This window comes from Chionomys nivalis, chromosome 22 (genome assembly GCF_950005125.1).
Source record: "Chionomys nivalis chromosome 22, mChiNiv1.1, whole genome shotgun sequence".
In the NCBI taxonomy this organism is placed as follows: Eukaryota; Metazoa; Chordata; class Mammalia; order Rodentia; family Cricetidae; genus Chionomys; species Chionomys nivalis.
The window spans coordinates 9,862,447-10,150,804 of record NC_080107.1 but is presented as its reverse complement, the minus strand read 5'-3'; the positions used below and the strand labels follow the sequence as shown (position 1 = coordinate 10,150,804).

Here is a 288,358-nt window from a genome sequence, read left to right as displayed (position 1 = left end):
TTTCTCTGCTTTTATAGTTCTTTAGCTTCTTCCAGGGCTGTTATTGGCGAATATTTTTACATCCAGCCACTGCCCTCTCTACATCAATGCCCTAAAAATGCCATCCTTGTTTACAGTCTGAATTTACTATTAACTTCCTAATTAATTTCTATCTCCTCAAACATTCCCCTCCTCTACAGTCTAGTCCCTGCGCTGCAGGGTACTCAAAACCATGCCTTTGGTAGGGACACTTCTTTTTCTTTCTTTCTTTTTATTTTCTTTTTTGATTTTTCAAGACAGGGTTTCTCTGTGTACTCCTGTCTTAGAACTTGCTCTATAGACCAGGTTGGCCTCAAACATAAAGATCTGCCTGCCTCTGCCTCAAGTGCTGGGACTAAAGGCATGTGCCATCACCTGATGGGGCATATCTATTGATGTGGGATTCCCCTCTGTATGCTGTGAATATGTTTTATTGTCATTGATTAATAAAGAAGCTGCTTTTGACCAATGGTTTAACAGAGTAAAGTCAGGAAGAAAATCCAAACAGAGATGTAGAGAGAGAGTAGGCAGAGTTGAGGAGACACCATGTAGCCGCAGAAGGAGAAAGATGCCTTCCCTGAAACCTTACCGGTAAACCACGAGCCTCATAGTAAAATATAAAATAACAGGGATGAGTTATTTTAAGATATAAGAGCTAGCCAATAAGAAGCCTGAGCTAATAGGCCAAGCAGTGTTGTAATTAATATAGTTTCTGTGTGATTATTTCGGGTCTGGGCAGCCGGGAACAAACAAGCAGTCTCTGCCTACATTCTATGACCTCAGTTTTTCCAAGGCCTAATACCTACCTGTATGATGAAATCTTACCTTGCAAGATTAAAACCTCTGAGCACTGGCCCAATTTGGCTTTATTTCTGATCACATTACACTTTCGCTACAAGAAACAGTGATCTCATCAGGTTCTTTCACATCTTCTTGGCCCTGCAGACAATGCTCTTCATTGTGCAATTAATCGTGTCTCTCATCCAAAGTCATCTGTTGAAGTCCTAAAACCCCGGTAGCCGAAAATGTGCATATATTTGGAGAGGGGTCTTTGAAGAGATAATTAAGGTAAATCGAGGGCATCGAATGGCTGAGTCCATTTTGTATTGCTATAATACAATATTTAAGGCTAGGTATTTTCTAAAGTAAAGGGGGTTTGTTTGGCTCACATTTCTGGTGACTGGAAGCGTGATAATCCTGGAAATGACCACAATATATCAAAGAAGCAGAAAAGGAACTGGCCATATGCATAAGGAGCCAAGCTGTAGAGTATTGTGTTCGTTTGTTTTTAAAAATAGATGTTCCTGTGGTGGCGCACGCCTTTAATCCCAGCACTCGGGAGGCAGAGACAGGCGGATCTCTGTGAGTTCGAGACCAGCCTGGTCTACAAGAGCTAGTTCCAGGACGGGCTCCAAAGCCACAGAGAAACCCTGTCTCAAAAAACCGAAAAAAAAAAAAAAAAGATGTTCCAAAGGATAAAGTGAAACACCCCAAAATAAAGACCGACAACCTTTGCCTGGCCAGTTAGAGTTCTTCCAAGTTTTCCAAAGGCATTTCCTCTGAGACAGTAGTTTCTGCAGTAACAACGGAGACAAAATCCTGCTGCGAGCTATCTGAGGTCAGCAAAGGAAGAAGGAAGAATTGGTAGCATGAGTCGGTAGCCTTACTCGTTAGAACTGGGAAGTGCATCTCAGGCACACAGAAGAGACTAGTGGCATTTCAGTTCTAGCGCAACGAAGGTTGGAGACAGGGAGCAGCTTGCTGCACAGTTCAAGGAGGGCATCACTCAGTGACATTGTACTTCAAGCACTTTTTGGAGTGACTGGATGGTTGTTGGCTATCTTGTGACTCAGAACTTACATTTTAAAAGAAGTGAGATTTGGCAGACATCAGCTGTAGAATTTAAGAGGTGACATACTTTGCAGGTAGAAGATAACACCTGTAAAAACCCCATCCATAAAAATCAAGGACAGTACAGAGAATTATGGAAGAAGAGGGGCCACAGGTATCAATCCATGGGAAAGTAAATAGCCTCACGGTCATTTCCGCAGCAGTTAAGGAAAACAGCCCCATTGTTGTGCCTGTGGTTACTGCTTTAAGTCACTGTCCTCTAGCTGGGCATAGTGTTGTCTCAGGGAAAAAGTAAAGAAGGAAAGAGGGAGGGAGGGAGAGAGAGGGAGGGAAGGAAAAAAGGAAGGAAGGAAAACAGTACTTGCTGTCCTCCTCAGTGTCTATCTAAAGTCTCAGTCTGGTTCCGATGTGCTTTTCTTTGCACTTGATGTTTCTGTGTCTTCATCCCATACAAACTGCATATCCTGCTAGCATGGATGAGGACAGTCACTTCAGCAGTAAAAGATTGGTCAAAATCCAAGAAAAGAAGCAACTTTCCTTTCCTTCCCTGTGGGCTCTTTCACCGCAGCGGAGATTACAGGCCCATGAAGCTTCCTTTGCGATATCTGGTATCATTTCTCTTCTTCTCACCATCAACAGACCTCCTCTCTGGGCTGAAGGGGTCTCAATGATTAAGAGTGGTTTTGGCTCTGGCAGAGTATTCAGGTCAGGTGACCCACAAACACCAATAACTCCAGCTCCCGGGGACCCCTCTGGTCTCCATAGCACCAGCACATAAATACCCCATACACACAAATGAAAATAAATCATTTTTTAAAAGAAATCAAATCTTAAATTTTAATTATTCTTTGGGTACATGAGGATATGGTTGGCTGTGTAGGTATGGAAATTTTTTGAAGCCAGGAATGGTGGTGCCTGCTTTAATCCCAGGAGTGGAGGCAGAGGCAAGAGGATCTCTGTGAGTCTAAGGCCAACCTGGCCTAAGAATGAGTTTCAGGACAGCCAGGGCTACACAGAGAAATCCTATCTTGAAAAGATGGATGGATGGATGGATGGATGGATGGATGGATGGATGGATGGATGGATGGATTGATGATAGATAGACAGACAGACAGATAAGAAGGCCTCCGTCAGTTCTATTGTTGTTCTTAGGCAGCCTCAGTTCCTTGCCAGGTAGGCCGAGATCGCCGCAGAACTACTTAGGTGTCCTTGGGAAATGGCATCTACCTTCCTCAGAGTGAATGGTTCAAGAGACCAAAAATGCAACCTCAGAGTCTTTCATAACCAATTATTTTCTTCATCATAATTTAAATCTAGTCAATATTCCAAGGGAGGAGAATACAGTGAGTGCTTCTCTCTCTCGCTCTCTCTCTCTTTTCCATTTTGAAACAAGGTCTTGCCGTGTAACCCCACTGTGTTAGTCACTTATCCACTGCTGTAATAAAACACCATGACCAAGGCAATTAACAAAGAAAACATTTCATTGGACTTATGGTTTCAGAGGGTTAGAGTCCATGATGGTGGAGCAAAGACATAGCAGCAGGAACAGCTGAGAGCTCACATCTGGATCCACACACAGGAGACAGAGAGTACATTGAGAGTGGCATGAGTCTTTTGAAACCTCAAAGACTGCCCCCCCCCATGGCACACATCCTCCTACAAACTGCCTAATCCTTCCCAGACAGTTCCACTACAAAGTATTCAAACCTATGGGGCCATTCTTATCCAAACCACCATACCAACACCAACCTCAAGCTTATAATTCTCCTGCCTCAGACTCTCAAGTGCTGGTGTTACAGGCACGTGCTATCATTTGTAGCTGGGTGCCGCCTCTTGAAGGAAAGCATTCCCGAGAATCTGTGAGCCTGTTTTCAAATCGCCTCAGTGCTAGCAATATTTCCTTCTGGGATTTCACAGAACAAAGCTTTATGAAAAGCTGTCTTAGTTTAACTACACCAGAGACGCCCACACCATCCCACCAGTCTTCTAGAGGGTACTAGCAAACAACATGGCCTTACACGCACTGTTTTGTCCCGGACATGTTTTGCCTTTCTAACTGCAGACTGGAAATAATCCTCACTCTGCTCTTGTTTTCTTCGGCTCAGCCAGTTGTTAAGTTAGCAGCTCAAGCCCCTGTAACCGTGCATGTTGTGGAGCCATGGGGTGAGAGGGGAAGCTTGAGGAGGGTGTTCCTTTCCTACATGCGGCAGGAGAAACTGCCATGATATGTTGCTACCCAGGCCATGCTCTTAGAAAACCATAGGTCAGAACTTCATATGACCAACAGATGAAGGATGGTTCGCCTTATAGTAGCAAATCTATCACAAGAACTCAGACTGTAACATCGGACTAAGGAAACCATGTTATTACACATTTACATCTTTAAATTTTGAGCTATCCAGGTACATGAGAGACAGCGTTGCAAATTGGTAGGAACCCATGACACTTGACACAGTTCACAGAAGTATCTGCACCCAGCAACTAGTTTAAGCCCTGGACACATTGGGCTGTCTCCCAGCCTGCCTTCCCTAACAACCATAAGAGGAGCAAGTGCAATGCAAGGTGAATACAATCCTCACTTTTCTTCAAATGCCTATTGTCTGTTTTATCAAGGATAGTCAATATAGACACAGCGCAAGCAATTGAGTCTCAATGAAATCTATTCTTTCCTTTCCTCCCCCTCATCTGCAGACTGTTGACATTGCCTTTATTTCCACACTGATGTTTTTCTTTCACACTGGGTATTTCAGCACTGATGTTGTAATTGCACATCACACAGCTGGCCCTGTTATGATGTTCCTGTCCATGTCCCTTCATTTTCCTGATAGTCCTGAGATCCAATCTACAATCCATTTAAAAACAAAACATTTCATGGGCTGCTTTCTGGCTCTTTCGGAGAGTTCCGTCTCGGCATCATTAATATTGATGCTGTCTGTCTCCCTGCTTAGTGAAGAAGATTCATTGAATTTAATCTTCAGAATGCTCTGTGATTTGCTGCTGTTTTGTGTCAGCTCTGGTACGACTTGTCTCGTTAATGTTGTTTTTCTTTATTTTTACACGGCTGTTATGGCTGTTCTCCTGCTTGGACAACTGGTGCGTGTCGGGTTCTTTATGGAAACGCGGTTTTGTCTCTGTCTTTCCCTGTGATTTCCCATCATTAGGGACCTCTTGAATAAAAATGTCGCCCTTGGTGCTGACAGAGCCTACGTTCCTCCTCTTTTCTTTCCATATGATTTTCCATCATTGTGGTCCCTAAATTTCTTTAAAAATGTTATACGATGAACAAGCGGACAGAGCAGCTAATGGCTTCATCAGTGTTTTCATGGGCTATCCGCGGCTTTGATAGTACCCAGTGCGGCTGCAGAATCAAGTACGTATGTAAAGGAATTTTTGAAATAGATTTCGTGGTCAGCTGGTGACAGTTACTATGGCACATCAATAATTCACATCCTTGCCCGTAGCATCTGCTTGTTAGAATGCCATTTCCACAGTGGCGGGTGAGAGACCGGCTTTAGTCTGAATGTCTTTGAGGAATGGAAGTGCAAGGTCCTATGTGATTTTTCTTTCCTGTAACATTTTCAAAGGTAGCCAAGATTTTTCTTGCCCTAGAGTTGGAAGCTGCATTTATTTTTTTAAAGTGAGGCAAAACCCAAACTTTTCTCACTCTCATTTGAAATTATTATTATTATTATTATTATTATTATTATTATTATTATTTTAGACTGGGTCTTACTATGTAGCCCTGGCTGACCAGCAACATGCTATTTAGACCAGGCTAGCCGCAAACTCACAGAGTTTCTGATTCTTGAGTGCTGTAGCTAAAGGCTGTACCATCAAGCTCAGTTTTTGTCTGCATTATTTTTGTTTGTTGGGATGAGTAACGTCACTAAATAAAATAGCTCCTTGATTGTTAAAAGCAGGCGAGGAGACATTATGGGCAACAGACCAGTGTTCATGCTAACAATTACAATTACCTAAAGTTAAATCAATAAATGTATGAAATGCGAGCGTAAAACTGAAAATATCAGTTGTTCAATCATTGCTATAAAAGTAAGAAGAGAAAGTGGTCGTAAAGTAATGCCAAAATAAGACATATTGCTCACTGTTGGGTAAATAGTCTATCTGCTTCCAGGTCAGAATACTAGCTACCAACAGAAGGATTGACAGTTGCCTCAAGCAGTTTGCTCTTTAAAAATACTTTGTAGCCTTTCCAATGTGGGCCCAGCAGAATGACTCTGGCAAGGACAGTTCACGGTGAGAAGGACTGTTCTGCCACCGGCCAGATGATGACCTGAGTACACACCTTCAACATTCACAGTTTATCCACGGAGTGAACTTCAAGAAGGGTGCCCCTTAGGCATTCAAAAAAATTTGGAAATTTGTCATGAAGGAGATGAGGACTCCAGTACATTGATACTAGTCACAATAAAGCCACCTGGGTGAAGAATGTTCCATACTATCCATATACCTTTATCCAGAAAACATAATACGGATAAGGACTCACCAAACAACTCCATACATTGGCAACATACATGTCTGTTACCATATTCAAAAATCTACAGACTATCAATGTGGATGAGAGTTAACCTGTTGAAGGTCAAATTAAGTTGCAGAACTACCAAAAAATGCTTTACATAGATGACCAGAAACTATGGATATTTGTATAAAATGCTTATAAAATTAGTAAGTATCCACAGGCAAAAGAATAAAGAGCTAGGCCAACCTCACATTGTATATCAAATGCATTCAAAATAGATCAATAACCAAAAAAGTGAGTATTTTGGCAAACTTCTATAAATGGACAGAGACCAAAATTGAAAACACAACTAAATAACATTGTCAATGAAGGTCTGGTAGACACAGGTACAGATGTAATAATAATTTCATCAGAATCTTGACAACCAAATTGACCTCTTCAGAATGTAAATGTTCAGTTTTTAGGGATTGGAACTTTATTTCAGGTAAAGCAGAGCACAAGATGGGTCAAATGTATCAGGCCAGAAGGAAAGAGAGGAATAGTAAAATCATATGTGACTAACATAGCAATGAATTTGTGGGGACATTATTTGTTACGTGATGATCATAACTTCTAGCAAATGTGTGATTACTGAATCAACCATTTCCTAACTCAAAGCAGTTGCCCATCAAAAACCTGAATAGGTATCAATGGTGTTATGTACATACTTTAGTTTTCTAAATTCCACAAAATGGAACACATCCATCTGCCAGATTTTATTCCTTTGAGTACACTTTGGATTACTTCCTGCAAGTAGTAGTGTTTGGTTGTACAAAGAACAAGTAGGGGGGCTGGAGAAATGGCTCAGTGGTTAAGAGCACTGACTGCTCTTCCAGAGTACCCAGGTTCAACTCCCAGCACCCACATGGCAGCTCACAACTGTCTGAAAATCCAGTTCCAGGGGATCTGACACCTTCACACCAATGCACATAAAGTAAAAAAAGATAAATAAATCATAAAAAGGTTTACAAAAAAAAAAAAGAACAAGTAGGGCATTTCCTTATAATTTCCTTGGCTTGTTGCCATGTGATGGAAAAGTCTTTTTTTAAAAAAAATTTTGCTATTGACATGATGTTTTTTGTGAAATTCTGAGGCCTCCAGCACATTTCCAATCAATAGTTGATCGATTTCTGCATTATCTTGTGCTAGAGGACCTGGCAGACTTGTATGTGGTCAGATGTGCGTTATGTATATGGGATGATTCTTATTCCTGATGGCATCTTGTAACTGAATAAATAATAAAGCCAATTCTGTATCATCTGGTATGAATTCAGTAGTTTCAATATGCAAAACAACTCTTTATACATATTATGAATCAGTAACTATGTTGAGAAGTTCTTTAAAATCCCTTAGTACCATGAGAATAGCATATAATTCCGACTGTTGAACAGAATCATAAGGGCTTTGATCCACTTTACTTGAATTTTCTGCATTGTAACCTGTCTTTCCTCATTTTTTTTTTTTTTTTTTTTTTTTTTTTTTTTTTTTGTCAAGCGACTGTTTGGAGGAGTAAATGCTCCTCTGATTTGGACCAGAGCCTTTTAACTGGAGAGTTGTCTAAGTGATTGCTCAGACCTGGGATGGGTTGGTAGAATTGTACCCAGAGTATAAGTCCAGATCGTAGGCGCATTTGCACTGTTCCTAAATGGGAAAACTCCCCTGAAAGTCTGAATACACACACACACACACACACACACACACACACACACAGCTTGGGTCCTACACCATGAATCTCCGACTGACCTGGAACTCAGTATGTAGCCCAGGCTAGCCTCCAGTTCACTTTAACCTGCTTTTCAAGTATTACATATAGAATGAATGTTTGTATGGTTCCAACCATTGGCCTAGCTATATAACAATGAACACCAACCATCAGCCAAAGCAGGAAATCCCAGGAGAAGAAATGACCTAGCTGGGACTGGAATATGGCTCGTGTCAAGTGCTTGCAGTGCAAACCTGACACCCTGAGCCCAATCCCTAGAACCTACTCAAAGGCGAAGGAGAGAGTCAACTCTATAGCTGTCCTCTGATGTCCACAGGCTCCCACTGTGACTTACATGGACCTGCTCTCCCACACACATGCACACACAATAATAACAATAAATAAAAAATTTTGGCAACAAAAGAAATGTCATACCAGATTCAAAGAAAACACTAAATTCTGATCAGATGCAAGCAAAGATATTTACCTGAAGCAACGCTATTCCCATCTCCATTTTGAGAATTCTTGGATCTAAGTTATGTCAGAAACAGACAGACGGAATCAGAAAGTAGCAAATGTGCCCAGTTCACAGTCCTTTGAAGTTCAGGAATGCTCGCAACTCCTCGTTACATTCCTTTCTTCCTACTCCCAACAGACATGGCCGTCATATTAGCCAAGTAAATTCTGGAAAGCAGCTGAATTCTGGGGCTACCATCTGGGCTCACGTCTCTCTCATCACAAGGTAGCAGATTCCTGATGGTCGCACACCTGATGACCTGAGCAGTTAGTTCTCCATCAAGACTCTCTCCTTCGCTGCATCCCCTCAAGTCTGAAGTTTTGACCGCAGGCTCCATATTGTCCTTAGCTGCCCCTGCCACCTCACTTTTTGTTCCAGTTAAGATGTAGAGGTCACCTTCCCACCAACACCAGTTTGTTCCTTGAGGAAACAATGTATGCGCAAAGTCTGGATGCCGTAGTGATTTACATGAGGTTGGCCCTTTCATCTGCCACAAAGGAGACTGCAGAAGGCCAGCAGCAGTCAAATTGCCATCTTATGTGGCACTTCAAAGAGGACAGGATAGTTGGGTGCGACTTCCAGAAATCCAGCCAAATTAATTCGTCGTCTTCGCCCCTCATCAAATGGATCTTCTGGACTCACACGCCTCCTGGATACAATCTTTGTGACAGCAGAAATAGAAAATGTGCAGGGAACAATATATATTCATTACTCTTTAAAGAAAGGGCCTGCTGGGAAAGGAAGGGCTGCAGAACAGCTGTTTTCTCCCCGGTTTCACACATAAAAGACTCCTATATGTGAAACACCTGTAGAGCGCGGAGTGTCTAACATGTTTCCTATAGGGCCCTTGCCCGGCATGTTGCTTATCCTATCGTGACTCCAAATACGCATGATAGCAAATGCTGTTCTGCCGTTTGTGGACCTGCAGCCTGACCACCACTGACCACATTCTCCAGCCCCGAAAGCCCTGCCCGGTTTCCTTTGATGTCGCCCATGGGAGAATGGATTAGTCCTCTCCAGCCAATAGCATGAAGCCCAATTGGAAACAGGTTGGGGCCGGTGTGTACCGTTCCTGGAAAATTGTAGGATGCAGGAAACGCTTTCACAGCCTGTTGAGAAGAGGCGATTTTACCTAAACCGAGCAAGTCTGAAGGGACTTTACTTAGGGACCGGAGCCTATCATTTGGGGAAAGGCACACAGAGAAAGATGACTTAGCCACCCTCACGGAGGCAGGCCTCGCTAATTTGATCTTCCTCCGTATGAATGGGTCTTAGGAGCATCCCACTGTGTAAAAGGAAGATCTGTCTTTAATCACGGTGACCCTGCTCACAGGGAATTGTGGTCTGATAAGTTCCTTCAGTTCCTCCACCCTTTTGGATCAAGACATCACTCTCCCTCCCAGAGTTTCCAACTCTCGAGTCCTCATCTCAAACACTCTCTCTCATTCAGCTCCAAGTTGGCTTTAGCCAATGCAGACCTCTTCCGTGCCAGTCCAAGTTAAACACTTGGTGACGCTTAGATTACTAGCCAAGGCAAGACCTAGGCAGACTCTACAACACCAGAACTGGCTATTCTTCTTCCCCCACGGAGCCATCTGCTGACTGTCATCATGGAACAACAGCCCATGGTCCTGCTGGGCCACTGGCTACCTTGTCTCTTGGGTTCTGACTTTACCCCTAGAGATAGAAAGGAGAGAGATCCTCTCTGGTTTCTTGGAGTTTTATATATAAGTCTTTTGTCAATTTTGAGTCCATATTTATGTATGATATAAAATAAAGGTCCAAACTGAGTTTTTTTTTTCCACATTGATATCTAGCTCTCCCAACACTATTGACATAACTATCCTTTCTCCTGCTAGGTACCCTCGGCACACTGCTAAAGATCAGTTGGCGATGCGTGCAGGGGTTTATTTGCAGGCTCTCTGCTCTGTTCCCCTCTATGTTTGTCTTCATGCCAGTATCACAGTTTCAATTACTGTAGCTCTACGGTGTGATGCCTCCAAGTTTGTTCCTCTTGCCTGAGATGCTTTGGTTATGTGGAGTCTTTGATGGATCAGTATGAACTTGGGATGTTTTTTTATTTCTTCAAAGAAATATCACTATTTTGACCGGGCGGTGGTGGCACTCAGAGGCAGAGGCAGGCGAATCTCTGTGAGTTTGAGGGCAGCCTGGTCTACAAGAGCTAGTTCCAGGACAGGCTCCAAAGCTACACAGAGAAGCCCTCTCTTAAAAACAACAAAAAATAATGAAGAAAAGAAAGAAAGAAAGAAAGAAAGAAAGAAAGAAAGAAAGAAAGAAGGAAGGAAGGAAGGAAGGAAGGAAGGAAGAAAGAAAAGAAAAGAAAGAGAGAAAAAGAAAAAGAGTGAGAATGTTGGCAGCGTGTGAGGAAAACATCAGGGTAGCTTTCTCCTCTGCTTCCTTGTTCAGCTGTATGCAATAATCCCACCTCCCTGTTCAACTCTCTATCGCAAACACACTGAGCTTCCGGGTGCTGCTGTTCCTCACTAGACTTCCCAGACCACCCATCTCAGGATTTCTACATTCATATGTCTGTCATTTCCTTGTTCTCTGTCTTTTCCTTATTCCCTCAATGCCCCTAGTCAGTTTTCTAGGATGCTAGCCATACAAGGATGCGGTAGTAGCTATTGCCTTTGCTTGCTGATCCATCTCATCGGTCCAATATGTCTGTATATCTGACGTTATTTTCCTATGTGATGCTGGGAGTAAACCCAGACCTCCAAGCACTCTAAGCAAGCACAGCTGAGCCACACCCTCAGCCTGTAAGTTGACTTTTATTTGTCCTTTTAAGCACTTTAAAGACATTGGTTTGTCCAGTTTTGCCTTGGTTTTGACGTTGTCTTGTGGTATTTCACTTGGCCTTGTTCACACTGGTGTTGACAGGAAATACTCTGTCATCTTTGTTCCTCTGGACTAATTATGTATGGCTGCTTTCAACACTTCCTCTTGGACTGGGGATACAGGCTGGTGACTGACGGATCACTGACTGTCCTGTGTAAATCTCTGGGTTTGCTTTCCAGGGCTACACATAAAGTTTTCTTTATTGGTCATTGGAAACAATTTGATGACAGGGCTGCCTTGATACAGTTTTCTTCCTACTCCTTGGTCCCAGATTTGGCTGAAGTTTCTGGGCTCTGTTGTTATCCCTCTTGTCTGATCTACAAACACTGTGACTCTTATCTCTTCAAATGTTTGGAGTTTTGGGTTGATATCTTTCTGTCAGAATTCTTTTGCTCAGGGCTCCAAAGACATGTGCATTTGACCACTTGAGGTTGGCTCATAGTGTGCTGATGACCTGCTGGGGTGCTGGGCTTTGTTTTGTTTTTGTTTCTGGGTTCCCTCAGCAGGATTCCTGTTGCTGTTTTCAAGTCTGTACCAGCGTCCCCCAAAGCCTCTAATCTGGGGTCATTCCAAGCCAGTGTGGTTCTCATCCTCGTCACTTCCATTTTTGTCTCTGGAAGTCCAGCTTGTATCTGTTCCATGTCTCCCATGATTCCAGGCCAGGGTCTCTCAGCCTTCTCATTGTTGAGAATTTGGGCTAGACACGATTTTGTGGTGGGAAGCTATCCTGTGCCCTGTGGAATGCTTAGCTGCCCTATGGATTCTACCTGCCCGGTGTCGGGAGCTACCCCCAGGTTGTAGCATGATGCCTTCAGGCATTGTCAAATGCTTCTCAGTCATTACTAACTCTCTAGCTACAAACATCCTTGTCAACTGTTTCCATTATCTGAGGTCCAGCTTATTGAGTTTTCTCCTTATAAATGTCATACTTTTCCATTTGCTTTATAGTTTATTATTATTATTATTAGATGCCAGGCACTGTGAGTTTGACTTTCTTGGGTGCTGGATATTTTTATGTTCCTATAAATATTCTTGAGCTTTGTTCTGAGATGTAACTAAGTCCTTGGCAAAAGGTTCGATTTTTTCAGGTCTTGCTTTTAACCTCATTGGTGGGGGCCAAAATAGCATGGCATCTATGGCTAATTTTGTTCCAGCACTGAAACAAGACTTTGCCTCGGGGGCTAGAGAGATGGCTCAGAGGTTAAGAGCATTGCCCGCCCTTCCAAAGGTCCTGAGTTCAATTCCCAGCAACCACATGGTGGCTCACAACCATCTATAATGGGGGTCTGGTGCCCTCTTCTGGCCTGCAGGCATACACACAGACAGAATATTGTATACATAATAAATAAATAAAAAGGGAAAGTTTTTTTTTTTTAAAAAAGACTTTGCCTCGTCTACCCAGCGCCCCATGAATGACAAGATTTTTCCAGTCTAGCCAGCACAAATTGGCACTCTCTCTTGCCCTACATGAGCCCCTTGTGGCTAGTTGAACCCGTGACCTTACAGTAGGTTTCACCCACATCTACTGATAGTATTCCACTGATTACATGAGAGAGGCCCTGAACAGGAAGAGAACTCTCTCCCTCTCTCTCTCTCTCTCCAGATTTGTTCTACAAACTTCGGCAGTTGTCATCCCTCCCGGCTCCAGCTCTTGATGTCTCTTCTTGGCTTCCCTCTAGCTGCAGCCTCAGCCTAGAAATCCCTAACCCCAAGCCGGGTCAGCCATTGGCATCACCTGATTTCTCTCCACTCAGAGGTCACTGCCTTTCATTGTCTCCCATCCAGAGTCTTAAGAACCCTTGTTTAGAGCTAGGGAAATGGCTCAGTGGGAAAAAAGCAACCGCTCCACAGGCCTGAGGACCTGAGTTCGTGTTCCTAGAACCCATGGAAAACCTAAATGTGACTACCCTAGGCTGTATTCCCAGCTCAGCAGTGGGGTGGAGACAGGAGGCTTGCTAGGACTCACTAGGCAAGCAGCCTGCCTTCCAGAAAAACAAGTTCAATGAAAGACACTGTCTCAAGCGAATAAGCCAGAAGAGCAGAGGAGAAGGACACCCAGCATCCCTTTCTGACTCCTACACCCCCATAATATACACACACACACGCACACGCACACATACACACAAAAAGGGGTATTTTGTGACCCTTTTTTTTTCAGTTTTTTGTTTCAGATGGGGTGGGGCAGGGATCTGGTCTTGCTTATGATCCCACCCCTGCTGGGAGCAAGTGTGTGCTATATTAAAGATTTTAATTTGTCTGGAATTTATAGGTGTTAAACTTTCTGAGTTATTGAACTTCTGAACATGACTAAGCTTTGTTCTCGCTCTTTATTGAACATTTCGGATGGGAACAAAATTCTACACTTAAGATCATTTTTATTCAAATATTTCTACTTGCTTTCAGGCTTCCGGTATTGCCGGTAGAAGGACTGGTGGTGGCTTGATCCTTCCTGCTCACCTTCCTTCTTCTCTTTCTCCTCCTCCTTTCTTCTTCTTTTGTGTGTGCGCGTGTGCACGTGTGTAGGCCTGTGCACACAGAGAGGGAAGTCAACCTCATGCGTCATTCCTCTGGTATGTCTGCCTTGTGTTTCTGAGACAGGTCTCTCATATGACGGGGAGCTCACTGAGAAGGTTAGGCTGGCTAGCCTCTGATGACCAGGGACCTAACTGCCCGTTTCTGCATCCTCAGCACTGGCATCACAAGCCCACGCCACCATGCCAGCCTTTTCTGCTTTGGCTCTTAAGATCAAAGGCTTGCATAGCAAACCGTTGGGTTGAGCTATCTCCCCAGCCTCCATTCTTGTTTCTTCTTATGTAACTTTTTTACCTTCCTACAAAATTAGAGAATCATTTCCTATGTACCATGTCCTGAAATTCAATAGTGATATGTGTAGTTATGAATTAAAAACTAATGGTATCTATGAAGTAAGGAGTTTTGATCTAACTTTGTTTCTACTATACACTAAAATAAAAACATCATGACTGGTATGAAATATCATCCCTGTCATCTGAAATCATCTGCTGTCAATGTTATCTGTACCATATTTGGGAAACTTTGGAGTCAAACATATGAGTTGAAAAAAATTACATGTGATTGCCAGGAGATTTCTGCCATGGTAACAATACAGGTGTGTTCTCAGTGGTGATCTGGGTGATGCTTTGGGGTAATTAGAGTGTGACATTATCTGTGTTAATAAATAAAACTTGCCTGAAGACCAGACTACAAAACAGCCACACTAGTTCACCATAGAAGCCGGGCGGTGGCGGTGTGTGCCTTTAATCCTAGCACTAGAGAGGAATATAAAATGGGAGGAGACAGGTCTTAGACACATCTCCGTCTGAGGATTCGTGGAGGCAGGATCGCCCATTTCAGTCTGAGGGAGAGGTAAGAGCCGGTGGTTAGCCACTTTGCTTCTCTGATCTTCAGTTTGGACCCCAATATCTGTCTCTGGGTTTTTTATTATCTGTGCTACAGTTATCTAACTAAAGATGAGTCTGTGGTGTTCATCTGTCTATAACTTCTTTCATCTTAGAGCTTCTACTTCAACAGAGGCTCATAGTCACCAGAAGTTTCACGTATTCTCTCAGGGTGCCACATCTCAGCTGCTCTCCACAACCCCTTCATGCCGGCAAAACCAGTAACACTTGGAAGACTCTCGCACATGTTTGGCTACCAGCACAAGATGCAGCCCGAGCCCTCTCTGGGGCACAGCTTCTGTGTGATGACCCTGAGGAAACATGTCCCAGAAGGTTTTATTTTCCTCAATGGTTCTGTTCTCTTTTTTAATCACGGCCACTTATTCGGCTACAGTTGACCAGCATCAGTTGTCCCAGAAAAGCCAAAGTTTCACTTTAGTGGTTCTTAATTAAAAATATCACATGACTGCTTCCCTCTGAAACTCACAAGCCAGGCCTCCGTAGTCTGCGCTGCTGTCTTCCAAGACCCCACAGAACGGACCACGGAGCTCTGAGCCTCAACAGTTCTTCCGGTCCAAAATGCAGATGCTACCATAGTCCTCTCCAAAACACATAGGCAGGTCTGTCACCCCAGGGCCTGGTACCAATTTTCGTGTTAAGATTTCTATTTCTGGGGTGGAGAGATGGCTCAGAGGTTAAGAGCACTGGCTATTCTTCCAGAGGACCCGAGTTCAATTCTCAGCACCCTCGTGACGGCTCACAAGGAGCTGTAATGAGATCTAATGGCAGGCAGTACACATGCAGGGAGAACACTGTGCACATAACAAATAAATAAATCTTTAAAAAAGATTTCTATTTCTGTGATAGAACACCATGACCAGAATCAGAGGGAAAGGAACAGGTATGTTATAGTACCACATTCACAGTCCATCACTGAGGGAGGAAGTCAGGGCAGGAATTCAAACCTAGGGCCGGGAGCCTATGCTGGAGCCATGAAGTGGGCTGCTTTACTGGCTTGCTCTTCACAGCTTGCTCAACCTGCTTTCTTAAAGTCCCTAGAGCCATGATGGCACTGCCCATATCTATCACCGATCTGGAAAATGCACTGCAGGCTTTCCCACAGGCCAATTTGGTGAGGGCATTTTCTCAATCTCCTCTCCCCAAATGACTCTAGCTTGTGTCAAATTAACATGAAACTAGCCAGTACATGTAAGCATACAAAAGAGTTCCACAATAGCCCAGAATGGAGTATAACAAAGGTTTATTTATCTGGGGATAAACTCATAGAAAGAGTAGCAATTCACAGTCCTGGAACTGGAACTGGAACTGAATCCTGCAGCCACGAGAACCTCAATCGCTTTCGTCTGCCTTTATAGTATGAGACCACACCCAAAGTGGGCGGGTATATTAAAGGCTATTGGCTGAAGAAATTCCCACAGCAAGTACTGATATTTTCTTTTTTGCTGACAGAAAGCAACATAAGGGAGAAAGTACTCCAACTTCAACGTGCAGTTAGAGAGTCCATCAAACAAAGAGCAGACAGGAAGTGGGCTGGGCTGGAAAGCCTCAAGCCCCACCCCCAGTGACCAAAGTCCTCCAGTGAGGCTCTGTCTCCTAAATGTTCCACACGCTTCCAAAACAGTGTCTTCAGCTGAGAATCAAGCGTTTAAATACATGATCCTATGCAATACATTTCATATTCAAACCAGAATATTGTAACCCTGCCTGCCATAGGCTAACAATCATCTCGTAGTGAAAAATGCATTTATTCTAACTTCAAAAGTCCCCATTGTCTTTAATAGTCCCAGCACTTTTAAGAGTCTAAAGTCTTTTCCGAGACTCAAGGCAATCTCTTAGCTGCTAGCCCCTATAAAATTTATTAAAAGAAAAACCCATAGTCTTCTAATATGCAATTAATGGGACAGAGCAATCACTCCCATTCTAAAAGGGAAGAAGACAGTATGGAAGGACACAAGAAAAGACTGGACCAAGTCAACCATTAGGGCAACCACCAAACTCTATAGCTCTATATCCAGCGCCGGGAACTCCTGATGGAACCATCTCTCTCCAGTTCCGTTGCCTTTGGCATACACAGCCTCTGTCTTGGTGAAATCCATTCTGTGCCTATGCTTTCCTCTGCAGACACGTCATGGTCCTGCCGTTCCCAACATCATGGACTCTCCACAGCATCTTGGGCTTCCACTCTGTGCAGCGGCCTCTCAGAGCCTCCTTGCAGGAGCTGCTGACTCTGCCACACACTGCCTGACCGACCTTGCCACACACTGCTCTGACTTAATAGCTGTATGGGACCTTGACGCAAAACTCCGTGTCCCCCTCACTCTTGCGCTTTGCATTCTTGCACAAAGAGTGTCGTGTGCTACCAAGTTCTGCTGTCACCTCGAGGTGCAGCCTGGCCCTGTTCTATCATGGCTACAGTGTGGTGTTCTCCATGTCTGTTCAAGGCTAACCCTGGGGAAACGCTTCTGCAGGCAGGCCTGGCTTCTCTTCAATGAGGCTGATAATTCCCTTAGTAAACGTAGCTGCTTTCACACTCACCTTGTCTGCAACTTTGAACGCATTGCTTTCTTCTCCAAACTGAAGGTTTCTGTATCTTTATGCTCTACTTGCTGGTTTTTTCCTTACTGCAGACCAGGATAAGAGCACTGAACTGTAACCATAGCACAGCCTAAATGCTCTCCTGTTTTGAAAGAGGTCCATTATTGTTTAAATTCAGCCTCACTCAAGTTTTCCAGACAGTGACAGATTGTAGGCAGATTCTTTGACAGAATGTAACGTGAACGGCTTCTTTCCCCATTCCCAACAGGGTCCTTATGCCTTCTGAAACTCCACAGTAGGGATACTGCTGTCCTTGTTTCTCTAAGCATCCTAACCTTCCAAACCCCCACAAATAGACCATTAAGCTAGGCTTATAAAATTCTCAGGCTCACCTAACTCAAAGTTTCAGATTATTCCATATTCTTTCTGAAAACTGGATCTAAAGGCCTACAAACCATATAGTCAGGTTTATCGCTGCAATGTCCCCACTTCTGGTACTAATTTTCTGTTTTAGTTACTTGTTTGTTGCTGTGATCAAATACATGGTAAGAAGCAACTTAAAGGGAAAGGGTTTATTTTGGCTGCTAGTTTGAGAGGATTAAATCCACTGACCAGGGGAGCATGGCAGGCAGCAGGAACTAAAGTCACACTGGCTGTACAGTCAGGAAGCAGAGCAGGTAAGAATAGGGCCAGGCTATAAAACCTCAAAGCCCTATTACAGCTCACTTCCCACACAATGCCCCACCTTCTGAAGCTTTTACAACCTTCCAAACAGTACCCCGAGTTGGGGACCAAAGATCAAACATACGGGTCTATGGGGACATTCTGTATTTAAACCACAACAATGACCCATGGACTTATGAGTGAAAAAAATGCTTTGTGTGCCAAGAAGTAGGGAAATGTATAATAATTTTTAACATGGAAACTTGCTTACTTAATGCTGTCCTATTTGTGGGGCTGGGGAATTGAATCCCAGGCTTTGCCCATGCTTAGGCAAGCACTCAACCACTGAGCCACATCCCTAAGCCAGCTGACTGCTCACTGTGACAGTTTCCTAAGGACTGTTGATCTTCAGATCCCATCCATCAAAGTCACATTCATATGTAAATGGAACCCTTTGTGTGTGTGTGTGTGTGTCAGAACATTGCTAACTTGACTGAGTGAGGTGCACGTTCAAGTAGATTTCCCATGAAATACTTAAACAGAATAAACAGCTCTTGGCCACAAAAAAATTATGTAACGGTATTATGAGAATTTTTAAGGAAATGATTGCAAGTAATTGTAGTTCCATCGACAGAACCGGTTTTCATAATTGAGACCATTAGAACCAAAATGTTAGCATGACAAAAGGATTCGAGTCCCTACTGGTTAGCCTCCTATTTGGAAACAGTAGTTAATAGAACAAAATCTGAGTACCGCAAGGAAATGTGCTGTTCTTGGGATTCTGACAAGAGGCGATGTGATTATATTGCGACATATTTTCCGCAAGGTAACTGAAAAGAGAGGGACATTCTCTCCGGGGTGCTGTTGTTTCTCTCGTGGCTCTGAAGATGACCACGCTTCCGCCATTCCCGCTGTACTGTGCAAACTGCCCTTCCGACATTTAGGTCAGTTATGTATTGGTTCTGTGCCTAAGGTTTCTCGTGGGTAGCATGAAGTTGCTGGATAACCATCCAGTCTCGTCTGTCCTCGTGAGCACATATCAGTTTCAGACTTCTTTTTCCTAATTTTGCTTTGATCACTGATCCTTTATTTCTGGTCTATTACATGCCAAGCGTTTTACTCGTCCTTGGAGATACAATAGTAAGCCATGAGATGCGGTGATATTTTGTTTGTGCTGTAACAAATAAAGCTTGCCTGAAGATCAGAGTGCAGAGCTAGCCACACTAGTTAGTCATAGAAGTCAGGCAGTGGTGGCATACACCTTTAATCCCAAGACTCGGGAGACAGGACAGGTGAATGGATCTCTGTGAATTCAATTTTGAGTTTGCTTCTTTCATGTTCCCCTTTTCTTTGCAGAAGTAATATAAAACCAATCCTGAAGATTAGTTTATTTTACTCCTTATATTCAATATAAACATTTTTCAATTAAAAACTCTATCGTAAACCACCAAAGTGCCAAACATACTCTAAATATGTCTTACCACATGGTTTGTTTTTAGGCCACCTATCCTTCTCCAAAGGAAAATTTATTTTGTGTTAAGGAATTCTATCAGTTCCTTAGTGTTCGTTTGCACTACCGTAGCAGACTGCCTATGCTTGGATGATTTATAAAAGAAAAAAGTTCTATCTGTGTTTCAGTTTTGTAGGCTGCGAAGTCCAAGCCTAAGGCAGCAGGTTGACAAGGACACAGTCTCTGCTCCACGGATGACCCCTTGGAGGCTGTGACCACAGGGGAGTGCTCTTTCTCAAGCAGAGGAAAAGCAGAAGGGACCGGTTCTGCCAAGTACTTTTCATACCCATAGTCCATTTGTCAGGGCTAAACCTGTAGTAGCTAAACACCGCCAGGACCCACCTGTCAATACTGCAGCACCAAAGACTGAACTAATTCTCACTGAGAATTTAGAGGAGACGCAAATCTCTAACTGTAGCACTCGGCCACAGAATTTCTCACTAGAGACACTGTCAAGAAGAAAGCTTTCCTGCAACCTACCGCAGCTAGAGAGGCAGAGTCGGAGTGTGAGACACTAGCCCATGCTTTGAATTCCGCTTCGGGAGATGCCCCGAAGTGGGAAGAGCACGTTTTCCTTGCTGACTAGCAAGTAGAACTGGAATTTAAGTATTTTGACCTATGAACCTACATACCACGTAAAAGTGGGTAAGGCGTCCAGGAAAGAAACACTTAGATCCCTGATGGGCATGGAGGTGCCTGGCCAGTTGTGAACTAAGCCCCTCTCCTCTAAACTTCAAATCAATGTTAATTATCCTGGTTTCTAATTATTTTATCACATATAGCTAAATTAACCATAAATGACACATATTTCCTTTACGGTAGCTCTAGACACGGAAACTTAGGTTAGCTCTGAGCTAATGCTCTTCAGCTAATATTCTACTAACTGAGACACAGCCCTAAAACCTACTGCTTTAAAGTGATACGTGTTCACATCCCCAAATGCCTTTCCCTTGCTACCTAGTCAATGTCTTTTCTGCCATCTTAACTGGTAGGCTGTCCAAATAGACCCAACTGCTTGCCGCTTAAGAGAAACATTTTGTTGCTGTCCTGCTAACAAGGATTTGAAGAAGACCGCAAGAAGCCCGAACTACGGAGAATAGCACAGAAACGGGAAACTAGAGTGGTCTGGTGAACCTCTGAGAGCCTTAAACACACATCACGGATTTCAGCCGGCTCTGGGTAAACGTCCCAGGCTGTCACAGCGGGCGTGTCCTCAGCCACAGACGAAAGCACGCGTACAGAAGTTCAAACACTGTCAACAGTTCCAAGCCTAAGAGTTTTCTCAAGTAATTTACAGCTAGGAAGCTAGCCCCGATGACACGGTGAAATAGGGCCAGGGTGTTAAAGAACTCAAACATGGGGATTTCATTTGTTAAGCAAACACTGTGACATTTCCTCACTCTCATCTTAGACTTTAAAAAATAAAAAAGAAAAAGACCTTTGGTAGTGAAGGAAAGAATTACGGTTTCTTTCAAAGATACAAGCAGGTTTCTAGTATTCCAAACATCCAAGCTACGTACAGGAGGGAAGTTCATTTTAAAATGCATATTGTGGCCCTGGATCTAATGTTTTCTTTTTTTTTTTTTGATATGGACTGTTGCGCAGACTTGCATGTCATCCTTATGATGTGGTCACACTGAACTCTGCATCGTCTCAGTTCTGCTGAAGAGAGCACAGAACACAGAGATGCTGCTGAAGGGACAAAAATACTATTTTTTCTCTATAAAAGTATCCATTGAAATCACCTATCAAGTCTACCTTCCTTTTTCATTGCCAGGGAATGAACCTAGAGCTTTGCATGTGTTGACAAGTGTTCTACCACTGAGCTGCATCCCCAGTGACACATTTTACCTTAATGAGGTGCGAGGGACAGCATCCTCAACCGCAGTGCTGTTGCCCAGTGACGGATGCTCTGGAATTCCAGGCTTGCTGCCGTTCACCTGATCATAAGAAGTTTAGAAAATTGCTACATTACTATATGGCATGTATGAGAGCATGACATCAATTAAAGTATGGCAAATCGGGGGCTGGGAAGATGTTTCAGTGGTTGAGACCACTGGCTGCTCTTCCAGAGGACCCAGGTTGATGGCCAGTACCCAGAGGCCTGCTCACAACTGTCTGTAACTCCAGTTCCAGGGAATCTGATGTCTTCTTCAGAACTCCTCAGGCACCAGGCATGCATGCGGTACACAGACATGCATGCAGACAAAACACTCATATACATAAAATATATAAATTTAAATAAACATATAAAGTAAATTCAAAAGAATACTGTCTTATGCTTCTAAGAAATTAATGGAAAAGAATTCCTAGTAAAGAAAGCATAGAAAAGAGATAAAATCCCACTTTATACCTCATACATTAAGAGAAGACTTTACAAGTACCAGAAACAGTAAACCATAATTCAGATGCCAATTTCCCCTTTCAATGTTTCATATCATTGTAGACCGTGTCTTCTAACGTGGCTGAAACAGTATGACACGTCCCAGGGCCCTTCTCACAATTCGACTTTAACAGGAAGATGGAGTTTATGTCCTTTCCCCGCTAACCCTGGGCAAACACTTATGATTGCATCAATCCAGGCTTTGCTCTCAGGCTGTGTCAAGTAGACAATCAAGGTGAAGCAGGAGAGAAGCTAGGGTGATGGTTGCTATTGTCAACTTGACAGAATCTAGCGTCACCTAAGAGACAGGACGAGGATCACCTAGGAGATAAACTCCAGGCATGCCTGGGAGGTATTATCTAGGTTACTTTAAGTGAGATGGAAGGGCCCACCTTGAGTGTGGGCAGCATCAATTTGTGGGCTGGGATCCTAGACTTAATAACAGAGCGACCATAAGCTGGGCATTAGCACTCACCGTTCTCTGCTTCCTGGCTGCTGATGCGATGTAACAGCTGCCTTGGCTCCTGTTGCCATGACATCCTCATCAGGCTGAACTCTTCCCTGAACTGTGAGCTGAAACAAACTCTGTCTTCCTTAAGTTGTGTTTGGCCAGGGTATTTGTCACAGCAATGAGACTCATAGTTAATAGAAGCCATGAGATCGACCTGTTCAAAAGCATCTCTCCATCGTGAAATAAGAACAGGCCTGGGGGTCTAGTTCGGTGATACAGTGCTTGCCTGCCGTGGATGAGACGTAGCGTCACAAAAACGGATGAGACATAAAAGAATCGCCATTCACAGACCCTGTCTTTTTATTGGTTTAGACTTTTGTCTTCCGGAAGTTTCCCCAAAAGTCCTCTCCTCAGCTGAGTAAGTGCTGTTTTGTTTTTTGCTTAAAATTTGAATGTTCTTGAGTATCATCTTTCCTGAATCCAACGTCGCTGAACTTTCTGTTTGTATCCTCATCAATAGGTCGAACGTTGTTGCTCCCAAACCAACCCATCATCTTCTCCATAAATCTGAACCTTCCGAGGGAACAGAAATGCAAATGCTACCAAGTGTTAAAATGTGATGAATCTGGTCAAGGAAAAAAAAAAGTTCTTCTTTGTATGATTCTTACAACTGAACACTTGAAATTACTTAAAGATTAAAAAGTTGCTTGCTGTGGCAGTACAAATTCTTAATCCCAGCACTTAGGAGCCAGAGGCAGGTGGATCTCTGTGAGTTCCAGGACAGACAGGGCTACACAGTCAGACTTTGTCTCAAAAACAAATAAAAAGGAAGAAGAGAAGGAAAGGAAAGGAAAGGAAAGGAAAGGAAAGGAAAGGAAAGGAAAGGAAAGGAAAGGAAAGGAAAGGAAAGGAGGGAGGGAGGGAGGAAGAAGGAAGGAAGAAAGGAAGGAAGGAAGGAAGGAAGGAAGGAAGGAAGGAAGGAAGGAAGAAAGAAAGAAAGAAAGAAAGAAAGAAAGAAAGAAAGAAAGAAAGAAAGAAAGAGCTGGAGAGATGGCTCAGTGGTTAAGAGCACTGACTGCTCTTCCCAAGGACCAGCACCCACATGGCAGTTCACACCTGTCTGAAATTCAGTTCCAAGAAACCTGACACCCTCACACAGACATACATACAGGCAAAACACCAAAGTACATGAATTTTAAAAGAAGAAAGAAAAAAAGAAAAGGCATACAAGAGACAAGGACTAGAAATTATAACTGAATCTACCACACATTTCTTCAGTTCCGGTCACGAATGCATGAACGTTTGTTGTTACTGATACTGAAGCATTTCAGAATAATATTTCGCTCTAATTTCCTCAGCTTTTCTCTCAAGCCAGTCAATACTATTTAGGCTTTCTTTATAGATATTTCTTTTTTGTCTTCTCAATATCCATTTTTTCTTTCTCTTTCTCTCCCCCCCTTTTTTTTTCGAGACAGGGTTTTTCTGCATAAGTGCGGCTGTCCTAGAACTCACTCTATAGATCAGACTGGTCACAAACTCACAGAGATCCACCTGCCTCTGCCTCCCAAGTGCTGGGATTAAAGATGTGTGCACCACTGCCTGGCTCCAGTTCTCTTTCTTAAGTGTTTCCTCTAGAGACTCATTCTTCTCCTGTTTGGGATCTGGTGTTAGGGTTCAATGTGATCATTTTATGATTGCACAGGTAGGAATAACAGATCAAGTCAGCATTGTGTAGATGGGAAACAGAAGGCTCTTGCAATTCTTGAAGGAGTTAAGTCATAGGTATTTGCATCTGTAATCCTAGCAGCTTCGAGGCAGAGGAAGAAGATTTCCTGGACTATATGAGAAGTTCTAGGGGCTGGAGAGATGGTTCAACAGTTAAGAGCATTGGCTGCTCTTGCAGAGGACACATACATGGTGTCTCACAGTTGTTATAACTCCAGTTCCAGGGTATCTGACACCCTCATCCAGCCTTCTAAGGTGTCAATCACACATGAGGTACACATACATTCATACAAGCAAACACTTAAACACAACTAAACATAAATAAAAAAAAATAAGTCCCGGACCAGCCAGAGGTATATAGTAAAACCCTATACAAACAAATAATTAAAGGAAAAAGTCCTAATTAATATTGAAAATTGATTATGGTTTTTTCCTTAAAAGAGAATTTGCATGTATTTCAAATATATATTTCAAGTATATATATTGTTCAGGATGAGTTTATTACAAAAAAAATTATTTTCTGCAAAAATGTCACTATTCTCCCTTCCTCCCTCCCTCCCTCTCTTAGTACTCTAGTTCTCTAGCTCAAAAAGATGATTCTTCAAATCAAAACATGATGTACGGATAGGGTAATCCAAAATAAAGTCCTGAACAGTGGAACCATTTTCTTTCAAATTTTGTTCAGCCAAAATATTGCAACAGATGACTTTCTTTATTCTCCCCCTGTGGACTACAAAAATGATCAAATAAGCCATCCCCAAGAGACCCATAAAAGGGGGCACCATACCTAGAGGCATAAGCCACGGAACACTTCCTGATTTCTTCGTGCACAGCACAACTCCCAGCCTTGGAGCTCTACCTTCTTTTTACTCCAGGAAAAGGACTGATACGCTCATAATTTTATCAGATCAATCCGTGGTTTTAAAAAATGGAACCTAGAGCCACCTGCACTAAGGTCATGACATTGGGGGTGGGGTATCTTCTCAGATGCAAGTGGTTATTGCCCGTCTAGAGGCTGGAGAAGACCTAACATTGACTTTTACCATCTTGATTCTTCTCTACTTTGCTTGAAATGCTGACACCCAGCTCAGTCAAAGTACAAACTAAATGTAAAATGAATCATACCTTCTTGCTATGGATTATTATTTTAACTATGTAAAGATGTGTTACATTTGTTTAAGTTGTGGAATATTATTTTAACTATGGAAATGTGTATTGTATTTGGTTATCCTGTGTTTGTTTAACAGTGTAAAGATGTGGTTTTGTTTATACTGCATTTGTTTAATTATGTAAAGATGTGTTGCTGTTTCACCTTGCCTGCCTAAGGCACCTGATTGGTCTGATAAAGAGCTGACCAGCCAATAGCTAGGCAGGAGAGAGATAGGTGGGGCCAGTGGGCAGACAGAGTAAATAGGAGGAGGACCCTAGGAGAGAGGGGGGGGGAAAGGAGAGAGAGAAAGGGAAAGAGGGCCAGGCAACCAGGCAACCACCAGGCAGTCAGACACAGGGGGTAGGGCATACAGAATGAAGGCCAAGAGAAACAGGTTAAAGTAATTTATGAGTGAGTGGGACAAGCATACGCTAAGGCCAAGTATTCATAACTAATATTAAGTTCCCATGTCTGTATCTGGGAGCTGGTTGGTGGCCCAAAAGGAAGTCAGCTACGCCTCTGTGTGTTCTCGCCAGCTGTACTGCCCTCGTTGGGACCGGCTTACCCACCAGGGATTTCCAGTTGACTCCCCAGCAGACTCTTGCCTCTTCAACTGCCTTCTTCCCCTTGTTAAGTCCCCAGAGACTGATCTAATGCTCTTTACCCACCCCTCCTCTTTCTTTATTTTTGTCCCTTCTTCTTTTTAAGTGAACGAAGCCTTTAGATTTGTTTCAGTCCTCCTTCTCACCAGTGTCTCTGCTGGCAGGTTGAGGCCCTTGGGTGGTATCTGGTGGTCACCGTTGAATCCCACCCTGACTGGTATTTGCTCCTTGGAGGTGAAAAAAAATAAATGTTTTATAAAGCTCAAATTGGCCTTATCAAACAAAACATCTACTAGATCAGTGAATGACAGGTGACAGCAGGAGATATCGGCGCTGGCCTCTCCAATAGAAGTCACGGCAGTTAATGGAAGCTATTATGGGAAAATTCTGTCAAGAAGTTTTCCTTTTCTTTTTTTCTCCTCCAGACAGCTAAAAAAATTTTTAAAGGAAAAAAAATGTATTCAGTTGCTAGGGTAACGTGTGGTTTCAAAACTACCGTAACAAAAGCCAGATATCACATATCAAACTACCAAATTGTTAATTTGACTGGTATTTTAAAATAACTCCTTGAAAGAGATATTTGCTCCTTAGCCTGCCTTGTAGAGCGAAGGCGAGCAGAGACTGTGGAGCAGATGAAGAAGAGGAAGAAAAATGAATTGGGTTTCTTTGAGAAATTCTTTTATCTCATTAAATATTTGTTAGACATAAAAATCTGCTCACGTTACAGACACAAGGACATGCAGGAATCGCCTCGTCACACAGAGTGACTGTCTTCAATGTTTCTTCTGGTTTCAAACCCTGGCTGGGTTTTAAGTGCGTGGTGGTCTGTGGTTATTTGCTAAATCCAGTTGCTTAGATGAGCCATGCTTGCGCTAAGCCCGTAGGGGTGACTAGGTTCCCCTGTGCCTTGTTTGTTCATCATTTGACTTAAAGGGAATATAATAAAGCCTATATAGCAGTTAAAAGGGAATATAATAAAGTCTATACAGCAGAGCCACTAGAGTTAGAAGTAGCTGGAACCAAATTCTTTTTCTATTCATTTCTAAATTTTTCTAACCTCTCTGACCCTTGATTTCTTCATTTTAAAAATGAATAACAGGACCAATGACTCATGTCAACAAACTGCAGGAGAAAAAGGGGTGACTTTGTTTAAAAAGTGGGGGGAGAATGGGAGGGAGAGAGATGTCAGAATACCTTTAAAAATATCTCGATCAGCTAGGCAGTGGTGGTGGCGCACGCCTTTAATCCCAGCACTCAAGAGGCAGAGGCAAGCAGATCTCTGGGAGATCGAGGCCAGCCTGGTCTACAGAGTGAATTCCAGGACAGCAAGGGCTGTTGTAGAGAGAAACCCTCTCTTGAAAAAAAAACAAACAAAAAATTGTTTTTGATCTAACAAAAACAATTAAAAAGCATGATTTATATGAGTCCAGGGTGTACTTGAACATTGATTAGATATTTAATACTATAAGGAATTATTACAAATGTGTTTAAATATGATGATAACATGGTATTGTTAGTTTTTAAATACCTTTTCGCGTATATGTAATATAGATAATTAATATGGTATCTAAGATTTGACTTGAAATGAAGCAAGAGAAGATGAAAATAGCAAAAAACCAAATTTGGCCCCAAGATGACAATGGTTGGTACTGGATGATGGATGGCTTCTTCTCTACTTTTCAATATGTATTTAACACTTTATATAGTAATGGTCTAAAGGAAGAGAATGAGCTGAAGAGGTGGCTCAGTGGTTAAGGTCAGCATGTAGGCTCGGGAACTCTGCACACGCCTCCCCACAGACATTTACAAAATAAGTAAATAAATAAATAAACAAATAAAAACAATCTTTAAAAATTAGAACAAGTCAGGCATGGTGGCACAGCCCTTTAGTCCCAGCACTCCGTAAAGCAGAGGCAGGCAGATCTCAGAGGACATCTTGGTCTACACAGATACATAGAGGGTCCTAGTCTAAAAGAAAAAAAAAAACTCTAAATCAAATCAAAACCCAAAGCAAACAAAACCACCACCACCAAACCCTTCCTAGAATCCACGGAACACGACTTACCGCCTTCCAAACAGGCATCCTGGCTGATACAGGCTCATCTTCCTGTTCCCTCACGAGAATCTGTTGTGCAGTGGGCCACTGGCCTTGTTGAAGTCTCAGCGTCTTAGCTGTGTGTGGAACATCCTAGGAAGAAGGCCAGACCTTTTCATTCTCGGTGAGCACCGAGACATTGCCAGTACTTTCTCTACCTAGGTTTATCTAGCCTTTACAGCAACAATCCTTCGAAGCTGAAATTCTCAGCTGTGTTTTGGAAAACAGACACCTGACAAATGTTTAGACTGGGCCTGGACCAACCCTCTAAGGGGTGGGCCCTTAATACATACTCATCCTAAGACTTCCAAGGGGCGTGGGCCCACCCAGGGGACCTGACTGCCTGCCCTCTTATCCCTTTTGCCTTGTTCTAACTGAAAATAATCACAACTCAGAAAAGGTTAAGTTAACATTTGCAGCCCAAAGAGTCTAAAACCATGTCCAGTTGTCCTGTGAGAGGCGGCTCTGGAGTAATCAGTGTAGTCAAAGATCTTCATGTATGATAAGGCGGTCAAGGGGTTAAAAGTGGCTTGGGCCTGCTAAGGGGAGGTTCAGAATGGGATAATAGAAAGAAAGGCTCTCAGGATTGAACTGACATTTGTGTTTAATTTTCCCCTTGCTGAAAACTCTGTGCAGCTCTTAAGAGGAAAGCAAGAGAAGAAACTTCTATGAGAAGTGACCAGGGCCAAAAATGAAAAACTGTCAGCTGCTACTCCATTCTGTGGCCCCAGTTCACGCCTCTGTTACAGCTTGATCCAGCACAGACACCCTAATCTCGCAAGTGAAGAGCTGACTTCAAAATTCTTTATTTAAAAAGCCAGACCATCTCTAACAAGATGGACGTTGGGCTCTAAATGGAGTTACTCCTGAAGCAGAGAAAGGAATTCCCTGCAAATGGCCTGAGAAAGTATTGCTCCTCAGACTTGAGGATCAGCCTCCAGAGTCTCATTCCACAGCCTCCGGGAATATTCCTAGCTAACCCTTTCCCTGCCAGGTTCAGAGAGCCCCCCACCCTCCTCGCCCAGTCCAAGGCCTCTCCCAGAACCCAGAAGCTGGAGGAAGCCCAAACCAGCCTTGGTTGAAGGAGACCGCCCATTCCTTGAGGCAACTCCCTAGTCTTCTAGTCTCTGGGTTTAGATCCTCTTAATTAGAAAACAATAGCTACTTATACCGGCGCTTTACCGCACCCTAGCACAGCACACTCTCGCTCCAACCCCAGGGCATGGAACCACACACAGCTGAGGAGAACAAGAAGCCCACCGCGCGTGGAGAGCGTGGGACAACCCGCCTCCAAAACCCCTCCCCCTCCCACGAGGACCCGCCGAGTAGGGAACCCCCTCCTCACTGCGGCAGATTCCAGGGGAGGGTTCCAGAAGCATTGCAGAGGGAACGCTGAGCGTTGGCTTTTGCAGCTTGGAAGTTTAGGATTGTGCCCAGATCCGTCTCAGGCTTTTGGGTCGAGGACAGGAAGCGCGCACGCTGTCACCGCCAGTGAAGTTCCTTTGCTCAAAACGAGCAGGCCTTCGATTCCTTAGAGGGTGGAGATTCCTCGGGTACCCTCCTCCTGCTGCCCCCGGGTCGGAGAAAAGATGTGGAATTAGGATCGAGTGAAAATTCCGCGTGCCCTGTAATTACGCACACCCTGAAATTTTCAGCGTTGACTTAAGTTACTTGGCGCTGCGAGGGCTGGGGCCCTGCATATTGATGAAACGCAACCTTTATTTACCTAAACAATAAATGTAGAGATTAGCAACAGTCACTTGATCACAATACCGGGTTGACAACTAAGGGGCAATGCATCCCAGATGGAACTGAGCCTGTGGAGGGCGTGCAAGACGGTGTCTTGCAGAGGACCCTTAGATGGGAGTAGGAATTGCCACCGAGATACTCAACGTGGGGCGCTGAGGAAAGCTGAGCCGGTTACCAGGTGGAGGAGAGGTCCAGCCACCCATGGAGGCCACCACGCCAGAGGCTTCCAGGCGCTTTTGAGAGACCTGAGCGTCCCCGCCCGTCCGAACTCGCAGGGATGTTTCTTGAGCTCCAAGTCTGCCTCTCCACGTCGTCACCTGCCTTAAGGCTGCCCAGCTCGCTGACGCCTGGTTGGGAAAGAGGATGGATGCCCCTGGCGTGTGCTCGGTGAGTGTGTCCGTGTCAGCAAGTGTATATTTTGCTTGCGGTCCTGGGGAAGAGTGAAGGCGCGAGAAGCACGTGTCTAAAGCATGTGGTGCTTCCCTTACACCACTCAACATCCCAAGGATAGAGTCCGGGTGCTCTCGGGTTTTCTAGGGACACAGGGTGTGTGTAACACCAGCGGGTGGTCTAACAGAAGGCCGACCCTCCAGGGATGAGCTCTAGAGCAGCTGAAACCCAGAAAGCATGGGATTTGTCTCGGCAACGTCACGGGGGCGCTGAGTCCTCTTTGGGAAAACTCTTGGCCCACACAACCCACCTCCCTTCTCTGCCTCTAGGAGTTGCTGGGCCTTGAGAAGGAAATTCAGACGGGGTAGTGGTGGTGGTGGTGAAGATACTTACTCAGAGAAGAACTCAGCAGGGTGCCATCTGCAAAATTAAGGTCAGAGGACAACCTCTGGAAGTGGGGGTTGGGGCATGGGGGTTGGGGTCTGTTAGGGAGAGAGCATGATCCATTTATACTTTCCCAATCCTGGGCTTCCGTGGAACACTGGCTGCAAAAGATATATCTTTGCTGTTTCTCTGCTCTTTCCCTCTTCCTTCTGCACACCACCATCAACACTTAGACCCAAGCAAAAGGATTTGTGATAGACCCGCGTGAACAAAGATGAAGCTCTTTCCTGCCAAACTAAGGTAGGGAACATCCCCTACCCAGGCTCTATGGACAGACCCTGGGGACAGAATTAGAGAGGACCAGGGAGGTCAGGAGGCAAAGAGACCCAGAGAGACCCTTTCCTGTGAAGGGAGGAAGGGGGAAAGGAGGAGGAGGAACCAGCAGGGATAGAGTTAGACGTGAGTATGGACTGATCTAAAGGTAGTCACCCAGAGTCTTCCCAGTGCCTGGCTTCCCCCTGCATTGCCGAGCTGAAGGTGCGTGCACCAGGAGGAAGTTAGACAAAGGGAATCCTCCTTCGAGATGGGTGAAGTGTGTCTGTCTTCTCCTAACAGACTCTGGAAAAAAACTGGCAGAAATGTCCTTGTTGTGAGGAGCCGATGAATGTCCGCTGCGAGTAGATAGCTACAAAGCGACTTTGGACCAGGCAGGGGAGGGCAGCTTTGATCGCTTCAGCTCTGCTGTGATTTTGTCTCTGCTGTGTAGACAAACGGGAAGAGTCAACCCTAAGGAGGATTTCCCTCCCTCCTCACTCATCCGCGGCATCTTCCCTCCAGAGCTGTTGCCTGGCTGTTGCTCCTCCCCAATCTGGCCTGAAATTTCAAGGGCTAATGGTGTGTGTTCCTGCCGTAATTAGGAGGCCACGCAGCAATCCAACACCCGTTAAGACAAACATGTAAGTCATCCTTGTGGGGAAAGACTGAGGAAGGGAGGCAGCTGGGACCCCTGCTGGTAGTATCTTCAGCCAGGGGAGGGGCATTTCCGTGACCCTCCGCTGCTTCTGGCCTTGATCTTCTTCGGTTTTCCTTAAAAAGAAGAAACGTGGGCAAAAAACAAGCATCTCGCCACCCACTGGACAAGCTGAGGAACCTGTGTCTTGGCTTGAAAAGTTGTCTAAGTCACTGGTGGCTATGAGCTGAGAAGAGCAGGGATCTGGGTCCCTTACCCAGCACAGCAGTACCATGTCTATAAAGGATGCAGAACCTCTTTTTCCACCCTTGTAAATCAGCCATTCACGTTGTTTAAGGTACGTTGATCAATCTAGTGGCTTGTAATAGGTTCCCAATTGTCATTTGCAGAAGCCTGCAGGCTCACACTTGAGTAGGGTGAGTTCTCAGTCCTCCTTAAGCCCCAGGCTGGTCATTACAAAACCCGGAAAGAGCACCCAACCCAGGAGAGGGTGTGTTGCTAGGGATGTCCACCGGCCAAAGTGGACTTCCACACAACATTTCCAGGGTAAGCAATTGTCAACCCAAACACATTTTGTCACTACCAGGAACCTTCTGCATTGACATCCCTTACTGTTATAGTTACAGTAAAAACTTGACTAGTCACAAACCAATATGCTCTTGATCATATCTTTTTCTTACTTCGAACAGTAGTGATAGGGAATGATTTGAAGGGGATTGTTGAAGGGAGGAAAGGGGAACTTTCCCAGGAGAGCTCTGGAAATAGGCTTCTTACAGGTGGAGTGTCTTCCTTCTCTGAGTTTTAGATGAAGGGAGGAAAGAGCTGGAAGGTGAAGCCTCCTCTCGGGCTACCTAAGAAGTACTTAAACTAAGGAAACTAGTATGCTGGCCAGGAGAGGACTCAGGACCAGAATCCTCTGGCCTCTGGACATCTCTATTAGGTTCAGATGAAAATGAAGCGCTCTTACAGTGTCTCCAAGGATGGTTCTATTAAGCTGTTGGAGGCAACACGTGAACATCATTTGGGTCGAATCTCTCTCAGAAAGAAAACTGACTCTCTTCTCACTTTGCTTTGGTCTGGGACTCCTTCCTAGTGGTTGGGGAGGGAGAGAGGGAAGTACAGCCTCAAGCCAAACAGACCCCCCACAGTTTCCTGGTGACGCAGTAAACAAATCTATGATGCTTGTTGAATAATCTTCCAATAATTGCAGTCATTAAAATCATCACAGTCTCCAGTCACCTTCCTTCCTCTGACACACCAGTCTCTCCTTTAATTGTCAGTGCATTTTTGGCTCAGATAAACAGATCAAGGCAAGCTTGGAATAGAAGGTCCAGTCACACACACAGCAGACGGTTGTGCAGCAGAGGCGTGGACTGTTCTCAGCAGACCAGGGTCTGTCAGTTTCTCCTGGAAACCTTCCAGAGGCTACAATGCTTTGCCCCACCTGGCATCTTTATATAGGAGTGATAGACACCTTTGCAGAGACAGAGAAAAAAAGATGAAAGTCTCATTGGCCTAGCATGCGTTGGGCTACAATAAGGCAGGGTGTTATAATGAGTATTAAATAAAAACTTCACAGAAATGAAGTTGTGGGAGAGTCCTTCAATTTTCAATTAATTTTCTTGATCCATTTGAACTCAAGACTGGGTGCTTTTAAAGGCATAAATATATGTTAACTATAAAAGATCCCAGTCTAATCAAAGGTTGTATTTCATTTTCACTCACACTGACACGCTCCAGCTGAGGGAAGGATGCACAGGACTCAACAGGCGCTAAAGGCTGCCCTGGGCTCCCCCCCCCCCATCACACACTCTTGCTCAAAGCAGGCAGCAACCATACAAATGCAGCTCTTTTTTTTTTTTTAAACTGAAGTTATTATGTTTCTCCCCAACTCCCACACGGTGCTGACCTGATAATCACTGCTCTGGTGTAGATCATGCAAATGAAAAGCATAATTAATTGCACAAATGATTCAAAACGGGTGCCTCTGGGGCTTAGCAAATAAATAAATAAAGGCAGGTGGGAGGACAGGTCAGACAAATGCTTTTATGGGCGCTTTCCCTCTTACCCCCGCCCCCGCCCTGCATCCTAGTTCTAGTGGCCCAGGCTTCCACTTATACCAGCCCCACCAATTTGAGAAGCCTTCCGTTCCTCCCCTCCCAACGCCTCCCTTCCTGCCTATGTCCTGCGCCTCCAGCTACACCTTACCCCACCTCAGTGTGCGCGGAGACCGGGCCGCTACCTAATGTTTACTCAGCTACGGTATGAAGGAGTTCAGAAAATATCTGGTCTTCGGGATCGCCACGCTGCCTGCATCGAGCATCTATGGCATAGGCGCGTGGATCCAGAATGGGAGCTCAAGATGAAACTGTTTCCCTAGCTTCGCCTCTAAAACACCACAAACTTGAGCAGTTGCTCAGATCAAAGCCCTTAGGAGAGCCAAAATGGGAGAAACAACATTTGTGCAAGGGAAGTGAACTCTTCCCTTTAATATTTCCATTCTTTATTGGGTTTCGCATTGGATCTTTTTTTTTCTTTTTTTGCGAAAAAATCATGTTGATTTAACCATAGTGTATTTACCATGTAAATATATGCCGAGATGAAAACGTCACGGATCAATTGTAAAGGACCCGGATACATAATTTTAAAAAATCAGTTTCAGTGTATATGAGGTTCTCACCCCACTTTCTCTGCTCAGTCAGATTTGTTTATGCAGAATCGACATTTAATAGTGCTAATTGCACTCCAGTTAAATTGCCCTGATTGCAGAAAGGGAAGCAATTTTCGTGCTCTCTGTCTGGGTTTGGAAGAAATTGTTTTATATTCACCTCTTTATAAAGAAGTGGAGATAAGGCACCGGGGCCTTTGCACAAATTGCACTTAGGGGCTGACTGGCACCATTCAGGCGCTATAATAGAGCATTATTTGGCCGTTTTGAATAATGTAAAGCGTTTGCTGAAAGCCATTCTCCTGAAAATTGCTTTAACTTTTAAAAGGGCGATGATTCACTCCAAACCAGGCCTTTGTTACATTGTCATTATTTCCCCAAATGTTTTAACAGCCAGCTCAACACTTTAGCATAACACATTGATCTTTGTTTAAAAACTAAATTTTTTAGAAGATGAAAAGACGAGAGGAGGAGAAAAAAAGTGGACTTTTCCAGAAAGATTTCCTTTGAACCCCACCTTAGAGTTGAGCTGGCTCCGGGTGGCTTGTCCGACTTGTTTGGAAGGTTTCCCTAACTTTTATTGTGATGAGGACGCGCGTGTCTAGGAATATGAGAGTGCCCACGTCCAGAGTCTGACAGCTGGAACCGCGTGGAAAACAGCGGGGGGGGGGGAGGGGACTGCTAGGGAGGGGAGGTGGAGGAGGAGAGGAGCCGGGAGCCGCTAGCCTGCGAAGGTGCCTTCGAGAACTGTCGAAACGGTTGGCTTGAAAATGTCACCAGAGCCAAGTGGCTTTGCGGATTGTCTTACGTGTTACTTGGTCAGGTTTCCTGAAGAGGGTGGATTGGGGAGGAGAAGTTGTGGGGAACCCTCGGCACTTCTCCTCCCCGGGCTGCCCAGGGTGAATCGGAAACGCCTCGCTGCCACTTAACAATCCCTCTATTAGTAAATCGACGCAGGGACGCCGCGGGAAGTCGAAGGCCAGCCTCCCCTTCCAGGGCAGAAGTCACCTGTTGGGAACGGCTCCTGGATCCCCCTGCTGGGCTTTCTGGCTCGGTTCTGCGGGCTGGTACCCCTCCACATACCCCAACCTTCCACAAGGTAGTCCTAAGGCCTTCCTTTACCCCCCCCCCCAGATTTCCCTCTCAGTTCCCTAGGGCACAGGGCTCCCTTCGTAGCTGCTCAGACAGTCTCTCCTTTCTCTCCCCGCCCCCCGCAATTATCTTCCTCCGTGCTTTTTGCCATCTTAAAGGTTTTTTTTAAGGCATTCTGAGCAAAAATATTCTAGTGAAAAGCAATGAACGCGATTCATATATTCATATAGCTCTCCCCATCGACGAAGAGAGCGGGTGCACGCACGCAGGCCTAGTCTTCCACCTTAAGGTGGGAGAGAAGTGTTGCTGGCGACTTACTTTTGGGCCTAGAGATCTTGCGAAAGAGCAGAGAAAACACCTCCGCGACCTCTTCTCTGGTCCTTCCTCGAGCATTCTCTGGTCTTTTGCACTCGAGCATTTGAGGATGCTGGTTATTATTATTTTTGGATAGTGGGATGTGGGTTTGGAGAGGGAGGGTGCCACTGTTTTACCGTACCCAGACCTGCCGGAGGGCGCTGGTATTTCTAGTTCAATAGCAGCCTCGGGCTATCCTGGAAAAGAGACAGTGGAGATCAGGACGGGGAAACCGTCCAGCGGCTGCGCCCTGAGATGTGTGAGGGCACGTCTTTATACCACGGTCCAGAGAGGAGTTGAGGATACTTCCAGCTTGCAGAACCTGGAGACGCCCACGTGTGGCCTGGCTCTCCCAGACTCTTCCCGGAGGGTTCCGAGAGGTCTTCAGCAGGTCTGTGACAGCAGGGCGCCGGCTGAGGACGAGCCTACCTTGGACACCCTCGCCCCGGCAGACCGAGTTTCTAGGCCCTGGCAATCTGCAGTGGAGACAGGTTGGAGCCGAAGCAAGGAAAATGACTCTTATAAACATCCCCTAAAACTCCGACTTCAGGCTGAAATACGACATGCAAATCTCCACCGGGTTAAACAAACAGCGGTGCAGGCAAGCTGCAGCTTCAGTGGGGGTGGCGGTGGGGGCGGACGCCTCGAGCGCTGGTCTCCGTTTCCAAAGTTGTTACAATGTGAAAATAAGCGGCTTCGTGCAGCGTGTTGTATGGGCTGATGCTTCCCACCCCCACGCCAGCCCCCAGCAAAACCTGGCAGATAATCAGCACGTCCCACTGTTTAGTCATATTTGACAACTGGGTTAACCTGGTATCTAGGCGCTGGCGAAGCCATACAAAGGGTGCCCTCAATTACCACCAGAAGCTTCTGGCGTGAGTGGCACTTGTATACCCCCTGGGTCAGAGGCCAGAGCGACAATTAGGAAGTCACTTAGACCGCTGGAGGGAAATGGCGGGATGCAGCAGGCTCTGGGCTCTCCCAATAAGTCCGCGGGTGTAGACCCTCCTGGAGAGGCCCAGCTCTCCTTTGCGCCCTTTGCTCAATAGGACTCTGAATGTAAAACCGAATACAGTGGGAATAAGAAGCTGATAAAACCACCACGACAATGATAAAATCGACAGAGAGAGAGAGTGATGGATACAAGTTGAAGTTTTTCCCAGCAAGAACCTGTACACGTAAAGTGAACGCAAATCATTTCCCCTTGTGCCCTAGGCCGGGTGTCCCCACCTCTCCTGCTTCTTTCCCACAAGTAGGGAGTGAAGACTGTCAGTCCTAACTAGCAACATCTTGAGGTGACCCGTGTGTGTGTGTGTGTGTGTGTGTGTGTGTGTGTGTATGTATGTGTGTGTGTGTGTGGTGGTGGGGGTCTTGCGGATCTGTCTCAAAGGTACTTAAACCTGGCTTGGTACGTGAGTGTGTGTAAATTTTTAATTGCACTGTAATTTCTTCTGTCCCCAGTCCCCCCCTCCCACCCACGCCCGCAGACTTGACTGGCACGCGCCAGGAGCCCGGGCTCGGGCCCCTCGGCGCGTCTGATTGGCTGCGGGGCAGCTCCCGTCTGCTCTGCCTGCGCCCTCATTGGGCGAGAGGCGCAGTCAGCGGCACTTCAAAGCGGGCGCTCCTCGCACTTAGGCTGAGTTTTGCCGGCGGGAGCCCAGAGTCCGCTCGGCGCGAGCGCGGGACGCGGGAGCCGCGCGGGATCCGAGCTGTGTTTCCCAGCAGCCGCCAGGCTTAGCACCGCTCCCGGCCTCGTCGCGCAGCCAACAGACCTGCTATGGCCACGTCTATACTCGGGGTAAGTAAAAAAGCCCTGCAACGCAGTTGCTCGTTGTTTTTTTTTTTTTTTGACTGGAGTTGTGTTTTTCTTTATGGCTTCTCTGGGTCCTCGGCTTCTATGAAACTGTTGCTGGACCGCAGCCTCAGGTTCCTTTTGAGCATTTTCCACATTTCCGGAACTGATCTTTTCAAGTTATTGGAACCTGGAGCACTGCCTTTGCAAGCAAAGAATTTAAGCAAATTCCCTTTTAATTGGTTTTAAAGCAAAGCTGAAGGTTTCTATTCCTCCCTTTGACTTTACCCCACCCCCTTGCTTTGGGGTTGCATTACAGGACAGTGCTTTCAGAAAAGTCTTGTTTTGCAGGCCATGCAGTTACATTAATAAACATTTACATTTGCGTGGCTCCCCAGTTTGCCCTTGACTTTGAAAGCCGTCACCGGGCCGTTTATACTCGGATTATTTTTGTAACTGAGTGCGTGTGTGTGTGTGCTTGTGTGTGTGTAAATATTAAAACCACGGTTTTGAACTATAAAAGAAAATAGCTAAGTCGTAGCCACTCATGCGAGGAGTGCTCTAAGTTTCTCCCAGCCCTGGACCGCTATTTCGGCCATCCCCCTGCCCTCGCGTGTTTGTTGTCTGTGTTTACCTTCGTGCTACACCCGGAAGGACGACTTGGGGGCTCCTGGGAGAACAGTGGGTTTATGGCGTCAATCCAAGTCTGATTCTAGACAAGGGTGGCAGCGAACTAGGTGAAGGAAACCGAGGCATCTCTGATCTATAGTCTCACGGAAGAACAACTTTCCAGGGCCAGGTCCTCCACGCTTGTGATCGCCTCTGTCTTGCGCGGGGAGCTGCAAGTCCTCGGCCAGCGCGTGGGGAGGAGGCGCGAGCCGGGGTGTCAGGGCCCTCTGGGACCCGCTCCGGGCTACAAGGCAGCTCACGGGTGCACTTTGTGTCTTCCCCCCACTTCCTTCTCCTCCTCCTTGCTCCCTCCCCCACCCCACCCACTCCAGGAAGAGCCACGCTTCGGAACGACCCCGTTGGCCATGCTGGCGGCGACCTGCAACAAGATCGGCAACACCAGCCCGCTGACGACGCTGCCCGAGTCCAGCGCCTTCGCCAAAGGCGGCTTCCACCCCTGGAAGCGCTCTTCGTCCAGCTGCAACCTCGGCTCCAGCCTCTCCGGCTTCGCTGTGGCCACGGGCGGCCGCGGCTCGAGCGGCCTGGCGGGTAGCTCGGGAGCCGCCAACAGCGCCTTCTGCCTGGCCTCCACGTCCCCCACGTCGTCCGCCTTCAGCAGCGACTACGGCGGCCTCTTCTCTAACTCTGCGGCGGCGGCGGCCGCGGCGGCTGGCGTGTCCCCGCAGGAGGCGGGCGGCCAGTCGGCCTTCATCTCCAAGGTGCACACGACGGCTGCCGACGGCCTGTATCCGCGCGTGGGCATGGCGCACCCGTACGAGTCGTGGTACAAGTCGGGCTTCCACTCGACGCTGGCGGCGGGCGAGGTGACCAACGGCGCTGCGTCGTCGTGGTGGGACGTGCACAGCAGCCCCGGCTCCTGGCTGGAGGTGCAGAACCCCGCCGGGGGGCTGCAGAGCTCGCTGCACTCGGGCGCCCCCCAGGCCTCGCTGCACTCGCAGCTGGGCACCTACAACCCCGACTTCAGCTCGCTCACGCACTCGGCCTTCAGCTCCACGGGCCTCGGCTCCTCGGCCGCCGCCGCCTCGCACCTGCTCTCCACCAGCCAGCACCTCCTGGCCCAGGACGGCTTCAAGCCAGTGCTGCCCTCCTACTCGGACTCCAGCGCTGCGGTGGCCGCGGCCGCCGCCAGCGCCATGATCTCGGGTGCCGCGGCCGCCGCTGCCGGGGGCAGCTCCGCGCGCTCCGCCCGCCGCTACTCTGGCCGTGCCACCTGCGACTGCCCCAACTGCCAGGAGGCCGAGCGGCTGGGTCCGGCCGGGGCGAGCCTGCGACGCAAGGGGCTGCACAGCTGCCACATCCCGGGCTGCGGCAAGGTGTACGGCAAGACGTCGCACCTGAAGGCGCACCTGCGCTGGCACACGGGCGAGCGGCCCTTCGTGTGCAACTGGCTCTTCTGCGGCAAACGCTTCACGCGCTCGGACGAGCTGCAGCGGCACCTGCGGACTCACACGGGCGAGAAGCGCTTCGCCTGCCCAGTGTGCAACAAGCGCTTCATGCGCAGCGACCACCTGAGCAAACACATTAAGACGCACAACGGGGGCGGCGGGGGCAAAAAGGGCAGCGACAGTGACACGGACGCCAGCAACCTGGAGACGCCCCGCTCCGAGTCCCCAGACCTCATCCTGCACGATTCCGGCGTCAGTGCAGCCCGGGCGGCTGCAGCGGCTGCAGCGGCGGCGGCAGCAGCGGCGGCGGCTGCGGCGGCCTCGGCGGGAGGCAAAGAAGCTGCGACCGGTCCCAACGACTCCTAGAGGTTGGCGGAGAGGCGCGAGCGAGCAAGTAGAGACACCCAGAGCGAGCGAGAGGTTCGGAGGGCGAGCGAGTGGGCGCACGGGAGGGCAGGGGCTCCAGTGACGCCCCCGAGCCCAGGTTGGGCAAGAGGTGGAGCCGCGCGGATCCCCAGGCGGTGGCCGGAGTTCCCCTCCACCCAATGCGCCCAGACGAGAATCGAGGTCCAGAAACAAAACAAACCATCCTCCGACACAAACAGGTTCAAAATTACAAACACACACACACGCGCACACACACGCTTACACCCCGGAGACCCACAACTGCAAGAACGCACACTCGCGCGCGCACTCACGCAACCACACGCACAAACTTCTCCAGAGAAGAGCAATACACAGAAATGCCCCCACCCCCACTGCCCATTCCTTCCACCATCCTCTGTCCTTTTCTCAAAAACAAAAAACAAAAACCTAGCTACCACTCAGCAAAGGACTGTCAGAACTTTCGAATGAGAACAAACGAAACCTATAGAAACAGACCCTTTGTGTGGATTATATTATATATAAAATGCTCCAAGTCCTGCTTGATGTCTACTTACAATGAGACTTTTTTTTTTCCTAAAAAAAAAGGAAGCATCAAAAAAGGCTTAAGGTGAGATATTCAATGGGAAGTCTAGCAACAGTTTCTCTGTATTTCATAACATCTGTATAAATAGGGTTCGAAGGATTGTGTTCTCTTTTAATTTCTTGTAAATGTTCATTCGAATAGTTTTTTTTTGTGAATTCCTGAAATTCAGGGAGTTTCTTTTTAATTTTCTGATGCACTTTGTGAAAGTCAGTATATATGTAAAAGATATTTAAAATGTTGAGTTACCATTTCACTCGAACACGTAAGTTAAGGTCATCTAAAGAAATTAAATGCGTTTATCTGTATGAAGAAAACCTTGACATCATATTTTCATTTTGGTATTATTAAAGAACTCTGAACACTTTTTTCCCCTTAAAAAATATCCTGTTTCCCCCTCAATAATCTTTAATGTGGGATCAATTTTTTTTGTGGTGGGAAACAAATTTTCTTATTGTTAGTTGTAGGCAATGAAGTTTATATGGGCTGCAAAAGCCATAGAACATATACATTTTGGGAAGTCAAAATTATTTATTTGTATAACAACAGCATAAATTAAATTGGATTATAAGGCTGAGTACTTGTATCACTTAATGGGAGAGCTAGTAAAAGGTGATATTTTAAATCTTTGGATCGCCTTTTTAAAAAGCAAGGTCTTTGGGCAGTTTTAACTAGGGAGGTACCTACATCTCCCAGAGGGCTCAGAGAGAACTGGTGGATTTGTTTTTTAAATCTGATTTTTAAACAATTTGTGAAAGAAAAATCTTTCTAGGAAAAAAAAACAGTCTTAGTTTCCAAGGCCCTCTACATTGGGAGGCATCTCTGGGGAATAAATCGCTAGAGTCAATACCCCGGAAAAGACATTTCATGCCTAAATGAAAATCTTGTTAAATGTTATTAATTTTGACTTAGAGCACACAGCAGCCCCCTGTGCCTTGTATTCCCTTATTAGGGATTCATGTCTTATCAAATATCTAATTAATCTCCTAGACATCATTTGTTCTGGCCAACTTTATCTCAGCTGGTCCACGGGGAAAACTCCAAATATTCTCTGTGACAAAGCTCCCTTGAAGATCTTTTTAATTGTCTAAATTAACTGCACCAAATTTGCATGTCAAACGGTAAAGGGCAACCTGAGATAAAATGTAAACGTTTTAGAAGCCCCAAACTAAGCACTTGATTTGATAACTAGGCTTTTTAATGTTAGGGAAGACAACTGCTCCTTCCCTTTTCAAAGACGGCTGATCTATGCAAATAGTGAATTGGAAATGCCTAGGTCCCCTCGCCGTCAAATGGCCCTCGCAGGTTATTTGAATATCAGTGGCTGCTTCTGAAAAGGTTCAAGGATGCTCTCTGCCTTCTTTGTGATTACTCAGTGCGGCGTCTTATTCTGAAGAAAAAAACTCAGGAATAATTAAAGGCTGGGATCAGGCCTGGGAACACATTTGGGACAGGAATCTCATTTAGACAGTCTCTTTCAAAATAAGGCACAGTTAAATTGACCAGAAGGCAATTATTGAAATGAAAATTATTTTCACTCTCTTTGTCTTCTGACCACCAACTTAACAGCCCCAGTTTAAAAGAGGGAGAACGGAGAGAATGACGAAAGGAAAATTGGTAAATGAGACAATTTCGCAATTTGAAAGAAAAATGTTAGTTTGGAAAAGAAAGTACATATTTACAGAATAAAATATTTCTAAAAGGCTTCTCACACAATAGAAACTACAAGCGAAGTCAGCATCAATAAAATTTTCCCTCTTTTTTTTCTTCATTCCTGGCCTTGGAAACTTAAATGAAGATTTTGATTCTTTGGAAAGAATACATTATTGATATTAACAGTGAGCAGAAACTGCTCTGAAAAGCCAAATAGCACAAGTAGCGGGGATACAGCAGGAAGGTTCCCAGCGGGGCGTCTGAAGCACGCGGTTCTTCCTCCTGTGGTCCCCTGCCGCCCCAGCTGCCAGACTCTTCTTTCTGTAGTTTTTCTTCTCTTCGGTCCTTTTCTTTCCCGGCTCCTCCACTCCTACCTGGGATTGCTCCCCCCACCCCCCAGGCGTCTTCAGGTTTGGGTCTGGTCTTGGGGAGAAGCTGGCAGAGGGCGCATATTCTGGGCACTTTGGGCAAAGGCTCTGCAGGCCCTTAGGGTGTCCTGCGCGTCTGGGGGCTGCGGGTTGAAGGCGCGGAGGTGAGTGTGTGCTGGGGGGTTCCTGAGAATGAGGGCGCCGGGACGTCGGTCCCCGGCAGCTTTGTTTCTTGTTGATAATAAAGGCAGATCAAAGGGCCTGGCTGTGCAGGTCTCGCTCCCGGAGGGGCTCCCTCCGCAGGCCAGTGATCAAGGCCTCTGCGCACTGCCTCTGCCCCGCGGGTCAGCCCACGTCCATCACCGCGGCTCCGGTGAACCGCGGGCGGCAGCCCAGGCCCCAGCGTCCAGCCAGACATCGAGTGCTCGGGAAGCTGAGCCAAGAGGGACCCGGTCCCTGGCTCCTGTCGGAAACCCAGCAGGGGAAACACACCAGTCCCCCCCCCCCCCCCCACCAGCTCTAGGCGTCCCCGGGGCGCGGAGAGCCTTGACCTCAGTGGGTGGCGACCGACTGAAAGCTAGCTGATTGCAGAGAGCGTGCGCCGGAGGCGAGGTCCACCAGCAGGGTCTCCAGCTGAGGAGCCGCTGGGCCTCCCCGGGGCCACCTCGGCTTTCCCGCGGCTTGGGCCTAACTAGGTCCCGGGTAGAGTAGATGGGAAGGCCGCGGCTGGGGTTCACGCTGGGAAGAAGGGCAGCGACCTGGAAGTGGGTTTTGTGAAGCCAAGGCTGAGATCTGGGGCCACACCGCCGGGGTGAGGGAAATGCATTTTCGTTTCAGCGAGTTTCCAGAGATTTCTTTTTTCCAGCTTCCGCGCAGTAGATGAACCAAGATCAAGTTTGCTGGGCCTGCGCCTACCCGGCCCCAATCCACACTCTCCCCAGTATTTTTCTTTCTTGGCATAGTCCCCCCCCCCATCCGCCGCCCCGCGCGCCTCTTGGAGTAAACAGGGTCCTACCTGAGGAGGAAAAAGGAGCAGAAAAAAAAATTCCTTTCCTCAAGGACGTTTGAAAATGAAAACATTTGGATGAGATTAGATTGTGCACCTGAAGCGCGCGCGTGTCTGGACATTCCGTCAAATCGTCACCAGTCGTGTAAAATTGAATTTCTTTTTATTCACATGGAAACTTTATTTATTTTAACTCTAATCTTATTTGCATCTATTATCCGTATTCACCAAGGCTCTCTTCCACTACAAAAATGCAGATGAAGTAAATCTCACATAAATCCCGCCCATTTGTGTAATTGGTATACTAAGTGTTTATTTTAAGTGAGAATAATTTAGCTACAAATTTTCTTAAGGAATAACATTCTTAACACATTAAAAAAAACTGAAAACTCTGATTTGCTTTTATGTTTGACAGTAGCTCTTGATTCCCCCAAGAGGCGTAGGGCGAGTGTGGCTCTCTGGCGCCATCTAGAGCTCCTGCCTGGGAGGTCCGCGCTGGCGGCCTGGCGCTTGGCTATTAGCGCGCGGGAGACCGGCTTCTGCCTCGAACTCCCACAGCCCAAGGAAATCAAGCAAAGAAAAGCGAGGTTTTGTGTTTTCAGTAGCGGACAAGTCCAGTTTTGGGGGGACATTGCCTAGCAGTGGCTCTAAGGGAAGCGGATTATTTCTAGAACACGCTTACTGAAAAAAATCCAAGCAAAGCAGACTAACAAGCACCCTAGTTGGCCCGGTCTTAGCTTTCTTTCATTGTCTCATTTAGCATTCTTTCCTAGGCGATTTCAGGGTCTTCCAGCTCTCCTAGAAGAGAAAGCCGAACGCTGTCGGGAGCTGTAGTGACGGTGTCCCAGGATAGAGATCCCGAGGTGGGCACAGCTTGCCTCGAACACTTCGCCCAGAAGCACTGGGATGGAGGGCTGCGGGACCATTGGGTCTGCGTGGACTACCCAGGACGGGCGGGAACGCGATGCACTCAACCAGGTCACCAAGCCCTCTTCAGGTTCCCAGAACCCCTAGGACAGGAGGGAAAACCAGGGTCCCGAGGCTATGGCCAGCCTGGACCCAGCGCCCAGCGCGGCAGCCCTCGGCAGGGCTTCGGTGCTTTGGGAGGCGACCACTGCCCGAGTGGGGCGCAGGGGGCATCTGGGCTGACCGAGGCGGGGCCGTGTGCGCGGGGCCCCAGAGGGGGCGACTAGGAGCCGCCAGAGCCCTCGCCCCAGGCCTTCCCGACGGGTGCGCACCCCCTCCCAGAGCAGACCCACCCCTTTTGTCCTCGCCTTTTCGAAACCCAAATCTGAAATGAGATAACAGTTGGGGGCGTTGGCCAATTTTCTCTTCTCTGTGCTTCGTCCTGCCTCCCGCCGCCCCCTTCCCTCCTCTTCCTAGTCCACTACCCCTCCCCCACCCAGGAGCCTTCGACTCCTCGCAGCGACTTTCTCCCCTCCCCCCCCCTCAGCAGTTACTGTATTTTAATTTAAAAAGCGACACCTTCCAACCCTGCGCCCGCCGGAGGAGGAAAGAAACGCAGTCACCCGAAGCTGTGAGAGAGAAGCTGAGGCTCCGGGGTGCCGGGCTCCCCAAACTCAAGCCAGGGAAACGCAGCGCGCTTCTGGGAACTCAACAGCCACCTTTGTAGCGGGTACTCGGCTGGGTTTGTATTTGCTGTTTTAATACAAACCCCGCCGCACTGCCTATTTCAAAGATGTGCTAATTACTACTTGGATAGCAGGGCGCAAAGTCCTTGTCCATTTCCCAGTACAAAGTAGGTTGCTAGAAAATTTGAAATTGCCTTTCAGCCTAAAGCTGCCTTACCTGAATGTCATAATTACAGTAATTATGTACATCCAAATTACATGCTAATTAAATTAGAATCAAATCGTTCTAAATCGAAATCAAATGAGGTAGTGAAGAATTAATCAATGACAACATAAATAGAGCGCTTCCTTCAGAGATATTTATTGTAACGATCCAAGGAGGAATTTGATCTGAAAAAGTCACCTGTTTATTTACTTTCAAATTAGTAATCAGTTATTATCCCTTCTCCATAATTTTAACCGTTCAGTGCTATTTACCCCCCACCCTTCCCAGACGCTGGAGTTTATGGAAATATGTATGAGGTAAATACATACAGACTTGCCTCCCCATATATTATTGATATAAATATGTACGGTGTTTGGAATTCGAGTTAAGGTTTCCGAATGTCCGTGGGGACGCATTCCTCCAGTGTCAGTTGGCCTGGATCCGGGAAAGCTTAGCGCTTGAGCTGTAGGTTTTCCCAGACCTAGTCTTCTTTTTCTTTGGAAATTCACTGGGGATTTTGCATTGTTTCGCAGGCCTCTTGCCACCTCGGGGGTGATTCATTGATGAAAGAAATGCAGAGTGATAGGGTGTGACTCCCTCGGTCCGCTTTCTTCCCGTAGGTTGCTAGTGAGAGTTGCTATTTTCTTCTTCCGTGCCAGGAGCCAGAGATTAGTATTGGCTTCCCCAAAGCGCAGTCTTCACCTGTGGCACCCCAGAGTGCAGAAAAAATTCTCTCGTCTTCCAAGCCACGGCGGGCGAGTACGCCCTGCGACCCGCACAGGGGGACACGTGCAGGAGGCCTGATGAGCTCTGGCGGGGGACAGAGAGGCAAGGGCCAGGCTCCCGGGAGCGCCGAGCAGCTGCCCTGGCCCGCAGCCTCGCGGAGGGACCGGGGAGTCTTCTGGCTGGGTTTGGGCCACCGCGGGTCACAGCCAGGGTGGGTACCCATGCAAAGAGCTAATCTGTCCCTGTCTCGTAACGCGTGTGGGCAGAAAGGGCGGGAGTGCGCCCCTAAATTCCCAGCTTCGATGTGCTGTGCCCCAGGTTGCCAGGTGAGAATGCCGGAAAGGCCCCAGGGAACGCAGGGTGCTGCGGCATCTGCGGAACGACCCGCGACACCTGTTCAGGATTCACCCCATCACCCTCCCCGGCCCTTGGCTTCCTTCGGGTTCAAAGTGATGCACTTTGAAGTGGGGATCTGGTCGAATCTGAAGGCTCGGCACCCCGGGAGTCATTGACAGGGAAGGGTCAGAGGTTTTCTATGTGTCCAATGGCGGGTAGGCGACCCGAGGACAATTCAGTCGGCCGGATGCTTCTATGGCAATCAGACCTTCGCGTCTCCGTCGGCAGCTCTACAGTACTGGGTACACTGTGGGGCTCTCTGGTGCTAAGTGGGAAGTGAAGTGTGGAAAACCGGGAGGGTGGTAAGAATTCTCTGCTTCATTTCCTGCCGGCAGGAACCGGGTAGCAGAAACTTCAAGTCAGGAAAGCGTTCAGTTCTCAGGGCTCTTGCTCCTCGTTTACAAACAGCGTTTCAGATCTGAACGGGCTCCAAAGGCCGCCACTGCAGGCCCGTTAACACTTGTCAAGAACTGTAGTGGACATTATCTTTTCAAAAAGTCTAAATAAAAGTGTGTGGTGTTTGTGTGTGTGTGCGTGCGCGCGCGCATGTGCCTGCTCCTTGGTCAGATGTGGCTCCAAGGCCACATCCTCAGCTCTCCCGAGAGGCTTCCACCAGCGTCTTGCCCATTAGGTCGAAAGCATGAAATAGTCCTTGAACTCCGATCTTCAAGGCTAAAGGAAACGAAATTCTGTGACTGAAACCGAGAAACGCCTACTCCAACAGCGGGACTGATCGGATTCGCTATCTGCCAGTGGCCTCATGAAGGAATCTGGAAGAAATGTCTCTCCATAACCTGTCAGATAAAAAGCTTTTTTCATATTACAAGTGTACGATTTAAGCAAGATTCATGTCACACTGCAAGGTGAGCGAGCATTCCTGCCGCTATGGTAGCAACTTCTGCCTATTTGGGCAATTATTAAAGGAAATTATGACTAATTTCCTATGTAGACATCCAGATAAACAAACCCTGACCTCACAACCCGATTTTTTTTCCTGGTCATTTGTAAATCGACAGTGCCTCCTACAGGAATTAATACGTCAGTGTTGAGTTAAATGAGGCTAGGGAGAAGGGATGGTCCCAAAGTTTGACCTATCCATGTAACAAATGCTGAAGCGTGCCCAGATTTATTTAAAAATATTTTTTCTATTTAGGGTAAGAAGAATATTTCATGTCTAGATTTCTGGAAACGTCACTGTTGACTTTAGTTTACATTAATTGAACCGGGACTATTCCAGTACTTACTAGAAGTCTATTTTTATTTATAAGATTATTTTCAGTCCCATTCCCTAGTATCACCGTGGCGCGTAGAGTGAGCTTTGGGAAGGCTGTTGTTAAGGTGTTTTAGTGTGAGAAAATGTCTCCCTTCCATCTCTAAGTTAATAATAAAGTTACAATACTGGCTCACTGTGGTTGTCTGGCATCCTCAGCGTCAAAGGCAAAAGCCAAACTGAAGATGCACGTGACCTTTAACCACTGGGAAATCTCCCTCGGAACCCGGCGGGTAAGATTGGAGCTTTAAAAATTAGTCCCTTATGGTTTAATATTCTCAACAGGAAGAATTAAATCAAAGATTAAAAAAACTGTAGGGGCTACCTTATAAAGTTAAGGGGTGGCAGCACATTTTGGTGAAAGTCAAAGTGTAAGAAACAGTATTTAATTCACTCTTAATTATAGGATGCATTTCAACATTTTTCTTCATGAGCACTGTATTGGTGTGGAACCCTCTTTTAAGGCAGTAAGTATTGCATAGGTTTTGACATTACCAAAATTATAAAGTCTAAAAAGGTGTACGGTAGAAAATAATCACAGCGACACTGATGAACTCAGGGTGTAAATTAGCCTTTATCAATTTCAAATGCAAGCTTTTTAAAGTGAAGGAGTAGGATCTCTGAGGTGTGCTAGGAGGCACTAAAGGAGGTGGTGAAGGGGCTCAGTTGCTCTCGGGTCTCCTTCATCTGCATAATCAAAGGCTGTTTACAGCGCCAGTACCGCGACATCACAGGACATCTGCCTGCCTGTGCAGACATGCAGTAGACAGGGAGCAGTTTTAACTCTGAAAATTTATTTTCTTCAGAACTTGGAAATTGTGACTGCCATGAAAATCAATTTTTGTACTAAATAAGAGATGTTCTAAAAAAGTGAAACTCTGATCAAATAAATATTTAATCCATTCACAACAGGAAAACTTTTTGAACTGCATGCCACGTGTAATTTGTATAAATTTCCATGGCTTTACCAGTCCTTTGGGACATATGGCAGAACCCGTAGCTAAATTTAAAAAATAAAAGAAAAAGAATAAAAACCACTTAATAAATGGCTTGGTCCACATAGCTCCAGACTAGCAAGGGCTACCCAGTGAGAGTCAGACCCCATTTCAAAGAAGAGGAACCCCTCCCATGTTTAAGTAAAATATATCTAGTTTATGTTGTTTCTTTGTATTTTGTAATATAAATGTTTTACGGTTTGAAGAAAAACCTTGTAATGATATGTCTAATATTAGAAAGGGTATTGTGGTAGGCAGAATAACCAGTCCCTAAGAGATAAACATGTCTCTAAGCCCTGGCACCTGTGACTATGTTACATTATATGGAAAGGGAAGATTTCAGGTGCAGATAAATTAAGGTTGACAATCAGCTGCTAACTTAAATGTGGAGATTATTCTGGACTCGTCAGGTGGACCTGTGTGTTTACAGGGGTCCTTACCAAGTGGAAGAGGGGCATGCAGAATCAGTGCTGGAGTGAGCAGATGTAGAAAAGACTTGCCTCCACGTTGCTAGCCTTGAACTACAGAACAGGGCCAGACGCCAAGACTGGGCGGCACAGATGTTTCAGAAGGAAGACCGCTTCACTTATGCCTTCATTTTATCCTACTGAGACTCGCGTAAGAATCCTGATTTTCACAACTGTTAAGTTTAAAGAAATTTCGTATGCCAACATGGACAAATAACAGGGCATCCAATAATAAATATCATACTCTGCAGAAAAGAATCCAGGGTTTTAAAGCCTTAAGGAAATACTGATCGATATCCACTGTTTTTATTTGCCCTACTGAATTCCGTCACTTACATTTTGCTTCAAGTAAATTCAAATCATAAAATAACAAATTTGAATTGATAATCATTCACGGTTGTCACTGTTTTAATGCTATTTCAAAACAACAAAATCACAATGACTTAACATATTTTAAATTTGGTACAAGGCATAAGAAACAGCTACCAACAGAAACAAAACTCCTATCCCCTAAATAGAGTCCCTACAAAGATCTGCGAACTCAACCTTGTGGTACTCAGTGCTTTCATACTTGAAATGATAGTTTATAGAGATGGAAAATTAAGAAGACTTTTCTTTATTAGATAATAACGTGCAAGTTAGCCCTTGCTGAAGATACGGTAAGGAATGGAGTCCGTCACTCCGGACAGCTGTCTCTCGGCTGCTCCTTAGTCTCCGGAGCTCACCGTGCACTGGCTTTCCTACAGTCACCATGGCCATGGCTTTTGGTGTCCTTTCTTCTGTCCCTGTCTTCATGAGGGCTCCTGCTTCGGCTTCTCCTGCAGCTCTCAGCTCTGCTGTGACATCTGATTACCTCGTTCCTGTCAGACCCTTTCTTCTCTGGACTATGACGATGGCTTCTGGACTTCCGGTCAGAACCAGAATGGATCTGCTTGCTATTCTCCCCAGAACTCTCTTGTTTTAGGAGCCTCAATTTTTCCACGGTTCTTCCCCTGTCACCGTGACTGCTAGAAAGTTCTTCATGAAGCTTGTTCTTAGACTTATCCTCTTTAGAGTCACCGGTTTTACTGCCTGAACATTTGGTTCTCTTCTTTTTCTTCCTCTTCTCTCTTTTCTTCTCTTTGCTGTCACTCTCACTGCTGCTTTCTGAAGTGTCAGAAGAGGAGGAGGAGGAAGAGGAGGAGGAAGAGGAGGAAGAGGAGGAGGAGGAAGGGGATTTGTTTTTATGTTTTCTATGTTTACTTCTGCTCTTCTGTAGCTTTTTCTTTTTCTTATCACTTTTCTTTTTCTTTTTTTTCTTTTCAAGTCTATCCAATTTCCTATAGTTGGAAAGAAATAGTTCTTTCATCAACAAAAGAAACTGTCAATAGACAATCTATCTCCTTAGACACTAGTGAAAATGTTGTCCACATCTAAATACATTATTTACTTTATTTAATGATAAATCATTTGCTTCCCTTTAAATTACTAAGGCACGTAGACACTGAATAGGAATTTAAATTAAGCCAACTTCTAACTATACTTCAATGGGAATGACTGTTCTTTTGATAAAACATTCCTATGAGTCAGAATATAAAATTATTTAGCATTCTAAATAAAATGGTTTTCTTGATTTAAAGAAAACCTGAAAATGATGTGTAGCATTAATTGGACCTATGCACAGTTAGAAAAAGAAAGGTTCATCTTATATCTATGTTTTATGTGTGGAAACATTAATATCAATCATCACTGGGCAGTGGTGGTGCACCCCTTCAATCCCAGGACTCAAGAGACAAAGGCAGGTGGATCTCTGAGTTTGAGACCAGCCTGGTCTACAGAGCAAGTTCCAGGACAGCCAGGGAAACACAGAGAAACCCTATCTTGAAGAAACAAAAACCAAAACTGACCGACAAACAAAAAACACCCCACCAAAACCAAACCAAAAATGAAAATTGAGAATTAGAATATAGTTTGATATTATATAAAACAATTATCTACTAGTTCTCAGAAATTCTTTAATTTTAGAAATAAAACAATTCTACTGCTTTCTGAATTTTAGTCTGGGAAGCATTGTCTAGATGGGAGTTCTGAGTTACTGAGATACCAGCCTCTTGGTTCTGCAGTCATCCTCCATGTACTGAAACATGGTGAGCGCCCTCTATTGGACTTGGTAGATCTTGAATTCTTTAGCTAGCTCACAGGGAGTGTGTTTAACAAATTTACGCATTACTATAAATTTAAACATTCTTTCAATATTCAAGAAACTTCACAAAATGTAAAAAAAGACAAAAAACATAAAACACTTTCTAAGAACAAGTGGTGTGAAAAGATATGCCCGGTTTTATTAAGAAAAGTAAACTTCCAAATTTAATATTCAGAAGCTACAAGAGCTCGGTAGTATAATCTGAGGAAACAAACACTAATTCTTATTACTGAAAAATCAATCAATCAAGCAACCCACCCACAGATTGCGTAGGAGCTGACTGCAGGGCCCAGGCAAGACAGTGGGGGAATCCATCGCACATGCACCCCTTAGTTACCTGAGGAGCTTCTGCTTCTGCTTGGTCGTCAGTGACTTCAAGAATTCAACCTCAGGGTCTTCTTCACCATCACTCGCGACATAGTCCTGAGTCAACAAAGAATCCGATTGCTCGATTTTAGACAGGCTAGTTACTAGACAGGAGAGAAAGCCTTTCTAGCTGAGTTTTGTGCCAGGGACATGCACAGACGGCGTGGTACTTGGGACTAACGTGTGTGGGGTTATGCTCTGCCTGCTAAGCTAGACCAAAGGTTCATACAAGTGCTTTGTAACTCCTGGAGACTATCAGGACATGGAAGACAAGGACAGACAGAAGCTTCTCAGCAGGCTGTGTGCTCACACTTTAAAAACTTACTGTCTAAATACAGCATTTCTAGTTTAACGAACTATAAAAACCAAGAGCATCATGAGGGGCTGGGACTACAGCTCCATAAAGAACACTCGCCCAATATGCACATGGCCTGGTTGCAAGCCCCAGCAGCAAAGACATAAAAATCTAAAGACCATGAACTTAGATCAGAAATATCAGTAACATTAAACTTTATAATTATAACACTTTATTATAAAATAGGCAATAATACAGCCTTTAAAACTCAAGCAGGGATAATGTCTCAGGATATAAAGGAACCTGCCACCAAGCCTGATAACCTGAATTTTAATCCCTGGAATCCACATAGTGGAGAGAATTGACTCTTCCAAGTTTTCTTCTTGATTTGCACTGGCACATGTACTCATGTGCATGCCTGCACTCACAAACATGCAGCACACTCGCACACAACGCACATGTACAGCTCTTATACATACAAAATGCAGTACGTTTAAAAGCTTTTAACTTTCTGAATTTATGAAGTTTAATAAATAAGTTTAAAGCATTTTCTATAATACCCAGGGAGCTGTTTGTAGACTTCTATTGGCTCAGTTTAATGTCATTTCAAGGGTGTGTTAGCAGGAAGGAGCAAACAATCCCATCACCAGTTCAGTTAGATATTTTATCCACATAAACCCAAAGGAGCCATTTCATTTATTAAAATATAGGTTTATAAACAATTTCTCATTTAGGTTAAAGTAACAAAGCAGCAAAATCAAAATACATTTAAAGCATTTTCTTTGCTCTATCTTACTTTCCTATGGATATATGCATATTGGAAAACATTAAGTAGCAATTCACAAGCAATCACATTTAGATTTCCAGACATTTTCAGCTTACTGATAAAAAGATCATTACCTGTGATGGATCATTTGCGGTCAAGTTTCTCCCCAGTACATTTCGTTTCAGTGCAAACCCACTGTTTCTCATCTCCGCTATTAGCTCCGAGGGGTGCATCGACGGCCCTGTTCACAAAAATCACAGTTTGAATGTATCATTTATATCTCTCTACCTTTTTTGGACTCCACAGTAGGAATGCAGTTGAAGCTTTGTTAAGTAAAATCACAGCTAAATCAACTCAATAATCTTCTGCTGAGCAAATAATCAGATATGATTTTCTAAAACAGCAGTCTGGAGATTCAGAATAGAAAATAATTGCATTTTTCCTTACGTGCAAGAGGATGCTCGGCTTATGTAACTCTGTCATATTGAAATGTCTACTTGGAAGTTTTTAGTATAAAATAAAAACAAAATAATAAAAAATTACAATTAAATTTTAATTGTTATTCTCAGTAAAAATCCACTTTATATTTTTTAAATCAAATACCAATACTGAATATACTAACTACCAACACCACATACACATACTCAGGCACTTCAGTTATTAATTGCATTTATATATGTACCTGGAATGTAAGACTTGTAATACTGGGGTTAGTGACAAGCAGTTTGAGGCTAGCGATAGGTGTGCATATTTATTCTATCATAGACTAGCTACAGGTATGCATACTTTCTATTTCCCACAAACTGTAGTTTTTACTTTATCCTAAGCTGGAAACTGAGCTGCTTTCTGGTCTCACAGTATGTACTAACAAAATATTTAAAGGTCTGCTCCCTTTCCTCATCATGGGACCTACTCAGGTTAGGAGACTCTTTCTTCCCCACCTATATATTCTTGTCGCATTTTTGCTTTCTCTGAAGGTCAGAAACTAGGACACAACACATGACCCCAGGTGATGCATCCATACTGCAGTGTGGTAGGAGAGGACCGCTGGCAGCAAAGACTTCCTATGAGGAGACGGGGATCGAGATCCACAAGATTTCCAGTTCGCTCATCAGAAAGTTTATTTCTGGCCGGGCGGTGGTGGCGCACGCCTTTAATCCCAGCACTTGAGAGGCAGAGGCAGGCGGATCTCTGTGAGTTCGAGGCCAGCCTGGTCTACAAGAGCTAGTTCCAGGACAGGCTCCAAAACCACAGAGAAACCCTGTCTCGAAAAAAACAAAAAAAACAAAAAAAAAAGTTTATTTCTCTCCCTCTACTTTTTTGTCCTCTCCCCTTATCTGAGTATTCAGCTACATACTACTCTGAAAATCAGAAGTCATACTGTTCAAGCCTCTTCACTTGCCAACAGCAGCTTTGTTGAAAAAAAATTTAGGCATTAGACTAATAACTTACTGAATTTTCCAAGCCTTACTATTCTGTTAAAATTGCCAAGAACAACTATATACCTGCTGTTCCATGTTCTAGGTATGAGACACACATGCCCATGATGGAAGCATGGGGGTTAAAATTAATTTCTATGGATTATTTTACATAATTTGCGGGGGCTGGAGAGATGGCTCAGAGGTTAAGAGCATTGCCTGCTCTTCCAAAGGTTCTGAGTTCAATTCCCAGCAACCACATGGTGGCTCACAACCATCTGTAATGAGGTCTGGTGCCCTCTTCTGGCCTGCAGGCATACACACAGACAGAATATTGTATACATAATAAATAAATAAATAAATGTAAAAAAAAGAATTACATAATTTGCTTGCTAGTATTAATAAAACCTTAAATAATATTTGAATTTTAAGTATTAGTTGCCTCTGAATGACATAAAAGTAGTCATACAACTAATGTTTTAAATAAACAAAGGCCACTTTGGTGGTGGCGCACGCCTTTAATCCCAGCACTCGGGAGGCAGAGGCAGGCGGATTTCTGTGAGTTCGAGACCAGCCTGGTCTACAGAGCTAGTTCCAGGACAGGAACCAAAGCCACAGAGAAACCCTGTCTCGAAAAACCAAAAAAAAAAAAAAAACCAAAAAAACCCATATTTGCATATATGTGCATACAGAATAAACATATAAATCTGTGTGTGTACACAAGGTTCTCTCCATTGACCACTCTCTAGATAGGCTCTCAACACCACAGCTCAGGATGCTGAACAGGCAGCAAAGGTGTGAGATATTACCTCTGGCAAAACAGGTACATCAGTAAAACAGACTGCACAACAAGTATGTTCAAATTCAAAATAAGCACCTTTAAATGTCTGGTACAGCTGGATATGGGTCACAGCAATGCTTGACTCTTTCATGAATTCACAATGCCAGAATTCAAAAGCATTTTTTAAAAGGCCAATTGTGCTGTTCATCTGTTTTCAAGACAAGGTCTCATGCAGCCAAGACTTGGACTCCTGACCTTCTTACCTCCACCTCCTGAGAGCTGGGACTAAAAGGATGCACACCACACATCACAAGCAAACCCGGGCTTCTGCATGCTAGGCAAGTCCTCTGCCAACTGAACAACATCTTCAATCTAGGTGTCTGTCCTAAAGTGTGTGTCTGTGATGGCTTCAGAGCATTTGAGTTAACTGGTTTGGCCTTCACAGCAGGACAAAACCATACTCGATGTGAAAAAAGTCAGCCCTAGCTCTATGTATCCATATTCTCAGATGTCCTTAACTATAATACAAGAGGTGTCAAAAGCCTCATTTTCATGATGGTTTATTCAGTTTATGTCCCAACAAAAGCCACACTTTTCTCCTAGGAACACTACTCAGGCAACCGCATCTCAGAGAAGAAAACCCAAAAGGTCAAATGTGTTGTACAGATTACATTTGCAAAGGGCTTAATCTACTTATTAAAGGTTGTTATTTTTTAGAAATAGACAAAACTCAACGGGAGGTAAAGTGCTCTACAGAACAAGTATTTCATTACAGAGTCACAGAGACTCAAAAGTTTTCAGCTGGATGCATGACACATGCCTGTAAATCCAGCACACAGGAAGTGGAGACTGAGGAGTCTCCCTTAGCTAAAGTTAGTATCAGCCTGAGTAACCCAAGAAAAACTCTGTCTCAAAAAGCCAAAGACAAAACCTAACAGTAAAGCAGTTAGGGACAGCAGTCCCCAACAAATGCTGGTGCATGCATCTGTATTTCACCACGAGCACTGGCTAAACGGGCTCAGGCTAAACTGGCTAAGCAGGTCAGCACTCTTTGCAAAAAAAGGGTTCTTTTTTTCCTCCTTGAGAGAGAAGTCAGTGTGCATCCCAAATATGGTTTTGAACTTGGAATAGTCTCGCTTCAGCCTCCTGAGTACTGGGTCAGATGAACATCTCTGTCTATGATTCATGGCACTGAATGAAGAAGAGGAGTGAGCAGTGGGTAGGTAAAGTGGTGTGAAAGCCTTTCCTGGGCCAGGGAGACAGCTCAGTTACATGAGAGCCTGGAGTCAATCCCAGAACCCACGGAAAGAAAAAGCCAGGAGTGGTAGCATGCATTTGGTTTTCTTTGTTGTTGTTTTTTGTTTGTTTTTATTTTTTGAGTCAGAGTCTAACTATATACCTCTGGATATCCCGGCAATGCCTCCTGAGTGCTGGGATTAAAGGCATGAGCCACAATGCCTGGCCTAGTAGCATCTCTTTGGAACCCCAGTACCGAGGACACTGAGATAGGTTGATAACTGGAGCTAACTCGCCAGTCAGCCCAGCCTACCTGGCAAGTTCCAGGCCAAGAGGATGGCACCCAAGGAATGATATCCGAAATTGTTGTGTGGTGTAAACACACACAAACACACAACACACACGAGAAAAAAGTCGTTTGTTAATTCGTTTGTTCCTTCCTTCCCCAGTTTAACACATAGCCCCACCATTTCCAAAAGCAGAACCTTTTGGGGGAGGTGGTAGGAACACTGAGACAAGGCCTCATATAGCCCAGACTGGTCTTGAACCTGCTGTGTAGCTGAGAATGACCTGGAACTCCTGCTCCTCTGGCTTCTATCTCCCAAGCACTGAGATCACAGGCACCTGGACGTCCTTTTGTCCTTTCCTAAGGTTAAACTGACCATGTGTCTAGGGAACCACTGTTTGACACATAGGGATACGAGTTACAGTACACTACTCAAAAAGAGCTAGTGGGAATCATCAAAAACTCCCTCATACTTACATCTAATTCCTTACTGGACCAGAATGAGTGCTTTAAAGAAAGCTTACGGAGGGGCTGGAGAGTTGGCTTAGCTGTTCAGAGAACTTGCAGCTCTTGCAGACGACATGGAGGCTTACAATACGCTTGAAACCCTCTTCTGGCTTCCATGAGCACCAGGCATGAACGTGGTACACATATATACACACAGGCACTCACGCATGCACACTTAAAAACTACCTAGAAAGCTTATCCAAAGTTTTTTAAAAAAGACTAAAATGGAAGCTGGACGTGATGACGCACGCCTTTAATCACAGCACTTGTGAGGCAGAGGCAGACGGATCTCTGAGTTTAGAGTCAGCCTAGTCTACTGAGCAAGTTTCAGAACAGCGAGGACTATACAGAGAAACCCCGTCTCAAAAGAAGACTAAAAAAAGGAAACAGACTGAAGAAAAACATATATTACAAAATGCCATAATAAAAGCAATTACTCTGTATGAAGAATTGGAAGAAAGGAAGGAAGGGGGACAAGGGAGGAAGGAAGGAGAGAAGGAGGGGGAGGTGGAGAGAAGGAAGGAAGGAAGGAAGGAAGGAAGGAAGGAAGGAAGGAAGGAAGGAAGGAAGGAAGGAAGGAAGGGAGAGAGAGAGAAAAGGAAAAGCAGGGGAAGGGGACGAAGCAGAAACAGGTAACGTGAGTCCCAGGAAAAAGTGAACACGGCTATTAATAAAGCGTGTGGGTGATGTTTATTTATAAAGATGGGGATGTTCTATGGAGGATTTTTCTAGAGGTTATGCAGGATCCGACTGTACTAACTCTATTGAACTGTGCCATGCTCAGGATTTCCTGACACACTGCCAGTTCATCCTTAGTGGAGCTGAAGACAATAGGGCCCCTTACTGTCCTTACCCCAACTTCACGCTAAAGACAGCCAGTTGGTCTCTATTAAGACACAGAACGTAAAAGAAAATAAAACATTTCATTTTCATCTATGTGGCTGAAAAATACAAAGGCAAGGAAATATGAAACTATGCTTATTGTATGCTAGTCAAAATTATTGTTTGCTAAAAACAATTTCATCTTACAGAATCAATAAAGATCTATGACATATTTGATTATATCTTTATTACTTATGTTTCCAACTTCATTTACATGTAAAGTGGTGATACAACAATAAAGCTAATTCATCTGCCTCGGGGACTCTGAGACTCCTCTGTGCTGAGACCACAAAGCATCAGAACTCGCTATTCACTTTAATTAGTTACAGAAATATAAACGCTCTGGCTATCCGTGAGCCTCAAAAACACTTGGGTTGGGAATGTAACTCTGTTGGCATGTGTGGTCTGACTCCTAGCATGTCACAAACTGGGCATGGTGTATGTCTGTAATCCCAGCATTTGGATGCTGAAGGGATCAATTCAGGGTTATCTATGGCTACACAGTGAATTTGAGGCCACCCTGGGCTACATGAGAGTTTCTCTCAAAAAAAAAAAAAAAACAACAACAACAACAAAAAAACCCAAAAAAACAGTGGGGGTGGGGAGGAGTCTATAGTATACATGAAGTTCAGGAACAAGTTAAACAATCAGAAGTTAGTGCTTATGGGAGTGGGGCCAACTGGAAGGCAGCCAGGCATTCTCTAGAGTGAAGGTAATCGTCTCCATCTTGTCAAGGGTGTGGGTAGCAAGTACACACATCTGTCAAACTCAAACCCTACACTTCAGAGTAGTGCATTTTAGCCAGGCAGTGGTGGCGCACACCTTTAATCCCAGCACTTGGGAGGCAGAGGCAGGTGGGTCTCTGTGAGTTTGAGGCCATCCTGATCTACAGAGCTAGTTCCAGGACAAGCCTCAAAGCTACAGAGAAACCCTGTCTTGAAAAACCAAAAAGAGTAGTGTATTTAACTTTAAAAAGTTGTAGGAGGCTGGGTGTGGTGCACTTAGGAGGCAGAGGCAGGAGGATCTCTGTTGAGTTAGAGGCCAGCCTGGTCTACAGAGTGAGTTCCAGGTCAGTCAGGACTATATAGTGAGACCCTGTCTCAGAAAAAAAGTTGTAACAATACATTTAGCCAACAAGTCAATACTGATTGCTGTGTGTGGGTACTATAGACTCCAAAATATATCTATTCATTATATATCTTACTGTAAGGGGAGAGACGTATGGAGTATTTGAACTTTTTTGTTGTTGTTGTTTTTCGATACAGGGTTTCTCTGTGGTTTTGGAGCCTGTCCCTCATAGAGATCCGCCTGCCTCTGCCTCCCAAGTGCTGGGATTAAAGGCGTGCGCCACCACCGCCGGGCTACAATATAAAAAATGATTTTTTAAAAAAGATTTATTTTATTATGTATACAGTGTGCTGTCTGTCTGCATATATGCCTACAGACCAGAAGGGGGCACCAGATTCCATTACAGATGGTTGTGAACCACCATGTGTTTTCTGGGAATTGAACTCAGGTCTTCTGGAAGAGCAGCCAGTGCTCTTAACTTCTGAGCCATCTTTCCAGCCCTAGAAAATAATTTTTAAGATCTGTCTTACTAAGACTTTAGGAGTCTTTTTTTTTTGTCTTCAGGCTTGTAATATTTTTGAGAGAATTAGTTTACAGGGAAAGTATGACTTCTATTATAAACTGTTTAGAAGAACTGATAACCTCTGCTGTTTTAAAATGTGAGGGAAGCTCTTCCAGTCCCACAGTCTCTGCTAAACACGTACACTGTGCCAGGCAACGGGGATAGAAAATGTTAAGATAAAGTCCCTGCTTCAGAAACAAATAGTTTCCAGGAGAAAACTAGAAGGGGTTATCATTTTCAGACTTTCAGCAGTCTAGGGAAGGGCGGAAGCAAAGTATCCTAAGCGGAACATGATGAAGGGTCACATTCTTCCTCAAGTTTGATTTGGGCAGAAGAATTAGTATTTACAAGATAAACTAAATTTCATTCTTTACCTGGACAGCCACAAGCTAATTTCCTCTTAAAACTGACAGAAGTAGATGGACAAGGTTATGAGAGTTACACAAAGGAGACTTAGTGGGGCTGGGGAGACGGCTCAGCCAGTAAAGGGCTTGTCAGCAAGCACTTGGACGTGATTCCAGATCTCCAGAACACAGGTAAAAGCTGAGGTGTGGTGGTAAATGCCTGGAATCCCAGTACCAGGAAGGAGAGAAGAGGGTCTATGTGGCTCACCCAACACAGAGCTATGACTGTGACCGGACACTCACGATACCCTTTGAGATTATGAGAGCTGTGCCCCCCATTAGTATCAGGCATGTCTTTAACAAAAGCAGAGCCATTTATTGACAGAATAAGACTATAATTAATTTGTTGGCATCAAAATTTCAAAGAACCACTCTAAAAAATAATTTAGGGGCTGGAGAGGGCTCAGAGGTTACGAGTACTTGTGCCGGCAGTGGTGGCGCACACCTTTAGTACTAGCACTTCAGAGCCAGTGGAGGCGGACGCTGGCGGATCTCTGCGAGTTCAAGGCCAGCCTGGTCTACAGGGCAAGTGCCAGGACAGGCTCCAAAGCTACACAGAAAAACTCTGTCTCGAAAAACAAAAACAAACGAACAAAAACCAAACAAAAAGAGCACTAGCTACTCTTGCAGAGGACCTGGGTTTGGCTTCTAGTGCATGGTGGCTTTCAACCATCTGTAACTCTAGTACCAGAGGATCCAACACCATCATCTGACCTCTGCTGGCATCGTGCACAATGTGGTGTACAGACACACATGCAGGCAAAACACTCATAAAATAAAAAAATCTAAATAAAGAAAAACTACAAAATGAAAAAACACACGCAAAGGGAAAAGAAAGTGCAGGGCTGGGGTGTAGCTATGTGGAACACAGGCTGGGCACACAGACAGCATGAAAGAGGGGGGAAGGAGGGAAAGAGGGGAGAGACATTTAATTTAAAGAGTTGAAATAAAAAGTTACCAATAAAGAATTCAATGTTCAGTGAAGGGTTTCAGAAGCAAATGAGAAGCAGAAACCTCAGAGCAAGTAAATAATTGAAGAATTTGTTGGGAGCAAGACGTGAATTATAGGAAATATTAAGATAGTTCTTCAGAAAGGAGGAGGGACAGAGGGACATACTATGCTCACAGTAACCAGAAAAGCTAGCGTAATGACATTAATTTGACACTAGCAGAGTATAGAGCGAGTGCCTTAGTTAGGTTGCTATTGCTGTGAAGAGACACGATGACCAAAGCAAACCCTTATAAAAGGAAGCATTTAATTTGGGCTTGCTTACATTTTCAGAGGTGTTAGTTCATTGTCATTATGGATACCAGCGATGTAATGGCAGCACACAGGCAGACATGGTGCTGAAGAAGTAGCTTAGAGTTTGCCATCAGCTCAGCAGGCAGCAGAAGAGAGAGTCAGTGGGCCTGGCTTGGGGTTTTCAAACCTCAAAGCTCACTTCCAGTGACACTTCCTCCAACGGCAACACCTCCTAATCCTTCTCAAGTAGTGACACTCCCTGACGACTAAGCATTCAAACATACAAGCCCATGGGGGCCGTTATAACAGCAAGGACAGTTATTAAGGATGAAGAGAGGCATTAACACGGTAGAGGAGCCAAATCTCCAAAAAGATTCAGTAATCTGAAATGTGTACATATTTAATGATAGAGTATCAAAGAATCAAGGGAAAATGGATAGACTTTTTTTTTTGAAGATTTATTTATTTATTCTGTATACAATGTTCTGCCTGCATGTGTCCCTGCAGGCCAGAAGAGGGCACCACATCTCATTACAGATGATTGTGAGCCACAAGGCGGTTGCTGAGAATTGAACTCAGGACCTCTGGAAGAGCAGCCAGTGGTGCTCTTAACCTCTGAGCCATCTCTCCAGCCTCCCACTTTTTTTTTTTTTTTTTTTTTTTTTAAAGAAAGAGGCAAAGCCACCTTCACTTCTGGAGGCTCTGACATCCCTCTACCAGTCGATGGGTCCAGCAGGCAGAAAATCAGGAGATAATGGTGAACTGACCCATGCAACAGATCTAGCTGACACGTATAGATTTTACCCAGTAACAGAAATACATGCTTTTCTCACACTAAAGTATGGTAGTCACCAGACAGTAAACATTTTGGGTCACAGAGTTGAACAAATGAAAAAGAGAGTAAATTGTACAAGGCATGTTCTCTGATCACAAGATTTAAACCAAAAATCTGTAACAGGACAGCAGCTAGAACATCTCACAATATTTGGAGATGAAGAAAGACACTCCTAAAAAACACACAGCAGGGAGGTATCAGGAGAGAGTAAAAAACTATTTTGAATAAAGGAAAATAAAAACATAACAGCTATCTAAAAGATTTTGGCTGGCTTTTGTCTTCAGTTGAAGACAGTGCCTCCATATTTGAAATCTGTTAAGTGTAAAGGAAAAATATATGCATGGGCTGGTGAGAGGGTTCAGTGCTGGCAACTTGCTATGCAAGCCTGGAAATCTGAGTTTAACCAGTGGAGTGCACATACATGTGAAAGGAGAGATGCAGTCGACCATAGCTGACAGGACAGTTTATGTTACCAAGGTAACCAACAACAAGCCGAGATAGCTCAGGTTAAGAAAGTAGATAGGATGATAGCTGGACATGTCAGAAAAACTAACCATGTGATCAGAGGGCTGGGCTTTGGATCTGGTGGTACCAGAGCTCTGGGAAGGATGGAGGGGCTGGAGACTGAGTTCAACCACAGTCAGTGATCTATGTTATTAAAGCACCAACAGGAACTCTCAGCAGTTTAGGTAAGCTTCCCAGGCCAATCCCATGGGAAGCACATTGTTGCACATCACTGGATGTCTGACTTTCTGCAGGAAGTTTCATGCTTGCTCTTGGGCCTTGTTCTAGGTGGTCTTCTGTTGCTTTGGAGTCTTTTGGCTCTAACATTATAATCCCAAGTGCTCTCCTGAGTTCTGGGAGTCAGTAAAGACGGGCTGCCGAGGGAATCCCTGATCTGCACTGGTTCTGGTGAGCAGTCTGGGAATTCCTGACCATGGAGCACCTGCTAACTGATCTTAGGTCAAGGCAGTCTTTTTGACAAGTTTTAACCTAATTTTGGGTACTGTCAGAAATCATTAACTAGGAAAAAACAAATAAAAAAACAATAAATCTAAACTACTGTAACAAAATTTATCAAAAACCACGAGACAGTAAAATACTTGCTTAGAGAGATAATCATACAGTATTGGACACAGATTCTAGAAAATAAGAAAGATTTAAAATGAACTATATGAGGTGGTGAGGTGGCTCTGTGGGTAAAGGCCCTTGCAGCCTAACGACCCAGGTTCACCCCAGGATCCACATGGTAGGAGAGAGCTGACTCTCTAGAGTTGGCCTCTGACCTCCAAAATGAATGAATGTAGAAAAACATCAATTCTGGGGCTAGAGGTATAGCTCAATGGTAATGTTGGCTAGCAGTGTTAAGGTCACGGTTTAATCCATAGCATCTCAAGAAAGCCCACTGTCAAATCAAAACCAATCTTTACCTTAAAAAACAACCAAGTAAACCCAAGAAGAAAGAAAATGGTAAAGAGGAGAGAAATTCACCACCCTGAAAGCTACTTCTCTGCAAAGATCACTGAAACTGAAATAGCAGGGCTGGAGAGATGGCTCAGAAGTTAAGAGCACTGGCTGGTCTTCCAGAGGTCCTGAGTTTAATTCCCAGCAACCACATGGTGGCTCACAACCATCTGTACTGAGATATGGTGCTCTCTTCTGGCCTGCAGGAATATATTCAAGCAGAACACTGTATATATAATAAATGAATAAATCTTACATAAAAAAAACCTGAAAAAGCATTAGCCAAATACTCAAGAAAAGAGAGGAGACACAATGACTAATAATAGGAAAGAATGAAGAGACACCACTACAGACCCCAGGGGTATTAGAAAGGTAATACAGGTACATGATAAATAATTCTGTTTTTGGAGTTTTACTTATATAAAATGAACTAAACGCCAAGAAGATTAAAATATAAGAACACTCACATAATTAAAGAAATTTAATAAAAATAATGACTTTTTAAGACAGAAAGCTTCAGGCGCCCAGAGGGATTTACTAGCTAAATCTATTAAACATATAAAGGGAAAATATAAATAGATAGAAAAGGACAGAAAAACTGCAGGCCAGTATCTCTCATGAACAGATGTAGAAATCCTTGACAATGTATTAGCAAACTGATTCCAATAATGTATAAAAACAACTTAAACCACAACCAAGTGGAGTTTAATCCAGATGTGCAAGGCTGGCTCAGTATCTGAAAATCAATTCGTGTAGCTGTGGTATGCACCTGTAATCCCAGTGTTTGGGATCTGAGGCAAGAGAACCCAAAGTCTGAGATTAGTCAGCACTCCAAAATAAATTCTGAATCCAATCTGTTAAAAAAACTCAATGTACCTGGGTAGTGGTGGCGGATGCCTTTGATCCCAGCACTCAGGAGGAAGAGGCAGGAGGATCTCTGTGAGTTCAAGACCAGCCTAGTCTACAAAGAGAGTTCTAGGGCAGGCGAGGCTATACAAAGAAACCCACAGAACTGAACTGTTCATTTGAAATTATAGCTCAATAACACTGATGAAAAAACACTTGAAATTTCCCACTCTACTTTCTCAAAAGGAGTTTAATGTAACATACATTAAAGTTAAGAGTCAGTAGTAAGAAAGGTGGCAGGGTTAGGGACAGAGCTTCAGATGTCCAGTGTCGCCCAGGATGCAGGAAGCCCTGAGTCTGACCACTAGCGCTGCACACATACACCAGGAGTGGTAGCTTTTACCTGTAATCCCAGCACTCAGGAGATGGAGGCAGAAGGAGCAGAGTTCAAGGAAATCCTTGGCTACATATTGCAGTAAAGCCAGGCTCAGACCACATAACATAATGTTTAGAAAGGGGAAAAAAAAGAAAAGCTACCCGGTATACAAAAGGCATGTGGGCTGCCATTTAATTACACCGCAGGGAAAATAGTTTATAAAAATTCATTCATGGCCGAGGCTTACAAGTTTTGGAGGTAATTTTGATGTGTCTGGAGTGGATGGAAACTTACAAACTTAAGATGATCTTATCAGCAGAAAAGATATTCTAAACCAGCTTAGCCCAAAGAAGCATTTTGATTGCCTAATTTAACTCTGTAAAGGAGAAGTAAATCTTATAGCTGGTCTCTGTAAACCTCACAGCTGGACTAGTCTAACAGCACCTTCAGTTCCCAGTGATCAAAGTAAGTTACTTTATATACTATACTCAGAATTTCATAATAGAAATAATGTAACCCCAGGGGGTGTGGTTATCATGAAATAATTACACTCCTGGGAGATTACAGGCACAAGGCTGTACCCCAGGGGTGTGATTATCCCATGATAACCACATCCACTGAAATTGCCTTATTGCAAAAATAATCTCTATTCACTGGCAGGACATTATTCAATAGGTGATTTTTTTTTTTAATGGAAAGATGTTTTTAGCTTGAATCAGCAAGTGGATTAGGAAATTGGTCAGTTTATTTTTTACTGCATTCAAATTTAGAATACACTGCCATTGTTTGCTTTCCTATTTGATACAGCAGTGTTTTGACTTTGTTTTTGAGAAGCTTTTAGGAGTTCCCATTAGCTTTCATTAAGAGCTAGTGTTAGACTCAGGTCGGGCTTTGAAGGCATTGCTAATGGAGCAACATGTTTAAAATACCTGATACCCACATACAATTTTCAGTTCTTCTAAAACAATGCACACTAAAAAATTGAAAAGTGATTTGCTCTCACTGTTGGAGATATAAATAAGTAAAAATACGGGGCAAAGGCGCTTAGGCAATCCTACCAGTCAAATCAAAGCACTGTTAACATTTTGGTCTGTTTCTTTCCAACACCTTTTCTAAAGTATGTGTTTTGCTCTAGGTCTACCTAAAGATAAAGAGAAACATCTGTCCAGCTATTGCTTAATTAATTATTATTAATTAGGTGTGTGGTGTTGTGTGCTGTAGACAAAGTCTCTACCACTGAGCTCTGGTTTTTTTTTTTTTGTTTTTTTTTTTTGTTTTTCGAGACAGGGTTTCTCTGTGGTTTTGGAGCCTGTCCTGGAACTAGCTCTGTAGACCAGGCTGGTCTCGAACTCACAGAGATCCACCTGCCTCTGCCTCCCAAGTGCTGGGATTAAAGGCGTGCGCCACCACTGCCCGGCTGAGCTCTGGTCTTAATGTGTTAGAACCTGTCTTTTTATTTGACTAAATGTTGCAAACAACATCCATATCACTAAGGTATCTTCCTACCATCTTGTTTATTTATTGAGACAGGTCTCACGGTGGAGATCTGATTACCTCTCCCCTGTAAGTACTGATATCAAGACAGGTTTCTTCCTATCATTTTAACCGCTGCGCCACGAAGTATGCCTTGGCAATAATGTCCATACTTCTTATTCATTTAATACCTTTTTATTAGATATTTAGGCATTTTTTGTCCTTTAACAACAGACCCATAATTATTTCCTTATGATAAAAATTATGACTTTCATAAACTCCACAATTTAAGCGAATAGAAATAAGCACCATCCTGCTGAAGCTTGGTTATTCTTCTGCTTAAGCAGATGACTCTCAGCCTTGACAGCGCATCTGCTATAGATCAGGACTTTAAGAATCTTATCATGCAGCTCAATCTTTCTGCGTCACTTCTGAAGGACAGGCCTGACTACACTGGGGACTTGCCTTTGCTCATACAACAGGAGCACAGATGGTAAAATGCGCCCCGTCTACTTTTATCTCCACTTAATCACAGTGTTCAGTGCTTTCAGAGGCAGAGGCAGGCGGGTCTCTGGGACTTCAAGACCAGCCTGATCTACCCAGTGTGTTCCAGGTCAGCCAGGGCTACACAGTCAGACCCTGACTCCACACAACTGTAATCTTAGTGCTCAAGAGGTAGAGGATGATGATCAAGGAGTTCAAGGTCATCTATGGCTGCACAGCGAGTTTAGAACCAGTTTGGCCTTATAAGACCTTGTTTTAAACAAACAAAACAAAAAAATGAATTGAAAAAATTCACAGAAACTTGACTAGAAAAGTTAAACTCTATTTTAGTACATTCAAATTTAACACAGATAATGAAGGTTTCCCACTTATCTATCACCTTTTGGGGGGAGGCAGAGAGGAAGGGGGATGCTAGAGACTGAATCCAAGGCCTAACATGCACTTGGCAGGCAAGGTGCTCTACCACTGAGACACCAGTAGCTCTATCATCCCATCTGGGATGCATCTTAGTCCACAAAAACTAAATTCAAGTGCAAAAAGAGTTAAGTTTAAATAAAAATGTTACTTTATCTTTCCTTGTTCGATAAAATTTTGTCTTTGCTTACCTGAGCCATCAGTAGGAACTGAACTTGCATTGATTCCAGAAAGACCAAACAAGGGACATTCTCGATCTGTGTTCACATGACCCCACTTGTGACACTTAATACACCTTACATTTCGAACCTGAGAAATAAACATTATTTTGATTCTCAAATGCCAAGAGCCAACATTCAACTCATCATTTTTATTTAGGTCCCGCCCCCCTTTTCTTCTTTTTCTTTTCTTTTCTTTCTTTTTTTATTGAGACAGGGCCTCACTATAGCTTTGGCTACTCTGGAACTTGCTATATAGATCAGGTTGGCTTTGAACTCACAGAGATCCACCTGCTTCTGCTTCCAAAGGGCTAGTATTAAAACATATCACCATACTTGGCTAAGTTCCTTTGTAAAATAATCGCCAAGGAAAGAGATTTTATAGTTACGATGGGTAAGTCAATACAAATACTAAGCCCTTCTATTATAAATTTGCCTAAAATCCAAAGTGAATCTTATCTGTGCCGCCTACAATAAAGCAATGTCATCCGAAAAGAAATAGTAAAATATCAAAGAATTATGTCACGGTTTAATTTTAGGTTCCCTAATTCTAACACATTAACCTAATACCCCCACCCCTTTCTCTGTAGGGTCTTGTCCCACCCCCACCGTCCACATGTTGACACCCAGGCTATGCCACCACACCAGCTACTTTTCTCCAGACTGCAGCCAGGCGCTCACAACACTCAGTGAGAGCGCTTTTCCACCGAGCTCTCCCTAGCCCTGCCTCAAGTTTCACATTTCTTTCTTTCTTTCTTTTTTTTTTTTTAAAGATTTATTTATTCATTATGTATACAGTGTTCTGCAGGTCAGAAGAGGGCACCAGATCTTACTACAGATGGTTGTGAGCCACCATGTGGTTGCTGGGAATTGAACTCAGGACCTCTGGAACAGCAGGCAGTGTTCTTAATCGCTGAGCCATCTCTCCAGCCCAAGTTTCACATTTCTAAACCAGGGGTTGGTGAACTTATTTTGTGAGGTAAAAAGGGTATTTCAGGTTTTATTTTATGCTTGTGTCTGCTGTCGTGAGGGATGTGCTGGAAAGCTGCCACAGAAAACGCAGTGAGCAGGCAATGTTTTTCACAAGGGTTAGCTCTGGGGTGACAGTTGATTGTTTCTAATTCAGGAACATTTTCTAAACTGTAAGAAAACTGTAGTGACCACCACCCTCACTAGAAAACTTGACTCGCCTTCCATCTAAGCTGTTTTAACTTAGCTGTTTAACTGCGATGCTAATTTCAGCTGGAATCAACTAAAACCCAAGTTGCTGCTCCTGTGTAGTGTTTTTTTTGTTTTGTTTTGTTTTGTTTTTAGGATTTTCGAGACAGGGTTTCTCTGTAGCTTTTTGGTTCCTGTCCTGGAACTAGCTCCTGTAGACCAGGCTGGCCTCGAACTCACAGAGATCCGCCTGCCTCTGCCTACCGAGTGCTGGGATTAAAGGCGTGCGCCACCACCGCCCGGCTGTGTAGTGGTTTTAAAGAAAGTGGCCCCCACAGGCTCACGGGAGTGGTGCTATTAGAGGTGGGGTCTTGCTGCAGCAGGTGGCACTGGAGGAAGTGTGTGCACTGGGGTGGGCATGGAGCTGTTAGATGCTCAGTCTAGCCCAGTGTGGCTCTGTCTCCTCCTGATGCCTGGGGATCCAGATGTAGAACTCGCGGTGTCTCCCCAGCACCAGGTCTGCCCATGCGCCACTGCACTTCCCGCCAGCATGATAATGGACTAAACCTCTGACCTCTAAGCCAGCCCCAATGAAATGTTTTCCTTTGTAAGAGTTGCCATGGTTGTGACATCTCTTCACAGCAATAAAACCCTACCTAAGACACTCCTGTGAGGGATTTTCTTGATCAAGTTATGAATTCTGGCCACACCTCCTGGTGACAGCCTGCATAAATGGAACTCGAAGAAGGAAGCTTTGCTTTTTGCCTGCTTGCTCTTTTTCACTGGCAAGTTCAAGCTCCTCCATCTACCCTGTTGCTGCTTGTATTAAATCCTCCTTGACTTCAAGAATCTAATGCAGACTGAAGAGCAGCAGCTTCGCAGGAATCCTCCAGGACTCCAGAGACAACCAGCCTCGTGGACTGAACAGTTACTGGATTCTCAGCCTTTCTACCGAGAGACAGCCACTGTTGGACTACCTAACACATCCTCTAGTATATAATCACCCTACACCTGAACCACATCCTCTAGGCTAGCATATATTCACCTATACCTGAACCACATCCTCTAGGCTAGCATATATTCACCTACACCTGAACCACATCCTCTAGGCTAGCATATATTCACCTACACCTGAACCACATCCTCTAGGCTAGCATATATTCACCTACACCTGAACCACATCCTCTAGGCTAGCATATATTCATCCTATCAGGTCCGTTCCTTTAGAGAACTCTAATACGAACATGTTTTGGAAAATAATTTAAAGCTATATGTACTAAATAAAAATTATTATTATTATTTTTTTTTTGGTTTTTTTCGAGACAGGGTTTCTCTGTGGCTTTGGAGCCTGTCCTGGAACTAGCTCTTGTAGACCAGGCTGGTCTCGAACTCACAGAGATCCGCCTGCCTCTGCCTCCCGAGTGCTGGGATTAAAGGTGTGCGCCACCACCGCCCGGCTAATAAAAATTATTCTTAAAGAGCAATATAAGTGTCACTTGCCTGGATACCAAAGGGCTGATCTCTGATATTCATGTCATCTTTGGCATATCTGTTAAATAAAAAAAAAAAATGTTAAGACCATAATATTAAGAACTTAATTCAATGGCAGTTAACTTGAAAAAAAAAATTATCATTCTTAAAACATTATAAAATGTATTACTACCAGCATCAATTTTTAAATGTATACAGCAGTGGTTCTCAACCATCCTAACGCTGCAACCCTTTTATACAGTTTCTCATGTTGTAGTGACCCCAACCATAAGACTTTCTTAGTTGCTACTTTATAACTGTAATTTTGCTACTGTTATGAGTCCTAATGTAAATATATGTGTTTTTCCATAGTCCTTTGGAGGTTGTGATTTACAGGTTGAGAACCACTGGATTATATATATAGTCTGATGATGTAGTTTTAAAAAGCGAACAAGTTCGTAAGTCCGGGCTAAAATGACGCGTGCTGGTTGTCTAAGGTAGGTCACAGCAGTCACACGGTTTCTCCCAGTACTCACTTTTCTCTCGGAGCACCTTTCTGCCACTCAAATTTGTATTCTGTCTCTCCTTCCGTTTCTTCCTTCTACAACAGGTAGGAGAAATTATTGAATTTCCCATAAAATCACAATCAACCATAAATCAGTTCAAACAGAGAAAAGCTCTCACCTCTTTGTTTTCTTGATTGCATATTCACAGCACAGGGAGAAGCAGGACAAGTTAGCAGTGTCAGTGGAAAAGTCTACTTATTATTACGCTCTATTATTTAACTGTAACCTGTAAGAATTAACTGGTTTTTCTTTTATCATAAAATAAAACTCCAGATCACTGAGAGATAAAATACAACCTTGTACTAGAGTCCAGAATAGGTATGTTAACTTGTAATTTTTAAGTCTTTATGCTTTTCACTGGCAGTGAATAGACTTTCCATCTGAAAATGTATTCAGTGAGGACTACAGACGTGCACATTGTAAAGGGATAAATGCACTTCCACAATATTAAGCATCCCTCCCCTTCCAAAGGACATAAGCTACTACATTAGAAAAACATTTTGTTTTTCTTCTACTGTGTTGAGCTGCTGTCATCAGAGTAACAGTGAAGGAAAAGATGAAGATAACCTTCAGTATACTGTCTGCTCTTCTCAACATAATACATCTTCATACACCATCACATCCAAGCTGAAAGGAAATGAGACAAGTACCTTTTTTAACTCCCGGTGGGGCCTCGTACATGAAATTCAGGCCGTTCTTTACACGCTCGTCTCCCATAAGCAATCTGAAGGAAATAACAGTACAATTTTAGATAAAAGGATGGCGTGACAGCACACCAGCTCTCAAAGAATAACCCTACAGGAATTAAGATATTTTATCAGAGATAAAGCCGGAAAAGGGCTGCCTTGTTAGAGAAACTTGTAACTTCTTCCCTCTAGTTCTCCCAGTAACACAGGAAGGAAAGATGATCTGGTTACTCTTACAGAACTGTCTTAAAAACCCGTGAGATGCTGCTCAAACAGTCACTTTCGAAATCCTATGTGCTACCAGGCATTTTGGTGCCAAAACCTTTTCTTTTTAAAATAATTTCAGATCTTTTCTTCTTGGGTTTTCCAGGCAGGGTTTCTCTGTGTAGCCCTGGCTGTCTTAGAACTTGCTCTGTAGATCAGTCTGGTCTCAAACTCAGAGATCCGCCTGCCTCTGCCTCCCAAGAGCTGGGATTAAAGGCGTGTGCCACCATCACCAGCTATTTCAGTGTTTTTATTTTTTGTGTGTGTGTGTGTGCAAGCGAGCGAGCAAGAGAGAGAGAGAGAGGGAGAGACAGAGAACAAGAGAGAAAGAGCACACACACGTAGAGGTCAGAGGCTGAAGCAGAGTGTTTTCCTCAACCATTCACCTTATTTTAATGACTGTGTGTGATGTGTATAGAAGCCTGTTTGCATGCACATGAAGGTCAAAGGACAACTTCCTGCAGACAGCTTTCTGCTTCTAACTCTATGTGAGTCTTAGGGACTGCATTAACCTTCACTCACCTGGCCAACCCTCTACCTTTTAGACAAGTTCTCTCACTAAACCTGGGGTTCACTGATTGGACTACAATAGCTAACCAGCAAGCCCAGGGATCTTCCTGTTTCTACCCCTGGAGCACTGGGATCACAGGCAAGCTTTTTATGTGGGGGCTTGGAATCCAAACTAGGTCCTCTTACCTTAATGACAAATACTTTATACACTGAGCTAACTTCCCAGTTCGGAGAACCAAATTTTTTAATGAGAATAAAGAAAAAAATAACAAAATTCTATAATAGGCTAATACACCGAAGCCAGAAATGACTACTCCTCAAGAAAATCTTAGGTAGTAACTGAACTTCCTACTGTAGGCTCTGTGCACAGCGTGCCGCCGTTGGTCTTCTTGGGTAAAGGACCACAGCAAACAGTATGGCTACGCTGAGTTCAAGTTAAGTCTCTCAAAGCTGAAGTGTAGTATGAAATGTCTTTGCATTGGAAAAGACGACCACAAAGGATATGCTACGCTATCGTATGTCATTCTTCATTTTTCCTCTATTGGATTCTATATTTCCTGCCTCCCAAAAGAAAAAGAAAAAAAAAAACTCAAGGACATATAAATATATATCTTTATTGTGACATTATTCTTTAAGTAAAAGGAATGTGTACTGATGTATGTGGCGGATGACCTTCAAAACAGGCTAAATGAAATAAATCAGGGACCAGTAACACAGCTAGTGGCCCAAGTTGCCACCACCTAAGCCTGCTGACCCGCGTTCAAGCCTGGGACCCACACAGTGAGAAGGGAGCACTGCCTCCCACCAAGCAGGCCTCTGACTTCCACATGTGCACCAAGGTCCTCATATGCTCCCGACATATATACATACACACAAATAAATCAATATACTTGTTAAAATTAAAAAGTTAACCAATCACAAAAGACCATTTAATCATCTACCCTTTGTGTCCATAATTCTAAAAAATTCATAGGTAGACAGTAAAATGGTCATGACTTGTGAGAAGCAGAAACGGGATAAATTAGGAAATGGGGAATGATTACTAATGAACACAACATTGTCTTTTCAGGTGATGAATGTTTTGAAATTCACTATGGTTATGGCTTAGCAACACTAAGCAAACTTAAAAACCTAGGTATATTTTAAACAGATCTGTAAATTTTGTCTTAACATTATTTAAAAACTGTAAATCAAGTACATGAAAAGCTGAGCTTCACTAGACATTGAGAAATAACAAATCAAAACTGCAACGAGCTACTGCTTCATACTTACGAGCATGGTTATTAGTAAGAGAGTCGAGATGTAACCCAGCTGGTAGAGGGCTGGCCTGGCACACAGGAAGCCCTGGGTTTGATTCCTAACATCGTATACACTAGGTATACACAGGCCAGCACTTAGGAATTCAAGGCAGGAGAATCAAGGAGTTTTAGGCCATTCTCAACTTCATAGGAAGGAAGTTCAAGACCAGCTTAGGCTATGGAAGTTTGGTGGCTCTTTAAAAAGCTAACCAAAGAATTACTGTGAAAGCGACCAATTCTGCTCCTAAGCACATCAACAAAGCAGATGACAACAGTCTTGAACAGATACCTCTGTGCCAATGTTAACAGCAAGATCCAATTATCAATAAACTGATGTCTCAAGTTTCAAAAAGAAATGCTTCTTCAGAGTACAGTCTATTTAACCAAAACACCCCTATTCAGCTCATTAACAAATACAAACACAGTGAAAGCAATTAAAAGGCAGGCGTTATCCTGAAAGAAGCCAATGGACCCCAGCCACCACGCACAGGCCAAAGACCCCGCTTCTCCTCTAAGAGTCCTGGGCATCTCTCATTTCAATGTATTGAAGAGGAAGCTTTCTAATCGCTATCAGTAGTTAACATGCAGGGTTTATGATGTCTGCAAGCTCGGCCTCATTTAGGACTTGCTCGCAGTCTGGATGAGTCAAATGCAACTGTACTTTAGGTGAAGAATGGCTAAAGACGGGAACGGTGACCATGTGACTCTTCTGAAAGCACTAAAAAGGTGGTGCTTACCTGTTATCATATGACTCTTGCTCTTTAAGGTACTGCTGCATTAATTCTTCTTGTTTCTTTTTATCATATGATATTTTCTGCTCTGCCATCCATACCTACAACAGTGAAACAAAATATAATTTAACAACCGGATTAAACAGTCTGCTTCGTGTGTATATACATGCATGTATGCATGTGTGTGGTACGTGCATGTGAGTATGGAGTCAAGGGTTTAAAACAAACTGTCTTCTTCAGTCACTTTCTTACTGAGGCAGGGTCTCTCACAGAACCCAGAGTTCAACTCTGTTAGTCTAGCTACCAGCTTGCATGGAGGATCTCCTGTCTTCATCCCCTGAGGGCGAGGATCACAAACGGGCCACCATGGCGACCTGGCTTTCATGTAGGTGCTGGGGATCCAAACTCTGCCCTCACAATCGTGCGTCAGGTGCTTATCTGCTAAGTCATCCTGACAGCCCTGGAAGCTGGTCGTTTTCTATAATCAACCACACCTCGTTAGCCAGTCACGTCTGCAATCCCAGAACTCAGGAGGCTGAGGTAGGGGTACTAGGTGTTCCAGGTCATTCAGAGCTACACAGGGAGACCCTGTCCAAAAGCAAGCACCCCCCAACCAGAAAAATTACCATGTATGTCAAACTTTAGATTTTACAGTTAACTAATCTCAATGGAGAAAGAACTGAGATAAAAGTAAAACATAGATCCATTGTCGAAGAGCTCACAATGATTCTTCTGCATATTATAAACTATTTCATGACTATTATAAAGTATTTCATGACTTAAAAGGGAGAACTAAGAGTCAAGTGCAGTGGCTTACATCTGCAAGTTCAGCATCTGGGAGGCAGAGACAGGAGGATTAGGAATTCAGGGCCATCCTCCCTGGATAGTAAATTTGAAGCCTGCCTAGATTTCAGGAGACTCTACCTCAAAAAAGAGGCCATGAAATGTGTAAAAGACGTGGAGAGTATGTACAAAATAAATAGAACAAGACTTTGGAGGGGTCAAGGAATAAGGCAGAGATCGAAAGACCAAGCAAGTCGGTTTTCTTGGGCAGGGGAGTTGCTTAAAATTATGTAACAAGTCATTAATCGTAGCACTTGGGAGGCAGAGACAGGTGAATCTCTGGAAGTTCAAGGGCAGCCAGGTCTACACAGAAAAACCCTGCTCAGAAAAAAAAAATTAAGTAACTATATTCGCAGATAAACGGTGTTAACACTACTTGTATTTTCTTCCACAGATATTCTAATGCATATATATATATATATATATATATATATATATATATATATATGCTTTTATACACATAACATTCCTCATATGCATGGCAACATACAGGATCCATAACTGGCTTAGAAACAACTAAAAGCTTAATATATTCTCACAAGCCTGTGTACTTCTGAGTACTTTTCGTGACGCATAAAAGGTTGGCCTCGAACTCACAGTGATCCACCCGCCTCTGCCTCCCGAGTGCTGGTGCTAGGATCAAAGGCGTGCGCCACCAATGCCCGGCTCCCCGTTTCTATTCTTTCCCCACACTATCTCATTTAATCTTCCTAACAATTTTACACATGAGGGCAACTGACATTGTCATCCTTAATTAGCAGAGTAGGAGGTTAACGATCACGCCATTAAACATTTTCTGCGAGACTTCGGGGCTAAATGTGACTGTACTGAACTAACAAGAAGTCCGGTCTTACTCAAAAGCTCAGATATTCTCCATCACCATTCTTTCGCGCTATAATTCGGTCCTGTGTCCAGCACTTGATTGACCTGTAATTTTTTTAAAAGAAACGCTTGAACTTGAATGCGGCCATCAGACGCCACATGACTGGATGGAGATGTGGGACGGAGAGTGAAAACAGGGTGGCTTTCTCTGGGAGCTCTGTTAAGGACCGAGTCTCCACTCAGGGAAGCAGGGCTCCCGGGTCTTGGTCTTGGGGCTCCAGAAGACGGACCCGGAATGAGTTACGGCGTCAGTCTCCACAGTGACCGACAGGACCGGACTTGGGGGACCATCCGGTCTGTCGGGTTAGCATGGAGAAAGCGAAGAAGTTTCCAGGCCCGCAGAGGACACGACCGTCCCAGGGAGCTCGGCAAATCGCTGCCCTCTCCGGATCCCTCTACTCACCTTCTTGATGTTGGATTTGGACGCAGGATGAAAATCCTTTTTGCACATGAAATTAGCGAACGACTTCCCCATCTTGGAGTACGAGACGCAGAACTACTCAGCCGCTAGGTCTGCGAGGGACGTAAACAAACTCCGGGAGCGTCACCGGAACTGTAAGGCGAGCGTGGGAGAGAACGTCGGAGGTCGAAGGGGACTACTTCCGACGATTAGTCCTGGCCCAGCCCCTCCGTTTCCGGTGATTGCTTTGCGGGCTGCGGGTGGTGCGTGCTTGGCGTCCGCGCGTGCGCAGCGGAGGTAAGCTCGGGAGCCGGCTTTGCGCGCCGTTCGCTGATGGCGGGCAGCCGTGGGCTCTTGAAGTTCGAGCCCAACACTTTCTGGCAACGCCGGCTCCAGTTGCAAAAACTTTTTTGTTTGCTTGTTTGCTTTTGCAGCGCAGTTCTCGTGTAGTTAACGGAGACAGTAAACCTCGCGCTGTAGGACGTTTGTGAGACTCAAAGGATTGGTGTTGTCGAAAGCACTGGGATAGACTGTTAGAGACCGAGGCTCTTCCCTTCCAGTTATGTACAGAATCTCTCTAGCGTTGGTTGTCTTTGAATTCACAGATCTTCCTCCCTTTGCCTCCCGAGAGCTGCGAATAAAGGCGTGAGCCACTATACGCGGCTTCCTTCGGTTATTTCCAGCTATGCAGAAAGATAATTCAACAAACACCGTGAATGATACAACACGTTAGGGCCAAGGGCTTTCCTTCCCGGTGCTGTTTTCTTAGTTGCTGCCGCTATCCCAGTTAGTGCGTCACTCACTGGGACTTGATCGTCCCAGGGTTTGGTGTGGATATGGCTGTTAGTCCACTGGCCTCTAGCAAGGATAAGAATTAAGCCAACTTAAAACAGGTGACAGCTTTTGTTTGAGGGTCGAGTGTGTTGCAGGTTTTTGAATTGTTTTATTTGTGACACGGACCATGTAACACTCAAACTTCAATCACAGGCATGCGCCTCCTAGCTGAACTTTCACCTTCAGGGTCATACTGAATCAAGCCTCAAAACAGCAGTACTGATGAACCTGGAAGAAAAGAGGAAAAGAATTAATAGCCTGACTAAGTTATGTATTGGGCTAGCTAACTTTGGAGCCCTGTAGGTAGGAGATCAAAACTTGCAGAGAAATCACTTCTTCCCATCTTTGAGAACCGAAGAACCTTTATTTTAAGGTGTGTTCCATGGTGAACTTGTTTCTTGAGTCATTTTGTTTGTTTTGAAGTGGGGTTTCGCTATGTTCTTGAATTATGGTAGCACAGGCTAGCTTCAAACTCTAGTTCATCCTGTCCAGTGCTAAGATTATAGGCGTGCTACCATACCCTGCTTCGTTTTCCTTTCAGTAAAACATTTATTAATTCATATTTATTTTATTTATATTTATTATATTTTTATTCTGTTTTAAAGTGGTTAGAATGCTCGTGTATAAAACTATGCTAAGATTTGGTTCTTATAAAAGATGGAAACTGGACTGGAAAGGTAGCTCAGCAGTTAAGATAGCCCGCTGCTTTTCCTGAAGACCTGAGTTCAGTTCCCAACACAGGCTTGAGATGCTTCGCGACCTTCCCTAACTCCAACTTTAGGGGGCTTGAGGCCCGTTTCTGACCTTCTTGGGCACCCCCATACTTACGGCAGACAGACACATAATTCATACACATGAATAGTAAAGACAAATCTTAAGAAATTTAAAATAGAAGGAAACTGAAACTATGTTCTGAAAGCAAAATGAAAATGTAAGATCTTGAATTGTTCTAAAAGTGAGGGTTTAAGATTTTCCCCGTCACAAATGAAGACAATTTGTATGTTAGTCCTACAACTGGGATTTTTGAACTTCCACCCGGAAACCTTAACAGTAGTGACTTTGTTTATTTGTCTGTTTTCTGGTTTTTCCAGATGGGTTTTCTCTGTGTAACAGCCTGGCTGTCCTGGAACTCACTTGGTAGACCAGGCTGACCTCAAACTCACAGAGATCTTCCTGCTTCTGCCTCCCAACTGCTAGGATTAAAGGTGTGTGCCCCACTATGCCCAGCCTTACATGATTTCCCGTAGATAAACACGACGTCCTTGAGTCTCCCCGTCTAGGAAAGGGCCTCATGCAAACACTAATACTGCAGACTAAGGCACGTGTAGTAGCTATGGGCAGAGTAAAAAGAATTGGGAAAATTCAGGAGAGAGGTTTGCAGAAGAAACCTCTATAAACATTTGACCTGTGCACTAGGAGAAAGTGGTTCTCGTTGCCATTGTATTGTAGTAGCACATGGTTAATTACTAAATCATATTCTAATTTTTATAGTCTGTTATTTCTTTAAGACAGGTCTTAATATATAACCCTTGCTGCCCTGGAGCGCACAGAAGTAACATGATATTGAAAATTCTACTATGTACCCTCTTAGGTACATCCCTTGGTCGTAGAGAAAAGCTCTTTGCTTTATGTGTGCTGAAAAATGTTTCTCTTTTTATTTTGAAACTTCTATATGCTTTCTTTTTTTTTTTTTCCTAAAGAGATGGAGCCCTATTCCTGTGACACTTTTGTGGCCTTACCTCCAGCCACAGTTGGTAATAGGGTCATTTTTGGGAAAAATTCAGACAGACTCTTCGACGAAGTACAAGAAGTAATTTACTTCCCAGCTGCAGTGCACAATGATTTAAGCAAACGTCTTAAGGTAGGTAAAAAAAAAAATGTGTTAGCAATACCTATCTTTAAACATATCAATAATGAATACTTCTTTTAAAAAAACTTTATTTTATTTTATGTGTATGAATATTTTACCTGTATGTATGTTGGTGTGCCTAGTGCCCATAGAAGTCAGAAGAGGATATAGGATCCCTTGTAACTATGGGGGGCTGTGAGATGCCCTGTGGGTGCCAGGAACTGAGCCCTGGTTCTCTACAAGAACCGCAGGTGCTCTTAACCACTGAGCCATTTCTCCAGACCCGTAAATGGTTCCTTCTCTCCCTAGCGACCACTGAAGTTAAAATTCAAGAATTTAAGTTTAGAAATGGTTTGAATCGAAAATAGACTTCTGGTCTCTTATTTCAATAATTTAGAAGGAGATGCTAAAATAATAAATATCATTTTCTCTCTAATTAAATATCTGAATGCTTTTTATATGCTTATATGTGTTGGTTGTGATGAGGGATTTCAAGTCAGCATTTAAAACCTGGATGCGACCTTAGGCTGAGAGTGGTGAGTGGATGGTGGCTGCACTGAGGGCACAGAAAAGTAGGGCGGCTCAAATGCTGGCCTTAGGGGAGAGTAGCAGACTGTGGCAGCAGAGAAGGAACATCTAGATTAAATTAGGGCTTAAAGAGTGGGACTGGCGTGTTGGTTCAGTGGTTTAGAGCACTTGTTGTTCTCGCAGAGGACCCGGGTTTGATTCCCAGCACCCACATGATGGGTCACATACATCCCTAACGTAACTCCAGTGTGATGCTCTCTTGTGACCTCTGTGGGCAACAGGCACACATATGCATAGAAATGCATGCAAGCAAACATTCATAAAACAAAATAAATTTTAAAAAAAGAATGATTTAGTTAGAACTGGGGCTTCAGCTGACAGATCAAAAGGATTCTTCTCGGTATAGAATAAGAAAAAAATATTTCAGATTTTATAAATAACAGATTTTTTGTTTTTGTCCTATGGTGCCGAGGACAAACCAAGGGCCTCTTGTATGTTAGGCACATAACCTGCCAATTGAGCCACATTCTCAGCCCTATAAATATGTTTTGTAGTCCATCAAAAAAAGTTTATTAGGTGTCTGATAATACCATCAACATACATTTTATGTATTTCCCTCACCTCCTACATGCACATTAAATAAAAATGCCTTTAAATTTTTTATTTAAACAGTCTATTTACGTGGAACTCAGAGGTTTATATTATCTTCTGTCGTTATGAACTTTCTGGATCCTTGATGTTCTAGCACTAATTGGCCTTAAATAGAAGGCTTTTTGTATCTTAGGCTGTAGTTTTCTTTTGCTGTACATGTTGGTCCCCCCGGGACATCGTTCCTATTCCATACAAGCGTGTTTAAATCTAGCCCATCATGTAAGTCAGCTTCCCACCGCTGTGAGGAGTCCTCCTGGGTCTCTTCCACATGACATGTGGGCCTCTGTGGCAGTCACCCTCACTTAACTAAGGGTCTCAGGTACCTATGAGTGTGTAGATCACTGGTTAGACCGTGAACCCGAGAACTGCTTTCTTAATCTTCAACTCATATTAATTTCTCTCCATGAGACAGTTTGAAGATTAATAACTATCACTTCTGAGCTGCCAAGGCAACGCTGTTCACGTTCTTCCTGTCCTTCATACTTAGGATTTGTTTGATCTCAGTTGATGGAGAAGTCTCTGTTTCTTAAATGAAGCTTCGTGTTCCTGTATCTTTGTAACCGACTTGCCTTAGCAGGATGTATTATAAAGGACATACTCAGAAAGTATTTAAACAATAAATGCTTTAGAGTCGATTCTGAATGAATTTTGAAGTTAGTGCTTTTATTATTGAAAATTTCAACTTGGTTCCATTTCATCTACCTTCATCGTGATCATGTCTTCCCAATGGTGTTTTAAATTCTGGAATTTGGTAACTCTCCACTTTGGATTTCATAGTTACATGACCTTTTTTTTTTTTTATGACCTTTTCTTTTTACAGTGTACTTACATAGAAATTGACCAGGTTCCTGAAACATATGCTGTTGTCCTTAGTCGCCCAGCTTGGTTGTGGGGGGCAGAAATGGGAGCCAATGAGCATGGAGTCTGCATTGGGAATGAAGCTGTATGGGGAAGAGAGGCCATTTCTAAGGAGGAAGCACTTTTGGGCATGGACCTTGTCAGGTAACTAGTTTGCTGCTTCCTTACTACAGAATGTAGTTTCTGTCCCGTCCAGCCCTGCAACCATTCAGTCCCAAAGAAACACACAGAGGCTTATTATATTAATTACAAGCTGTTTGGCCTATTAGCTCAGGCTTATTATTAGCTAGCTCTTACAACTTAAATTAACCCATAATTCTTGTCTGTGTTTAGCTTGGTACCTTTTCTCAGTGCAGCATTCTTGCTTCCTCTGTATCTGGCTGGTGACTGACTCTCTGCCTTTCCTCTTTCCAGAATTCTCCTTGTCTGGTTGCCCCTCCTATATTTCCCTCCTGGCTACTGGCCAATCAGCCTCTTATTAAACCAATATATGAGTGACAAATCTTTACAGTATGCACAGCAACAGATTATGTAATAAATAACTGAATACCAGTCACATCTATTTTCACACCAGCATGCAATTTCATGACTCTTAAATATCATTAATCCATCTAGGGTGGATGGCTCAATCCATACACTGTTTACTAAAGAAGCGTGAGGACCTCAGTTTGATCTCCGGCACTTATGTGCACCTGTAATCCTGCACTGGAGAAGCAGAAGCAGGCAGATTCCTGGGCTTGCTGGGTCGCTAGTCTAGCTTCATTGGTAAATTCCAGTTCACTGAGAAACCCTGCCTCATAAAATAAGGTGGAATGCAATTGAGAAAGCTGTCGGACATCAGCCTCTGGCTTCTCAGTGCATGCTTGCATGAATGCATACCCTAGGCACACACCCACATAAACATGTACATGTACCACACAAACACCTGCTGACACTTATGCACACCTATGCACATCATCAATTGGTGAGGAGCCAAAATTAGACGTTATAATTAATCAGAAATGCCTGAATTGCTTTATTACATGGTTGACTAATTCCTTTACTTTATAAAGAGACATATCAGTCTTAGACATAAAATAGCTTTGTAATAAGTTACCGAGATGAAAGTTGACTCCAAAAATGTTTTCACTGTCCCAAACTGCCTTCAAAAGTACGACTTTAAAGGTTTTACTTTACGTATTAACTTGTTCTTCTTTTTTTTTAAACTTTGAATGTAGCAAACATGGTGTTTCTTGAACATGAAGTTAAGATGAATAAAGGAAGTTATTTTTAATTTGAGATCCTTAATATTTTTATTTTAGACTTGGCCTTGAAAGAGCTGATACAGCTGAAAAAGCTCTCAATGTCATTGTCGACTTATTAGAAAAATATGGCCAAGGTGGAAATTGTGCAGAGGGCGAAGAATTTAGCTATTATAACAGTTTCCTGATAGCGGATAGGAATGAAGCTTGGATTCTGGAGACATCAGGGAAGTACTGGGCAGCAGAAAAAGTCCAAGGTATGAACAACTATTTGCAGTTTGGTTTATATAATTAATAAAATAGATCTTTAACTGTAGCTAAAGCATTTATTTGCTTTTCAAGATTTATAATCCGTTGCGTTAAAGGATAAACCGCAGAGCAGAGTTAAAATTAGGAAGAACATAAAGGGAGAGAGAACTATGATGAGCATTCTTACAAAAAAATAAGCAGGTAGCATTGTCTACGCAGCAGCTTTTGGCTATTTATCGTGTTTTTTTCTCTTTTTAACAACTACTTTTCTAACTTTGGACTGAGTTCCAGAACTGTGCTATATGTAAGTGCAGAGGTAAAGAGGAGGGGGTTGGTCTGGGCATAGGTGACTGGGCCAGTGTTTACCAAGAGTGTGTGGACACAGCAGTAAGACAAAATGATGCCCCTGATTGTATCAGTGCAGTCTGCTGGCTTTGGAGCTGATTGTCCCCCATGATTTATTTGTGGTCAGGTAGTCCTCTTATTTCTCTCTCTCTGTGTGTGTGTGTGTGTGTGAGAGAGAGAGAGTGATGTGCATACATGTCTATATGTGTGTGGGGCGGGTACAAGTGAAGGTCAGAGGACAACCTCTGGTGACTCACTGTCCTCTTGTGGCAGGGTCCCTATTGTTTGCTGCTCCTGTGCATGCCTGGCTATCTGATCCATGTCATCTGGTGATTTTCCTATATTATCTTCCGTATCACCACAGAAACTCTGGGATAAAAAAACACTGCTACCACCCGCAACTTTACATGAGCCCTGGGGATATGAATTCAGATAACCCATTAAGCTCTCTCTGCAGCCAGTTCTCTTCATTTCAAGGGAAGAAATCCAGAGATGGAAAGCAACTTAAAGCAGCGGGTGGAAGTCTCTTCACCCCATTCTCAGTTTGCTGCTTTGTGGATAGAGGACATAGTCGCATGCTTCTTGTGTGCTTCTATATTGATTTCCTAGTTTTACAGAAGAGATGAGAGACGCATGTAAAAATACTAAATTGAGCTTAGCTCAGTTGTATTGTGCTTGTCTAGCATAAAGCAAGTCCTGGTTAATCACCAGCATTGCATAAAGCTGAGAATGGCAGCCCATTCCTGTAATCCCAACATCTGGGAGGCATAGAGGTAGGGGGCTCAGAAGTTCAAGATCACTGCCACTCTTAAGGTGGTGGTGCACACCTTTAACCTCAGCCCTCAGGAGGTAGAGGCAAGCAGACCTCTGAGTTCAAAGCCAGCCTGGTCTACACAGCAAGTTCCAGGACAACCAGGGCAACACAGAGAAACCCTGTCTAGAAAAAGTAAAACAAACAAAAAAATAGATGATTGTCTACTTCATAATACTTTGAGTTCAGCCTAGGCTTTAGGTAATCTGCCTCAATTAATCAGTTAGGTAATTAGTTAATTGAGTGGATGATGTTGACCCATGGGCGCTGTGAACACGAAAAAAAGGAAAAGTCACTGTGAACTTCCGGAGGAGTCCAGAAAGACTTCAGGAGGGAGCCTGCTGTGGAAGATTGAAATGTTATTTTTCAAAATAGGCCATTGCCAGTTATTTTCATGGACTTCAAAAGTAGTTTGTATATTTTTATGTTTGACATTTTCTAGCTTTAATAAAATATATAAAATTATATTTAATGTATTTTATTATTATAAATAATAATGCTAACTGAACTGATTGTATCATTGACCACTTTTTCTTTTATTAAACATGCTATGGAAAGACAAAGGAATGAATAGTATTGAAAAAGGCCTTACCTGGCCATGGAAAACGAGCGCCTTCCTGGGTCCGATTAGCCTGCTGAGATCACCTTGCTGCTGCCTTCTCTTTCTCTTACTGTATGATCTCAAGAACTAGATGGTCCTTTTGAGTAGCCACAGCACAGATGTGGTACCTCCTTCTGGCCATTGCGTAGAATATGCGTGTGTTGAACTGCTAAACAAAGTGTCATACGTCATACCGTGAGATACTACTAGTAATAAGGAAATGATGAAGTGTTGATAGCATGTTGAGTTGAATTATCCTGAGGTAGAAAGACCAAAAGGCAGGGCAGCAGGATGGCCCAGCAAGTAAGGGTGCTTGTCGCCAGCCTGACAACCTGAGTTTGATCCCCGGAGCACAGGGTAAAGGGTGCCTGTGTGCACATACACACAAGAAAGCAAATGTACATTTAAAAAGTTTAATAATTAAAAAAAACATAAGGCTATTTACTGTATATTCCACTTAGGTAACATTCTTTAAAAATGCTATTTGTGTGTATGTGGACATGGGTGCTATGACACACGTGTGGAGGTCAGAGGACACCTTTTGAGAATTAGCTGCCTGTTTCCAGCATGTGGGCTCTGGGGATTGAATTCAGATGGTCAGGCTTGTGGCAAGTGTCTTTACCCACTGGGCTACGTTACCTGCCCCTATGTAATATGTGACATTGAGTTATACTGGAGTAAAAAAGTACTAGGTGCCCAGAGTTAATGATTCATGGCTTTGATATGAAAGAGTAACAGGGTATAAATATTCTTTTTCTTGACAGTATCAATACCAATGTTCTGGTTATGATCTTATTCTATACTTTTATTAAATGCAATGAGTGGAACTGGAACCATAGAGTGTATAGTCTCTCCGGCTTACTTCACAGAACTGCATCTGAGTCCACAGTGACCTCAAAGTTTCATTTTAAAATTTAATTGTTTAGACCATGCAGGAGATGCCCGTGGCAGAAAACTTACATTAAGTTTAAACAGCGATTTAGAAATCATAATGTAGAGAGAGATTCTTCCTATTAAAGGTAACTTCTCTTCTTCTCACCTTCGAAACAGGAGTTCGTAATATTTCCAATCAGCTCTCCATAACAACCAGGATCGACCAGGAGCATCCGGACATGAGGAACTATGCTAAGCAGAAAGGCTGGTGGGATGGCCAGGAGGACTTTGATTTTGCTGCAGCATACTCTTATATCGACACAGCTTCAATGATGACGTCACCAAGCAGATACTGTCAGGGCTACAAGCTTCTGAATAAGCACAAAGGTAACTTTAGCATTTAAATAATGAAAAAATGAATTTTATGAAGATACAATATAACCTTATACTTAATAAAAAATAGTTTGAATAAAACAGCATCAGGATAATGTAAGCTATTTTTTGATATGTGTGAAATAGTAAACCATTGTGAGAATGCACTGATTCTTTTTGAGGGTCAAGTTCAGATTCCTAATCCTCAGAAACATTTTTCTTTTCTTTTTTTTTTAAGTTCTATTTATTTATTTTTATTTATTTATTTATTTATTTATTTATTTTACAGTGTTCTGTCTGCATGTATGCCTGCAGGCCAGAAGAGGGCACCAGATTTCATTACAGATGGTTGTGAGCCACCATGTGGTTGCTGGGAATTGAACTCGGGACTTCTGGAAGAATAATCAGTGCTCTTAACCTCTGAGCCATCTCTCCAGCCCCCACATTTTTCTTTTAAAAAAACTATTTGAACCAGGATTTCACTATACATCTCTAACTGGCCTAGTAGTCACTCTATAGACCAGACTGATCTCGGAACTCACAGAGATCTGCATGCCTCTGTCTTCCGAGTGCTGGGCCATCACACCTGGCCATGCTGCTACTTCTCTTAATTATTTTTAACGGTAGTATTTCTGTTTGTTTATATGTTTTGTGTATTTTGCTTGCGTGTGGCTTTCTATATGCTCACATCTGTGTTCAGGTGTGCACACCCATGGTTGTGCGTTCGGAGGCCTGAGGTTTGATGTTTAATGTCTTTCTCAGTTGCTCTTCACCTGGCTGTTTCAGACAAAGTCTCTCATTGAACCTGGAGCTTACCTTTTTAGCTAGGCTGGCTGGCCAGAAAGCTCCTGAGAGCTGGGGTTACCAGTGTGAGCTGCCACCCCTGGCTTTAATCTAGGTGCTGGGGATCCAAACTCAAAGCTTGCAACAAGTGCTTTCCCAGAGAGCCATTTCCCCAGCCCATGTGTCTCAGCCAGTGTTCTGTGGCTGTGCAGAGACCACGACCAAGGCAATTCTTACAGAAGGGACTGGCTTACAGTTTCAGAGGGGTCAGTCCACGGTCATCATGGTGGGCAGCGAGGTGGCATGCAGGCAGGTGTGATGCTGGAGAAGTAGCTGAGCTTTACATCCTAATCCCCAGGTAGGAAACAGAGAGAGACTGGGACTGGCGTGGTCATTTGAAACCTCAGTGCCCACTCCAAATGTCTCCTAATCCTTTCCAAGCAGTTCATTCACTGGGATCTATATAGTTAAGACTGCCTGAATCAGACTTTAGCCAACCCTGTTTTTAAAGTCAGATTTAGTTTTTCATTACTGGAAATTATGTTGTAGCTTGTTTATATTATGCTGTGGTTTCCATCCTGGAATGAGTTTCTGCAGGAAGACCGTGAGGTTGGAAATCTATGCGCATTATGTATTTATTCATTGATCATATATATTTTAAGACCTGAAACATGGTGGGAAAGTCAGAAATCTTCATTAATTCTGATTTCCACAAGCAATATTTGAATGCCAATTTCTAATATGCTTATCAATTTAGAACATTACTTTTTTCTACTCACGCAAATTTACAGGCAAAATAGCATATTATTTAGAGATATCATTTATTAGTGAGATTAGACACTTTTATATTTATCAAAAAATTGTGATTTTCTATAAATTGCTTATTTATTATGTTATTTTTCCCCCGTTTTTATTTTGGATTACTACTGACTCTTAAAAAATAACCTCTAGTGAGGCATGGTTGTACAATCTTTTAAGCTTAGTGCTGAGAGACAGAGAGAAACCGAGGATCTCTGCTTTTGACAATAATCTGATCTGAGTTCCAGGCCAACCAGGGCTATACAATGAGACTCTGTCTCCAAAAACAAAATGAAACAAAAACCAAAAGAACTTTCAATATACCTTTCTTTACTTGTTACCAAGTAATTTCAGCAAAGTGCTTTTAATTTAGATTACTAAGTGCAGATAATTTCCAAAAGGGTGATTGTAATGAGAATATGTAACTGATCTACTTTCTTCACTTGAAGAATAGTAATAATGATTTTTTTTTTTTGAGGTGGGGTCTCACTGTGTATTTCCAGCTGCTCTAGAAGTTGGTCTGTAGACTGGGCTAGCCTGGACCTCACAGAGATTCACCTGCCTCTTTCTCCCAAGTGCTGGGATTAAAGGCCTGGACCACCATGCCCAACCTGTATAAAATGTGTCTATAAGTAGTCAGGAAGCAATTACTGAGAGATGGATCAGTGATTGGCATTTGCCTTTAGATATTCATTAAATCAATTAACCTTATGTTAGCTATTTGGTATGGTAAAATAGTTTGTGGCAGAACATTCTTGGAACAACTTAACTTTCTTTTCAGGGTATTTATTATCTTAGGATACTTTAATATCCAAAAGAATGTCTTCTAATTTAAGGTTTCCTAAGAAGTTTTTCGGTGTAAGTTTGACAGCATATTCATTTTATAAGTGAGAAAACTGTGCCTTCACTTATCTTCTCTGTGAAACTGGGTAAAAACTAAGCTTCTTACTTGCTCTTAGTTTTTAAAAATTCATTGTTTTCTACGAGTCAGTTGTGTGTACGTAAAAGGTTGATTAAGAAGTGTTGAATTATTTGCAACTTGTCAATCATTTAACAAATGGTTTATTATTTTATACTTTTTCTGGGAATAATTTTAAAGAACCTGAAAATTAACGCATAATCTTAAAACAATGAAGACCAGAGGATGGGGGTGGGGCTTAGCTGATAAAGCGCTTTCCCTGCATGCACAAGACCCTGGGTTTGATCCCCAGTCCCACATAAAACCATGTAATACTTGCCTAACTCCAGCAGTTGGGAAATAGAAGCAGGAGGGTCATCATTAACCAGTCTGGACCCTGTCTCAAAGTTGTGTGTGTGTGTGTGTGCGCGCGCGTGCGTGTGTGCGTGTGTGTGCTGATGAGATGACCTTGTTGGTAAAGTGCTTGGCAAATTCATGAGGGCACGGATTGAGATCCCTAGTACCAACATGAAAAACGGATGTGGCAGTATGTGCCTATAATCCCAGTGGTGGAGGTCTTGGGGCTCAGTGGCTAGCTGGTCCAGCTGGATCAGTCTCAGAACAGAGGAAGATACCTGATGTTCAGCTCTGGCCTCCTCCGCATGCACATGTGCACCCCCTGCTAGTGCACAGCCACCCAGCCTCACAGAATTGGAGATGAGCAATGCGTTACAGTACGGAAAGGAATGAACCAGGTGTGGGACTCAGGCCTGAATAAGCCCTGAGGACTCAGCATTTGGTAGCTGAGGCAGGAAGATCCAGACAAGTTCTAAACCACCCTGAACTGTATAGGGAAACTGTGTCTCAGAGAACATGGTAGAAGGAAGATGTCAAGACTCCCGAGGTTGAGGGTAACTGGACACAACGAAGAAAAACCAAATAATTAATGTTAAAAATTAATTAGCTACCACACTGAAGTAACTGCCATACTGAACTATAAAATAATGGAATCACAGACCCGAATGCACGCGTGAATGTAGCAAGGATGCATCCAACACAGACTTCAATCTCGTCAAGTGTGATGTGCAATCCACCCAGTTTTCTACGCTTTGTCAAAAGAATAAATGTCTTTCCAGTAGTCCCATATGAAATTGTCCACTGGTATATTATGTTTAAAATTTGCTATGATTTTTCTAGATAAAAGAGCCTACTTCCCTTCTTTCCATCCGTCCCTACCTGATGGCTATTAAGTGTGCTGCATGTATACCCAAATTGTATCTATATTCACACGTGTGTTTTAAGTAACCAGTCTAAATTGCTGTGAAATTGCACCCTGCGCTTTGCGTTCACTTTGCTGCACCTTCCGCCGCTGGCTCGGTACTTATTCAATGCCTGCTCGAGTGGCCATGCAAATCCTCCTTTCATTTTGAGAATTGTAGGTTTTGAATCCTGAAAACATTTCTATAATACCTATATTATCACAGTGTTACAGCTCTGACATTGTGGGTTTTTTTTTTTATTAAAACTTGCCATTTAGAGGAATTTAGACCCGAATCATTTTTAAATCTCACTAGATGCTGAAGCATTGTGCCTGATAGATGGGTGTGAATGGTAGGGTTTTGCTTTATTGTTGAGTTTAATATCAAGGGCTGAGTGTAGCTGTGCCCCTCTCTTCTCCCCAGTGTTATTCAGGATTCACTGAAAACAGTACAGCACAGCTTCACTAACAAGTTATCTGTAAGTTCAGCCAGGTATTTTTTGAACTTGAAATCATGGCTATGTTATGAAGGAACTAGGTAAGAGCTTGCATGTGTGCATAAAACCCATTGCTATTAATATAAAACGGCTGGTCGCTGCATCTTTAACAGCAGGCCGTTAGATTCTTTCATATGAAAGAATTTCCTTTTTCATTGAAGCATCTGAAGTCATAATTTGGATCCAGACTTGCTGTGAACTTTTTTTTTTTTTAATCCCCATATTGGGGGGGGTGCTGACCTTTTAGATTGTCTGTGAGTTAACTCAGAGCCTGGGTTATACTGGGTGTATACTAAGCACATACACCATATTAAAACTAAAATATACTTCCAGTCCCAATTACCATAGGGTTTCGTGAGAAAAGAAAAACCTGTCGTCAGTCGCCCATAGGTGAATGATTATTTGTTTCTTTAGAACTAATATGATTTTAATACAATAATTAAACATTTCCTTCTAACATATCTTAGTGTATCTAATGACAGAAGTTATATTTTACCTTTTTCCAATTTAATTAAAATTTAATTTTATTATTTGTCTCCTGCCCCTCCTATGTAATATGGCCTCCTCTTTTTTAATCGTTGTTGTACATAAATGTATGTAACAGTATAACCCGCCGAGCTCGTTCAGTGTTGCCCACGTGTGTCTGTTTCTAGGACCGCCCACCTACTGTTGGGTAACCAGCTGGGGCTCATCCCTACAGAAGACTTGCAGTCGTTAGTTACCTGCAGCTCTTTATCGAGGGGGTGGGGCCCCGTGAGATTCCCTCCGTCTATATCAGGTCAACTGTTGTTGGGATTATTCAGGTCTTGTCTAGGCAGCCATGTTGTTGATAGAGGGCGCAGTCTCACCGTAGGCTTCCTGGTCCTCTGCCTTGCAGTCTTTCTTCCTCTTTCGTGATGTTCCCTGCGCCTTGGATACCAGAGCCGTGTTGTAGATCTATCAGTTGTGGCTGGGCACCCTACAGCGCATCACCCATTCTGCTGTTCTCTGCATTTTGAGTGGTTGTACCTTTCTGTAACGGTCTCTTGCTGAAATCTACTTAGGGTGGATAGAAAGGTACGCGTATAGAGTGCAGTTGGGGTTAGGGAAACGGGGGCAGTGGGGTGTCTGGCGTCTGTTGCCTTGCTAGCCGTGGACTTAGCACAATTTCCCTCCTGCTGAGGAGGTTTGAGTCTAATTAGTTGCCACGGCTGCACTTGTAGGGATACTGCCCTTCCGGTCACCGTAGCCGGGTAAGACTTATCATTGCTTTGCTCCCTTAGCCGTTTGCAGAGTAGCTTCTGGTAATATGAAAGAAAGCTCGTCTCAGGGAGGAAGCTTTTGAGTTAGCTCCAGCTCAAATATGCTGAGTCCTTTGTCCAAAATGTGTGTTGTCTTCAGCAATAGGGACTTGATCTTCGATTTCTGGGCGGCAATCACTGTCAGCAACAGTAGGCTGGATTGCTTGGGGGAATCTCTCGTAATCCTCTAAAAACAACTTGAAAGCAGGTCTCTCCTACCTGTTACTGGAATGGGGTTTTTGTTAGTCTGCGGCTCTTGGGTAACAGGAGGCTGACTTATCTGATAAACTAGAAGTATGTTGGTGGGATGGGTTAAAGGCTTACTGCTGGCTGGAGATAAGTGCCTGGCATTAGACTGCAAGTCCACTGCTTAAAGGCATGAATCAGCATCCCCAAGGCATGAATCAGCACCCCCAAACAGCTTAGATGAAGGTGGTTAAGAAAAGACCATTCTAATGCTTTGAATGAACCTTTTCTTTCCCTTACTTTTCAGTCTTTCATTTTAGATAGTGAATCCAGGACCTTGCGCCTGTTAGACATTGAGATACATCCTAGCCCAACAACCCAACGTCCTGTGTAATACTTTAGAGGTAGTGTGATGAACATACTCTTCACCCCCACCATCATTTTGGCGCTAGAGAATCAATACCAGTGTGTGTTATTTTATTAATATAGAAAAGCTTATGTTTGTAAGATATATGCATTATTTGATGGGTTTTACACTAATTTCCTCAGGAAACATAACTTTCGAAACAATGATGGGGATTCTTCGAGATGAACCAAGTGGCATCAATATGAAGGGAGAATTCCTGAGCACCGCAAGCATGGTTTCTGTTTTACCTCGAGATTCCAGCCTGCCTTGTGTTCACTTCTTTACGGGGACTCCACATCCTGAGAGGTGAGGTCCCCCAAATACCGCAAACCACCAAGAGGTCATGGGGTTGGGTACAGTCATTAGTGTGTAGATGAATTTGTTTAAGCAATTACTTCTTTTTAAATTTTCATTGTGTGTGTGTGGGGGGGGGGAGGAATGTGCAGGTGACTGTAGAGACCTGAAGCATTGGATCCCTGGAGCTGGATTTGCAGGTGGTTGTGAGCTCCCCGATATGTTGGGAACTGAGTGCGTGTCTTCCACTGAGTCATCTCTTGAGGCTTTAACTATAATAATGCATTGTCTGTGTGGATTTTAGTTTGCAGTCTCTCTGTGTATATAATGGTTCTCATTTTTATGAGAAGGTTAACGGGTTCTTGTATGCAATTATCCTGATTTGCTGTGGGATAATACTCTTGTGCACTGTAAAGATTTGTCACTTGAATTGATTTAATAAAATGCTGATTGGCTAGTAGCCAGGCAGGAAGTACAGGCAGGAGAAGGACAGAGTCAGAGAGTCACCAGCCAGCTCTTTGGGGGCCTGTCACCCAGCTTTCAAATAAATACACAGAGACTTATTGAGTGCCTGACCTTAGCTTGACTTGTTTCTAGCCAACTTTTCTTAAATTATCCTGTCTACCTTTTGCCTCTGGGCTTTTATCTTTCTCTATTCTATAACTCTTTCTTTTGAGTCTAGATTTCTCCTGTTTATTCTTGCTGCCTGGCAGCCCCACCTATCCCTCTCCTGCCTAACTATTGATCGTTCAGCTCTTTTTTAGACCAATCAGGTGTTTTAGGCAGGCCAAGTAACACAGCTTCACAGAGTTAAACAAATGCAATATAAAAGAATGCAACACATATTTGCATCATTAAATAAATATCCCACAGCTTAAACGAATGTAACACATCTTAAAATAATATTCTACAACAGGCAGGAACCAATTAGAGTATATGCATTATTATTAGAAACCTCAATTAGAAGAAATCTAGAAAGACACAATAATTGTTAGTTTTTTAATTTTGACATGCAAATTCAATAAAAGCCCTTTCTTCTAGGTCTATTTTTAAGCCTTTCATATTTGTACCACATATTTCACAACTGTTCGATACGCAGTCACCAACATTTGAACTTGAAAGGCCCCTGGCAAGGAAGCCATATGTCAAGCCTGATAGAAGACACCCACTCTACCAAAAACATCAACAGGCCTTGGAAGTGATAAGTCACAATAAGGTATGGTTAAGTTATATTCTCTGTTGTGAGATCAAGGATAGTTTAAGGTGTAATTCAATTCATATTTTGGACTATTAGGTTTCTTTCCTTAATGTAAATAATTGGGTTAGAAACAGTGACTAGGTTTGACCTTTGGTTATAATGTATATGTTGTAGGCCAGATAACAGTGTTGTACACCTTTAATCCCAGCACTTGGGAGGTGGCTCTCCATGAGTTTGAGGCCCAGCCTGATCTATAGAGATAGTTTCAGGACAGCCTGGACTACACAGAGAAACTCTGTCTCAAAAAACAAACAAAGACTTTTTAAGAAAAATTTTTAATTCTGAACATAACAAAAGCTAACAGTTACAGAACACTTATTATATATAAGTACAACCACTTTATGAGGAAGATAATATTATTCTGATAAGATTCTGAGACCCAGGGAAATTGCATAATTTTCTTAGTACATGTTCCACACGAGAAAGGTCTCTGAAAGGCAGCTAATCTGGTCTTTCCATGCAATGCCTGACTCCTGCAGCCCCACACAAAACTGAAAGTGATTTAAGGTCTTTGGTCACCTGGCATGTGTAAGTCCCCAGACCCAATGCCTCGTAGTGCCAAAAACGAAATACAACTAGAAAAAGTGATTAAGATTTTATAGATGTAAAATTATGAGCTGGGTTTTTTGTTTGGGTTTTAGTTTATTGTTTTGCTTAGAGACAGGATCTCACTGTATATTCCTGACTAGCCTGGAATTTGCAGTGTAGACCAGGCTGGCCTTGAACTCACAGGGATCCAGCTGCCTCTGCCTCCCAAGTACTGGGATTAAAGGCAAGTGCTGCCATGCCCACCTAGTGTTTTGTCTTAGTTTGTTTTGTTGTTGTTGTTGTTGTTGTTACAAGAATAATAGATGCTCATTATTTTAAAACTTGAAGCATTATAGAAAAGCAATATATCACTTGAAATAGCATGTCCAGAAATTGACACACGTTTAAATTGAAACAGATTGAAAGATAATTTTATAATAGGCCATACCTCTTCACTTCTCCTTAGCCTTTCCTCCCAATTCTGGAGAGAGAAAAAAAAAAGACAGATTAAAAAGCGAATGGGCACGCTGTCTAAATAAAGGCAGGCATCCAGTCATCCCTGTAGGAAGATCACCTATCTTGTGTGTTTCTCATCTGTCCCTACTACCTGTTGACTGTCCTCTCCACCACTAAGGTGACCCCAACCTCTTTGTACTTTCCAAGACAAGGGCTCATTAATTTGCCCATACTGGTCTTGAAGTCTCTATAACCTAGGCAGAGCTTGAAGTTTTGATCCTCCTACCTCATCTCCAGAGCCGCTGAGATTACAGGCTGTCTGGCCATTGTGCTTTCTTCATTCTCCTTTTCAATTCGTGCTGGCGCGTCCATCCGGTCCCTTGATCCACCTGCACGTATCCCTCGCTGTTCCTGATAGCACTGGCGTGTTTGCGGCCTTTCCCCATAAAACTGCTTTAGGAGGCAGGCTTTAGGACAGAGTTAAGTGTCTGGTAACAAAGGTGAATTGGTTTAAAATCTCCTACTGGTTTAGGCTCTAATGAACATTATTGGTTGACAGTATAAAGAAATGGAAGATGGTGGAATGTGAGGGACATGTCATAGAGCTGGGGTCTGCGTCTCTCTTTAAATAGCTACCTCTGTGCGTAAGGAGAGCCACTAATGCGACGGCTTTCATTTGCGCTTCTTGATTACCAGAGAGACTGGAGCTCTTCCTACCGTCATAGTTTCTCCTCGGTGATTTCGCTGTTTCTTTCCCCTCAATTTCTCTATTGATTTTGAAAGTCTTCTGTTTTTAGTCAAGAGGCAAAAATATGAATATTAATTAATATATATGTAAATGAGTATATATATTAAAGATAGGCTCTTACTGTATTGCCCAAGTTGGACTCCCACTCTTGAGTCTAAATGATTCTCCTGCCTCGGCCTCCAAGCAGCGGAACTGCAGGTGAAGACCGCCATGCCACTTCTTTCAATGCCAGTGAACGGACGTTAAACATTTTAATTTAGTCAGTTGTATTTGTTTTCATTCTTTAAAGCACCTGCTTTGCCTCATAACAAATCATTTTTCTGTATTTTATTTCTGTTATATATGGTTTTTAAATGCTTTTTAATTTTTTGTGTGTATGTGTATAAATATGCATATGGGCATACATATGCTACAGTGTGTCTGTCTGTCTGTCCATCTGTATTTCTGTGTTAAGCCAGAGTCAGTTTTCAGGAGTTGGTTCTCACCCTTGACTACATACGTCCTGGGGATAGAACCTCAGGTCATCAGACTTGGTGGCAAGGACCTTTACCCACTAAGCCAACATATGTGTGCTTTAAAAACATCCTTAATTCTCTGCCGGGCGGTGGTGGCGCACACCTTTAACCCCAGCACTCGGGAGGCAGAGACAGGTGGATCTCTGGGAGTTCAAGACCAGCCTGGTCTACAAGAGCTAGTTCCAGGACAGGCTCCAAAACCACAGAGAAACCCTGTCTCGAAAAACAAACAAAGAACTTTAATTCTCTAGGACTGGTTAAAATGGCTCAGCAGGTGAAGGCATCTATCCCCGAGACTTAATGGCTTGGGTTCAATTCCAGGACCTACGTGGTAACGGAAAAAATCAACTCCTAAAAGCTGTCCTCTGACTTCCAGGCAAAGGATGGTGGCACATCAACACACACACACACGTACACAAATGCACACAAATAGATACCTGAATCTGGAGCAATGATTTTTTCCCAAAGAAAACCATTTTCTTCTTCTTCTTCTTCTTCTTCTTCTTCTTCTTCTTCTTCTTCTTCTTCTTCTTCTTCTTCTTCTTCTTCTTCTTCTTCTCCTTCTCCTTCTCCTTCTCCTTCTCCTTCTCCTTCTCCTTCTCCTTATTATTATTACTTTTGTGTCTACAGAATAGAAAAATAACCAAACAAGTAGAAACCAGAATAAATAAACCTTGTCAGAGGATTGGAATTTTGTTAGATTCGTGTATGTGTATTTACTTTTATTATTTTAATTAGGAAAAAAGCAAGACAATGCTGGACAACATGAGGAAGCTGGAAAAAGAAGTGTTTGAAGAGATGGAATCAGTTCTCCAAAGCAAACATCTTGACGTGGATAAAACTGTTAATCTCTTTTCTCAATGTGTAAAAGATGAAATTAAAATTTATCAGTCAAATATTAGCTCTTAATGATATATACGTGGTCAAAAATCTTCCCCATTGGGGCTGGAGAGATGGCTCAGAGGTTAAGAGAATTGGCTTCACTTCCAAAGGTCCTGAGTTCAATTCCCAGCAACCACATGGTGGCTCACAACCATCTGTAATGAAATATTCTGTCCTCTTCTGGCCTGCAGGGACATATGCAGGCAGACCACTGTATACTTAATAAATAAATAAATCATTAAAAAAAAATCTTCCCCATTGCCCTGATAAATGATGCAAAGGTACTTTAAGGAGATCTGATCTTTTCTTCATAATACTAAGTGATATTCTGACTGTTAAAATCACAGTAATTAGTATTCAGTTGCAAAAAGCACAAAACATTAACATGATACATAGGCTATGTTTATTATATTCTATAGTGCCCTTCAGTCATTTTCTCAGTTAAGAAAGCTCGGAGCTTCTTATTAAGAAAAAAAAAAAAAGCAATGGAAAGTATGTCAAATGAGTTTTTGTGCTTTAGGCAAATAATAACCAGCCTTAGAAAAATTAGAAAACCGTCTTAAGTCTAATGCCGCATCCCTTCAGACTGTCTTTTTGTTCTCTGGGTAGTTTTCCTTTCTCAGAATTCTGTGCAGTTGGAGTCTTACCGCCGTTAGTCTTTTCAGATTGGCTCCTTCCACACAGCTTTCTCCATGCCTCTGCTGTAGTAGCTCACTTCTTCTTAGCGTGGAATCTGCCTTTCTGTGGGTGTGTCACCACTGAAGGGCATCTTGGTTGTTTCCAGACTTGGGCGATTGAGAGTAAAGTGTGCAAGTGGCTGTATAGTTCTGAGTGTTCAGCCCATTCAGGTTAGGGCCGAGGTAACTGCAGAGCAGTCTTCCAGATGCTGCCATTTCCGCCCCCTCGAGCCCATTGTCCTGCCCCAGCCAGTTGTCAGTGTTTGGGAATTTGGTCATTCTAATAACTGTACAGTTTTTCACTTATTTAGGTAACAGGGATTGGTCCTATGACCTTGTACTTCCTTTTTCAGTTGAATTTGTAATTCCAAATGGTGTATGATGCTGAGTTACATTTCGCATGCTTATTTCCATTTGTACATTTGATGGGGTAGCTAGGTCTTGGCCCATTCTATAATCAGATGCTTCTTATTTATTTATTTTACTTGGGAGTCTACCCTTTTTCTTAGCCTTGAATTTTTACTTTGAGTGTTTTGTTCCATGTATGTCTGTGTACCAGGCACATGCCTGGTGTCATCAGAGGGTATGAGATCCTCTGCAACTGGAGTTTCAGATGGCTGTGAGCCGCCATGTGGGTGCTGGGGACCAAACCCAGGTCCTCTGCAAGAACAACAAGCAACCCTTAACTGCTCAAGTCTAAAACTCTTAAAGCTTGTTGTTCTTAGGGTAAAGCCCCAATCCTTAACATATCTGCCCTTTTTATATATTATTGCATGTTTGCTATTGATTTTTGTTCCAAAGATGGTGGTCTTTTCAGGTCCTTACGTGTGCCCAATTGCACATTCCTGCCCCATGGCTGCACCCTCTGCTTGCTCCTCCCATTTCTGTGAGTAGTTCCCTTCATCTTTAGAGCTTGCTGACAAATGAGCTTCTTAGGATTATGTTAATTAATTATACATTAATTATATTAATCATTTAAATTAATCCAAATTAATCATACATTTAATTATTTCACAGAAAAAGTTCCATGAAGGCCCACTGTTCAATATTATGTTTGGATGCTTTGGTATTATATAATATTTATTAAAGGAACATTCAAATACTGAAGAGAAGAATGTATACAGACCTTTCTACAGAAATGTAAAGTTATTTATCTGTATAACTTGGTAGCCTCATAAGTTTGAACCCTAGAAAAATTCAAGGATTATAAGGCTATGTGAGTTGATGTCTAGAGATTGTTATTGTGTATATACAACAATATTTGAGATGTGAGCTCTCATGTTGGTAACTAATGCCTTGTGTATAGTAGAAATTTTAGTATTTTCTTAAATTTCATCTGTTGTAAGAGTAAAAATAATAAAATTAGTTATTTTACATAAAATTGGCTTGTTTGATCTTTGATGAAAATATAAGCTTATATATTAATCTCTAATACATTTCCTTAAAAATAATACAGAGTGAAAGTTTGGAAGCAGAGTTTCTTTTTGTAAATGTATTGGTTGGCTGGGTTTTTTGAGACAGAGTTTCTCTGTGTAGCCTTGGTTGTCTTGGAACTCACTCTGTAGTCCAGGCTGGACTCAAATTCAGGAGATCTGCCTGACTCTGCCTTCTGAGTGTTGGAATTAAAGGCATGTGCCACCACCACCTGACTAATTCTAAACAGAATTTTACAAAATACTTTTGCAATGTTGGCCCACACCTTTAATCCTATCACTCAGGAGGCTGGGGCAGTTGGAACTGTGAGTTCGAGGCCAGCCTGGTCTACAGAGCAAGTTCTAGGACAGTCAGGGCTGCACAGAGAAACCTGTCTCGATAAACAACTGCAGGAATGTAAAGGCCACCTTTTCCTGGAGAGCACTCTGTGATCTTGGACTCTGCTTCCGGTGTCACTCATCACCTGACCACTTATAAAGATGTCTACTGACAGCCTGCTTGCTCCAAACTCCGCAGAGCCAGAAGGTCATGAGACAGTCCCAGGAAACTCACTCAGAAAGCTCTGAGAATTTACAGACAAGACTTGGGTGGTATGGTCAGCATTATTTGGATCATTCAAGGAAACGATGTTAACAGTGCCAGTTAAAATAAGTATTTTATTGAGAAACGTGCTGTCAGTGAGAAAGGAACATACAAATATGTCCATCTGATAAAATTAGCTTATCCTTAACCCTAGAATTAATTCTAGAAACATCCCTTGAAGGCCTCAGTCATCTGAAACAGCAAATCACTCTGACCTATGGTTTTCTTTTAGATCCTCCCATGGAAAATAATGTTTCAGATCCCACCATCTGCGCAAACAGAAGAGCAGACTCAATGTGGTTCACTCACAAACAAAACAAACTCCTGCACTTGAATTCGAGTTGCTCGCAGGCATGTGAATTCTGTCTGGCGTCACCAGAGGCTGCTGGAACAGATGTTTTTGCACACTCCTAGGCATAGTTACAGTTGGGCATGTCTTTTATCCCCCTAAGTTTTATAGTGATGTTTTTCTGCCTAAAATATCCTATTTCCATGATCATAACATAACTAAGTATCATTTCTTTTTAAATACACTAGGCTTCCATGCAAGTTTTTTTTTTTTTTTAAATTATGCATTTGCTACATTAAAAGGGTCAGGGCACTAACCCCATAAATAATTTTCTAGGTGGCTCTTGTATATGAAACACTATGAGATAAACAACGTTTAGAATAAGTTAAACCATCACTGATACCTATTAATCAAGTAGTAGTTCAAAGGCTGTGCAAATTATCTGAAGGTAAAGCTTTATCTGAAGGTGTTATGTTCTGGCGTGGTGACCCTGGAGAAGAGTGTCTCCTGAGAGAAGAGGTGTTGAAATGGGATTTGCCCTTCAAAGGGTGAAGAGACAGAGCCCTTCCCTCTCGTGGGTGCGGCACCATCTGTGAACCTGAACCGAGGCCTTACCGGATGCTGAGTGTGCTGCCTTGATCTAGCACTTACTCTTACTTCTTACTCACTGTAAGGAAGACTTCCTCTTGCCCGTGGGCTATCTCATTCATGCCATTTTTTTTTTTTAAAGGCCTTAGTGGACTAAGCAACATCTGGTGTTTTTAGACAGGGACACATTAAAGACTAAAGGTAGGATGCTAGAATTTTAAATTTCTGACTACACTTTTTCAGTTCAGGGAATAAAATGCATTTTCCTTCTACAAGAGGATACTGTGAAAGTCCCAGAAGAAGTACGCATTATGGCAATACTTTTGATAACATTTAAATCAAAATGCTCAAATTGCTTAAAATTTTAGCTTGAAAGATTATAGAGATAATATTAATGTTCTTACTCTTCTCTTATTGGCACACATTAGTACTTTAGATAAAAGACAAGACAAAGCTTTAAAATTGGTATTTTATCAAAACTAAATTTAAAAATTACTTTAAAAAATAGTGGGATTAGCCAGGCATGGTGCACACACCAAGAGGCCCTGAACTCAGGAGGCAGAGGCAGGAAGATCAGGAGTTCAAAGCCATCCTTGGTGACGTAGGGAATTTGAGGCCAGCCTGACTTCATGAGGTCTTATCTTAAAAACAAAACAGTAGTTTTAATTTTCAAATGGGTAGTATTTGTCAAAGAAGTGGAAAGAAAAATAAAAGCTCTTACTAGAACAAATAAAAATCTGGGGGAAGTGTTATTGATAAATGTAAAGTTGTTAAGGTTCATTTTTAGAGCAGCAAACCTGCCAAATTTGGCAACTTAAAAATAACAGCCAGTTGAATACTGACTTTGAAATTATAGCGAACATTTACAGAAGGAGAAGATTTTAAAGTATTGGAACAGTGGTGCCTATAGCGATCATCGCAACCGTTATCAGAACGTCTGACTCCAGGCTTTCTCTGGCCGGTTTCGTATGTGCTTCCCTCTCTCCCCCCCCCGCACATGAGGTCATAGCATGTCAGGACAGGGTAGGAATGCATTTGCCACTTACAGGAGAGACGACAGAGGCTCAGAAAGGTAACCTGTCCCAGATCCCACAGCTAAAAGTCCCAGACGTGAGACCAGAGGGTGCGAGTCCAAGTGGGGATCTCGCCTTTGTAATTTAAGTCTTAGGGGAAAGTGAGGCTGGAGACGAGTGGCCGATTTCTTTATAGCTTTCCTGTTGGGGGGTGCTTACGGTCACAGCAGGAGGACTCTGTTCAGGACTCTTCTGAAGAAATCTGTAAAACAAATACTCATCGCGGAACTCGTATTCATTGGTGATGTGTTGGATAACTCCCCCCTGCACCAGTCTGTCTCCGTAGATCACAGCCTCACCGCGGTCAGAGGCAAGGCCCACTTCAATTAGCCAGTTCACCAGGTCACAGCCACAGAAGGTCCCGGCAGAGGACTTTGCACCACACCTGTGTGTCAAAGGAATGATTCAGCCGTATGTTCTGTGACTCTGGTATCAGCGCTGCGCGATGGAAGACGAGCAAAGGAAAACCAAAAGGAAGTGAGGACGGACAGCATGACAGGAGCATGACAGAAAAGGAAGTGTTCTAAACATGAAGGAGCCGCTACCCTTCCCGGCCCTGGTGAAAGATAAAATAAGCCAGTAATGCTTGTGAAAACAAACACCTCTTAAAATGACACAGATAAGTGTATCGCCTGAGAGAAGTTCTTTCTGCATGTGTACGTGTGGCACGTCCCTTGTTTTTGCATGTTTGAATTTATTGTGTGGGGTACACATACATGCGGAAGCCTGAATTTGACTGGGTGGCTTTGATTCTTCCTTATTTTATTTATGGAGGCAGAGTCTCTTACTGAACCTGGAGCTCACCCAGTCCTGCTGGTTAGTTTGCCAGATGGTCCCAGACTGATCCCCTGCCGCTGTCTACCTACTGCTGAGATTACAGGCAGGGCCACCCTACGGGCCGCCACGCCTGCCCAGCTTCTATGTGGGCTTTGGGGATCTCAAATCCAGTCTTCATGCTTGTGAGATAAGCACATTATCTACTGAACCATATTCCTAGCCCCCAAACAAAAGTTTGCCTGTTTTTTGTGAAAACTTTAATTTTCAAGAACGTAAGATATGTGATTACTATATTGAACAGTGTACATTAAGACAATTTTTGACAATAGTCTTAATTTTTTTTCTATGTGTATGGAGGTTTTACCTGTATTTATGTCTGGTGGGCACAATGTGCATGCATACACACACACACACACACACACACACAGAGGCATGCATACACGCGCACACAGGCATGCACACACACGTACACAGGCATGCACACACACACGCACACAGGCATGCACATGTGCACACAGGCACGCACACACGTGCACAGAGGCACGCACACACACAAAGGCACGCACACACACACATAGGCATGCACACACGCGCACACAGGCATGCACACATGCACACAGTCGTAAGATAATAAAAATCAAACTTCTTTAGGAAGCGTGCTTTGATTTTTATTTGCCTCTGGATTGTTTAATATTTGTCTTCCTAATGCAAATGTGGATTGGTTAAGTATGAGCAGATAAAGAGAAAGAAATGCAAAACAAGAGAACCAATTACATGAATTACGAACATTTTCCTACAAATGTGCACTAGACAGCAAGAACCTCCACAAGCGTCAATCAAGCTGTGAAATCTCGAGTGCTTGACAACAGGAAACGGGGTGAGGAGCAAGATGAAATGACAAATAGGTGTCAAAGACTTTAAAGCATTTCACCATACATACAAAGTTTCATGTCTAAGAATTAGAAAAAAGTGGGCTGGAGAGATGGCTCAGAGGTTAAGAGCATTGCCTGCTCTTCCAAAGGTCCTGAGTTCAATTCCCAGCAACCACATGGTGGCTCACAACCATCTGTAATGGGGTCTGGTACCCTCTTCTGGTAACACAGACAGAATATTGTATACATAATGAATAAATAAATATTTAAAAAAAAAAGAATTAGAAAAAAGTTAATAACAGAATTTTTCTCAAATATCTAAACTATCAATGTTAGAGTCACTGTCCGGGTCTTTTTAATGTAGAGGTGTACTTTCTGTCCCAGGCACTAGCTGGAGGTGTCTGTTTCTCGACTGCGGTGACCAGGCAGCTGTCGCAGAGCCTATGCGATAGGACAGCGTGTCAGAGAATGTGACTGGGACAGGCTGCAGATCCTGGAAAGGAGCAGGAATCAGCTGGTCCCTACCAGCTGGTGCCCATTCAGCCATCTGGGACCTGGTAGCTCAGCAAATGCTGAGAGTTCTGCTTCCTGGCAGTTGGCAAGCACAGCAACCTGGCAGATCCTGTGAGTTTTCTTATAAGAAAACTTTGGAGCGATGTTAAACTGCTCAGACTATCCGCAGGCCGGCGGTATCCTGAAGCTGTGCTCAGCCTTCCAAAAAGGTAGAAAAGTCACCTTTTTCCAGTTTATCACTGTCAGTGAGTGGGCAAGGCTCATCACAGACACTGGGCCCTCAAAGTAAGCTCTTTCCTCTACGGTGTATTATTTTACGTATGTGAGTGTTTTGTCTGCATGTATGTCTGCACAGCACGTGTGTGCCTGGTGCCCAAAGAGGCCAGAAGAAGGAGTCAGATCCCCTGAAACTGGAGTGACAGAAGAGTCCTGAGCCACCACTGGATGCTGGGGACCTAACTGGGTCTGAAAGGACAAGGGTTTTCAACTGCTGAGCCAGGTTGAGCAGGGTGGCACAGTGCTTAGAAACGAGCCGTCCTGAATATTAACCTCCAAACTTTTAGACATGCACCTGAAGGTATTAGGTTCCTTATTTTTTTGCTTTGTTTTACTTCGTCTTTCACGACAACTAAAACTCAGCGCTGTTATATTTGATTATTCATAGTTTATTGTTTCCAGCTGCAGCATATTTTGAACCTTCGGGATTAGGGGAACAAATAAAATGACTAGAGGTGAAATAAGTATCAGAGAATAAATTAAGAGGCAGGAATTTCACTTCATTCTCTTGACAGCATCGTTAGTAACATGAAGTGACATTAGCAACTAGGAGATGAGAACAGAAAATCCCTTCTAAATCTAGCGTTTTCCCCTGTGCTATGAGAGACACTAGTGGCCAACATGAAGAGAATGTTCATCCTTTACCACACAGGATCCTTTTCATATAGAAACCAGAAGCTACCTGACATGAAACATAAAAATAAAAATGAAATGCCATTTTTATATCTTATTCCTTACACTATAAACTCACCCACAACAATTAGCTTGTGAGAACCTGATATTAACAACTTGTTGTCTACGTTTCTGAAGCCTGCACCGGCTTACCTTCTCTCTCTGACGATGTTTCGGATGCACAGGTCACGGTGGTAATGGACGAACTGCTGACAGGTCATTTTGATTTCTTCAGAAACAGGGGACTCTCTGTTTTCTGCTGCTTCCTTATTGGTCCACAGGAATTCAAGCCTGAAAACCAAAATTTAAGCAGGCTGTTTCTTAGGGAAAGAAAACAAGCGTGAGAAGATCCAACCTGTCTCACCAAGTGGCGATTCCAAACCAGTCACCAAAGCTCTGTTATCAACACCCAGATGGCATTAATCTCTGCACCAGAAATGCCCTTGTCCTGCACCTGCTCTTAGAGCAGGCTGGGGTGAGGAGTGACCCACTGCATACTCTCTCCAGACGTGGTGGACCCACTTCAGTTTCTCCTAAGACGTTCCTTCTGTGTTTGACCTTTTTGAAGCATAGACATAACTTAGAAACCAAGCCAGATGTCTCAGACTGCCTCAGAAACTAAAATCAAAACTAAATGAACCAAGGTAATTATGGATTATGCATTTTATTGCACCATTTCCAACATTAGTAGCACAGAAACAAATGCCAGGATCTGGAGTATAAAGCAGTCCGTTCTGTCTATCCAGGCAATACAGCTGTTGACAATTGACTTGGCCGGCATTATGAAGCCGGCAACTAAGGTCAATGGCTTTTCTGTTATACTTTTCTTTTAGAAATGATTATGACCCTTAGCAACGACATCTTAACAATGACAGTGACGGTGGTGATGGACAAGGGGGCAGACGCTCTTGACTGGCGCTCCTTACAGAGCAGGTAGGTTGGATCCCATTACCACGTCTAGCATCTATGAATTTTCTCAAGAGCACATGAAGAACAAACATTTCCCCTGCCTCTCTTCCCACGCTCTGTTGAAACTTTTACCTTGCAAAGAAACCATGATCTTAGTTAAGAGAAACCTTCCTGGAAGCCAACAAAACCCCCAAAGTTGAGAGAATCCTTGAATTCTCTGCAAACTCTCAGATTTTAAAAAAGAGAAAGCCCACTGTCAAGGACAAAACCAGCCAGACATAGACTCTGACGGGGAGCACACCACGTACTACTCCCTTCCAAGTTTCCTTTAACTGTGGTAAAAGTTAGTGCCCATCAGTCCTTATTAAAATACAAATTACATCGCTGGGTTTGTAATACTTCTTATAATACTTTCTCTGCAATTATTTGCAACAAACATATGATTCCACAGATTACCTTTGTGTGGTATTAGTGGTTTCTTAGCAGATATAAAAGTATAAAGGTATCGATATTTTAATAGAATGACCTTGTCATCACCTTTAGGTACATAGGATTATTTCAAAACTGAATTTACCTTCTTTTGAAAGGTAGGATGATTAAATGTTTATCCAACCCAAAGATTCCGAAGGAAATAAATCCCTAGGGGAGAAAACAATCATTCTGTTTGAATTCAACCACAAAACCTTAAGACAGAAATGAAGACATTTAGTGCACGGGGAAGCAGCTGATAGTGATTAGAGTAACATTTTAAATTCTGCATACAAAGCAGACTTAAGTTCAGTGCCTGCAGGCACACATGACGCCCTGCTTGTTGCCTCTTCCCAATCATTCTGTCCTAGTAATTATGATGGGTGCTAAAAGCCAGTGCTGAAGTACTGTATTTGCATGGCAGCTCCCTGAAGCTACATGTTTTGATTTCCCCCTTTCTGAAAAGAAAATCTCTCCGTGTGTGCCTAACTACTTATTATTTTTTTTGTTGAAACTTCATAAATTTAACTAACAAGGGCTGTAATATCTAATTGTAATACAGTTAGTATTATGTTGTAGATAGAAAAGGTCCCCAAAGACTTATGCATTGCAAGCATGGGCTTTCAGGCACTGTTACAGGTGGGCCCAGAGGTGGGGTGGACACAGCAGTCTTCTGCTGAGTGAGACTGAGTTCTGGAGGATCTGACTCCCTCTTCCAGCCTCCACAGGCCACTGCACTCACGCGCACACACCCCATCTTCCCCAGACACGCCGTACGACAGACATACACATAATTAGAACATTTTAAACACAATATTACATGAAAGACTTGATTGTCTTAAGCTACAAAGAGTCAGAAGGGAGCATCTCACTACATCAAGTCCTGAAAGGGAAACAGGATTGGAGTGAGACTCTGTCTCCTGCCTTTGAGCCACTTGAGACAGAAGCTGTGTAGGCAGAGTGTGGAGCACATTCCTGCCATAGTTCTGTTCTGGAAAAAGCCCCGTGCAACAGAGCTTGCTTGGTTCCCGTCCTAGAGTGGCTCAGTCTGGAGTGGGCTTTCTGAGTGCAAAATGCTGAGGGGGGCTGTGGATTTACAGCCCAGAATTCTATAGTTGGATAATGTCAGCTCTTAAATAGTATCACAAAGTGAGACTGGTATCAGATGGCTCTGGGCGCCCATGTTTGTCCCTAATGGACGGTTACATAATGTGTTTCTTAATACTTTGTTGGTTTTCTTCCAATAACAATGTCAAAACAAACAGGAAACTCTTCGAGTGGAAGACAAAACCATGTAGGAGCAGAAACTCACAAAGTTCATATTAGTTTACCTAATATGGCAAAATATTTCAAATTTAATAGGTGATGATTTCCAACACAGTATTTTTCAAATTGACATTCAGTTTATGAACGAATATTCTGTAATCAAAAAGTAAGGGTTTGAGTTGGGGATGAGGTTCAGTGTAGTTACATGGACCACATGTACTGGTTCGCCTAGCATGTATAGGAGAAAATTCAATCTCCAGCACCTTCAAAAGGAAGTGGTAAGCAAAGCGGGTGGATGAAAAGATCAATTTTTTTTTGGCAGATATTTGCCAGAATTTAAAATGTTATTTTTCTTTAAATAGCCTTTTTTTTTTTGTTCCAGTGCTAGGGATTAAACCCAGAACCTTCAAGATGCCAGACATTAAATATCAATTTTAATAGTAAGCTGAGAGGGAAATGATAGTATCTATTGTATAGGTATTTTAGTGTTTACATGAGATAATGAACATAAAATCCTTAACAAGGGTTGGTACATGGTAGACGCTAAAGGAAAGGCTACTACTGTGTCTGCTAAAATGGATTTATTTTGTCACATGATTTTTGAAATACTGATTTAAGTGCCTGCCATTCCAAAAAGCAGGCAATGTTTAGTAGTGTAGTGGCCAAACTAAAAGGCTCAGAGAAGCCTGCTATTTTCCAAGTGAGTTATGAAGTTATGAGAAATTTAAGAAAAATTTGGGGACATCTTGTTCCTACTTAAATCATTATTCTTCATCTCAATGCCAAAGCAAAAAAAAAAAAAAAGTCCTTGGTATTTCTGATTGAAACACTCAGCATACATTCTGATGACTTCAACCAATATCCTAATTCATCTCTACCAGGAGACAGGCGGCAGCTGTCAGCTGTCATGCATACCAGCAGCTGATAAACAAACAGAACCCTTTGGATAGAAAAGAAAACAATGTCTGCATCCCCCCATCCACTCACCCAAGAAAACAGAGCCCCCTCAGTGCTCAGTAAATAAATACCTGGCCAAAGTTAAACACGGCACAGAAAAACTGCAGTTCAACATAGAGCCGCCCCGTCTCGTGGTTGAACAGCCACCACAAACAGCTGGAGAGATTCTGTAAAGGGAAGGGAAACGTACTTCAAAATTAAGAACGAGAATCATTTCTCTCCACCCAGCACACACTATGATAACTTCTCTAGCTGATAATTAGGGGAAAAAAGATTAAAGGAGAAAAACACCGAGAGAATCTACACTTGTCTTTCCAACAAGAGGTTTCAACCTCTCCTCTTGACAGATGCCATTCAAACTGTCTATTCTGAACAAATCCGCAGCAGGAAGACAGGAGCCATAATACAGGAGCTTACATAATGTATCAGGACTGCCGACTAGCCTACACAGCATGGATTTTAAAATTAGCTTGACACAATAAAACAATTATATCACTAAGCAGCAGTTCTTGGCAGCAGTTCTTATTTTTCAACTTTTGCTTTTGGATGGCCGTTAAATGTTGCGAGCGTCCAAGTACGCAAAGACCGCAGAGGCTGTTGGCCTCTCTCCCATCTCTAGGGAGGCACACTTGAACCGTCTTAAGGGATTAACTGTAACAACTGATAACGCACAAATGAGGGCAACAAATAAAAGCCTTTCTGTAGTTAAAGAAATGTACACAGTAAAGGAAAGTATTGAGCTTATAAATCATAACACTGGGAATCCTTCAATACTGTATGGCAGCCCGAGGCCTCTATGGTATCTGAATACGCACGACCCCTTTGGGAAAGGATCAGTAGAGTGCACCTGTGTCACCGAAGTGCTTCTAGACTTTGGTGCGGACTGCTCAACTTCGGGAATCTACCAGTAGAAAAGACAATGCCTGGAAGTGTTTATCAGGGCATTTTGAAAAATTATGAACAATTCATAAAGAAGTGTTTGATGTAAATTATGATATTGCTTTTCTGTGGTTACTGGAAGGTAATTTAAAACAATGGCTTTGAACACTTCAGTCAAGTAGCCTCGTTAGACAGGGGTGGAAAAAAGCGACATCGAAGCCTGAGTGTTTTCCTGTGTATGTGTTTGCCTGGTGCCCACAGAGGCCAGGAGAGGGTGTCAGATCCCCGGTGGTTGGAGACGCTGAGTAGCTTTTGTCCTCTACAAGGGCAGCAAGTGCTCTTAACTGCTGAGCCATCTCTCTAGCCCCGGGAAATTATTTTTAAAAGTTTATTTGAAAAATACCTTTAGAGAGATAATTTAGCTATGTGTCCACTTTCAGGAGTAAGTGGTCTTGCATACATCATGGAAATACTTTGTTCTGACAAACTCCAGGTTCAAGAGCACAGAAGTCTATACGGAGAACAGAGCAAGCCACTCATTCCTTGTCCCTTATCCTTGTGCCTCAAACATCGAGCTAAATGTTAAAATTCAGATGACCTAGCCACCATACTTCTGCAAAGGTTCCTCTGAGAGAAGGCAAATATTTAAAGAAACAAGCCCAACTAGAAGCAGAAGAAGCCTTTACAGCAAACAGGCCAATGATGAGAAGCAAACACAACAGGACGTGGCGAGTCAGTTGTGGGTCTCCAGTCTGCAGGTACTGCTCCTCCTCCTGGGCTAGGATGCAGCTCTGGGAGTCACAGCGACTCACACAGTGGTCCGCTGCAAAACAGTGAGCACAGGTGTAATTATTTCATGGTGACGTCCCAAGAGGGACAGCCCAGAAGCACGCTCGGTTAAGATGCGGGATCTGTCAGCGAGTCTGGAGAAGGCCCTCACGTTATGTTGGAGAGTCTCTCTGAGGATGCAGAAGCAGCGTGTGGCAGTTCCTACCACACACTTAACAAGGGTTTCCGCCTACAAAATTTATGTTATATAATAATGACATATAATTTAGACATACTTCATATAGTTTACATATACTTTTAAAGGCTGAACTAATAAAGTTTTATCTGTGATAAAGCCACATGAGCCACAAAGGCTCTATTGTGTCCTAGTCTGACAAACCATGAAACAAATGCCCTATTACCTCTTACATTTCATGAAAGAGCTCAACTAATTAATTAGTCCTGACTCTAGAGAACAAAGCTAGGGGGACAGTCTCAGCTTTTAGAAGAAGAAAAAGGCCAAATTTCAATGTTTCATGGATTTCCCACTTCAATTAACCTTTGTTTTTTATTTTGAAATGTATTCAGGATTGAACCTAGTGTTTCATGATGTTGGGCAAATACCACTGAGTAACCCTCAGGCATGTGGGTTAAATTTATTGGGAAATCTATTTTAATACTATCTTTAAGAATTTTATTTTTTAAACGAGTGTTCTATTTCTATCATCATGATCTTATTATCACTTTCTCCGTCTTTTTGGAAACATATTCTCAAGCCATGTATAGTCCCAGGCCACTTACTTTTCTCAAAGGAAGAAGGCACAGGTCCACTGGCACTTGTGTCTGTTACTGGCTCTATTGATGGACAGCGTAAGTCTCCATTTCCCAAGGAGCAAGAGCAGCAACCTAGACAGAGGAAATAGTCTATGAAGGTAGAGCCCAACCACAACAGAAACGCACAGGTTCAAAAGATGCCAACCATGCCCGAGCCACTCAGGATGTCTCTGTGAAAACGTTTTCTGTTCGGGCCTGTATCTACGTGTGCCTATACAGCGGTGAGCAGTAAACGGGGTCAGACAAGTGATCAGCTCCCTTACGAGTCCCCTCACTCAATGAGACAGGGAGAATTGTGGCCTACATGAACCCACCTGCCTGTGTCTTGGACTAGCTAGCTGCCTGCCCCAGCTATTGGACAACAGGCATCCCCTTCTTCCTGGAAGCCCTCTCTGGGCATGGCTAATAGAATCCTCTTCTAGGTTCATCTCAGCAGTCCCTTCTTCCAAGCCCTTCTATCTCACGAGTCTGGAAGATTTGGCTGAAGCAGCTCTACCTTTTTCTTTACAAGCACACATGGCTGAGCCTCCAGCTGGTTTATAGGCAGGATGCTCTACCCAAGCCACAGTGAGCCATGCTGCATAGCTGTAATTTTCCTCTGTGCTGTTTATCTATATATTTGTTTATTTAAATGTTTATTTCCTCAGGTAACTGCACACAGTGACCTTTAAATATTTTTTAAAGTTATATAGGCATGGGACTTCCTGATATGGATTGCAAAATGAATAGAAGGAAAACTTCAGTGATAAACTATTAAAATGTACATGCCAGGATATGAGTAATACTTAGACTTGACCTCTCCTTGATAATGTACTTAAGTTCTTAGGTGATATTCTTAAAAATGAAAGGATTTCAAAGTACAAAAGCTATTATCTATAAGCCATTATAAATGTCTTTTTAATTTTAAGATAATAATGCCACCTCAAGGTTAGAAACAGAACCACAGAATAACAGAAAATAAATTATCTTGTCTAGTTCTGTTCAGAAATATGAAAATTTAAATAATAAAATTACATAAAAAAGACATAAAAATTAAGGAACCATGTGAGGCCAGAACATTCAAATAACATAGTTCCCGGGCATGAGCACCTGCATGCACACAGATGTCACATAAATAAGCAATTATGGCCTCTGGGGAAAAATTACTTGGCAGTTTCTTCCTCAAACATAAGGGTTCATCAGTGGCTGTCAGCTTTCTCTTTATTAGACTAACATTTTTTGTTAAATACACTGTTTTTATTTATTTTCAAGATTTATTTATTTATTTGGTGTTTTGAGACAGGGTTTCTCTGTAGCTTTGGTGCCTGTCCTGGAACTAGCTCTTGTAGACCAGGCTGGTCTCCAACACACAGAGATCCGCATGCCTCTGCCTCCAGAGTGCTGGGATTAAAAGCATGCACCACAACCGCCTGGCTGGTTTATTTATTTTTAAGATTTATATATTTCTGTTTTATGTACATGAGTGTTTTGCCTACATGTGTGTATGTGCACCATGTGTGTGCCTGGTGCTCAAGGGGGCATCTGATCCCCTGGACCTGGAATGTGAGCCACAATGTGGGCACTGGGAACTGAACCTAGGCCCACTGCGAGAGCAGTGAGTGTTGTTAACTACGGAGCCATCTCTCCAGCCATATTAGCTGAACTCTTGACCACATAATAAAATGTGATCCAAATTTCACAGTATTTATAATACAAAAGTCCTAGGCCTCTAACAAATGTGCAACAAGGGACAAAGGTAGAGTAACTATGTTGAATTACCAAACTAGAGAAGAGGCCAGGATGGCCGTCTGAGGTGTTATGTACTTTCACTTCTAGTAAAGCAGAAGAAAGCAGGATTTAGGAGAGAAACGTAACCAGACCTTTTTCCTTAACAACATGGGTAAACAGGTACTTAAGTAAGAATTTAACTCAAGCACTCTCTGTGATAGTATCAGAGAATCATGGCACTCACCCAACTATATTCCGTATAAAAATAATATTACTAAGTATATATGGTATGTCTGATACCTCACTAGGAACTAGGGCTAAAAGACAAATCAGAAATGGTATTTACAGGCTTGTGGTAACAACAGCAGTTACCAAAAAGCGAGATGAGGGAGGAGGCTGTGAATACAGTGCAAGGGGAGAGCTCTCCCGGAGCGTTCCGAGGTCCTGGGTTCAATTTCAGCCCCACAAAAACAAAACAAAACAAAAAAACTGCAATGAAATTAGGGTTGTAGCCGGGCGGTGGTGGCGCACGCCTTTAATCCCAGCACTCGGGAGGCAGAGGCAGGCGGATCTCTGTGAGTTCGAGACCAGCCTGGTCTACAAGAGCTAGTTCCAGGACAGGCTCCAAAACCACAGAGAAACCCTGTCTCGAAAAACCAAAAAAAAAAAAAAAAAAAAGAAAGAAATTAGGGTTGTAAAAAAGGAGACAAAAGCGTAAATACTTCGGGTTTCTTGTGGACAAAGCAGAGAGCTGTCCTGTTGATAACATTGATTCAAACTAGTTTTCTTGCTGTGGATGCTATCAAGAGGGATTAAAGCTTATAGCTCAGTTTTTTGCTGTTTCTAAGAATCAGGTGAAAGGTGAATGTGGAAGTCTCCCAAGGGTCTCACATCCCTTGCTCATTGCTTCCTAGAGATGCTAGCCTGTAGCGGCCATTTAAACATTCAAGGAGGAAGACACGGCAGGCTGCCTGACGGTGCTGATCTCCCGGGGGCTGCCGCAAAGCAGACTGGTTTAAAGTGTAACTGCAGAGTGTACAGACATGAGGAGGGCAGGTGGGATCTGAGACCTATCCTGGGCTTATGGGAAGCAGAGTCTAATATTTTAGCAAAGGTGTCACTGAACTTAAATTTTAAAAGGAACACAGTAAAGAAATTGAAAGAATAAAATTCTGATGACGTCATCACAAATTATCAGCGAGCCCAGGTTGAAGGGCTTGGCAGCAAAAGCAGAAGAGAGGTGGGATGGTTTGCATGCCAGTCTGGGGCAAGGCACAGAGAGTCTGGTAGTGTAGACAGGAAGAGGTGGAAGAACGGGTGTGTGTGTGTGTATGTGTGTGTGTGTGTGTGAAGCAGGAATCATCCCGCATTAGAGGGGCTTGAGAGTCTTGGCCTGTACTGCAGCAGGAGCCTGATGTGGTCAAAGCTCCCTGGGGAGAGTTAGTTGAGCCATTTCACATATGCTGAGGTGGCTGGAGGCTGCTACAAGCTGTAAGATGAAATAACCAAGCATTTTTCATAAAAGCCATTTGGGCTCTGTGGCAATGATTCAGCCCTGCCATTCCAGTACGAACACAGTCACTGACGACACATATGTGAATGGTTGTAGCTGTGATCCACAACACTGTACATGGGAAATTCAAGTTTCACAGAACTTTAAAATCATTTTTTTAAAAAAAAGCCATTTAACTTCAATCTTCTAAAAATGTAAAAAAAAAAAAGATCTGAACTGAGAAACTGTACAAAAATCAGGTGTTCAGTCTGACTTGACTTGTGGGCTATAGTTTGTAGATGGCTAAATTCTATGATTTAACCTTAAACTCAGGTCTCTCCTTAAAATTTACCTTACTGATGGCCCTTGCCCGATGAAATGTTGCCAAAGCAGGAAATACATGTGTTTAGTTTCCTACGAAGGACCTTCCTTCCCTTTTGCTTCTTCCAAAATTCTCAGGTCAAAGCTGGGGATGTGCAGAATGTGTGTAAGGTTCTGGGTTCAATCCCCAGCACTGAAAACTGGCAGAGTGGCTCATGACCGTCACCCCAGCATTCAGAAGGCTGAGGCAGGAGGACCAACAATGTGAGGCCAGCCTTGGATACAGAGTAAGACCCTGTTTCAAAACAGTCAAGCAAACAGCCAACTACCAGCTTCTCTCGGAAGTCTCAGAAGTCAGCAAAACATTAACCTCAGATTGATGGATGAAGTGCTTAGAAGAATGAAGTTCTAACAGAATTAATCAAGTTGTTCGACTGACAAATACCTACAGTATTCAGAGTGGCGTAGTGAATTTACATTGAACCAAAACATCTAGAATACAAGTGACTGTTTTTGCTTGTTTGTTTTAAAGTATATATAGGGAGGCTGGACAGTGGAGGCGCCTGCCTTTAATCCCAGTACTCAGGAGGCAGAGGCAGGCGGATCTCTGTGAGTTTGAGGACAGCCTGGTCTACAAAGCAAGTTCCAGGACAGCACAGGGCTATAGTGAAACCCTGTCTTGAAAAATCAAAAATAAAATCACACACACATACACACACACACACACACACACACACACATACAGAGCTCTTACTTGTTTCTGGGATAGAGGCTGGGAAGAGTTCTGGCTCATTTGTTGGTGCTGGGCTCTCCTCAAACGCAGTGCTTCCAGGCTCTGCTGGCTTGTGGTCCTGAGATTGGCCGAAACCTTCATAGTGACCAGCTTGGGTGGTACGGTTCATGCACATGAGTGACACTCCAGCTATCAGAATGCTGCAGAACAGGGTGACCGCTGTGGTGATCATCTGCCAGCATCAGAAACAGATATCAGGAGAGATGGCTCAGCGGTTAAGAGCACTGACTGTTCTTCCAGAGGACCTGGGTTCAATTCCCAGCACCCACATGACTCATACCTGCCTGTAATTAGTTCCAGGAGATCTGACATACTCACGCAGACATATATGCAGGCAAAACACCAGTGTATATAAAAATAAGTCATTTTAAAAAAATTTAAAGATCACTTTCTTGATAGCATATATGTCTGTATAGCTTTAAACACTGCAGAACAATGTTTCTTCAAAATGGGTAGGCGTATTGATTTATTTGTAAAGAAATCATGGTTTGTCTTTAATCATACAAGTTTCTTGTATGTTTCATGTACAGCAAGTGGTTAGCAATAGTCACTGGTTTCCTTAAGTTATTTTAAATGCTGCATGTAGTTCAACCATCCTCAGCAAATGGAGACTTTCTTACAGTAATGATTATAAAAATTATAGCTGATATTTATGAGCACCAACTGGATATATTTGTATAAGCCCTTTATATATAATCTTGTTTATTTTCATAAAACTGAATTAAGTTCAAAATTACAAAACAAAAGGTAAAAATTTAAAAATCTTTGGTGAAAGTGGATCCTACCCCTGAAGAATCCAGTAAGTCCCACAGGCCTCCTGGTCTATAGCTTTGCAAGTCCACTTTGCTTAGATATAATTTATTCTGGAATTCGTACTTCCCACAAGAGCAACACATGTGACATTTACTATCACTGCTAAGTTGTTTGCTTTTTCCCTTCAGTAGAGGAAAACACAGCTTATAAATATATCTTCAATAAAATCAGTTAAGGGGGCCGGAGAGATAACTTTCTGCTCCTACAGAGGTCCTGACTTGGTTGGATTCCTAGATCCCACAGGCCAGCTCAGAATAGTCTGTAACTCCAGTTCCAGGGATCCAACTCCCTCTGCTGGCCCCCACAGTTCTGCAAACACATTGTATGTCTGTACCTTCAGGCAAAACACTCATACACAAAATAAAAATAAATAAATCTTAAAAAAAACAAAATAAAAATTAATTTGTAAGTATTTAAAAATCTTCAGCTAAAAACATTCGTATTGTGAGGTGCCATAAGGTGTTAAAATCACCAATGTTGTATACAGTAAATGAAAATATATATTTAAATTTGGCTTTAGTCTAAGAATATCAAGGTACATTAACTAACAAGACATTCTCAAGAAGGGAACTGCCAATAACTTCCCACCTGCTCTTTTCCATAAAAGAAGGCGGAGTCAATGCTGTCTCCATTGTGTTTCCCAGTTATCAGAAGCACACCAACAAGGAGGGCAGGGATTCTGCAGCAAATGTCATCAAGAAAGAAAGCATCAATGACCAGCAGTAGCTGTGTGTGGAAACCCGCAAGCCAACAGGACGAGGCCACTCACCCCCAGCCGGATATTATGATGAGTCCCACAGGGATCTGCATGCTCTCCCGCTTTTTTAAAAGAAACAAAGAAACCGCTAGAAGGCCTAGAAACAAGAAACGGGGTTTATAAAAGAGTTGGTTACTCTTGACATCGGACAGGAGTCGCAGCACTTTCTCAAACACCAGCTTGTTTTGGTACCCTAGTGGTCCAGGTTTCATTTTGCTTTGTGACTTTGGCTGGTTTTTCCGTATCAGGATCCCGATCCCTGTCCTCCGCGTCCCAAGTCCTGGGGATACACGTGTGCACCACCTTGCTAGTTTTTTGTTTGTTTGTTTGTTTTTTTTAATAGTTGTCTGGCTTTTGCTCCAAATTTTCCTCCTTATAAACAATTGTTGTTTGAAACAATTTTTCTAAGTTAAAAATCACTTTGTTTTCCTTCCTAGAATCATTTCTTTATTCAAATCTTATTTTACTGGAGGATTTCTTTTCAAAAGCCATAGCGGGTTTTTTTCTTAATTTTTTTTTCATTTATGTGATTAGAATTAAGTAGAGTTGGGAAAGTTAACTGTATATAGAATGTTTCTGATACTGACTCCATTTTGTTGGTGCTAAGAAGCATATACATTTCTCAGGTTAGCTTTGGAAAATGCCCCAAAATGTAGGGCTCACGCCTCATAGAAAACTGACCCAAACGTAACACAAATATAGTACAAACCTTACACAGATGTAAATATTTCAAGGGTTTTGTTGTTATTTTTGTTTGGTTTGTCTTTGAGATTGGGTTGCTACATAGCCCAGCTGTCCTTAAGCCTCAATCCTCCTGCCTCAGCCTTCTGATTGCTGGAATGAGACAGGTGCCACGACATCCAGCTTGTTTTCAAGTTCTTGAGCCTTTCCTTATGCCGGACGCTGTTACTTACACCTGTGGCACTTAATAAACGCCACAGGGCTACAGGCTCTGAGTACCGCAGGTGGGAGGAACCGCTATTTCAGATTAACACTAGAGTTCCATAGGTATGGAAGAAACAAGGGCAGGGGACAGTGGTGGAGAGACCCAGCCTTCTGAGAAGTCCTGAAACTGTCCTGGGGTATTTTTAGGATCTGGAAATAATATGTCTATAAGGAATTTCCAGTCTCTTTGGCATATTTTCCACGATAATCACTGTGTCCACCTTATAATTAAGCGGAACTTAGGTTTCAGTTTATATAGTAAGTTTGGGCCAAGGGAAGGCCACATAATGTTACAGCTTACTGCCAAATGAAGACTCCACAGGGGTTTGAAGAAAGAAAGGCAATGAGATAAGCACATCATAACCCTGTGTGAGAGCATCTGAAGATGACCTAAGAGGACAGGGTGTGGAGTTCCAGTTTACACTGCAAGCTGTGATCTACGTTAGCAAACTAAGACCCTTTCCTATAATTAACACTTTCAGTCAGAACGGACATAAACGAACATGGATAATTAACACTTTAAACTAGAATTAACATAAACAGATACTGAGTCCTTGAGAAGGCTTTGGCATTCTAAAATTCTGATTTTCCTCGCTCTGAAATTCTGATTCCCCTTGCTCTGGGAAGAGCCAGAACGTTGAGGCGACAGCTGGGACTATCTGCTTACGCTGATTCCGCCCTTGCTTTCACAATTTGCAAAGTGAAATATTTAAACTGGACCAGCAAAAAAGGCAGAGAAATGGATGATTTACACAATCAATGTACATTTGAAATTGTTTGATTAGCACGTGAAGCTTGGGGCTTCCCTGGTATTGGATTTAGTGGACGTGTTAAAAAGAAATTGATAGCCGGGCGGTGGTGGTGCACGCCTTTAATCCCAGCACTCGGGAGGCAGAGGCAGGCGGATCTCTGTGAGTTCGAGACCAGCCTGGTCTACAGAGCTAGTTCCAGGACAGGCTTCAAAGCCACAGAGAAACCCTGTCTCGAAAAAAAAAATAAATAAAAAATAAATAAATAAATAAATAAAATAAAATAAAAAGAAATTGATTTTAAAGGAAAAGCAAAGCAAGTGGTTGTGAAACAGGACAGACATGGTGAAGGCGGTTTGTAAACCAACCTGAAAATGACCAAACATGAGATTGTAAAATACACCGAATGGATCTGTAATTTTGTCTTTTGGGTTGTAAGCCTAGCCTTTGGCAACTGAACCATAAATTCGTGCTATATTTATAATAATCTGATGATCACAGGGCACCTTTATTGTACAGGGAATTCCTAAGTTCTTGAGATAGGTCTCAGCATACACATTTGATGGTTTGGGAGATGGTTTGGGCTTTCTGACAGACTGGTCTGTTTGCTACTCTTTACTCCCACCGCAAATCGCACCTGAATGAACTTAGGTACCAGACATCAGTTTGGGCCACCTATATTTGGGATTACAGTCTCTTGGTTCTTTTAGTTTGACATCTCATGACAAGGCTCATGCCATGACAGGTATACTTGCCTCACAGAAGCACAACCAATCTCGTGTTTGTGAATCTGTCTATCATTCTGCCATTCCTCTCCACATTGCTGCTTCTCTTCAAAAGGCTATGGACTCAGGTGGGACCAGCTTTTGATCCTTAGGGCATGAAATCAAAGACCTTCCCACCATGGTCTCTTCCTGGCCCTTACTTATTAACCACTATGCAATCTCCCTTCTGGAACCATTTTACAATTTCAAATTGCGGTATGAACACAAAATCAAGCAAACCAGACAGTACTTTTCAAAAACAGAATGTCTGCTTCTGAACGAATGGTACATTTCAAATTGGCAATGTTAGGTTAAACATTTTGTCATAGTTCTCAGAGTCAATTGAAAGAGTATTCTTTATCATTGGGTCTTCTATTAAAATTATCTTATTTTATCTATATGGGTGTTTTGCTTGCACGCGCATCTATGCACTACAGGCATGACTGGTGCCTATGGAGGCCAGGAGAGGACTTTGGATCCCCTGGAACTAGAGCTACAGATGGTTGTGAGCCTCTATGTGGGTGCTGGGAATCGAACCTAGGTCAGTGCTCTTAGCCACTGTAAGTCATCTCTGAAGCCTCTCCACATCCGCTTACCCACTTTTCTTGTTCTCCTACGGCCTCTTTCCCCCTCTATTAATAATAAATGATTAATAGATTCCCATTTCTTGAATGTCTGCTGTGTACCAGATGTAAAGGCCTATACTGTACTTCATCCTCAGAACATCTGTGTAATGTACGCAAGCCAGCTTTAGAAGTAATAAAACAGAAGACCTGGGGGCTGGAGAGGTGGCTCAGAGGTTAAGAGCACTGACTATTTTTTCCAGAGGACACAGGTTCAATTCCCAGCACCCACATGGCAGCTCACTACTGTCTGTAACTCCAGTTCCAGGGGTTCTGACATCCTTAGAGCCATACACGCAGGCAAAACACCAATGAACATAAAACAAACAAACCAGAAGACCCAAAGCTAGTTAATTTGTATGAGGCAAAACAGTTGGCAGTTCAATAGGATCCCAGAAGTGAGCTCTGGGACACAGCTAACCTCTGTCCTTTTCTACCTGGTGTCTCCAAAGGGGTGCTACATTGACACTGGCCTAGAGCCAACGACCCCCAATGAAAAGGATCACGTGACTGAGGAGGGCTTTGAGCCTGGCAGAAACAGAGTACTCAGTAGATAACTCAGACGTGCGTGTGTGTGTGTGTGTGTGTGTGTGTGTGTAAAACAAACTGAGTAAACACCCTGACCTGTGCTAACACACTTCAAATGGATCAGTAGATGCTGAGGTCTTTTAGAGGGAGAGGAGGGGGGCAGACTTTAACAGTCCTTTCGCGAGCCAACTTACCTGTCCACAAATAGGTGCTGTACAGGGAGCTGTACAATAGAACAAACACCAAAATTTGTCCAACAAAATTTTTTTCTTTAACAAAATTCCATATCATCATTCCAGCACAAACAATAGACTAAAGAAAAAATTATTAAAAGATTCTGTAAGTAGCTAAAAGTAAATTGTATGATTCATTATAACAGAAGAAAACTATGAATCTAACCATACCCATCGAAGCTTTATTCCCAAAAAATAATCTCCCACCCAAAACTGCCACTGACCATAACTTTTATATACTGGCTTTTACTAAGATATCAAGCTTTATGATTAAAAACCTCTTTTCCACAGAGTCTTGAACAATGTACATATTAAAAGAAAATAATGACCATATAATTCTAGCCTTATTTAGTAATGATTTACATAGAAAATGTAAAACTTCTTCCCGTTATGACCACATGCCAAGATCTAACTGTAACGTCAGGTCGCCTTTTGTTATTGGTTTACTCTTCAGGATGGGAGCCTTCTCTGTGACACAGGCTGCTTTCGAACTCCCAGCAGCCCTCCTGCTTCAGCCTGCTACGTGCTCAGAACTGCAAGTGTGACTCACACCTGGGTGAGAGGTCAGCGTTTAATGGCTCAGTTGTTTGTAATTGAAAATGCAAAGTTATCACTAATTGCCATTATCAGTCTTAAAGCTTAAGACCTACTGCAGCATTTAATACATCAAGCATAAAGTAGCTGGAATTAAGGTATAATTGATATCATTGCTAATAATTCTGACTCTGTAACTGAATACAAAGCCTAGCAAAGTAATTTTCTCTCATGCAGCGCAGGAATCCTGGGGAAAGCCCTGCTTCCGTATCCACAGGTATACTAACCTGAGCAATGAGTAAATTGGTGGTGAGCATATGTGGAAGCTGCTTGTATTTCTTACTCAAGAGAAGAATAGCCAGGGACCAGATCTTGAAGAGAAAGGGTCAAGTTATTTACGTTTCTCAGTCTTTATGATTACTTACTAGATAGCATATTAGAAGTCTTTTTTATTGTAGGGCTAGATTGAACTCAGGGTCCCATGTGTACTAGACAAGCATTCAGTCACTGAGCTGCGTCCTAGCCCTTGGTTCTTTGAGACAGAATCTTACTATAGAACTCAGGCTTACCCTGAACTTCAGATCCTCCTGTCTGAGCCTCCCAAGGTTTAGGATAATGGGTGTGTGTCCCTATATCTGGTCCCCATGATTAGTATTTTTAGAGAATTCTCTTTATCTGCATTCCAGAAGAAATTTTAAGGTTTCGTTGAAATTGCAAGTTATTAATATAAATTACTATATCCAAGGTGAAATAAAGCATAGGGAGACCCATGGTTAACAAATTAGTTCTTTAAGAGCTGCGGTTTGATGCCAGGCGGTGGTGGCGCACGCCTTTAATCCCAGCACTCGGGAGGCAGAGGCAGGCGGATCTCTGTGAGTTCGAGACCAGCCTGGTCTACAAGAGCTAGTTCCAGGACAGGCTCCAAAACCACAGAGAAACCCTGTCTCGAAAAACCAAAAAAAAAAAAAAAAAAAAAAAAAAAAAAGAGCTGCGGTTTGACCAGGGCCACATTCTAAGTATGCCTACCTTCAGCAGCTGGGGTAGGACACAATATCACAGTCAATTGGTTAGGGAAAGAGCTTTGCTAATTTTTTTTTTCTTTTCTGATTTTTATGGCACTAGCTTCTGAGGAGTCTAAATTCCAGATGGTCTTATTTCAAACAACACATACCTCCTGCACCAAGATTAATCTTGTATTCCTAGTATTTACAAGGATTGGGTTTCTCCTCTTCCTCTTCCTTCTTTTCTGGCTAATACTGGGATTGAACCCGGGGCCTCAGGCATGCTTAAGCGAGGCTACAGCCCAGCCCCAGGACTGAGTTTCTATTCTACCTTCATACTGCCAGGGAAAGTACGCTGCTTAACTTTCTTCTTGTTCCTAATTGCCAATAGACGTTGATACCTTCTGTCTCCCCAAACTACCTTCTCATCAAGGAACATAGATTTTTTTTTTTTAAAGAGTATGTAGTGGGCTGGGCAGTGGAGGCACACACATTTAATCCCAGCACTTGGGAAGCAGAGGCAGATGGATCTCTGTGAGTTCCAGACAAGTATGGTCTACAAAGAGAGTTCAAGGGCAAGCCAAGATTACACACAGAGAAACCCTGTCTCAAAAAAAAAAAAAAAAAAAAAAGAGTATGTGATAGATATGGGATTTCCTAAATATCACATTAATCGTGTATTTATTTTTTTGTTAATATACATATCCATTCCTTTTAAGAATAAACATTTTCTTTTTCCAGTCTAGAATTCTGACTGAATTCAGCAGGCAATCTGACTTACGTGATACTCTAGTTGTTAAAGCTTATATATCTGAGTTAGCAGGATCAAATTCAAAAAGTTATCTGGTTTCATTTAAATAACTTGTTAATCTTGCTCCCAAAGACCTTTGCTGATCCTATGATTCAGAATAGCTAATATGTGTATGGTGATTATCGTTCACAGATGCTTATTTCATTATCACAAACCTTAGAGCAATCCATAGAACTAGTGAAATGATTATCATTATAGCTAAGAAAATTAAACAGAAAGGGTGTTAAGTAACTCCAAAGACACACATAGGTAACTTGTAATAGACAAGGAATCAAACCCAAGTTTGACTAAGTCACACGCCTTCCCACCGAACAACTCAAAACTCCCCACTGGAAAGACAAACATAGTTAATTAGGAAACTAATATTGCATTTCTTTCAGATAGGCTTTAGTTTTCTACTTTATCTTTTTAAAAAGTTTTAAAAATAATTTTCCCATTTAGTAGTTATCGCCACACTTATCTTGTGGCTTCTATTCAATTTGACACTGAAACATACTCACCAGGGAGACCAGGCTGATAATACTTATATCAAAGCTAACATTCTGAATGGCATATGCCAGCGGCTTAGCATCCATGGTGGGAAAGGTCAATAGCCAGGCAGAAACATACATGATTGGAGCAGACACAAATGTACTTATTACCATTCCTGAGGTTATCTGCAAACATGAGATCAAATTGAAGAGTCATAATCTTACCTAAAAAATTGCTTAAAAATTTAAATGCCCATAATACACTAACGCATCCTAAATGGAAAATGACAACCAGTAAGAACATTATAGAATCCAGCATACGATCTGACGCCATACTTCTCCTTTCTAAGAGCATGCCCTACTGGCCTCTTTCTAATCTAGGTTCAAATACTACAACTTATGCTGTTGATTATATTCTAGGCTCTGGAAAGAGCACCCTTCCAATGGTCTAAATCTATGAACAGCTTTCTTCCATGCCACTTCACAGACTATGGGGACAAGTCAACAAAAATTAATTACCAAACATGATATAGATTAATTAATGGGACTGTCCCTCATATTACATTTCAGAACCCCTAAATACAATATACATAGACATGATTAATTTGCCAACTTTCTCTAGTGTATTGTGGGATATTTTCTTGTGGTGACTGGATTACAATGAATGAATTTTTCCCCTCAAAATCCCAAAAGTCACTCCCTATAAATAACTTTGAAGCTTAAGTATAAGTGTAGCTGCAAAGTACTTGAAACAAAACAAAACAAAGAGTAATAAAAAAAAGTCTGGGTTTAAGAAAAAGAAGAACAGCATAGACGAATAAGGTTCCCATATTTAATAACTATGGTTATATAATGTTATGGAATAGGCTTTATTTACGGGGCAGCGGCTTAGAAACTCCAATTTTCATTAGAAGAATGTTGCATTTTACAGCTTCCCTTTGCTCTTCATCACAGAAACCACCCGGCTTAGAAGGAAACAGTATACATACAATCTCTACTTCCATGTTGAACTGGGTTGCAAAGATAGCCACGCCTGGGGCTACGGGGAAGACGCCATAGAGAAAGGCGTAATTCGACAAACTCGTATGGTTCACTACACTGTCTCCCTTGTCCAGGAGTTCCACCATCTCTCTGCACAGAAGGGGCAGCACCAGGCTGGAGAAAGAAGGGATACAGAATGTACTAAATATCAGCGCCTGTCTGTCCCTGCTAGTAACTGAGCTAGTGAATTTGCAATTTTGTCATTATCTTCTTCCTGCCCAGAAGGCATTTATTTTTTCAGCATATATCCTATTGCTGCTGGACATTTTGTTGAAAGTCAGGAGTTCGGCTAGGAGCCATTTCAAGAATTATACCCTGTAATATTTCAAATGTTAGGGAATATCAAGGGGAAAACAGATTTTTACAAATATTTTTCCAAAAATAAAATAAGCATTTTAATTATAGCTACTTCCTTACTTCTTCTATTGGTTAATTGAAACGTGAAATGAACTCCCCTTAAGAAAATTTCTAAACTTTTTGGGGAAAAAAAAGCTAAACTTTGTGATTAAGTGTTGAATGGTTCAATTAACGACAACAATGTAGCCCAATAAAATTCTAAAAAAACAATAGAAAAGTATCTTAATAATTAGTTCTTGAGATTGTAAACAAAAGGAATGACTCAGCCGAGGGGGAACTGAAACAATTCCGTGGAGCAGAACACAAAGGAAAGCGGGGTCTGGGGGCGGGGACGCTATTATTAGTGTCCTCACAGTTCTGTGGAAAAGATAGCACAGTCACCTAGGCACTAGGCTTGCCTTCAGAAAGAACAAGCTGATACATTGTCACAGCAGAGCCTAGAGACATGCCTGTGGAGGCCAAAGGTTGACATTGACTGTCGTCCTCAGTTGCTCACTACCTTATTTTTGAGAAAAGATCACTCGCTGACCCTGCGGTGCACCACTCTGGCTAGGCAGGCCGGCCAGGAAGCCCAGGGAATCTTCCTGTTCCCACCCTCCCAGGGCTGGAATTACAAGTATGAGCCGCAGTGTAGATTTTTACATACTTGCTACAGGACCAAACTCATGTTCTCGTGCGTGCTTGTAGAACGCTTTACAAACTGAACCACCTCCACACTCATGAATCAGCCCTAGCTGTTTGCTGTCATGCAGCGAAGGCACTGTAATTCCTTTTTATAAATTGATGTATGTATGTATTTATTTTATGTGTATGGTTGTATTGCCTGCTTGTATTTCTCCGAATCGTGTGCATGCAGTGCCCACAGAGGTCAGAAGAGGGAGTAAGATCTCCCTGGAATTGGAGTTACAGATGGTTGTCGGCTACCATGTGGGTCCTGGGAATCAAACCCTGGTTGTCTGAAAGAAGAGTCTGAGACATCTCTCTAGTTCCCACTTTTTTTTAATTTTCAAAAAGAATCAAATGTCTAATAAGAATAAGGGACCTTGAAAATGTAAGTAACACTGAAATTACAATATTATCATTATTGAAACAATACTACAGTAGAAATACTAACTCATATACTCTGAAGAACATATTACTACCAAAAATATTTTCCAGAACTATTTATTTTTATTTATTTTGGAAATATAAAAGTATAACATCATCCTAGTCCTATGAATTCAACTCTTATAAGTTTTTTACATAAAAAATTTAAGCATGCTCTAAGCATTTTGGGTAATATTGCAGTAAAATTATGTCAACTCCATGGCTGACAAGCCAATAAACTGAAGAACTATTAACTCAAAAGTATTTCTACCATAATGTTGTTCCAATGATAATATGTCTAAAATTGTTTATATTGGCTTACCTATACTTTGAACATTCCATCAAACTCACTACTACTGAATAGATTCCAAAATTCTTTTAAAAAGGTATATGTTTAAGTTTATTCTTAAATAATAAGATGCTTTTACTTTATGATTTTTAATGGACTTAGAAATTTTGCAAAATTTATTTTGAAAACATGATCTAGGAAGGTGGTACAGCTCAGTGGTAGAACAGTTACCTAGCATGTACAAGGCCCCGGGTTTGATGTCCTGAAATTATAAAAATTGATTAAGTATGATTTTACTGAGACATTGAAATTATTAAGTAAACCTTACCCAAAAGTAAAACAGGGGGGAAAGCCCAAAGTAAAACCGATAATCTTTGTATTCTGACAGTAAAGTACAAAAATAACCTGCATGCCTTAGGAAGGAAATATTTTTTGCAATACCCAAATAGCCCATTTCCCTTTAAATCACAACCATAAAAGTAAGAATCAACGTTTAAAGGGAAAAATAGGTGCAATACAACCCAATGAACTGGCTAAAGAGTTTGTTTGTTTGTTTCCGAACTAGAATTCCCAGCGTCAATAAGCGAAACTTACAGTTTGGCTGTGATGAGAACGGTAAGCACCACAAACGCCGACTTCTTCAGCCGCTTTATCTTCCCCACCATTGTCAGACCAAGGTAGAACAGGGCCGATCCAGAGAAGGAATTGGCAAGTCCATCGAGAAAGTTCTCCATATATACAGGGATCTTTTTATCAAGAATAAAATTGAAGGCAATGCCGACAAAGACCATAAATACGATCGGGTTCTGTAACACGCGTAGAAATCCTAGTCCCACAATTTTTACTTTATTTTGAGAAGCATTCTGAGTGTCTTTTGACTTCTGGATTTCACAGAAGATAAACCCTATGGGGTTTAACATCATAAGAGATATTGGTGCCACCAAATAAATGTACTGGAGATATTCTGGGTATGTAGTTTGATACAGAGCTTCAACTGTAAAAAAGAATACTGGTTTTAAAATATTACTACAGAATTGTATAAATATGCATATAACATTTCTGTGCTTGTTTATTTCATTGAAAATTATTCTAAATAGTAATGAACAACCCCATTCACTTATTTTTAGAAAGGCAATTTTTAGTAATAAAACTGACAGGAAGAAAAACTCACTATATTAAGTACCATCCAGTTTATAAAATAACGACTTTAAATTATGTTTTATAAAAACCTAACTATTTTCCAATACAGGGACTTAAAATGAATCTCTAAGAAAAGGGAAGAGCTGTAAAAATTTTAAAAGAGCAATGCAAAGATAAATCTGTATAAGGTATTTGCTTGAACTCAATGGAACGAGCATTTCACTGGTGTGCTATGGCAGGAGTCAGATGGCAGTAGGTGGGGAGAGAGCATGCTCAGAAACTCCACAGCACTGGAGTCCACACTCCACAGGGAAAGATGGAGAGACGTGAGGCGCTGACAGAATAGGGCAGGGGCCTGAGGCACCTCTGAATTACAGTTAGAAGTTCAGAGTTTCTAGTCAGATGTGAGCGATCAAGTTTATATTTTACAGATGTGGTCTAGGACGCGGCCATGTGAGCTGGCAGCTGACAGGGAGGAAAGGCTTCCCTGGAGATGAGGAGGCCAGAGAACTGAGAGGGCAGAGAATTCAGTGGGTAGCCGAGGAGGATGCTAACGTCACGTGAAACAGGCAAACTTCATAAGGGAAATGAGAGTCAGACACTAAAGTCTGCAGAGGAGGGAGGGAATGGCGAGAATGGAGAGCAGTGATTGACATCCACTTCAACAGTCGTCAGCAAGAAAGCAGCGAGCGATGCCCTTGCCATATGGGGCAGGTAGGCTGTGAGGAAATGAAGGCAAGGAATGCTTCCAGAAAGACCAGAGAAGCCGCTAAAGCCAGGACAGAAGGCTGGACCTGGAAAGCTTTTGGAGGGTTACCACACAATGTGTAAGTACATGTTTTTGTTTGCTTGGTTTTGCCTTTCGAGACAGGGTTTCTCAGTAGTCGGAGCTGTCTTGGAACTCACTCTGTAGACCACAGTGGCCTTGAACTCACAGAGATCCACCTGCCTCTGCCTCCTGGGTGCTGGGATTAAAGGCCTGTACCACCATCACCTGGCTAGTAACTACACATTCTTAAGAAAACAAAGCATCACTTTCTCAGCATGCTCCCAAAGAGCCTGTTACTCACTGAAGAATGAGGCTGTATAAAACAAAAACAAACCAAACCAGCTGTGAGATTAACAAGAGATGGCACACGTGCTATATTTTGTGGGTGAATGAGGGGCTTTTAGAGAGTCTGACATGATGACTCGGGAACTTAGCTGCCACACAGAAGATGCTTTCTTGGTGGGGGAAGCTGGTGGGGGTCACACTTCTAGCAGTTCCAGAAAGCGAAGACTAAGGAACTAGCCTGAGGTGGAACAAGGCAACGTAAAGCCGCTAAATACACGACTTGGTCTTCACGCTTGTTTCAGACATAGAACTTGGACCTATCCAGCTGGAAGTATATAAGAGCTCATTCATAATGGATGTGAAGTTGAGAAATAAAATAAACAGCCACAATCATTCCAAGGAGAGAGGCAATCATGTGAAAATAACGTAGATCGAGTTTCTTCATTTACACTAAGATAGAGTAACACAAGTCGGAAAGCAGATTTGTTTACCTCCCCAGGATTCCTAAGTTCAGTTAATGTCAGACACATGCCCCGCTGAAGTTATGTAATAGATTATATAACCACAGAACCTCACCTTGATCTCATTAGCTACACTTACTTTTTATAAGACTCAAATCATTTTTCTCCCAGTGAAGCACACGCATAGGTCTGAACATCTCCAAAATAGAGCAGAGGTTAAACGCATTTGATTGCATAAAAACCCCATCAGTTCTCTTCGCTGATTTCTAAATGAGATGCGCTGGTTTACGACTCGGAGGCTGACTCCCCTGTTTCCTGGGACTTGTTTAAGTGAAAAGCCCCTTCTTGATAATTACTCTTGGGTAGTTATGCTTCTTAGGTAATCCCGTCTCTAGGAAAAAGGTGTCCGTACCTGCCCACCACTTTGGTTTCTTAAGAGGAGTATATATTTGGGGAATGCCTTGCACTTTCAACCTGGGTCTAAGAATTTTTCCTAAGTGGCCACAACGCAGTGCAAAAGTGTTTTCTGTGGCCACCTCCATCTCCAGCTTCACACTCTCCTCAAAGCCTGTTATACTGATTGATTGCTTATGTTTAGAAATTTCCATTCCTGACACATCGCTGATGGCTACCATCTTTCTCCCTCCCTCCCTCCCTCCCTCCCTCCCTCCCTCCCTCCCTCCCTTTCTCTCAAGAATGCAATGCAAGTCTGAGCAGCAGTTTTCCATTGCTATTGCTAGGCCCATCAACACAGCAGCACCCCCTTCCTTCCTTTGTTCCTCTGATTCCCTACAGGCCCATCCAGTTATCCATGGGTAAGAAGAACAGTAAGCAACCTCATCATTTCTACAGGGCATTACTAGTCTGTCTTACTAGCTGCTGTCAAGCTCTCGGTGTGCCCAATTTATACATTAAATCCGATCATAGGTAGATAGGATAAGACAGCATTATATATATGTACATAGTTGAGAATCTTATTACTCAGGATGCTGAGGCAAGAGCTGCTGCTAGTTTATGGCCTACTATATTTAGGAGTCAGAAGAGGGATCTTGACACATGCTCTGTTGGATACAGAGACTACTGCCCTTCCTTCCTACAGGGTCTTTTGTATTCTCTCCTCTTGATTCTTACTCCTATTAGTTAAAAGTCTGAAAATTAGGTTATTTGGTATATCCACTAACCAGTGTTCTTTTGTGTTTTCTCAACCACTCTTTTCATATATATATATATATATATATATATATATATATATTTTTTTTTTTTTTTTTTTGGTTTTTCGAGACAGGGTTTCTCTGTGGTTTTGGAGCCTGTCCTGGAACTAGCTCTTGTAGACCAGGCTGGTCTCCAGAAAGTGCCATCTAAATCTCAGCTATGCAAAGTCAAAGCTTTCAAAGATTAGTATATTTCTGTCATTTCTGTCACTCATTGTGGCTTTCTTTTAATGAGCACAACCAGTCCCCATAACGGTCTCTCTGCTTACCCAACACATCTTTTATTACTCCATAAAACAAAGACTCCATCTACCAGAGCCATAGCACAGGTACAGTCGACAAACGCTATATCCATAAACACAAGCTCCGCTTGTAGACCATGCCGTCATTCTAACATCTTGTGGACCATGCCCTCATTCTAACATCTTGAACTGCTTCCTTCCCGAGACTTGCCTACCATTTAAGGACAGTCTCTGGGACTCATTCTGCCAAGTCTTCAACCTACATCATTAATCTCACCCTCTCCGGAACACTCTGATACTCTGTTTTGTATCAATGACACCTCAAGAAAGTGCCAGAAGGCATCGTTCTATAACACACATAACCCACCCAACACGGAGCTGAACAGATCCGATGAATAGAATTAGCTGATACATCAACTAAGGGTTTCAGATACAGTAAACATGTATTTTGCATCACACAGGAATTTACATCTGTTGTTGGATAATCTAGTTCTTTTTGGATCCATGTTTTATTTTAAAAATTATCACCTTAATTAGCCTTTTTTGATGCGTGTGGTGTGTGTGCATTTTCATGCTGCCTTTGAACTCCCAGAAGTCCCTCTTGCTTCAGCCTCCTGAATAACAGGATTATTAAATTATCTTAAATTGGCCAATAGAAATCACATGTGTTACATACATGTCACTTTGGAATATGTGTGTTTTGAATGGTTAAATGAAGCTCACAGCATACATATTTTCTTACATAATTTTAATGATGTGAATTCTTACATTGTTATTAACTGTATTCACTAAGTTGTACAACAGGTCTGTTGAAGTTACTCCTTCTACCTAACTGAAATTCCATGTTTTTTTCCCTTTTTACGCATTGAGAATATTTATAAAGCAGGTTACAATGAGCGTCTTCTAACTCAGCTGAACGAGTGCATAAGGACAGAAGAAGTAATGTCTAGTGGGAGAGCAAATCATTGTGATTAAATCAATACTTATTAAATTACCAGGAGAAAGGGGTTCGGCATGGGAATTTTAGTCTCTTTTGCCACTCATTTCCATAATTACTTAACATTCCATCTTCACAAACTGGCAGTTAGCAACCTTTTGTTAGCAACCTGAAGACAATCTTTCAAATCGGAAAGGAAATACACATGAATACAGTGACCTATAGCAGCTAAAATTAGATTTATAATCACTACATCAACTATTAAGTCCTAATTAATTAATGATTATAAATAAGGCTCTTCGAGGGAGGGGGAATCCCATTATGAGGAGTTATTATATAGCTTGGAAGAACTAAGATAAAATTAGTCACCCACTGTGACTCCTATTTTGATTCCTGCAGGGTTTCAATCTCTAGCAAATAACACACAGACCCTGACAAGACCATTCCATTATTTAATGGCGTAGAGCTAAATGGCTTCATCTCCATTGTGTTTACAGCTCAAGCACCAGGGCATAATTATGATTAGTCAGGGTACTTATGCTATCAGCATTGTTTGAAGAATAAATTATAGGACTTAACTATGCCTTATTAGTATCTTTTAATGACAGAGGCAGGGAGTCATTCTGATCTGCTGAAACCAGCCTTTCCCCTTGGTGGATTCCTGGTTTCTTCTCACACCTGGATGTTTAAGAGCACTTTTGGAAAGAACTGTCCTAAAAGACAGTAAGCTCTTTCTCGTCTCTAATCCACTTGATTCTAGTGTTAAAAACTACACAGCAATACAGCATTATTTATTTCCTAAACACCATGGTCATTGTACAGAGAAGAGATACAGTCATCTCCTCTTTATTCAATAACTTATCTGTCTGCTCTCCACGCCAGCATCTCCCAAGTCCCCTGTAAACGGGGCAGATGAGGAACAAATGCAGCCCTAAGCAGAGTGTTTCATCTAATTCATTAGCAACACTTCTCTTTGAACATGACAGTGGGAATTCCTAGGAGAAGAAGAAAGGTCTCCCTGGTGACTGTTGTCTCTGCTCACCACGTACAAGAGCGGAAGACAGATGGATACAGACTGCACTCACAAATACCCCACTGGGGAGCAGACACATGACATAGTGTTCTTTCTGTATACATTTTACAAGTAGATGAGAAAACTGTCTATATGACTGGTTTTTAATAAAGCTATAGTCCACAGCCTGGTGTTACAAGAGCTATTATCTGTGAGTAAAGCAAACAGAGATTAGAATTCCAAATTGCACAACACATTCATCAAGGAAACTCAGGTTGCTATGCTTCGAGGAACTTCACTATGACCACATTGACTATATAACGTGGAAGGTAAGAAAAGCCATGATGAAATGGCTGGGTAAATATATTTTTAATTTGGAAAGCGTCTTAGTAGGAAAAGTAAGTCATCCAATAGCTTTTTTCCATGTCTACTCTTTGTTTCCCCGTTGTGGGTTCATGTATCTGTGTGTGCATTCAGAGAGCAGAGGAGGAAGTCTGGAGTCCTCTCCATCTCTCTCCACCACATTTTAGAGACAGGTCTCTAACTAAGCCTGAGGCTCATTTCAGGTAGGCTGACTGGCCAGTGAGTTCCCCACCTGGTCCTGCCTCCCAGCACTGGGGTTCTAGGTAGGAAAGTCCTGTCTGACTTTTATTTCTTCAAGCTGGTAAAGAATGGCGTTTATTAAGGGTGAGGAAACACACACATAGAGCAAGCACACAGAGTGGACGACCTTTCACAAAGAAGAGGGCATGGGAAGCTAGACCCACATACCTGGTCTTTAAGTGGATGCTCGGGGTTTGAACTGAGGTCCCCCAGCTTTTGCAGCACACACTCTTACTAAGCTACCTCTCTAGCCCTGCCCCCCACCCCGAACAGACTGTAAAGGCAAAAACATCTGATTCTGTTCTGAAACTACTAAATTTCAAAGGTTGGTCAGGTCTTCTAAGATAGACTTAGCCTGTTATGTAACCATATGGCATGAGAGAGCGCCTAGGATTTAGAACCAGAAAGCCTAGAGCTGGGTCTCAGGCACGTGTTAGCTGTGTGACCCAGGTTAAAACAATCCTGTAACCCTGTCTCCTTAGTTGAAAGTGATAACATCCACCTCTTCAAATAATAAAGTCCCCTGTAAAGTCTAAAATTACAAATGTTAGTTCTCTTTATAAACTCACTACTCTATAAAAGCCTGAAACTATATACGTCTAGTTCATGTCTAAAATAAGAACAATATTTATTGAATACTTAGCACTATTGCGACAAGCCACTTCTGGAGTCTTTAGCCTTGACCAGACTTCATTCTTAGTGCTCTGAAGGACATGGACAAACATTAACTTCTGCAGTGTGATTTCAACTTAAACTTTAGTAACTGTAAAGGGATATCTACAGGGCTCCTACTTAAAGACCCATTAGCTAAGAGTCTTGTTTTTCCCCCTCTTCAGGTTCCTGGTTACTCCATGCTGTTTGATGGCTTTGGTAGTTTTCCATGGCTAAAGCAAGGAGAGGTGAACGGTATAGTTCTCTACAGACTTTTTGGTGTCAGTGATGAAATGGCTTTGGGGAGGAGGATGGGGTAAAATGACTGAGACCTGAGAGTTCACAGTAGGTCTCAATTGTACAATTTAATATTCCACTGGATCCCTGCTCTGAAGGTATATCATCAGAGAAGCCTTAAGCCATCACTCTGCCACGGGACAATCTCCTCCCACCCGGCCCTTATTTATTCTGCTGGTCCCTGTCAACGTTTGGTATGATCTTAGTTTCAATGATAACTTTATTTCTCTATTAAAATATGAACTCAGTATGTTTGAGACCTTTGCTCCCATTCCTAGCATTGGCGTATAGCACCCGCGCACAAGCAACTGAGTGGGTACGGACACAACAGTGCCCACGCTGCACTGCGTGTCAAAAGCAACGCAACTTGCATTCTTAAATATTAACAACTAGTGTCTAGGAATGGTGGTATATCCTGGAAAACAAAATATATTTCCTCTCAAGAAACCACAGTATCAGCCGGGCGGTGGTGGCGCACGCCTTTAATCCCAGCACTCGGGAGGCAGAGGCAGGCGGATCTCTGGGAGTTCGAGGCCAGCCTGGTCTACAAAGGGAGTTCCAGGACAGGCTCCAAAGCTACAGAGAAACCCTGTCTCGAAAAACCAAAAAAAAAAAAAAAAAAAAAAGAAACCACAGTATCCCAAGTTAGTGTGCTTACTGTTTTACCAATATAAAATTGGGTTGTGTACAGATCTGCAGACTCAATGTGTTTTTACTGCCATGGTCCTTAAACAAGAATTGAACTTCAACATAAATATACTGGAAACTCAAATAACAAAATCAAAACAAATTTTACTGTAAAATAACCTATATATTCTAAAGCATAAGAACAAGAATGGTGTGGAAAAGCCACTGACGGCATAAATGCCCACTGCTGGCATGTTGTGATGAGTACTTTCAGGGAAATAAGAAGTTTTTTTTAAAAAAATAATTTAAATCAGACTGCGATCCCTTCAAGAAACTATATTTCTTTATATGAGATAATTGATAAGAAATAGAATACTACTAGAAAGATTATCCCCTAAGGTATTAGAATATAGCCATTTATTTTAGGTAGATAATTAAGTGATCCTTAAAACTCTAAAATTAAAGAAAAAATATTCTAATTTCAGACAGCTTTAAGAAAAAAATGGTGGGTTGGTGGGAGGGTCTGTGAGGAGTTGTGGCAGGGGAGAATTGTAATCAGAATATATTGTGTGAAAAACTTCAACTAAACAAACAATGAAAGATTTCCTAGAGACAAGAATAAGAATATGTTACTAACAAATGCTTAGATAATCAAAAGCTTATGTTACCACATAAAATGCTTGAATTTTTTTAAATTTAAGAATAAAAGTAACTTACCTATAGGGTATCCCAATGCAAAGTCATTACTTTGTGTAGCAAAAATAGGGAACAGTCCAGCTTTGCTAAACCGGCTCTCGGGACTGGCAACCAATAAGGTCAATATGCATACGATGAAAAACACAGAGGCTTTGCCAATTAAGATACTATAGAGGAAAGCCCAATCCACATTGGAAAAATTAAGTACAACCATATTTTTGAACAGTAAAGCTGGCAGGGCAAATCTGGAGACGAAATTTCCCAGGCCTTTGGCCTGTGTCGATGTGATGACATTGGCCCTCCCTGCTATGTAGCCACAAAGGACTATGCCAAAGCATTCCAGCAAGGCTGGGAAAAGCCTTGTGATTGACATCGAAGGTGGGTCGTTGGTGGAATTGAATCCATGAGCTGCTGTTGCAGACAGAGTCTCATTAATGGCAAAGGTTGAGTTCTCTTCTGAAAACTGAGAATCCATTTTCTCTCTCCTTTCACCTCCAACTAGATCTCTGGGGAAAAAAAGAAAAGAAAAGGAAAGAAAATAAAATTCAGTGCTACAACTAACCAGAGTAGAGAATGAAATGGAACGCTGCAAACCTGGACTTATTTACATATAAATGTCCACACTCTCTTCAAAGTCCAACGGGGTGCGTGGGGGGCAGGGAAGATGAGAAAAGAGGTAGGGGAGGTGCTTCACTCTCAAAGGTAGGTCAGCTCAAAATATTCACGTTACCATTCTGCTTTTCAGTGTCCACAAACGTTACAGCTGCAGTCATGCCCTGTGGTTCTATCCGGGCATCCACAGTCCACCTCCATCTAGTGGCCAAGAAGAGCAGGCTCAGTGTCTACAAAGGACCGACTTGCACTGAGCCTCTAGAAACTTCGGACGTTCTCACGGGTAGATGAAGGAGTCACACTGGAACCAGAAGTCCCTTCTAACCTGTGGTCCTGCTTGAGCCTAAGGGAGAATCATAGCAGGGCAGCACTTACCAACTTGAACCCGAAACTTAACGTCTTACGCTTCACTTTATCATCTGTGAAGCGGCAATATCAGGAGAGTCGTTTGGTCTGATCACATCCGGCACACGGCAATCACTTAACCAAAGCTGAATATCACTTTCGGTAGAGTACGAGGGAACCTTTGAGAGAGAAAGTGATTATAAGACGTCAGTGCACTAGCCTCCCCTTAGTTCATTTTACGCAAGCACACACACTGACCTACAGTTCCTCAGGGCCACAGGGGGCTTTACACGTGTAGCTCACTCTAAAATGCGCTCTGCCGTTTGCACTGCCCACATAATGAGCACTTACCCACTCTCAGACTCAACTGTACGGTTCAGGAATCATTTCGTCGGGTGAGGTGTCTTTAATAACATAGTTAGGCATAATTTTTTCTCAAATAAAATCATGGTCCTTCCCTTAGTCTGCTTTTCTCAGCTTGTTTATCCCAATGCCTTGCAACGACTGTCTCCTTTACCAAATTTGAAATGTCACAGAAGCAAAGACCACACATGTCTCAGCACACTCTCGTGTTCCTAATATCTGGCACATAGGAAGCACTGGGGGAGGGGCCTAGATTCATTAAAAATTCCACTAAATTCATGAAACAACAACCTGTTCTTACATCAACCTCTTCTCTCATTGCCGGTTCTCTCTTGGGTACTATCGAGTCCATGAGTGAACAATCTCTCTTTCTACATGATAAATGCTTTTCACAGGCTGTTTCTTAAAACATAAAGATGTTCATGAGGTTTTTAAGGACCAACTTCTGTGGGCTCAGGTGGTAGCTGATAGACTCCCCTCCTCTTGCTGCCAGAGACACAATGAGCACAAACTTTAGATAATTCTCAGATGACTCGGGTTTTTTTTTTATAATTTGGAATTAATATGACGGTAATTGCCAATTTCTAAGAGATTATTCTAGGTTTACCATGTAAAGACAGGGGAAAATCTGGTGTCTTCTGCAATTTACAAAGCTTGGCTAAATTCTTGAACACCCACATCACATTCAAAACAGTGTGACAGATCAAAGATCACCAACTGATACCCGGGTTGTGTAAGAGAATATTTCCTGTGCTGCTCCCTATAAGCCAAACCCTTTGAAAAACCTTACATCTCATTGGGACGAAGACAAGCATTTTTTTTTTCTGCCAGGATTAAACAAGAGTAATCAATAGAAACCAATCCTACAATGTTCACCAAATTTTGAGTTTTACCAAATTACACTGATTGGTACAGAGAGGTTCTGGTTGGTATACATAGCCAGGCATTGGTTGGTACACATAGAGAAGTTCTAGTTGGTACGTATGCCAGGTTCTGGTTGGGACACATAGTCAGGTTCTGGCTGCTACACATAGTCAGGTTCTGGTTGGGACACATAGCCAGATTCTGGTTGTTACACATGGCGACCCTTGAAGGATTTGATCAACAATCAGATTTGAGTATTAGACATTGGCGCCCCTAAGAAATGTGTACTTTGCAATGTGTACTTTGGAAAGGCGGTGAGAATCTGGCCTAGACTTCTGATGCTTTTCCCAAATTTCCCATATTTCTTTACTTGGATAACCCATAATCCCTATTTGGACCACATAAGAACAACAGTGTAGCTGTATATTTTTTAAAACATCAATCTTAATTAGCAGTAGTTAAGTGAAAAGATTAACAGACTTTGAGCCTTAACCTTTATCAACTCTGGATCAATACTTTGCCTCCCTCAGTTGGTTTCCTTAACTGCAAAATGAGCAGGGAAACGTCCTGAGGGAGATACTGTATAGAAAGGATATTTAGTTCACAGCTTATCACAGAACAGGCCTTCGAGAAATGGCAGCAATAGTCCTAGTACCAAGTGTGGTGTCCCACGCTAGAAACCCAGCACTGGAAGACAGGCGGAAGGATCACAAGCTCAAAACCAGCCGGGGCTGCACACTGAGAAATCAAATCAAAACAAACAAACAAACACACAAACAAAAAACCCTAACCATCAAAAAAAACCAAAAGAGGGTGAGAGAGAGGGCAGAGGGATTGTAGACCTCATGGAAAGGATTAGAGTGGTAATGAAGTAAAGAGCATCCATTGTCCTAAGTAGCTCTACAGACACACCTGCCATTACAGATCACCAATAACAGAAGTACTGGATAGTCCAAAAAGTTGCCAGTTTGGGATGTGTCATAAAGTTACCAGTCTCTGATTTAGACCCACCCATTAGGGAAGAGTTGAATTCAGTTTGATCTTAAGTGGCTGTTGACAATGATCAAAGACCTCTTCATTGAGGTGATGGTCAAAAGGTAAAGAAAGACCCAGGTTCAACTTTCGATTAATTGAAAATTAAAAAAAAAAACTTTAGAAAGTAATCTGTTTTTTCCCCGCTTTTAATTTTCCCAGTGTTATAAAAGCAACAGTTCCTGAAGCAAATGAAAATTAAAACTAGCCTGACATGATGGCACACACTTTAACCCCAGCACTAGGGAGGCAGAGGCAGGAAGAGGACGAGCTCAAGCCTCGCCTCAGCTACAAAATAAAGCCAGTTGGGACTTACAGTAGCACTTGTTCCAAAATAAGGAAGGGGAAATTAAAAATAAGTCTGAAGTTTTATCTCATACCACTTTAAACATGAAAAACAAAACAAAACCAAAAAATGCTTCTAAGGCACATTTTAAGATGAACAAGAACCACAACAAAGGAAGTTTAAAAAAATGACATTCAGGCCTTTAATCTACAAAAACAAGGCTTGTTACAGAACAAACAAGTTGAACTGCCGCTATGCAAGCCAGTTCACTGGGGCAGACACTTGAAAATGAAGTATACAAACGGTCTAGTCACTTTATATTTGACTTAGACAGCATCACCAAAGCACTGGAATTGTAGATTAAATTGCTACTAAGTTAAAATGTGGTGCATTGTTAACTTGAAAGAGAAAGCTTTAAACTCTTGGGTTCTTCTTTTCTCAAACACCCAATATCCTTTTTCTATGAGAAAACCCTAATACCGTGTGGAGCTATAAAAGAACTCTTAAACATCAACAGGCACCCTATCCACAGCCTGTTTTCCTGGTCTGTCTGCCAGGGACAGACTTTGGCCCGCCAAGATAAGGAGTGCAGAGTCCCTAAGTGAATAGATGGCCCCGAGGGCAGCTGGCATCAGTGAAAATGGAAAGCCAGGGCATAGGAGTCACGTCAGGTGCTCGGTAAAGAAGGAGAAAATTTGGCGCAAAGCACCAGGTACCTCGACAGAGACGCTCAGGAGGGGCAGATACTGGGGCCCCCCTTGAGATAAAGTGAAAAGTCCGAGATGACAGGGTGGTCCCACGTGCAACGGGGCGCTCCGCACCCTGGGGACGCAGCTCTGGCAGCAGATGGGACAAGTCGCCCCTTCTGCGCAGATCATCCCGAGTGTCCCCGCAGGTTCCAGGCGTAGACGGTGCGGGGCAGAGGGGAACAGGCGTTGCAACGGGCCGAGGCCGGGGACACCGGAGCCTGGCGTTGCCCACTGGTCCGGACCCCAGGGAAGGGGCAGGAGTAAGACCCAGCAGGTCCATCCTACCGGCGCTCATCTCACCTGCTAGGTCTGCAGCCCGGGCTGCGAGGAGACGGCTGCCGGTGCTCGCAGAGGGCCGAGCAGCGAGCACAACGCCGGCATCTCCCGCCCCCAGCCCTCTTCTCACCGCGGCGTGGGCTAGCTGCAGCTGCCCAACCACGTTCCGAGAAAGGGAGGGGCGAGCCGCTGCGGCCCTGTCAGCTACCTTGGACGTCCGCGGCCCCGGGCCTCCGCCCCGCCTCCGCCCCGCCCTCAGGCCCCGCCCCCGGCCTGAAGGTCGGTGATGCTGGTCTCCACCCTGCAGAGGCCCCGCCCCCAAGCTCGCGGTACGGCTCCGCCCCGCCACAGGCCCCGCCCCTGCCTGGAGGTCGGAGAAGCAGAGACCCCGCCCCTGGCCTGGAGGTCGTAAATGCAGGTTTCCACCCTGCAGAGACCCCGCCCCCAAGCTCGCGGCAGGCTCCACCCTGTTGTCAGGCCCCCCCCCCCAAGCCCAGGCGACACCGCTCCGCCCTGCCCCCCGGTTCCCGAGTCCTTCCCACACGGCCCCTTCCCCGCCCTCAGGCCTCGTCCAGACTGGGTACTTCCGGCTTCCCTCCTCCCACAAGATGGCCGCCTGACTGGGGATTGCCAGTGTTGCTCTCCTCCGCCTCCGCTCAGCATCAGGGAAGCCTATCATCCTCTTGGTTAACCTCAGCCTCCAGTAATCCTGTCAATTCTCCTCTTGGTTAGTTTCGTCATTTCATAGAATAGAATATACAAGCTAGGGCTTAAGTCTGTGAGTCCATCCCTGCCTGCCTTCTGCCTTTCCCAAAGTAGCATGACCTTGACCCTCCTAAATCAAGAGTTTAAAATGTAAGCTTCAGTTGTGTGGTGGATTTAGAATAGATTGTCAGCGATGACTGCTTCTATTTCTACTGTGGAGGAAACTCTGGGCATATTCTCTTAGTTTACTGAGAGGCACCGACTAGAATTCGTGGAAATATCCCGAAGCTTCTTGAAGCCAGTGTGTGAAACTGAAGAGGCTCTCCACTTTCTGGAGCCCAAATTATTTCAAATTTAAAGCCTGATCTCATTGTCCTTAAAAAAAACAAAAAACAAAAAACAACAACAACAACAACAAAAAACTTGCTTTGCCAATTTAACAGTTTTGTCTGCGCCCTACAGTCTGTGCAATTTTAGTGCAAAAGTGCAATACTATACGGTTTACTAGGAAAAATCACAGTGAGCCAAGAGTGGGCTTATGGATATGAAACTTAAAAGAAGGTGAACAGAATTGAAACTACTCATCTCTTTTTGTTCATTACTACTCACCTCTTTTTGTTCATTTTTTGTCTTTTTCACTTTTAACCATGCATGAACCTAGCTACCAAAAAAAAAAAAAACCTTCAGTTATCTCAAGGCTAGATTTCTGCTTAGAAAATATGAACATTAGTTAAGTATTTAATGAACTTTGACTGTTAGAGAACTACTAAAAGATAGGCCTAGAAAGGTAAGTTAGGGCCAACCTGTAGGAATTCCTCACCTTATCCTTTGACCACACAGTAAGATTGGTATGTTTACCCCAGACAGGAACATGTCAGTGTATTTCATGCTATATGATCTGGATGCTTTCCCAGGATAAGTTAAAAGATGAAAGGCAAGAAAAACAGTATGGTGACTTTGGGACTGGTCAAGGCATAAGGAATAACCTATTCTGGGCTGGTGGCAGTAAAGGTTTGGGAGGTGTTTCAAAAGAACTGTGGCACTTGATTGCTGGTAGTGGCAAAGAAGTAGGTCTGGTGGATAGTAAGTCGTTCCTCGTTCACTGAAATAAAGAGAAGGAATCAGAAAAGAGCATTTCTGATACGTTTTTCAGCTCTAAAAATCTATCTGGAGATGAAAGGAAGAACTATTTCAATGCATTTACAAAAGAGGAAGAAGTTACAGAGCGAATTTAGTTCAAGACCTAAAATTTGAATCCTTGAGACATTCTCTGTAATACTTTTGTTTATTTCCCTCTGAGGCCCTGGGAGTTTAGATATTCAGTTTAAAGAACCCCAGGCTTCAGATGCTACCCCTAGGAGAAAGAATGAAAAACCCTTCATTGTCTTGTGAGCTGATAGTACTCAAGGCGGCATCAGCACACGTACCTATGACTGTGCAGGAGTGATGGAGGAGGGTCATTTGTCTATGAGTATGTTCACAATCCATTATTTACATTTGATACAGCAGTGTCTTCTTATAGTTTGTTCTCACTTTTCTTCTTGTTCATTCAATCTGAATTAAAATTACACTTTGAAAATAATACTTAAAAAAAGAAGAAAATCTACAATAAGTCGTAAGATACATATTTTGGTTACCAGGAAATGGTGCATAAGACTCAACAATAACTCTTTTATTCAACCACTATTTGCTAAAACAGGTAAGCATGAAAATCCACCATAAACTAGAACAACGTAAGAGCATTAATACAGTGCAGTATATAAACTTAGAGAAGACAAAGGCCTGTGTTTGTTAACTTAGACCAGTGCTTTCTGTGACATATGACAGGCATTCTACAAATGGATTTTGAATGACTGAATAAATTACAATTGTCTACCTTGCCTACCAGCTAACCAGGAGGTTGAAATGTTCTATTCAATATGAGTTCTTTGCTATAAAGAACTGCCATGTAGCTAAACAATAACTGATTTCTTGTTTCAGTAACTGATTTCTTATTTTCCCCTGCTTTTCATTGGCTTAGTTTTGTAGCCTAGTTTTAAGAGTCGTCTAAATGGTTTACTTCTTTGTTGTAATATTGTAACTTAACTTAATTTCAGGTCATTTTAAGGCCCTGAAAATTATCTTTGCCTATGCTTACAGGCATGTGTGCTTTGACAGGCATCCAAGAGGCTATTTTCCCCTATCCCTCCCAAGCTGGTGCTGAAACACTCACACAAGAGCAATGAGAAGACGTGGAGCCTGACCATCTCACCTGGCTGTCGATCTTGTTATGAGCACAGGTAAGGTTTGAATGTGGAAAAATGAGCAGGGGCCATTGTCTGGACCAGAATTTAAGAAGTCAAGCGTGAAAACAGAGTTGGGTTGTGTAATTACAAGTAAAATCAGTGAATTCGATAAGACAGGATGTAGAAACCATAAACTAGAACCTTGGGGGTGCAGACGATCTGTTTCAAGACTTAGCTTCTCCATACTTGTGGTTTTCTTTTGACCGCTTTATTTTGAAAGAACACGAAAAAGAAAGAAATGCACTTGTCTCCTCTTCCAGCCTGCACGGGGCTCACTGACTAATTAAATAGGCAGTTCTAAAAGAATCTGTGCAGCATCTTTAAGTCTGGATGGTGCCCAAGATCAAACACTAAAACTAACCAGCGTCATGTACTAGAAAGGGCCAGTGGGGGAAACTTTGGGCTTTAACCTTTACTTTGGAGTAAGATTTTTAAAAATTTTTTATTTGATAACTTCTAGGTAGATCTGCTCGGTAAATAACACAGGGAAGAAAGGAGGAAGGGAGGGAGATTTCATACCCTCAATACCCTCATCTTATCTTACTCAAACCCCAGAATTATTCGCCTAATCAAGAATGTTGCTGGGCAGTGGTGGTGCATGCCTTTAATTCCAGCACTTGGAAGGCTGAGGCAAGCGTATCTCTGTGAGTTCAAGTCCAGTCTGGTCTACAGAGTGAGTTCCAGGACAGTCAGGGCTACATACAGAGAAGCCCTGTCTTGAAAAACAAAACAAACAAACAAAAATGTCAAGAATATATTTTAGGGTGTCCAGTCTCCTCTGCTAGAAGGGGAAGGCCCTGCTTTCTCTCAAGTAGATGTGTCCACATCTCTCTCACCGGGAAGTACTTGCCATACAATAGCACTTGATCAATACTTGCTTGCATTCTGACTCATGGGGTACAACCTAGACAAGACTGTGGCTGCTCTATATTTAGAGTCATTTAAAAACGGAAACACCTGCTCTCTCATGGGCTGCCTTCTTCACTGTAATTGAGAGTAATGGGGGGGGGGCAGTTTTCCAAACCTGACTCTCTGTTTGGCAGAAGAATAACCAGATGTTTTCTGGAGCTCACAATAGCTGAAACAATAAATGAGAACTCTTCGCTGGCTGTGACACAGAAAACAGATGAACAAATCTGCTCTGGAACTCTGTTCTCTGGGTATGGCATGGTTGTCTCAAAATCAGAGAAAATATGATTACCCAAACCTTCACAACGTTGAGTTCAACATTCTCTGGTGGAAGGAATGGGGGGAAGGGTCATTGACCCTCATCTGAGATCACAGTCATGCCCCTGCCCTGGACCTTCACCCCAACCCCTAGTTGCGTATAATCTTATCCAGCTCTGACTTACAGTCAGAGAAAGGTGCTGGAGACTAGAGGTAGATTGTTAACTGAACCGAGGCATTCCATCTATGTATGTTCTGGAAGTTCATCACTCGTGGTATGGTGAGAATTGGGGATGATGCAAGCTATTTATTTTCAAACCACAAGCAGAGATTTGAAAAGAAAAAAAAAGGAGCTTTCCTCTTTCCCTTTCTCTTCACCTGTTCAGCCTGAGGTTTCTGAACACAGAGAGAACCGTCACGTTTCTAGTCTGTCTAGCATTTCTCTGCTCCTGTGAGAAGTGCAAAGCCAAGAAAGAGCATGTCTCCTACCTAGTATAGAGTGCCTAGCCTATGAGGAGACTGGAGAAGAGGAAGTTGTCATGGAGCTAGCTAGACACTTCAAGGGGTAGGGCACATCACTGAAAATAATTACAAAACAATGCAGGAGAAGTCTGTCTCCTCTGCCTCTGGAAAGGGAAAGAGAGCTTTGGGCCAGCCTCACTGGAGCAGAGCTACCCATAGGAAGCTCTGTAAATAGCCAGCGGGGACAGGGTGTAGCTGACGCTCGCAGGGAAGGCTTTCCCAAGCAAGCAGCTCTCCCGTTGTTTCCTCCACACATCCCAGTCTTGAGTTCTACTATTGTTTCTCTTTCTCAGTGTTTTTTTTTTTTTTTTTTTTTTTTCATGTCTCAGTACTGTGACCTACAAGGCTTGGATCCGGAACCCTGACAAGGAACATTGAGGGAATTAAGAAATTGTAGATACACAGGTCCACATTCAGAAAAGCGGGGGTCGGGTTGAGTGTGTGCACTCTGGTGGAGAGAACCTACGGTGGCAAGCAAGCTGGAACCTTATGGTGTTTATTACCAATAGCACGCATGGCTAGTCTCCATTGGAGATGTCTGTAGACATACAATCTCGGACTATAAACATCTGGCAGGGAGAAGGTGCGGTTGCATACACTGATCAATTGTTCATAAACATTCAAACTTGGTCTAGAAGAAGAAGGCTTTACCAATTTTGAGCTTGACCCATATGGGGAAAGGCTTTGCCAATTCCCCTGGGCCCAAGACCTTGGTCCTCATTATGGCTAATGCCCATGTCTACAATACACTCAGGACTTCACTCCCTCGGGGCTTCCTTTGTTCCCTGTATGCCAGTTTTCTTATTTCTTTATTGTTGCATGCTGGTAGCAATTTGGTATAAACCCACATGATTTGTTTGAAACAATTCTAGTGTGTTAGTTTAATCAACACCTAGAAAAATCAAATTAATGAAGAGAAATAAGAAGGTAGTGGGGGTGGTGAGCAGTCATAAGGATTAAGGTGGACAATTAAACAGGACTCTTAATCACAGCCAGAAATCCAAAAATCTATCCTGCTGGTCCTCATCCAAGCCTTTGGACCAAGATCACTTGTAGAACATAATTTCCCAAAAATGCAGATACCAAGGCCCCAGGCAGACTTTCTAAATCAATGTCATTGACATCATGTCCAGGATGTGCTATGTGTACACACATACATATTACATACACACATATATTTCTTTTTTTTTTTTTTTTGGTTTTTCAAGACAGGGTTTCTCTGTGGTTTGGGAGCCTGTCCTGGAACTAGCTCTGTAGACCAGGCTGGTCTCGAACTCACAGAGATCCGCCTGCCCCTGCCTCCCAAGTGCTGGGATTAAAGGCGTGCGCCACCACCACCCGGCACACATATATTTCTATATAATGTACTTGAGCTTCTACAGATGGGTCTTGTGCAGATTCTAGAAATCACAAAACGCTCATGGGTAAGCAGGACTGTTTGTATAAGAAGAAGGCAGAAGGTTTTCCTAGGGCATCAGACTCTGGGGGAGAAACCTTCTCACGACAGGAAGCAGGCACACTGAATCCGGCACCTTCCTTCAGAATTCCGTATCAGTGGCTGTTGCTACTTAGTTTTGGTTTTTCCTTTGTGTGGAAAAGCAAAACAAAGCAACTGCTGCCCCCAGTCCTTGTGATCTAGAGCGCATCTCACCGCGGTGCCACTTCTAACTCCCACTCGGGAAGTCCATGTTATAGGAGCAACTGGGTGAAGTCATGTTCTGATCCATGGGGTGTACTGTGGGCCATGTAGCAAGAATTCAGTGCAATCACTTTGCCAGCTCTTAAAGCATTGGCTTTTAAGAAATAGTTATAATTTCTTTTATTTTCCTCTTGACTAATCTTCTCCTTTGTGGCTTGTGATTTTGTTGTTTTATGTAAGAAATTCTTTCTGTATAAAGTTACAATAGCCTTCACTTACATTTTTTTCCCCTTTAAAGTTGTGCCTCTAAAAATTGTTACACCTGGTGCCATTGTTCAAACTCCCATCTGTCACTGAAGCCCCACTGGAGACCCAAAGCTTAGAAAGTTCCTTCACACTCAGGAGCCACTTCAGGACTCCTGATACAATCTACATCAAAGTCCAGCAACCAAAAAAAAAAAAAAAAAAAAAATCAAGTAATAGAAATGTACAAAGAGATTTAAGAATCTACAAAAAGCATTCAAGGAAGATAACAGAGTGGTATCAGCTACTGGGAATACAAGTTCTCTTAAAGTCAATATATTTTCTCCCATACTGGAAAGATAAGGCCAAAGGCTAGCAATCACTCCCACTAAGGGTAGGTGACTTATGTGTTTGTCAAATGTCTCCTACAATGCTTACCCTATTTAATGTCTGTCAGGGCCTTGAAGATGCCCTTGTACAAGTCACTCCACGGGTCCATTTTAGATCCAACGAGAAAACAGCTGCCACCCAGAATGAAATCCTTGCATGAAATTCCTGGAAGGTGTTCCCACAGCTGAACCCTGTTCTGACACCTCACATCCACCTGCTCTCCCCAGTTTTTGGCTCAGATTTGGAGTTAGTTGTTGGACTATGGCACCAGCTCCCAAAAAGCTTTGTGGTCTTTTTATCCCTGCCATCTTCTACCTTCCGCCAAGGATGGCTTCAGATCCCTGCTGTACCCACCTGTTATTGGCTTGGCCCACTCGTGCTCTGGGCTCCAACCCATCAGAAACAGAGGGTTGTGTCAGCTCCTCCATCCCCTCTCAAGCTGGCAAAAATCACCTGCCAGCTATAACTTTCCTGCTGCTGCCTTCTGGAGACCACAAACCCGCACAGCCAGGCTTACAGTACTCTTCAACTGTCTGACCCACAATCATCCTAGCAAAAGAGCCGTCTCCCCGGAAGTGAAATCACCTATGTTCAATACCAGCCTAGCACTGGGCCTGTTTTCCTCTTTCCTGGTGACTCTGGTAGCTAGCTGGGATCCCAGACATGTTACCCATTTCTTAACTTGAAAATAACAATACCTTATTGCCTAGTTGTGATAATTTAAAAGTAACTAATCTACTATGTCTAATTGGGTTTATGATAGAGACAGACATGCAAGAAATGAGGTCCTCTCCATCATTTTGTCCCCGCCAACCCTTGTATCCTGAGAAATGGCCTTCCTACACATCTGAATCTTCCTCACTTCTTCTGGAAACCATCTTTGGCTTTCCTCTCGCCGTTCCAGACTTCTTCCTGTCCACAGCTGCCTCTTCCTTTTTTGAATGCCTCTCCCTTTTCATCTTCACTCCTCTTTCCAGTCATCCTCATCTTCCTTACCAGGGACATCAGAAGAACCTCAACGAGTCCGTGTTAACTGTGGCAAGCCTTTCTTCCAGCAGCCCCCGCCTGTGTCCCCTGCAGGGTTGCCCTCTGGGATGCCCAGAAGTTTCATGTCCACAAACTGGCTCAGTCGGTTTGACCATGGCCGCTGAGAAAAGCGTGATGGTCCATCATCCAGGACCCTCACCCTCCCTTTCTTGTTCTAATCCAGTACCTCCTCCACCCCGAGCTATAAGCCACGAGTTCTCCCGAGCCACCCTCTCCTCACAGACATTTAGTCTGTCTCATGCTGTCTTCAGGGCTTGGTTACATACATTGTGGTGAGCTATTCCACTTCATTCCTCCTAAGTGTGAGATCATCTGTTGGACTAGGATTGCATAAACCTTCAAGTAAATATCTGTTTTGTCTGTAACATTTTGGGTTGACTCTTAGCCAGATTTGCTTGTGGGTGGACTCAACTTCCCCATGCCCTGTTCCTTTGTTTCACTTTCAGTGTGGAAATGCTGGCCAGACAGATGTAGTGAAGCCTCCCACTTGAAATCTCGCTTTCTGATGATCCAGACCTTTGAGACTCTCTCTTCTTACTGCCAGTCTTCTTGCTTCAGTCCTGGTTAGTCTTCACCAAGCCCCCTGTCTGCTCATTCCATATTATTTTTCAGGGACAGTCAAATATTTAATTTTGAAGTAACAGAACTGAAAGTCCAAGGTCAGATAGGTGTTAGGGTTATATTTGTTTTCCTTTCCATTTTTTTTGGCATGTATGTGTGGATGTATGTCCATGTGCGTGTATAGGCTGCAGTTGATGTTAGGAATAATCCTCAATTACTCTTCTACCTCATTAATTAAAGTAAGGTCCCTCAGTTAAACCCAGAATTCACCAATATGTCTAGTCTTGCTAGCCAGCTTGCTCCAGGGATCCCCTATCTTCAGAGGCTGGAATTACAGACAGGCCACCACAACCACCCAGAATTTGGGATCCAAACACCAGTCCTCATACTTGTATGGTGACCACTTTAACCATTGAGGCAGCTCAGCCCAGAGGATGTGTTTTAGTTTTATTTCTGTTGTAGGTGTCTGTTTATAATTCTAGGTTTTAATCTACCACGAAGGGAAAGTCAGGGCAGGAACTTGAAACAGCCAGTCACATCCAGCAGTCAAGAGCAGAGAGAGAATTAATGCACATGTGCTTACAACTCAGCTCACTTTCTCCATTCATAATATTGTAGGACTGAAGTCTGGGGGATGGTGATGCCCACAGTGGACTGGGTTTCCCCATGTCAATCAACATGATCATGATAGGCCCCACAGACACATCCACAGGCCAACCTGATCTGGCCAATCCCTCCTTAAGATCCTCTTCTCGGGTGATTCTAGACTGTCAAGTTGACAAAGCTAAACATCTTAGGGCTGGAGAGACGGCTCCGTGGTTTGGAGCACTTGTTGCTCTCACAGAGGACACAGGTTCGATTCTCAGCATCTACATGGCAGTTCACAACCAGCCTTACTTCAGTTCCAGAGCATCCTCTGCCCTCTACTGACCTTGGTGGACACCAGGCACAGACGTGGCACACATAAATGCAGGCAAAACATTCATACTCAAAAAGTAAAATAAATAAATCTAAATAAAATGACCATCTTACGTTGGTTTGAGTCAATAGCTCAAACAACAACAACAAAAATGTTAGCTTTTCCATTTTCTGCTCTGCCTTCAGTCTTACAAACTTCATGCTGAACATGGCTCCTCTAGAAACAGCAAAAATGAATCCAGAAATCCAAATTATGTAGCTGTACACCATCTCTCAAAGGCAAGAGAGTGTCCAGTTTGGTGGTTCTAGAAAGTGAAGAAAAGTGAAGAGACCTCTTTCTTAGACGCTCCAGTGAACCCGGGACTTGAACCAGGCCACATGCCTTCCCTGAATGGATGTGTGTGCCTGAGAAACGCCATGTCGTAGCTGACTAAGACCAGAGTGAACGTGCAGTTGCTGCACCAAGAATCCGCAAACCTGATGACCCAGGCAGAGATGACTCCTGGATCTGGGATGCTTCTCCTCCCTGTTCACATGAGAGACGCGAGTATCAGACTGAAAGCCTGGAACTCAGAAGGAGGCAGAACGGGGACGCGGAGCTAGGCTGAGGAGTCAGACAAAGCATACTGCCTGTCCACGGCTTCGTCATAAACCCTAGCAAGACGTTTATTGGGTTGTCAGACTTGTCTTGCCTCAGGTCCAAATCCAGTCTGCTCATATTCTTATAAAGTTTAAATGAAACAACTATGCTCATTCTAAGAGTATTATGTATTTCATAATACATATTATGCTTCCGTGATACAATGAACAACTCGAGAATGTGCACGTCTGTAAAACTTTTTACAGCCAGTGTGGTAGTACACACCTATAATCCTAATCCTCCATGAGGCAGGAGGATTGCCGTAGCTGAAAGTTTGGGGTTTTTTGTTTGTTTGTTTGTTTGTTTTTCGAGACAGGGTTTCTCAGTAGCTATGGACCCAGGTCTGGAACTCACTCTGTAGACCAAACTGGCCTCGGATTCACAGAGATCTGTCTGCTCTGCCTCCTGAGTGCTGGGATTAAAGGCGTGCACCACCACCACCCGGTTCCATAGCTAAAAGTTAGCCGAGGCTATGTAGTGACTTCTAGGGCTAGGGCTAGGGCTAGAGTGAGACTTTGCTTCAATGGAACAGAACAGAACAAAACCCTTAAGCTTTCTGACCCATTCAGGAAATATTTGCTGGCCTGTGTTTCATACCTTTAATCCCAGCACTCAGGAAGCAGAGGTAAGTGGATCTCTGTGCGTTCAAAGCTAGCCCGGGTTACACGGTAAGACCCTGTCTCAGAAGACGAACAAACAAACAACCCTGGACTTTGAAGCCCTCTATCATCCATCCACATTGACTTTGCTGAGCTAACTTGATGGACATTTTCACTTTACGTTCACGCTATGAGATGAGTTTAGTCATCTAAATATTGCACGTTCCTCACCCAGCTTTCTCTTTAATTCGGGCTCTCTTTATACAACCTGGTGTGCAGCTCTCCAACCCTGTGTATCTCCAAAGACCCTCCTCCTGCTCGCAGAGACTTCCCCATGTTCACAGCACTGGGTCTTCCTTTCCTACATTCATCCTCTATTGGTATTAGGAGGCACTGTGAGTCTGTGTTAGAAGCACATGACAGCAGCTTCTCTGTTGAATGCAATGCTCCTGGGCCCAAGCACCTTTGTATAAAAGAGTGTATGCACATGTATGTGTATGTTGCTTTAGTAAAATTTTGAATAACAATGAACCAAGAGAGGGCTCATATCTAACACTTACTAGTCCTGTCAAACTCTGCCCCCTACATACCAGACTACCCACTTCTCCACAGCTCCACCAAAAGCATCACACCTCCACATCCATCTGTCCTATGTGCCCTGTACCTCACTGCCCCCTTTGCCTGAACAGTACCACCTGACACCACGTTCAAACCAGATAACATGTCTGCTCTCCTGCTTACCATCCTCCAAATGCACACAATGGCCTGCCTCTCCTTAAATCTCAGAGTGGCTCCTTCCCTTCTCATTCTTCACTCTGGTCCTCTGAGTTTCCACTGCCTGGAATGTTCTTCCCCCAGGTCATGAATGTCTCCTCATGACTCAGAGCTCATCTCTCTCTCCTCTTTGTTTTACCTCTCGCTCCAAACAGACTTCCCCATGCTCTGTGACTCTAGATCACATAACCCTCTTATGCTTTTCCAAAGACCCCATTTTAACCTCAATGCATCTCACTTGCCTCTTCCATGAGAGCAGCTACCTGGTCCACACTGTGCTCACACCGTGTGTCCAAGTCCAAGGAGATCTCAAGAGCCCTTGTGGAATAAATGAATTAAATGATCCATAGTTACTTTTTTTGAAAAAAAAAAACTTCCTGCTTTTGTAAAAGTACACTTAAGTATGAGGGTTTGGATATGACTATGTGTTAGAAATATGGTCCCCAGCATGGCAGAGGTGCTAGGTGAACGAATCTTGCAAACATGGGGCCAAATCAGGAGGGCCATCCTCAGGAATGGATCGATGCAATCTTGCAGGAGTGGGACAGGGACTATGTAACTAGATAGCTCTTTGCAAAACATGATGTTACAATGTGAGGCCACTCAACAAGCTCGGCTCTTCCATTTGTGGCCATTTCCTTTTTTATTTCTGTCTCATGATGTGATGTAGTCTAGGGGACGGTATGGGATGGAACTGTCCTTACCAGACCCTCAGCCGTGAGAATAGGGAGTCTCTAAATATTAAACTTCCAAGATTCATTTGGTTACAGCAATCTAAAATGTACTAAGATCCAAGTGCCTACATCCATGGATTTATCAGTTAGGGCTTTACACAAAGAAACCTCTTAACAGTTGTATTAGTTATCCAGGATGACAACAATGAAAACCCATAGACTGAGTAGCTTAAATGATAAATATTCTCTTAGAATATTTAGACGGGAAGTGAGTGGGGAGTTAGTTACTTTGTAGACTCTCAGGGAAAAAGTGACTCACCTTCCTCTTAGCTTCTAGTGGCTGCCAGCCATCCTTGGTACTCCTTAGCTTAAGATAACTTGCTCCCGTCTCCACTCAGCTTCACGTAGCCCGTTCCTCCAGGTGTCTCTGTGTGTGCTCGTCTCTTCCTAGACGTGCACAGGATCTGCTGTTCCCCTTGCTTGATACGGTAAGAGCTCATTTTGAACCTGGACTGATTACATCTGCGGAGCTCTTTCCAAACGAAACCACACCGCAGTGCCGAGTCTTTTCAGGGTGTGTGCACGATCACTCTAGCTCAGCAGCTTAGCACAGAAGCATGCAACCTACCCTGGTGCGCCTGTGCCCATAGCTGTTTTTAGAGTAACAGAACTCCCCAAACCTTTTTCAGTGGCTTTCAATTCCCCTTCCCTTTTACAGGTAGACTTGATGTGTGTGAAAGTTGGTATTTCTCATTGTATGGTTAAAGAGTTGCATCTCACACAACTTAAGACAATGGACCTTTGGGGTTGTTTCTTTTTATAGATTTGTATTACTTTAAGCTTGGCAACCTTTCAAGAGACGCCTCTTATTTGGTAACAAATCCCCCATATTTGGGGGGAGACTGTAAACCTGTGAATAAACAGAACTCACTGAAGTGGCCTAACTAGCATAAGAAAGGCCAGTGTGGGTCAGGGCAGATTGATCTTTCTTAAGCTATTTCAGTAGCATCTCTGTGGCCACACTCTTCATCTTGAAGAGAGGCACACAAGGTTGGGGACCTTGGGCAACAGTGTCCAGACAGGATCCTGGAGTTGCTCTTGCTGCCTGGAATTCAGGCGGGTCCAACCTTGGACCCAGGATCCCATCTCTCCCGTGCCTTTCTGGCTAGCACACAAGTGAAGTTCCTTTGTGCCTAAGTTATCCAGAACCCATTTCTGTCACCTGTATCCAAAGAAACTGATTTTCTCAAACCTAAAGTGTTTTTCAGCCTTGTCACTGCTCTGCACATTTAGCTCCGAGTTCTGGCACCTTGAGCTTCCTGTGACGTGAGACACCACTTTCAGGATGTCGCTGTCGTCCCGGGCCTACAAATTAATGCAATTACAAACCACGTCATCACAATTATTAATTCATTTAGGACCCATCTTGTTTCCAAAGAATTTCATTATATCGAATCATCCTCCAATGCTACAGCAAGAAGAAGGACATTTAAAAGAAGGAACAACCACCACAAAATGAAGACACAGGGAAAATAAGGCTAGAAAAGCGAGAAAGAGCCACCCAAGTCTGCGAAGGCTCCACAACAGGTAGAGGCAAGATGCCACAACGGGGCTGCAGGCTACACTTGTTGCCATGGTATCTGGCAACATTTTGTACTTTAAATAGGAACCATTTCCACCTGCATTTGTGTTAAAAGCTTACAATCGCTACATTAAAGTGGGACCATGAGATCATTAAGTAACCGGCCTAGTGAACTGAGTAAGAACTACACAAAAGAATGATCTGCCTCAAGCCTTTGTTAGTGCCGAAAGGATGGGGAAGCTCGGGAGGCATCTGCTGTTTCCCTCCCCCTCTCCTCCTCTCCTCTTCCCCCTTCTTTTCTTTTTGTTAATAGTACCCAGAGATCCTTTCAACTGCAATGCCTTATTTTAAATTAATGGTAACGATAACTTATTTTGCTTTCCACGGTAGATGGACATGGGAAACACATTTATTTTGTAACTCATTTTTACAAATTGAAATATTACAAGTGGAGGGGGGCAGCCACTAAAAACACAACCACCCAGTAGTGAATCTCCTTATAAATCAAACATTATTTTCACTTTATTATTTTAGTGATGAAGGGCTTCCATATATTATAGAGATGTTAGTTTCCTCTTGCAGGTCTCATAAAGTGGAGCCCAGATTTTAAATGCAAACACTGCATAAAGATACCGCTCATACATAGTAACACGGTAAACACAATCATAAGATACTGATCTTCATTATTGTAATGATGATTTTCCCATTTTAATATTTATTGCATTCCCCCCACCCCCCATCAAACCTTTTCCAAAAGGGAGCTGAGGCAACTATTGAACACATCACAACTGCCATCTAGTGCTTTCTTTGAAAATGACATTTTCCCCCTTCGGAAAGTTAACACTCCCAGACCAGAGAGGGGTTGAGCAGTCATTTTCTAAAAGCGGATGTTTGTTTTCCGTCAAAGAAGCTTCGGACCAGAATGTACACGTGATCTAACTTGAGTCCACTCAGCCCTCCCAGTTCTGCTGGGGTCTGCGCAGGTGCAAATAGCTACATAGAGGATGTTGAAGGAAGAAGCCTGCAGGGTGTTTGGTGGGTGGAGGAAGATGTCGGTAGCGCTTTCAGAATCTCTTCCAGCCGGCGAGCTCCATCACTGTCTTCCGTGGGGCTCCGCCTGGTTACCGCACAGAAACAACTCAGCAGCACTAGGCGGTGCCTGCTGCAGGACGGGCACAGCGGTGAAAAAAGGCGCACGAGCTTTAGTCTCTCTGCTGTGACCGGACCAGATAAATCTTCGTCCCATCTTTGGGCACATCCCCACCCTTCCGCAGATGCCTCTGGGACTGTTGTCGGTTCCCCGGCCCTCTCCCACCACAGGCTGACTCTAAAGCTGCCTTCAGTTTTCTTTCCTTTTCCTGAAGAACTTCTGAGCTCTCAGGGCTCATCAGATGGTGTCTAGGGGTTGGAATCTGACTCTCGGGACCTCCCACCACCACTCAAACTGTTCATCCCTGCTGGTCTCGACCAGGTCTCTCACCACACCCACCCCTCTTCCAAGACTAAGCCTCACACTAGAGACAAGGGGCACCAAGCTTTCATTTCTGTCTTAAATGGGGTGGGGGGGATTTCCTTCTTGTTGTTTTGTTGTTTTGTTGTTGTTTTGGTGTGTTGAGGATGGTCTCAAACTCATAGAGACCCACCTGCTTCTACCTCCCGACTTCTAGAATTAAAGACATGTGCCACCACTGCCCTGCTCCTTCTGGTGTTTTTTACATTTTGTTTTGGGTAGTGTTTTTTTTTTTTGTTTGTTTGTTTGTTTTATTTTGTTTTCCTGTATCTTTGGGCCATTTTCTTTGATAACATCTCTACCATTTTCCAGGCATTTCTTTGCACCTAGTCATTCTGTCCCTACCGTTCTTCTCTGGGTTTCCTTTCTTACCTGGGGGTATCCCAGTTGCCACCAAGCTCCACTGGGGACTGTTTCCTCTCTCCACTCATTAAATCAGACCAGAACTTCTTGCTTTGTGGGTTTGCTTAGCTGTTTCCTGGCCCACTTCTCTTCCCTCTTCTGAGGTTTCTTTTGTTTTGCTGCACAATACTTTCAAACAACTTCCCCAAATGGGCACGCATCTGAAGAAGCCCTTTATCCACTGACTGTTCTGGTTACCAGCAGGTTGTTCAACAGTGGAGGGCTTCAACTCTCGGCTCTGGTACGCTCCTGGTGGCCATCAGACTGCCTTTTCAGAAGACGGGAGACAATTTCTACTTTACCAAGTCAAAGCCAAACACTCCATTTTCTGTTTCTAAAATTAAGCCCCACCCCCAACATTCTATTTTTAATGTTAATGAATGACATTTCAGAACCTGGCTCTGAAAATACAGAACTTCACTATTTTATTAAAGTCTAATAGAGAGGTGGAGGAGGTGGAGTTCCCTCTCCACAGAACGTGCGAAGGGAGAGAGCTCCTTCTGCATCTTTAGACTTAGAAAAGCACCCAATGAGATAGGCATGAAGGCTCACCCCCCCACACACACACTGGCCTTATTTCCCCCGTGTTAGGAAGTCTTGTGCAAATATTCACAGCTGATGCCAGCTCTTTCTAGTCTGTGTGTCCACCACTGAGATGAACATGTGAGTGTTGTGGAAATTACTTTAACTATGTAAAGATGTGTTACATTTATTTATTTATGCTGAATTTGTTTAACAACACAAGGTGTACATTTAATTATGTAACTATGTGTTGCATTTGTTTCGCCTTGCCTGCCCAAGGCACCTGATTGGACTAATAAAAAAGCTGAATGGCCAAGGGATAGGCAGGGTTGGCAGGTGGAGAGAATAAGTAGGAGGAAAAAAAGAGAATGAGAGAGGAGGAGAGAATGAGGGAGAAAGAGAGGGGCATGCCTGGGGCCAGAAGCCACCCGTCAGCCACACACGAGGATCAGTGAAAATAAGACACACAGAAGGAAAGACAGGTCAGAAGCCCCAAGGCAAAACGGAGATGAAGAGGAATAGGTTATAAGAGCAAGCAAGAACCAAGCCTCAGCTAAGGCTGAGTTTTCATAATTAATATTAATAATAATTAATAATAAGTCTCTTAGTCATAATTTGGGAGCCAGTTGGTAACCCAAAAGAAAAAGCCTGGTACAAAGGAGGCTCTTGGACTATGGCAGTTTTAGAAACGACTGTGGTGGCGTGCGAGCGCAACCCTTAGTGACTCCTACCATTCTGAAGTAAGGTTGCTGACTTGTTGCCAGGCAGTAACCTTGGAGCTACCTCTTAAGTTGCCAAGAGACATCAACAGGGCGGTATTGAGCAGTCACATCAGAACAGGATCTTGGTTCTCTCTCCTTTCATTTACATAATGAACAAAGGTCTAAGAGTCCTTGGCATAACAAAGCCCTTCAGAACCCTGCACTATTTGTTTCCACACAGGTACATGGTTGCCTCATCACCATGGATCACAGTAACAGCCTCTTTTGTGTGACAAGCTTTCCCTGGGGAGAAGCTACACACACAGCCCACAGCATGGATACCACCAAAGTCCAACTTTGTCAACCATGTGTTTTACTGGGTTTACTTACAGAAATATAGGTAAAGGGTTACTTACAGGAGCAGAAATGACACAAAGATAGCTGCATCACTAAGACCCACCCCAGCATGGTGACAGCTCACAAAAACTGGGACCCTGGAGCACACTGTACAGCCTTCAGGCAGCTCAGCAGGCTCTAGAGTGTCCTTCCCAGGTGCCTCAGTTGTTCTAAGCCTCTTCTATAAGCTCAGCTGGTTTCTGAAGCTTCTGAATCCAGGCACCTGTCTGATCTTAGAGTCTTCTTTACAGCTTTATTTTACTTTGGGAGGGAGGAGCCTACTGAATCTGGCCAGTTTCAGGGACTTCCTGGCGCTATTTTGGGTTGTTTACCTTCTGATTTAAGGAACTTCCCTTTGGGATAGAATATTTCAATTTTGCCGGGCGGTGGTGGCGCACGCCTTTAATCCCAGCACTCGGGAGGCAGAGGCAGGCGGATCTCTGTGAGTTCGAGACCAGCCTGGTCTACAAGAGCTAGTTCCAGGACAGGCTCCAAAACCACAGAGAAACCCTGTCTCGAAAAACCAAAAAAAAAAAAAAAAAAAAAAAAAAAAAAAGAATATTTCAATCTTGGAAGAAACTGTGGCAGAACACTCTCAAAACCAGTTAATCTTATGAGACAGATAAAAAAATATTGGATTTTGTCCAACCAAGGTCCCTGCAATCCTCAAAAAGTTATTTATTCTTTAGCATGCTTAATTAAATTTACTATTCAAACATACTTGCTGACTGAAAGTAATATTTTTAATACAAAAATTTCAGGATCAGTTGTACTTCAGTCTTTCAACATCAATGTAGATAGATAAATTCATTTTCTTTTATCTCTGACTTTAAAAGTATTTGAAGTTCTCTCTGGAATGTCAGCCCTTGATAAACCTTATTTTCAGGTATTTGCTCTCTTTTATATATAAGATAAATGAAAAGGAAGTATAATTTAATGTCCGCATACGGGATTCAGTTAATCAAGAATGTATGATTTTTCTTTGGTTATAAATAGAACCTTTGGAAGTAAAAAACAAAATTTGAAGTTCTCTATTAGTTAGGTAATGTGTTTTTATCGTGTGAGAGAGAGAGAGACAGACAGAGAGAGAGACAGAGAGAGAGAGAGGGAGAGGGAAGGAGAGAGAGAGAGAGAGAGAGAGAGAGAGAGAGAGAGAGAGAGAGAGGATGCACATGTAGAGCAGAGGACAACATTTCAGGGAGTTGGTTCTCTCATCCCACCCTGTTTTCTGAGGCAAGGTCTGTCTCTCTTGTTTTTCTGTGGGATTAAAGGCACAGTTGACTCCCTTGTCTGCTCTGTACATTCCAGATTCGCCGTCCAACTAGCTTTTGGCAAAATTTCCTGTCTGCGTCTCCCATCTTGCCATAGGAGAGCTGGATTACAGATAAGTCTTTATATGTGGATGTGGGAGACTGAACTGTGGGCTTGAGAGACTGAACTCAAGCTTAGGGGCAAGTACTTCACTTACTGAACCACCTCTACCTCTTGTGGCTCGGATTGGTTTGAACTCATGATCCCCCTGCCTCTCCCTACTGTGGGATATTTCTACACTGTGTGAAAGTGTACTGCTGTGATTGGTGTACTAAAAAACTGTATGGCCAGTAGCTAGGCAGGAAGTACAGGTGGGACTTGAGGGCAAAGAGAGGAAGTAGGAGGAGGAATCTAGGCCTGCAAGAGAGGAGACACTGAGGAAGCAGGATGGGTGGTATGTGGCAGAATGTAGATGAATAGAAATGGGTTAATTTAAGTTACAAGAGCTAGTTAAAAATAAGCCTAAGCTAAGGTCAAACTTCCATAATTAATAAATCTCCATGTCATTATTTGGGAGCTGGTGGCCCAAAGAAAAAATTGACTACATTTTCCCCTTGACTGCTAAAATTACATGTGCCACAATGTGTAGGTATGTGTAGATATGTACCATTGCATTCAGTATACGCTCTTGATTTTTCATATCTTGGTGACTTGTGGCTGGCTTTATCATTTGGAAATAGCCAGCTTTCTTTTGGACATTTTAGGTGCCTATTTAATTAGCGGCATATAGCTAGGCCCTTTTAAACTCAAATTAGGGAACTTAATTCATTGCACTTTTTTTTATGAGTATGTTTAAATATATTTCTGTTGATACATATTTCCCATTCAATTTTCTTTTGTTTCTTTTTCATTTTTCCTTTTTTAAAAAATTGATAAGTTTGAGTTTGTTCCCTTTGTTTCCCATCAGGGGTTAGAGTTCATTTATTTATTTGTTTGCTTATTTATTTATTTATTTATGGGGGTTAGATTCTTAAATTTCAGTAGGATATGTCAAAGGACCCTTTCAATCCATTTTTTTTTTCTTTCAGGGAGATGTATTTGCCTTGTAGAGTGCTTGCTAGTATACACAAAGTCCTTAATTGAATCTCCAGCACCATGTAAACCAGCTGTGGTGGCTCTCACCTGTAATCTAGCACTAGGAAGGGGTGGGGGGGGTGTGTGGAGAGATGACAAGGGGACCGGACAGGTGACTCAGAAGTTCAGGTCATCTTTAGCTACGTAGTGACTTTGAGGTCAGTCTGGACTGCTTAAAACCCTGTCTCAAAGAAATAAAAGTCAATAAAGTAAGATGAAATGCATTATTTCTTCGACTCCAGGATGTTTTATCTAAAGCCTTTAAAGTTCTGCGAGTTCTTTCTTGAGCTGCTAGGAGATACACGTTTATCTGGGTTAATTCTCCATTTCACTTGAGGGTTTTCTTACATTTCCCATTTGCTTTTCCCTTCTTTTACGTTTTATGAGTTTCCTGTCTTTATTTTTTCAAATCACCAATTGAGCTTTCAGTTGTATAAGATCTATTCTTCATTCATTCATTCAACAAATACCTAGTGAGCTTCTGATAAGTGACAGGCCAGATATAATTTCAAGTATGGGTGTAATGGTCTGTCCTGTCCCTTTAACAGACAAGCCCTGCCCACTCTGCATGGCATGCCTATCTGTCTGTCTCTTACCCACCACGGCTTGTTGGACTGGCTGACCCACCAAGGTCTTTCACCAACTGTGTGGCTCACTGCCTGGTGTCACCACCTGCCTCTCATGGCCTGCTGCCCCTCAGGGAACGGCACCATTTTATTTTTACCATTACAATGGGTATTTGGTGGTGAACAAGGTTTTCTTATTGGGGTTTTATTTTCTAAAAAATCCCTTGCCACCCCTCCCTCCTTTCTCCCCAGGGCCTCATTTGCTATGCAATAGCTCTCTCACTGAGCTACAGAACTTTCTTATGACCTATGTATTTTTGAATGTGGACAAAATCTGCTTGGTGCACCTGGGTTTTTTGTTATTGTAAAGATAAGGTTTTTGTTTTGATTCTTTTTTTTTTCCTACCAAGTCAGGTTGACTCGTGGAGCTGCTTTTGGGTTTTGGTCCCCTACACACACACACACACACACACACACACACACACAGAGAGAGAGAGAGAGAGAGAGAGAGAGAGAGAGAGAGAGAGAGAGTATCTGGTAATCCTGACTACAAATGAAGAGCTAGATTTGCAAATAAAGACAGGCTGAAGATTGGAGATAAGTGTCAGAGACTTTTTATATCCTGTGGGTGTGTAATTGATGACCTTCTGTCTGAAGGAGGTTTCCAGCAAAGGGTGTATGGGGATGCCCACAGGAAGGATTCATGTACAGATAAATAGGTGTGGAACAAACAGAAGATTAGTCAGAATTCTCGGTAATAAGCAATAGAAACTGATTCCTGTTAGTTTATGCAGACAATTTGTTGGCAGGTTTTGGGTTGGTCACTAACTTGACCGGAAGGTGGAGAATCAGGCTTAGAAAACCATTAAGAAGAGTGGTTCCCAGCCTTCCTAATGCTGAAGCCCTTTAATCCAGTTCTTCATGTTGTAGTGACTCCCAATCATAAAATGATTTCATTGTTACTTCGTAACTCTAATTTCGCTACTGTTATGAGCCAGAATGTCAATATCTGACATGTGAACCCCGAAGAGGTCGAAGAGAACCACGGAGCAAAAGCCAAAGAAACCACAGATGGCTGCTGTACAGAAACAGCCTCCAAGCCGGGATGTGGGGTCATCGGTCCGGCACCCGCCACCACAGAAGCTGGGCAGGGTAATGCCCCTAAGCCTGTAAGCCTGTAAAGACATTCCTATGCTTGGTAAAGGGATTTTGAAGATGTGACTGTTGAAGAATTTGAGACGAAGAGAGTATCCGTGGTTATACAAGTACAGAGGACTTCCCCAGCTGACCGGGGAGAGAAAAGCATCAGAGAACCACAGCGCTGCTGGGTTTGGGGCAAGAAAAGGAGAAGTGGCGCACGGAAAAGTCTCCTTGAAACTTCAGGGACGAATGCTCCCTCTGACGCCGGTTCTAGCCTCCCGGGCTTGGGTCATATGACCACAGGACTATAAGAACACAAATTGTGTTGTTGAAAGCCCCTACGCTCGTCCCGGCAGCAACAGATAATGAACGTTGGCTCATCTGTGGGCTTCCCTTGCCGGGATGCTGAAGAGCCCACTGCGCATGTCTTTACTTGCGAACTACCCTTGGCTTCTCCAAATATTCCTCCTTGTGTTTTGCCTCCCAAGGCCTCTTCCCCTGCTCAGACGTCATCTACCTGGTTTAGGAGATCATGGATGTAAACTCCTCATACTAACGCTCCGCTGGCTGAGCCAGACCCTTCTTCGGAGTCCCTAGAAGTACCTTTCTGAGTTTGGATCCACTCTGCATCTGTTTTTACTTCCCATTAGCTTACTCTTTTTTCCCTTTTATTTTCCTTTTAAAGACAGAGGAGTCTCATTGTGTAAGGTGGCTTCAAACTCATAATCCTCCTGCCTCTGCCTCCTGAGTGCTGGGGTTAGGGTAATCATTCATTAGACGCATTTTCGTCTGAGCCTCGGATGTAGGTTTCTTCCCTCCACTGTTGCTGATGTTGGCTGCATTTGACTTTTATCTACCAGATACTTCAAATTTTCCTGGTAGTGACACTCTTTCCTGTTCCCCAGTGCTGGGATTTAAAGCCAACTCTTTCCCCCATATCACTTTTAAAAAACAAAACAAAACCAAAAAAACCTGAGGATGGAAGGGGACACAATCTTGGTTCACTATCTTGAGGCAACTGTTTGTTATTCAAACTGCTTGTTCTCATACAGATGTGAAGGAATAGACCATTGCCACCAGAGTGGACCTTGTCAGCTGGTCTCAGTCAACCAGCTAGCACTGGGGCAACCAAAGGAAGCAGAGGTTTGGGAGGATCTGAGTTCTCCTTCGGGAAGCCTTTGTGTGTATATGTGAGGGTTGTGTGCTGTGTTCATGTGCATGTGTGTATGGAGGCCAGGGGTTGATATACAATACTGTTCTCCACTTCAGTTTTTGAGGTTAGGTCTCTCATTGACCCGGGATCTCATTGACTCAGCCAGACTGGTGCCGAGCAAACCCCAGGGATCCTCCTGTCTCCACATCTCCAGTGCTGGGATTACAGGTACAAACCACCATACTTGGCTCTTACATGGATTTGAGGCCTCTGAACTCAGGTCCACATGTTTTTGTGACAAGCATTTTGGCAACTGAGCCACCTCTCTAGTACCAGCAAAGCCTTTCAAGAGGAAAAGACAAGATGGATTTGAGTTCAAATCCTGATTTTTGCCCATTGTCAACTATGTACGCTTGGTCTCTGAGCTTCAGTTTCTCCACCTGTGGGATGCGGGGGGGGGTGACGGCATCTATCAGGTCACCTGCAAGGATGACGGAGTCGATACCAGCAACTGCCACACCAGCTTGACATCTATTGCTCTTGGATGTTTCCCGAGAGCACTTACACGGATTCATTTTGTTTAATCCTCATCATTAATCCTATTACATAGCTCAGGAAACTGAGGAGGGAGAGTTGAAGTAAGCTGCTTAGCATTAGGGCTGTTACCGGCAGGAACTTGGACCCCAGGAGCCTGGCTCTGTGGTTTCTGCACACTACCACCATGCTGCCGGCTCCTCTCCCTGTACAGGAACCCTTTCCTGCTAAGTGTGCTCCTCCAGCCATTTTCCCATGCAGTTTTTGCAGGGCATTGCCAGATTCATCTCCAGAAATGAAATCGAATCAGCAGAGGGGGATAAGTGACCCCAGGAGTGGGCAAGCTGGAGCCAGCAGGTCTATTGCTAGTTAGAGTCTGTGTTTGGTTGTTGTTTTGCTTTCTTTTACGATATGTTTGCTTTAGCGAAGGTAACATTTCCATAACACCAAGGCAAACAGATTCTAAGTACGGGTGAGCTCAATGGATTCTCACACATGCGTGCACCTGTGCAATTGTCCCTATAATGAAGTTTACATTTTTCTTTTTTGTGATTTATTTATATTTTATGTGCATTTGCATTTTGCCTTCCTATATATCTGTGTGAGGGTGTCAGATCCTCCTTTGTGAGTTGTCTTGTGTGTGCTGGGAATTGAACCCGGGTCCTCTGGAAGAGCAGCCAAGGCAGTACTCTTAACCGCTGAGCCATCTCTCCAGCCCTGCTTTTTCCTCTTTCAAGAGGCTCCAGTCATTCTCCCTTCCCAGTTAAAAAAATTTCTTTTTCATTGCCATCCTTGCTTTTAAAATTAAGTCAGGGAGTTGCCACGGTGGCCGTGCCTGCAATCCCAGCATTGGGAGGCCGTGGCCAAAGGACCGAAGCTCAAGGCCAAGACTCTTGACTCAACAAACCCAAAGCAAAACCAACCCAGGAAGCACCAGAGTGGACCCTGCCAGCTCAGAGGGGTGCTTACCTGGGTAGCAACTGCCTGCTTTCTCAGGTGCAGTCTGAACATGCTCTCCAGGTGTGCTGCGCACCCTTGAGCCCAAGTCATCCTCCTGCCTCAGCTGTGACTCCAGGCCGTAGTGTGAGACTTAGGCCTTTTGAAAGCAACTCAGGGAACAGGCCTTGGATGGTTCAAACCGGTTGAAACCACAGAGCAGAGCGTGTTCTGTGGGTAACACTCTGATGTCAGAGGGGTAAGAATACGCTGGTCAATCACGTTAATGCTGCAGTTTTCTGAAGCGGAGAGCCGCATTGTTTACGCTGACAGACCACCAGCTATACACCTCACCTCTAATTACCTTTCCTCACACCTTGACCACTTTGTTTACTCCATCCCATAAACAACCCCAGACTGTGGGGAGAAGGGATTCAGGTTGGGCTTGTATCTCCTTAAGCGTGCTGCCTCGTAAATTTAAAAAGGTCCCTCTTTTTCCTGACAAGTCCAGGATGGGATGTTCCCAGGTAGTAACCTAAGGATACCTGGTCTGAGGTATCCATAGTCATGAGATAAAACTTCCTCCCCAGGCTCCTTTGGGCCTGCTCTCACTCAATACCCAGGCAAAGATGAATTTAGTTTGTTTTATTTTTAAGATGTATTCATTTTATTTTACGTGCATTTTGACTGTGTGTATATATGTGTACTATTGCGTGCTTGGTGCCCTCGGAGGCCAGAAGAGGGCATTGAATCCCCTGGAATTGCCATTACAGATGGCCGTGAACCATCATGTGGGTGCTGGGAGTTAAACCCAGGTCCTCGGCAAGAGCAAGTTCTCTCAATTGCTGAGCTACCCTCCAGCCCTGGGTTTAGTTTGTTTTCAGACTTTATGTAAGTGGAACAGAGTTTATGCTGCTTCCTGTTTGGTTTCTTTCACTCATCCTGGCTTATTTTGTTTTCTTATTTACAAGGCTCAACAGGCCAGCAATATGTTAACAGATGACCAAACCCTGGAATAGAGAGCTAAGACCCCCTAGTGTTGACCCCAAAGGCACTGGATTCAAGTGCCTCTTGGTCGTCAGTGATAGATGGAGACAGGGAGAAAAACCAGACTGGGCAGGGCTGTCATCTGCTTGACACCCCCAGAAGTTCTGGGGACTCGCAGGCCCCGGGGAAAGCAGTACTGTGGAACATTACAAGTGTGCGGGGATTGGGTGCACCCTTTGTCTTGCTGTGTTCCCATGAGTCAGATTGTAAGCTGGGATGACCACTGGGCGCAAGCCGAGCAAGGGTGGCTCTTTCCTCAGCCCTGTGCAGCTGTGGAGAAGGGAACACACCTAGGTTGCCTTACACGCTGGATGCAGGAAGTCCATGCCTCCCTGCACACTTAGGGATCCCTTTTCTGGGGTGTGTCTATTTCTTGCTCCCCCCCCCCCCCATGGAAGCATTGTAGTTGACTGCTGCATCTTCCTTCTTAGGATTTTTTGTTTGTTTTTAAGAAGATCCAAGAACTTTTACAATTCCTAGTTCAGGCTTTTCCAAGATAGGTCTTGGAGCACAGACACACTTGAAACCCTTCTGTCTAAGCATGTGAAGGGGCTAAGGCTTCTTCCCAGTAAGAAAAAGAAGAGGAAATGACATTTTCCTTCTATCAATAAGTGCCCCATAGAATAAAAGCAGGGACACTGGTTACTGCCCCTGTCCCACATACTGGGGCTCACCGCTCACCCTATAACATCACCACAAGGAATCAAAGACTAGTTTCTCTAGCCAGGTCAGCCCAGACCTGCTACCAACCTTCTGGCAGACAAAGTTAGCTATTTGCCACGCTTAGAATCCTAACTGTGTTTCCCGTTTTCCATTCTCCTGCACTGGAGGCCTCCCCTGCTTCTGGAGACTAGTAAACACCTGACCAGCACAGGGTCTGGGAAGAGAGGCGTGATGGCCTCTGTCAGGTGCGGCTCATGTGGAGTTTGACCTTCGCTCACTGTCTTTGTGATGCTGTTTAGTGAGTTCCCTTGTTTCCTATGCTGCCTCTAGGCTAGCTTTGGAAAGATCTAGACGTTTCATCTGATTGGGGATGAGGTGGGGCTTGGCAAGAGTCCTTCACAGGTGACATGTTGGGCTTTCACATGACAGCAAATGACGTTTGCATACTTGTCTTGCGTGATGTTTGCCACAACTAATCAGCATCGCACATTCTTCCTTTCCTGCTGCCCACCTTCAGTCTGATCATAGAACCACAGCCCCTCCCCAGTCTGCCCTTCCTCACGCACCTTCTTCTTGTATTGTAACAGGGAAAATGGTTCCTGGGTCAGATAATCTCATTGGAAAACAGTAAGAAGGCTTTTTTAGCCTTTCATTTATCTAAGTAGAATTTGTCTAAGTTCCTACTCCAGGTAGATGTTGTTAGTTGTGTTTATTTAACTACTCCTTGCTCTCCCCCCAACATTTTTTTTCCCTGGAAAATCCCATTTCCCAGGATGGTCCCCCAGTTCTCGCTCTTTGAAGCTCTGATGGTTTCCAGAAAGCCTCCCCTGTTCTTATCAGGAGTACACAAATCTTGTCCATGTAGTATAGATGGTTTGTGGGGAAATTCTGGAGGTGCAGCAGCCATTTTGACTATAGTGGGCAAACTTGAGGATTGAAATCAATGTGTCAGGATGGTGACGTGAAAAGACAGAATTATTAACTAAGATTGTTAAAACTCGGTGGTGGAGACGGCACACACCTTTAACCCCAGAGCTACAGACACAGGGGCAGGGGCCCGTGGATCTCTGAATTCAAGATCAGCCTGGTCTACAAAGCGAGTTCCGAGACATTCAAGGGTACACAGAGAAACCCTGTCTCAAACAAACAAAACCCCCAAACAACAAACAAATAAAAATGCAAACTAAGATTTTCAGACTTCTGGGCCCAAGTCCCCTTTGTGAAAAAATAGTCTCCAAATTGCAAATTGCTTTTACAAGATTACCAGGCAGCACCAGCCTGCAAACACCTCTTCGTATTGAGGAATATTATGAGTTTAATCCAATTTTAGGTGATCACCTGTGGACACAACCAAATCAACAAACACATGAGGGATATTCAAATCTCTCTCTGATTTTCGAGACAGAGTTTCTCTGTGTTTCCCTAACGTCCTGGAACTCGCTCTGTAGACTAGGCTGACCTTGAACTCGGAGACCAGCCTGCCTCTGCCTCGTGAGTGCAGGGATTAAAGGTGTGCGCCACTACTGCCTGTCTCAAATACTTCTCTTTAGTGTTGAACCTTAGTAAAACCTGAGCACTTGAAGAGAAAGTCCATGGATATTTCTTTGGAGTTTCTGAGTGAGAGAGTATTTGCCTAACTTGCCCAAGGCCGTGGGTTCATTCACCAGCTCTGCAAAAAGAAGCAAGCAGGCTGGGGAGATGGTTCAGTGGTTAAAGTGCTTTCTACACAAACAAGAAGATTGTAGTTTAGAACCCACATAAATGCTGTGCAGGTGTAAGCCACACAAATGCTCCCTCCAGTAATCCCAGACTTAGAAGGTGGAGACCATATCCCCAGAGCAAGCTGGCGAGTGAGATTGGCCATACTGGTGAGCTCTAGGTTTGGTTGAGAGGCCCTTCCTCAAAGAATAAGATGGAAGAGTAATCAAGAAAGATTCTTAATATCAATTGTGGGCCTCCACATGTGTGTGCATGTACTGTTGCATGCACACTGCACATGCACATTGAAAGAACACACACACAGAGTATCCACATAGATGCATACCCCTACACATGGGAAAAAAGAAAGCTTCCTATTATAATATAATCAAGTATTGAATTATCACAACCTTGTGATGCTTATATTAATGAAATCAGCTTTGAGTGAAATACAGATTTCAAAATACATAGGAACTTAAGTAAAGATGGCAGCTTACTATCATTTATCTATGTTAGGCAATAAATATTAGAATCAAAATATTTTCAAGGATTATTCTCCAAGTACATCACAGAGCTGATTTTGAGTGTTGGTGAGGATGGGAAAACTCTGTCCAGTTGCGTTCGGCTGGACAAATGTTCTCGTTGAGTAGGCGCACGGGAATTTCTGAATCTCCTTTGTAATGAAGTAGCCTGAGTTTTAAACCAAATGCTCAAGAGTTACTGAGAAATGAAGACTTAATTAGAAAGCACATGGTGTGGGCTTTGCATGGAACTCAGTTATGGAGCACTTGGATGCACATACGGTGCCTGTGCATGTATGAGTATGTGTGCATGTCTGTGTCTATGTGTGTCTGTGTGTATCTGTGTGTGTGTGGTGTATATGTGTGATGTGTATGTGGTGTGTGTGTGTATCTGTGTGTGTGGTATATATGTGTGGTGTGTGTGTGTATCTCTCTGTGTGTGTCTGTGTGTGTGTGTGTGTATATGTGTGTGTGGTGTATATATGTGGTTGTATGTGGTGGGTGGGTGTGCATCTCTGTGTGTGAATCTGTGTCTATCTCTGTGTATGTATCTGTGTGTGTGTATCTCTGTGTGTGTGTATGTGTGAGTATGTGTGTGTATCTCTGTGTGTGTGTAACTGTGTATGGTATATGGTGTGTGTGTATGTGTATGGTGTTTGGTGTGTGTGTATGTGTATGGTGTATGGTGTGTGTGTGTGTGTATGTGTATGGTGTGGGGTGTGTGTGTGTGTGTGTGTGTGGTATGAGGTTTGGACTCTAAAAGCAGCCATAGAGTCAAACACGACTAGCACAGCTGATGATCTGCCCGTTCTTGCTCTGGTTTCTAGAGTTTTGTCTTCCTGAGCTGAGCTGTCTGGAAGCAAAGCTTCATTGTACTGCGGTCAGCAGATTACACCTCTGTCCCTGCAGATAGCAGGCCGATGACAGCACTGGTTCCAGGAAGCCCTTGGTAACAAACCCTCTTTGTGTTGGGCGAGGAAGCACTGGCTCATAAACGGATGACATCAGTGAGGCCCCCACCCACCCCACTGCTCCCTCACAAAGACCCATTGTTGGTGACTTTCACTCTGAACACTTACTGGCTCTTGCTGCCTTCATTCACTGTGAAGATGGTGACCAGAAACCCCAGATATCGAACGATCTATCCTACTGTCAAACTGTGGGTCAACCCACCTGCCCTGGAGTCTCATTAGGAAAGTCTGACCAGACTGACTATAGTACCGAGACTCCCAGCTTCTCTTCTCCCTTGGAGGGTCCCCACATGACTATAGTACCGAGACTCCCAGCTTCTCTACTCCCTTGGAGGGTCCCCACATGCTCATGGCTTTGGAAATCTCTGCAGGAGGAAACTGTCTCCTGAGTCCTCCAGGCAAAGCTCCCCTTGTGTCTTCAGTAGAAAGACCTCTTCAGGGATCCTGCCGAGAAGGGATTCCAGCTTAGTCAATATTAGATATTAAAATTAGACAAAGTAAGCCAGGAGTCAAACTCCTTATGAAAAGCTACCGGATCAGAGTTCTGAATGAAAGACATGTCTGTGGTCATAACGCAGTTTAAAGCCTTTACAAATGCATAGAGTGATGTACTCACGCAGATGGATGAGCCATTGAAGAGAAGGCAGCAGATTAGCTTCAGCCTGGGAGCATAGAGAAACGTGAAGAGTAACTTCGGAGCCCACTGGGGCAGCTTGTTCTCTGCTGGTGGTAAGCTCACTGTTACTGTGGCTCCAAGGCCAAGTGTGGACAATGTGCCAGCATCACCGGTGTTTTCTAATGCCGCTAAGTGCAGGTAGGTATGCACGGGCACCATGGGAGTCAGGTGGTCCTTGTGGACCCATTTTGGCAGATGGCTCGTGATCAGTGCGTTTGCACCATCTCTAGCCCAGTGGAAGGCATGTCCTCAATGCCAGGAAGAGTGTGTGTCTTTGAGGATAATTTTCATGAGGACAGGACTTTGATTTTTCTGGGTGTTTTCTTTTCTAACCTTGTAGGAATGGTGTGAGGTACAGAATTGATGAGAGAGCAGATTTGACAGTGTAAGGTGTAAGGGATTTGACAATGACTTGGACCAGCTGAATAAATACCATATATTTATCTGGCTCTCTGGGTCTTACCCAAGCCTTTTTACAGCTACCAGGTGTGTTACAGACATGGTTTTCTATGAAGCAGTCAAACTATAAACAAGGAATTCTGGCAGATAATAGCGTCTTTAAAAAAATAGGAAAGAAAGACAGAAAGTGGAAGAAAAATAGAACCATCATTTTCCAACAGAAATGCCTGTTGTTTTCAGACGCACGGGGCCGTGGGTGCAGGAAGTTCTTTGGTACGTTGACTGTCTGTCACACAGTATCTTTCCCCTGTGCTTTCCACCCTCCCAGTGGTGAGTTCTGTTTAGAACTGTCCCACAGCTGCTGTACCCACCTCACCCCGGGCCCAATTCCAGTGACCCTTCCACACTGTTTTGCGCACAGAATGGGAGAGCTTCCAAAATGTTTGCTGGGTAAACAAAGCATCCTGCTTAGTTAGCAATAGCAATATTCATGATGTCTGCCTTCTTCCTGTTTCCGAGTTCCTTGGGCCAAGGGTTACCTCTCGTGTCCTCAGGTGCTCTTACTTTGCAAACATACATACCCTTAACCGAGTGGCTGAGCATTGGTGCGGAGGAAGGTCCATGTTCCTGCGTGTTAACGGGGTCAAGCAGTGTTGGTCTTGGTGCCCATATCAGCAGCCTTGTCCAGTTGTTGACAGAAACAGACTCCTGCTTCCTTTCCAGGTCTTAACACAGTCATGAAAGGAGATGGGAAGGGACCTGAGGGATTATTTAGGCTAAACCCTTTATATCATAAATGACAAAACGAGGGTCTGACCAAATGAAGGGGTTTACTAGTCTCTGGCAGAGCCGAGATAAAAAATTTGCATCTCTTTGAAAGTAAATTTTTCTCTTTGAAATATTTTCAAATTTTATCTAAAATGTCCTCATTTCATTGCTATATATGTCCTCAGATAGTTGTCATAATCAGTTCCTTCTCAAGAAAACTCTAGAAGCTTTTAGCTAGTTATTTTCCATATGACACATTTCAGAATATTAAGTAAGACATTCTCATGGAGTTACCAAGGTAGGACATACATGACAAGCCAAAAAGAGGATCAGAAAAAGAAGACTTTTAAAAAGAAGGTATAAAAAGAAAGAAAAAAAAAACATGACTCAAATCTTTCTTGCCTACTCTCCTCTTTGCTCCCCTCCCCTTTCTCCCTTTCCTCCTCCTCAAAAGGTCTCCTATTACCCAGACTGGCCTTGCTATGGATCCTCCATCCTCCACCCCCAAGTGCTCTAGTTATGAATGTACTCCCACCATGCCCGGCTTCCCTGCCTACTTCAAGGTGAGAAGATGCTGGACCTCTGAGGAGATGTCTCTTCCCATTTCAGGTTTTATACAGATCGGAAAAGGAGGGGCTCAGTGGTCAAGAGCATGAACTGCTCTTCCACAGGATCCGGGGTTCCATTCCCAGCACCCACATGGCCACTCACAACTGTCTGTACCTTCAGTTCCAGGAGACCTGACACCCTCACACAGACACACAGGCAAAACACTGATGCACACAAAAATAAAAATAAATAAATCATAAAAAGAAGCAAAGTGGAAAAGGAAATGAAAGATAGCAGGTAGGGCAAAATAAATATTATCTTTATTACTGAGCGAGACCAAGGTGGAGGTCAGGCTTGGTGTGCCAACCCAGAGGAGTGTTGGCTATGCTTTAGGTTTAGGCTAGCCAGCTTCTTAGCAGAGTGGAGCGCCACAGCTAAGGTTGTAACCGAGACAGGCTGGGAGGAGGAAGCAAAGGGCTGGGCCGTGTTTTCTCTAAGTGGTGTTGGTGTTTACTGAGTGGTGTTGGTTAAGTGTTTGTTAGCTCGTGGACAGGATTCCCATACCCTTTCCACAACCAAACCTCAGCTGAGTAGAGATCTGGAGGGATGACATGTGAGGGGTCTTTCTCTAAAGACAGGCTAAAAGCTCAGGGCCACTCCAGTCTGCCTCCGTGTGGAGGGGACAACTAGGCAATGCTGGAGGCTACTGTGTGCTCTCTGTCTGGAAGTTTCCCTGAAAAGACTCTTCTTACTCAGGTAACAGCAAAAGAAAGCCAGGGTGGAATGGAACACAGAAGCTCAGCTGCTGTCCAATAGGGCCACCTAGAGGGGTTGTGAGGCTCCAACATGGGAAAGCTAGAGGTTTTCTGCAGAGCTAAGGGAGTTTGGATGATGGGAGGCGATGAGGGGGGATTCAGGTGACAAGACCCCAGAAACAGTTGTGATGATGGGTGGCAGTGTCTATGAAGAACCCATGAGATCATCCCACACAGGGAAGGGGCAACTTTAATTGTCATAGTGTCGCACGGGGAGAGAGAGAGAGAGAGAGAGAGAGAGAGAGAGAGAGAGAGAGAGAGAGAGAGAGAGAGAGAGAAGCCACTGCATGAGATGGCTGGTTAATTCAGATCCTCCTCCTACCTGTGCCCCTAGGTGACCACCATCCATGGAGAGGGGCATAAAGTCGGAGGCAAAGAAGAGCAGGCGAGTCCCATTGCCTGGCTTCCTGGCAGCAGAAGGCCTCATCTGAGCACACGGAGGGGTTCCAATGGAGACTATGGAGACAGAACGTGGCTGTAGGATTTCTTTTTTCTTACTAAGATGGTTAAGTCATAGGATGTTGGAAGAGTTCTTGCAGGAGTCAGAGGGGCGCTGCTCCCCTGCTAAGCACTGTGAAAAGAGGCGCTGTGGTGGCCCCGTTTGAAAGGATGGTTTTCTCTGTGAGCTGAAAGGCCATTCACTTCACTTTGTTGACTTCTATGTCTCTAAGTAATAAAACTAAGCCTTCGGTGGCTCTGAATCTAGGAAGTGTGATGCCTGAACTAGCATTTGGGATGGTAAGTATGCTGACATTCTGACAGACCAGGCCTGCTACCTTCTCCTCGGCTGGCACAGTGTGTTTGCAGAGGTGCTGGAGCTGGTCCTTGGTTTAGTTGTTAACTCAAGGAAGCAAATGCCAAGTGCAGAGTATCCGTAGTTAGTGATGGTTCTGGAGTTATACCAAAGAGCTCTTCCCTCTCTCCCAGCAGGTACACTGCTGTTGGTAAAGAAGCAGTGGAATACGTTAAAAGCCTTGAGCCAGCTCTGCCAAGGCTAGCAGAGGAGGCTTTCTGGAGCTCTTGTCAGCATCCCTGGTACCCTTGGTCATTTGGTTGGAGTAGTGTCTCTCCACGGAACATTAATGATCCCAAGTTTGCTTTAAGACGTTTCTCTGTTCTACGGGAGGTGATTGAAAACTGCCAATCATGAAGCTGGCAGTCCCTGCTCATGAGCCTAAAGACTGTTCTGATTACGATAATTACATTTTTATGAATATCCTACCTAGAGAGTAACAATTTTACCATGTCAGGCTATGCCACACAAAGATGCATCAATTTCATCTGCAATGAAAAATAGAGCCTAATAGCTCAGTTATATTTATGACAGTCAGCATCGAGATGCAGCACAACCGCTTGAACGGAAAGAATCCTGATCATTATTCAACCCCGAGATGATAGAGGGTGGAGGCTTGTCAGCTTTGCTCATGATTTTTGCTGTTTTGATTTGATTTTTAAAAATCCATAATTAACATCTATTAACATTTTTGGATTCCACTAGAAGTGCCGTGATACGCGGGTAAAGGGAAACAACAACAAAGAAAGACGAGCAGATAAGACTAATGGTCAGAGAGAGCGCGGATGGGGTGGTTGTGAGGTGTAATTGCGTTCTGAGCACAGCAACGCCAGACCGACTGGCCTTCTCCTTTAATGGGCTAAGCTGGTGGAAACTGTGGACAACAGTCATTAAATGTGAATAAAGCTGTTTAATTATTACATTCGGTGAGCATTTAGGGTATAGATGGGACCTTAGAAGGTGCTTCATACTGGCTAGTCCATCATTGCTGGTGGCTGGGGTGAGGGTTATGCTGTGAAAACCTTCATGTCAAAAGACTTACACCACCCCAACCCCCCGGTGATCATTGCCCTTCAGTACCGGCCCATTTCCTTCCAGCCATCTTGTTTTAGTTTTTGATTTTAACACGGTCTTATTAGTAGCCCACACTCCTGATTTACCTGTCTCTACCTCCTAAATGGCTAAAATCACAAGGGTGCCCATCATGCTAGGTCTGCCATTAGACAGTTTGATCATTCTTGCATGTAAACAGTGCATGTGGGTGAGTGTGGGCACGCACACGTCACAATGTATGTATGTATGTGTGTAGAAGACAGGCTTTCAGGACACCATTCTGGGTGTCCCCTCGTTGACAGGCTCTCTAGGTAAGTTCCTTTTATCCTCTGTTTGAATGAGACTGGTCCTCATAGGCTTGTATATTTAAATACTTAGTCCCCAGTTGGTTTAGATGTTGGTGAAGGCCTAGGAGGCGTGGCCTTGACAGAGGAGGTGTGTTACTGGGGGTAGGCGCCAAGGTTTCAAAAGCCCGTGCCGTTCCCAGTCCGTGGTCTCTTTGTGCCTCACTGTTGTTGTTTTAACATATAAGCTCTTGAAGCTGGGCAGTGGTGGCGCACGCCTTTAACCACAGCACTTAGGAGGCAGAGGCAGGTGGAGCTTTGAGTTCAAGGCCAGCTGGTCTACAAGAGCTAGTTCCAGGACAGGCTCCAAAGCTATACAAAGAAACCAAACAAACAAAACAACAAAATTTTAACATATAAGATCTCAGCTACTGCTTCAGAAACATACTTGCCTGAGTGCTGCCATGCTCCCTGTTACAATGGACTCACCCGCTGAAACTGTGAGCAAGTCTCCAATTAAATGCTTTCTTTTATAAGTTGCCTTGGTCATGGTGTCTCTTCATGGCAACAGAGAAGGAACCAAGACACCCTCTCAACCATCTCACCACCCCAATATTACTTTTAAGGTGGTTGTTTTAGAGACAATATCACCCACCCAATGAGTCAGCACAGGGGGGCTACGTGCAGCGTGGGCAGTGGCTATGACAAAGAGCGAGGCTATCATGGTGGTTTGGTTTCGTGTCATTTCAGATATCTTCTAGACCGGAATGTTGTTTTAAAGGCAAGGGCAAACCCCAAAGGACAGTGACTCTGAAACCCGACTGTGTGATGCCCTTGAAGCTTGCCCCTTGAGTTCTGAGGACTTTTGTTTTGGTGAGTCCCAGGTGACTCCTGGCATATGCATTTGGCAAGCTCTTCAGTGCTCCTGGGGCAGGGAGGGCTGCAGCTAGGCCAGGGCAGTGAGGCCAACCATGTGAGCGTGACCCAACACGGCTCAACCCAGCTTCACAGGACTCAGAGCAGTGGTAGACCCTGCCTAGTTCTGGGGTTACAGGCTTGCTCCATAGACTTCCTGAGGCATCGGTATGTGTAGTACAGACCCTCACTTCTTCAGCTGCTCTGACCCTTAATGTTCTAATTATTGAAACAGTGCTCAGTCAGTAATATTTGCCAAATAAGTTAGGACAATTATGATAAAAATGCCACAAGACAACATGACTGAAAAGGTCATAGCGGTGCAATGCCCCCTCCTCCCTTGTAGTATTGGGGACTGAACTTAGGGTTTGGTATATATAGCTAAGCAAGCCCTCTACTGCTGAGCCACATCTCAGGCCTTTTATGAATTTTTTAAAGTTTAAGGCAGGGTGCTGCTAAGTTACCCAGGCAGGCCTTGGGAAGCCTCCCACACAGCAGGGCTCAGCACAACACCTGGCCTGGCCCCCTTTTACTCAGCACAAGTGCTGTGAGATTTGCCAGAATACAACTGTAAACCCAGCACGTTGCGAGGAGGGTCATGAGTCCGGGCCAGCGTGGGCTACCTAACTAGTCCTAGTCTCCACTATGCCAGCCGACCTACAGAACCCCAGGAAACCCTGATTGACTTGCCACTTCTCTGTGTTCTTAGCTCTGTACAAAACGGGGACGAGTTTCTTCCCCCGCCTGGGTGCAGAGAGGTAATGCATGGGGAAAGCCTTTGAAACCGATGGCACCGTCTCGATCTTGTCAGACATGAGCCTGCCTTTTTGCTGTAACCTTACTTTCCCTCTGAATATGTGTGGGGCTGTATGACTGAAGCAGAGTCTGTTCTAAACTTTCATGGAAAGTGATTCCTATTATTTGGTATTTGACTGAGCCACATCGTTTTCCAACTCCAAGGAGAACAGAAGATAAATTCGGCGCCACAAACGTGCCCCACAAGTACTGGATAGTCAAAACGAAGAGAGGTACACAAGAGAAGTTAACTCTTCACATTACACTTTGACTGGACCATGGAGAGTTCCAGAAATCTGAGATCGCCGAATGAAACAATAGCTACATTTTAACAGCGTCTCTGAGGCCACTTTGAGATGGTTGGGTCTCTGCCAGCTGGGAGCTGAAGGCACAGGTGTACATGATCCTCTTTAAACCTCAAGGCACGCGTTATAGCCACTTGTGAGCGTAAAGGATGGAAGAGGGGCCAGAAGTTAGATTACATCCGAGGAACAGCCGCTAGGCAAGCACATTAGCCCTGCCTGCATTCCCAGTACCCAGGCCAGTCTGGGCTATGTATCAATACCTGGAGAGGGAGAAAGAAGGAGGAGAAAGAGGATGAGGATGGGGAGGAGGGTGATGATGATGGAGGAGGAGGAGATGGGGGTGGAGGAGGTAGCAATGTGTCCCATGTGGTCAACACTGGCATAGGGTCAGAGTTAGTTCATCCATGGTCCACTGAGTAAAATAAGAACAGTATAAAGCTTCTTGTTAAGCTATGCTGGTCACCTGCACCTTCTATCTTTATGGAATAGCAGTATTTTTGCATTTGAATCCTGCATCCACAAGAAGCATCTGTCTTGAGGCAAATTTGGGCCATGGTTTCTCTCTCCTTTAAAAAAAAAGAAAAAAATATTTTTGTTGATTCTGTTTGTGTGTGGGGGAGTGTGTGGGTGTGTGGGTGTGGGTGGGTGTTCAGTTGGGCCTATGAGTGCCATTACAGAGGTCAGGGTTGGAGGCTGGGTGTCTTCCTTTATCGCTCTCTATGTTATAGCTTTGAGACAGGTTCTCTTCTTGAACCAGAAGCTCACGAGTTCAGCTAACTGGCAGACCAGCAAGCTCTCAGGATTCACCTGTCTCTGGGGTTACAGGCATGGACAGCTGTTTATGTGGATGCTGGGGATTTGAACTCAGGTCCTCATGCTCGTACAAGTGCTTTGAATCACTGAGATGTGTCTCCTGGCCTGGATTTTTCTATGTGTAAAAATTCAAAGAATAGCAATAACAATATGCAAAGACCCTAGTTCAAGCTTACAGTATATAGTAGATGATAAGTATTGCAATTACATGAAAAATTAGCACAACATGCAAGTATTTACTTAGGTAAATAAACTAGGCAGAATTTTGATGGTATGTCATTGCCTTTACTACAGTGCTGAGTGTTCCCTGCCTCCTGGCCTCATTTGGAGACTTCTCAGGCCTTTGTTCCAAGAGTAAACCATTAAGGAACAAGCATAAGAAGAAATAGCCCTTTCATGCACACAGTCAACCAAACAGCCCTGTGTTGATGGTGAAGAATGTTCCACACTAGTGGTCGAGTGGGGTTGTGCCTACTGGTTGAAGTTTTGTTGGTTGTTCACTTGATATTAAGACCGATACTTACGAGACTGTAGAATACTCGCCTTCTTACTCCCAAGGTCTAAGGAATCATTCTTTCCCAGTGTGGGAGGATGTGAACGAGCGAGGAAACACATAAAAAGTTTCTTGAAGCTCTTGGGTCTTCCCATATGGCCTGCTGCTGCTTGGTTCTGGGTCTGTCAGAAGCTGACACCATCTTGATGCATGACTTCTGACTTACTTAGGAAAGACTGTAAACAGGAAGTGGGGGGAGGAGCTCCTGGCTGAAGCACACTGACATCTATGATGTGTATTCCAGGTGTTCAGCAGGCTCGAGGCTCAAAATTTAGGCCAGCGTTTCTCAACCTGTGGGTCAAGACCCCTTTAGAAGTCAAATGACCCTTTCTCGGGGGTCGCATATCAAATATCTTACGTATCAGATCTCTACATTATGATTCATAACAGTAGCAAAATTACAGTCATGAAGTAGCAGTGAAGATAACTTTATGGTTGGGGAATCATCACAACACGAGGAACTGCACTGAAAGGTCACAGCATTAGGAAGGCTGAGAACCATTGCTTTAAGCTGAGAATATCCAGGCTGTTTCCCAGGCACCTCACAGGTCAAATGCACCTCCCTAGAGAAGTCACGTTGATCCCAAATCGGTGTGGGCAGCTCAGAAAGCAAATTACCTGTGTTTCCGGGGGTATGGAGGGGACAAACAGCTGCTGTCTCCCGTCTGCCAGCTTCCTCATCACTCTGGGAAACTGGTAACTTAGGAAAGTCGTTAGGACATTCTCTTTGGCTGAGTTCTGCACCAGAAGCTAAGGGGAATGATAACTCAGTGACTGACCTGGGTCTCAGCAGGCACAAAGCATAAAATACTTTCTAAAACTTAGATATCAAAGTCCTGGCCAGGCTTGGTGATGCACACCTTTAATGCCAGGCAGGAGCAGGTGGATACTGTGAGCATGAGGCAGGGCTGGTAGACACAGTGAGGTTCTCAAAACAACAACAAGAACCCAAACATTAAAAACCTCCTTAAGTAGTGGGCTCTTCTTGCCGTACGTGTGTATGTGCGGTCCTCAAAGGACTGGTGGACACAGGGAGGTTCTCAAAACAACAAGAACCCAAACATTAAAAACCTCCTTAAGCAGTGGGCTCCTCTTGCCGTACGTGTGTATGTGCGGTCCTCAAAGCTTGAGTTTAGTTAGCTGTGAGAAAAAACACACCTGTGTACTAACAGAAGCAATATTTTAAGACAAAGGGCTCTGTGTTGTGATGCTGAGGGGTAGGGCATTTCTAAATACTCACCAGCAAAAGAATCACAGCAATATGTTAAATATAAGTCCCTAGCTAGACATGGAGCAGCAGGTGTTCCAACTGGGCCAGAGCAAGGTTGCGAGGATGATGGGAAAGAAAGGGCTACTGTATGTGAACGGGTAACATTATAAATCCAGAAAGCCAGAATTTACTTTTCAAATGAATCAAAACAACCCCTGCCCACACCAATTGGCCATCAAAAATCTTACTAAATGCTTTCTTTTTTCCTCCCAGTTTTCCCATAGGTTAAAAATTAAAGAGAAAATTGATGTAATTTACCCATTGAAATGACAGGAACAAAGGAACCAAATACATGACTTAATGGGGCGGGTCGATGGGCATTGAAGTGTTTACTATTGTAGAAAGCCCCCTGCTGGCTGGGTGAAGTCACACCACCCATGGTGGCCTCCTCCCTGGCACTCTGAGGTCACGCCACTGACAATAGGCATGGTGGGCCGCTCTTGTTGAACTAGCACACACCAAGTGTTCACTGAAGTCTTACTGAATAGATAAACAAATAAACAACTTCAGTTTAACAAGTGAGGCCAGTTTTGAAATGAATTTTTAATTCTAACCTTTCTGGAATTAAATTTCATCAGACCTCTTGGTAGGCGACGTTTGTTGCAGGACCAGCAAATGATCTAGAATTGACTGTTACTGCGCAACAAGTGCCTGTAGTCTGGACTGATGTTTGTGTTTGCATTGTTGTCAACATTGTACAGTGGAGGAACACAGAGTTTAAATGACCCACCTGTGGGCTCACAGGAGAAACAGTTGAGTCATGATCCAATCCTGTGTGCGCACGTGCCTGTGTGCGTGGGTGCGCGGTTATGTGTGTGTGCACATGCGCATGTGCGTGTAAGCATGCTGACGCTGTGGCCTCTTCATCGTCTTTCCTTGGCAACAAATGTGAGACTATGGACCAGTATAAGGGCAGGGAGGATTTTCGTCACCACACGGTGTGTCTGTGTGTCCGCAGCATGCCATCTGATGGACATTAAATTGCCCATCTGAGAGGTGACCCAATGACCTCTGAGAGGGAACACCATAAGGCCCAGTTTGTGAGGCAGCCTCAGTGGCTACCTGCTGTGCCATGGAAGCCTATCGTCACTTTCCATTCAGAAGTATCCCACTGGAGGAGACACTGAGTTCTATGGCTGCCCTAATCTAGAAGGTTCTTTCTGGCTCTGACTTTCTGTGACTTCAGATTGAACCCAACTGACTGGTAACACGATAGTGATGGTTAATATTGCCTGCAGAACCCGGATTGCCTAGGAGACAAGCCTCAGGGAATGACTGTCAAGTTTCTAGAGTCTTTTAATTAAGGTAGGGGTGTGTGTGTGTGTGTGTGTGTGTGTGTGTGTGTGTGTGTGTGTGTATGTGGTGCACCCTAGCCTGGGCAGTGCTATTCCATGGTCTCGGGTTCCCAGCCTGAACAGAAAGGAGCAAGCCAGCTGGGAACCAGTACTGATTCTCTCCCCTTCCGGCTTGCAGAGGCACTGGGACCAGCCTGCAGTCAGGCTTTCCCTGACATGATGACCCATATCCTCAAACTGTGAGTCCAGAGCGTGTGCTCCTGGTGGGAGCTATTTCTCTGCTAGTGCTGGTTTCCTCTACAGTCACAGCAGTAAATCCTCCTCTAGCTGATGGCATTCCAGTAACTTCGGATCGCTGCGGAAGTGCTTGCTGCCTACTCAGCACTGCCGGTGGAGGGTGAAGACCTCATTGCTCTGGTAAATCCGTGCCGAGTGCTTCACCTTGTCTAACACGTGTTAATAGACAGTTCCTCACTTTGTACCTACAGCACGGAGTTAGAGCAACGACTTCAAACAAAGAGATGAGGCCAGGTCTTCCTATGTTCTCAATCGCTGTGCTGTGCTGAGAAGCCTGCATGCAAGGCTCACGTGTGTGGCACACGTCCGTGGCAGATGATTCAGGAAGCTCTCGGGTTCCTAAGCTCCCATGGCTTTCCCAGATCTGTTTGTGTCCATGTTGGTCGGTGTCTCCCTCTTCCACGGCTTCCAGTACCCATGTTACAGGCTGACGACAATGCAGTCTCGGGAGGTGTGGTGAGTAATGAGTGTTTACTTACTGAAGAGGATCTTTCTTGAGTTTGTCTCCACCACAGTATAAAGTAGGAGGCTGACATTCACCTTTTTGTTTATATTTAGACAGGTAAGAAAGCCACAAATTGACACCGTATCATTCTGTGTTTTATTTATTGTCTGGCTAACTTACAAAGATGTAGGTGTCTAGGGTAGAGTCTACCCTACCATTCAACTACCCTGCTGACACAGAGACCTAAGTGTGTCTGTTTACACAGTGCGCTGGTATGAAAAAATTCCTTTATAGCCCCTGCCCATAAACAGGGAAAATTAATTTCATACCCAAAATTTGAGGATACTTTAATAACCACTCTGTTTCTGCTATTACAACAACAAAATTGCTATTACAAGTTAAAATATAAAGGCCTAATAGTTTTTACAAATACGCAAATAACCCACTACTTAGACATAAAAAGTCGATTCCTTTCAGATCACAGAGTAAGGCACCATTGGGTTAAACATTTTCTCAGCTTTCAGTAAATAAAATGCATAGTGAAGGAAACACTGAACACTGAATTTTAATACTGCAATATATTTCCATTTAAAATGATTTACGAATGTTAAAATACTGTATCGCATCTTGAATACACATAACTTGAAATATTATGGAAAAAACATACACGTAAGCTTTGATTTTAGGGAAGAAAATAGTCATGTTTTATGATCTGCCACAGGTTAAGCTAAGCACAGAACATCTCCAGAGTTCTAAAGAAGGATGGAGGTGTATTACTGAAAAGTCTTTGAAAAATACATTCTAAAACTTCTTTATTATGAATGGCAACTTTGAGCTGTGACCCTACTTCTAATTTAGAAATGTACCCTAGGACCTGCCCGATTTTCACTACCCCTTAAAAAAATTCAGACCCATGTTTTCCTGCCAAACAGAGCACAAGGAAGGAGCGATTCTATTTTTAGCAGAGTGGGTCACTTAGAGTCTATCAAAAGGATGTTTAGTGTAGTGAACATCAGCTCAAAGAATTTGAAATACATTATAAAACTGTTAGAAATAAATGTCAAGCTTGTTATTTCTTCATTCTCATGGAAGACAGACAAATGGCAGAGGAGTGGAGAGACTCTCTAAAGTACTAAGTAAGTTCAGGGCTTTGGAAGGAAAGTTACAAAAATACAATATATTCAAATCAGTCACTTCATAATTTATTAGACATTTCATCTATCAGAACATCTAAGTTCTGCTTCCACATAAATGAAACAATTATTCTATAAATAGGAATGTCTTTCCATTTTTCTTTGGATTGATTTTTTTTTCTTTTTTGTTAGCATCTCCCAGCAACATGTGAGCAATAATACACTGGACCCGAAATCCAAAGTTCAGGTAGATGCACACATGTGGCGTGTGCTCTAATAGACCATGGTAATATTAAACATAACTATATCAAACATCAAAATGGAAATCTTTTCCAACTCTATGGCTAGATTTAAAAGTCCCAGTGAAATCTTGTAAACACATTCTATATACATAAAAAAGGCAAGTCTGGTCCTTCCTGTGGTCCTGTAGTGGAACTTAATTGCATAGATCCAGAAAAGGGATGCTCCCAAGACACTCAAAACCAGTTCTTTCCAGTTTCTACTGGTAAGGCCCTTAATCCACTTGACCCTTGTGGGTTTTGTAGAGCTCTACCCATCATCTCAAATCTGTCCCCTTCTCCCACAGTTCTGGTGTTATACCTCCTCTGCCTTCCTGGCCTTTCCTGCTTGGCCCCGAGGAAGGAGTTTGCTCTGAGGTGGAGGACTAAAGGCCACAAGGAGATCTGCAAGACAACGGACCAACCGAGCAGTGAGCGCAGTAGCTGGCTGGTCCTAAGTTGGGAGGCGTCCACCAACTTTCAGTTTCTTTGCTTTATTCCATGTGACTGTAAACTGTACTAGATCAACTTCTGACAGAGATACTCTGAAGAAATACCTGTACATACATATTAAGGAAAAGGGCAAAATAAGGGACCAAAATCCAAGGTCTCAACTGTCTGCCAAACATGGTACTGAGTTCTGACTCTGTCGAGGCATCTCTTGAATTGCTAAATCTCACTTTGCCTTTTTAGACAGGAGGGTTCTGTACTCGCTCCTCTCTTCCAGATCCAGACGGCCTGACAGTGTGGGGTACAGGCACATGTGGCCACTGGACACCCGAAACCTGTGATGTGTTTGTCCTAAGTACAGAACAACCACTAGAGTGTCAAGGCTTAGTACCAAAAATGTTAATATCTCATTAATAATTTCTATACTGATTACAGGTCGAGGTGATATTTCAGATGCACAGAGTTAAGTAAAATGGAATTCTTTTCACCTGTTTCTTTTTATCTTTATAAAACATGGCTGCTGGTCATTTTAAGACTGGGTATGGGGCTCACAGTATGTCTCTGTTGGACAGCTCTGCCCTGGAGCCTACCTCAGACTGCCAAAGATTGGATATCCTGCAACCACAGGGCTTTATTTACGTGAGGCTTGCTCAGCAACTTGCTAGGGCGGGCGGTCTGTGGTTCACAGAAACAGACTGTAGGCGGTGTGAGCGAGAAAGGCCTGGACAAAACCATCTCCCAGGGAATTCAACAACTACAGCCTGTAGCAAACAAGTGGTGAACGTCTGACTCCGTGGGGCTGACAGCTAGGATACAATTGTCTCTGCCTACTTGCAACAAAAGCTTATCAATCCCAGCAGGCAGCCCGGGCAGGATGCAGCTGACGCAAGCAATAGCTCAAGAATATATACAAGACAAACAGCTAGGTGCACCTTTCCTGGTTCCCTTCCCCCTCCCCCCCACCAAACGCACAGAACCCCACCTCAGCTTCTGTTCTCCCCACCTTCCATCTCTGAGAGGGACAAAGGAAGGGGAGGGGGTGTGCATTCAAACAGCAACAACACAAGCAGCTTCGGAGCTTGGGCAGAGAAGAGCAGGCAGAGATCACCTCGGGATGGGAGGAAGGGGTGGGGCGCCCCTTTCTCTTCGGTTGGATCCACCTTGATGAAAAAAAAAAACAAAAACAGATGAAATATAATTTTGTTTAGAAGCTTGTGTTTACTGTGGAGACTCCGAGGTGGTTGCAAATGGGTGTGGCGACTGAGTACCTCCTCACAGAGATGTGAGAACAGATGTGTTTCTTTTCATCATATAGTGTGTATGGATTAAAGATTTAGAAAATACAGATGATCAAAACGTTCACACCTGCTTGTTCCCCAGGTCAACATTATGTGTGTTTTTTCCATTTAGACACAGTTGCCTTTTATTTTTTTTCTCTCAGAAGCAGGATTCTAAGTTAGGATCCTAGAATGTTTTCCAAAGCTAATACTCACAAAAATATAATTATTGCTGGCACACTGAATTGTATTGTATAGACTGTCCTATAGGTCAGTCTCTTAGGGGGGGATTAGGCTAATGGATTTAGGATAGCTATAGCTCACTGTGGCCTCTTACATTTCCATAAAGATCAGTGGTGTTGAACAATTTTTCATATTGCTTATCAGCCATACACATATCTTCTTTAAAAATATCTACTGAAGTGTTGAATCTATTTTTAACTTTTAAAGAATATTTTACACTTATTTATTGTATATATAGGGTACAAGTGTTCCACAACATGCTCAGAGGACAACTTATGGGAGTTGGGTTCTCTCCTCCTTCCACATAGGTCCCAGGGATTGAGGTTAGGCTTGCAGCAGCAAGGGCCTTTACCCAGTAAGCAGTCTCGCCAGCCCAGTTTGGTTTGATTCCTTATAAATTCTGCATATGAATCTCTCGTGAGATATGATTACCAAATATTTCCTGTGTTTCCCTTTTCACTCAATAACTGTGTCCATTTTAAAGCCATGAAAGCCCACTTGTGAGTCATCATTGCACGGGGACCAGGTTTAAAACCCACTCACACGCAAAAATGTTCATTCACCTGCCATGCTTCTTGGAGGATCTAGCAGGCACGGTGCATGGAGTTAGATGCTCCAGTGCTTTGGGCAGGTCCACCAGAGGCACATGTCATTCATAAATGTCTGCCTGGACACTGTACTCGGGGACTTTAGGATAGAGCATGAGCAAGGAAAACACGGCAGTCCATTCTTGCCTCTTCCTTTCGCTATTCCAAATAATTTTTTTAAGATTTATTTATTTATTATGTATACAGTGTTCTGCTCACACGTATGCCTGCATGCCAGAAGAGGGCACCAGATCTCATCATAGATGGTTGTGAGCAACCATATGGGTGCTGGGAATCGAACTCAGGACCTCTGGAAGGGCAGTTAATGCTCTTAACCTCTGAGCAATCTCTCCAGCCTCCTAAATCTTTTCTTGAGAAATCATCTGCACAAAGACTTATCTGGATGTAAGTCAGCCATCAGTCATACCACCTGATTGTCACATGATACACCACAAGTAGCCAGTGAGATAAAGTGTGCCCCGACTTTGTCTGAGAGGCTGAGGCAGCCGGAGGAGCAGAATAATACATGCTATCTGCTAGAATTTTTTCATTAGATAATTTGCTATTAAAAATTGGTTGTAAAAGGAGCCGGGCATGATGGCTTTAATCCCAGCACTCAGGAGGCAGGGGCAGGCATATCTCTGTGAGTTGGAAGCCAGCCTGGTCTACAGAGTGAGTTCCTGAACAGCCAGGGCTGTTACACAGATAAACCCTGTCTCAAAAAACAAACAAAAAATTTGTTTTAAGTACATTCTATTAATATTGAATGCAAATCTGTAAAATTGGGGGTGGCAGTAAAAAAATTACCAATTTAAATGCTATTTTAGATGCCTATCGTCTTTAGGGTCTACGTCACTCAAGAAATCCATAATGGGGCGCAGGCCGTTGTTCTGCTCAAGTCACACACTGGAGTCACAGAGAAAGGAGGACCAGGAAGGGATATGTTCAGCTATAACACCGAAATCTAGAGGGCATGGATGGTGGTTCTGTTATTGATTTAAATTCTACTAAGAATGCTTAAGAGAAATGGGGGAAATACAGAATTTAAACAAACAACTCCTTCAGTGAAGTCATTATAGTTCCCTTAACTATGCCCTGTTGATGAACACAAACTCACACTAACACACACTCATTCACAAAACAGCCAAAGGCATCTGTTCCACGGGAAGGCATATTTTTATCCGAAGCTTCAACCACCAACACGATAGCTTCCTTATAACTCTGGGTATGCGCTGCCTACAAATGCAGTATTCCAACTAAATAGAGGTTTTTTTTTTTTTTTTCAAGTAACAATATTTTGTTTATTTCTGGCATTTGTTCTTGGGAAATTCCCAATATTTCCTAACTCTTTGAAGTCTGAGGCACAAACCAAATGTTCGATTTGTTTCATTTATCCGCACCAAAAACCGCTGGCAGGGCCCTGCACTGTAACCAAGGCACTATCCCGTGGCCCTGGCTCCTCCTTTGACCTGGCACTACCATTTTTTGGGTAAGTTCCTCCTGAAATCAGCGGCTCTGCTTCCAATCAGCCTTACTCTCCGCTGATATTAACCTGCTCAAAGGCTGGGAACTCACCAACCAACATCTACGGGAGAGCTATGTGCTGAGAGAGGCACCGTGGCTCTGAAAGTCTAGGAGGGACCCTGGGTACCTATGGGTGGGGTGTTCACCTCTGTGAGCGTCAGCCTCATCAGGGCTACTTCTGCATAGTTCATGTTAATTTTTGTTTCATCCTGTGCTGGTTCTGCTGTGCAATTCCAACGTGTCTATTTCACCTTTTTGCTTTCAAAAAAAAAAAAAAAAAAAAAAGGATGCTGCATTATGTCAGGCAGTGCAGACACAGCGAGCCAAGGGAAACCATCCAGATGTGCAGTCCTGGCAGATTCCTGTATGCAGACTTAACGGACTGCCGTGGAATAAAATCCATGTGAAAACATAGGGGCGTGTTTACTCAGCGGTGTTATGTGAAAACCAACCACCAAAAATGGTCTACAGTCATTACGACTGTGTAAAAAGTCAGAATTAGATGGATAACAACAGGAAGAGAATCTGGGAAATAGAAAATATCTGTTCTGCAAGATTATGGATCTAGTCAACATCTTCATATGCTATCCCACAAAACTGTGGTCACAATACATTTAAAAGATCAAGGCAGTATTTTAATTTATATGACATTTCTAGAAGAAATAGAAGATGGATTGCCCTTTGCTGTCCTCAGAAGGTCAAAATGGGGGCGATTACCCAAAGAAGCAAAAGAATAGAACTTAACACTGATCCAGCAGAGGTGTTCTGAGATGGTAATGTCACCTTCAGAGAGTCACTTCTCATTCTGGCTGTATCTGAGAGGCTACCAGAGTGCAGACAGCTCCAAATGGGGCTTTCTGTTCCTCCCCAGGCAAGAGGCCCAGCATTCCGGCACAACTCTGACAAAAGCCAGGCTCTCACAGCACGAGCCTGCACAAGGCCCTAGCAGAGACACTTACTCCGGCTTTCATTTCTGGCCAGTTTGCTGGGGTACGTCTTGGTCGTTGGTACATATGGCTCTGGAGGTGGCAAATCAGAAATCGGATGGAAGTAGAATCTGCTTTCCCACTCATCTGGGGGAGAAACAAACAATCTCAGCGTAAGAAACCTGCTAGGAAGACTCGGGGAAGAAAGACAAGGAGACAGACTGCTCAGAAACCAGCTCCCGTTTCATAGCTGGAGCACACAGAGAAGCAGACATTGTGACCAGGGTGCCCTGCTCCCTCACTGATCCTGGCCTGCAAAGCAAGGTAGAATGATTTGAACCTGAGAGATGGTGAATGCAGCAGGTCTCTCTCAGGAGCTGGGGCTAAGATCCAGGGCATTTTTCTTGCCAACAGAAATAACTGGTACATTAAAAAAAAATTCCTATCTTATTTTTATTTTATGTGTATGGGTGTTCTGACTGCATGCATATCTGTGCATCGAGAGGGCATCGGGTCACCTAAGACTGGAGTTTCACATGGGTTGTGAGTCACCTGTGGGGTCTGGAAATCAAACCCAGGTCCACTGGAAGAGCAACCGAGCCTAACAGGTAACACAGCTGAGGGAAACAACCTAATAACCGGGGCCCTCTTCCTTACCCACAGCCAACTGTTTAGAAAAGTAGGGCATAAGATGGTAATTTACAAACAGGAAAGAAACATTACAAAATCTCCAGTGAATTACATTGGAATCTCTGATAAGTGAGCCACACTGAAACTCACACAAAGAACAAACTAGAAAAAAAAAATGAGCTGTCTTTTTGGAAAGTGAAACAGGCTATCTCAACGGGTCATAGTGAGCCTCACTAAGCTAGCTAGTGAGAACTAGGTATCAGCTGGGTGCAGTGTGGATACCAATGTCAAAACAAGTAATATCACTTCAAAGAAGCAAACACCACACACCTTCACAAGATGAGTCTTGGAAGCCATTCCGAACTGATGTTGCCGGTGGGGGTGGGGGCGGTGCCCCAGCACCAGGCCTGTCAGGAGGAAGAGGAGGCCTGGGCCCGCTTCTGGGACTGTCCACTCCACTCCTGGATGGCAACTGAGGGGTGGCAGGCAGGGCCCGAGGGGCGCTTCCGTTTCTGCTTATTGGAGGTGGCGGTGGGAGGGGGCCTGGAGCAGAAGACGAGACATTTACTGAAGCACGGCCTTATATCCCCATAGTACGGCTTCAAGCTACCTCTGAGGCCGAAGAAAACCGGTGAGACGGAAAACAGGTAATAATCTGTTTATATCGACAACTGTGTCATTTAAAAAGCATTTATCCTTTAAAGGGGCTTTGAACTAAGCATTGTGATACCATAAAAAGAATCTTTAAAAAAGGAGTAAGATTGTTATAAAATTAGTTTAGGTATTTAGAAGAACTAAGTTTTTTAAATAAAAATAATTCGTGCATATGTGTGTATGCGCCATGGCACACCTATGGAAATCAGACGGCATCCAAAGCTTGCTTGTTTATGACTTAAGTGTTGTTTGGGACACGAGGCCCCCAGTCTTGCCATACCTGATCTGCCTGGTGGATCCCTCACTGGAGGAGGGGGCCTCTCGTTGGGTGGGGGAGGGAGAGGCCCAGAGCGTCCAGGTGAAGGCAAGGGAGGCGCAGAGGATGAAAGGGACAGGTTTCGCTGTGGCAGCCTCGGGATCTCATCGTTGGAAGACGGAGGCAGGGGAGGAGGGCCCGGCCGGCTGGGCGGTGGCGGAGGAGGTGGTGCCTGTGACCCGGACACAGGCCGTGGGGTGGAAGGCACTGGAGGTTTGCTGTTCTGTGAGGGAGGAGGTGGGACTGCTTCTCTGTGGATGGAGGGCCTGTTGCCCACGGGAGGAGGTGGTGGAGGGGGCTTGTCATCCAAGGCTCGGCCTGGGGTGGGGGGCAGAGGGGGCCTGGAGAACGGAGAGGAAGAGCTCGAGGGGTTCTGGCGTACAGAGCCGGCTCCAAAAGCACCTCGGTTTCCAGGAAAGGGGGGCCTGGGGGCTCCCGGCCCTGTCGGGGATCCCCGGTTGTGCAGATTTGACTGAATGGGTCTTGGAGTATTTGGTACCGGAGGGGGAAGGCTATCGGGTTTGGAGCCCACGTCAGGCCTCAAGGGAGGCATTCGGTTCCTGGGCGGCTCTGGGGGACCACTCCTGTGGCCTGGTGAGGGTGTGGGGAACCGCCCCGGGCCGCCTGGGGGCGAAAAGGGCTTGGCCGATGTGGCTCTTCCTCCTGGTGGCAAAATTGGTGGTCGGCTTCCCCCAGAATCTAAAGGACAAGAAAACAGACACCAGGTCGAAAAGTGAGGAGCCCTAAATAAGCCGGAGGCCGAGGGTGCGTGTGACCCTTTCCCACAGAGCTACTGATGATCAGTAACCTACTAGCTTTAGAAACAAACTATTTGATGTTTGTGTGGGTCTCCTGGAGGCAGAGACATATAGCTCTGTTTATCTTCCAATACAGGTTTTACAGCCGGCTTCACCAAAGGATGCGTTAAAGCATCCGCTATGAGAAGGCGTGGATAACAGGTTTGTGCTCATCGTGGTCATAGCCCCCACTGCTTTCTTTATTGCCCTGTGTTTGTACTTCTTAGATTTGAAAATTAATTCAGTCAGCCATCTTAGGTGAGTGGATGTAAGTCTCTCTGTGAGGATTTACCTGGTCCCTGTATGCTTTATTTGTGTATCACATTTACAGTGCCCTTGGAGGCCAGAAGAGGGTGTTTGTTGTTCCAGACAGTCAGATAGGCTATATAGAGAAAGCTGCATCCCAGGTTCCTGGTCCCATCCCCCACTCCCCTTCTCCATTCTCCCGGCTCCAGCTCACCCTTTAGAAAAGCACAGAGGATGGGCTACCCTGAAGATACTGTCCAAATATTTCATAACTCTCCAGGACTGCCTGGTCCTGACTGATCAAGGGGCAGAGTCCCTGTTTTCAGGGTGACATCTTAAATGATATAATTTTTTTAAAGGGCAGAGCCTCAGGCAGGTCTTCCAAGCCTCCTAACTGCCACATTGCCCCTGGTTCTGAGCATCAGAGAAAGAATTCTAGATACCATTATCCCTGTTGGCGGTGGACCTCAGCTTCGGCATTCCAGCCTGGAATAGTCCTCCCAGTCCGGGGGGTCCACCCCCTCCAAAATTTCCACCGGCACCACCGCCTCCTCCACCACCACCGCCACCTCCACCGCCTCCACCATAGCCACCGCCGCCGCTGACACCACCTCCTTTTGGTTCTGCAGAAGAAGAAAATACACATGAGAAAACGCGGGGTATTTAGCAGTCCTAACTTCAGGAAAGCCATAACACAGCAATGAAGCAGCAGGCTGATGCCAGGCATCCGAGGATGGCTTCTTCACTCAGTTAAGGGATCTTTAGGGGTTGGCCTTACCCCCAGAACACAAGGGGTCTGGGTCCAGAGGTAGAAGAAACAGTAAGAGCTGGTGGTGAGTCTCCCCCATCCCCTCACTTGATTGGCTATCATACTAGTATCTATTTGCTTTCCAGCCTAACATTGAGCAAGTAAAATCATCTTCAAGGAGACTCTTAAGGGAAGGGGAGGGGAAGCTAAACAAAAGAAAGCACGTGGTGGTGCTCACTGTGCAACTTGTGTTTGGGAGGCCAGGGCAAGAGAACCTTGAGTTCTAGGCCAGACTAGTTCATATAGTGAGGACCAGGCTAGCCTGGGCTACACAGACTGTCTTAAAACAAATAAACAAAACAGGAATATAAAACAAAACAGCAGAAGCAATAGAGTGATAAGAAATCAAATGGGAGAATACAAGTGTCTGTGTGTGTGTGTGTGTGTTGAGACAGAGTCTCACCGTATAGCTGTTCTGAACTCACTCGCTAGTGTAAACTGCTGGACCTCACGAATATCCACCTGCCTCTGCCTTTTGAGTGGTGGGATCAAGGCGTGCACTGTTGTTTGTATGATATAGATGGGTTACATAGGCTTCTTAGTAGAGTTCCTCCAAAGATGTGCGGTGCACATGCATGTGTGTGCACATATGCTTTAAGATTTTGAAAAGGGCATTTTCCTATTATTTCATACTTAGTTATTATGGGCACCAAGAAATTTCATTTGATTTAGCTACTCTGCTGTATATTTTAATTAAAAATTACAAAAAAATGGATCACCTTCATTTTCTAGTAGGCATACGGTCTTCAAATAATAAAGGTCTCCTCCTTTCTAAGAGCTGTGTCCCTTCTTTCTGTTTTATGTAAATAATTACTTTGATGGCTGAACCTCCTAAACAATGTGGATTATCAATGTTGCTATGGTAACCATGCTCTGATTTTAATGAGACCACCCCTAGTCTGAAGCTAAATATTAACTATTAGGTTTCCAGAGGTTTTTTTTCCCGTTCATTTGTTTGTTTTAAATATTTACTGTCTAAAAGGTTCCTTCTAGATTGGGTTTAAAGACTTAGAATATAGAATCTTCTCTAATACCTCTTTAGCATTTACTGAGTTGATTACATGGTTTTTATTATTTGGTATGAAGAAGAGATTTTAAATCTAGTATTGAAAAATGGGATTATCTTTGGTATTGATGAATTATTCTTATTAGTTTTTTTGCTTAGTGTTTTCTTATTCATGATTAGTGGTGTGTGTCAGTTTTTTATTTCTGGAACTCCTGTGTGGACCGCTTGGGTGGCTGTCCTGTGCCTGATAGAACATTCACATGTCTCTGACCTCTCCCCAGGAGAAGCCTCCCGTCCTACCCAGGTGGAGGGCTAAGAATGTCATGCAGGGTTAGCAGGTAACTCAGCGGTAGAGCGCTTACCTAACATGCTCTTGGCTGTGACTTCCATCCCCACGACAAAATGAAAACAGGGAAAAGGAAACGGAGCATTCACAAGAATGTCTGGAGACGTTGCCACAGATCCTCTGGGAAGCAGGATCACTGCGGGAAACCACCAGCCTGCAGACTTCCTGTGTGGGCCGTCTTTGCTACATGTTGCTATCAGGATGACAACACTTTCACCGCACCTACTAGAGAGCTCTCTGTGGCTTCCCACTTGGGAACCACCCAGGCAGCATTTGAATTAGCTGTTTCTTACTAATAAAAACCATTTGATTCCACAGTTTTTTTCAGAGAGAAAATAATCTTAGACAATTTAAATCTATTTCATTGTTTATGCAGGCTTCCTGAATAAAGTTTGGTAAATTCACACTTTCTTAGGAAATTCGTTTCTTCAGGATTTTACACTGAGCTGAGCAGCATGAAGCACACCTGCAATCCTGTCACTCGGAGGAACTATCTGGAGCTAGCTCAGCGTGTGACTTCATTATCCTAGCCTACTTTTAGAAAATGTTTCAAGTCTCTTTATTGACTTTCTGAGATTTCACTTCATTCATTAGTAAGTTTTTCTAAATTAATCATTAGCTCTCCATCTTTCCTCTGCTGAAGACATAATCTAATACTGAACTGGCAAGGACTACTTTACCTAGCAGGCTAAACCCAATGACAGCAACAGTTTCTAGAGTGTTTGTTTTAGAATGAAGTTTAGAATTTTACTAACTTTAACTACCAATACCATAACATTGTCCTTTTCATTCAAATATTACTCATCGCTGAATGATACATCACGCATACACACAGGATGTATTTACATGGTATTGTAAACTGAAAGTGTGCTATAAGACACATCCAGTCTTTGTCTACCTGAGCTCCGCCCATCAATCATATAGGGAAGTCCTATGGTTTGGGTACCATTTATACACATATCACTCAAGGCTCACGTGTGAGAAACCTAGTCCTCAGTGCGTTCATGAGAGAGGCAGTGTGACTTTTAGGAAATAGGGGCTGATGGGAAATAACTAGGCCATTGTGTGGGGGGGAGCTCAGAAGGAACTAATGTGGTTTTATAGGACTCTAGCTGGTTCTGAAAGGGTTTATTATAATATAAAACAGCAAGACTGGCTGTCCCCCTCCCTGGTTTTCTGTCTTGCTACATGGTCTGCCTTATGCCTGTACTTCTGTCATCGCTGTAATAACACCATCCCCACGAGGTCCTCATCAGAGATAAGCCAAGGCCAATACCATACTCTCAAACCTCTAAAGTCTAAGTTCAATCGGTTTCTTTTCCTTCTAAAGTCCTTGGTATCAGGCATTTGTTACAGTAACAGAGAGTGGACTGATACGCAAAAGTGAAACTGAGGATCGCTGACTAGCACCAGGCCATTTAGTACAAACAGCAGGACAGGGCTGAATTAAAAGCTCTCGTGCATAAGCCCTTTGAGCTGGCGCCCAGGGAGGCTTGGCATGCAAATGGATACAAAGTTATGGATGAATTCTGTTATTTGCAAAGATCCTGGAGAGCAGTGTAGGTATCCAGTTGCGTGCAGGGACAATGAAGGCATACCAGGAGGAGTTTCTGCTAGGAGTCAGAGATGGGCCTAGACTGTCCAGTTTCAGTCAGAGGAGGCGAGAAACTCACACCCACTCTTCAACGCTCCAGACTCTTAGAGGAGAGAGCTGATGTCATTTGTCCCAGATGGCTGTTGGGCCAGAGCTTCCCAGATAGAACTGTGCTGGGCTCCCAGAAAGAAACACTGCGGGGCGTGCATCTTAGTCAAGTGCTGGAAACCCAGGGTGCCTTTCTGAGCCCTGTGTAATCTCACAGCACCGTACAACACAGCCCTGCTCAAAGCCTTCACCCTCCTCATTGCCATTTTCCTCTCTCTCTCTTCGGACTCCCCTTCCACCCACTTCCTCCTCCACCAGTTAGGTCCCTTCCCGTGGTGCCCTATCAACCACTAACCCTCCCAAAGCATCCTTATTCGCCTGTCTGCAAAGCTGCCCTTGGTGACGGCCAGGTCAGTCCGTTTCCTCGAGTCTAAATGAGATCTGAGGCTACGACAAATCCTGGTGGTATTTTAAGGACAGCGTCGAGACCCGAATCCATTCAGGATTGGTTTTCACTCGATCATAAACACCAATGAGGAGGCTTACATCATGCGTACTTGCTTGCTTATGTAGACCCTGTTTGACTGCAGAAGACTTCTTGGGCTCAGATGCACAGATAAGCACAGCTGTGATCTCACTTCCTCTCTCCACCCTCCCGGGAACCACGTCTTTCTCTAGAGTTGTACTTTGCAGACAACAAAGAACTGTACAAGCCTTATCTCATTTGAAGCTCACAAGAGATTCCTGTGGTAACGAGGTATCATCTCTACTTTACAAATGAAGACATTAAGGTTGGCAGTTGTGCCCTGATGGCTGTGCAGGGACCTGAATCCTGATTTGAAGGCCAGGTCATCTGTGAGGCCAGGAGCAACGGGTTAATCTCCAGAAAGCGCTATGAATAATTCAGAGAATCGCTGCTGTGTGTTTCTTGGACAAAGAATTATTATGCTGGCTTCCTGGAGCATTAGAGGGGGCTCAGGCCAAAGCTGTGGCTACAGTGACTAACACAGACTTGTCTTTTGCTAGCTTTGCAGCTGTTGTTAATATGAGGGGGTTGGAAGAGGGGGAAGGAAGGCTTGGTGAGACGCGTTACGTTGACCGTTAGGCTGTAAACCATTTAGCGCTGTGGGAAAGTTTTTACTTACTGTCCAATATGGGCGCGCTTCTGTCATTGGTGACTGTCTTCTTGAGTTTCTTCCCTTTGCTGATGTCAGAGAGAAGAGCATTCCTCCCAGCCTGCTCTGACTTATTCAAGGTGGGTTTCTCGGTATTGGCCTGAAAGGTAAACCACAGAGATGCATCTGTCAGGATCCCTTGATGGCCACCAATCCACCTCTTCCTTTCTCCTGGATCTTGTTTGAGTTGTGTTTGTATCCCTGGCTGGCGTCTATTCAATCTCCTGCCTCAGTCTCTGGAGTTCAGATGACAGGTGAGCCACCCACACCTAGCTTTGAACTTTAATCCTTTAGGTCCAACATTCATGATTTTTAAATTCTCCTCATGCAAACTGTGCTATTTATTTAATATTTTCATCAAATTCATTCACTATATTATTTTCTGTACTGTTTTTTAATGAACACTTTCTTTTAAATTAAATCACTGGCTTTTAAATTAGCCCCTGGCTTTGATGTGCCAATCATAAATTTTTAGAGCACATATTAAAATAAATGTATCAGCATTAAAATTCTAAAACTTAACCCATGTGCCAATTAATAATGTTAGGCAACTCACATTTTGGGAGAAATACGGATAAACTAATCCTGCCATATTAGCCAGCTAAGAGTGTTTTCTAAGTAATCCACACAAGGGCTGCTTAAAAGTTCATGAGCTGACATCCTTATAAAAAGAAAAATAAATTATGATAAAAACAAACTGGTTAAAAAGATACACAAATCCTACCTTAGAATAAACTGAACGCCCATCAAATTTCTATTAATATTTCTAAATGCTTAAACACAATTTCTGTCCTTGTGCCCTAAGCGACTCTCTCAGAAAGCTGGGGGACCAATTGTTAGTGGGCTGGAGTCTCAGAATAATTATATAAATGTGTCCCATGGGAACCTGGGGCAAGGGACTTTTTTTCCCCCAAAGCTTAGATTCCCTCCCCATACAAAAAATAAAGGGATCGGCCATCAGTGTGTGACTCCCAAGCAGCAAAGGCTCACATGGAGGAGGGGGCTTTGGGATGAAGTGTATCCTGGAGTCTTTCTGAAAGAGGACGTACTGAATGCCTCGACAGGCTCATCAAAGGGCCAAGAGTCCAGGGATGACATTCCTTGGGGAAGTAATCATCTAGACGCAAGGCCGGGTTTAGTGGGTATGAGGGTGTGGGAAAGGTGGTGGTGGTAGGGATAACACCTGTCCAGAACAGAGTGTGAAGAAAGGGGTGAGCCTGGAAGACATAGGGCACATCGCAGAGAGACCACTGAGGATCAGCCCACCCAGGAGTGACTAGCGAGGCATCGAGCTCATTTCGATGGAGGATCACTGCGTACTGCTTCAGAGCGCCCTGAAAAGCCTTATTCTAAACCATCACATTTGCCTTGATGGACCTGGTAGAGGAAACCTAACAATTCACACTCCAGGCTCCCAGCCTGCATCCCAGGAGACCTCGATCAAACACACCCTTTGTGTTGTCTGGCTTCGAGAGGTCTCAACTAGGTTCTGACTTCACAAAAGACGGGGCCCTGGCAAAACCTTCTATAGCAGGCCTATGCCAGAATGCCAGTGCACTTAGGACACAACTCCATGTGAGGGTTTGACTTTGTTTGGTCATCTTTATGCACAGAGCGAAGGGGGAAAGCCACTGTGTCGGCACCCTCCATAAATGACCCCAGGTCTTGGGAGGTGAAGACAGGAGCTGCAGACCAGCTTGGACTATGCAGCAAGACCTTTTCTAAGAAGCTTTTTCCCCCTAAGAGAAAGTGAGCAGAGAAAAAGACTTACAAGAGCAAATGTTGGAGGTGGTGGTGGGGCTGGCGGGGGAGGGACAGGCATCTTGGACAGTTAAAGTTTCAGCAGTCTTATGGATAAATCTGTGAAAACAAAACACACCGGTGTATTAGATCATCCGATAATGTCTGTCCAAACCTCCCTACTCTTCTACGGCAGTGACACAGGCCACCTTTTAGAAGGGGATGGGACGGACCCTTCCCTCATTGCTCAGGTAGGACTGTTTAGGAGGGGCTCTGGTGGGAGGGGATGCCGGGCAACCTACAGTCATACCCAGTACCAACACTGCTCAATTCTGCCCTCCACAGTGGTACAGGGAGGTGGCCGTGAGCCTGTGCCTGCAGAAGCAGGAAGATTTTTCTGGAATCTACTGGAAATGAATCCCAGTCTGGTCAAAGACATTTCAAGAAGTACCTACCCTTCCTCACTCATTTGCATAAAATGTATTCTGCTCTCTACCTTTCAGCTCCCCTTGACTCAGGTCCAACATTTTAGTAAGATCCCTAGACTGCTGCCGGGTGATGGTGGCACACTTTTAATCCCAGCACTTGGGAGGCAGAGGCAGGTGGATCTCTGTGAGTGTGAGGTCAGCCTGCATTAAAATTTAAGAATCTTTATTACACAGTTTGAGCTTTAAGCCAGTAAGCATCCTGGGACACTAGCCACCTGAGTTCTAATGCCCAAATTCTAAACACAGGAACTATTTGCTTTTATTCTCAATAACCTCTCCCAACAGTAGAAAACAATTTCTTAGAGTTTAAATATTAATTTAGCTCTCAACCACTAAAAAGTTGATGTGGAAAATTTACGCCTTGAAACAAGCCCTCCATTGAAATACTGCGGGACAGCTTGCTTCCTGTGAACAGTGTTGCGAGATTCCTCACACCTGCTTCGAAAAAGGAGCGAAGACATCTGGGACTCGTTCCTTTCAAAGGGAGCTAACTATGGAATGGAATTCAGCCCAGCGTGGTGGGGCACCACTGCAATCCAAGTACTTAGGCGGCAGAAGCAGGAGAACCACGGCTGATCAGAACCTACACAGTGAGTCTGGTCTACACAGCAAGCCCCGCCCCCGCTACCCTAAGACCCTGGGGGCGGGGCGGCGAGTGTATTTTCCGGGTTATTTACTCGGTTACTAACCTTCAACAACACTGCAAGCTAGCTCAGCTGCACTCATCTTATAACCAGGAATTCCAAGAACTAGAAAAACTGAGTCTCTCACCGAAAATCCCCAAGTTTGTTCATTAGAATCACCTCCCTCTAGTCTCTGCTCTCCCATTGGGCTACACCGCCCTGCTCCCTGCCGTTTTAAGCAGTTTATTGGTGAAGCGTGCTTGTTACCTAGGCTGGAATTCTTCGAAGATGTCCTAGACTAGGGACATCTCTGCCACTTCAGATGAACCATCCCCGCCCTCACCCAGCGCTCACCCTTGCCCTTGAGCTGAGTAGCTTCTAAACACAGTCTGGACCCTTCCAGGCTGAGCCTTAGGGGAAGCGATTTTAAAATCCCAGGAAACCCAGACGCCAGTCTTGGTACATCACTCACCACGTGGATCAAGGAATACCAATTTTGAGTCTCCCCACGCTAGGCTCAATGCCAGGCCCACACCTTGGCTGTCTTCTTACTAGACTAAGGACTCCACCAATCATATAAAGTAAAGTTCTCACTAAATACATGCAGGGAAGGAGCAGGGATTGCGTAAGCACTGGTTTGGAATGGTTTACAGTACATCTACTGTTCTATGAGGCTTCGAAGGTTGCGCCTCTCAGAGGGGCTTGCAAGCTGTTAACTGCTGGGACTTGTTTTTATGGCTGCCTGGGACTTCCTGGGGTAATTAAAACTCCAAAACCTTGAAAACTAGGGCTCTCCAGTGTAGCCTACATCAGTCAGAGCCTACATAAGTGAGAGCCTACATCAGTCAGAGCGGGCCTTCCTGAAGGATCCTGGAACCAGGGCGCAGACCCTAACAGACTAGACATTCCTGCCTGGATCCTCACACCCACGGGGTCCACAGATGGAATCAGGAGCTTGGGAACTTGGGTGACCAAAACAAAGGGAATATTTTAAAAGCACAATGCAATGGCTCAATACTGCATTAGATGTCACACCCTGATCCTAGAGCACCTGGGTATCTCACAGCTGGGACCCAAATGCAGGGCTGGTTATGAAGAATCGCTAGCCCACTCCCTGTTCTAGAGAGGCTCAACCACTATTTGCCCCAGGAAGCTGGCACCTTCTTCAATAGGCTAGGAAGACAGAATTATCCCTGAACATGAGATGACCAATTTTGGGGGCTGAGAGAATTTGCTAGTCATTTAAATAAGCTGCTTCTTCATCTAAAACTAATTCAGAATTCAATTTGTAGTTGACTCTATGATACCCATATCACTGAATAATCCGAAGGGAAGATTTCCAATGAACCCACCGGGTACACCTCAGAAGGGGCTTTCTAAGCCTGGGGGTGGGGGCGGGGTTCCATTTGAGCAGACCGGAAGTGGCTTGATCCAGTTATGTTTTCGTTTTTTCTTTGTTTTTGCTTTTGTTTAAACCGCTGTGGGCTGTTTGAAAACTCAGAGCACCTTGCTCTGTAAACATTGCCAGAAGTGGCCCTTAAACACTATGCTACACAAAACGGAATAAAGGAAAAGTAGCCTTTCTCCGCGAAAGGGCTCAAAGAGTTGGGTGCTTTGTGTGCCCTGTGTGGGAGGATGGGGGAGGGTAACGCAGAAACCACGCAACAGACCCGAAGGGCCAACTGTTCTCTTGCCCTCGGTATTTTTATATTCTTTCCATAATTTCTATTCAAGTCCAACAACAGTCTATATATAGCACCCTTAATTTATTTTCATGATTGCTTGCGTACTCCTGGCTCCCTTCCAACTTCGTTTTGTTATTTTCTCCCCCTGAACGTGGAAAATAACAGACAACACAGATACACCAAGAGTTATTTGTCCTCAGAAAAGAAAGCATTCAGTGATAATTAACTTTTAGATTAAAAGGGAGTTGGGGTAAAGAATCCCCAGAAACTGTTCTTATTTTGATGTACATTCTCCTAGCTTATAAATGTATGTATGTATGTATGTATGTATGTATGTATGTATGTATGCATGCATGCATGTATGTATGCATGCATGCATGTATGTATGTATGTATGTATGTATGCTTGGGCACCTATCCACACCTCTCTCAGGCTGGGGAAATGTGTTTCTCCCTCTCTTTCTCTCTCCCCTCACACACATTTGAACAAGATATTGACAGAAGAAGTTTTAGAATACATATAACTGAATAATGTTTAAATAAGTCAAAGTTCTTACATTCACATTGTTATTACAACCATAAAAATGAATAAAATGCAAGAGCATTCGTCCCAGAAGCTAAGGATCTACTCAACGGCACATAAACTTATTTAGTAATATGAAATTGCTACTAAAAATCATACATTTTTTTCAAAAGCTTGGAGTTTTGATATTCCTACTGGAAAAATCCTTCTTGATTTTATTCTTTAGACACTGCAATGCAAACCAAGTTGGATGTCTTTAAGACTGAAAACCATTAAACTAATTAAGTTGAATTGGGCTTTGCTCTTCAACTTCCGGGAAAACTGATGCTCACAGCAAACCACAGCCATCCTGTTTCTTTAACACAATCTTTTCACAGGTGCGGTTGCCTGTAGTTTCTATTTTATGACACCAGTTGCTAGGCAACATCTGCTCTCACCCCCACCCCTCCAGGCATCCTCTATGGCCATTTTGGAGACCCGTGGGGAAAGCCTTGTTGCTTTTACTGTTAGTTACTTCAGCTCCCCTGCTCAGGTCCCTGCTCAGGGCAAGGAGGAAGTCCAAACATGAAAGACAAGCAGAACACAGAGGGCAAACAATCAAACCCTCAGTGTCCAGTCAGTGGTGGTTTGCCCCCAGTCGTGTCCAGTGTGGAACCCACACAGGCTGCGCCAAGAATCCTCCATGTCCCCAAATGCACTTGTTCTTTGCTCAGTTGCTCATTTGAAACAACAGCTTCAGTGACTTCCAGGGCTGTTTTCTTTCTCACGGTAGCGGTAGCAGGTTGTGCCTAGGGCACCCAGAAGCTCAAGGCTAACCCAGACACTTCAGTGAGAGGTCTAGATAAAGAGGTGGTTAGGGCTGAGGCGGAGAGTGATAGAAGGGTGCCTGCCGGCATGTGGCCTCAAATCACTCTCCAGCGCAACGTGGAGACCAACATGGTCAGTTCAATAGTGACCACAGGAGAAACAGAGGCACCAAGAAGAGTACATCTTAATCCACTATCTTCATCAAAAATGAACAGAAACTATAGCATCCCAGGCCCTACTAGAAGGAAGACCACGAAGGTTAGCTGGGTGACTCAGCTATCTCTGACTTAGCTTAAGGGCCAGAGATCCTTTACTTTATGAGTATAAGTGAGACCAATTTCTTTCCTACTATCTCCCACCCTTTACTAGTCCCTTCTTTAGGGACTCAAATCTCAAAGCTGAAGTTTCCCTAAATCCTCAGCCTCATATTTAGTATTCCCAAGAGGATTAATCTCTGCCTTCAATCTGCAGTGTGTGACACACACACGCACACACACACGCACACTCACATGGCACACACACACCACTCAGGTCAACATACCCAATGCATTTATTTCATCATCTCAAGTATAGCCTTGCAATATGGCTGAAATGTCACCAGATTTATCTCTAAAAAGGTCAAAACACTTAGAAAGAAAAATATTTTACTTGTGATTAATCATTCAAAGTGTATTTAATGTTTCTATGATAATTAAAACAAAACATGTTGTACCCCTGATTCTCAGGACTAGAGAAAGACCTGGAAACCAACTGTACAACTTATCATGAGAGCTCCCAGCTGTGCAGGTGAAAATGCTCTTGGAATTCAGAAAATGTTCTCTACACTCAGTAGTTAGGTGGCCTGCCTAAGTCCAGTTTCCACTGTGGGCGGACAGAATGGTATCTACGTAACTAGGGTTAGTTATGAGTTAAATGAGGCAGGGCTTAATAAGCATTAGCCATTTGTTAGAGTTAGAAAATAATTTTTTTAAAAAAGAAAAAGTAAAGGACAAATCACACACTAAGTGAAGAGTGAGTGTAAAACCTTGGCCTGCTGTGCACACCCATGTGCACGCCCGTGTGCACACCCACAGGCACACCCACACCACCACTGGATCAGAAATGACATAAAGAGACACGTGCATAAAGCCATCTTAGGGGGCTGGAGAGGGGGCTCAGTGGATAAGAGGTCTTTCTGCTCTTCCACGGGACCTGAGTTCGGTTCCCAGCACCCATATCACAGCTGCTTGTAACCCCAGTTCTAGGGGATCTTACACTCTCTTCCCTCAGCAGACATCTGCACTCACACAATGCACATAAACTCACAAAAACACCCATGAGCACACACAGGAACACACACACACAAATAAATAAAACAAATCAAAACAAAGCATATTTTATATTTCCTAGAAAAATATCCTTATTGAGGTATTTCTTTTTTCTTTTTCTTTTGGTTTTTCGAGACAGGGTTTCTCTGTAGCTTTTGGTGCCTGTCCTGGAACTAGCTCTTGTAGACCAGGCTGGCTTCAAACTCCCAGAGATCCGCCTGCCTCTGCCTCCCGAGTGCTGGGATTAAAGGCGTGCGCCACCACCGCCCGGCTGGCATTTCTTATTCTAGTTTTTGTTTCAGTTTTACTTTCTAAAACTTAAGGTCAGAAAGTACAGACATATTTATGGCAGTCCAAAGTAAACTATTTCCAATACGAGACACGTGCATAAAAAAAACCTGATTAAGAAAAAAAAAAACCAGAGCCAACCCTTAAGGGATAAATGTATCTGAATTTAAAGAGAAACTTTACCCTTCCAACAGAAGTTTAAAGAAACTTCTAACACAAATGATGTCTGGACCCTAGTAGCTTGCCTGGGTCTGGGAGGGGGAGTTCCAGATTACAGGCCAGAGCTAGCATCTGACTTCCTCTCTGGAGGGAAACTGCTGCTGGCCCCAGGGAACAGGCTTCTCCACAGTTCTTCCACAGTTGTGTTCCCCTCCCAATTTAAACGGAGGCACTGGAGAGCTGCGCACGAACACCCACAGACAAACTTTGCAAAAAAGTACCAGAAAAGCTGCCTGTGGTTTCAGACAAATCACTTAATCTCTTTAGACCTATAAAAAAAAGAGTCTGACTAGATCAGAATCAACAAAATGCCAGGAGGCTAAGGGAACACCGAGAGGCCCCAAGACAGGGTAAGACCCACACTTGTGAACCAAGGCCATAAACCTTCTCTAGCTCCTCCTTCCCCCCACCCCAGCCCCCACTCTACCAGTCACTATGCGTGTAGTCCTCCCCTTTCTGAACTAGAATTCATTTACCTCTGCATCTCTGTACAACAACTACACATTAAACTAGCGAAAACACTGCGCCCATTGACTAAAGCTGTATACGCCCTCCTTAGTTTTAAAAGTGTCAGTCTCTATTTCCGCGAGGGAAACAGGAACATAAATTGCTTTTCCAAACACAGCCTGGAGAATTCGTCTTGATGGAAAACATTGCCTTACCCCTGCGCCATGGGTCTCTGTGTGCACAGCTTTGACATTCACAGTTACATTCTACAGCGGGACATAATTTAATATTAACCATATTAAAAGTAATTATGACAAATGGTACTGAAATCTGTTCTGGTGTGGATTGAATTACTCTAAAAGACCAAGTAAACTCTTCCTAACCAGCTGCCTGAGCCTGGACCACCACACACCTGCGGCAGCCCCACAGCATCAGCCTCAGCAAGCGGAGCTTGGTGCCTCGCTTTGAAAACTGACAGGGACTACTTATGCTTTGGAACACCCTCTGGCCGGTGGAACTGAAGACTCAGCGGCCACTCTATGGGCCTGACAGGACTGCACACGGCAGAGGCATGTTAGCTGACGCAAGCCCCCATTTCAGGGGAAAATAGGAAAGAATCTAATGAGGACCCAAATTTGTCCAATGGTCAGGAAAAAGTCTACAGAGAATCTCACCTCTACCTTGGCTCAGAACAAGTTACAAGGCACTTACAGTCGCCACAGCAGGTGGCAGGAATAAATCACACGGTTTTCTACAGAACAATTAAACTTCTTTATCTCGACATACTATGGCCCATTAAACACCGTTTAGTTCTTCCCTTTGCTGAGAAGGAAAGAAATTTAGTTTGAACACAAGTTTTTTTTCTTACCGTTAAAAAGGAAGGCATGACCAGGGACTCAGGCAGATAGAGAGCAAGCAAGACATGAGCCAGAACAGAAAGCTGTTCCTCACAGTGGCATCATCTTCTAACACAAGTGAGGGGTTGTTGCTGGGCAGCCATTTTGGACAAGCTCTGGCCTCCTGCTCAGGGTGACACACTAAGTCAGGCAGGCAGGCTTCTGTGGTATTCACTTCCTGCCTGATTAATTTCTCGTTTGTTCCTTCCTCCTTTGCTATAGAAAAAGAAACTAAACTGCTTTTACTTAAGAGGCAAAGAAAAAAAAAACCCAAATTAAAAAGTTTCTTCTTTCTCCAGGATAGAATGCAAGCACTTGATGCGGTAAGTGGGTCTCTGTACCCCTCTCCCAGTTAACAGCTTTTTCCTCCCTCGATGACAACCACTACAAAAATAATTGCTCCTGGAACTTGAGATTCCTTCAAAAGAATTCGATTTGAAAGCACAACTCTCAATTCTGACTATTTCATCTAGCAATATTGAGAAGAGTCACTCAAGAAATAAAAGCCCTCGACTGGGAATTAGTCTAAGTGAGCCTTCCTCATTTGCGGAACGTTCAAGTGTGTGGGGAGAAAGCCAGGCTGCAGGTGAGGGCGTGCAGGTTGGGTGCATCACAGCAAGCAAGCTTGGAAAAGCCACTAGGGTCTAAGTCGGGATAAAAGACAGGCCGGGCAAGCTGCTGACCTACAGTTTCCTGGCCCCCAAAGCTCTGTTTCCCGTCTCCATACTCACAGAGCAACAATCAACTCTTCAGGAAGATATCTGACAAAAGGGCCCAGAAACTGGGAGCAGATGAGGGATTTAGATTTCTTCTGAGGTGGGTGGCCAGGGGGGACAGCTTGATATTCACAGCCATTGGGTGGTATGCTGAATAGCATAAAATATTCAGACATTTCTCTTGGCACATCTGAGCAGCTCCTATTCGTTTCTGCAGCACACACGACTGAGAAAGCGGCTTCAGTCAGAAGGATGAAAAACAGTGGCATGTTTCAGAAATGTCATTGTGAACCCTGCATGTGGGGTCCTGATTCAGGTGTGCCCAAAGACCACAAGTGACCTGACATCCCCTGGTGGGGGTCTGATAAAAAGCCAAAAATCACAGGGGCGGTTTCGGTGGAGTCTCGTGGGAAGAGAGGCCTGTAGGATGCAGTGGGACCAGGAATGTTAAATTTCCTCCGGGGCTTAGGATAGCTCCACCTCAACACCAGAAACCCCCATATTTTGAGGAGTGCTGGGCAGGTGAGCTCTAAGTCTGAAAGGCAGTAAATTCAGATTCCCTGAGATCTGAGCTGAATCAAATAAGCAGCCCACGATGTTAGGCCATGGGCACAATTCCTCGAAGTGGACATCGAAGAGTCAATGACTAAGGTCCCTTTACTTAGCCTGGAGCTGTCTGAAGGTATGCAGGACCTCTTTCTCGCCTAAAGCAAGTGCTGTTCAAACAGGGATATTAGGCATGAGGCCAGAAAGAGGCAGAGGCTTGCAGCCAGCATCCACCTCATCTGAAAACCTTTGGGGCAACAGAAAACGCCATCAACTCAAAGCTTAAATGCTTGAGTGAAATCTTTGAGGAAGTCTAACTATAGCTGGGTCTAAAACAAGAACATGGGTGGCGAGAGGATTTGTCCACGTAGTTACGGAGTTATTTTGAAAGTTCACTATATCGGTACCCCAACACACACACACACACACACACACACACACACACGGGGCAGGGGGAGAGAGAGAGTCTATTCGGCATGCACACTTGTCATGGTTAGTCTGCTCATTAGTGAAAGCGTAATCAGAAGGCAGCACTTAGAAGGCGGGAGCTCCCAAGAACTCCAGGGAAGAGGTACATAGATAGCATTTGGGTCTATTTCGTCTTTAACGGGATCTGTAAATGCAGTCTACGCTGGCTATACTTGAGGTGTGTATTATGTAAGACAGGATGTGAACCAGAAAATACTCCTCTGCTTAACCCCGCCCCCAACAGCTTCTCATTCATGCACGAACTCCAGACACCTTGCTGTAGGCCAGACCACCAAGGTCCACAAGATCTGCCTTTCCTAGCTGTTGTTGTCAGCCTGGCTCTGAATTTGCTGTAATCTTGCCTCTGCCCTCAACCCACACGGTGCTGGAATTTCAGGTGTGCTCACAGCCTGGCTCAAACCCTCTTGCTAATTTACCACCACTCCCCCCAGCCCTTTCTGTTCCTTAACTGTACCAGGTTCATTTGCATCTTGGGGCTTTATACTCCAGAGTCTTCTCACATGGGCCTTCCTCTCCTGGGTCCTTTTCATTGTTTAGATGTCAGTAAAAATGCCCAGGTCCCATCTCTGTGTGCTCTTGCATGCTTTCTCTCTCTGTCTCCAGAAGAGGGTTTCTCTGTGTAATAACTCTAGCTGACCTGGAACTCACTTTGTAAACCAGGCTGGCCTCGAACTTACAGAGATCCACTTGCACCACCGCCACCACCCAGCTTGCTCCTTTTCTTTGCAGAGTGTACGTCATTACTTGATATTGTATTTGTGTAACTCTCCTCACCACAACTCAAGCTCCAGTGAAAGCCTGTTTGTCTTGTTTTCTGCTCTCCCCTCAGCATCTAACACAGTTTCCAGGGCCTGGCAGGTGCTCAATAAATAGGGGATTCGAGTATCTTGTTAATTCCACCATGACACCACGTTCTTTTACGTGCCACAGATAGCTTCAGCTGTCAACTTGACAAAACCCAGAGTCTCCTGGGAAGAGGGAAGCTCCACTGAAGAACCGCCTTGATGAGAACGGCCTGTGGCCACACCTTTCAGAATTTTCATAACTGCAACACAAGGTAGCAGAGCTCACTCAACTGCCTGCAGGCAGTATCATCCCTGAGCAGGCAGGCCTCAGCTGTATAAGAAAGCAGGCTGAGCCAGCCAGTAACCAGTATTCCTCCATGATCTCTGCTTCAGTTCCTGCCTCCAGGTTCCTGTTTGAGCTCCTGCCATGGCTTCCCTTAATGATGAACTCACTATAACCCGTAAGTTGAACTAAACCCTCTCCCCGCAAGCTATTTTTGGCCGGTGTTTTTATCACGACAGCAGAAAGCAAACTAAAACAGAACTTAGTAGCCGCGGTTCCTCCTGAAACAATAAATAACAAGCACCTAAGATGAGCTCTCAGCTTTGTTGGGGAACACTGTGAAGGGGTTGTTTTCCACAGAACCGTCCATGTTAATGGACTCTCGATATTCATTTACGGAAACGAAAAGCCAACGCCAGACAGAAAACTAAAGAACAACAGCGAAGGTCTAGCCAATCTCAGAAAAGCAGTAAAGAGTTATAACCACCAACCCCGTGTCACCCCGAATCAAGATCTATGAAGCCACTGCCACAGTGACAGGCATAAAACATTCCGTTTTTAATAACTCGGGTCTGTCATGTTGTGTTTCCAAGACTACCCCCAAGGGTAGTGTGTGCACCCTGTCAGTGCGAGGCTGTTTCGAATCCTGCATCCCCTCAATCCCAAGTGCCTCCCTCCACGCTAGAATGACCTCGCACATACCAGAAACACTGCCTGGCTATACGTGTGCATCTATTGAAGAGGAATCCACTTAGGGGATGCAGCTTAGTCAGAGGAGATTGGTCTGACCTGCAAAAGGACCCGGGGTTCAATACCTAATACTGCTCTCCCCAAAATGTTAAATATGAAAGTCTCCCAATTTAAAGGAACAGAAATAAGGGGTAGTCCTTTGCCCGAATAGTTATCAGCAGAGTTAGATGAAGGGCTAATCACTCGGGACTGATCTGAGAAAAAAAATTCAAAGCTATATACTGAGTATTCCATGCCCTGTAGATATGAACTGACCTAAAGCAACTTGAGGAAAAACTTGCAATTTTCACTGTGTTGTGGAAATGTAGTCAAACCTCTTTGTTTTATTTTTGAAACAAGGGCTTGCTAGACAGCCCTTTGCCTGCTGTGCCTTAGCAGCCTGGGGGTTACGGGTCCCCCTACATCCCTTGCCTTTTGTTTGGCTCTGTGGAGCCTCCTCCTCCTCCCCTCTCGGTCCAGAGGCAATTCTTACCCCACTGCCTATTCCGATAGCACCAGCATGGACAGCACAGCGGTGCCCAGCGGCCCAGACTCTGCACACACTTAGCTGGACAGATTTCTTTTTGCTGATGGCCCACTATGTAATCTGCCCAAGGAGACAGGAGGAGACTGGGCGTGACCTGTGAGGGTCACCTGTGAGGGTCACCTGTGAGGGTGTAGGGGTATGACCTACTGCATCTGTCCTTTGGACACACTGGGTATGAAGCTAAACGCAACAGGGAATTGGGGTGGCAAAAAGCAAGTACGATGCCCTTCTCTGAGGGGTGAGCTGTGCTTGCACATGGGCCCATTTAGCCAGGTTTGTTTACATTTTACTTTAAGTAACCCAGGGCAGGCATTGTAAGTGACTGGTACTAGCTGTGAGTTCTGAATGTGACCCTTATATTTGCAATTAGATGTTCTAAGGTTGGGGAAAGGCTGGTACTGGCTCTCCCAGGATAGAAGGTGGTAATCTTTGGAGTGTATGCTAGCTATGATGTCCCCTATTAATCCATGATTGACTTGTTCAATCATGGCACACGATTAACAGAAAGTACTTAGAATGTTGGGATATCCTATAGGATGAGACAGAAAAGAGAAGCCCTGGTAACTAGTAGACAGAGGAAACCAGAGCTTTGTGAACAAAGCCCCTGCCTTTTGCTTGTGATCCGCAGCCCGGTGGCTGAGAATCAAATCTGGAACCCTGCAAGGTAGAAAACCCCAATGCTCCTACTAATCTGACTCCCATAAAGCAGTGGCAGAGGCAAAACTGTATCAAGTCTGGAATGTACATCTGGAATGTACTAGAAATTGATTCCTTGCTGTCTTTGCAAAGTCAGTTACTTCTCCGAGAAAGGGGACAGCTGCTTTCACCTTTGTGTTGGGATTCAAGAAGCTGATTATCCTATGAGGAGTTTGGATCTGGCAGCTTTAGAACCGGGCTGTCTCTTGTGTGTGTGTGGGGGGGGTCTTTTTGAAACTGTGTCTGGGGTAAACTTTCCATTTGTTACTCTTTTTTTTTTTAATGTGCATTAGTGTTTTGCCTTCATGTATATCTATATGAGGGTGTCAGATTCCCTCGAACTGGAGTTACAGACAGTTGTGAGCTGCCATGTGGGTGCTAGGAACTGAACCCAGGTCCTCTGGAAGGACAGCCAGTGCTCTTAACAGGGTCTCTCCAGGCCCTGCCCGTTACTCTCGCACTATTCAGCATCCTCTCTCCCTTTATATCTAGAGTAAGGAGTTCAGACTTGGAGAGAGATTACCGCTCCTGTCGGGCTAACTCTACCCTGACTCCAAGGGTAACCACCAGCTTGCTTCACTGCTGCTCCGGAGGTCCCTAGTGCAGTGACAGGCTCAGAGATGAACTACTTCTGAATCGAGGAGATTCAGTGAGAGGTCTTCCATGACGTGGGGCTGGGGCTGGCTGCACTGAAGCACATTATTTGTCTGGATTAGTGTCAAAGTAAAAGGGAACGAGGTTAAGTGGATCTGGGTTCAAATGAGACCGAAGTGGTCCTGAGATGATGGATCTTAAAAAGGAGAGAGGATTGCGCCATAGCTTTGTGACCGCCACTGTCTGTCTACTCTCCAGTATTTGAAATGTTTCCATAAAGCGAAGAAAAACAAGCAAACGAAAAGGAAAAAACCTGTGGCTCATTCCCTTCTTCACCCACTAGAGGCTGTGGTGCGTGCTTGTGTGCCTGCGTGTGTGTGTGTGTGTGCGTGTGTGTGTGTGTGTAGGGGAGGGGGTTGCTCTATTGATTAGCAACCTGCCCTGATGAGTTAAGGAAAAGTTAGTTCACCTGTCTCACGCTGATCTCTTGGCTTTTAGATAAAACAGCACACTGAGTTCTTCTCCATAATAGTTGAGAATCTAGGTAGCTCTTCCTAGGAAGGGAGTAAAGCTCCTAGGTCTGAGACTTCAGTAACAGTGGCAATAAAAGAATTTATATAAAAATCCTAACAGGTCAGCTAAGAAACAAGAGAACAAACACCCCAAGAAGCAAGAAGAAGCAGGCGAGAGGCTAAGGAGACGTTTACCTAACATAGAAGGTGCAGGCCTGAGGGGCAGGGCCCAGCATCTCACTGTCTTGTCCTCTGCCAATGACCCTCAACACACGCTCACTCCACATCATTCCTGGGACAGTCTTAGCTCACTTAGACCCAACTCTGGGTTAGAGCTATAAATCCCCAAGTAGAGTTTATCGTGTTAGGAGGCATTTTTTAAAATCAGGGCATTGGCTGGGCATTCTTGGGCATGTAGCCAATAGCATCAAAAATCTTTGTCTTTTCCTTCCTGGAGTCATAACCTTAATAATCTCAGTACTGAAGATGAATCCTCAGCCTCAGAGATGTTATGGTATACAGTTATAGTTTGGAAACACCAAAGAAATCTACGGGCTCAAAATCCTTAGGACCCTTTCATTTTCAGCAAGTGAAATCTAAGTGCCTTCTGTGTGTGAGGCTGCGGGGGCTCCCTTCCCTCCCCTCTATGTCTTGTGGACCCACGCTCCCCTGCTTCTCATCTGAGGCCGTGGGGGTGGGGTGGGGTGGGAGTTACCCTCCCCTTCTAGCCCTCTGCAGCCAGCCCTGCTTCTCCTGCCCCTCCACCGCCATGTCACTGTGTGCTCCCTCTTCCGAGCCTGCTGAGTTCTCTCCTAAGGACGTCCCTCCCTTGGCTGTCCACTTCACTCAGAGCAGGCATTATTTGGACATGATCTGCTTTCCCCTCTGCAGTGGTGGCTGCCACTGAGGGCAGAGGCTCTGTCTTGTCTAGGACTGTCTCTCTGGCTACTTGGAACAATACCTGACACATCTCACAGAATTTGAAAAATACACGAAAAGAGACTGGAGAACTCCTAGCTCCAGGTTAGACTATTGTTACCCTTCTTTCTTTGTAGGAAAAAAATGCTCTTTGTATATGGAAAGACCATGCATGTGCCCTTTGAAAGCCCTATCTTGCTTTCAGTAATTTCATTAAGCTGAAAATTTTCCAGTTGGGTCACCAACTTCCAGAACAAATGTCTCCAGGGGAAAACCCATACAAAACACAGAGAGTGCTTTCTTACAGCCCAAGGGGGAAGCTGCTGGAAAGTCCCCTTCTACATCCTGCCATGTATACTTTCTGCAATACACTGGGAGCTGCTACTGACATATGGCTAAACACATATTTCTTCTGGTGGCCTGCTGATGGGTTGGAGGTCAAATAAGGCCTGTACCGTTATTTCTAGAGTGGAGACAATGGCTGTCTGGGTTCTTCTCCAGCCTCCTCTGCAGCCCAGGGTTACTCCATGCCTGCTCTTGGAGGACAGAGCCATAAGGACACAGAAGCATCCCTGGAATCCCCGGGGACAAGGGTAGCTACAGCTCTGTACTTGGGGCCTGACATCAGCTGTCTAAACTCTGCAGAAGGAGCTCAGTGACCCAAGATGCCCCCTGGAGCCCTCTGACTTCACATGGGCCAGGCGTGGGGGGTGATGCTGCCCGAGAGAGGCCCACTCTGCTCTGTGAAGACAGGAAACGGGGGCCTCTGTGGGTTCAATAGTGAGTGGCCTTCCTGGGACTCACCGTATGAAACCATCCCATTTGGCTCAGAACTGTCCCCTTCAAAGGGTCTAGTGGATACTAATGTAGATGAAAAAACAAACGAACAAACCAAAAACTGCTTAGAATTATCTGATCCTGGCCCTTAACTCCAATTTATATGAAAACGCAAAGTAATTACAGATGTTTCTTTTTACAACATGGTTACCTCCTCATAAACTCACTGGAAGGTGAAAATTCTGTAGGCACATACTAAGTTACAGTTATGTAAAAGCAACAATGTATGGCTTCAGATAACAGCTACATACTGTGTGTCTCAAAAAGTAGAGGAACCATTGGGATTTTTCCCATAAAGAAATGATGTTTGAGGAGAGAAGTTTTTGGGAGGGGTGGGAGTATCTTTTTTGTGGTTGTTGTTTTTTTGTTTTTTGAGACAGGGTCTCTCTGCGTAGCCTTGGCTGTCCTGGAACTCACTCTGTAGATTAGGCTGGCCTTGAACTCAAAGATCCACCTGCCTCTGCCTCCTGAGTGCTGGGATCAAAGGCGTGCGTTACCACACCTGGCTTAGGAGGAGAGACATGTTCAACATGACAAATATTACATGGCACATAGAGATATCAACACATCGCTACTATGTATGCTCACACATCGCTACTATGTATTCTTTCCTGTTTCATGTATCAGTTAGAAAACAGACTTAATGACAGAGCTGTAAGTGCATCTAATACATGCAACCCACGAAGCATCCTGGTGTGTCATCTCAATCTGTCCCTGTTTCCCCTCGCCATCCACAGATGTCAGAGGCCCAAGGCCACTGTGCAGCGTCACACCCAGGGGACCAGCAGCCAATGCACAGGTGATACTAATGCAGGATGCTTCTGCACCACCACAAACTCGAAAACCCAGAAGACGAACTGCCAGAAGTCCAGAAACATCCACCCAAATATGGCTGTCCTCATGGTTTGACTTCCCAGAAATCAAAATAGTCCATCAGTGCTCCAATTGCGAAAGAAATGGAAAAGTTGTCAGAATAAAAGAGGAATCATTGTGTCAGCCCCAATGGCCAAAGATAAATAAAATAAAATAAAAAATAAAAGCAAATAAAGTCGGGATGTTATAAAGGAAGGTCTGAAAACACAGTCGCCTGATAACAGTCGTCACACACGTGTTGGTCAGAATCGCAGCACACACAGCGGTCACAGCAACCTTGTAGAAAAAGTACCTCCCACTGCCAAGGACATTTGCCTGGCAACTGTCAGTCTTGACGGAAGCCACTCTTGCTATCAAACACAGTAACCAGAATATTGTCTCAAAATGTCTGGTGTTGATCCGCATTGTGCCTTCGAAGGCTCCCCTTTACCCCAAGCCCTTTGAACACACCCAGTTTACTGTCATACTTGAAATCCTCCCAAATAAATAGCTATTCCCAAATAAACAGCAGGGTTTTTAATTTTTTTTTTTTTTTTTTTTTTTTTTTTTTTAGAATCTGTCCTTTTAGAAAAAGATTGATTCGAGGCCAGCCTGGTCTACAAGAGCTAGTTCCAGGACAGGCTCCAAAGCTACAGAGAAACCCTGTGTTGAAAACTTCAAACAAACAAACAAACAAGATTGAGGAGATAGGCAGTGGTGGTACCTGCCTTTAATACCGGCACTCGGGAGGAAGAAGCAGGTGGATCTCTGTGAGTTCGAGGCCAGCCTGGTCTACTGAAAATGGTGAGGGGCGGCTGGTAAGGGTGGGCACCGTGCGAGGCCGGCATGACAGCCGCTGTTTCTGGTGGAACGGTTTGGTGCCTCTCCTCACACCGCTGTGGAAGTGAAGCAGCTGGCAATCACCACAGCTGTTCACTGCAGAGGGGAGATTTCACACTCTGCCCCCATGTGTCACAGGGTCCTTGTGTCTCTCTCTGCTTGCTTCTGAGCACATTTTGCTTTTCTCGGTGGCCTGCCAAACAGAGCTTGTTCTACCCAGATGACCCCAGATTCCCTCCAAGAACCTCCCTTCCCCTCTGGCTGCTCTGAATTCTCCAAATGACTGATCAGGAAAACTTGAAAAAAAAATCCTCCCAGTTTGTCTGCCATGGGGTCAGTATCCGACCGGCTACCAAAAAGACACCAGAAAACGCTTCTTGCTTCCACGCGTGAATGCAAAGGTCAGAAAAGACGCAACTAGGGTGATTGACTCCACCGTTTTTCGCAGGGTCCTTCACCCCACGACCGACCAAATGACTCCTTCTCCTGCACCACAGAAGCTGTCCAACCCAAGCCTTGGGCCATTTAATCTGTTCGGGTCCATTCCTACAGAATGACCAGTTGTGTACAAAGGAGCTCCATGGCTACATTTAAATATTGACTGCTGTGAGGACAACAAACTACCAAGCGGTATAAAAACCACATGGCTAATATAATGTGGGCTATCTCCAGGAAGAGAGATGAACAGCATAGAGAAAGAAAAAAAAATTTAAATGCCTTCTCTCCTCTCCATCACCACTCAATAAAACAAGCAAACAGACAAACCAGAATAAAACGCAACAACAAATACAACTCAATCCAGGCCCTACTCTTGGCTTCTGAGTGTCACTTATATCCTGGTCAGGCACATATGTTGTCTGGGTGCTATGGCCAAAGCCAAATGTGACAGTAACCCAGCGTCACTTCTCCCTCTGAACACAAGACCCAGTGCCAGATCGCAGCGTCTCTCAGTGTCCATAGCTTCCTCTTTCCTGATAAGCTGCTACAACCTTGACGCCCTGGCCACCCTGCTTTTCCCCCTGGTCCTGACCATGCATTTGCTTCCTCTGCTTTTTCTAAGCACACGGTGTTGTCGGTTTGTAGACACAGAAGTGCTGCGTGTCCCGTGATATGATGTTTTCATCTGCCCCCCCCCTCATGTCTCTAACTATCCCATACATTAGGGAGCGATACTGTGAGGGGGCCTACACACAGTCTGCATCCAACAAATGCACAGCATTGACCACAGACCCATACTGCTTTCGATGCAAGGATGGTTAAACTGAATCTCCACCTACAAGGAGCCAGCATTCACACCCAAGCTGATGGCGGGATGTCTGGATGAATTCAGAGTTCTGCGCAGCTCAGCTTAGATTATGCAGAGAAATCCTACTTCCCCAGATCGCTGCCTGAAGGGCACGGCACTCCCGCCTCTGTCAGTCATTTCTATCTGAGTGTAGGTACGGGCTGTGTGAGTTCTCACTTCGGCGGTTCTTATACTTGAGACAAACATACTTGCTGACATACTGCCGGACCAGTCCACAGAAGTCTGCTTCCTAATGTGACGGAACTAAAGCTTCAGTTGCTAGCCCTCCAAGGAAAGGTCAGAGGTAATGGTGAGGAGGAAGAGTTCATGCCCCTTGTGCACTCCTGAGGCTGGGCCTCTGCCCTCTCTCCTAAGCTAACACTAAATGTTCCTTTGATCCCTTCAGGATCCTAAAAGGCTCCTGTCCTCCCAACACCTGCATCTGTGATTCCTCTTACTTGGAGAAGAACCTCATCGAGGTGTCAGAAGGAAATCAAATTGCTGTCCTTTAGTTCACATTGTTATTTTAAAATCTTTTTAAAGAGTTATTTTATGAGTCCTTTATTTTAAGTGTGTATGTGTGTGTCAGTCTGAGTGTGTGCACATGAGGACAGTGTGGAAACAGAAGACGGCTTTGGAGGTCCTGGAACTGGAGTTGCAGGCAGTTATGAGCCTCACAATGTGGGTGCTGGGAACCAAACCCAGGTCCTCTGCAAGAGCAAGCGCTCTTAACCACTGAGCCACCTCTCCAGTCCCACAGCCTTTTCATTTAAGTGGGGGTTGAGCTAGCAAGCACTTGTCATCAAATTGATGACCTGAGTTTGATCCCTGGGAGCACATGGAAGAAGGAAAGAACTATTTCTGCAAGCTGTCCTCTGACCTCTACACTCACACAATAAATAAATAGATAGGCAAATTAAAAAGACTTTTAAAGAGAACGGAGCATCTCGGGTAGTGGTTCTCAATCCATGGGCTGCAACTCCTTTGTGGGGGCGGTGTCATCCGACCCTTTCACAGGGTCACATATCAGATATCCTGCCTATCAGATGTTTACATTATGGTTCATAACAGTGGCAAAATTGTAGTTATGAAGTAGCAATGGAAACACTTTTCTGGTTGGGGGTCACCGCAGCATGAGGAACTGTATTAGAGGGTTGCAGCATTAGGAAGGTGGAGAGCCACTGCTCAGTCAGTGAAGCGCTTACCTTGCACTTATGAGGACCTGAGATCAATCCCAGAATCCACATTAAAACAAAACAAAACAAAAACACCCTGGCCAGCATGGTCCACAGTGTCTGAGGAGCACAGCCAAGGTCCTCTGATCTCCACGCCCACGCCCAAATGCTCAGGAGTGCACACACCCTTGCACACACACAACGGGAGGGAAGCTACCAATCCAATGATGATAATCTGAGATAAGGAAAATACATGGTTGAAGAGAGACATCACACTCTCTGGGGTTAATGTTTGCTTCTCTCACTTTTTTATAGCGTTTTTTTCTTATTAAAAAGCCATGTAAAGATGCCTGACAATGGTGGTACACATCTTTAACCCCAGCACTCAGGCAGAAGCAGAAGGGTCTGAGTTCCAGGCCAGCCTGCTCTGCAGAGCAAGTTTCAGGACAGCCAGGGCTACACAGAGAAACCCTGTCTTGAAAAAACAAGAAAAACAAACAAAACAAAGCAAAAAGGCATATATAGAAAAGTTTAGAAAATATAAACAATTTTCAAAGCAATTCATTAGTATTCATTTAAGAAATCTGTTAATATCGTGAAATGTCCTTTCAACCTTTTCCTTCAATCCCTGTATGTATGTATGTATGTATGCATGCATGCATGCATGCATATACATATGTATTTTGCAAGAATGGGGCAATCAGAACAAAGCTCAGGGTTCCCACATGCTAGCCAAGTGCTCCACTCCTACCTCTGTGTATTTAAAATGCGATCGGATTTAAGTGTGTATCTTTCCTTCCTCATTTCACAATATTATTTTCTTAATACAATTTTAAATATGGAACGTTTCCATTTATGGTTGCTCTATTATCTATGTATTTTTTATTTTTAGACATTCCAATTATATCCAAGTTCATTATAAAATCTTCTGCAATGTGGCTAGAGAGATGAGTGAGGGACCTGAGTTTGAGACCCCAGAAGCCATGAGAAGCTGCGTGTGTGGCGTGTGCATGAAATCCCACGGCTCCTGGGGAGAGACGGGAGGTGAGCAGAATTCTGAGCCCTGCATGCTCACAGACCAGCTAGTCTGGCGTGTACAATGACTGAGAGACCAGCTAGGCTGGCGTGTGCAATGGCGAGAGACCCTGGCTCAAAGAGGGCAGGACAAAACTGACACCCAAGACTGTCTTCTGACCTCCACGTGTGCCATAGCACACACGTCCAAGTTCATATACATACACATGAATCACACACACACACTCAAAACACTACCGTGATTAGTATATTTGTATCTAAATGTTTCTAGTCTAGCACTGATTTCAGATTCTGTCCATAGGAAAAGTTTATATAGTATAATGACTATAAAACTGTTTTTGTTTCATCTGTTTTGATTTTTAGTGAGCATACTCCCCCAGTGTCTATAACATTTATTTTCAATATGTGTTATTTTTCTAATCTTTGCCAATTAATTAGATGAAAACTTGTGCATATAGTCTATATTAATTTAACTTCTGACTATGAGTGAGATTGACGATGTCTGGTCATTTGTCATCTTCTCTTTCATTATTACATACTTTTCTATTAAATATTATCTGAATATTTTTTAATTACAGGATCAACCTTTTCTGTATTTCCTTCTATCCGAACCAAAGTACTACCCAACGCATCATGTTTTCTTTTTCGCCCTCAGTGTAAAGGGGGGGGATCAATTCCAAGGTCTCGCATGTGCTAGCCAAGTACTCTTCACACGGAGCTGCATCAGTCTTCAAAACAAAATGAAATATTTAGCCCCTGGGCTTGGTGGTCAGTGACCATGCCTAGGAGCTAATAAATCAGATCACCTAGATTCTGCAACCGTGGTTACATTTCTATGACATCTGTGAGAACGGACTCCGCCAGGCTGCAAAGAGGGTGCAGGATTCCCAGGCACAGGGCCCCGCAGCGCTTCCCGTCTTGGAGACAGAGGTAGGAATACCTGGGTTTACTCTCCACAGGCGCAGCCAGGAAACTCGTGTTACGACCCGAGTCACCTCGCTCTGTCCTTCACGAGATCAAGGCTCCCAGAAACTATGGAGTAGTTTGGGCTGACCTAGTCAGTATGAGAGTCCTTTATCGTCACTGCCTCCAGTCGCCATCAGAAAACTACTTAGGAGAAAGGAAGATGGATTTTGATTTTTTGTTAGGATTGCAAAGGTGTCGATCAAAACCCCTTTCTGAGCATGGGTCAGTCAAAGCTGCCCTAACGATCTGTGTTGCGATGGTGACCAGGCTGGAATGACCACCTGCAGCCTCCTCGCTACATTCTGACCAAGTCACACCTGAGATGAAGGTGGATGTTCTTAGCCTCTCCCTATTGGCCGAGATGAAGTTCAATACATCTAAATTAGATAAGCAGAGGCTCTGGGACACATTAAACATTAGCTTTAGGGCTGGAGAGATGGCTCAGAGGTTAAGAGCACTGACTGCTCTTCCAGAGGTCCTGAGTTCAATTCCCAGCAACCACATGATGGCTCACAACCATCTGTAATGAGATCTGGCGCCCTCTTCTGGTGTGTGGGAAGCAGAATGTTGTACACATAATAAATAAATAAATAAATAAATAAATAAATAAATAAATAAATAAAAAACATTAAAAAAAAACATTAGCTTTAGCCATCAGCACCTATCGCATCACTAAGAGAACTGAGCTTCTCCAGTAGTGATGCTTGGTAAAGGAGGAAACAAGGGCAGGCTGGAGAGAGAGCCACCCTGAGAGATGAGGCGGGTTAAAGGGTAATACAGAGAGACAACGCAATGGAGAATTGGGTCAGCTTGATATTTGAGAAGATGTTCAGTACTGGTCTATGCCTGGTTCTCAAATACCATCATCCCCACTTCAGAAATCTGGCATTGATCCATTCAGCCTGTGCCCTCCCCATCCTCATCCACTAGCCCAAGAGCACCCAACAAGCCTCCTAGACGCACGGCTTCCTAGACACTGGCAAACTGATTCATGCTCACTTCCTTGAAGAGAGTTGTTACCAACCAATAGGAAAACTACATAGTCAGGAGACAAGAGTCGCTTGTCCCCAGAATCCTCTGTTACAACAAACACGACCTTTCTTGGATCAACTAGAAAAGGACTAATGGCCATTCGGGGTTCACATCCCACCAGAGACTGGGACACGCTTGCTTTCTGGGATGTTTTAGTCTAGAGCTGAAAGGTAAACAAAGAGACTGTAATTGTCCGTGGATGCTTCCAGACGCGGGCACAAAACTGTCTAGAGAAAAGAAAGGCCTCCACAAGGGCCTGGTCTCTCTGAACAAGTGGGAAATAACACCACCAGCCTACTAATATGCCCAAGTTCAGTCACTACCAGGTGATGGCACCCTGACCGGAAAGACACTGGTGCCAAGAGCTGAATAAAGCCACAGTAAAATGGGACACCTCACAGAAATACCTCATGCAGCCAACTCTCACTGACAGGGCATTCATGGAAAGCCACCTGTGAAGGTCAGTGTGAAATTTCACTCTGTACACAGAGCTTCCTACCTATCCACATTTACTCTTCCCAGAAACCAAATACCTGGAGGAGGCTTCCCCTCTTCTCCATCCTTGATACAGGATCCCTCCATTAGCCCATGATGCCCCAACCACCACGCACTGCCTCCTTATATAAGATCTTGCATAAACCACACTAATATGTCCTTGAACTCCTGGCAATTCTTTGGCCTCAGTTTCCCTCAGTGTTAGGATCACGTGTGTGTACCTCCATGGCCTCCTATCCATTTTCCGGTGATCAAACTCAGGTCTTGAGTGCTAGGTAAGCACTCTGCCCCTGGGGCACACCCCTCGCCGGAAGCTCAGTTCTAAAACAACTCTCCTGCCCACTGTACTTCCCCCCAACAGATAATGGTACAAAGGTTGAAGCAAAGCTTCCTCCCATTGCTTCCTCTATCCCACTATTTTGAAAATGTAGAAGGCTATTTCTCAGAAATGCCTAGAGATAAGAAAAGACAGGGATATCTCAGAAGCAGCTGCAGTATGAACAACATCTCAGGCAGTGGAGACCAGAGGGACGCCCGACTCTGATCTACTCACAGCACTGGCTACCGGCACCGTGGGGTGTGTTAAAACAGCCTTCAAAAGACCCCACATCATAGCAGCGTCATTAAAACATGCTCAATACAGTTTATTTCTTGAGAAGAGAATTATGCCTTGTATCACTTACTAGAACCAAGTGTTTGTAAAAAAAAAAAAAAAAATCAAGTCCATCAATGAAAAGACAGGACCAAGTCAGAACTAATTTGTTAGTAAGGGCAACTCCTCTACCTCCTGAAAAACAGGCTATTTGATGGGAGTCAATTCAATTACAGCACGTAAGTCTGATGCTATACCCACCATCACAAACAATGTGCTGATACTTTTTAAGCTTCTAGTTCAGTTGTCCTTAGTGAAAGCAAAAAAGAACTTAGAAGATCAGAATTTACTCTTAAGAAGGTCATAACCTTATGGGAAAGGATGGTTTTGTAAAACATGTTAGCAAAGCATTGCTTATGTTGGCATGCCAATGTTTCAAAATATTAAGGTCTTTCATTGTTAAAAAATATTTTAAAGCATAATAAAAGGAAAGCTAAGGATAATTTCACTCAAGCTCTTTCTCCCTTTCTTCCTTTCCTTCTCTCTCTCTCTCTCTCTCTCTCTCTCTCTCTCTCTCTCTCTCTCTCTCTCTCTCTCTCTCTCTCTCTCTCTAACAGGGTCTCACTCTGTACCAGAGGCTGGCCTCAAACTCACAGCCATCCTTCTGTGTTGGGATGGATTACACGTGTGAGCTACCATGCCCACTTTCAATTTCTAAAGTGTATCGGGACCAGAGAACCTGGAATCAAAGATTTAGTACAAGTTCATACAGAAAGCATTGCATGGACTTCTCAAGCCATCAGGCAGAGGTCATACAAGAACACAATCCTATCTAAACTGTCAGGCAGAGGCCATACAAGAACACAACCCTATCTAAACTGCCGTATGTCTCATTCTAAGGCCTCAGCAGCTTTTCCCGATGACCTCAGGCTCACTCAGCCATCTTATTTCCAAATATTAATGAACAAATTATGCTCAGGAATTCATCTCAAACATGATACACACGGCAGAGCAGCCCTGCTCTCTCTGTTACCAGCGTGCAGAGCTGGCAGGGAAATCTCCCTTTACAAAACTTGTTCAAAGCAATGACTTGGGAGGAAGTGGTGTGCTGATACTATGAAAAAACCGCCCTCCAACACAAAGATAGCTCAAGAGCATCTGTGTATGGCTCAAAGGAAATAAACAGCTCAAACAGCTCAGCTAGTTTCAACTCCGAATAAACCCCAGAGACCAGTTTACCTTGGCCTTGGCTATACACAGACAGAAAGTGGAAGGCCCGGCTTAGGCAGTCATTTTGGTCTGTGTCAAAAGGAATAGACCGGCAAGGTTGTCCACCCTGAGGCTGGGATGCAATGAAAGATACATCTACCCATTGTGGCTTCAGAAAAAACCCACATGTGTCTGAGAGGGTTCCCCACCTTAAGAGACATGTGGGCTCCCTGCCACCTTGCTCCCCAGTAGGCAGGAGGGAAGGCAAGTGTGACGCCCCTTCCTCAGGCCACTACTAGATTGGAAGCTCATTCTGAGCTCAACAGCCTCCTGTTGCAGAGGCCTCTCCACAGGGTCTTCTTGTCGTGTGCTTTACCTACCGAACTAAGAGAGGAGAAAGAATCCTAAAAATACATCATCAAAATGCCACCTTGAAAATAGTCAATACTGAATTTTCAATTTCTGTTCATTAAAAACAATCCTTAGCTGGACCTAGTGGCACGTGCCTTTAATCACAGCACTCGGGAGGCAAAGCAGCCAGAGCTCTTGAGTTTGTGGCAGCCTGCTTTATACGACAATTCCAGGCCAGCCGGGGCTATGTAGTGAGATTTTGTCAATAAGAAAAAGAAAGAGGAAGAGGAGGAGGAGGAAGAAGTTGTTAAATTAAATTTTAAAATCATGAGGTGAACACATCAGTAATAAAGATCGAAGTTTTATATGGTTTTGGGAAGAAGCGTTTTCTATAAAAGCGGTCATTTTTCTAAGCAAAAAAGGTGTCCCCCACCAAAATCTGAAAAGCATTTGATGTTTTTTTCAGATAGCTGTTACTTGAGATGAGCCTTGTCAACTGCTTTTTAAATTCTGTTTTTAACATGGGTTTTATGTTGCTCTTTTAAAGTATTTATTCCAAATGGAGTTAAGGGTACCCAAATGATTTTTCAGTTTTGGTCATTCAAGAAAATTGACCTAACAGCTGATGGCCCATTCATTTCCCTTCATCCCTTGGAACAGGAGGAGAAAACAGAAAAGGAAGATTAAGTTTAATATTTTGTGCCATCGACTTTCAACAAAAAACAAAAAGCATTCAGGGCCCCGATCACATGTGGGGGCAATTACAACAGTTGAAACAGCAGTCTGCTCCTCCAGGGGATGGCTACAACATTCCAACTGGACACAGGACCCTCCAACGCCTGCTCACGGTGGACTCATGGAGGCTGCCCCAAGCCTGGCACCATCTGCGTCTGTCTGTCTAGGTGGCAGACCATTCTGCCGTCCTCTGCGGCAGGTAAAATCCAGCATAGCCTTCTAGAGGGCTCTGGAGAGAACACTGAGCACTAAGGGCTAGAGTGGACTTCGTTCAGTCTTTCCATGCTATTCTCCAGCCAGGAAAAAATACCGAGCCAGAGGCATCTGGAAAAGACAGATGGCCCGGAGGAACAAAGACCTCTCCAAGCCTGACAGCACCAGCCCACCTACGTGTCTACCTGCCTGTCCTCAGCTGTGGACGCTTGAGCCACTGGCACCGGAGGACGAGTGACTTAGGTCAGACCTGGCTCGCAAACTCGTGTGGTCTAACTTCATGACGAACACGTTTCTGATGACTCTGAAGACTCAGAATAGTGGAAGTCTGAGGTTCTTCCGCAATGTCAGAAAACAAAGATGTGCGGTCTGTGGCATAGTCCCCGTGCGGAGTTAATGCCCCTCGACAGGCTTCCTCACCGCACAGCATGTTTCTTCGGCAGCTCTCTTAGCAGGCAGAAGAGCAGGCTGCAAGGTGAGCTGAGGCAGAGGTGGAAAGGGCACGGCCTACAAAAGTCAAGTTCAGCAAACGCCTTTGAGGTTTTCTTTTATTTCCACAGTTCTGAGTCACATAGCTTCCTCTGTGGATTTTAACAATAACTAATGAGTCTCAGAAAATGAATCAGTATTCATGGGGAGAATGCTAAAGTTCATCTTGTTCCTTATCCATGGTTTTCTGTCCTTTAAAAACGTTTTTCACAGTTTCCAAGACTATTCAGAGTTGAAGTTCTACATTCGTAAGAGCTTCCTTGATGCCTTCATTTCCCGTGTGAGAGCAACTGCCTCTGGGTCTACTCCAGCCCTAGACAACTGGACAGGAGCAGCCCCTGACCAGGGTGGCCACACTCAGGCTAGGGCGCACACTGGGAGGTGGTCTGGCCTTGAAGGAGAAAGAAGGAACCCCTAGGCACCTCTAGTCCCTAAGGAATGAACCGGGAATCATGGAGTCAGGACAGAGGGGAGGCCAGAGGAGAAGGCAGCAGGGAGTCAGTACTCGGAGAGGACAGCATCTTCCTTGCAGGGGTGTAGGCACCCGGAGGACTTTTAGGTACCCACCTGCAGCTGAGTCCTCAACAGTCCTGCTGACTATGAAGAAGAGCAGTTCCCGCCAGTTCCCGTACTCCTGCCGCGTGTTAAGGACCCTGCTAGGAGTTTTCGAGGCATCAACCCTTATCTCATAACATGACAGTGGGGTGATGGAGTCCAAAGAACAAAGCAAGAAGCTGAATTTACATGATGGTTCAAGAGTCCCTGCTTCAACCCAGTAAGCACTTCCCTTAACGCCTGTCCTGGATCTCCTTTACTGCCCATTCTTACAAGAAAACCCCTCAGTAAAAAAGTCTGCCCCAGAGACGGTTCGCTTTCCTCTGTTTCCAGGTTCTCCCTGTTCTGTATTTTATTTATATATACATAATACTTACTAATTCAGGAACCATGTCATGCTTCCTATGTGCTAGGAGTTGTGGGGACCTTTGGAAACGATGGAATGCCTCAGCCCTGTCCTGGCCGTCACAAAGCTTCGCACTGAGTCGGGAACACTTGGCCGACACAGCTGTACCAGGGGACGTACACACATCCAGCGTGTAAACTCGCAGGAAACACTCCCAGGGCCCGACGAGCGCTGCATGCTGCCGCCCAGCTTTGCAAATGTTTGCTTTGCATGACCGTGTACTCTATCTTGGGCTCACTGAATCGATCATCTCTAAAAGGGACTTCTTAAAATTCACATAAAAGGCTGGGCCTTTAGCTCAGCGGTAGAGCACTCACCTAGCAGAGGTGAGGCTCTAGGTCCAAACCCTGGCATTGCGATTCGCAGAAACAGAAAACAAAAAGCCTTGCCAAACGGTAGCAGATGTGGTGCGGAAGGCTTTGTCGGAGGTCTTTCTTGCTAGGATGTGGGGTCAGTGTAGGGTTAAGGGCTGGCGGACTGGATTAGGTCTGAAAACAGACACACCTGAAGATGGTTCTGCAGGGTCCCACAGGCATTTAAGAGACACGGTGAGGGCTGGAGAGATGGCTCAGTGGTTAAGAGCATTGCCTGCTCTTCCAAAGGTCCTGAGTTCAATTCCCAGCAACCACATGGTGGTTCACAACCATCTGTAAAGAGGTCTGGTGCCCTCTTCTGGCCTGCAGTCATGCACACAGACAGAATATTGTGTATATAATAAATAAATAAATTAATTTAAAAAAAAAGAGACACAGTGAGTCCTGACGAGGTGTCCTGAGGTGAGATGAGGTGAGACACACAGCCTCTTCTTCATTCCACTAGCCTATTATGGCATCTAATCCTGGGTTCCCACCACCCTAAACTGCGGGGGTGTGGGGGGGGTCGTCTGTAGCTCTTGCAAGCCAATGTTGCCAGACTCCAGGTATCACATCCTCCCATCTTTCCACCTCCACTGAGCACTCAGGATAATGCCTTTGACACACCTCTCATAATTCTTGTTTTCTTTCCCAAATTATATCTGTTCTGTCAAATGATGAACATAATAAAAATTTAAAAGACACATTACTTACAGTGGTGATGGGAAGCAATGAACACACACATATATAATACATACACACATATATACATACATGCACACACACATATACACACACATATATACATATATACACACACATATATACATATATACACAGACACACACACACATATTCGAGAGACAGGGAAGCCCAGTCTAACCCTGAACTTACTATCTAGCCCAGGCTGGCCTTGAATTCCTGATCTTCTCACTTCTTCTATCTTCCAAATACTGTGATTATAGCCATTAGGTACCACACATATTGCTGGCTTTTCAGAGTATTTTCCTCTAGTTCCATACGTCTCAAAGATTTTAACATTATGATATTCCTGTATGTAGTTCTAAAGTATCTCTTGCCACAAAAGCTTTCTAGTTTTTGTAATTATTTAAAAAATTATTTATTTTTACTGTATGTGTATGAATGTGTTTGCCTGCAGGTGTGTCCCTGCACCACATATATGCAGTACCCATGGAGGCCAGAAGAGGAAGTTAGAAGCCCTGGAAGTGGAGTTACAGGCAGTTGTAAGGCAGATGCTGGGAACCAACTCGGGTCCTCTGCAAGAGCAGCCAGTGCTCTTAACCACTGAGCCATTCCTCCGGCCCCACCTCTGTTATTCTTTCTTACCACCTAGATGTCCTTTGAAAATGGGATTTTTGCCACACAGTAGTGATGCATGCTTTTAATCCCAGCGCTCGGGAGGCAGAGGCAGCTTGGTCTACAGAGTTCCAGGACAGGTTCTAAAGTGGCACAGAGAAGTCCTGTCTCGAACTCTGCCTCTCCCCCAATGATTTTTAAATGACAGCACAGTTTTTTGTTTAACATTCTCCTTTTGTCACTCACTTAGTTCTTTTTACTTTATAATTTATGCTGATGCTAATGTGTTCCTGTAGTCTGGCATTCAAACCGACGAGTCTGTGGGGGCTGTTCCGACTCAAGCCACCATAATATATATGATTTTTTTTTAAAAATTTGGTTTGGCTTTTTTGAGACAGGTTCTTACATAGCTAAGGATGAACTCATGATTCTACTGTTTCCACTGCCCAGGTTACAGGAGATTACATATATCTATGGGCCACCACACTCAGCCTTGAATTTCACATGGCACTATGTTTTTTTCCCTAAGGTATATTCTAATTAATTTTTTTTTAAAAAGAATTGTTTTCCATAGTTCTCAAAAATCATCTTGAAACCATCAACAGGGAGATGAAGACAAATAGCCCAGGGGAGAGAAGGGGAGGCCGCTAGGGCAGACTCGCTCTTTAGGGCGGCAGGGCTCTGAGAGACGCACACCCCGATTCATGCTCTCCCACTTGGAGCCCTGGACACTGCTACCTACTGCTTGCTGTTCAGACTCGCATTTGCTCTGGTTGCCCAGCACTCGCTCCCACTAGCTGCTCAACACTTCAAAGCCCCGCCTGCAAGGGAATTACCATCTCCGTGTTCATCTTTCCGAGTTTTCAGAGCTGGTAAGTAAGGGAACTCAGCTTTTAACTATAAATCTCATGCGACAAAAAGAAGTGTAGCACCTGCAAATGCCCTCCTAATATCTGTTCTTGTTAGCTGACTGATTTTCAATTTTATGTCTCCGTAAGTCCTAAAGAACTGAGAAATTTCAACGACGGAGTTTCATGGCATTGAAATGGTTTAAGACCAATTAGTTATATATGAATACATGTGTTTCCGTAAGCTTTAGACCTAGCAGACAGTCTATTATAGTCTACACTTCAAGGTAGAAATGGGCATAAGTAGTATAGAGAAATGTCTGCAATTATAATATGCATCAATTGATCTGCTGTTGTGTAATACCCTGGAACTGAGCCCTTAAACCATGACCATCACATTTTATCACAGCGGCCATGGGCCAGGAATCTCACACAGTCTAACATGTGCCTCTGGCTGAATCTCTATCAGGGGCTGCAGCCAAGGCATCAGCTCGGCTGCAATCTCATCCGAAGGTTTGACTGAGGAAGCAACTGCTCCCAAGCTTACACCCGTCTCTGCTACCCAACTCCCCCTCCCCCAGCTGTTGACAACATGCCTCTCTTGGTTCGGTGGCATTTAGTTCTCTCTATAGGGCAGTTCATGACATTGTGGTTGGCTTTCTTCAGAGTGAGTGAGAGCCCCACGTTGGAAGCGGAAGTCACTTTGTAACTTGGTCTCAGAAGGCCACCCCATCCCCTCGGCTGTACTACTTCCTTCACCAAAGTGAGTCACGAAATCGATTCCACACAGGCAGGGCAGCTACACCAGCCAGCACTTGCTCGATCACAGACTGTGAGTCTGACGAGGGGTTTTACATAAGGGTGTGGATTTTAACGGCTTTGGATCACTGGACACTGTCTTAGATGCAGCCTGCTCCCCGATGACATAAAACATCTACAGTTTTCTGTAGAAGGTGGTGTCACAAGGGCCCCTAATTCTACCACAGTTTGCTGGCTATATTCACAGTCAAAGGAAATGCAGAATTTCTCCTAACAGCTGGTAAAGACAGAAAAGTACTGCTTTCTTTTCTCATTCTTTGTATTTTTATTCTATGTCTATGAGTGTTGTGCTTCATGTATGTCTGTGTACCACATGCATGCCTGGTGCACATGGAAGACAGAGGCATTGGAGTCCCTTAAACTGGAGTTAGAGACAGTTGTGAGCCACCATGTGGGGGCTGGGACTCAAACCCAGGTCCTCTGCAAGTAGGAAGTGCCCTTAACCAAGGTGCCATCTCTCGAGTCTCAGAAGCACTGTTTCTCTACCCAGCTTAGAGAGTTCAGGTTGAAAGTCCCTGCTATGAAGTAGTCGCTTTATCTTTCGCTATCTAAAAGCCAGCGGGGTGCTTGGTGATGGGCGCGAAGATTGCTCACACACCCTTGGGCTCCACCGTCTGGGTTTATTAATAAGTTTTGATGAGAGATCGTTTTAAAAAGTGTGGTTTGTTGTCCACTCAGAAGAAACACATCCAACTTTGAAAACAACCCTTGTAGCCGAAAAAGGCGAGTGTCTGGCCCCAGTGAGCACCCCTGGAATCCAGCTTGCAGGGAAACCTTTCCTACTGAGGCAGGTGGTCACCCGTGAGTTCTATGAATAACCAAATCCTGGTGTGAGTCTTTCTGATGAAAAGCAGAAAACAAGTAGGGGCGGGGAGAAATGTTTTCCCACAGAATCCGAATCTTCTAGAAACTGGGGCCACTGGAAACAGGACTCTAAATTACGCCTAGGGGCGGGGAGAAATGTTTTCCCGCAGAATCCGAATCTTCTAGAAACTGGGGCCACTAGAAACAAAACTCTAAATTACGCCTAGGGGCGGGGAGAAATGTTTTCCCGCAGAATCCGAATCTTCTAGAAACTGGGGCCACTGGAAACAGGACTCTAAATTACGCCTAGGGGCGGGGGAGCTTTCGCCTCTGTTACCTTCATAGTCCTGACAGCTGTAGCCACTCTCCTAGTGAGTGTGGTCTAGCCTGGTCTGCTATTGAAGAGGCAGTGCACAGACCGGGTCACCTAGGGATACAACTGCCGATTTCAATTTTGCCACCCTGGACCCCTAGTGGAAATTTCTCATCACTTGCTCATAGCAATGCTTTGTTTTCGTTTTCTCGGGGCGGGACAGAGGCTACATACAGCACATTTCATAACTGGACTGTGTCTAATATTGGCGCTTGGTCCCAGAGCGGAGCCTGGCACTGATTTTTCAGCTGTGGATTTGTAGCGGTCTCCGGGACTCTGTGGTTCGCTCGGCAGCAGAAGGGGAGGACAATTCACGAACTAGTTTTGAAAAAGCAACCTGGTTGTTTAATACTGAGAGTTTCTGCATCGGGACAAACAAGAACAAAGACCAACAATGATGACAAGCGCAGCTCCTCCCAACGTCCCCTTGGGAGGCTGCGCTGCGAGGAAGGGAGGGAGTCCGGCTCTCCTCCCAGAGTCCCGCTCCGAGGCCAGAGCCTCTAGGTCCAGGACTTCTTCCAAGGCTTGCAGGCCTCTCACTCAGCTCTCTCTGGGGCATTTGCCTGACAGCACCCCCATTTCCAGGCATATTCGGGGGACAGACTGCTGGCGAACATCAGCTAAAGGCTTTTGTGGAGGAGAGGACGGGTGTTCTGTGGGTCGGCCAGAGCCCAAGGGTAACTAACATTGCACCCACTGTGCCCATCGCTGTTTGGGCAAAGGGCACGGAAAACAGGTTACTCATGGATTGTCCCACCTAAGAGCAGCTATGGAAATGTGTGGGTTCCACATTATTGTCATGACGACCCTTCTGCAATACGACTGGGTGCCCATGCAAACTTACAAAATCCGTTAGTTTTTTTTTTTTTGGGGGGGGGTTGTGAGACAGGGTTTCTCTGAAGCTTTGGAGTTTGGAGCCCGTCCTGGAACTAGTTCTTGTAAACCAGGCTGGCCTCATACTCACAGAAATCCACCTGTCTCTGCCTCCTGAGTGCTGGGATTAAAGGCGTGCACTAGCACCACCTGGCACAAAATGCTTTTTGAATACTGAAATGCACCATTTCTTTTTTTAACTTTATGCTTCTGGGAAGTGGCTGGGAGGGAGCTCTGGACACACGGATGGGGAATGCTGGCAAGTCACTTCCTCCCTGAGGCAGTTTTCACCTCCCTAAACAAGACTCACCTGCCTCTTCTGCAGGCTGAAGGCGTAAACAGGAATTACAGACAAGCTTGACAAATGTCCTTCTGGTAATTTGAGAGTTACAGTAAGAATTTAGACTTGGTCTGTTCAGTGAAGAAACACCAGTATCATTGTAGAGTACTAACCGAAAGCTAATTTTAGATAGTTGGGTTCTGTCCATACAAGCTGGTTTTGTTGGTTTGTTTGTTGAGACAAGGTCTGGCCGTGTAGATAAACTAGCTTCAAACCCACATTCTTGCTGGCAACACCTCCCAAGTGCTATGATTGTTGGTACGCACAACCTCACTGGGCTTCACACAAGCCGCTTAAAAAGCGAAGACGAAAAAGCGGCTGGAGACGTAAAAATATGTTAACTGCTTTGCATAAACTCAGAATTTATCCATGAGAACCCAGATCTTCCCAGAAGATGTAATATACCTCCTTTTCCACAGAAACATGACTTAAGATTACTTCCTTAAAATTTGTGGTACGGCACGATGTCTGTGATAAATGCCCATCGCCTTTAATATAACATTTATATAAATGTTAAAGTTGTGGTCATCTAACATCTTTTCCTATTGTTCCCACATCAGCAAAGGAAGACTGGACTTGATCAGTCATTGCTTTTGCCAGTTTTGTTTGAAAAAAAAAAAACTGTTTGAAATTGAAACTTTTGTTTCAATTGGCAATTAAGTAGTAAAACAGGAAGCTTGAAACAAGAATCAGGCTTTCTCCCCACTTAGCCCCCAAAGCACTGCCTCTCTGAACCCAGTCACAGACACCACACCGGGCCTGCTACCCCTCTTTTCCAAGTGCTCCATGAATTACAGGTTAATTCAGGGGTGACCCCGTATATCCACTAAGACCACTGGGGAAGACCCGTTTCTTAGAGAACCCTCTTTTAGGTAAAACATATACCCCACTCTCCACATAAACCTCAAGTTCAATAAAAACCTGAACTCACGATGCTTCCCTTACTCTATAGACGTCCTGCCTTCATTTCCTTTAGATGGCATTTCCATTTTTCATGTGCTTTGGTCAAAATTCTAGTAATCCTTGACTCGTCTCTCTGTCATATTATTCAGCCCAACCGTTAATCTTATTGGATTTTTGTTTTAGATTTTATTTTTAATTGTGTACATGTGTGTGGGTGTGCGTACATGAGCACAACGTCTAAGGAGGCCAGAAGAGAGCTTTAGGTTCCCCATAGTTGGAGTTACCGGCAGCTGTGAGTCACATGACATGGATGCTGGGAGCGAAACTCCTGTGCTCTTAGCTGACCCATTTCTCCAGCTGTTCTTCCTGTTTCTGCCTTCAAACTGTCCAGTGTGTATACCTCCTCGCCTCTACTGCTGCCAGGACCACCTGGCCTGTCACGTTCCTCTCTCACCAGTCGAGCACCTGGGATTCTTAATCGGGTCTCTCTCTTACTCCTGCATTCCTGCGGTCTCCCAATAGTTCAGTAAAGTCAGACACTTCCTTCCACTGCCCAAGTTCTCTAAAGTTATTTCCCACTCTGAACGAAAGACAGAGTTCCTGCCGGCCTACGGGACCTCCAGCATCGCTTCCAGCATCTGCTTTCTCCTTTCTTCTGCCTGAGTTGCACTGGCTCCTGGTTATTACCTGAACATGCCTGAGTTGCACTGGCTCCTGGTTATTACCTGAACATGCCAGGCATGCTCCTGGTTATTTCTGCCCTATCGTTTCTCCCTGCGTGGCAACTTCCTCTTACTCCTTCTGTGCCGTCTTCTCGTGAGCATCCTCCTCATCAGCCCATCTGAATCCACAAACCTACTGCTGTGCCTCTTTCCTTCCTGGTCCTGTTTACTCCCTAGCCATTATGACTCTCTAGCCTGCTAAGAGTGTACACTATGAAAACTGGGTATGGTGATGCCCACCCATACAAGTTGAGGCTGGGAGAGAGTGAGTTCGAGGCCAGCCTGAGCTACAGAGTGATCCTGTCTCAAAAACAATGAAAAATCATGTAGTATTTTTTAGTTATATTGCTTATGGTTCACAGCCTTCAACTAGAATACATGGAAGACGATCGATCAATAAATGTTTCTGAATTAAGAGGAAATGCCAAAAAGGGAAGGAAGAGGGGAGGGGAAGGAAAGAAGAAGCATGCAGAAAACAAACATAACTATGCAATAAAACCCAGGATCTAAACGGGCCTGTGAGTTCAACCAGTGGAACTGCATGTGTCCTGTTTTCCTTTTAATTCTTGGAGGGGAGATCGCCCAGAGATAAAGAGCTTGCTCCACAAGCTCCAGAACCTTAGTTCAAGGGTTCAGAACCCACTTTCAAAAACCTGGCAGTTTTTGCCTGTGATTTCAGTGCTCCAAAGGCTGAGACAAGACCATCCTTGGGGCTTGCTGGCCAGCCAGTCTACCGGAATCAGTGCTGGAGAACTGCGGGAGACTCAACACTGACTGATTTATTTTATGTGTATAGCTTTTTTGTTTGCCTGCTTGCTTTGCCTGCATGTATGTTTGTACATACGTGTGTGTGCCTGTTGCTCACAGAGGTTAATAGAGGCTCTCCTAGGATTGAAGTTATAGACAGTTGTGAGCCGTGTAGGTGCTGGTATGGAACCTGGGTCCTCTGGAAGAGTAGCCAATGCTCTTACCTACTGGGCCATCTCTCCAGCTGGCTTAGAGACGGGACAATGACATTGAGGAGAGGCTTCTGTTTGCCCAGGAAAGGCCCTGGTTTTTTTTTTGTTGTTGTTTTGGTTTTTTTTTTTTTGTTTGTTTGTTTTTTTGAGAGAGGGTTTCCCTGTAGCTTTGGAGCCTGCCCTGGAACTAGCTCTTGTAGCCCAGGCTGGCTTCAAATCACAGAGATCTGCCTGCCTCTGCCTCTCGAGTGAGTGCTGGGATTAAAGGTGTGCACCACCACCGCTCAGTTTGAAAGACCCTGTTGGTGTGTGGCCGTGTTGCTAAAATACTCACCTTTGGGCTTTCCTCTACATCTCCTGACTTAAGCAGGCACGGGAGCTAAGGTTCTCTTTCCCTAGGAGGATCATAAAACATCAAATCTTCCCCTGTTTTTGAGGAGGCTACAAAGGAATTACTTGACTACCCCTTCCGAGTGGTCAGAAGACCCTCCTCATTCCAGAGGGGTTTCCTGCCCCGGGTCCTGAGGGAGGAATGCTGCTTAGAGAGGCCAGAAAAGCCGAACAGACAGGTTTCCCTGGTCAGTCTATAGCACTGTCTATGAAGGGAAGCTTCTAGCAACCCAATAGGATGGAGCTAGAGAGTTTCCAGGGAGCTGGAGGGCAGGCAGCAGATTTCTACCTGGGGCACACCAAGCTCCTGCTCCCACATTTCAGCCTGTGCGGATCCTTATCCGTGTCTTTGTGACAATACTGTAAAATCAACATGGACACAGAACTGTCTCCTGCTGTTCTGCGAGCTTCTCTGGCAAATTAATCAAATCTAAGGAAGGGTTACAGCAACACCAATTGGCAGCCACTGAGTCAGAATCAGGGGTAGGGGTGCTTGTAAGCTCACATCTAAAGTAAAGAGTGGGGAAGTGGAGCAGTCTTGGGAACTGAGCTGACTGCTGTCTCTAGGTGGACCCTGCAAGAACTAAGCGGGATTAGTGGATATCGGCTGATGTCCGCTGCAGAAGAGCTGGCTCGTTTACGAGTTGGGAAATATTCTCATGCTTTCTAAGGTTGGAGACGTGATCTGTTGCTGTGTGTGGAAGGAGAAGCCAGAGTCCTGATGGGAGCTGGTTTAGGTAGGTTAACACCTTCAAGTTCAGCCCTCACTGAAGAGGTCCTAAAGCCTCCCCTTTGTCTGGAAGCCAGATAGTGTGGACTCAGAATGGCTGACCCTCCTTAAATTGCACAAGGAGCTGCTAGGCATATGAGAATGTACGGTGCAGTCCACTGACCATGCCTGCTGTTCAGATTATCCCCCTCCTGAGACAATGGAGTTCGCTTCAGGTTTCTGAATCAACAGAATCAACAGTAAGGATGCCTGGGAATCAACAGTAAGGATGGCTGGCTCTCCTAAGGGCTGCTTCATCCAGGCTGTTTTGAGCCCTGATACTCAATCATACTTTCCAACAGATTTCATCCCTAGTTTTTGACCCACATCTGTATCTACAAGATTCGACCTATTTTCCTGTCCTATTCTGGGCCCATTACTAACTATGCCTCTTCTCTGTTTCTGGAGGACCGGGTTATTGTTTACAGGCTTTGTATAGGTGAATGGATACATTTCTGCCTACAAAAATCACAATTGTACTACTGTCTCCCTGGAGGATTTATAAGGAAGCAGCAGTAAGCAGAGGTTACTTTGGCAAACCTTTAACCTCCTAATCTACCCTGATTAAGCATGAGGTAAGACTCTAGATAACGCATAGGCACTTGTAACCAGCCCCCAAGTTCTTGGGGCACCTCAACATTGTTCCTTTGTGTAGTGATCAGGGCTGGGATCAGAGGCCTTGCCCTAGGCCTATGACTAGTAAGCTGTTCTGACCTCCAACAAGTCACTGACCTTTCTGGGTCTTTGTCTCCAAATTTTAAAATGAGGGGAGGGAGCCTACGAAAGCCTCTTCTTCTTTTTTTTTTTTTTAAACAAACTAGCAAACCAACAAAAAAACACCAAAATAACAACAACAACAAAACCCACTAAGATTCTAAGTTTCAAATGACAAGAGCATCTGTAAGCCCCTTTCCTAAACTTTCCCCAAAGTTCCTGGCACTAAGGAGGGGAAAACATTTTTTCAATAACCTGACATTTGTATCTTTTAAGGTAAATTACCTCGGGCTTTTTCAAGTCTTTTACCGCTATTTCCTTATAAACCCTTAAAAGAAGAATAAAATGAATAAACTATCCATCCTTCCTGATTCATTTTATACTAATTTTCCTAAATTATTTCCCTTGGGTGCAGCCTCTCCAACCTTTTCGTTCTGGTAGCTGTGCTCACCGCTGTTGCCGTGTTCCCTTTTCACAAGGAAGTTTGTTACAGACTCTGGCCTGAACCGCCACACGAGGAAATACACAATTTACACATAAACATTCTGACTTGACCCTTCACAAGGTGACAGGCATGCAGAGGCAGAGGAGAAGAAAGAAATGGAGAGGAAGGGATGAAGAGAAGGTGGGGAGGGAGGATTTCTGAGATGTGATTGGATCAATGCCTTAATTCCGTGACAGACTCCTAAAAGGTTGGCATTATTGGAAGGAAGGCAGTGGAAGTGAGGTGGGACCTACTTAGAGGTAGCAGGTCACTAAGACTGTGACTTTGAAAGGTATACTTTATTCCTGGCCCCTTCTTGTCTCTTTCTTTGCTCCCTGGCTATCAAGAGGTGGATATCTTTCCTCTGCCATTTTCTTACTCCATGGTGGTCCTGTCATGCCACGAGCATAGGAGCCAGCCAACCACAGGTTGAAACTTTTGCACCTGTGAGCTAAACAAATGATTCCTCCGTGATATAACCCGCACCAGAAATGTTGTCACAGTGTCTTGCTAACCCACTAACTAACCAACTAACGCAGGCTACTGCAAAATACATACTGAAATGCGGGGATGAATACAAGTGTGGAGGAACCGAAGTCACTGCAGACGTCATCCAAGCAGGCCCCAGGACACAGTGTCTGGTGAATTGCTCACAGAGCAACAACCTTCATTAGCACGGAGCAGTCACAAAGTTGGTAGGTAAGGGAGCACCCGTCAAACTGTGAACACTGATCCACAGTGCTTCTCCCATAGAACAAAGGATTCTGGGGTGAAGATACTGTGTGTGCCAGGGTCTGGGGGAAAAGGAAGACGGTGAGCCCCACTCCCTTCCCATGCGCCCACCTCATAAAAGTCACCATTTTTCTCTCCAGATTTCAGTGGAGAACTCATCTCTGCCCACTCTTCACCTTCAAGCTGACTCCGTGTTTAAGTTGCAGTGATGCCTGACTAAAGATTACTGTGCCTTCCCACCACCTCCTCCTGGATCCCCCTTTCCTCCAGACCCTACCATGCTGGGGGTCAGGAAGACGTATGGAGAGAACGCTTCGTGAACCTTTTCTGGCATCTCAAACACAAGGGAAACAGAAAGCTGGAAAAGAGACCAAGAGATGCCTACGGAGAGAAGAAGAAATGGAAACAGCTTTTGGAACGACGCATACACAAAAAAAGACATCGGGCCCATCTGGAAAACATTAAACAAAATTAAAAGGCCCTTTCTACCATGAACAGCAGATTAGCATAATACAAAACTCCCTGAACAGCAAAGCTCTCTGACAAACTTTACAAAGCAAAACAGAACCAAAGAAAGCACTCCTTCGAGGGATGCCCAGCCATCGCTAGCTACAAGCCTCTTTCTGGTGCTCTGGGGTAGCACCATCTAACAGGCGGCCACCCACTGCAGCCCCCACTCCACCGTCTCCATCCGGCGTTTGTGCCAAAGGCTCCAACGGCAGAGCAGTCCAATCCGCTGTGTCCCGCCTGCTGGAATCATGCCCTGCCTCTGTCAGCACTGGGGAATGGTTTCAGGGGAACAGCGGGGCTCAGACCTCAGCTCAGAGAACCCTCCCTCTGCATCAGCTTCCTCTCCACCTTCTTGCTCAACACGATAGTAAAAAAATGAAAAGCATGCTGCAGCCCGAGTACGTAACCAACAGTCAAGCTTAACTTCCATCCCTGCCCTGCTTATTCTGCATGCCTGGAATGTAAACAGCACAAGCCCACTAACCTATCACCCCTAGTTCCTCAGTACAGACAAGTTAGAACGCTCGAGCTAGACCCAAGAAAAAGAGGAAACAGGAAGCTGATCCCCGTTTTCCCCTCTCATTACTGCCGTTTGTTCGTTGTATTTTAGACAAGGTCGCTTACAGCTTGGACTGGCTTAAAGACCCTGATGTAACTGAAGGTGACCTTAAAGTCCTGATTCTCCTGCCTCCACCTCCCACTGCTGAGCACAGGTGTGCGCGCGGCCACACCCAGATTATATGGTGCTGCAATTAAAACCCAACCAAGGGTTTTGTGCACAGACTTTACCTGCTGAGCCCCGGCCCCAGCCCCAGTCCCAGCCTCAGCGAGAGCAAAGCCACCCATCCACCCCCCTGCCTAACTCAGTCATTCTAATGCTTTGCCATTCGAGTGAAGTGACCTCCTTCCTCCTGACTCAGACTTGAGACACTTTTCTTGCTCGTTACAGGTCTGGAAGCAGCCAGTCACTGCGTCAGAATTTCTGTTGACTTTGCTGTTCCTGCAAGTGTCCCCTTGGCGGCCATGCGATGATCAGTTCCGGGCTGGTTAGATGCTCCTGAGAACGCCACACACAACCCTTCACCCCCGTTCTGACATTGTGCTAGACTCACCCAATCCTCTCTACCATCTGAAGCACAAGAGAGCGGACAGACGGCTCTGGTCAGACAGACGGCTCCGGTCAGCACCAAGCCTCCCTGGCAGCCTCTCCAAACCCTCCCAGCAGCCTCTTGGCCAGGTTGTGTTGCTTCTCGAACTGAGGACTTCCCCATCCACACTGCCCTACCCCCTTCTCTACCCACAGCTCATGTCAGTAAGGAAAGGAAGGAAGAAAGGAGGAGGAGGAGGAAGAGAGAGAGAGAGAGAGAGAGAGAGAGAGAGAGAGAGAGAGAGAGAGAGAGAGAGAGGAGAGTGCTCAGGAAAAAAATGTATGGGCCAGAAGAGTTATTCTGTCATGAGACGCAAGCCAAAAGCTAGACTGTATGAAATGAAAGTCCACAAAACAAGACGCTTTTGCACACAACCTTGAAACACATTTTTACCCATGGCATTTCTGTCTTCTCTAACGCCCTACACGTCTGCAAACACAAGTTGATCGGTCCTGTTTCAGATTTGGGCTAATAAGTAAGAAAGAGAAGAGGCTTAGCTGCATTCCATGAAATAACTTATTTCACGAACATCTGAAGTTTGTTCTTTTTAAAGGCACAGAAGTTCTAAACAAGGAAGCCAGCGATTCCGAGAATTTCATTCTCACCACAGTGGCTCAATGTTTGTTCCTCTAACAACGTGTGGTTACCAGCTTTGCACAGACTCTCACATTCAAAGCCAGGGCAGTTTCTTTTCACTAGAGACACAGAATCGGCTCAAGGGAAGAAGGGAGTCAATCGGGTGGGTATTTCAGAGCCATCGCGGACGGTCTGTTAGAGAGAAAAAGGCACTAACCTGTGTTGCTTTAATCCGCTGGGGGAAAGAGAGACGCCTGAGTGCTGTTGTCCTCAGCTATCTTCTGGCCAGCTTCCTGTGAGGCTGCATGTGACATTGTACTTCCTCACTGTACCTTCTTCTGCTCGCCTCTCTAACTGCTCAGAGGCATGTGATACGATCAGCCAGCTGCCGGTTCACACAGCGTGGCCCTGCGCCTATAGAAAGGGCCATCTATAGGAGTAATTCCCTGGCTTCCTTTGGGTGTTCACCTTACAGACATACAGGTGGAGAGAGGAGCTAAGGCTGGGGGTGGACTCCATGATAACAGGCAGGGAAGCAGGGAGAGAGTACACGGCCCCCGGCTCTCTGGCCTACAGTTGGGGTTCTGTAACCGAGAAAGGACAGACTCATAGGAAAGCCTGGGTTCCAGATAGTGATGTCCATCCTGGAGATGTCTAAGGAAGGGCTTTGGTTGTGCTGTTCCCAAGGTATCTCCACACTGTCCTCTAGGGGAGGCACTAGCACCAGCAGAAGGGAACCAGGGCTTGGCTCTCACCTCTGGGTGCTGCCGCCACCACAGCCACCCGGCCTGAACTTCTGGGAGCCTAAAGTCCGCACAGACCATTAAGTAGTGTTGTCAGGCACTGAACTCCAATTCTTGGGTTAGAAAACAAAGCTACTGTGCTCTTGGCCTCCATGGACTAAGTAACTCTGATGCTGGCCTGGCAGGAAAGAAGAGGGGGTGACCTGGCGATGTCCTTCTCTGCCCTAGACGGGGAAGAAGGCTGACAGAGCCATTTCTGATTTTCCCGTCTGGCTAGCCTCTTTCCTCGGATAATCTCAGGAGGGTCCGCACAGGAACTTGTGGATGTAGGAAGTGGTGTGTGGAAGTAAAACTATGTGCCAGGGCAGCGGGAATAGCCTCCAATGTGTTCAACTTGACACTTAAAAAACCAAAAATGGTTTCTTTTTGGCCACCCCAGCACAATTCTCTTTTCAAAAATGCTATAAAAGAATTTTTTTTTTTGATTTTTCGAGACAGGGTTTCTCCGTAGCTTTTTGGTTCCTGTCCTGGAACTAGCTCTTGTAGTCCAGGCTGGCCTCGAACTCACAGAGATCCGCCTGCCTCTGCCTCCCGAGTGCTGGGATTAAAGGCGTGCGCCACCACCGCCCGGTTTATAAAAGAGATTTTTGTTTCTGGATTCCAACAAGGTAACTATAGACAAGTGTCAAGCGTTGAAACTATTTCCCATGTAATTCCTCAGTGTGGTTTCCATATGAGCCCCACAGTAAGGAGACCAACCCCGAGTGAGAGCTGTGGACAATGGGGAGACTCCAGAGTCTCATCACACGCTTGCGGTTCTGGCTTTGGAAACACGGGTAACCATCGTCCCATTCTGATGGCTAATGGCTGGTTTGGGGATTGAACCGTATATCTGGATTAGCAGGCTGAGCCAAGATGGCTGTCCCCTTACATTCACGATGTTAGCTTTACAATATGAATAATGGTAATTCTTCCCCATCTTGGAATTAGACATCGCAAAGAACTTTGTGGTTGTAAAACAGTAAGCGCTCTATGGGAAGGCGTGGGGCATTTAGATGTCTCATGTTCTGAGTTTAGCTTCTAGTGGGGCTTTCTGTCAAGCAGGTCTGTATGTTCTTATGTGCTGTGATGTGGGGGGTCAGTAAAGATCTTCACATGCCTAGCCTGGCTTCTCTGTGTGGATGCTTCTTCTGTTTTGAAAATTTAAATTAAAAAATTTTAAGACTTACCTGAAATTTTTTAAGGTTTAATTTTTTTCCATTTTCATGTGTGGGGTGCATATGTATGTGTGCCCACATGCACACGGGGTTTCAAGGTTGATGCTGGGAATCATCCCCAACGGCTCTTCCACCCCGTTCATCAAGGAAGGGTCTCTCAATCAGGCCCAGGGCTTGCCAATATGACTAATCTTGTTGGCCGGATGGCTCTGAGGATCTCCTTGGAGGCTGAAACTAAAGTGGACGCCACGCACAACAAACATTTACATGGGCTCTGGACCCAAACCCCTGTCTTCATGCTTGTGTGGTAAAGGCTTTAACTACTGAGCTATCTCCCCAACTATGAAATCTTTTTTTTTTAAGAGCAGTTGAAAAGCTACAGATAATTTGAGATAGTACAGAGATCCCATATGGTCCACAACCCGTCATCTCTATTACCAACATTCGGCATGTTAATAAGATACGTAAGTAACAATTACTTTTTTCTTTACAGAGTGAGGATTAACCAAACCCCTCGCCACTGCCATATTTCACAGAGGGTCACAGACAAAATGTTCAACCTTTTCCTCGAGGGCAGAACCTGGACACTATAACCAGGGCTCTTTGTTTCATCCCATGGAAAAGGTGCTGAAGCAGTGATGGTCCCTAATCATTTCACCAGCACCCAGAGGGGCGAGAAGAGATGCTGCTACCCTGGCTGTTGTCTCAGTCACTTACCAGACCCTCACCACTTACCCAGTGAGGCGTTCATTCTCACTGCAAGTGGGTTAGTATGATCATCTCTACCTCACTGGAAAGTAACCAAACCTAGAATCACTAAACTATCCCGTGACCCCTGATGAGTTTCAAGTCAACTTGCAAGCTCAGTTCTGCCTGACCATTAGGGAAATGTCAATCAAAACCACAATGTGATATCCTCTAACTCCAGTTAGAAAGACTACTATCTCACAAACAAACAAAAAAGCAACAGATGCTGGCTGAGGATGCAAAGAAAGGGAACTTTCATAAACTATTAGTGGTCACGTAAATTAGTGCAACCGTTATGCAAAACACTGAGCTTCCTCCAAAAACTAAAACTAAGACTCCAGGGAGAGCCAGCATCCACACTACTGTAGAGAGGGATCAGTAGGTTGAGGAGATACCTATCCTTCCCGTTCATCTCAGTTCAGCCCACAAGAGTCAACCAGACTGTCCACCCTTAGAAGGCAGTGTGGAATGCTATGTATACACCACTGTTCAGCCACAGAAAAGGAGGAAGTCTCAGCATTTGCCACAATGTACACAGAGAATATAATGTTAGCTAAAATAAGGCAGGCACCAGAGGGAGGGATGAGTACCACACGGTCCCACAGGCAAAAGAGTTGACCTTGAGGTATAGAAATAGAGCAGTGCTCACAAAGACTGGGAAGGATGATAGAAGAGTGTGTTTAGGGAGGGAAGAGACACCACGACCACAGCAACTCTTATAAAGGAAAATATTTAATTGGGGCTGGCTGGCAGTTTCAGAAAGTTAGTCCCTTATCATCAGGGCAAGAGGCATGCAGGCAGACAGTGCTGGAGAAGGAGCTAAGAGGGTTCTACTTCTTGATCCACGGGCAGTAGGGAAAGAATTGTGTACCGGGCATAGCTGAAACCTCAAAGCCAGCCCCAAAGGTGACACCCTTCCTCCAGCAAGGCCACACCTACTCCAGCAAGGTCACACCTCCTCTAGCAAGGCCACACCTCCTTCAGCAAGGTCACACCTCCTCCAGCAAGGCCATACCTTCTCCAGCAAGGCCACACCTTGCAACAGAGTCACTCCTATAGGCCAAGCATTCAAACACGAGTCTGTGGGAACCGTACCTATTAAAAACACTACATTCTACTTCCTGTCCACCATAGGCTTGTAGCCATAACACAATGCAAAATGTATTTAGTCCAATTTCAAAAGTCCCCATAGTCTATCACAGTCTCAACAATGTTTTAAAGTCCTAAGTTTAAAGCCTCTTCTGAGATTCATACACTCTCTTAATTGTAATCAAAATAAAAAACCAGATTACATACTTCCAACATATAATAGCACAGGATATACATGACCATTCCAAAATGGAGGAAAGGGAGCATAGTGAGGAAATATTGGACCAAAGCAAGATCAAAAACCAACTGGACAGACGCCAAACATCTTCATCTGAAGATGCTCTTCAGATCTCCAACTCCTCTCAGCTTTGTTGACCTCAGGTGCACTTTTTTCTCTTGGCTCCACTCCCCGTTAGCAGTTTCCTCAGCAGGTACCCACAGTTCTGTATTCTCCAACATCTTGGGGTCCCCAAGGCAATCCAAGCTTCACCTTCACAGCTTCACACAATGACCTCTCTGGGCCTCCATGCAGGGACACCCCTGACACATGCCTATCCTCAGAAGCTTTCTTTAGTCTAAGGGGCAAATTCTATAACCCTTTCTTGAATCCTTGACTCTAAAGTTAGAACCAAAAGGCTAAAGCGGCCAAGTTCTGCTGTTTGCTGGGGCTTTAATACCATCCCTTGTTCAGTTTTATCTTCACTAACTTTCTGATTTCAATGGTTTTCTTCATTGTCCAACCTCGGCTGTCCTGGAACTTGCTCTGTGGACCAGGCTGGCCTTGAACTCAGATCTACAGGCCTGAGTGCTGGGATTAAGGTGTGTACCACCACACCTGGACCTAAACTAGTCCTTAATTTCATTTTACAAGTTGAAAGTTTAGCTGGGTGGGATCTTGCCCTAAGGTCTCTACTTGCTTCATTCCATTTAACGTTAGGTTTTCCTTTGATCTGTTTAGCTCCTTGAACACAGGATTTAGCTATATTTTACTTCCTGGTGTCCCTTTTCTCCTCAAATTGTACATTTTGTAGGTTTCTTTGCTCAGCTTGCTCCTTTTCATTATAAACCTTAATTAAAGTTAACACTAATAACCACACAACAATGTCCATACTAGGCTCTTTTGAGATTTCCTCTGCCAATGGAATTCAAATCTTTTCACTTTAGCCTCAGGCAGACTCTTTGGACAGGGGCAGAAAGCAGTCACAGTCTTTTTACTAAAATATCACAAGAAGATCTCTAGGCAATATACTCAACCGCCTCTGAAACCTCTTGAGCCAGGCACCCACAGTTCACACCACCCTCAGCACCACTGTCTTCCATGTTCCTACTACTATGCCCCCATTAAACAGTGCTTAAAGCATTCCACTGCTTTCCTAACTCAAAGTGCCAAACTTCAAATTCCTCCCAAAGAAAATGTAGTCAGGCCTATCACAGCAATATCCCAGTCCTTGGTACCAACTTCTATCAAAGAGGGAGAGGGAGAAAGAAGATGACCAGTAGATACAAGGATGCCTCTGGATGGAAGGAACAATTTTAAATGTCCTTTAGCATGACTAGATATCCGTGGCAAGCAATCAGTTGTATATTTTTAAAGCAGAGAGCAGTGGAGAGAATTTTGCTCGTTTCAAACATAAGGAAAGGAGGATGTGTGGTAGGTACACCAGTTATTTCAACCCTATCATTTCACGTTATATACGAATGTTAAACTATTAGACTGTAGTCCATAAATACATCAAATGTCCTATGTCATAAGTAAAAATAAATTTCAAGCCCACTCACACACAAATATCCACAAAGTTTCAATACTTTTCTGTTGCTACATGTGGTCAACTTATCTAATTTTCTTTCATTTTTGGTCAACTGAACAAAAGTTTTTAATTTAGTATTCATTTAATCATTTTCTACAAATAATTTGTCTCTTTGGTTAAGTTAATAGTGATCCTAATGTCATTTAAAGACTCTCTTATATATTTTTGTTTATTGAACCAATTCTGAAGTTTGCTAAATTATACTGTAGCGATAATTTGTTTATTTTAATGAGTAAAGTTTGCCTGAAGATCAGAGTACACAGCTAAGCCACTAGAGGCCAGGGAGTGGTGGAACACACCTTTAATGTCAGGACTCAGGAGAGAGAGGCAGAGGGATCTCTGTTAGTTTAAGGCCGCCCTGGGCTACACAAGATTGAATCTGTCTCAAAGAGAAACAGAGCTCACACAAAGGTGATCCCAGCACTTGGGATCATATGTCTTTAATCCCAGCACTAAGGAGGTGGAGACAGGAGTGATATGGATGGGAGGAGAGAGGAATATAAGGCGGGAGGAGACAGGAGCTCAGGGCAGTCTGAGGTTTGGTGGAGACAGAAGCAGTCTGGATCGCCCCTCAGTCTGAGCACTGGTAAAGGTAAAAGAACTCTCTAGTGGCTGGTCTTCAGTAGTAACCCTTATATCTGACTTCAGGTTTTATTTATTAAGACCAATTAGAATTCATGCTACAAACTATGAAAGTTTATATTTTTTCATATTTATTTGTATTATTTTATTTGCACTAACAAATTTTGTTTTATCTAATTGAGTGATAAGACATTCACATTAAGGTTCACCATGGATAAGTTTTCTCCTGGGATTTACACCCTCATTCTTCTGTGACTTTGCCCAAGGTTTTTACATTTCATTTTAATATTAGTATTTTTATTCCTGATTTTGTTGGCAGCTATCAGCTACTGCTAGGTCTTCATCCTCTCTATGGAATGGCAGTTGACATACAATCCCGAAGACAGAGAGCTTCTGTCTTTCCAGTGCTAGGAGCTGAACACGGCGTCATTCGTGGTAGACAAGAGCTCTCCTGCTGGGCTACGTCCCTAGCTTACCTTTCTAATGTATCTGAGAACCGGTGGTTTTATTGGAAGAACCTAATCTAACCGCATTTGTTTCTCTTACTCTGACACTTTAGTATATGCACTGTTAAATTTCCTTTTTAGTTTTTCTCCCCTTTCTTAATTTCTGCTGACTGGCCATGCTTGTCATTATTATAATATCCTCTGACCTTGACTGTGAATATGTGCTTTCAATTTTAATGGTTTAGAAGTCCTCCCCATACTTCTGTCTAGATAGCAAACCTTTCTGGGTGAATGTCAGAGCACGGCCAGCTGAGTCCAGGGAACGGTGAAGTCACTGTTTATGCAAATGAAAGGATAGCTTCGTGTTAATAACAATAATGGCAGAGAAAAGGGGTGACACTGCACAGGCATCAGGAACGGTTCCCTCTGAGGGGACAGGGATGAAACAGTCTGCCTATGAAGTCCAGACCGGCCTCAAATTTGTAACCCTCCTACCACAGTTTTCCGGGTGTTGGGATCCCAGGAGAACCGCTACACCAGGCTCTAGCAATGAACCTAAAAGAGCGGACTGCAAAGCCTCCGCTCGGTCCCTGCTTCCTGTACGGAGGGGGACTCTACCTCTCACCAACAATGTGGGTGAGCAGGAGTCAGAGAGGCAGCCAGGAACCCAAACCTGGGACACAGCCAAGAACATCCTCGGGAAAATCTCTGCAAACTTTAGGCTCTGAGACCCACAGGTACTAGGAAAATCTGCAGATCTGTCTGCAGGAGGGAGGCTGCCCAAGGTGTCTCTACCTCACTATTAGTACCAGCTAAGGCATCTGCCCTGGAACAAGACAGGTTCACGGGAACGTTATTAGCACACGTCCTTAGGAGTCAGGGAATTCAACTGAGAAAATAACGCGAGACCTGCGAGAGGCTAGAAGTTGGAGCTGCCTGACGTATAGGTAAGAAGGTACAGCTGTAAAGTCTCTTTTCATTTATTTAAGCATTAGTCTGGCTACGGGTGGAGCGGAAGACATTCTGGCCATAAAATGCATGTGTTGGACCGGGTGGGCAGTGGTGGTGCACGCCCTTTAATCCCAGCACTCAGGAGGCAGAGGCAGATGGATATCTGTGACTTCGAGGCCAGCCTGGTCTACAAGAGCTAGTTCCAGGACAGGAACCAAAGCTACAGAGAAACCCTGTCTCGGAGGGAAAAAAAAAAAAATGCAAGTGTTGGTTGTGTAGGGTTTTTTTTTGTTTTGTTTTGTTTTGCCTTTTACATTTATACTGTGTGCATCTGAATGACAGATAACATTTAAATTCCATACTTAATTTTTCAGAGACTGGAGTCATGGTGAAGAGGGGAGAGGGACAGAGGGCTAGAAACAATTTAAATGCTTTTCAGTGGCTGTCCACAGGCCAGAAACTCCGGCTGGGACCGCAAGGAAGACCCGTAGCGTGCCTGCTGACGGTGCTTTTGTTCTCACACAATCAAACCCTTTCTAATCATCCCCACGATACAAACGGAGAGCGCAACCTTCCAAGAATTAAAGGGACTTCCCTACCGGTAAAGAAGTGATAGAGCTGGGATTGGGTACCAAAGTGTCTGACAACATCCAGGATGGTTTCCAGTGCATATGTGAGCTGTCCCCTTGTTGCTCAGTCTCCGGGAGAGAGGAGCCCAGAGCCGATGCCCTCTGCTGGGGGCTGTGTAAGAAGATGAGCACTGTCAGGGCTTCACAGAGTAAGTCGGCTTGTCCAGACAGACCATAGAGCAACCGCTTCTCTCGGAAATGCTGAGGGGATTTTTGAACTATTACATCACACAAAGGCTTTCCCCTTAGTACTCATGCAAAAAAAAAAAAAAAAAAAAAAAAAAACACTCGCACCGCATCTGTGAGCCTTGGAACAGTTAAAGGGACGTTAAAAGGTCAACAAAGTTCTCTTGATGGCGCATTGTTCATGTTTTTGCAATGTAATGAAAGTTGGAATTATCAAGACTTGGGCTACATGCCCCCAAAACCAGAGCCCTACCTAGCGTGGCCACTCTTTGGCGTACTGCACGGCCCGATGCCATACACCAGGCTGGCTTTTGTTCAACATAATGGAATTGGATTACAAATAACCAAGCCATTCATCTTTATTGTTAATCAAGACACAGAAAGGAAGTGGCAAATACCTTTGTTCCTAAAAAGACTGACTAGGGACATGGAGAAGCCCTGGATGCACAAGTCTGCTCCAGATGGGGCTGTAGAGAGGAAAGGAAAGGAAACACATACCCCCACCCCTAACCCAGACACTATCTCCAATGGCAGCCACTAGCAAATGAAACTCTAGTTTTCTCCAAGGGAGTCTGACTGGGGAAACAAACCACTCTTAAGGGTAGGCTGCGTGCCCAGCACTGGGCGGCCAACAGGAAATGATCTCAAAGGCATCGTAGCTGGTTCGTGGTCTTACAGTGCCATATTGGGCTTTTCTTTTCTTTTTTTAAAAAGTTTACCTTACTTTTAAATTTTTATTACATTAAAAATTACCTTATAAGTCCTTCGCATATATATCATGGCTTCCAGTTGAGTGTTTTTACGGGATTCCTGAGTGTGCGGACAAGTTGGTCTCTTTTTCTTGTGCTGCTCTTGGGCTCTTTTCTTTCTGCTTGTTTGTTTTGTCCAAATTTGATGTGTTGATTTTTGCTCCTATTATATTACACTATATTTTATTTATCCCTTAGAAGCCTGTTTGCTTGCTGATGAGGGACAGAAAGAGGTGGGTCTGGATGGGAGGGAAGGCCAGGAGGAACAGAGGGACGACTATGATCAGGATACATAAGTGAGGAAAAACTATTTTCAACAAAAGAAAACAAAAAACCTGAATGGTAAAATAACATTTGGAAAGTCTCTATTATAAAAGTGAATTATGTAAGTATGAGTGTTTTCAAGATGATAATTATGCAATGCAGAATATTTCAGGAATAAAAACCATCCTTAGTCACTAAAGAAAAAAGCCCTGCTGCCATCAGGGATGAGGTTAAGCGGAGAGCCCTCATAAACACAGAATTCCTGAAGTAGCCACGAAGGTGTTGAGAACCTTGATGCCTGGATTCGTGTGCTGCTCAGTGTATGGTGTGAGTGCACATACAAGGTGGACATTGTGTCAGCTGTCCTCTTCACTGCCCCTGCTGGGACCAGCGCTCACAGATTTTGTCAGCCTGGTTGGCCGGCAAGCCTCAGAAACCCTCCTCTTAGCTGCGCTTAGATTCCACCTGTCTTCTAGGATTACAGAAACTCCACACTAAGCTTTTAATTTGGGTTCTGGGGATCAAACTCAGATCCTCAGGCTTTTGTGGTGGGCACTTCAGACCACTCCGTTCCTTTCAAGGAGGCTGGTGAAGAGACTGGCACAGAGACACAAACCCTTCACACGTGCGCCAAGGACGCTGGGCAAGATCGAGAATGATAGGGCGCCCTTGCCACGCGGATGGGTAGCTTTCAGAATTTGTGCTTCTCCCATGCTGAACATGGGCCCAGGAGAACATCTCGTTGTTTGAACAACCCTCCTTCTTGGGCTCCCCTGTCCCTCTCCTTCACAACAACGAGAATGCAGAGTAAGGCAGAACTGATAAACAAATTCCCATCATTTCACAAGTGAAGGATTCTGAAATCAGAATGCCTGGATTCAAACAGAGCCACTACTTACTAGGTGTGGTGAGTTAGTTCATTCTTTCGGGTCTCAGTTTTCTCATTTTAACATAGGACATGTTTACAAGGATGAGATCTGATGCAACATCCAAAGGCCTTAACAAGTGCAATGCAAAAACAGTGGATGCTGACAGTCTTGACAGGTAAATTAGCAAGAGAGACAACCAGTCAAGCAAAGAACTTCATTTCTGGGGTGTTCTGCACACAGAAAAGAAAGGGTATTTGGGAATTAGGGTAAATGAGGTTAAGTTTAGATCTTTCTAGAAAGTCACAGCCAGCCAGGAAGTAGGATCAGAGCTCCACAAGGCTGCCCTGAGCCTGCAGGTAGTATCAGAGCAGTTTTGTTTCCAGATTTGGAACTATTTGCATTTGTCTAGAAACCAGGAAGAAAGGGGTACATGATTTACAACATCTCCATGATAACAAATAAGAAAAGCATCACAGCTAGTGAGTAGCCAGGTAGCTGAGAGAAATAAAACCAGGCTTAGGACCAGCCATGTGTGCTGGGGAGGATGAGTACTGTGTGCTGGGGAGGAATGGGGATGAGCCACAGGGATGAGCCATGTGTGTTGGGGAGGAATGGGGAAGAGCCACAGGGACGAGCCATGTGTGTTGGGGAGGAACGGGGATGAGCCATGTGTGTTGGGGAGGAACGGGGATGAGCCATGTGTGTTGGGGAAAATGGGGATGAGTCATGTGTGTTGGGGAGGAACGGGGATGAGCCATGTGTGTTGGGAAGGAATGGGGATGAGCCATGTGTGTTGGGGAGGAACGGGGATGAGCCATGTGTGTTGGGAAGGAACGGGGATGAGCCATGTGTGTTGGGGAGGAACGGGGATGAGCCATGTGTGTTGGGGAGGAATGGGCATCTTCACTGAACTTTGGAGAAGTGTTTACATGCTATAAGCCTAGGACTCTTTTGGAAAAGCCTGGATTAAAGAGATATGTTCTTTAAGGCCTCTGGCACTGGAGTGGGTGACTATAGGGAACCTGGTCATGTGAAGCCTCAGATTTATTCAGGTTATAATTAGAGTGTGAGTCATATCCAGCTGAGCAACATCAAACCCAACCTGGTGTGTTTATCATATTTTTTTTCCTGGACTCTTCTGATTTTGAAGTGGCTGCAGACAGCCTAAATTACATGTTCTGCAAAGGAAGTAAGTGTACAAAACACAAACATATGTCAAGAGTTTATTAATTAGTAACAGCCATAATGAATGAGAAACACTATATTCTGTATTTCAGCATCTATTTTTTTTTCCTTCGATCAGCTTCTGGAAATAAAGTTGGTATTCCGGGTGATGCCTAAAATTTACTAAATTACTGTTGTATACCTAACGACATACTTAGGTACTACATGCAACGTAATACCCATCAATTAACTTGGAAGGACAAATTTACATACAGAAATAATCAGTCATCTTTGTTTAACAACACGAGGTGTGTTTATTGAAATATGCCTCCTGCGCAGCTGTACAGGACGTATCTTCACACTGGGGTACCACGGAGCGTCGATCACAGTGGCAAAAGGAGGTAGAGGAGGAGATTGTGGCATGTTATACTGAGCTGATCACGTTTTGTTTTTATTAATTTTTAAAAATATACTTATTATTGTGTGTGCATGCATGTTGTAGGGATTCGTTTAGCCATAGCTTTTGGGGTACTGGCCCTTAGGGTGTGGTCTGAGGTGCTAGGTATTGGACTGATGAGCAGGGTGGAGAAGGTGGAGAAGAAGCATGCTAGCGCTCTTGGGAGGTCAGAGCAGAAGCAAGCTTGTGCTGTTGCTCACATCTCCCCGGGGCAGAGCGGCGGGACCTGGCAGCTTCCAACTGGTCTGGCATTTATTATATGCATGATGGGAGGAAAGCATTTGAGTCACAGGACACGCGTGTGGAGGTCAGGGGGCACCTCTGTAGAGTCCGCTCTCTCCTTCCTTCCACCTTTGTGTGGGTTCCAGACATGTAACTGAAGTCACCACGCTTCCATGCCAAGTACACTTACCGGCTAAGTCACCTCCCTTTTTGGTACCAGTTCTTAATAAACTCGACTTCTCTGATTGCTGGGAAATTACTACTATAAACTACTATAATAATTATCAAGCTTGATTATATTTCGAGTAAATAGATCTGATAGGTGCGAAACTCTCCTAGCAAGAAGAAATACAGATGGAGGAGAAAAGACTTTATTTGCAAGTACAGTGTAGAATATCCAAGATACTCACTCAAGCAATGCTTTTAAAAACCACCTCGCCTGATTAAAAGTACAAAGTAAATATTACAAAGCAGACATCACCTCCACCCTGGATTGTCATGATAACAGACTGCCATTGGGAGATTATATATATATATACAACCAACCAAACAGGAACCTGCGACCCTTCTGTGGCCTGAGATGAGGGTTATTACACTTGGCATTTGTGTAGTTTGCACGGCAACACATTTGTTACCTGCATGCAACTCTTCCTGCCAGGGAAATAAAGAAAGTGTTGACAGCGTGCTGGCCATTTCATGCACCATCCTCTACCACAGGTACACTCTTAGTGTGACCAGAAACGAGGCATGACTCTACAGTCCCCTTCTGGGGACTCCTGGTGTGTGAGCATCATGCATCCTGGGTGTAATTCCAGTTTTCAAAGGTATCTCAGAGACCACAAACAACAACTGACAGCTCATCCGTGTACTGTGGATATGTACATGCAAACACAAACACGTGAATAAGACTTTCAACATCAAGACAGCAAAAGCTTTCGAGCTGAGGCAGACCCCGCCCTAGGTCTCTCCAGTTCTTAAGATGGCAAGGGTCCAGCCAAGAATAGGCTCCTGAGAAGCAAACTCACCAATGGAGAACCAGACTTCCTCTGTCATGCACTTAGGAGGCCTTGTACCAGACAACGAGGGACCACCCCTACAATCTGCAGTCCTAACCAGCCTGAATGGCCTACCCTGTCCTGACTTGCCCTTTCTGCAGAAACCCTGATAATGTATCTGGCCTAAATAGTTTTTCTCTGAGAGAGCAATTCTGCCACCCAGTCACCCTGCTTCCCTTCACAGGCTGAGCTCGGCCATAAGACACGCCTCCTTTTTTCTAGGACCAGTGAGCACAGTCGATTCTGTCGCCTCCGCTTGGGGCCAGAGCTGACTTAGCAGTCAGGATGTTAAACAGACTGAACATCAGTCATGGAAACGGTGCTCAAGAGTAACTGAACAGCTGTTTCTACCGCCGCAGGGACTGTGAACCTTAACCTCACTGAACACTTGGAACCAGAAGCCTGTCTCCACGTGCCTCTTCCTGTCCCAGCTTGGTGATAAGCACCCTTCCTCTGGGCAGCCCCTCCCAATTCAGTTCCCTTCAGTTAGGTGGCCCAGGGGACTGTTAGCCCTCCTCGGGATACTGCAGGAGAGGATTCTACCTCCCGCAGTGATCTCGGCCCTGGCTCAGGTCAGTTTCTTCCTTCTGGATCCTCCCAAGCAGGATCACGATCACAGGCCCAAATTCCATCATGGCACCAGTATAGGCCACAGCCCATCCCCATGCAGACATATTTCCTCCCAGGAGGGAGGGAGGTGGCTGAGATCTTTGAAATAAAAGGTTCCTGTCTTCCAGTGGTGGAGAACAGAGGCACCTCTTATTCTCAGGATCCACAGACCTACCTCATCAGTCTGTCAATGGTCTACTTTATGTACACAACACACTTCAAAGTGAAAACGCTGATTGGGAATCTGGGGGGCAGCCTTCCTAACCCTCAGCTTTCTAGAGTTCCAGTGTGTGGCAGCATTTCCTAGACCTGCTCTCTCACGGCTGCCATGACTGCTCCTTCCGAGAATGACCGACGGGTATTCCAAAACAAAGCACTGAACCTGTACTCTCTCAGAACTGAGCTTGGAATATCTGTGGGCTCTCCCTAGAGGGATGGGCAGTGAGGAGCAGTAAGACGGTCATGCCAGGAGAACCTAGGTGATTGCCACAGCCTGGACAGGACCAACCGAAGTCTACAGAGACTACTCTGCAGACTGACCTCGTATGCGCTATGCCAGATACAGGCTCACAACTGCTTGCCGGGCTAAAAAGGCAGCGAACAGAAGCAACAAAAAGATTTTAGGCCATTGGGAATTATCGGATGCAATCACGTCCTCTGTGATCGGCCACACTCTATATTCCAAATTTCTGGCTCACTTACCCGTTCATAAACAATACCACTCATGTACTTCCAAAAGGAAGGCCGGACACTGTCCCTCCAGCTCAGGCGGTTCTAAGGCATCTGCCCTATGGGGTCAGACTACTCAACAATGCTCCTACTATCAAACAATCAGCCTTACCTATTAACCCCAAATAATTATTACATTAAATGTTTACAGATACTAGCAATATTGTCATTTTTAAATGTGCCTTTTTGTGGGTTTGTCCAATTTATCACCACTAAGGAAACTGTCCCTGCTTTAGAAGCGATGACCGAGCTACCGATAACGAGATCAGAAGCAAACCCTTGCAGGCAAGCCAGAGACTTGCAGGAGACTTGGACTTGTCACCTTGCATGTGAGGCCCAGCCTCAAGCTGTCTATTAACTCATTAGTTAGACGTCGGTTAGCTTTGTGTTGTTATCCCAGGTATCCAGGGTGCCAGACATCTTTTAGGGTTCATCGTGGCCCCCAGTTTTGGAGGTTTCAGTTCACAGCCCACTGCTTTGAGCCTGTGGCAATGTCACATCATAGCAGGAGACTACAGTGCGTCTATGGGACTCACCCCGAGGACGGGAATCCCCACAATTCCCAGCGGCCTAAGTGCCTCCCGCCAGGCCCCACATCTCAATGGAACACTATTGAGGACCAAGCCTTTAATGAGTTCTTCAGAGACATTTAAGAACCAAAGCCCACGAATGAACGAGATTACTATCGCCCTGCTGACCTTTCAGGGGAAAACAAAAACTAGCAGCCATATGGCACCAATGGGACCAGCCATTTTCACATGATGACCTCACAAATACAATGTGTTATGCGGCAACTACCAAGCTATAGATAGAGTCAGGCAAGATTGCTGGCTGGCGGCTCTGAGTATCTACTGTCATGTGATAAATGACCCTAAAACTAGCAGCATAAAACCACTACCATTTCAGTCCTCATGAGCCATGCACATCGTCAGGAATCCAGAAACCGTACAGTGGAGGCAGCCATACTATTTCAGAACATCTGTGGTCTCCACGGGGTTCACTGGCTGCACCGCAGGCTAGAAACACAGAGACTGGAGACTCGATTTCCAAGACAGCCTCTTCGTTTACATACACATGGCCGGCACAGCCTAGGAAGGCTGGGATGGGCGCTGCCAAGATTGCCAAGCAGAGCATATGCAAGGGGCCTTTTGGTTTCACCTGTGCCTCTTCATTTATTTGTTTGGTTGGTTTTGATGCCTGGGTCAGTCAAATCCAGGGTCTTGAGCATGCTAAGAAAATATCCTATACTGAGCTACAACATGCATCATCCTTCATCCTTAGCTGAATTCCTCTCTCTCTCTCTCTCTCTCTCTCTCTCTCTCTCTCTCTCTCTCTCTCTCTCTCTCTCTCTCTCTCCCTCTTTCCACAGGGTCAAAACCTGTCTTTGTAGTCCAGGTTGACCTAGAATGTCTGGCAAGCTTCCTACCTCAGCTTCCCTCACGCTAGGTTACGACTGTACACCACCATGCCCAGGTAGGCTTCTCAGATGTTTGTTCAAGGAAGTGTCTGGTGTCTGGCGAACAAGGACAAAGTACAGCCTTTTATGACACAGCCTCAGAGGTCATGGGGGTTACTTCTGTCATACAAACAATAAAAAGTCACAGACGTCTCCAGTCAGTGATATATTTACTGGCACATTTTAAAACACTTTGAACTTGAACTTCAGTTGATAAACTTGACTATTTGTAGAAAACCAGCCACGACTATCTATAATTATATTTCTAATTAGCCAGTTTCTGCATTGGAAGCGGTCACAATCCCAAAGGTTTACATTGCTGTTAGGTAAATATTAATTTGGAATAACAATGAAGGAAACAGCTTATTGTTGAATCTTTAATTTTACTAAAATTTATCAGTTGGGCAACTTTTCTTTTCTTTCTTTCTTTCTTTTATTTATTTATTTATTTATTTTTGGTTTTCCAAAACAGGGTTTCTCTGTGTAGTCCTGATTGTCCTGGAACTTGCTCTATAGACCAGGCTGGACTCAAACTCAAGAGACACAGAGTCCACCTGCCTCTGCTTCTGCCTCTGCTGGGATGACAGGTGTGTGCCACCACCACCCAGCTCATTATTTCTTCTGATGCATCCATCAGAAGCTCCAAAGTTACATTAGAGCATCTCGGAATCTAGCAAATGGGAAGTTAGCTTGTAGACCAATGACTTGGACTCAAGCAGCAAACTCAAGTTTCTCCCAGAGCTAAGCTAGCAGTTTGGTCTGTTTGCATTCCTCTCTAGCTGCTGCTTCCCCTCCTGATTCTGGGGGTTGAACCAGTGCTTTTCAGTTGCGAAACAAGGGCTCCACTATTCAGCTGCACCCCCAGTCCTCCTGTCATCCTCCCTGAGACTCTAACACCATGAGAAGCTCCTCTTTTCCAGGCTCTGGAGGTGACATTTGCACCCAAGAGAGTACTCAGTCTTTGGGGGGAGGGTATTTCTAGGTCTCTTTTAAGATAAGGGAACTGAGCTGATGATAGATCAAATTAGCTGATAAAGGTGCCAAAACCAGTACGTGGCAGAGTGGAGTTCACAAGCAGACACATTTGGCCTTGATGATAATGCATCTTGTTTAACAGGATGCTTCTGATAAACGTGAGTCCTCTAAGGCTGGATAGAAGGGGACATGCCTCGATGGGAATTCTCCAGGTCAGAAAAGGTCATGTCCCTGAAGCAGGGACTATGCAGGGGACAGATGCTTATCTGGGAATCATGTAAGGTTAAGGTTGTACAGAGAAACTGTCCTGCTGGCCCCTGACACTGTTCCTGGCTACCTGGAAAGAGATCTTGAACCTTCCGAAAGACGGGCAGTGCTTGTACCACGGGTCATGTGACGGAGGCCTCTTTGCCAGCAAGATGCTTCTCACACATTACAGAGAAAGCACAAGGACACTGGGCTCCATGCGCAACCGCCTTTCCCGGCAGACCACACGTGACCCCCTCCTTAATAAATCTTTGGAAAAGCTCCCTTTAATAAAACCTTGCTCTATTTCCTTGAAGAGAAAATTCAGAGTTCTCATACATTACATGTATGACAGACCATTTTTAATCGTTTAAATAATTTATTCTCTGTTGTTTAATGCTTTATGCCATTCCTCCATGCATAATTTATTATGCCATTTATGTTTATTAAAAATTGATCATGGGGACAGGCTTCCTCTCCATCCTCTGAGGCCACTGATATTTCTCCGTCAGACCACTTGGGAGCAGACAACACAGCATTCCACTAGACTTCTCCCTAATCATGTTAACTGCTTGCACGTCCTTCCTTCTAGAGATCCTCCTGGGTTACGAAAGGTCGAGGTCTGAGCTTAGGTAACTGCTCACCTCTTCTTTTGATACAGCAGTGACCTCATCTAGAGGCCCGTTCCCTACCACTGAGGCTTCAGGGAAAAAAGGGGGCACTATTTTACTTTTCTAATGTTCAGAACCTGACATAAAAAAGGGACCATAAGAGAACAAGATTCTAGAGTCTTCCAGGCAGAGCCATAGCTTCTGGAATCACCTCTTTCTCTCAATAGGCATGCAGCTGGATATTGTGCCTGCCTCTCTCCAAGACTCTGTCCACAGTAAGTAGAAGGCTCTACTCTTCCCTTGATCCGCAGCTGACTCTGGACTAGATTTGTGTAGACCCAGTCCCCGTAACCACAGCTGCTGTGAGTTCATGATTGACATGTGTGGTGATATCTTGTTTGTACGGATAAAGCTTGCCTGAAGATCAGAGGGCAGAGCGAGCCACTAGCTAACTACTGAGGTCTGGAAGTTCAGCCAAATTCAGTCCTGAAATTTGCTCTGTAGACCAGCCTGGCCTCGAACTCACAGAGATCTGCCTGCCTCTGCCTCCCGAGTGCTGGGATTAAAGGCGTGTGCCACCACTGCCTGGCCCAGGATTTTATCATTAAGACCTATTAGAACTTGTGCCACACATGGCATCTATTCTTATCACCAACTATTTAAGATAATAAGAAAATGCAGGCTAGCAATTAGTCACCTATTACAATCAAACTTATAGTCATATTAGGTATGTTTTCAAGATCAAACAGAAATATATTTTAAACAGACAGGTCATCTTCAAACACTTCAGAGATCTACAAAATATGGCATTTAAGATATTTTAATAACATAGGTTCTTTTCTTTCTTTATGACAACGAGCCATGTCTGTTCCTGACAGCACCAATCTACTTCAGAGAAGATGTTAGGCATCAAAGAAATTCCACATAGAGTTTACTTTTTTTGTGTCAAAGGTTAGCCACTAGACAAGAAAGTGTCCTTGTCTTGACTGCTGACAGTATGATGTCTAAATTGGACAAGCAGGGCACAAAAGAAAGGAATACCAGTCTTTGCCAAGATAAGGCAATACAATTCTTCAGAATATCCTGCATCACAGAAAAGTCTGTCAGATATGCTAGGCCTGTAGGCCAAATATGGATGACCCAACATTGCAGAGGAACTGTGGGTGACTGTCCAGGCAGTCAGCTGTTCCTGTCATTTCTCACATTTTTTGGAAGTTGGGTACTTGCACTTCCTGCTTACTCAGGTAATATTATTTCCTTCTCTGGTCTCTGATAAAGTTGAAGACTTTATAGTTATAGTTTTACTTGTTACCAGATTCAGGAGAGAAATTCACTAAAGAAATGTAAAGTATATAAGGTTGAGAGACATAAAAAGACAGTTTTGGAAATACAAGTTAGAATAGAAAGTGAATTAGGTACATCCTTTTGTACTCACCAAGATAGGATAGATATGGAATATTTTCTCTGAATTTGTCAATTGTTAACGACTTAGACATTGTTAATATATTTATTGCCTGTATATGTTTCATATAGCTATTGTACTTATTGTAAATAGTTTTTCTTATATTAGTTATAACTTTCTTTTTTAATTTTTTTAATTTTTAGACAAATGGGGGAACTGTGGTGATATCTTGCTTGTACAAATAAAGCTTGTCTGAAGATCAGAGGGTGGAGCTAGCCACTAGCTAACCATAGAGATCTGGAGGGCTGTACAGGCAGACAGGAAGTGATATGGCTGGATGGAGAGAGGAAGTAATAAGGCAGGAGGAGACAGGAGCTCAGTCTCCTTTTGGCTGGGAAGTTGAGTAGGTAAGGTGGCTGTGATTTGTTCCTTCGTCTCTCTGATTGCTCAGCATTTTCTCCAATATCTGACTCTGGGCTCTTATCATTAAGACCTATTAGAGTTCATGCTACAGACATGGCCATGTCGTGCTTATGATTTTGGTTTTTTTGACACAGTGTCTCACTATGTAGCCAAGCCTAATATGAACTCATACCCCAGCCTTCTCCCCACTGTGTGTCAACCCATGATGACCCAGGTGCACTCACCACGGACCATAAGCTCCTGAGGGCTGGACTATGTTTCACGTGTTGACTGTTGGGTGCCTGGTGCCTGGCACCACATGTACTCAATAGTACCCACTCTATAAAAACTGACTGTGTGGTGACTTCCAGTGAGCCACACTTGCTGATAGTCACACTGTTTCTAGCCTTTCCTTGAGTCTCCACTACAGCTGTGATTTCTTTAGCCCTGAAAAGACCACAGAAATGAGAGCCTTCTGCTTCCGCCTTGGTGATCCTGAATCATCCATACTGAAAAAGAGAGCACTCATCCCTGCCTCCCTGAATATCCCTGCCCAGCTAGGGTACCAGATAAACCCCAGACAAGAACAGCAGGAAAGCTGCCCAGCTGAGAAATCATGCCAGACTCCAGGTTGTGAGCAAGTAAAATGAGTAATGTTTTAAACACTAAGTTCTAGGGTACGTTAAACAGCAAATATATAAATATATTGGGACAACTGGAATGAGAAATGTCCCCCATGAGGTCACATATTTGAATGTACAATCCCTGACTAATGGTGCTGTGTGAGCCTTTAGGGGATGAAGCCTTGCTAGAGGAATTACTGTCACTGTGGGCAGGATTTGAGACTTATCACCTCACCCTGCTTCCTACTTCTCTCTCTCTGCTTTCTGTGTTCAACAAAGATGTGATCTCTTAGCTTCCTGCTGCCGAGCATGCAGGCTGCCATGTCATGCCCCCCCCCCCCCATCATTACAGACCATTCCCTTGGAACTGGAAGCCAGGTAAGCTCTGGCCATGATATTGAACACAATAGATGACGAAACTAATACACACATATTATATATATATAAAACTCCACACATAAAAGGGAATAAGAAATTATTACACAGGACGAATTTATGTGACAAGCCAAAGTTTTTAAGTAACTTTTAAATGAAATAGCAGATTCAAAAGAAAATAGCCAAGTTGGCAGGATGGCTCGGTGGGCGAATAGCTTGTCACCAAGCCTGGCACCCTGAGTCCATCCTGGAAGCCAACCAGTGAGTGGGAAGGAAAGAGCCACTGACCACAAACTGTTCTCTGACCCCCCACACACACTGTGACATGCCTGTGTCCTCTCTCTCTCTCTCTCCCTCCCTCCCTCCCTTTCCCCCTGTCTGAAGACATGTATTTTTAATAAAGAAAATAGGAACAGAACTGAAAGGACATAGAGGAACTGGTCCCATCAATGTCTACAACGATTTCCCTCTGCTGTTCTCTTTGGTTTCACGACATTTTTCCAACGAAAATATTTTCCTCCCTCCCCCTCTTATTTTAAAAAGAGATTCCAGACCTGGCATTAACATTAAGGAGTCCAACTAAGAATGTTAGAGAACACTATAAAACGGAAGCTGCTTAAATTCCTAGGGTTGAGCATCCCTGCTGTAGCGCTCAGGAGGGACAAAGACACTAAGGAGACTCTGGGCTTAGCTGCTTGGACTGAATGTTCAGTTCTGTGTGACAAATCTACCATCCCCCATGAAGACACTGGGCAGCTCTTACACACACAGCCTTGTGACGTGTCCGTGGGGCTAGCAGTTACCCAGTGTTTTTAACCCAGACATCCAAACAGTTACAGACATGCAGATATATCCAAATGCTCTTGGAGACAGCTAATACACACCACGACCCAATCTAGGGTATTCAGAGTCCTTTCGAAACCCCCAATATTAGGCGCGTACACTAGCATGGTCGTCCGCCATGAGAAGAAAGACGGCGACGATTGCCCTGAGTGGGTGGAACTCAGACTCCTCCCCTGACTTGGCATCACTCTGATTCCTCCTCCTCACCAGTGGTCCTTCAGAAAGAGAGGACTGTTGCTTCAGAACCTGGCCGGAGCTGGGCGGTGGTGGGGCACTCGGGAGGCAGAGGCAGGCAGATCAATGTGAGTTTGAGGCCAATGTGGACTACAGAGTGAGTTCCAGGACAGACTCCAAAGCTACACAAAAAGAAAAGGAAAAAAAAAAGAAAGAAAAAAAGAACCTTTTGTCTTTAAAAACAATCAAGACCAAAATGCCAATAGCTATTTTAATTCTTTATAATGAACTAAAGGCACGAATTTTCTTATAAATAAACTGTTGGAGGTAAAATTATCATTTTTTAAAAAAATTATCATGTTTCCTTTGAATTAACATATCTTGTATGTTGGAGACTTTGAGGAAGGAAGTGGATTTAGGGAGGATCTGACAGCGTGAATGCCGCATACAGAGAAAGAGAAAGATCCATTCCCAGGGTTTGTTAAGCTCCAGATCCTGAGTGAGAGGACTAGGGCCTCAAGGGTAAACACCCACATCCTGTCCACTGCTGAGACTGGGCATGCCCGCTACCACACATGGCCAAGAGCAAACACTAGTGTTAAAAATTGGAAGTACCACTCGGGAGGCAGAGGCAGGCAGGTCTCTGAGTGTGAGGCCAGCCTGGTCTATAGAGTGAGTTCTAGGACAGACAGTGCTACACAGTGAAACCCTGTCTCTGAAAATAAGATTTAAAAAGATGGAAGTCCAGGGGCTGCAGAGATGGCTTTCCACGGAGGCCTGAGAACCCAGGTTCAGAGCCCTAGCGTCATAAAAAACGGAGCAGGAGGGATGTTAAGATGGCCTAGGACTTCCTGGCCAGCGAGCTTCACAGAGCTGGTGAGTTCCAGGTTCAGACACAGTGTCTCAAAAATACAATGGCATTTTCACCTTGAGCAAAGAAAAAAGCCTGGCCTAGGAGAAGCGGGGTTTGCAATAGAAGAAATGCCGTGGATTATGTTGACCACTCCAAGAGGGAAATGGGGGGCAATGGGCTTGGTGTGCAGTAGGAATGGGCACCCAATGACCACTAGGCTGTGCCTTCTTCTCACGGGGATTTTATTTAGTGCGTATTGAATAAGTGTTTCCTGGGTGGGTGGGCGAATGACCACGGCTGGCAGGCGGGTCTGACGGCGGTCTGACACAGCAGGCGTGTAATCGAGTGTGGAGTTCCCGTCAGAACTAGGCAGTGGTGGGCCTGAAGCGTGAGTGACTGACTAAAACATAAATCAGACTCTGTCACCCCAGTTAGAGTTCGGGCCTCAGCTATGTCCATGCCCACATCTCTGACTTGGTCGTGCACCCCCCTCCGCCAAGCCCACACTCCCTCCTTCCTTTTCCGCGAGGCGACCAGCTTGTTCTCACCTCAGGAACGTTGCATTTGGAACTCTGCCTCACACATACTTCCCCAGACACATATCGTGTGTCTGCTCCCTGGCCACGCCTATCTCAAATCTGCAGTTGCGTCTCTAGATGGAGTTTCTTGAATCCCAAACAGCATCTCCACCATTCTCCAACCAATCATCTGGTCAGCTTATCACTACCTTAGTTTACCTAAATTACGTGTTCTCTGGCAAGCTTCATGGTAAGTGACCCACAAATGCCTGCTGAACAAATACAGGCAACGAAAGGAGGCTGTAGACAGGTAAGGAGGTGCAAAGTGGCTGGAATGCCGAATCCAGCTCATGGGTTAGCGCCTGCGGGTGCCGTCTGGGCGGCTGTGGTTGTCTCAAGCCCTGCCATCAAAGGACAAATGGGCTAAGACGCTGGGGAAATGTGTCACATGACCTTCTTACCCCAGGTAACCTTCCACATCAGTAGCAGGGTGTGTATGTGTGTGTGTGTACTATCTCCTGGACGGTACTTTAGCTGGAAGCCTTAGGAAGACAGGAAGCTGAAACACAGGCTCTCTGCTCGGCAGAAACAGAGACTAACAACGCTACAGCTGTGGGCCTCTCTCACGTTCTTCTCATCCTGGTTCTATAGAGTCAGGAAATCCATGCATCCTGAACCTTGACTAATTCTGAGTATCCCGAGGTAAGGATCAGACATATAAGGTTCTGATGGCCCGTAGGATTTCCAGCCCAGACTCGGCAAGCTCACTGTAAACATACTCCCTCTGAAGGGAATAGTAGGGCGCTCGGGCCAGAAAGTTCTGCACCACAGATCCAGAAACAAAACAAATAAAGAATGTGTTCCCTGCTAAGATTTGGCATCCGTCAGCCCACTGTCTCGATTTTGTGAGATTTTTCCAGAAAGGATTTGGGAGAAATACTTATATTATGAGAACATTAATTCAATACCTTTAATGAGTGTAAACATACATCTATTCTAATCTGCTCAGATTTCGTCTTTAGGAAAAAAACTCTCTGCTTAACAAAATTAACCTTAATAGCCCGCCCTCCCTGCATCAGTGAGGGCCGGGTAGCAGAGGAGTCAGGGGAAGTAGAAGAGTCTGGGTAAGCAGGGCTCCTTCAGTGATCTCTGGAATTAGGGTCAAAGTCGAGGTGGGAGAAAAAAGCAGTCCTCAGGACCGTTTACGGGGGGGCCAGGGCAACAGACAAGGCTAGAGAAAGCCCCTCTCCTGAGGGGAGTTAGGAGCTGAGTGTACGCATTTGTGGGGCAATCACTGACAGCCCCAAGGAGCTCGGAAGGACAAGCGCTAGCAAAGAGTTTGCTTGGCAGAGGAAATTAAACAATTCCCCCTCCCAACTTCACGGAGAACAACACAGAAGTCCTTCCACGGCCCTCATTTTGTTGTAGATCAGAGAGAAAGATTATAATAAACGGTGGGAACAGAACTCAGGAATGCGAGGTCCCCTTAGTCCTCTGGTCTCGGCCCTCTAGGGACCAGCCGTAAGCTATATATTCATTTTGTTTATTAAGGTCTTACTGTGAAATATGCCAAGCCCTGCCCTGCCTGGGCACAGAAAAGCAGAACTTCGGAGTCGCTGTGGTAGAAAACACGGGAAAGGGCACAGCGGGTTTGTCTCTGTTTTCCCTCACCACCACCACTATGCTCCTCTGCTTCGGTGAGCGCAGCCGTGCCACGGCCTAGGCTAATCTAGAAATTGCTTCCATGTGCAGGCACAGGAAAGAATGTCCTCACTGGCTGCCTGGAAAGGAAACTCTGGGCAGCCACTCCTTTTTGCCAGAAAACGCTTCTCAGGCCAGAGAGAGCCACAGGCATCTAAGCTGAGATCACACACATCTCCAGCCTCCCGTTTGTGGGTGAGGAAACTGAGGGAGGGCCAAACAGACAGCAGAGGAACTGGAGAAAAACCTGAAAATGCCTCCTTCCTGTGTGCTCTCTCTCTCTCTCTCTCTCTCTCTCTCTCTCTCTCTCTCTCTCTCTCTCTCTCTCTCTCTCTCTCTCTCTCTCGGCCGTAGGATGTAGCTAACGCAGTGTTGCAACAGCGAGGTTAACCGGGTCTGACGGGCTACGTCTCAGGCTGTAGGCAGCATTTAAGTGGGATAATGAGCAGAACTCACTTATTCAAGGGTGCTGTAGACGGGAGGAGAGGGTGCCAAGGACGCTCTCCACTCCGTGTGAGACTGTACCAGGGTCTCCTCTGCCCTTGACTCTTCAGCCTCAATGCCCCGTTAGTGCTAGCGTGGTCCTACAACCAGAACACAGACCCCAGGAAAGTCCGTACCCCCTTTTCCACCGAAACCCACCATCTATAAACCAGGTTGACTGGGCGTGAGTCAGATCATCCAGAATGCTGACCGTGGAGGGGAGGCTAGCCCAGGCTCAAAAGAACAGCACTGGACGTCAGGATGTGAGGACCAACTCCCACCCCGCTACAGACATGACCGTACACACAGACACACACACATGAAAAGGAACATGTTACCTAATTCATACCAACTTCCCAATGGCTGGCACATCAAGCATGCTGCCCCACGCCCAGCGACAATTCACTCCAGACAATCCTCGGTGTTTTCAAGGCTTGCCATGCGGGGACCTGAAGTGAGTCTGGGCAGTCCTGTTACATAACCCGATCTTTTCCATCCCATTCTCTACTACACTGATCAAGTGTGTCAAAAGGCCTTTTGGATAAGACTTCATTTGCAACAGTGCTATCTATAGTTAGAATTAGTACTACCTTAATTGAAAGTATAAAGTATCTGTTTTTCTTTTCTGTGTGTGGAATGTGTGTGGTGTAGGGGGTTGAACCCAAGGTCTCACACACTCAGGGCAGGCACTGAGACACATCCCCAGCACAACAGAGCTATGCAATGAACACCTTACACCTACATAAGAAACACAGAATCGGAGATATAATACAGCCTGGATCCTATAACATGGTCCTTCCTAGGGGACTCACAGTAAAGCATCATTTAAGCCTCTATTTCACTATTAACTTATACTATTTTCAGATGTAATGCTACGGCAACCATCACACACCATGAGACTATAGGCAACAGTGAATTGTGAACGGTTCCCATGTCCTTTTTGCATGGGTAAACCAAGCTCGGACAAGCAAGTGTTTCCTGTCCAAAGAGAATGAGGGTCAGCGTGTTCTCCCACTCCCTCCCATGGTGCTCCATCACTGCCTCCTCGCCAGCCCTCAGGACTGCAAGGGAGGCAAACCTCATCCAGTACCACACAGTGCCCCTGGATCCGGCAGAACTCCAAGGAAACTTCCGTGAGACTGGTTTACACCTGCCTGACAAATGCTTGTTCAAACTGGCATTTCTCACACAGCAAGCTGCTGCCCATTCCCTGGTGATTCCAACCAGCTTTTCCTTGTCTTTTCTATTATTGGGTCAGAGACCAACTCCATAGAGTTGGTTCTCTCCTTCCACCTTCATGTGCACCCCTAGGGTTGTACCCAGGTCATCAGGCTCAGTGCCAAGCACCTTTATCCGAAGTCATCTCGCTGGCCCCAGTTTTTCTCATTCTTTTTTTTTTTTTTTTTTTTTTTTTTTTTTTTTTAAGTTTTTCGAGACAGGGTTTCTCTGTGGTTTTGGAGCCTGTCCTGGAACTAGCTCTTGTAGACCAGGCTGGTCTCGAACTCACAGAGATCCGCCTGCCTCTGCCTCCCAAGTGCTGGGATTAAAGGCGTGAGCCACCACCGCCCCGGCCAGTTTTTCTCATTCTTAAGAATAGACTAGAAGTTAAAGACACATACCTGCTTCAAGCCTGATGACCTCAGTCAAGTCAGTAAAACAATAAAGAAATAAAAACAGGCCAGAATAGAAGATGTATATTTGGTAAACATGGAAATCATTTCATAAAACTTTTGTTTGTTTGTTTTCATCTGTCCGTCTATCCATCCGTTCGTCTGTCCGTCCGTCCATCCATCCATCTACCTACCCACCCCATACATCCGTCTATCCATCTATCTATGCATTCACCCACCGGTTCACCATCCGGTTCTCTGTGTGTGTGTAAATCTTTATTTGTCTTTTATGGTCCTGAAAGCATTCCAGTCCTGGACCCCACTAGGGCTGGGAAGCTGCTGGTCGTCAGGGTATACACACCTGGAAACATCTGCAGCACCGGAAGAACAATAGAGACACGCTGTGTGGGTTGATTTGTTTCCCCTCAGATCCCCATAGTTATTTTTTCCCTCGCAGGCTGTAGCGTCCTAGCTAGACCTTGAAGAGGAGCTGTATCTCAAAAGATCTTGTATACTCTATCCATCCATCCACCCACCATCCATCCATCCATCCATCCACCCACCCATTCATCCATCCACCCACCCACCATCCATCCATCCATCCATCCATCCATCCATCCATCCATCCATCCGTCCACCCACCCATCCACCATTCACCTATCATATACCTAGCTTCAATGGAAAATGTATCTTTCACTCTGGACCACAGCCAAAGCAGGTTTCAAAGCACTGGTTCAGATAGTTTCTTTTTTTTTTTTTTTTTTTTGTTTTTTTTTGTTTTTCGAGACAGGGTTTCTCTGTGGCTTTGGAGCCTGTCCTGGAATTAGCTCTGTAGACCAGGCTGGTCTCGAACTCACAGAGATCCGCCTGCCTCTGCCTCCCGAGTGCTGGGATTAAAGGCGTGCGCCACCATCGCCCGGCTCAGATAGTTTCTTTACACGCTAACTGTGCTTACAGCGGATCCTATTTTCAGATGCTGCCCCACTATCCCCTTCATGTTTATAATTTAGTGTAGGCAAGGGCTCCTACTCTGAGCACACTCCATATGCATTTTTCTTGCTTAAATGTTCAGATTCCTTTTTTGTTTGGTTGGTTTGGGGTGGTTTTATGTTTTGCTTTTTTGAGACAGGGTCTTACTATGCAGTCCTGGCTTTCCTGGAGCTCACAGGAACAGCCTGCCTCTGCCTCCAGAGTGCTGGAACTAGAGTCCTGGTTCCACTTACAGATTCTTATATTAGTAATAACTAAAAAAAGAAAAAGAAAAAAGAAAGAATTGAAGTAACCCCACATCTGTTTCCTCACCCCGTAGAATCTACACAGTGCAAACACCCTTGCTCATAGAGCAAATTAGGACTGCGTTTATTCCTAAAGTTGTTCTGCTGTGGGCCCTTCTGATTTACCTCATGGGAAAAAAAAAGGAGGAAGTTCCTGGACCATCTTACGCAATAAGGTCAGCTACAACACACTCTGCTCTCTGGCAAGAAAGCCATTACTGGTTTTCAGGGAGTTCACGGATTTATGCTGGGACTAGGGCAGAAAAAGATGGAGGTCGCTTAGTTACAAGGCCCAGGTAGGCTTCTTCCTGACTGTGAAGAATGGGGAAGAAAGGTGAAAGCCACTCTGGGCGACATCCAGTTCTAAGACGGTAGCTCATATGCCCAGAGGCCTGACTTCCCAGGAGGCCAGCTGACAACAAAGTAACAGTCTCAGCAGCAGGACCCAAAGTCGCACTGTGATCAAAGACTAGGCAGGCAGAAAACACGGACCTCAGAAACTTCTAAATCAGAATCCTAGCTCCACCTCTAATTTCTTAATTTTAGGATGGTCTGAGTCATACCAGAGAAACAGAGAGACTGGGGAAGACGGCTCAGTCTACACAGTGCTTGCAACACAAGCCTGACCACCCACATCACAACCCTAGAAACCACATCAAGGCCAGGCCTGAACCAGTGCTGCCAATCCCAGTGCCGGAGAGGGGGAGACAGGAGGCACGCTGAGGCTCAGTCTGGCCAGCCTAGCCTAACTAGCAAGCCCAAGATCTTATCTCAAAAGGCAACGTAGACAGATGCCCATCCCAAGGAACAGCGGCCACAGCTGCTCTCTGGCCTTTGCAAACGTACACACATGTACAACCCTCCACACACATGCATCAGGAGGGAGGGAGGGAGGGAGGGAGGGAGGGAGGGAGGGAGGGAGGGAGGGAGGGAGGAAGGGAGGAAGGAAGGGAGGGAGGGAGGGAGGGAGGGAGGGGAGGAAGAAGAGAGGGAGGGAGGGAGGGATGGAGGGATGGAGGGAGGGAGGGAGGGAGGGAGGGGAGGAAGAAGAGAGGGAGGGAGGGAGGGAGGGAGGGAGGGGAGGAAGAAGAGAGGGAGGGAGGGAGGGAGGGAGGGAGGGAGGGAGGGAGGGAGACCACTCAAATTCTATTGCCCTCTGCTGCAGAATAATGAAGCTGGACCCCACATCAGATAGGGTGAAAAGTGGGCATGACTACACTCGGCCTGCTCTTGAAGCGTTTGGTTTTGTTTTTGTCTTTTCCTGGGACTGAAAGGATAACCAGGAGGTCTTCCGGCCCAGGAATCCCTGGGGCGGCTGACAGTGTTACAGGCCTGATGGGAAGGAATGGACCACTTCTTATCCGGTCTATGAAGCACAGTGCTCTGCAGCTGTTACGGAGAATTCCTTCCACATCTCCTCTCTGGCCTTGCCCTTTCAGTTCCCCCAGATGCTCTTCCTGTGGAGAGAACTGCGCAGAATCAGGGCTGAAATGCACACACCCCACCCCCACACCCCCACCCCCCATCCCCCGCCCAGGGAAACCTCACGGCTCCCTCAACCCCAGCCTAGTGCCTGGGACTCGGTTGAGGACCTCCTGCTCAGAGGTGCACCCTAACTTATCTGATAGAGCACAGACCCCCATTCCATGCCCTGAAGATCCCGAAACCATTGTTCTGTAGGCACAAGGGTGTTTTATAGCCGTCTTGTTGGCCTGGGCTAACAGAGGCCATCATGGTCCTGACTGGTGCTGGTGGGGTTTAAACTGCTGGGGAGACCTCCCTAGGCTGCCTGAGCCTCCTCTAGGAAGGGCTTCAAGCTCCATCCTGGAGTCTGGCAAGAACCCAATGTTTCCTGGCCTCTCCAATCCCAAGGTCCACAGCTGGCTGAGTCCAAGCCCTGAGCAGCTGGGTTTGAGATACAGTTCTCTCTGCAGGAAGGAAGAGACCATTTCCCTCTCGTCCCTGCCCCATCACCGAACTCCACTGTGAATCGAGCCAACTTAACACCATCACCTCCTAAGCAACTAACAGGGCCAGAGGGAGCTAGAGACAGGTCTGCACTCTCCTCCTAGGGCCGTCCAGAGGCAAACTGTGTCATGTGGACTCGCGGTTCAGCTGCCACTTGACGCCACTGCTCTCTCCGTTTCTTGCTATTTATCCTGGATGTGATGGGTTTTCCTACGTTCATCTTTGAGAACCTGATAACCATGATCCTGCCCAGTGAAAAACAGACTATGCGTCTCCTGCAGTTTAATAAGAAATTCACTTGTGGTATACTAAACTCAGGCAGTGAGGGGAGACTGAATTAATACTTAGCAGGACCGCGTTCTTGTCTGAACTCTGTAACCAACGGGACCCTGGCCTGGTCCGGGACACCTGACTGCTCCTGTGTTTTCTTCACCTGCCAAATGGCAGATTCCCATTCACTAACACCTTAGAATATTACAGATTTTGGTACAAGACAAAAGTTCCGGCCGGGCGGTGGTGGCGCACGCCTTTAATCCCAGCACTCGGGAGGCAGAGGCAGGCGGATCTCTGTGAGTTCGAGACCAGCCTGGTCTACAAGAGCTAGTTCCAGGACAGGCTCCAAAACCACAGAGAAACCCTGTCTCAAAAAACCAAAAAAAAAAAAAAAGTTCCGCGGTTTTCACTTGAACACTGTATGAGAAGTCTTAGACAGATCTTCTGACACTCCCCAAAGACTTTCTTCCCGGCCAGGGACTGCCGCAGCTTTGGGGGTGTTCAGGATGTCTGTGACAAATGCTAACACAGCAGAGCACAGTTAATGCTGGACCCAAACCACCAACAACGAGCTGAGAGATCAGTAGTTGGTCCCCACATTGCCCAGCTCCTATTTGTACGGTGAGTTGGTGGCTCTAGCTCTGAAGTCTGCAGGAAAACAGAAGGGCAGAAAGCCCAGGTCACAGCCTCAGGACACCATGCCGGTGTTCAGCTGGCTGCCTGAGGAAACATGGGCCCCCTTCTACCCTGAAGATCAGGCTTCTGAAGAGACAGGAAGGAGAGCTTCAAGGCTCAGACTGGATGAAGAGCACCTGACCTAAACTGAATCTCACCCCTGCCAAGTTTGAGTGACACTGGGCAAACGGAGTAACCTCAAATTCCCCACCCACTGGGGGGCTCTTCCAGTGACTGCCCTGTGAGTGGTTGTGTGGCCCCGGCAGGTTTATTCAGAGGACACAGAACACTGTCGCTGGCTTGGCATGATGCTATTGGACGGAGGCATTCACAACCTGAGTTCAGTTCCCAGGACTCATATGGTAGCAGGGGAGAGTGTCCCAAGAGCTGTCCTTTGACCTCCAACTGCACACCATGCCCTGCACGAGCTCACACACATACATACAAAATAAAAATTTTAGAATGCAAAAAATAAGAACATAATTGTTACTATATTATCATTATTTCCCCAAAAATGGTTATTGGAAATCTAAATAGGAATAATTCACCCCAATTTCTAAGACCGTGGCAGAGTACAAGCGAGAAATACCCAGATCAAGAAGAAATTAGGAGATGGCCAACTCTTTATTATTGATGAAATAAGTAAAACTTTGGTATATGGAGTTTAGACATGCACTGATATCCAATATAACTGAGAGGTGATGATTCCTTGACCTGTTCAATTGGCATCAAGTTACTAAGATTTCAATGTTCCCGGTTCTAATTGTTTTAGTCAAGCCAAAACAACTGCTCTAGAACACACCATTTCACCAGCTAGTAGCCTGAGCACGTCCTATGTGCTAAGCACTTTGGCACTGGCAGGGGGAGAGGGGGAAGGGTGAGAAGTTGTGATTCTGCGCCATCAGGCATCTCGTCATCCAGAGGCGAGACAGGTACTCAACAGACTGTGGAAGAAACTAAGGTATGTGCTACGCTGAAAGGCAATGGAACGTTTGGATGGAGGACATGCAGGCTAAAACATGAGGATGACGGGGAGCTTGCAGGTGAGGAGGGGGAAGAAGTCCTCTACACAAAGAATGGGGCTGGGCAGTCAGGAGATGGGTGGTCTATTACGTCTCCTTTGAAGCCACAGCTTAGCCGGGTCACCAGTTCTAGGCACTGCCCTCCCCCCAGCAACCTGTCACAAGAGCTTCCCACCCCTACTGAGGTGGTCTGCCCCATCAGAAAGACATCGACTCTTATCTTCCTACAGATCCTAACCTCTCCTTCTGCACATTGAGGTATCACTGTCAAGTTCATCAACTCTCACACAACGAAGTGGGAAGAGTTTGTGCTCCCCCTCACTGCCCTGTTCACTTCATAGCTACCTTTGACAAAGGGAGTCTTAATCTGAGGATGGCATACGTCTCTGGAGTCTATACTGTCTCTGAGGATCGGAGGGAGTAAGGGACCAAAGCAGAGGACAGTGGGAAAAGAGAAATCTGCCTTTAGGTGTCAGCCCCAAAGACCCACGGCAGCTGGCGGAGTGCACAGATGTAGCCCTATGCCTATCCCTCCAAATAGTCAGGGTTAATGTGGACTCCGGCATGGGAGGACGGGAGGCCTGAGGATGAGGAATTCGCACTCAGGATCTCTGCCTCTACAATCGTCACGGAGGACCCTGCCCTTGCAAGGCCACATACCCACCTGCCCCCACTAACCAGAGTTCTCAGCGTGGGCTGGAGAGCGAGTGCCTGCTTGGCTCTGGGGCATAACCAACCTTGGGAGTCGTAACATTGGATTTTAGCCAGCGAGTTGTACAGGGAGAGACCTTTCTACCCACATTCTCTTGCTATAGAACACTGTTCAAACACTGACATGTGCAAAACCTTGCGTTTTCTTCACCACAATAGGACTTTAGCCTCAGGGTTCCCAGGAACCGGACGCTGCATGCCTGACACGGTCCAGCTCTCTGCAGGCAGAGGAGTCAGTCTACCTGGTCTATGGCGCTGTCTATCATGAGGCCCCGGACTGGCTTCAATCCTGGCAGTTTGCCAGAATGGACAGACTTCCCTTTGGGGACACTGACGAGGACAATTCAGTCTTACTCCAGGAACTTGGCCCTTACAGAAGAGTCTGTATTTTAAACAAGATGTCCCTTTACGAATCTTCCTAGCGTTTTGAGCAGTAATTCACATTAAAGATCCAGTACCACTTTACTATGGTGTCTATCAAGGACCCAAAGAACTTCTAATTTTTAACTCTAACTCCTGCTGCCGCCCGGATGAATCCCCCCGATCCCCATCCGTGTCAGGTCAGTTACAAAATGCTTTTATTCTGGACTACACAGTGTTGGCTTGACCTGCTCAAACACCAGAAACCTTACTGATAGATTTATTCTGTTCGTATAAACGACCGCAGCTGTACAGCTGTTTCTGATTAGCCAGTGTACTGCTGGAGTTATAGACAAATAATTTTATAACGAACTCAGCAAGTACAAGGACAGGGGAAGCGGAATCTAGTCTCGCCTCCCAAGAACATCAGCGGGAGTAGGGAGGGGGGGGCTTTCAGTAGCGATCCAGGTTTCCATCCCTATCTGCTGTGGTGCTCTTTCTCCATGTATGTAACTTCTGCAGAGTGTACAATGAATGTTCTCAAGAACTTTGGTCTTCAGAACTTGGATTCAAGAGGGAGACCTGATTAGTCCTGTAGGTAAAACTCCTCGTGTATTCCCAACTTTGTATTTGATAAGTTTCTGCTTTTCCCATTAAAACATTTCTATTTCCCGAGACAATGTCTTAAATAATACATGTTTAGAAGGAGAAATCAGGGTTGAAAGGTCTCTGTTTACTTATCATGAATAGAAATTAAGTGTTTCGTTTTAGAGAAAAATTAAGTTCTGTGAACCTAGGCACAACTTTTTCTTATCTGGTTCTAAAAGACAAACACATACACGTTTAGGAAATTAAGAAAAAGATGGGGCATGAGTAATTCAAATGGGTAGTCTTTTTTTTTTAAAGGCAGAGATACTGACAAGGGCTCTCAGAGGACCCACTTGAAACAAATCAGGAAAATAAGATTAGAAAGTTTGCATTTCTAAAATGAATCCTGCGGCAAGGATGTGGGGAAGCACACGCTCAAATCCTGTCTGCTATTGAGACTGAACTCCTACAACTTTTGGAAAGCAGTCCCACTTCAGGGACCAGCACACAGAAAAAAAGCTCCCGTGTATTAACATGTTCAAACACATACGTGCAGAAAAGCTCCAGTGTATTAGCATGTTCAAACACATACATGCAGAAAAGCTTCTGTGTATTAGTATGTTCAAACACACATGTTCAGAAAAGCTCCTGTGTATTAGCATGTTCAAACACACACGTGCAGAAAAACTCCTGTGTATTAGCATGTTCAAACACACACATGCAGAAAAGCTCCTGTGTATTAGCATGTTCAAACACACACATGCAGAAAAGCTCCCGTGTATTAGCATGTTCAAACACACACGTGCAGAAAAGCTCCTGTGTATTAGCATGTACAGACACACACGTGCAGAAAAGCTCCTGTGTATTAGCATGTTCAAACACACACATGCAGAAAAGCTTCTGTGTATTAGCATGCTCAAACACACATGTGCAGAAAAGCTCCTATGTATTAGCATGTTCAAACACACACACACAAAACATATTCTCAGGAGAATATCAAACAATATGAATGGGGAAATAAGTTACAGAATATTAACCATTTGTGTTATAATTGAGTTTTTATCTGGAGAGAATGTCTATGATACTTTATCATGTTTCAGAAAATTGTAGCCTGGAGCTGAGGGTGTAGCTCGTTAGTAAACCACTTGCCTAGCCATGTTTGAGGTCCTGGTTTTAATCCTTAGTACTGTGAAAGAAAAAAAAAAGGCCATAGACTTGTATGTAAAATTCCACTTTTAGTACTAGGAGCTATTTATGAAAATGTGCTTATCAACAGTTATATAAGCAAGAAAAAAGCATCAGCCATATTGATTATCTTTAGGAATGTGATGGAGGAAGGTCATTGGTTAAAAAATAAAGAAACTGCTTGGCCCTCATAGGTTAGAACATAGGTGGGTGGAGTAAACAGAACAGAATGCTGGGAGGAAGAAGAAGTGAGCTCAGACTCGATAGCTCTCCTCTCTGGGGCAGACGCGATGAAGCTCCGACCCAGGATGGACGTAGGCTAGAATCTTCCCAGTAAGCGCACCTTGGGGTGCTACACACATTATTAGAAATGGGCTAGTCCAGGTGCGAGAGTTAGCCGAGAAGAGGCTAGATGTAATGGGCCAAGCAGTGTTTAAAAGAATACAGCTTGTGTGTTGTTATTTTGGGGCATAAGCTAGCTAGGCGACCAGGAGCTGGGGCGGCAGGAACACAGCCTGCAGCTCCCACAACAGGAATGAGAATTTGAAAGGGGAGAAAATCAACTTTTTTTATACATATTTCTTTTTGTCTTTTTAAGCGTTATGTATCTATGAGATGTAAAGGTTGGTGGGGGGAAGAAGACATCTATTCTCAGTTTCATTTTTGGGACAGGTTTCTCAGTGACCCTGAAGCTCACTGTTGACTAGGCTGGTCGACCAGGGAGTTCCAAGGATCTGCCGTCTCTACCAGGCAACGCTAGGGATACAGCATGCACGGCTATACCTGACTTTCAAGCAGGTGCTGGGGATTCAGTCTCAGGTCCCTGTGCGCCACACAGCCATCTCTTCAGCTAGTAGGTACACAATAATTTTGTGACCTGGACAAATTAAAACCATTATTTTAAAAAAGTGACGGAGCCACATGTTCGGCTAAGACGACAGACAGCACAAACACCGGAGGCCTCGCCTGTCGGTGAACAAGACTTCTCCCAAGCTCCAACGGGAAAATGCATTGCTTTATCAGAGCAAATGGAGGTGATCAATTAATGATTTTGTGCAGAAAGGATTTTTATGGTTACAATAAGACCACAACACTACATTCAGAGCTCTTTAATCACGCAAGAGCATTTTCTTCTGATTCTAGCTCCTCTCTTCAAAACACATTAAGGAAAGAGAGAATTGTCCTGTCTAAAGAACAACCTTCTAACTCTCAAGCCTTTTATGCTCACAGAAGACAATATACCCTCAACCTAATTTTTTTTTTATTTGTCTCAGGCGAAATGTGAACTTTGAAAATAAGCAATGCTAACACCAGGGCAGTGTGAGAGTTTACTATAAGAACCCAGCACTGTTTAAAATTGTCACTCTGGGTTTTCTCTTTGGCAGTGTATGCATGGCAGTCAGATCCTAGCTGTAATGGGCACAGAAAGGTCCTGCCTAAGTAAACCACCTTTCTGGTTTTACCGTCTTTAAACAGCCTTCAACCACTTTGCCTTTTTGTAGGGTCTCAGAACTATCATCAGGAACACTGGCACATCTGAAAGCCTGTCTCAATGCTCCTCAGCTTGCTGTGAGACCCGGGGACGAGAACTGGTTTGTTCTTTTCTTTCTTCTCCTCACTCCGGCCCTTCCGTGTGCCATCCATTCCTACAGTCCTTCCTGGAAGTCACACCCTTAGCCTGCCTAATGCCCTGAACGGGACTGCTGATGGGCTGTGGCCTGTTTAAGAATGGGCTGCTTCCTTCTCCTCCACGCAGGGCTGATCTGACTGCTTCCATTATTCACCGACCCATCCCCACAACACATGACTATTGTGGTCAAGACACGGCTCTCACTGTTTACATTCTCAGAGAGCCAACAGCTAGCACACATGTTTTCTAGAGACCATCAGTGTTCTCTGCAATGTGAGGCCATTCTGCTGGGGGAGGGGAGCCCAAGGTCTCCCGAGCAGTATTTGATGCTAACGAAACACCTCAACATTGCATCACTCCGAGTCGGTCTGCTCTCTCGGACCCTTGCAGGCGCAATCTCTTGTGCAGATGGACAAGAAGATGTTTGGGATGTCTCAGAAAGGGGCTGAGGTCATCGGAAATACAGGTTGAACAAGAAATTCAACCAGCTGCCCATTGGTCTGTGTAGGGTCAAGAGTGAATGACGGCACATATACCCGCCATGGAGCAAACGGCTGTGTGGGCATCTTAAGCAAAAGCGACAGGCAATGGTGACAGTGAGCTGATTGTCGCTGACTAGCGTGGACACTGAGTGATTGCAATAGGGGACAAACTCAACACATCCCAACTTCAGGATGCTGCCCAAGGAGGGCAGTGAGCATGTAAGAGGAAGGATGGGCATGGACCGGGGAGAGAAGACAGACAGGCTGGACATATTTAAAGTGACGAGCCTTGCTTACTATAAACATTTTAAGGCACACAAACTTATTTAAAGGAGCATGTATTGCCTGTGTAAAGAAAATTAAAAATAAGTAAAAATCAACTCTGACTTAAAGTTATGATGGACTGCACTAGCCCAGGAAAGTGGATCTCATCTTCCCGTCTCACGGACCACTTCCTTCCCGCTACAGGCGCCATTCCCGACGGAACTGGTTGTGGCCCAAAGGGGTCAGTGGCAGGGGAGACGAGTTCCTACTTTGGCATATATAAGCATACTCTACAGTGAAGGTCATCCGTGGTGATGAATAAGAATGTCACTTTATACAGATCAGGCATGGTCAAAGTCCAGCTGAGATGTGTTTCCCCGCATCTTAAAAACCAGAGTTTTCTGTGAAACAAGGATATGTTTTGACTGCACGTGAAAGTCGTTCGCCTAAACCCTGACGACAGGGTGAGAAATCCACTTAATGGCTCTGAAGATCCTGCAGTCTAATGGGGGAGAAAAGGCAAATGGCTGCAATACAGGACAGAGCGGGAATCAAGTCCGGGAGGCCTAAGTCAACAGTGGCAGAAGCTGACTGAGAGGAACAAAGCCAGCGGGGAGCATCCCAATGTGCAGGAATGAGCTCTTAGACCAGGAGCCACGCTTACCACTGTAGTGTGCAGGAATGAGTACTGAGACCGGGAGCCATGCTTACCACTGTAGTGTGCAGGAATGAGCTCTGAGACCAGGAGCCATGCTTATCACTGTAGTGTGCAGGAATGAGCTCTGAGACCGGGAGCCACACTGTAGTGCAGGAATGAGCTCTTAGACCGGGAGCCACGCTTACCACTGTAGTGTGCAGGAATGAGCTCTTAGACCGGGAGCCACGCTTACCACCGGTACTGAAGAGACATGTGCGGAACGATATCTCCCACTTAGCTCTGCTCTTATGGGATAGGAGCAAAGTCTACCATCTCTGTCTTCATACAGATTTGTGACCAATCTGAAAAGTCTGTAGAACTCACCATGCAAATGCAGAGAAGCCCAGGGAAGGTGACGGGAAAGCGGTCAGATGGGAATGGGAAGTAGTTTAGCTGAAGCCCAGAATGAGAGAGTACTGTGGAATAAGACTAAGGACAGGCTAGGAGTTAAAGGTGCAAGGCCTGGGAGAAGACTGCCCAGGTCTGAACGCTAACCCTGCCACTGGCTGTACAACTTGACCTCGGGTTCCACTTCAACAAAAATCTCGCACGGTTGCATGAATACAAAATGAACCAGCTAAAAGACATGTGAGTGGCAATGGTAGAGGAAGGGGGAGGGGAGGAAGAGGGGATAAAGGAAGGGGGAAAAAAGGAAAAGAAAGAACTGGAGGGGCTGAAGAGAGGGCTCAGCACCCATGCGGTGGCCCACAACCATCTGGAACTCCAGTTCCGTGGGATCCAACCTGCTCTTGGGCCTCCAAAAACAGCTGCATTCGTGTGGTGCACAGCCAAACATTTCTCCAGTCCCTGGATTATTTCATTACAAGATTTAAGAGTTTCACTCACTTAAATTACTATAGTTGATCTCAACTGCAACTCAGTGATAGAGTCCTACCTAGCGTGTCCAAAGCCCTGTGTTCAAATCTCAGCGCCACAAAAAAAGCAAAGTTTAAACTGATATAACTGAGAGATAAAGGGGAATCAGAAGAAGAAATGAGTTGTACTAAAAAACAAAAGACTTATTCAAAGAGGAAAACTACATTTAAAATGTTACATAGTGACACAGTCTTAGGCGAATCACAGCTACAAACAAAAATTATATATATACATAGTTACATCTCCTGTTAATTTTACCTGTATTTGAGTAGCAAAGCTTATGCTTTTGACTTCTCAATAACAATGGGCAGACTCTGTAATGCCACAGGAAACAACAGCATTCTGACCACTGGACCTGGGTTCCACACCTGTGATCAAAGCATCTTTGCTTGAGGCAAGCAGTCTAGCACACTGGTTATTCTCAGCCCCCATCGGCGGGGGCTACCATGTGTCTACTACAACATGAAAGCCAGTATTTCCCGGTGTCAAAGGACTAAGAAAATGACGCATGCTGTCTTTACATTCCCTGTGCTTAACCTGTCCTCAAAACCTCAGCAGAGAAGACTCCTCGGGGCGCACAATACACTTAAACACCAAGGTTATTCTCCTCCTTAGGGCTACATGGTAGATAGGAAACAGGTGACAGACCCCGGAGAGCCAAGCGATTGGTGATATGTTAATTTATGCAAAAAGCAGCTCCTATATGCAGGCTATTTTGTGGTCTATACACTAATACTGACCATAATAACATTAATGATAACAGCCCACAAACACCGACAGCACCATTGTATACAACCTGTTAAGTAGACCAGGCACAGGGCCACACCTGAGTCGCATAGCAATCCTCCAGGTAGAGACTGTTGCTATCATTTTAGGGGTAAAGAGATAGAGACCTGGTAAGACAGGGTATTTAGCAGACACAAGATTGAGTAGACTTCGTGGTCCATGCAATATCCACACAGGAACTGTACTCGGTACACCTGGGGCTGGTGAAAACTGAAACCTCTAAGGCTAAAGGCTCATGCACAAAATTCCAATACCCAAGAGGCAGAAGGAGGAAGACAGCCCCAGGTTCAAGGCTAGTCTAGTCTACATTGCAGGTTCTAGGCCAGCCATAGTTACCTATCATGGTCATAAACAAATCACAAAACAAAACTTCCACCCCTCACTCCACACTCACAGAATTAGGCCTTTGTGAGCTTCTAGTCACATATGGCCAAGGACCAGACTATGCCACACTAATTCACACCTTAGCAGATAATACTACTTGACTAACTGAAAGGACTCTCAGAGTTTTTATTATTCAAAAGTATACATGAGTCAGAGTTAGTGATCTCAACCTGACTGTAATTCCCATGGGGTGAAGAGCAACTAACATTTGCTAGGGCTGGGCAGTACAATGAGGCTCCATGAGGAAGTCTTTTGTCCCAGGGAAGTGAAACCAGGAGTGTTTCTCAACGGAAGCGGGCACGGTGGGACAGCATATGAATGTGCCTATTAATCTTTCCATGGAAAGCACACAGAAAATGATAATTGCTAAGGGAACGAACCCAGGATGGACAGAGTCCCACCAGATGGAAGTAATTTCTCTCCTCACCATCCCTGAGCATGTGTCCTCTGCCCTTCTCCACCTTACCACGTTGGCCTTGCAGTCAAACTGTTTCAAAACAAGGTTGTCTACGCTGATGGGAAGCACCGGGTGCAAGCCCTTCTGTGCTAAACTCTCCTCTACCAACAGACAGCGTGACTAAATCTTCCAGCAGAGACCCTCAGTGCTCAAAAAGCAGCCCGCTTGATACCAACTGCAACCCAATTGGCATCTGTGGGGACCATGGCCTAACTACATGGGCTGCTGGAAACAAGCTGCAGAGGGCCCTCTGTATGGAAATCATTAGAACTCTGGTCGACTCCATTGGAGGACAGCAGGCCCCTGGAAGGCCACAGCTCTGGGAGACAGATTCCCAGGTTCTTAGAAACGAAAAGGTTACAACAACAGACAAAAAACGCTCTCGTCAACCTTCATTCTTCCAGCTTCGCTGTGGAACACGAACATCATTAAAATCACAGCTCTAGGTAGACACACTTAGGTAGCAAAGACAGTGACACAGACACCAATCACCCTGCAGTTCACTCCTGCGCCTGTGTCTTGGTGTTTCACGATGCTCGGTGACTGAGTTACCCGTGTGTCAAACTGTTTCATACCCCGCTATCCCACTATATCCTCACGCCCTGTAATTTAACAACTGTCAAGATTATCAATCCATTTATTTCTGAATGAGGTTCAGGTCACGTGGAAAACATAAGAGCATTAGGAAGTAGCCAAGCACACAGTGGAAAATGTGTGAAATGAACAACCGGTTCCAGCTGCAAAGACCTTCATTCCCGGAAGGTCCTGGAATTCCATCTTGCGTACAAATCTAAAAGCGCTCACGAGATTCCCAGGGAGGAAAGCTATGGCCTGATTTGGGTAGGTACCAGAAAAGACGGCAATGCTGCTCAGTGCTGCAAGAACATTTGCAGAGCCTTGTCTGACACTCACAGACGCATGTACGATCTATACAGTGCGACGCCCCTATGTCTGAGAGACCCAACCTTGGCATGACAACTGGCAGGTGAGTGGGGTGGAGGGCAGTGTCCCGAGCACTAAAAGATAAGGGCTGATGTGACTGTCCATGCAAGGTTTTCTCTAAGAAGTCAAAAGGTCATCTACAAACTGAAACAGAAAATGTCTTTAGGCTATTTACCCATTATTGAAAATAAGCATTTTTAAGGAGGTAAAATCTATCTATCAATGACTCCAAATGAAACTGCAGTCATCAAATTGTGTGGAAAGTATTAAAAGAAAACCTACCCAGGCTGCACACACGTCCACTGTCCCTGTGGGTCCCCGAGGCTACCTGCAGCCCAGAACAGGATTGGAGAGACGTGAAGAGCAAGAAAGATCCAAGACAGACTAGCAGTTTTCAAAGGAAGACCAAACCTGCTCAGTGGAGAGAACCTGAGGGGCTAGGAGCCCATAGCCCAGGCTGAATATTCCTTGGAGATTAAGCAGGACCTAGTCAAACCAGGTTCCACATAGACACACCTTTTGTTACTCTGAGTTCAAAGTCTAGCCACAAACTGAGGATCTGGGTCATCCCTATTGGATTACCCTTACACTAGCAAATTTAACAGTTCTTTCTTTTAAAAGGGAAGCATGCCAAAGTAGGGGTGCGAGAATGAAGGGAAGCTGTCCCAGACTTGGGGAGAGGCCCCGGGCGCAAAGCCCTGACCCGAGCTGGCCGCGCTTCAGGAGCAGACACAGGCACTAGGGCGTGCACAGACTCGGGGTCCGGATGCCTGGGAGCATTGAAGGGGAAGTCAAGTTCTGCGATCCACACGCCACAAAGTCACCCGCCCTCGGCGGAGCTTGGGGCTGCAGATGCGGCGTCCGGGCATCGCGGGAAGACCGCGGTGAGATCCGATTCCGACCGCGGACAGCCCCGGGTCCTTGCAGCCCAGCAGCGCTCAGCGGGGAGCGCAGCGTCCAATGCCCCGGGCGGCTGCCACTTCTTCCTCCCGCGCGGGCGGTACCGCGGGCCCGGGTTGGGACCGCGGCCCCGACATCCCGCCTGTGCACCCCCCAACTCCGTGGACCCCTCGTCCTGCATGGCGGGGCGCGGCTCCCTTACCGCGCGGCGGCTCCGGGCGGCTCCTCGGTCCCGCGGCGCGCGGGGCATTTTTTTTCTGGCAAACTTTCTGGGTCCGCTGGGCAGAGCCGGGGAGGGCAGGAAAAGCGCTCCGCGCCGGGAGGCTGCGACCATCCGGGAACTTCGCCGAGATGTGAGCCCTCCCCCTCGGCCCGCGTCCTCCCCCTACGGCCCCCGCCACACGCGGACGCCCAGGCCGCCGCTGGCCCTTCGCCCTTCGCCCTCGCCGCGCCCTGTCCGCCGAGGCCGGCGGGACCGCAGCCCGGGCTGGGCTCGCCCCGGGGCGGAGACCGAGGGGTCCGGACCCGCGTGCGCCCAGGAGCCGGACCTTGAAGGGGTAGCCTACCGAGGGCGCAGTCCCTGGCGACTTGCCAGGCCTCCGGGTGGGGTCCTCTCATCCTCCTCATCTCCTCTCCGCTCCCAAACCAGAGGACCCGCTTTGAGAAACTTAAAAGTTCCAAGTCACTTCAAAGTTGGATCTTAAAATGGAGTGGAGCCCACTGAGGCCCAAGGGCCACGCGCGTCCCATTCCCCACCCACTGGGAGCGCACTGCTCTTCCCATGTTAAGATGCCAATCGGTTGGGATTCTCGGAGTCGTTTTTTGTTTGTTTGTTGTTGTGGTTTTTGCCGCCTACTTCTGAAAACGTGGAAAAATTAAGCACGAGTGTAAAGAGAAAAAAACCCGGTCCCTTCCGCATGACTCTCGCCAGTTCCCAACACCATCACCATCCGTCCTCAAAGGCAAATTAACACTAGGATGACACTTTAGAAGATGGCGCAGAGGCAGGCGAATCTCTGTGAGTTCGAGACCAGCCTGGTCTACAAGAGCTAGTTTCCAGGCTCCAAAGCTACAGAGAAACCCTGTCTCGAACAAAACAAAACAAGAAGGTGCATTTGAAAAGACAAAACAAATGATAGTCTGTATAATAACAATACAATATAAAAACCAGACTGTAAAAATACCAAGACGATGTATTTCTCTGAGTAAATGCGGCAAAGCTTCAAGAAGGTCCGCTTCAGAATTTGGCATCAAGAATTTCACTTGAGCGTTTCTATGCTGCACCGTTTCCATGTGTGCGCGTTCTGACTTTGACATGCTTCTGTCAGATGCGATAACCATGGGAAGACCATGACATGAGCCAACGCTCCTAATCTCCCATTTGGCTATTTTGGTAGGGGTCCCTAAATGCACTCATCTTGTTTTGTCGCTGTTTTAGGTCTCGCGATGATCTCCAGGCTGGGAACAAGCTCCCACGGTTAGCTGTATTCGTCTACGGTTCGTTCTACAATTGCCTCTTATTTATGCGTTGCTTTAGTGCATATAGGTGTTTTGCCTACAAATATGTCTGTGTTTCATGTACATGCCTGGCGCCACATAGGCCATAAGAAGGTGTGAGATCTCTTGAGAATGGAGTTACAGACTGTTGGGAGCCACCAAGTAGATGCTGGGAATCCAGCTAGTGGCCTCTGTAAGAGCAGGAGGTGCTCATAACCGCCGAGCCGCTCCTTCAGCTCTGGTCCCCATTCTGGAGGGTGAGTTTGGATCTTTCCCTGTGTTAGCACTATGTGGTTGCTAACAACACGGTGAATCCATGAGGAGGGTGAATTAGCTGTTCTCTGCCGTGTGCTGTCGCTAAGCAGTGCTAGTGACTCGTAGGTAAATTAAGTACCCGGTACTTAATATAGTAGATGGTAGTCACAAATGCCAGAAAAAGGGGCTCACCTACCTTGCTCGATTATCCCAGAAACCTTGTGAAACAGGCATCTGTCTCTATTTTACACACGGGAATGGTACCCCAGGGAACTTGGCTGACCTGTGTGTGAATTCAGGTTATTATAACACTAATATCTTTGCTTCCACCACCATGCCGTAAGTCTCTTGACTTCATCTGTTCCACCTCTGAGCCATTACTGGCACGAATGACCTGACTTAAGATCCCTTAATGCCAAGCGACAAAGGAAAAGCATGTTGTTACCTGCATTGGTAAAGAATTGCTGGTGCCCAAGCAGATCTGGCTACAGCTCCATGCGAGCCTGGGTCCTGTCTCCTGGGTGGATGCAGGAAGGATGTGAACTAAGCACTGTGCTAGGCCAGGGGATGCCACAGAGAATCAGGAAGTGTTGGAAGGATGGTGTCTGCAGGCTGCTTTGCATCACATGGGTGCTCAGCATATTTAATAGATATATTCAAAGCTGGAAGGAGTATGCTCCTGAGAACTGGTTATTTTTCTTCCTGACACTACACCTTAGACAGAGTTGAATACGGCAATATTTAAACCTCCAGGAGAGCAAAATCAGCAAATATTTTCACTCTACTTTTTTCTTTCTTTCCTAAAAATATGTACTTGTTCTAAACAGTTTGAACACTTGATAAACATAAAACACAGAAAGTGAAAGTCACCTACAATGCCATCTAGAGATAACAGTGATTTGTGATTTCCCGTGTTTTTCCTGTGGACTTTTATTGCTTTTTAAATCACACATAGGCATAAAGGTGTAACTCAGTGGTAGAGTTCTTGTCTAGGATACACAAGGCCCTGGGCTTGATCCCCCCTCCAAACACACACACACACATACACACACAAAGAGGCACACAATGCATGCACACACATACATACACACACACATGCATTCACTGAATAAGCAGTTATTGAAGGCCAGGTGAATAGCATCATGCTGTACATTTCCTGGTGAATAATCTATCGTATTGATTGTCTGCTTCTATGTAGAATTGTCGTAAATTTATCAGCTTAAAGCCACATCCATTTATTAGTCCAGGGCCTTCAGGAAGTCAGCACAGTGTGCCTGGGGTCTCTGTTCAAAGGGCGAGTTCTTGGCGAGAGGTACTGGAGGGAATGTACTTCCGGGCGACTCAGGCCACTGGTAGAATTAAGTTCCCTACTGAGCTCCAACTGAGGCCTGGTGTCCTTCTGAGCTGTCAGCTTCAAGGTTGCTGTCTGCACTCGGGGGCCAGCATGGTCTACATAACCGATCTTCATCTTCACAGCCAGGAACAGAGACTCTCCTTGTGCAAACTCTAATTGCTTGCATGTTTGCCAGGATAAGCCCACTGAAGGTGATTCCCCTGCCTTAAACTCGATGACAATCACATCTGTGAAATCCCTTCATAGTAGCATCCAGATGAGAGCCGATTGGAATAGCGAGTGGAAACGCTAGGGACAGATGGAACTCTCACAGGTGTGACAGTTTGCTTTCCCATCCCCCCAGGTCTCAGCAAATCTACTGCATCCTTTTTTACAGCTACACATTTTTCACTGTTTTATGAACCACAACCCAGCCAAATGGACATTTATATTGCTTCTCATTGGCTTCCCACTTCATACACAGTGATCATTCATAATCTTAAGTGCTTGTGTACCTGTGAAGTTCTCTAACTAGAATCTAATCTAATCTAATGAAATTAATAGCATAACTTACAGAAACAACTTCCACGAGGCAGGAGGATTGCAAGTTGGGAAAGAGCTGTGTCTTTTTTTTTTCCAAATATTTTTGGTGCATTTTATTTACTTATTTATGCGTGTGAAAGGAAGTGTGTGTGTGTGTGCGCACGCGTGCACGTGATCATGTGCACACGCCATGCCCCGCAAGTGTAGGTCAGAAGCCAATCTGCAGGATCTGCTCTCTCTCTATGATGTGGGTCCTGGGGACTGAACTCAGGTTGTCAGGCTTGGTGGCGAACATCTTCACCTGCTGAGACAACTTCCTGGTAAAGATTTGTACCTTTGAATAGATTCTGATGCTGGCCTTGTTAGTCCACTTGATCAAATCAAGAAGTATGCATGTGACTAGCAGGGTGCACCTCAGGTGCATTTTCAGAAATGGTTCTATTACAGCAGCACGGGTGAGATTAGAACAGACATAAGACTGAAGGGCTGAAGAGGTGGCTCAGTGGTTAGGAGCACTTTCTGCTCTTCCAGAGGACCCATGTACAAAACCCAGTACCAACACAGTGGCTCACAACCATCTGTAACTCCAGTCTCAGGGGATCCAATGCCCTAGTCTGGCCTCCTGGTACATTGCATACATGCATGCCAAATACCCATACACATAAAATGAAAATGAATAAATCTTTAGAAATAAAACTGAAAAACTTGTAGTTTGCTCAGAAAAGGGGCACATTTAAAGCTGTGGGTAGGCAGGCCTGGTTGTCAAAGAGATTAGAACAACCAAAAGGAAGCCATGGACCTTGAACCGGTATAAAAGGTCCCATGTCCTGCACAGGTTACACCTGGAAATCTGATTGGGGCAGCAGGAGACTGAAGAACAGACGTACAGGCACACATATGGAAGAACAGACATATAGAAACACATATGGAAGAACAGACATACAGACACATATGGAAGAGCAGACATACAATCAAATGGAAGAGCAGACATACAGACACACACATGGAAGAACAGACATACAGACACACACATGGAAGAACAGACATACAGACACACACATGGAAGAACAGACATATAGAAACACATATGGAAGAACAGACATACAGACACACATATTAAAGAGCAGACATACAGTCACATGGAAGAGCAGACATACAGACACACATATGGAAGAACAGACATACAGAAACAATATGGAAAAATAGACATACACACACATATGGAAGAGCAGACATACAGACACACATGTGGAAGAGCAGACATACAGACACACACGTGGAACAGCAGACATACACACACATATGGAGGAGCAGACATACAGACACACACATGGAACAGCAGACAGACACACATGTGGAGGAGCAGACATACAGACACACATGTGGAAGAGCAGACATACAGACACACATGTGGAAGAACTGGGGTTGGGAGGTTGGGTGGGTTGCATGCTCTGATGGAGAGCCACACTGACAATTCAACAACCTGGAGCCTCAGCAAGTTTATGATATGCAACACAGAAGGAAGTGTTAGCTGTTCTCAGGGTCTCTGTAGGGACGCAGTTGGGGTTCAGTCATCAGGAAGAAGCCGCCATAGTCAGTTTTTGCGCACGCTGTTGTACAGTTCACGAACTGCCATTCCTCTGGCCTCACCTGAGGAAGGCTTTGGTAAGCCCATGGATCTGAGGCATTGGAGTCCTTGACGTGGCTGTGACCGTGCCAGTCAATACATACTCGCTCATAACGCTTTGCACATCCACTCAAGGCTCCCTCAGCTTCCCGTAGGATAGAAAGATTCTTTGAGGACATCTCAGAAATTGGCCAGACCCATCCATTATAGGGTCAAGGACTAAAACAGTAAACTCATTTGGAAGACTTTCCTTTGAGAACAGAGCTTCTGAAGTGTTCCTCTTGCCCAGAGCTATAGTTGAGGTTGTTTCATTCGTTCCCGGCTGCCCAGACCCGAAATAATCACACAGAAAGAAACTATATTATTTGCAATACTCTTTGGCCAATAGCTTAAGCATATTTCTAGCTAGCTCTTATATTCTAAACTAACCCATCTCCATTAATCTGTACATCAGGTCATGGCCTACTGGCAAAGTTCCAATGGGCTCCAGTGGGGACATCTATCTCCTGCAGCGGCTACATGGCTCCTCTCTACTCTGCCTTTTTTCTCCCAGCATTCAGTTTAGTTTTTCCACCTGGCTCTATTCTGCCCTGTCATAGGCACAAACAACTTCTTTGTTAACCAATGGCCTTCACAGCATACAGAGGGGAATCCCACATCACAGAGCTGCCTAGGAAATTGTTACCCTAGGAATAGTTAGCTCAGCCATATGAGTACTCAGTGGCTTCAGTGTGGTCCAGGGGAGCTCAGTTACCCTGCTGGCAGGACACCTTTGCACCGTCCACATGATGCTGATTTAATGGACATACAGAAGGCAAGAGTAACGGGAGCATGGAGACTTCCACCCAGATTTCAGAGGAAGGAGTGAGAGGCCAAACAGTGTGTAGGAGGCTCAGGAAGTGGGAAGGCAGCCCCTCAGGAGGGAATGCATAAAGCTGGAGATGCAGTGGAGACTCCAGGAAGCTAGAGATGCCAGAACCATGGGACATCTGGAGAAGTGTTGCCAGCTCAGAGTAGAACCAGCTTCAATCAGGCCATGTGGGCTGCAAATGGCAGAACCAAAGGGTGGGGCTGCCCAAGCCTGTAGGGGCTCACACCCCACCACCTGTGGTACCGGACCGACGTGATGCTCCCTCTGTGCCTCTGGGTCAGGGGTGAACCATTTGTTTGTTTTCTCACAGCTTTGAATCTAACAGGAACCTTTGAAGTTGAAATTTGAACAGTTTTAGAACTGTTAAGACTTTGGGGACCCTTGGAGATGGACTAACTGCATCCCGATCTGAACATGAACCCTTTGGGGTCCAAAGGCAGAATGCCCTGGTTTGAATGTGCAATGCCCTCTACAAGTTCAGGGGCTGGCTGATTCCTTAGAGCTGCCTGGTTTTTAGGGCAGTGTCCACATCTGAGGATTATGGGCTAATCAGTGGATTACTCCCTTGGTAGACTCAGAACATGACATTATTAGCAGATGGTAAAAATTTGGAGTCAGGGCCTACTTGGAGAAGACAGGTTGGTGGTGTGTGTGTGTTCAATGGCTGTCTCTTATACTATCCCCTTGCTGGGTTCCCTTTCTCTGTCCACCGTGAGGCAAAAACTCCTCTAAATTGAAGGGGGGGGGGAGCATGTTATGTCACGGCAATGCAAAGTCCCTTTAACATCTCCCAGGTCTAGCATGAATCAGAGCGACTCTTTCCCTAAAGGAGAGTAAGAGTGGACACCAGAGATGGAGACCACAGTCTCTTTTTAAACTTCTCTTTGACTCTCCATCACTGTGTCGTGTTCTGCTTGTTAGACATCCTTGAGGTAGGCATGATAGCACATGCTTATAATTCCAGCTTCTTCTGGGCTGAGGCAGGAGGGTCGTGAATTTAAGACCAGTCCGGGCAATACAGTGAGGACTTCTGTTTCAAAGTGAGAAAGAAGAGGTCATTCAATCCAGATGACCTTTAAGGTGAGGGTGGGTCACAGGGATGCAGGCAGGGTATTATCATGATGGAAGCTTCCCTCCAGTTTCCTGTAACCGTGTTTGAGTTAAAACTTGAAAATAATAAACATGGTGACGTTTTCTAGTAAGCACTCATGAAAGTTTATTATTAGTGTTAGTCATTGTTTTGCTATTATTAGCATCATTCTATATTGATTGTACTCATTTTCGTGCTTGACTTAGGATCATAATTAAGAACAAAGAATGGCATTGAAAAGGAAGCTGTTATTTGCATGGTGATGCAGGGAGTTTCTAGCAAGAAGCAGAAATCTGCCTAGACAAGGTAACGTAATAAGTCATTAAACAGGGATAACAGAGATGCTTAGGGAAGGATCTGGGGCTGGTCCATGCTCCAGAGTGAGAACAACAGGGACTGGCTGCTATTCCTAGGCCTAAAAGAGAGGCTATTAGCCAGAATTGGAGGGGGTGGGGAAGTGTCTTAAAGAGAGACCTCCAGCACATGACAGTCAGCTACAGAGTGACGCAGGGCCAGAATGACCGGGCAAATTTGGGATTAATGTCTGCTGAGCTTGACTTGGAGCCAGAGGACAAGGGAACCATGATACTGCTCAGGTTTTCTCGATTAGGGCAAGGTGGAGATTGGAGTCTGTGGATTACAGGGGCGGATGGAAGCTGTCTCGCTGGACAGCGTGCCTGGTTCACTGACAGAGCATTTCCTAGGGATTTGAGGCATAGTCCCTTCATATGAAGGAGAAAGAGAAGCTTCTGGGTTTCCAGAGCAGTGGTCTTGAAGGGGTGGTGTCGAGGGAACAATACAGGGCTTTTGATGTCGTCATTTGCTTAAGTAACCCCTACACACAAGACCTGACCTTTAGGTCAGTGAGGACCTGAGGGTGTAGCTCAGTGGTACAGCTCCTGCCTAGCACACATGATCCCAGCACTGCCAAACTCATCAGATAAACAAAACACAGCACAAGCTCATAGCTGGCAGACTGGTCCGGAGGAGGTTCCTCCGTAATCTCACGTGGCCTTTGTTTTATTTTAGCTAGGGAACTTATGATGCAAAAGGCTTTAGTTTTGCTCATACCTTCTGCTTACACAACTGATGGCTGACTGATGTGGTGTGACCCCAAGACTCAATAGTGAGGAGCCCATGCATCCTGCTGAAGGCTGGACAGACCTATGGACAGTCAAAAGTACAGTGTATCCAGACATCATCCTCCAGACGAGGCAACTCTGAGAGATAGTGAGAAACAGCTCCAACTGAGGTTCAGAGAGCAATAAAAACTTACTATGGTGACAGAGAAAGGGGTGCTCACACCTGACTGAGCAAATGGGGGTACCTTTCCTGGTGTCTATAGTCATGGGGAGCTCCTGTGGAAATCTCAATTTTCTCAATCCATGTCCTGTTTCACACACATATACAACATATTACGATCATATCCAACCTCATTACGTGGTGAAACCTTTCTTCCACACAAGTGTCCTCCTAACACATCTCCTTTTCCCCTTTCTTGTGATCCACTGAATATAATTACGATTTCTTGCATAGTCTTGGGGGAGGGGTTATTTACTGGCAGATGGGCAGCTAACCAGTGGCTGTACCACTGAATGTCTCCCTTATCTCAGGGCTTTGGAATAGTTAGTTCCACACTTTCAGACTGTAGAAGTACAGAACACTGCAAAGGTCAAACAGGGTTAAATTTATTTAAATTATTTGTTATGGCGATTGACATTTACTTTTATTATTAATAATGTATTTATTTTATTTTATATTTATGAGTATTTTGCCTGCATGTATGTATGTACATCACATGCATGCCTGGTGCTTACAGAGATCAGAAAAAGATTTCACATTCCCTGAAATTGGAGCTACAGATGGTTGTGAGCCACTGTTTGGGTGCTGGGAACTGAACCTGGGCCCTCTGCAAGAGTAGCTAGTGCTCTGAGCCATCTCTCCAGCCCTTCATTTAATTTTTAAATGTGAGGATGTTGTTAAAACAAGGGTATTCTGGATGACGAGGGAGCTGGAGAGATGACTCAGTAGTTAAGAGCACCGGCTATTCTCCTGGAGGCACTGGGTTTGAGTCCCAGCACCCCCATGACAGCTCAAACCATCTGTAACTCCAGTCCTAAGGGATCCAGCGCCCTCCTCTGGCCTATCTAAGCACTGCATGTGTATGGTAAACAGACATGCATGTAAAAATAATAAAACGTTTATATTTTTAAGGTAAATATTTAAAGAGGTGAGAACATTATCCCCAGAGCACTGTGAAGAATTAGGGACGAGAGACAGAGACACATACCTCTAGTCACTGGTATGAAGCCCTTTATTCAATAGCCCCCATGGAGGCTTATATACCCAACAGTCAGGTGGGCCAACAGGTGAAAACCTTATCCTCTGATCCTCAAGGCAAGGCAACCCGTGCTCGTGAAGCAGAGCTGGTAAACAACTTTGACACAGCTTTCAGTAATTCAGATCAGAAGGAAAGTAAAGATCTCTAGCAGGGAAGAGCAGCTGGCAGCCAGGACTCCAAACAGTCCCAACACCGATGAGTGTGTAACTCATTGGTACCCACAGGAGACACAAACACATTTCTCTGCCGTGCTGCCTGGTGTTTACAGTCCATGGACAGAACCCCGCCTCTCGTCTACTTACTTCTTACATTCCTTCTCCTGTCTCCTTTTCAGGGCTTATTTCTTAGCAGCTGTCAGTTCCGGGAAGGCTCTAG

At 44.6% G+C, this 288,358-nt stretch overlaps 5 protein-coding genes and 1 long non-coding RNA gene across 14 annotated transcripts; 3 read left to right on the top strand and 3 right to left on the bottom strand.

Annotated features, from left to right (window-relative positions):
- The first annotated feature begins 37,277 nt into the window (after positions 1 to 37,277).
- Positions 37,278 to 39,966, top strand: Sp9 (Sp9 transcription factor). The gene is made up of 2 exons (XM_057755472.1): positions 37,278 to 37,419; positions 38,415 to 39,966. Exons 1-2 carry the CDS (start codon positions 37,399 to 37,401, stop codon positions 39,852 to 39,854), a joined length of 1,461 nt encoding a protein of 486 aa, XP_057611455.1. The 5' UTR covers positions 37,278 to 37,398; the 3' UTR covers positions 39,855 to 39,966.
- Positions 39,967 to 49,523: 9,557 nt separating this feature from the next.
- On the bottom strand, positions 49,524 to 76,230 carry Cir1 (corepressor interacting with RBPJ, CIR1). Its single transcript, XM_057755663.1, has 10 exons — positions 76,071 to 76,230; positions 73,949 to 74,043; positions 71,104 to 71,177; positions 70,572 to 70,582; positions 70,424 to 70,488; positions 69,918 to 69,966; positions 67,233 to 67,350; positions 52,877 to 52,983; positions 51,653 to 51,738; positions 49,524 to 50,452 (listed from the first exon to the last, which is right to left on the bottom strand). The coding sequence occupies exons 1-10, from the start codon at positions 76,140 to 76,142 to the stop codon at positions 49,855 to 49,857; spliced, it is 1,275 nt and encodes a 424-aa protein (XP_057611646.1). The 5' UTR covers positions 76,143 to 76,230; the 3' UTR covers positions 49,524 to 49,854.
- Positions 76,231 to 76,292: 62 nt separating this feature from the next.
- On the top strand, positions 76,293 to 98,105 carry Scrn3 (secernin 3). 2 transcript variants are annotated; one of them, XM_057755770.1, is made up of 8 exons: positions 76,293 to 76,364; positions 78,602 to 78,762; positions 80,750 to 80,931; positions 82,089 to 82,285; positions 85,085 to 85,294; positions 91,529 to 91,691; positions 92,721 to 92,895; positions 95,923 to 98,105. In XM_057755770.1, exons 2-8 carry the CDS (start codon positions 78,604 to 78,606, stop codon positions 96,091 to 96,093), a joined length of 1,257 nt encoding a protein of 418 aa, XP_057611753.1. In that variant the 5' UTR covers positions 76,293 to 76,364; positions 78,602 to 78,603; the 3' UTR covers positions 96,094 to 98,105. The 2 variants fall into 2 exon arrangements, with proteins under 2 accessions (XP_057611753.1, XP_057611752.1); XM_057755769.1 differs by lacking the exon at positions 76,293 to 76,364 and adding an exon at positions 77,213 to 77,274.
- A 710-nt stretch (positions 98,106 to 98,815) lies between these two features.
- Gpr155 (G protein-coupled receptor 155) lies at positions 98,816 to 138,896 on the bottom strand. Of its 4 annotated transcripts, XM_057755081.1 has the most exons (18): positions 138,697 to 138,896; positions 135,133 to 135,281; positions 134,167 to 134,651; positions 125,809 to 126,208; positions 123,431 to 123,596; positions 122,472 to 122,627; positions 120,447 to 120,530; positions 119,587 to 119,704; positions 115,796 to 115,880; positions 115,615 to 115,705; positions 114,175 to 114,385; positions 109,868 to 109,972; positions 108,985 to 109,121; positions 107,491 to 107,586; positions 105,303 to 105,367; positions 103,973 to 104,110; positions 101,009 to 101,094; positions 98,816 to 100,911 (listed from the first exon to the last, which is right to left on the bottom strand). In XM_057755081.1, exons 3-18 carry the CDS (start codon positions 134,618 to 134,620, stop codon positions 100,871 to 100,873), a joined length of 2,433 nt encoding a protein of 810 aa, XP_057611064.1. In that variant the 5' UTR covers positions 134,621 to 134,651; positions 135,133 to 135,281; positions 138,697 to 138,896; the 3' UTR covers positions 98,816 to 100,870. The 4 variants fall into 4 exon arrangements, with proteins under 4 accessions (XP_057611064.1, XP_057611061.1, XP_057611063.1 ...); XM_057755078.1 differs by having other exon boundaries at positions 98,816 to 101,094; XM_057755080.1 differs by lacking the exon at positions 135,133 to 135,281 and adding an exon at positions 134,876 to 135,100 and having other exon boundaries at positions 98,816 to 101,094.
- Positions 138,897 to 139,270: 374 nt separating this feature from the next.
- Positions 139,271 to 171,401, top strand: LOC130864851 (uncharacterized). Of its 2 annotated transcripts, none has more exons than XR_009056010.1 (3): positions 139,271 to 139,399; positions 141,517 to 141,656; positions 171,105 to 171,401. It is a non-coding gene; the product is annotated as an uncharacterized LOC130864851 (long non-coding RNA). The 2 variants fall into 2 exon arrangements; XR_009056009.1 differs by having other exon boundaries at positions 139,285 to 139,399; positions 141,535 to 141,656.
- Positions 171,402 to 180,147: 8,746 nt separating this feature from the next.
- Positions 180,148 to 278,757, bottom strand: Wipf1 (WAS/WASL interacting protein family member 1). Of its 4 annotated transcripts, none has more exons than XM_057755501.1 (8): positions 278,629 to 278,757; positions 195,398 to 195,486; positions 193,597 to 193,726; positions 189,093 to 189,272; positions 187,571 to 188,305; positions 186,967 to 187,179; positions 186,040 to 186,153; positions 180,148 to 182,609 (listed from the first exon to the last, which is right to left on the bottom strand). In XM_057755501.1, exons 2-8 carry the CDS (start codon positions 195,446 to 195,448, stop codon positions 182,554 to 182,556), a joined length of 1,479 nt encoding a protein of 492 aa, XP_057611484.1. In that variant the 5' UTR covers positions 195,449 to 195,486; positions 278,629 to 278,757; the 3' UTR covers positions 180,148 to 182,553. The 4 variants fall into 4 exon arrangements, with proteins under 4 accessions (XP_057611484.1, XP_057611485.1, XP_057611486.1 ...); XM_057755502.1 differs by lacking the exon at positions 278,629 to 278,757 and adding an exon at positions 236,382 to 236,435; XM_057755503.1 differs by lacking the exon at positions 278,629 to 278,757 and adding an exon at positions 235,553 to 235,677.
- Between the last annotated feature and the right edge of the window lie 9,601 nt (positions 278,758 to 288,358).

Coding starts and splice junctions, on each gene's coding strand:
- Sp9 (XM_057755472.1), top strand. CDS start 37,399: ATGGCCACGTCTATACTCGGG. Junction 37,420..38,414: donor TGGCCACGTCTATACTCGGG/GTAAGTAAAAAA, acceptor CACCCACTCCAG/GAAGAGCCACGCTTCGGAAC.
- Cir1 (XM_057755663.1), bottom strand. CDS start 76,142: ATGGGGAAGTCGTTCGCTAATTTCATGTGCAAAAAGGATTTTCATCCT. Junction 69,967..70,423: donor AAAGGTGCTCCGAGAGAAAA/GTGAGTACTGGG, acceptor TTTATTTAACAG/ATATGCCAAAGATGACATGA. Junction 50,453..51,652: donor CAGAAGCAGAAGCTCCTCAG/GTAACTAAGGGG, acceptor TTCCAACTATAG/GAAATTGGATAGACTTGAAA.
- Scrn3 (XM_057755770.1), top strand. CDS start 78,604: ATGGAGCCCTATTCCTGTGACACTTTTGTGGCCTTACCTCCAGCCACA. Junction 78,763..80,749: donor ATTTAAGCAAACGTCTTAAG/GTAGGTAAAAAA, acceptor TTCTTTTTACAG/TGTACTTACATAGAAATTGA. Junction 92,896..95,922: donor AAGTGATAAGTCACAATAAG/GTATGGTTAAGT, acceptor TATTTTAATTAG/GAAAAAAGCAAGACAATGCT.
- Gpr155 (XM_057755078.1), bottom strand. CDS start 134,620: ATGGATTCTCAGTTTTCAGAAGAGAACTCAACCTTTGCCATTAATGAG. Junction 122,628..123,430: donor TCAACATGGAAGTAGAGATT/GTATGTATACTG, acceptor TCATGTTTGCAG/ATAACCTCAGGAATGGTAAT. Junction 109,973..114,174: donor AGCCTCTATCCCAGAAACAA/GTAAGAGCTCTG, acceptor TCCTCTGTCTAG/GTTGCTGCTCTTGCTCCTTG.
- Wipf1 (XM_057755501.1), bottom strand. CDS start 195,448: ATGCCTGTCCCTCCCCCGCCAGCCCCACCACCACCTCCAACATTTGCT. Junction 189,273..193,596: donor AAGCGCGCCCATATTGGACA/GTAAGTAAAAAC, acceptor CTTCTTCTGCAG/AACCAAAAGGAGGTGGTGTC. Junction 188,306..189,092: donor CACCGCCAACAGGGATAATG/GTATCTAGAATT, acceptor CTTGTCCTTTAG/ATTCTGGGGGAAGCCGACCA.